Here is a 288,358-nt window from a genome sequence, read left to right on the forward strand (position 1 = left end):
TTGAGTTAATCAGCAATGGCCAATTATCTAGTCAATCATGCCTATGTGGTGAAACCTCCATTAAAACTCCTAAACAGGCCGGGCAGGTGTCTCACACCTGTAATCCCAGCACTTTGGGAGGCCAAGGCAGGCGGATGGTCTGAGGTCAGGAGTTCAAGACCAGCCTGGCTAATATGGCAAAACCCGGTCTCTACTAAAAAGACAAAAAATTAGCTGGGCATGGTGGTACACGCCTAGTTCCAGCTACCCATCTGGGAGGCTGAAGCAGAAGAATCGCTTGAACCCGGTAGGCGGAGGTTGCAGTGAGCTGAGATCATGCCATTGCACTCCAGCCTGGGCTACAACAGTGAAACTCCATCTCAAAAACAAAAATAAAAACAAAAAACCCTAAATAGTTGGATCTGGAGAACTTCTGAGTTGGCAAACACATCTATGTGCTGCAAGGGTGGCACAGCCCAACTCCACAGGGACAGAAGCTCCTATGCTCAGGACTCTTCCGGACCTCAGTCTATGTACCTCTTCAGCTGGCTGTTCATTTTTATGTTTAATAGTGTTCTTCATAATAAACCAGTAAACATAAATAATGTGCCTTCCTGTGCTCCATGAGCCTTTCTAGCAAATTATTGAAACTGAGGTCGTGAGAACAGAAGTAGAAGTACCCCAGACTTGTGAGTAGCATCTGAAGTGGGGTCAGTCTTCTGGGACTGAGCCCTTTAACCTGTGAGATGTGATGCTAATTTCAGGTACATAGTGTCAGAATTGAATTGTTGGACACCCAGTTGGTGTCAGCGTTGTAGTAGTGTTGGAAAAGACAGAGTTTGGTGTCAAGAGGAAAAAAACTGAACAGCTCCAAGCTGATGTCTCCACTTTGGTGTTACTCCAATAGCCCCTCTCTCCCTATCCTGAATAACTCCCGTTTCTCTTCTCATCTTTTTGTGGGCCACTTCACATCTGTATTTTAGTTGATAACTATTCTCTACGCTCCAGTCGTTGTGTCTACCTGAGTACTGAACATTTCTTTGCAGATGGTTCACCCTCACCTCAAATGCAATTTGTCCAAAATGGAAAACCAGATCTTTTCAATTAACAAGCTCTTCTCTCTAACTTCTCTAATCATGGTACTTAGCCATTCAGATTCTAAACTTCAGAATCATTTTTAGTTCAGTCTGGTTAATCCTAAGACTTTTTGATATATCCTTCATGATAGCTCTTTCATCCACTTTACTAATTCTGTAGCCACCACTCTAGTTCATTTCCTTATTATGTCTAGACTATTGCAAATGTCTTCAAGCAAGTCTCACTGTCATCTGTCTAGACTCTCCCCAGTACATCCTGGACTTTGCCCTTAGTCTTCTTAGTGGGCTACTTAGATCTGAGTGTCAGTCTCTCAACACACAATGGTTCCCACTTACTATAGAAAAAAGTACAGCTTCGTAAACTTGCCATTTCAGCCGTCAAGAGTCTTGCCACAACTTCCTTACTTGTTCTAACATTGTATAGTCTAAAATTTACTTCAAACATTTAAACAAACTAAGGGTTGTTATCTAGTGGCATGATAGAAAGACTACATTGATTCCGATCATTCCAAGGTCCCTTAAATTCTACACCTGTAATGTTTCATCTTGCAGTATCTTCTCTTCTATTACCACTGCCCTACTTCAGTATCTCCCTATTGTCAATCAGTCCCCCAAGGTCCTTCAATGAATCATGCAGCTTCCCTGAGCACACGACATCACATGCATCTCAAAATGTGGGGTTTCCTGCTTTCTTCTCTTTTATCTCATGTCTCTCCCAAAGGAGGTGTCAATGTACACAGCAGGGAGATGGAAACAAGACTTGCCTGCTCTGTAGAGACAAAGAACATGACAATTTAATTTAAACAAGATAATTCCAACATCCGTTTGACTTAATGCTAGTAAAATGCTATTTCTGAAAATTGTATTTTCATTTGTGTGAAACAATTTTGCCACAGCTATTTTGTTGTTATGGCAGTTGGGAAATTAATGAAGCAAATACATTTTTTTAGGGGAAAAAAGACATAAAGAATGTTTTGGTTCTAGCTTCTTCAATTAAAATAAATGATGTATTTCTATGCCTAACATTCCTCCTGTAGATGACTAGAAGTCCTCGGGGCCCTGTGGCCTCCTTTCTAGTGGATCTGGTCAGCCATTCCTTCTCTTCCTCGGCTGGGACTTGGGTCCTCCCCAAGGCCAGTGCCCCATTGCTGGGCTTGCTACTGGCCTCTCCAGACACCTTTCCTGTCTTCTCACCCCATCTTTGTGTGCCAGCAATACTGTTCCTGACATGATGAACTGTGGCCACACTGGTCTGCTTGCCATCCTGCAAATATCGTTTGTTTCACTGACTTCATGTCTTCTTCATTTTCCCCCTTTTCTATTTCTACTACTTTGGAGTCTTCCCTCATTTCACGACCTCTATTGAAATCCCACCTTCTCCCTGAAACCATCCTCAATCATCCATGTCAGAGTTTTCCTTCACCAAGCACACTCCGTCTGGACCTCTCCTATAACTGCCCTGTTCAGTAATTATTTGTGTGGTTACTTGGTAGGTAGTAAAGAGCTATACTAAAGTAAGATGACATTCTTTGTAGTTTTATCTTTTCAGAGATTTTGTGAGTTCCTGAAGGGCCGAAGCTGAATTCTCAGCCTTCTTTCATGCCCTAGCATCTAGCACAGCATATTTTCAAAGCAGAAGATGAGGTGTTTTAGCTTGGATGTGTAGAGCAAGGGGAGGATTATTGGCAACGCAGCGCTACTGAGGCACGAGAATAGGGTCTGGAGGCAGGGAACCTAAGGCCGATTCATGCTAACTTCCTAGAACTAAATCAAAAGGAAAACCCCAATTTTCCACACCTAAGTAATAAAAGGACCTGAGACTACTCCTTCTGCAAACTCCCAACCCCTTTTCTGTGTGGCAGATGGAAAATTGAAAGTATCAATGATTGGTTGCTTTCCACAACCAATCAGTTTGCATGGGAGTGTAACTTTGTAACTTCGCTTCAGCCTGATTGGCTGCTTTCCTTAACCAATCAGACTGATTGCAGGTCAAGTCTTTGTGTGCATAGAAGTGTAACTTTGTGCCTTCACTTTAGCCTCTGATTGGTTGCTTTCCACAACCCATCAGAAGTTTGCATAGGGTGTAACTTTTGTACGTTAACTTAACCCTCTGATTGCGGACCACTACTTCATTTGCATAGGGTGTACACTAAGTGACCAATGGGAACCTTTAGAGGGTATTTAAACCCCAAAAAATTCTGGAACGGGGCTCTTGAGCCCCTATGCTCAGGCCACTCCCCGTCTGCAGAGTGTGTACTTCTGTTTTCAATAAATCTCTTTTGTTGCACCATTCTTTCCTTGCTTTATTTGTGCATTTTGCCCAATTCTTTGTTCAAAACACCAAGAATCTGGACACCTTCAACTGGTAACCACCAACAAAACCCAGCTATCCTCTATTCTGGGACAGCACTTTCTCCCCCTTCAATGAAACATGAGCACAAGTGACTTGTGACACTTTCACTGGGAGCATTGGTTTGCTGGTGCTTGGCTCTCCAGCACACCCTTCTCTGGCAACAACTACTGTGGAGAACTTGAGTTGAGATGCGGCCAGCCCAGAGCACTAACAATGGGGAACAGCTGGCCTGGAGGGTCGCCCACACTGCAGCAGGCTTGGCATGACTTGGCATGACTAGGAAAGCCTTTGTTATGTTAAGCCACTGAAAATGTCGGGTTGTTTGTTACCATGGCATAACCTTGCCCATCTGATACTTATTATTTTAAATCTCTAATGGCTGGGGGTAAAAGGTGACTCTGAGCCAGAGTTGGCTTCTTAGAAATCTGGCACCTCAAATACAGCAGATCTAAAACTAAACAGGGAGTAACTAAGTGCAGTGGGTAAGAGAAAGGGTTTTGGAGTTAGGTTGATCCAGATTTTAATACTGGCTAAATTATGCATCCTAAACTGGCAGTTTTCAAACTTTGTGGTCTCACGACCCCTTTACATTCTGAAAAATTGAGGACTCCAAACAGCATTCGTTTATTTGGGTTACATCTGTGAATATTTTCTGTATTAGAATTAAAACAGAAATTTAAACATATGCATTAATTCATTTTAAATGAACAATAAGCCATATTAGTTAATATGTTATGCTTTTACGAAAAATATATTTTCCAAACAAAAAAATTCATGAGAAGCGTATCATTGTTTTACATTTTTGCAGATCCCTATAATGTCTGGCTTAATAGAAGACACGTAGATTCTCATAATTTGTTTCTTCATTTTATTTATTTTGGATGACATAAAGGAAGAAAATGCAGCCTCACACAGATATGTAGTTGAAAAAGGGTCATTTGGAAAATACTGTTTCATCAGAGTATGCAGATCTTCCAAGGGTTGAGACATTTCATTACGCAGTATTTTAAAACCACATTTGTGAACACCACCATTGATCTCATTACAAAGTCTTTAAGGATGGGGAAGCTGTTAAACTCATGGCAGCACATACAAGTTTTCCAAAATTCTAATTTCCCTTGGAAGGTTGATTTGTATTACTGTAAACAAATTACATTGTTGTTTTCCTTAAAGTGACAGCCTTCTTTTATTTTTGATAAAATGCCCAGTACCTAAACCTGAATAACCTGAATAAGTTTGCCATTTTTTAAATCGATTCAACATGGCATACATGAAAAATGCAGCTAGTTCAGCTTGCAACTCAAGCAATCTCACAAGTGTTTTTTGAGACATCATGCTTTAATATGCAGAAGTACTTTTATGCTTACCCCTCAACTCGTTACACAAAATATTATAAAGATGAATACTCAAGGGTATAATTTAATAAACTTAGTAATTTTTACTGCTTCATCAAGGACCTTGTAAGTGAACTTGGCTTATTTTGTCTGTTTTCCCACTGTAAGCACAGTTTGATGCCACTACCTTGACTAGTGCTACAGCAGTAGATAGCACTTTTATCCATGATTGCTTTTGCACCATTGGTGGAAATACGCAGTAAAAGTAATGTGTTAGTATTGCTATAAAAGTAGTTTTGACCTTGCAAACCTGGATACCCTGAGTGTCAGGGACCCCTAAGAGAATCACTGTCCTTAGGCAAGCTACTTAATCTCCCTAAAGTAGGAATGACAGTCATAAAGCTGTTTAGAAAACTAAATATTATTCAACATGAAATAAAGTATGTATAGCATTTAGTATAGTGCATGGTATGTAACAAGCATTTCAGTAAAGGTTAGCTATTACTATGCATCTGTTGATAATGTGAGGGCATTGCTGTCATTTACACTAGCAGTAATGATAATCTTTCCTTTTTCTCCACAAACTCATTCCTCTGGCAGATCTCCGTTTTAGTTTATTGCCTCATTTGTCTCCTCTGTGGCCTCTCTCTTTGCTCCAGCTAGTATTGACTCACTCGCAAGTACAATTGATCTGACCTCTGTTGTGCTCTCACAGCAATCCCTTCCCTTCTATTCCTGTTGCTACTACCTCCGTTAAATAACAGGGTTTCCATTAAAGGCAGTTCTGGCTGTTGGTATTTGACCTGCCTGAGACTCAGTTTACTAATCTTGTAAAGTGGGAATCATAGTCCTGTCACGGGTTTTTCTTTTTTCTTTTTTTGGTGTGGGGTTAACTGAAATAATATATTTGAAAGTAACTAGCAGAGTGCCTAGCTATTGCATGTGTTCAGTACATGTTAGTTTTCCTTCCTTTCCCCTTTCCTCGTAATTTTTTTAAGCCACGCTTTTTTCTTTCCTTCCCCTCTCTAATCCATCCACAACATTACCACTGAATTAAACTTCTCACAGCACTGATCAATCATTAAATCAGTACCGAACTCACATGAACTGAGTGTTCATCGTGTGAATTCATCACAATTGAAATACTCATTATTTTTCTGATAAAGGTTGCCGAGTTAGGACAACAGGTAGGCCTTACGAGCTACAGTCTTGTAGTGGAGGTTTTGGTCATCACCTGCTGAAACATCCTTCCATCTATCCACTGCTCACTGCCCCACTCAAGGGAAGGCCATTCTCTTAGCATGGTGCCTGAGCCCCTGCTCAGTGTGGTCCTAACCAGCCTCCCCTCCATGTTCCCTCTTGTGATGGCCAAACTGAACAGCTCCTCGGTCTCTGAACTCTCGGTCTTCCATGGCATTTCTTGCCTGTCCCCTCTGCCTGGAAGGCCTTCTCCCCTTCTCTCTTGGCAACTGTACCATCTCGGTGAGGCCCCACGCAGTCCCACTGACGAATGTGCTTTCCTTCTCCTTGCCCTTGTTTGCACGCTTCTTACGGGATTTCCATGTTCTGGGTGAGTTTATGGCTATTTCTGTATGTCTTGGCCCTCCTAACTAGACTGTGGTCTGCCCCAGGAAAATGCATTTTCCTCCAAACTCAGCCTGCCATATGAGGGCCTTGCACATGCAGTTACTCCGTGATATATTTGTCACAAATACATAAAATTTTTGTAGAGTTTATTAAGCAGGATCCTACATCTGAAAGCAGCTGTTGTAAAATGAACAACTACTTATTAGCAACAGCACCAAAAACACCAACACATTTCGTGTAGGCTGCTGAACAGTCATGTCCCACGCCTTCTGTTCTTAGTAAAAGTCAAATGCAGACACTTTCTGTCATGCCTGCTATGAGTGATTCCTGATCTTTACTAAGAACAGGAGGATATGTAATTCTAAAAAAGACAGCAAAACAGCCAAGTAGATCATCTATTTCTGATTAGAAGTTTCTACGATAGCTCATTCTTGTAGACAGGCTTTATAACATTCTGTGTCTTCAAATGTCAATGGCTTCAGATTTCTGGGCTTTCGTGGGTGGTCTGCTGAGATGGTAACCTGTTATATTTCCTGGATTTTCGTTCAGGGTTGTTAGGCTGTGAGAATCCCTTTGTTAAGCCTCTTTGAATAAAAATCTTGGTTGAAAGTTTGGTTTGACAGAATGGGTTTTGCCTATAATTTTTTTTCCCCCGCAGACAGAATCTCACTCTGTCGCCCAGGCTGGAGTGCAGTGGCGCGATCCCGGCTCATTGAAACCTCTGCCTCCCCAGTTCAAATAATTCTCCTGCCTCAGCCTCCCGATTAGCTGGGATTACAGGCGTGCGCCACCATGCCCGGCTAATTTTTATATTTTTAGTAGAGACGGGCTTTCACTACATTGGCCAGGCTGATCTCGAACACCCGACCTCAAGTGATCCACTTGCCTCAGCCTCCCAAAATGCTGGGATTACAGGTGTGAGCCACGGCACCCGGCCTTGCCTATAATATTTGAATAGCTTTGGAAGCAACGTGAGACAAGCTCATTGAGGGCATTAAAGAAACCATCGCATGTCATCAACGTATTCTTCCTGAGCATGTGCAGTGGGGCTGTGGCCCTGGGTCCTCTCTGAGTGATGAAAGTTTTGCTCCCTCTCTTCTCTTCCTGTCTTGCTCTTATCCATGGGGAACATAGATTATCTTCCTCCCCAAACACTAAAGCATAAGGTACAAGTGATGAGTCTTTCTCCTGTAACCCCAGTGGTTACCCCACTGATTGTGGGGTGCAGGGATGGTCAGCAGATGATGAAAGTACTGTAGCGTAGGTCTGATATTATAATGACCTTAAGTCCCAGAGACCCTGTTTTAGACATTCTATTTCACTGTTAAACCTTAAGACCTGATTTTAGGTTTGGAAAATAATCCTCAAGACTACTCATAATTCATAAAGCCGCTGTTGGATGCAGGAAGAGAACAGTCCTCCTGAAACAGGTTGACTGCTAATCCACTTTAGGCCTGATACTGAGTGAGAGGGCCCAGAGACTGGGAAGAGTTGGAATATCCCCTTTGGGCTTTGCTAGTATAGAAACAGGGTGCCGTGGGGGGGCCCCCTTCCAAGTCACGGGAGAGAGGCAGCAGGCTGGAGGGGGCAGAGTGAGAAGCTGTTCCGTCCTGCAGCCCCTCTCCCCACCCGCCACACCGCTGTTGTATGATTTGCACATTCCTGCTGTGCCTCAGCCTGGGGCACCTGTCCTCCTTTCTCAGCTCAGGAACCTGCTATTTCTCCTTTAAGATCCTGCGCAACAGTCGCTTCTTTTCTTACAGATTCCAAAGGCCCTGAGAAATTTTGTTTTTCCGGTGTGTTCCAAAGTGCTCTGATCTACGCATGCCATGCATTTATAACAAGGTAGCAAAGTTAGTTATGAACATTTTTGTCTCCCTAACTGGACTGTGAGTTCTTGGGCCCAGGGCCACGTTTTATGCTCTTTAATATCTGCCCCAGAGCTTGGCAAAGGGCACATCAGCTAGAAGTGCTCCCTATCATTTGAATGAACGAATGGAGTTCAGCCTTTTGGACCTCAAGTATAGCTGTTGTAAGATCAGAAACCATCTGTTTGGAACTTGTTCATTAGATTATTTGGCTCTCAATGGTTTTAGTATGTCTTTACGTTCTCTTTTAGTATTTACAAAATTATCTTTAAAATTACCAGTCTGTTTTAACCAGGTTGCAACAGCGCCTTCCCCAACAAAAGATGGCTCCTTGCTTCTTCCCCTGCCCCTCAACAAGGAAAGTTTCAGGGGCCAGCATGGAGGTGACAGCTGGGATTATGTTGAGTGAATCCCAAGTAGATGGCTTGCTTGTTTTCATATCACAATCTTAGTTTATAGGATTTTTTTTTTTCTACTTAGAGTTGTTCCTTTACAGTCAATGTTATAGGCAAGCAGTGCCTATCACGTATCTGCCAGTATCCTCATAAGTATGTTTCTCTAGGAAGCTCTCCGGACATGTGACTGGGAGAGAGAACTCCCAGAAGTCCATTTGTGATATGACTAGAGTAAGTGAAAGGCAATTCTTTTTAAAATGTGAGTGACGGAGCTTTGTAATATGCAGTTTATCTATGTCGAGTGCGGAAAGGAAGGATACCAGGGCAAGTTTATTACTTAAATAGTGTGTTCTCTGTTGTCTTTGGGGCTTAATTTTTCCACACCTTGTTCTGGAATATAGTAATACTCTAACATGATGAATTTCCATGAAAACACTGATTAAGCACCGGGAGTTGCTTACCCACGTGGAGCAGGCATTTGATCTTATTAGTCTTCTGTGTCTAATCAAACACAGTTTGGTTACATGTTTACTACCCCACATATGCAAGGAATACTTTCTTGGAAAAAAGCAAAAACAGCTCTGGAAATTGGAAACAACCTAGAATCTCAACTAGGCAGGTAAGCTTGAGAATTTCCCAAGGATAAAAGCAACAAATTCAGTCAACCATAGATTTGACATGCTTCACTAAGAAATGAAATGGAAGGATCCCTACATTTATTTTTCCTCCCATCAAAATAGTATTGACCCAAGACCACAAACCTTGGGCGAATGGAACAAAAGGGAACTATTTGCATTCACATTAAACGTATCACACGTGAAATATTTAGTTCCCACTTTTAAGAAGTCAACACAAACCACACAGAGAGAAAATTCTTTGTCTCCAGGCCTCCTTTTCAAAACAATTGCAGCAGGTACTGCACAATTGCAGACAATAATGTCCTAATGCATTAGAGCCTATGTCCCCTAAAGGCATTCAAGTTAAAGAGGGCTCAAGCCTACAAATGTTTATTCAGTACCTGCTTCTCTGTCTCCACGACATCCTACTTGTATTTCCAGGGCCATCCTACTTGTATTCCCAGGGCCTCATCCTCATTAAATGTTTAGCAAGTAGGTGAATGTTATATGTCCATGTGAAAGATACTGGCATTCCTAGGGTGCTTAGCAGAGTTGCAGTCACATAGTAGGTATCCAACAAGTGACTAAATATGAAGGAAAACAGATACTGCCTTCGAGAGGTCATGAGCTAAACTAGGGCCGGGAAAAGCACTTGGCCCTGTGCACTTCCTTGGAAATAGAAGTAAGTCAAGGCTTGAGGGAGGCACGAGGGAGTTCAGAACCACTGAAGGAGTCTCTAGTTCCTACTTGTAATTGTTTTCCCCTTCAGTGCACCACACAACGCAACAGGGCTAGTCCCCTATCAGGGCCACCACTCTACCGGGCTGGGGAGGGAGGCCCTTGGCAGTCCTGCGGGAACAGGAGGCACTCCCACATCGCCCCACTTCTCTGTATTCCAGTTTAATTAATTTTTATATTTTGAATAAAATTACACCCACTCTCTTCCATTATGGTGAACACTTAAAATTACATTTATAGAAAATTACATTTACACAAACTTGTTTAAAAGCCAAATCCCAGACCTAGGCTATTGGCCAAAATCCATTTAAAGGGGATATTAAGTAAATTAGTTGAGCTGATTAAAAACACCTTCATCAAAGTAGAGCATTGGTGCCAACAATATTAAGAGTTGAACTATTGATTACATTTTTTTTTTTTTTCACAGCAGATAATACATTAGCAGGGAGGAAAAGTGATTACTGCTCACCTCCACTTCACAGGTGTAACTACTGATGGGGGTCACGCGGTAAGGTGGGAGGGCATGAAGGGAGGGGACGCGGCCTAGGTCAGGAGGGACGCAGAGGAGGAAGGGAGAGGAGGGGTGGAGGCTGGTGGCCGGAGCGGGCAGAGGTCAGACGCCTCGAAGGCGGGCGCCGTGCGGGCAAAGCTGCGGCCACCTCCACCGTAGCCCGTCGGGCCGGACACCCGCCGCTGCAGCGAGCCGGGCGGACGCTGGAAGCGCGCACAGGGTCGCTCCCGCTCCCGGCCGCCAGAGGGCGCGGCCGGCGATGGCGCGGCAGAGCTGAAGGAGGGAGGAGGGGAGCCGGCGGAGAAGGGTCAGCCGCGGCGGCAGGGCGGCGGCGGCAGCGGCAGCGGCGCAGCTCCGCTCCCCGCGCGTCTCCAGTCCCCGCGCCCAGGTAGGGCGCGCAGCCTCCGCCGCCGGGATGCGGCCGCCCGCCTGCTGGTGGCTGCTCGCGCCGCCGGCGCTGCTCGCGCTCCTCACCTGCTCCCTGGGTAAGTAGCCGGCGGCCAGGCGCTCAAAGGCGAGGCTTGGGGTACGCGGGCACAGTCGCCCGTGCCCCGGTCGGCGCGGGGAGGAAGGCGCCGGGCGGCCCAGCCCTGCCCCGCCGGCGCGCGTCCCGCCGTCCGGTCCCCGCCGTGCCGCGCCGTCAGCAGCGCCCTCTCGCGGCGCCCAGGTGGGACTCGGCCCCGGGACCCAAGGCGTGCCCGCTCGGCCCCTTTCGGTCCTGGGTCCCCGCCGCCGCCCCGGCCCGAGACTGGCGTCTCCATGCCTCCTCCGCCCCGAGCAGGCCGGCGGCAGGGCGGCGGGGCGGCGAGGGCGCAGCGGCCGCCCCCACAGGAAGCGCGCAGGAACTGTGCCACCGAAGAAACTTTGAAAGAGCGCGAGCGGCGGCGGCGGTCCCGCCCCCTTGCCTTCCGCCCGCGCTCCGCCGTCCTGCGCGCCCCGCGCCGGGCGGGAGGCTGGACGGGAGCCGGCGAGGCGGCCCCCGAGGTCTCGCGTCTCCTGCTCGACCCCCAGGGGGGAGGACGGCGGTCCCGGTGTCCGCGCGCCTCTCCGCAGGGCGTTCAGGACGTGCCCTGGCCCCTGAGGATAAGCGCCCAGCTCCGCGCCAGCCAGTCCCGGATTCCGACCCAGAGGAGGACAGGGGCGCCCGCAGGGCCTCCGCGGGAGCGGGCGCGGCGGGGAGGACGCCGTGGGGAGGCTCGCTCCTGTCTCGGGTCTCCGCTGGGAACATCAGGGGACACGTCTACGAGCAGTGCTTGCCCGGTCTCCTGCTGCTGTAATGTCTATCCTTTTTTATTTCCATTCTCCTCGCAAGGTCATTTCCCTCCTTTATCGTAAAACGATGTGATAAAAGTTTAAAAAAAAAAAAAAAAAAAGCCGCCTTGTAATTGACTTTCATGATAAGATTTGTTCAAGTTTGAAATCTTGAGCGAAAAATTATTTTCTTTTCAGACTGTTGCAGAGTTGTTGTCCTCTAACCCAGACTTGCTGGTGTTTCCAGCCTGTGAAAAGGCAGTAATTTCAGATTTTTTACAAATGGCAGAATGGTGCAGTTTAGGAAAAGACGTAGCGTTATTGCGCACTGCTCTTGTTAGCCCACCCGAGCCTTTAAAGCCCGTTTTTTTTTTTTTGTATTTAAGCTCTTCGAATAAGGATTAATTTGCTGCTTCTGTGTACTTCTGGCATTTCTATAGGCGCTCAATAAGTACGGGAAAAGAGCAAGATTAGTTGGTAATTAATTGTTTACGTGCATAATTAATTAGCCAGCAGTGTAATTTAAAATATTAGGGCACTTGGGCAGAGAAGGCTGTAGTTGGTCTTGGGGGGCAACTGAATTTGGCTGGAATCGGCTTCAGTGGAAGAAAGGCATTGCTGGGTGGCAGCCCTGGGAGAAAGGGAGGTTGGAGGTTTGGGAAAGCGACTGGGTGACTCCTGGCTGCATCAGTTGGCTTGTTGCCTGGATGTTTTGCAACTAACCAAATGGGTGGGTGGTAGCTGAAATTGGCGTTCTATTTATAGCACTGCACTTTATAATTCTGTACTGGGGGTATAATATTTGTATATAATATATACAACATATGGGCTGAAATGCACATTTGTATTGCTGTGTATTTTTTACTACCCGTAGGGGAATATTTGCACTGTCCAAATTTGATAATACACTGAAGGACATTCAGAATGAACTAAAATGTCAACACATTTTTAGAGATGTCTGTTAGCCTTGTGAAGTTGTCAGATAAGCACAATAAATAAGACATAAAATGCATTAAAAGGTCCCTGTGAGACATTTGGGCTTTGTGAACTGGCTTTCATGGGTTGGCACAGACGGGAGGCTGTATTCTTCGAGGTCTGAAGTGAATCATGAATACCTTTTATGGAGCTCTGCTTCGATTTAGGGGAAGGGCACTGACACGTATAAAGATGTCCCCACTTACGATGTTCTTGCAATCTTGCTGAAACAGACAATGTGACAGCCGTTTTGAGGCACGTGAACAATCTTGGTAGTTTATAAATACCTTAAATATTCCCATATAAAATAGGCCTGACTGTATAGTTTCCCCACAGACTAGAACATACTTGTTTATGTGTTTAGAGAAAAGTCAATATAGAAAATTTATTTTAAACCCACATGCACATACAGACAGAGTTCACTGCAACTTTAGTTCTAAAGTCTGGCACCAGTTTCAGAATGGGAAGATTGATTCCAGCCTCCAGGTTACCATTTGTTAGCTGTGTGGCTTTTAGTGGTTTTGAGCTTCAGTTTTCTCATATGAACAGGACGCATGGACTGGATAGAATGCTAGCACTTTGCCATCTCTTGCAGTTGTTAAAATACTGATCCCATTGTAGCAGAGACTGCCAGCTGCCTGGGCAGTAACCCTTTGGCCCCTGTTTTCCTAACAAAACTAATATAATCCGGGTTGGGGGGAAGGGTGGAGGAATGATGGTGGGGTGGTGGTGGCAGCAGCTATGTGAAACATTTCTCTCAGTGGCCTTTGCATATGGGGGCAGCTAGTGCTCTACAGAGCTATCTTTAGAGATTGTTGGGTGGGGCTCCTGGTAAAGCTCATTCAAGGTGGCCGACTCAGCTGGGATGCACGCCTTTTTGTTCTGTCTTATCCTCCTTCCCATTGCCTATTAAGTGGATCTGATGGATGGAGCCATGGTGGCCATCTTGTGACCATAAGATGACCTTGAAGATGGAAGCCAGCATAAGGATGGTAGAGGAGAAAGGTAGAAGAAGCCTGGATGCCAGATGGATGTGGAGCATCATGCCAACTCTGCATTGCCTGTTTGCAGACTTGTATTGCATGAGATTGTATGCAGCCAAACCCAATCCTATTGCCAACCTAATCCTAATTGATAGAAGAAGCTTGTTTGAACCAATTATATTGATAAAATAATAGGTATTAGCTTTTATTTTTCACAACTCTGTCTCTCCTCTGTGTGAGCCAATTTTGTATTTCTTAGCACCTGCCAAAATTGGGGATGGTTTTTCATTCTGAGCCAGGTCTTGCCCAGATTCCTTTCATTGCAATGAGTCAGAAATTTTAGGACACCAAGAGTCAGACCTAATTCCAGGTTGTTTTGTGTGTTTTGATTCTTAAAACCTCTTTGTTTCTTAAGCAGTATGCAGATATTACTGGCACAAATTTTAATCTTCTGGATGGATTCTTTGTCATCCAGGTAATCCAGGACCCCCGAATTGGCATGGCCCCCCTGGTCATGGACTTGACCCAGGGGAGTTTGCCAGTAGCCGACAGCTAAGCTAGTGGGAGGGAGGGAGAGCATCTGTTTCAAATAGCAGTGTGAATTGAAAGGAGATGTGGTAACTTCCTTGGGGACAAACATTGTGGGCTCGGTATTTGAGCACTTCCTTATAATTGGCTCTTGGAGCCAGGTTTTTTTGTGTATGTTTTACTAGACTTGTTATGAAGCAAGCAAGCGAGCATAATTTTTAGGCATAAAGGTATTACTTAGAGAAAAGTTGCAAATGTTCTATGTTTTTCCTCTTGTAGCACTCTGTGTGATCCATTTTTGGCTTTGCACAGATTACTTCTTAAGAACAATATTTGGGAGTCTCCATAGGTGAATCCCATCTTTCCCATGGTAAAGGAAAAGTTGTGAGTTTCAAGGGTTCATCAGACCTATTGAGGAAGTTCTTCCTTGCTACCGTGATTTCAAAGTTTTAGTCACTAAGCAATCCCCAAAGAAACCTGATTTAATGTAGGTGTTGACTTGAACTACTCGAAGAATGTCTATTTAAAAATCGTATTGAAAGGAAAAACTGCCCAAAGTGTCTCATTTATTCAGAGTAATGTGGGTACCTACTATGTGTCAGGCATCGTGATATTGCAGAAACAAGACAGATCTAGTCTGTCTCTACCCGTGGGGAGCTTGCACCCCAAAAGGCAAGGTGTTATTAAACAGTAACGACTGCAGAACGAATTGTGTCTGTGCTAAATGCTGTGGAAGAGATGTTCAGGATGCTGTGAGAACATGTTGCAGGGAGACAGATGGCTTTTGCCTAGACTGGGGAGATGGATCTCAACAGGGAGCCATCTTGCATCTCAGGGAACGTTTGTTGCTGTCTGGATACTTTTTGGTTATCCCAGGGGCTGGTTTGGCAAGGGTGCTACTGACATCTAGAGTCAGGGATGCCGCTGAACATCCTACAGGGGCACAGGACAGTTCACCCTACCATTGAACAATTAATTATTGGATCCAAAATGCCAACAGTGCCAAGGTTGAGAAACTGTGGGGTAAGGGTCAAGGAAGGCTTCCTAGAAGATGTGACGTTAGAGCTCAGACCCGAAGGGGAGGCAGAGATCTGGTAAGTGGGGGGCAGAGCTTGGTGGTGAAAGAGCCAAGTGGAGAGAGGACAGAGGACTGAAAGGCTGGCAAGGTCAGTAGGGGCCAGGTTAGGCAGGGCCTTGCAGATCAGGGGGATGTATTTTGGGGTCGTCCTTAGAGCAGAGGGAAGTGTTTGAAGGGCTGTAATGGGGCAGTATGTGATATGGCTGCCATTTCCTGATGGATGTCCCATGGAGCAGGAGTTGGAGGGGGCTGTCGTGGCTGTGGGGAACTAACTGTGAGGAGGCTGCTGGAGACAGGTTGTGAGAGATGATTAAGAATCTCTCAGACTCTGGGACTGATTGGGTTTAGTGTGCTGAGAGAAAGGGTGGGGGCAAGGATGAGTCATACATTTCTGTCACATCCACCATGGGTACTAGTGCTGTTTACTAACTTGGGCACTGAAGGAGGAGGACCAGGTTTTCAGAAACAGTTTTATATAGTTCAATGTACATAACATATGGCTTATTAAGTGTAATGAATTCTAAGTGTGTAGTTCTGTGGCATTAAGTACTTATGCCATTTTTTGAACTGTACTTTGACTTTTAATTTTAGTGGGAGGTGAAGCTGAGTAAGTTCAGTTTTGGACAAATTGAGTTCAAAATGCACGTGAGATGGCCAGGTACCGTGTCTGGTGAGCAGTTAGATATTTGGGTCTGTAGAGGACAGGTCTGGCTGGAAGGTATTTTGGGGGGTCATTATATTAGGTGGCAATTTGAGTAGGTTTTTTTTTTTTTTTTTTTAAAGAGTTGGGTGTCTGTCCGGGCATGGTGGCTCAAACCTGTAATCCCAGCACTTTAGGAGGCTGAGGCAGGCAGATCATTTGAGGTCAGGAGTTCAGGACCAGCCTGGCCAACAAGGTGAAACCCTGTCTCTACTAAAAATACAAAAAAATTAGCTGGGTGTGGTAACGTGTGTTTGTAGTCCCAGCTACTTGAGAGGCTGAGGCAGGAGACTCGCTTGAACCCAGGAGGCCGAGGTTGTAGTGAGCAAAGATTGCACCACTGTACTCCAGCCTGGGTGACAGAGTGAGACTCTATCTTAAAAAAAAAAAAAGTTGGCAGGTCTGGCTATGTTGCCCAGGCTGGACCTGAACTCCGGGCCTCAAGTGATCTGTCTGCCTCAGTCTCCCAGTCAGCTGGGACTGCAGGCATGTTCCACTGCACTTGGTTGTTTTATTGTGTGTTTTGTGTGGTTTTGTGTGTGTGTGTGTGTGTGTGTTTTAAAGGAAGAGAGTCTTGATTAACAGAATAAATTCATTTAAGCATTTACTCAAAATGTATATATACCAATATTTGGTAGAAGTTGGAGAGGAAAGTAGTCTTTATTTACATATATCTACATGTTGTGAAGCTGAGGGTTTAGACAAAACAAAAATGAAAACAAAAACAAATATAAGTATCATCAAATAAGAGGTGAACATATCTTAAGTATAGCAGTGTCATTTTCTCCTAGGGATATGACTTATTTTCAGTCCTAAAAGAATATTTTATGTAGGTGAAAAGATGATATATTTTAGTTCACATCATTACTTCCAAGTGAGAAACTCAAGGCTCTTTACATATCACGTTGAATTTATCTTCTCTGGATCCTTGAGGGGGGAGATGGAGGAGCTTTTTTTTCGTTTATGAGCTGAGTGAAGTCAAGGAAGTTAAACGGCCACAGCCTGTTGTGAAAATAGTCACATTTAGTTACCTTGAGTTCCTGTCTAGTTGTGCATCTTAGTGGCTGTCAGACTTCAGCACACATGAGAATCATCTGAGTGTCTTAAAGAAGCCCCTGTTTGTTAAAATGCAGATTCTTGCGTTCCAGCTCCAGATTTTCTGATTCAGAAGATCTGAAATGAGACCTCCAGGTAAGCTGTCTGTGAAGCCAGGTGTGAGAACCCTGCCTGGGCCACCATAGACCCGGGTATAAACTAAGACTTTTACTGGGTGATTTCTGTGAACATCTGTGGAATATAAAGATGATCGAGGTCGGATGCAGTAGCTCACACCTGTAATCCCAGCACTTTGGGAGGCCGAGGCGGGCGGATCATGAGGTGTCAGGGGTTCAGTACCAGCCTGGTCAACATAGTGAAACCCTGTCTCTACTAAAAATACAAAAAAAAAATTAGCCGGGCGTGGTGGCGGGTGCTTGTAATCCCAGCTGCTCAGGAGACTGAGGCGGGAGAATCGGAGGTCGCAGTGAGCCAAGATCACGCCACTGCACTCTAGCCCAGGCGACAGTGCGAGACTCCATCTCAAAAAACAAAACAAAACAAAAAAAAGATGATTGATGGTTGTTTTGCCTTAAACAAAGTAAAGAGTTGTTCTGGAGAGAGCAAAGTGTGGCATTGAGGCCTACTCAGTCAGGTCTTTTGAGTACTTGGGAAAGGAACTGGAAATGCCAGAACTAAAGCTGAGAAGTCTGTCTCAGGCTCCAGGATCATTTGGCAAATGTTTAAATGCTGTTGAGGAAACCATAGTCCGTGGAGCTTGAGTATCAAAAGTTAGAGCCGTGAGTTATTAAAGCAAAGGTTTTTGGGCAATGTGCAAATAAGCTTCTAAAGGCTTAGAGCATCTGAGATTGTGTGTACCATGGATTGAGTGGTACTGACAGGAGTGCTTACCTTATCTGTCTGTCTGTTCATCCATCCATCCACCCATCTACGCACTAGGGGTACTTTTAAAAACCTACTTTTTGTAATTAATAAGATGCCCAAAAGTTAATCATAAATTTTTATAGGTTAAGTCTGACAGTTAACTGTTCAGTAGTACACTTGCAATTTAAAGGAATTACGTAAAGTGCTAATTTTTTGTTTGTTTGAATATTTCCTGTGTTCCTCTTTGATGTGTTCTGTAGTAGGCTGTGTGACCAGGGATTTTTCTGACTCTTCCTATGACTTAGGCTATGGAACATGCTAGTGAGGGTGAGGTTTTAAATCTCACCCCCCAAAACTGTTTTGAGTTGCAATTTTCTGGTTTGTATATCCTGAGTGATTGTTTTTAAACAAGATGCAAATCAAAGTAGAAAATGATCTTTTCCCTCTTAAATATGTATAGTTATTTTCTATTTTTATCTCTCTCTCTTTTTTTTTCACCATCTACTGTCCTTCCTGTAAATATATTTACCCTCTGGCCCATAGAATATGTTGGTCTCCTCAAACTTTGTTGTCAAGTGAAGAAAAGCTAATATTCCAGTATTTCCCATGACTTCTGTGATAAAACAGGAGAGGAGTTTCAGATGGAGCTAGATCATACCTGAGTCGATAGTAGGCTCAACGGGGGAATGTCGTGTCTGCACGCTTGCTGCGTCACTGTGGTAGGAGGCTTGGCCTCCTTCCTCACTACTTCTCTCCACTGGCTGAATTGTCCTGGCATCTTTCCCAGCAGCAGATCTCTTTTCCTAAGAGTTTACTGTTTGGCACTTGAGCAAAAGGCTCAATAGATTTTACCATAGGCCAGGTACTTTTTTGAACCTGAACATACATGAACTCACTTAATTCTTATTCCATTTTTTCCCTCTACAGGGAGGGAAACAGAGGCTCAGAGAGGTGGCTTAACTATTAAGTGGCAGAGCCTGGATTTGAACCTAGGAGGTTTCAGTGTACTTTGTCTTTGTACTCTCTACTGTGACCTTATGCTGTACGACTTCTCAGGCAGGGCCCTGGCCCGGGTCTCCTCTGCTGCCACATCTTTCTGTTGTACCGTGTAGCTTTAAGGAGAGAGTTCTTTGAAAGGATTCATTGAACAGCTGCCTTCTCTCCTGCTTCTCCTCCCCATCTGGCCATTGCTTTAGTCTCCTTTGCAGTTTTGTCCTTAAATGTTGGGGTTCCCCTGAGCCGTCCTTGGCCTCACAAGCCTTGGCTTCCGTTCTGGTGCGCTGTGAAGATTCTAGTGCTGCAGCCGCTATCGCACGCACACCCCTGTGCTGGGCTCACCCCTGCACCCGGCTGTCCTGTGTATCTGCACTCGCGTATCCTCAGGACGCTGGGGACCAAGTTGCCTTCCCTCACACGTGCTATCCTCCTTTACTCTCAGAGGCCCCAGGCCCTCCCCTCCCGTCTCACCACCCACCCTGTGCTCTGTCTCAGAGTCTACAGCTTCGGCTTCTTTAGTGGCCCCACCCCTCCCCTGCTCACTGCCACCTTAACTGAGGCCCTTAGCGCTCCTTGCTTGACTCCAGTGGCCTTCCCACTGGCATGTTTGTGTCCTTTCTTGTCCTCCTACAGCCATCCCACACACTGCCTCCAGAAAGCTGTCTTGGGCACAGGTCTCAACATGGCATACCCTCCTTAAAACCTCAAACAGCTGTTCCTGGCTCAGACAAACCTGACTCCCCAGTACCACCTGCTCTTATGATATGGCCCCTGGTACCTTCAGCCTCATTTCTAGCCCCAGCCACCCCTCCCCACAGGGGTCCCTGCCTGGGTCACCCCCTCCCCACAGGGGTCCCTGCCTGGGTCACCCCCTCCCCACAGGGGTCCCTGCCTGGGTCACCCCCTCCCCACAGGGGTCCCTGCCTGGGTCACCCCCTCCTCACAGGGGTCCCTGCCTGGGTCATCCCCTCCTCACAGGGGTCCCTGCCGGGCCAGGTCACCCTCTCCTGTCAAGGGACCCTGCCTGGGTCACTCCCTCTTCTGAGGTATTTCTGCCACCATGTGTGTTGGCCCTGCCCTTGGCCTGCCCTGTATAAAACCCAGGAGGGAGAGAATAAAACCTAATGCCCTTTAAAAAAAAGTATGGAGTGGCGGGGCCTTCCATCCCATGGTTGGAGGTGGTGTCCCATGGTAAATGGAGCTGCTACCCAGCTTGTCTGCTGCTGTGGGAACAGTGGATTTGTCCCAGTAGGGTGGAGAAACGGCAGACTTCACCCCTGTGGCTGGGCTGCAGGGGTGTTTGTTTCTGTCCCTTTGCTGCCATGGATTATCTTCAAAGTGGGTACTTGGAAACAAGTAAGTTGGCTATGCGCCATGCATCCTGGAGCTTAAGGCCCCCTGGAGGACCTGGAATTAATCCTGGAAAGCTCCACAGAGAGGCAGCTGCTGGAGGCTGGAGCCGGCTGGGTGACATGCTTTGTAAGTAGGTCACAGGAAAGAAAGTGAAGCCCCAAAGGCTTCCTCCCCCAGCGTGTTAGAGAAGAAGTGGCAGCCTGCATAGCCTGGAGGGAGTACCTGAGCCATGTGTGCTTCCAAGAGGCTCTCTGTGAGCTTTGGCCTGGGTGGCAGAGCCACAGGTACCGGGTTTTGTGCCCTCCTGGCTTTTGTGCAGGGCAGGCAACCACCTAGACACTTCCCAGACTGCCAGTCATTATCACTGTGGTCACCAGCATGGCCACAGCTGTTGGCTGAGCTTTTTTATATATTCTGAGCTGATGCCAAAGGCTTTAGGCATTGTCTCATTGGTTCCTGACAGCGCCCTCTGAGGTGGAGTTATTTGGCAGCTTAGTGGTTTTCTTGTTTTTAGTATTTCATTTGGTTTCTATGATAGATGTTCCTGGGAAAGTTTGGGAAAATGAATTAAGAGAATTGGAACAAAATCAAGTGAGGAGGTAGAAGGCACAATCATCTTTCCTGCGTGGGAATGGGGGTCCCTTGCTCCCTCACAGGAACAAGGATAGAGAGTTGATTAGTGCTGCTTAAATGCGTTGCAATTAATTACTCACCAGTTTTCTTACACTCGGGGGCTTAGGCTGGCCTATAAATCTTAGTCCCAGGTTAGTTGTAAAATCTTGATTTATCTGTCCATCTAGGTGTGCTAACACATTTGTTGGCTTGAATTATTTAAAGTTATCATGAAAAAGGTCCGATTTCTATTGCCTGCCCTGATTTGCACTTTAAATATAGTTCCCTGTTGCAATTTACCGGAATTCATGTTGAAAATAGAAAAGGGGAAATTACTTTTAAACAGCAGTTTGGCACATAAAGCATGATTTACCCTGGAATATTTCTCCAACTGCACATTAAAGCACTAAGGCCAAATTTTCAACAATATTTTCCCTACTGAATCTGGAAATTAATATGAAAGCAAACAGCTAACACTGAGCCTCAGGTAGCCACTCCTGATGGAGAGATCCTTCCCTCACTCCTCCTTTTCTTTGTCACTCACCAGCCCAGACTCAAGTTGCAGTATGCACTCTTGTTAGCATTGTTGAAGGTGACAGGCAATTTCTTACCTCCCTTGCTAATTTTTCTCACTTTGCTCATCTTTTTGCACCATTTCTCTTTCATTTCCATGAAACCAGGATTTTTATGGGTAAGAATTCTGTAAATGGTTAGTTATTTTAAGATTGGATTTATTAGTGGTATAGCCTTCACAGTATATTTGGTTCCTTTTTATTTTTATTTATTTATATTTTGTTAAGAGGCAGGGTCTCTCTTTGTCACCCAGGCTGGAGTAAAGTGGCGTGATCATAGTTTACTGCCGCCTTGAGCTTTTGGATCCAAGGAGTCCTCCCACTTCAGCCTCCCAAGTAGCTGGGACTACAGGCGTGCACTAGCGAGCCTGGCTAAGCTTTAATTTTTTTCTTTTTTTTGGAGAGATGGGTTCCCACCATCTTGCCCAGGATGATCTTGTACTTTTGACCTCAAGTGATCCTCCCGCCTCAGCCTCCCACAGTGCTAGAATTATAGGCATGTGCCACCACGTCCGGCCACATTTGGTTGCTTGATGATTTTTTTTGATTTATTTAGATTATAGAAATGTAAATATTAAAACCAACTGGCAGCTGGGCGTGGTGGTGGCTCACGCCTGTAATCTCAGCACTTTGGGAGGCCAAGGTGGGCGGATCACCTGAGGTCAGGAGTTTGAGACCAGCCTGGCCAACATGGCAAAATCCCATCTCTACTAAAAATACAAAAATTAGCCGGGCATAAGGCACACGCCTGTAATCCCAGCTACTCAGGAGGCAAAGGTAGGAGAGAATCGCTTGAATGGAGGTGGAGGTTGCAATGAGCTGAGATAGTGCCACTGCACTCCAGTCTGAGCAACAGAGTGAGACCTGTCTCAAAACAAAACAAAACAAAAAACAACTGGCATTTTTTTCTGAGGATTATCTTGTTTTATGATTTGCTCCTACAACTGAAAGTAACTCTGATGCATTTTTTATGTCATTGTTTTAAATATTATAATTTGTGTCTATCATGGGAAAAAGGAATTTTAAATTTCACGGCAGAGTGATGAGAAATGACAGGCTTTTTTGGTTTGGGGTTTTTTTTTTTTTTTTTTTAAATGGATATTTTAACTCTAGGTCTATATTTTTGGACAGAGCTAGAATCTAGTTTAACTTAGCTCAGTTAAGCTTTGTCTGGCTAAAGGAATGGTGTGTCGATTACAACAAGCATAATTTGTGGAATTTATTTGATGTATTGGCAATATCTTTCCTGTATGTAATTCCTACTTTAAACAGTTGCATCATCAAATAATATTAGCTGCTTACTTACAAAAGGTGATACATTAGTAATTTTAAGAACCAGTACCAAATAAAGATACCTTCCCTGCACTATATTCTACATTCTAAGGGCCAGGGACTTTTGTGTTCACATGCACTTTGTGGTCATATAGCTCAGTCTGGCCTTGCAAAAAAGTGAGGTAAATGTAAACATGTTATTAGATGATGCTACTGGACCTGTTACATTAAGAAAGTTATTTGATAAAAGAAGAAATTCTAACCCCAGAGATATTCGACTGTCCTTGTTTGGAATTAGGAATTAACTGGGGAGGGGGAGATGGATTTTTTTTAAACAGGGTCTCACTCTTGTCCAGGCTGGAGTACAGTGGCATGATTATAGCTCACTCCTGGGCTCAAAGGGTCCTCCCACCTTGTCTTCCTAAGTAGCTGGGATGACAGGCATGCTCTAGTATAACTGTTTTGTTTTTGTTTTTGTTTTTTTTTAAAGACGGTGTCTTGCTCTGTCGCCCAGGCTGGAGTGCAGTGGTGTGATCTCTGCTCACTGCAACCCCCGTCTCCCGGGTTCAAGCGATTCTCCTGCCTCAGCCTCCTTAGTAACTGGGGCTACAGGCACCTGCCACCATGCCCAGCGAATTTTTGTATTTTTAGTAGAGATGGGGTTTCACTATGTTGGCCAAGCTGGTCTCAAACTCCTGACGTCACGACCCGCCCGCCTCAACCTCCCAAAGTGCTGGGATTACAGACATGGGCCACTATGCTCGGCCACATGTCTGGCTAATTTTTTTATTTTTTGTAGAGACAAGGCCTCCCTATGTTGCCCAGGCTGGTTTCAAGCTCCTGGCTTCAAGGGATCCTCCTGCCTTGGCCTCCCAAAGTGCTGGGATTACACAGATGTGAGCCACCGTGCTCAGCGGGAGATGGAGTTTTGAATCAAAGTCGTGAATTAGTTTGATCACAGTTTTTGTATCTTGCAAGTTCTCAGAATATTCTATTTTCTGGAATTCTGTGGTGCTAAGATGTGTTAGCGTGTTGCAGCCTCCCTGTATGATATTTCTTAAGTAATTCTGTTTTTGATATCTTCTGCAGAGTTTTAAATGTGCATGTTAGCTTAGAAGTAAATAAAATAAAACCAAAAAGTTAAGTACCCAAAAGCAGAATTTAAATGGCTTTGCAATTAAATCTCTCCTTTCTTCTTAGAACTTGAAGTAACGATTGGGCTTTGTTTTTCGTGTGTGTGTGTGTGTGTGTGTGTGTGTATAAAGTGAGAAAATGCATTAGATCCTGTTGAAAATAAAGGTGAGAGGCACTAAGCTTCTTTGTTCTACTGGGTTGGCGCTGCCTAGTATAGGGAGCAGGCAGTCCTTATGTGATGTGACCCTAGGGTCCTCCAGAGTGAAGACTTTCACTCATTCATTTATTAAGTACCTATTTATTGAGTTCCTTCTGTGTGCTAGCTGTGCTTTTGGTGTGGTGGCAAACAATAGATAAAACTGTATTCCTGGTGGGGTAGTAGCCCAGGCGTGTAATCCTAGCACTTTGGGGTGCCAAGGTGGGCGGATTGCTTGAGCCCAGGAATTTGAGGCCAGCCGGCGAGTAACATTTTGAAACCTTGTCTCCACAAAAAACACAAAAATTAGCTGGGCATGGTGGCACCTGCCTGTAGTCCCAGCTTCTCGGGAGGCTGAGGTGGGAGGATCACTTGAGCCCAGGAATGAAGGTTGCAGTGAGCTGAGATTGTGCCATTGCAGTCTAGCCTGGGCAACAGAGTGAGACCCTGTCTCAAAAAACAAAAACAAAACAACCCCCGCCCCCACCCCCGCCAAAACCCAGTATAACTGTATTCCTGCCCTTGTGGAGCTTATAATCAGCTGACATGTAAGATAAGTAATAAATAAATATATATGTCAGTTGGTGATAAGTGCTCTGGAGAAGAGTAAAGCAGACTGAGGTGGATAAGGAGGGTGTGGAATTGGGGATTTATTATTTTATGTGAGGTGGTCTCAGGGAGGCCTTGTATAATGTCTACTGTTACCTAAATTGTTCACATAGAGGTTCATATGGCTTAGATTTCAGTTTCACCCTGCCTTTTGAAATGTCATTCTGGAAATGGAAACGATGAAACCATGTTAGTCATTTGCTTCTTAGTGTGAAGATGTTTTAGATTCTTTCTTTTGAGCAAATGTTAATGCAATATTTGAGGCAATGGATGTCTGGGGGTGGGGATGGGGAGGAATTAGAAGGGATCCAAATGGGTGAAGTGGTCTCCTGCTTCTGAGTAGGGTCCCCTCTGCCACCAAGGAGCCCCTCTGCTGACACTCCTTGTACATTATTGTTCCATGGTGTCACTTCTCCCACTCTTTTAGTACATCATTGCCCTATGGCACTGCCTTTTACTCCTGTGAGTGCTAATTGGAGAAAGTGAACTCTGCAATGCTTTCCTCTTAGCTGTTGAGGAGAAATGTGCTGTAAAATGAAGGGTACTATTTTTTGTTCTGTTAAGCTTCCTGTTTGGCTTGTCATTTTGCTTTATATTTTCAGAGTGTTACTGTCATGTTGTTGTTATTATTTTTAATGCAGAGCCTAAATGTGGCTCTAGGGATATCTTTGTCTATTATGGCTCTGAATCGAAACATTCATTCATTCTAAATGGAGAGTGATTTTAATTTCCCTCACTCTCCCAGCCCCATTGCTTTAGTAGGGTTCTGTTAGGGTTTAGTAGGTTCTGTGCTCGCTGGTAGCAGTATCTGCATCACACTTCTAACCTTGCAGCCCTTAGGAAAAAACTTGCTCTAAATTTAGCTCTGTTGCCTGCCAGGCTCTGGCAGTGATTTTGAGGGTGAGAATTTGTATTTCTTCCTCCTAGATTCTCAGGAATTCCCCTTTGCTTAAGAAGGCACCAGACTTAAGGTTTCTAAGAAGTAGTATTTTGTACACATCTATTTTATGGTTTATGTCTATAGACACAAATGGCATACACAGATTTGAATTTGTCTGATGTACTATTTCTTTTGCTTGGTAGCCGAAGCGTGTTGGCTTCGTGTTGATGAATAATTTTAGGTCTGAGATGAAGAAAGCCAGTAATAACAAGTTTGCAGCAATGCAGCTGCTTAAAAATGAGCAAAATATGTCTTGTTAAAGTATCTTTTTTTATTATAAGCAAAACTGTTGGATGTAAGAATTAACCTGAATTGCTAACTCTAATGTAAAAATGTTTCTTTTTTTTTCCAGCTTTTGGTTTGGCTTCTGAAGATACAAAGAAAGAGGTCAAGCAGTCTCAGGTACTAATCCCAATGATCAAACCTTTTCCTTCCAAGATTCGTTTGTATTTTCTCTAATGGGAACTGTAATCATTTCATTCTTCAATTGTTATCATTTTTATTGTTATATGAATTCATATAATGTTGGTCAACACATTTTGAATCCCTAACACAACCTATAGATAGACTTGCTTTTTAAAAATCCTTTAATATTTAAGGCCGATTCACTTGGTTTTAAAGTTATTTTGAGAAAAAAGGTGTTTTGACATAGAGTTGGACATTTTAATAGTCTTGCTTGGATACCATAGTTTTCCCCAGTCTTACCAAATACCGTTTTTTATTTCTTTTTTGCAACCGAGTTTCACTCTGTCACCCAGGCTGGAGTGCAGTGGCACAATCTCAGATCACTGCCACCTCTATTTCCTGGGTTCAAGTGATTCTCCTGCCTCAGCCTCCCCAGTAGCTGGGAATACAGGCATGCGCCACCATGCCCGGCTAATTTTTGCATTTTTAGTAGACAGAGGGTTTCATCATGTTGCCCAGGCTGATCTCAAATTCCTGACCTCAGGTGATCCACCCACCTCAGCCTCCCAAAGTGCTGGGATTACAGGCATGAGCCACTGCACCCGGCCCAGTCTTACCAAATATCTTAACCTTGGGTTTAATTATCTCAGTCTGTGAAAGGATTTTACTATGTCACAGACACCTGATTAGTCTCACCTTGAAGGTGGCATGAGAGAGCATGCTGGGGGCTGGGTGGGAGACCCCAAAGGTGACTCTACTACCAGACAGTCAGAACCAGAAAGCTAGGCCAGGGGACTCGCAGAGAGCAGGCAGTGCTTATCCCAATCTCGGAGCTGCTGCTTTTTAATCATTGGTTGTAGTCAGGGAACGGCTCTAAATGTTTATTAGTTGGGCTTTGCACTAGATTAGTTTAGCACGTAAAAAAGAAAAACAGTAGTTTAAAATGTCAGTTGTTTTTGTCATATTAGTTAAAGCTCAGTTGACTCTATTTTTTATCCCACAATTGGTGTAAATGCGTTTTTTTAATAGTATGTTTCTTTTATCAACAGAGTATTTAATATCTGTTTTAACTGTACTATGAGATTCTTACACAGGGGAAATGATAATACTAATTTCTTACGATTTTAAGACCTTTTATGATTAATAAAGCATTTCACACATTTAATTTAATCTTCTCAATGATCCTGTTATTTGTTAAAGCAAATATTCCCATGTACAACAGAGACAACTTAGCCTTAGAGAAGTTACCTGATTTGACCAAGGTCACATGATTTTTTTTTTTTTCTTTTCAACGTTTGTTTTAGGTCAAGGGGTACATGTGCGGGTTTGTTACAGGGGTAGATTGCATGTCACAGGGGTTTGATGGATAGATTGTTTTGTCACCTAGGTAAGAAGCATGGTACCTGACAGGTAGTTTTTGAATCCTTGCTCTCCTCCCACCCTCCACTCTCAAATAGACCCCAGTGTCTGTTGTTCCCTTATTTGTGTCCATGTGTACACTGTGTTTAGCTCCTACTTATAAGTGAGAACTTGTGGTTTTTCATTTTCTGTTTCTGCGTTAATTGGATTAGGCTAATGGCCTCCAGCTCCATGTTGCTGCAAAGTCCATGTTCTCATTCTTTTTTTATGGCTGTGTCGTATTCCATGGTGTATCCATACCACATTTTCTGTATCCAGTCTACTGCTGATGGGCATCTAGGTTGATTCCATGTCTTTGCTATTGTGAATAGTGCTGTGATGAACATATATGTGCATGTGTCTTTATGGCAGAACAATTTATATCCCTTTGGGTATATACCCAATAATGAAATTCCTGAGTTGAATGGTAGTTTTATTTTATGTTCTTTGAAAAATCTCTTTCCACAGTGGCTGAACTAATTTACATTCCCACCAGCCGTAAGTGTTCCTTTTCTCTGCAACCTTGCCAGCATGTGTTATTTTTTGCCTCTTTAATATTAATAGCCATTCTGATTAGTGTGAGATGGTATTTCATGTGGTTTTGATTTACATTTCCCTAATGATTAGTGATGCTGAGCATTTTTTTTCATATGCTTATTGGCTGCATGTATGTCTTCTTTTGAGAAGTGTCTGTTCATGTCCTTTGCCCATTTTTAAAATTGAGTTATTTTTTGCTTGTTGATTAGCTTACATTCCTTATAGATTCTGGATATTAGGCCTTTATCAGATGCATAGTTTGCAAATATTTCCTTGTATTCTGTCGGTTGTCTGTTTACTCTGTTGATAATTTATTTTGCTGTGGGGAAGCTCTTTCGTTTAATTAGGCCCCACTGGTCCAATTTTGTTTTTCTTGCAGTTGCTTTTGTAGTCTTCTTCATGAAGTCTTTGCCCAGGCCAATGTCCAGATGGTATTTCCTATGTTTTCTTGTAGGGTTTTTATAGTTTTAGGTTTTACATTTAGGTCTTTAATTCATCTTGAGTTGATTTTTGTGTGTGGTGTAAGGAAGGGGTCCAGTGTCAATCTTCTGTATATGGCTAGCCAATTATCCCAGCACCATTTATGGAATAGTGAGTCCTTTCCCCATTGCTTGTTTTTGTCAAAGATCAGATAGTTGTAGGTGTGTGGCTTTATTTCTGGGTTCTCAAACCTGTTCCATTGGTCTATGTGTCTGTTTCTGTAGCAGTACCATGCTGTTTGGTTACTGTAGCTTTGAAGTATAGTTTGAAGTTAGGTAATATGATGCTTCCAGCTTTGTTTCTTTGGCTTAGGATTGCTTTGGCTACTTGGGCTCTTTTTGGTTCCAAATGAATTTTAGAATTTTTTTTCTAATTCTGTGAAGAATGTCATCAGTAGTTTGATAGAAATAACATTGAATTTGTAAATTGCTTTGTGCAATATGGCCATTTTAACAATATTTATTCTTCCTATTCATGAACAAGGAATGTTTTTCCATTTGTTTTGTTGTCTCTGATTTTTTTCAGCAGTGTTTTGTAATGCTCATAGAGATCTTTTACTTCCCTGGTTAGCTGTATTCCTAGGTGTTTTATTCTTTTTTGTGGCTACTTATTTGTTTTTTTTTTTTTTTGGATGGGAGTCTCATTCTATCACCCAGGCTGGCATGCAGTGGTGTGATCTCAACTCACTACAACCTCTGCCTCCCAGGTTCAAGCAATTCTCCTGCCTCAGCCTCCTGAGTAGCTGGGATTATAGGCGCCTGCCACCACGTCTGACTAATTGTTGTATTTTTAGTAGAGATGGGGTTTCACTATGTTGCCCACGCTGGTCTCGAACTCCTGACCTCAAGTGATCCACCTGCCTCAGCCTCTCTCAAAGTGCTGGGATTACAGGTGTAAGCCACCGTGCCTGGCCTTTTTGTGGCTATTGTGAATGGGATTGCTTTCTTGATTTGCTGTCAGCATGGATGTTATTTGTGTATGGAAATGCTACTGCTTTTTGTACATTGATTTTGTATCCTGAAACTTTGCTGAAGTTTATTAGATCTTTTCTAGGTATAGTATCTTACCGTCTGTGAAGAGAGATAGTTTGACTTCCTCTCTTCCTGTTTGGATGCCTTCTATTTCTTTATCTTGTCTGATTGCTCTGGCTAGACTTCCAATACTATATTGAATAGGAGTGGTGAGAGTGGGCATCCTTGTCTTGTTCCTGTTCTCAAGGGGAAAGCTTCCAGCTTTTGCCCATTCTGTACGATGTTGGCTATGGGTTTGTCATAGACGGCTTTTATTATTTTGAGGTATGTACCTTTGATGCCTAATTTGTTGAGAGTTTTTAACATGAAAGAATTTTATCAAAAGCCTTTTTTTTTTGCATCTATTCAGATGATCATGTGGTTTATGAAAAAGCCCCGATAGATTCATAGCCAAATTCTACCAGATGTGTGAAGAGCTGCTTCCAATCCTACTGAAACTCTTCCAAAAAATAGAGGAGGAAGGACTGCTCCCTAACTCATTCTGTGAGGCTAGTATCATTCTGATACCAAAACCTGGCAGAGACACAACAAAAAAAGAAAACGTCCAATATCCTTGATGAACATAGTTGCAAAAATCTTCAACAAAAATGCTAGCAAACCAAATTTAGCAGCACATCAAAAGCTAATCCACCACAGTTAAGTAGGCTTTATTCCTAGGAGGCAAGGTTGGTTCAACATACGCAAATCAGTAAGTGTGATTCATCACCTAAACACGTGATTATTAAAAAGTAAAGTTAGAATCCCAATTTTCTGAATCCTTGAATATTTTTCACTTTACTGTTTTATATTACACAGCCCTATGCATTATGATGTGTGTATTTGGCAATAATGAGGATCATTTGTGACACATTTAAAGTGCTACCTAGTCCTGTGGTAGCACTCAAAGTCCTTGTGACTTTGAGTCCTGAATGACAGGCATAACACTGGTCGTGAGAACCAAAGTGTTGAAGTTCTTTGTTTTTTTTTTTTTTTGAGACAGAGTCTTGCTCTGTTGCCCAGGCTAGAGTGCAGGGGCACGATCTTGGCTCACTGCAAGCTCCGCCTCCTGGGTTCATGCCATTCTCCCGCCTCAGCCTCCTGAGTAGCTGGGACTACAGGCACCTACCATCACGCCCAGCTAATTTTTTTTTTTTTTTTTTTTTTTTTTAAGTAGAGATGGGATTTCATCGTGTTGGCCAGAATGTTCTCCATCTCCTGACCTCGTGATCTGCCTGCCTCGGCCTCCCAAAGTGCTGGGATTACAGGCATGAGCCACCACGCCTGGCCCAAAGTGTTGAAGTTCATGTCTTCTCCACCACTAGCCAGCTGTGAGACTTAGTGAACCTCGCTGTGCTCAGCCTCCTCATCTGTAAGATGGGGTAGTAGGACCTACCTCACAGGGCCATTTTGAAGATTAAGTGTGCCTGTTTACAGCTTAGAACAATGCCAGGTCCTGTTTACATGTTTACCTGATAAGACAACAACAAATCTTATAAGCAGCCTTTTAAGAGGTTGCATAAGCCATCTTTCCTACCTGAACAAATCAAAGTAAAGAGGAACTTTACTTTTGTCCGTTACATTTCTGTTGTAGAGGTAGTTGACTTCATATGAAGTAGTTGATGATAATGATGAAAAAAGGGTAGGTGCCAATAATTATTGAGCATTTGCTTTGTGCAGACCCTGTGCTCAGCATTTTACTATCTTGTTCAACCTACAACACAATCTTGTGAAGTGGGTCTTGTCATTATTATTCCTATTCCGGTTGAAACAGGCCTGAGATAGTTGGTGGTACAGGCAGAATTAGAGCCCAGGGCCAACTGAGTGTGATCATGAACACATCTGATTATTTTATTCAGAGTCTCTAGGGCACTGGTGGGAGATTCCATTTTACTCCTCTTCCCTTTAAAATATTCCATATCAAATTCTTTGAGGATGTCTTATCTTCTTTTAATGAAGGACTTATAAACTAAGCATTACATGTATGGATTGTAAGTGTTCAAATCTATTGTGACTTGAAAAATAAAACCTGTGTCAAAGGGTGACTTTAATATGCGTTTTCCTGACTAGCATAGGAGCTGTCTGTGGGGTAGAGATTAATAGCAAATCTCTTTTGTATCTGAATAGCAATTCAGTTGACTTATAAAACCTTGACAGTGAGCACATTTTGATTGATATTGATAGCGTAAGAAACGTGGCAGCAGAAATAATAAAACAAACCATGTGTTTCCTTCATCTTAGGAAGAACTAAGTCTTTTCACAAGGGAAGCTGGAGACAGAATTTTAATTGTTCCGTTAATTTAGTCTAATTTTCTTTCTCACAGGGGAAATTAGTCAAGACCATTTTGGTTCCATCTCAATTCACCTAATTCAACTGTTTCTTGCATATTTTATTTTTACAGTTTACAGATTGAACCCCTTGAAATGGCTAATCATTTCCTAGTTGTTGTGTCAGTCAACAGAGCTGCTGTGCTTAATAGCAAAGAGAAGGATGTATCATTTCGTTGCTTTTCTTTGATTTCACAAAGATAGCTATCTGATGGAAAGCCCAGCTGGTTTTGCAGCTTCAGTTGCTCAGTCTAGAACTGTAGCATTCTGGGTATTTCTCATCTTCTAACTTGTTGATAAAGGTGACTTTTGCTTTCTATATTATTTTTTAGCTCACTCTCAAAATCTGTTCACATCTAATGATGTGTATTTTCTACATTCTCCCGAGGAAGGCTGGGCAGGCGTTATCATGGTGGTGTGAGGAAGAGCATTGGGACTGAGTTAGGAGACCTGGGTTGCAATTCTGGTTCTGTGGCCAGAACGACTGGTGGACCTTGGGAAAATGATTTATCTTTTCTGAGCCTCTGTTGTCTCATTTGCAAAAGGGGAGTGCTGGGTTGAATCATCTCCAGTGCTGTTTTTAGATCTAACAATTCTATTTTTCTAGGAGCCTCAGCTGGCAGCCAAAGCTGTGGCATCCAGAAGGCAGCTTGGCCTGGGGCAGGTGGTGGGTTGCCAGTGGAGCCAAATGGCTCCTCTGGAGCTGAGGCTGGCGCCTTCCCTGAGGGCAGGTTGTCTTCCTGGTCAGGAGTGGCATTTAGAGTAAGTCTGCGCATGCTGACTTACGGTGATAGCCTGGCTTTGGTTCAGTGCATTCAGCGAACTGGATTGAGCTTTCCAGTCTTTTTAAGTAATTTTTTCCAGGTCTACATATTTTATCAGGATTAAGTCAGGTGTCACTTGATCCATCCTGAGAGTTAACAAATCAGCATATAACTATAGGTTCTCCTCTACTCAGTGGCATTTCTAGTCTGGAGACAAAGATAATTTCAGAATATGCCACTAAAGGTGTTCGCTTCCCTGTGTTTAGCTCTCTCCTCCCCAAGTGTTCTCATGGTCCCTTTGGTATCTTAGAGGGTGCATCTCTGTGGATACATCTCTTGGCTTTTAAGCTGCTCCCAATTTTGTTGGTAAGGGCTCACGACCACATTTCTTGTTGCAGTCTGTGAAGACAATTGGAGGATATTTGCCACCGTCCAATTGTCATAATTATAGCATATGGCTGTTGAAAGCAGGAAAGGGCAATTAGGGAGAAAATTCCTTCTTAGTCTGCAGAGAAGACAATGAAAATGGCAGATTTAGCTGCTGACGCTTTGCACTTTGCTAGAGAAATCTTTTGAGAGTTCTTCCCTTGATTTACACAGAGTCAAGGTCAGGTATTTCTCTGCCCACATCCAGATTTCTATGTCTGGAGCTCTCCAGCTCTTACAGTGCCCCTTCTGTGCTCCTGAAATTTTTTTTTTTTTTTTTTTTTTTTTTTTGAGATGGAGTCTAGCTCTGTCCTCCAGGCTGGAGTGTAGTGGCACGATCTCAGTTCACTGCAACCTCCGCCTCCTGGGTTCAAGCGATTCTCCTGCCTCAGCCTCCTGAGTAACTGGACTACAGGCGCCCGCCATCATCCCCGGCTAATTTTTGTATTTTTAGTAGAGATGGGGTTTCACCGTATTGACCAGGCTGGTCTCAAACTCCTGACCTTGCAATCCACCTGCCTCAGCCTCCAAAGTGCTGGGGTTACAGGCATGAGCCATTGCACCTGGCCTCTGTGCTCCTGAATTTGACCGCCATAGGCTGGCCTCCGAGGCCCTGTGCAGGCCCCTAGGACTACTCCTCAGGTAGGAGAGAACATTGTGGTAACATTCTGGAAGACAGTATGTCCGCTCCCAAAAGATGATGAAGTGCGTTAATTAGTGGAACTCATCTTTATGAGGAGCACCCTGCCAGAATCGAGACTATCCTCTGATATGTTCATAATGCTTTATGGTTCACAGGGCTTTAAAAATGAACCCTCCTGAGAATCTCATGAACCAGTTAAGCGGTCACTGCATCTTATACAGTAGGAAAGAGCTTCAGCTCAATCGACTTGCCCAAGATCGCATGAGAAGGGCACAGCCCAGCCTAAGAGGTCTGTCATGATGCAGAAGTACATCGTTGCTCCGTGGTACCTTAGGTTTCCGTCTCATTTCTTTAGGGAAGTGTTTCCAAGGCCCCGTTTTCAAATCTTCCTTCCGTGTGCTGATACACACCATGCACCATGCATGTTTACTCAGTGTATTGCTGGCTTCATTATGTACCGAGATTCATCTTTTTCTCTTTCATTTAAAATATAGGATTTGGAGAAAAGTGGTATATCAAGGAAAAATGACCTAGGTAAGTAATGATTTTTTTAACCTAAGAGTGTGTACTCAGGTGTATTTTGTATGAATTATATTTCCATGAAGTGATTATTTTTCTGATTTTATTTATGGGGTAAATATTGTTGTCCAAATATTCTGTCTTTGGCCCAGCCTAACGTTTGTTCTCCTGAAGATGTGGGGCAAGCACTTCTGAAACGGGCATGTTGGCATGTGGTAGACTTCTGTTTACTCAGTGAGATATGTTGGATTTAATTCCCTCTGGCATCATTCATTGAGCTTCTGATAACGATAAAGCCCCATGCCTGGTGGGCTTTGTGGGGGAATGCAGAGAGGAAGGAGACGTGGTCTCTGTTATTAAGGACCCACACAGTGTGGGAGAAAAGGACAAACTGGCGTTTACGCATGCCCCCCGGGAGTAGGCTCTCCGCTCGCTGGCCTGCAGACACCTCCATGCCTTTCAGGAGTCAGCTCACCAGTCACGTCAGCCAGACTCGTCCCAAGCCTCCTGGCCTGGAAGCTGTAAGCCCTTCCTTCGTAAGGCATTATACTTCTATCATAGCCCATTCCTTATTTGTACTCCTTTTGAAACACCCACCCTGCCATATATTGTAAGTATCTTCAGGAATGTGACCATGGGTTAGACTTAAAACAAAAATTTCATCGGAAGCATGCCCAGTGTGTAAGGCCTCACCTCTGTGTAGGGGTGAGTCTGTCCCTGAAGGGTATGAACTTTGTCAGTGTGTTTCCTCCCAGGGTAGGAAGAATGACCCAAGTCTGGAACTCAGTCAGCCAGGACCTGGACACCAGAAGCAGTGGAACCTCACAAGAGGCCCATGATATCAGGGGGATGCAGTCCATGGGAGAAGCTTCCCTGCAGACACAGGTGGTTGGCTCACCTCTAGTTTCATGATGGATAAGCCTGGGTTCCAGGAAACAAGAAGGGAACGACATACTCTTCTTGCTTCCTCTCCACTATTTCCCATGGAGACCTGGAAGGCGAGCTCTAGATAAGAGGGAAAAGGATAAAGGAAAGTGTTCCTTTCTAGGCCTTCTCTTCCTGGGCCTGGGTTCTGAGGGGTACAGAAGTGCAGGAGAGCCTGCCCTGCCCCCACGTGGAAGTGGGAGGATGACCTGTTTTGGGGAGGCGTATCTAGGGCCCACAGGGGACTGTGTTGGGGTCTGTGGGGTCTGAGAGCAGATGTATTTAAGGAACCACATCAATTTGTTGCTTTTTCTTCTCTGTATTATCACACCCTGTATGGTTTAGCCACACCTTTCCATGTGGAGATTTTCTTTCCTGCTACCAACTCTGGTGGCTTTGAACATTTATTTGTAGTTTATGGGAGCAGATGAGTCTCTGGTTATTAAATGAATTAATGATGCAAGTCTGGAACATGGGCTTGAAACTACAAAGGGGAAGTTACCTTGGACAAGTACATTTATATTCTTGCAATTGCACATGGCAAGTCGAGCGAAACCTGATTTGGTATCAGTTCATCTGAAAAAGACCCAGGGGGCTTCTTTGTCACAAGCTTTGTGTGAGCCTACAAGACCAGGAGGCTACTACAGATCCTGTGCAGTTGCAGCGACAACAGTAGATTCAGGGCACCGAGAGCATGGCTCACAGTCAGAGCTGGGAGATAGCCTCCACGCACGAGATGCTGTTTCTCCTGCTTGCTGCCTGATTGATAGATTCACTAGTGTATGATTATTCTCACCAAGTAAACATAATTGGAGTGGCGCTTTGTGCATGTGTGTTTTTGGGGGTGTGTGTATGCATGCGTATTTATCCCTTAGCATTAAATCATAAGGCCGCTTGTTACTCAGCTTTTATCAGAAGAACATCATGTTGGTTTCTCATCAGAAAAACACCAGCATGACGAAACCCATTTTTCTAGGTAATTTCTGACCAGGAAGATGAGCATTTTACAGTAGAGTGCTTTGCCCATGGTAGGTGCTCAGCAACTGAAGACATGGAGAGCATTTGGTTTCTTCGGGCTTTCAAAGAAGAATCATTGCTCTCCAGCATCCATTTTCTATTCTAACTATCTCTCTGCCCTGCTGCCTTTCCTGAGCACTCTCTGCCACTCACCATTAGCTTTGGCTTTGCATTGGCCCTTTAGGTATCCTTGACTAATTTCTTTATCTTCCCCTTCTAGCCTGTCGCTCTGATTATTATTGTCAGGCACTTAGTGTGCGGCCCATTTATTGCCCAGTCCTGGAGGAGAAACAGTGACGATCCATTTTGGGTTGTGACAGTGTTTGCCGAAGGCAGATTGCAGTGAGTTTAAAGAAGTGCAGCCAAGATGATAAGGAAATGGTGGAATTGTCTTATTTAGCTCTGTCGACTGGGCAGCAGGAGCTTAAGAGTCAGGTGCTCGGATGGCATACACAGAGAAGACAGCTACCAAGATAAGCTCTGGGATCTGGACTCAGCCAGAATGTGATTCAGTGAAGGTATCGCTTAGGCTGTATGTCAGAAAATATTTCTTGGTACTGGTGTGAAGAATGCAGGAATTTAAACACATAAGCTGTTTTCAGCACCAAACTGTACTAACTATACTAACCTAGTTCTTTTCTGGATTGGGTTGGGGCTGAGTAGCATGTCAGTGAACTTCCGGCATTCATTGTGATCAGGGTCACAGGAGCTCCCCTCCCCTGTAGCCTTGTCCTCGATATTACCCCCCTTGCATCCTGTTCCTTGGCCATACCTAACCGTTAGTATTTTCTGGCCCTAAATTTGATTCTCTGTCCCAAACTTTCACCACTCCCTCTGTGGGGAGGGTCTTTCCACACCTTTTTTTCCCCATCTTTGGGAGAGTGTCCTCTTTCCCTCCTTTGGGAAGGCCCCACTGCCTGGGACCCCATTTCGCTCCTGAGGCCCTTCCCCATTTGAAAGTATTAATTTAGGCCGGGCGCAGTGGCTCAAGCCTGTAATCCCAGCACTTTGGGAGGCCGAGACGGGCGGATCACGAGGTCAGGAGATCGAGACCATCCTGGCTGACACGGTGAAACCCCGTCTCTACTAAAAAATACAAAAAATTAGCCAGGCATGTTGGCCGGCGCCTGTAGTCCCAGCTACTCAGGAGGCTGAGGCAGGAGAATGGCATAAACCCGGGAGGCGGAGCTTGCAGTGAGCCGAGATCCGGCCACTGCACTCCAGCCTGGGCCACAGAGCGAGACTCCGTCTCAAAAAAAAAAAAAAAAAAAAAAGATAGTATTAATCTAGAGCCCAAGCCTCTCAGCATGGTATATAAATCCCTCATGATTTGACTTAACGGATCTGCCTCCCTTTCTAACTTTATCACCTACTGTACCCTGCCCTGTCCTTTTCTCAGAAATGCCTGACAGACATGGCCGTCCCCTCAGGGATACTGCAGAGAAAACCCAGGCTGTGGGCTCTGTGGTGATCGATCCCACTGATCTGCTACCCTGTGGGTGTGTGTCTGCTGCTTTTTAAAGGAAACTCAGGACATACCTCCTCCCAGAAGCTCACCTTGCACTCGCCCCTGGTCCTCTGGGTTCCAGTGCCCTGTGCTCAGTTAGCTCTGGCTTTCCACTTACTGCTTTGTGTTATAATGGCCTGCCTCTGAACGAGGCTCAGACACTCCAGGGCTGGGACTGGGCTCACTCATTCTTGTATCGCAGAGCTCTACACTGAGGAGGTACTCAGAAGATGTTTGCTGAATGAATGAATGAAGCGTGCATGATTGAAGTGTAGGAAAAAGGGAGAGGCCAGCATGATTTCTTAGTAGCTATGTTAAAAAGAGGACAGATACAACTGACAGGACATGACCTAGGTATGTATGAGAAGAATTTGCTTTTTAATCTTCTTGCAAATCGTCTTCCCTGCGTGGAAGTGCTGTTGTCTTCATGAGAAGACAGTGGGAGCTTTGCTGAGCTGGTAGAAGTGGCAGGAGTTGGTTACTGTGATGAACAGGATTAAACTTCTTTTTCTTTTTTTAGAGATGTAGTCTTGCTATGTTGCTCAGGCTGACATCAAACTCCTGGGCCCAAGCAATCCTTCCACTTCAGCTTCCCAAGTAGCTGAGCGTTCAGGTCCTTGCCACCATGCCCAGCCAGGATTAACCTTTTGATAGAGAAATCTGCTCTTTAAAAAATGTATTATGAAATAATTTGAACATGTAAGAAGTTATAAAGAGAATAATATAATGAACATTTATGTATTATATGTTCATTAGGTTAAGAAATAAAACATCACCTAGATTAAGAAATTAAATACCATTAACACAGCTGAAACCTTTTAACCATTATCCTGATACGGTATTTATCATACTCATGTAATCTTTTATACCTTCACTTGCTATGTGTGTATATGTTTGGTATATATACATTTTAATATATTTATGCTTATATTGTTGCAAACTGTTGATTTGTATATTCTTTTGCAGCTTGCTTTTTTCAGCATTATAACTATGGGATTTATCTGCCATATCCATCTGGATTGATACATGTAGTACTGGTTAATTTTTATTGCTGCGTAGTATTCCAGTTAATATATCTTGTTAGTGGATATTTTCGTTGCTTTCCGTATTTTATTTTACACAGTGCCACTGTAAGCACTTTTGTCATATATCCTTGTGCACACATCTGAGTTTCTCAAGGATGATTAATAAGAGTCGAATTTCTGGATCACTGGGAATGTGCATCTTTTTATTAAATTTTAGAAAAATTACACGCAGCCTTATTTACTGCATTCTTAACAAGAAGAAACCTTTATAACTCCTCTTTAGATGTGTCAGTTTATATTAATGTTTCAGATGTAGTACATCCAAGATAAGAATTCAGTTGAAACTGAAGACACCTGTTTAAGTCTTACCCATGTGTCCAACATATAAAGCTGAGAAGCTGTTTTAAAATAGAGACAGGTATATGGAATGTTCCTATTTATATAAACTCCTAAAGGAAAGGAATTAGGTCATATTCAGTAGGCTGTTCAGCATTTCCTTTTACATATTTCATTGAGTTTTAACCAAAGAGCATTTTAGATTATTTTTAGAATCTAGATGGCTACACTATGGAACTATCTGTTGTGTGAATATTTGAGCAAGTGAATAGATGAATGGAGCTGTAGAATAGAACATAAGAACCATCAAATAGAATGGAATAAAATTAAAATCAAATTAGAGTCTCTGAGCTGAGGTGTTAAAGAGAAAGATTCTTGGTGGGGGAGAGCTTCCTTCCCAGCTCTCCCAAGGGACCAACCAATTTAATATATTTATGTTTATATTGTTGCGAACTATTGATTTTTATAGTTACTATATATTATATATTTATGTATTTTTATATATATATATATTATATAGTTAGTACAAGCAACAACCCTACATGGCTTCGCTGACTATCTGGCTGAATGCTACAATTTATGTGGCACCTTCCTCTGCCAGCATTCCTATCTAGTGGCAGGGTGCTGACACAATCACTGTTTTATCCATTTCTTTGTTATAGGCTCAGAACCTGGGGAGGCCTAACGTGTTTCTCTGGGGTGCAGCCTTGCTACTGCCGTTGGCAAGCCCTCTCATGGTCTTTGTGGGCAGGACATACTCGGGTTTCCTTCCTGCTCGCCGTTGTAAAAAGCTGGCTGCCTGCAGGTGCATCTGTAGCAGGCTGGTGAATACTGCCAGCATGGGGTGTTGTAGATGGTCTTTATGCAGACTTCGTGCTAAAGCCCTGTTGCTGAGGAATTGCTGTGGCCGATTTCCTGGAGATAACACCTAATCCTGGCTAGGTGCCTTATGAGGTAGGGTAGGGATTATTGAGTTACTTATTTGCAAACCCTTGTGAACTCTTGGGAGATGGGCAGTTACTGTTGAGTGTCATCTTAAAGGGCCATTCAGAACATTCTTGAAGTAGTGTAGTAGTGAGCTAGGACTACATAACAAAGTACCACAAAACGTGGCTTAGTACAAGCAAGAGAAATGTATTGTCTTACAGTACTGGAGGTTGGAAGTCTGACATCAAGGTGTGGGCAGAGTTGGTTCCTTTGGAGAGCTGGGAAGGAAGGATCTGTTCCAGGCCTCTCTCTTTGGCTTGTAGATGGCCATTTTCTCTGTGTGTCCCATACCATCTTCCTTCTGTGTGTGTCGTTTATGTGTCCAAATTTCTCCTTTTTCTAAGGAGACTGGTTATATTGGATTAAGGCTCACCCTGATGACCTTGCTTTAACTTGATTACCTCTGTAAAGACCCAATTCTAAATAAAGTCACATTCTGAGGTATTGGGGGTAAGGACTTAAAAAATATGAACTTTGGAGGATATGTTTCAACTCATAACAGGTTGAAAAAGCTACTTGTGAACGTTAGATTTTCAGCTACTAGGAAGGTTAGCGTTCTAGATGTTTTCACACATTTGCAGTCATTCTTTCTGACAGATGCGGGAGCACTTTCTCAGTTTGATGCCGTAGACTGGGTCCGGGACAGTCAGCTTATTTGCTTGCTAACTTGTAGGAAGGAAGTTTGGCAAACAGTTTAAAAAGGGGGAAAATTTTGTCTCTAGAATTACATACAAATTTATTTTTTTCCCCTTAAGAGTTTATTGCCTGAAGGTTTGCCTTGTAGCTATTTTTCACTTGTTTTCAAGTTTGTTTTAATAATTGTGTAAAAAGAAATACCTGAAAACTAAATTTTTTTTGTTCTAGACTTAAAAGAAATTGTGTTCGTCATCCAGAGTCAAAGTAATTCTTTTCATGCAAAGAGAGCAGAACAGTTAAAAAAAAGCATCTTCAAGCAGGCTGCCGATCTTACACAGGTATGTAGCAATGGCTGGGGGGTCTGCCAGTTACATATTTCTTGATTACTTTGATGTTTTCCAAAACACTGGATCTGTGGAGAATCGGTTTTTATTTAGACGAGAATAACTCCTCTGGCTCATTTTGCTTACTTAATATTGAGTATTTGTTGTTGAAAATATTTTGGTCAGCTGGGCGTGGTGGCTCACGCCTGTAATCCCAGCACTGTGGGAGGCCAAGGTGGGTGGATCCCTTGACATCAGGCGTTCGAGACCAGCCTGGCCAACATGGCGAAACCCCGTCTCTACTAAAAATACGAAAATTAGCAAGGCACGGTGACGCATGCCTGTAATCCCAGCTACTCGGGAGGCTGAGGCAGAAGAATCGCTTGAACCCAGGAGGCAGAGGTTGCAGTGAGCCAAGATACAACACTGCACTCCAGCCTGGGTGACAGAGTGGCACTCTGTCTCAGAAAAAAGAAAGAAAATGTTTTGGTTAATTCCTAATGCACAAATTATCATATTCTGAATTATTTGTGTGTGTGTGTGTGTGTGTGTGTATATATAAATATATATATATAAATTTAAGAGAACTATATAATTGTGTGGGGCAACTGTGGATTTGTCACGAAGTATGATAAAAGCAAGTAGAAGAAATAACTTTTTAAAGGCAAGGCTTAAAATAGAGATAATTAACGTTCGAAATTTTGGTAACAAGTTCTAAGGCAATTTTCATGTTGGAATAACATTTTCATTAATCTTAGTGCAGTGCTTCCTCTATGAGTCTCTTAATCTGCTTTTTTAATTGGATGTCATTAATTTAACTTTTGATTTGATTTATAATGTAATATTCCAGAAGGATTATGGAGAGAAAAATCTACCCATGTAGGTACATTTTAATAACATTTAAAATAGGCATGAACAGAATATAAAGCTGCTCTGAATAATGCTGGAGGTTTGGAGTGAGGGAGGATCTACCTTATGCTGCCCTATAGGTGCTTTCCTTCTTTATATGTATATATTATATATACATGTATGTGTGTAAGTCCATCAAGACCTCTGCACCATGTTGTGATGGCCTTCAAGACCGAAGTACTTGCCTGTAGATAAATGCTATCCCTCTGTTCTCCCAGGAAAGAACTCTTTGACAGGAGACATATGTGGCTGACAGATTGCTTTCTTTCTCTTCATGGGTACTGGAAAATAAAGGGTCAGAAATGTCAGTGGAAACATAAACAGCCTTAACAGTATTCAAGGCAAGAAACTGCTGGGAATAGGGTTTATTATGCTTAATCTCTAAATGCTTTATATATAAATGAATCGAACTGTCCTGTGTCCCTGCAAGGCCGGGTTCTCTGGGCTGCTGTGCTTGAAACATCATGCTTTCTCAAGGGAGAGGAAAGTAATACATGCTATAGATAGATTGTTTTTCAGTAGTCAGAGATAGGAGCAGCTTGATAAGCTAAAAATTTTTCTTTTTTGGCTGGGCATGGTGGCTCATGCCTATAATCCCAGCACTTTGGGAGGCCGAGGTGGGTGGATCATGAGGTCAAGAGATCGAGACCGTCCTGGCCAACATGGTGAAACCCTGTCTCTACTAGAAATATAAAAATTAACTGGGTGTGGTGGTGTGCGCCTGTAGTCCCAGCTGCTCAGGAGACTGAGGCAGGAGAATCACTTGAACCCAGGAAACAGAGGTTGCAGTGAACTGAGGTAGCACCACTGCACCTCCAGCCTGGTGACAGAGCAAGATTCTGTCTCAAAAAAAAAAAAAAAATTTTTTTTTTTCTTTTTTTTTGGAAACCTGACTTTTGGAGATTTTCTCCTACTAAACCTTCATGGATTGTATTAGAGAGGCAGACATGCAGCAACCTTGACTCACTGGCCTCTTCCGTCTGCTCTGCTGGAGGCACTAGTGCCGTAGCCAAGTGCAGGCGCTGCAGGGAGGAGGAGGAGCCGGAAGCCCAGCTAATCCATCCCTCAGGTGGGTCCAGGGAAGCTCTAACTGGATTTTGCTCAGTCAGACCTTGGCAGTTACCCCAAACTGTGTGATCAGTGATGACATCAGAACCACAGTTAGGCATCCCTTGTTCATATGAATTAAGAGCACACTTTTCCCTACATCACCTGCATGTGCTGCTGCTCCCAGCAATACCTTTCGTTTTGCAGATACAGATTTGTGTTTTTTAGATTATGTATCTTCCCCAGTAGTCCTTGACATTGATATGGATAGCGATGCCCCTTGCCATCCAAGCCTAGTTGATTGCATATGCCCCTATACTTCCTCTACTGTTCATCTACTCTTATTTTTGGCCAATTTTATTTCTGTGCAAATGGATATTCATTGCTGGCTCTCTACCTGTCTTTCTGCTTCTGTTCTTCTGGGAAGAGTAGTTTTCAGAGCATCTTCGAGCAGGGCAGTGTTCCTGGGACTTGGTTTACAGCGGGGATAAGGCATGTGGGTATGTTTTGGTGGGAAGCAATAGAAATTATAAAGTATTCCTTCTTCTCCTCTTCCCCTTAGGAAAAATGAGAGTTGGCAGGGTGCTGCTGGGGGCTGGGTATGCCTGCTTCTTTGAGAGGCTCTGGGGCTCTGCAAAGGATAGGGCCCAGGTACAAGAGCACCGAATGCTTAAAACTGACTCTAGGCTCTGGGGAGGATGGTTAGAGGTTCCTGTGTAAACTGAACTTGGCAGTTGTATATAGGAATGGAGAATGTGTGTTATAGTTCTCTTTGATGTCTGTCAAGGTTGAGGCAAGACGGTAGGCAGCTGAGCAGGTGTGGATCCAGCAGAGCAGAAGGAACCTCCATTGCTTGTTACCTTGTGCCAAGATAGTTGCACCAGAGCTTATTAACTGAAGTTCCTGTCTCTGGATCTCAGCTTCATCTTCTACCACTCACCCCCTGGCGCTTTATTTGCCGGTAACTTCAAACTTTATGTGGTTCTAGGATCACTTGCCATATTAGTGCATCCTTGCATTGCTATAAAGAAATACTTGAGACTGGGCCATTTATAAAGAAAAGAGGTTTAATTGGCTCATGGGTCCATAGGCTGTACAGGAAACATGACAGCTTCTGGGGAGGCCTCAGGAAACTTTCAATCATGGCACAAGGTGAAGGGGAAGCAGGCACATCTTATGTGGCTGGAGCAGGAGGGAGAGAGAGGGGAGGTGCTACACACTTATAAGCAACCACGTCTCTCAATAACTCACTCTCCTCATGGCAACACCAAGGGGGATGATGTTAAACCATGAGAAACTGCCCCCATGATCCAGTCACCTCCCTCCAGGCCCTGCTTCCAATTCTGGGGATTACAATTCCACATGAGATTTGGGTGGGGACACAGATTCAGACCGTATCACCTGCTATGCCCCTGTGGCTTTGTATATTGTAGATCCTGTCTTCTTGTCAAGCCTATGTATCCCCATAAAGGTATTCTGCGCACCGTCTTGACCCACCGTGCTAAGCTACTTCCTTTTTGGTTCCACTTTTGTATCTTGGACAAAATTCTATTGTATACTTTTCATTGTGTATTATTTGTTACCTGTCTCTTTTACAAATTTTGAGAGCAGAGAATAGACTATGTCTTCTGAGTTGATTCTTCAGAACCAAGCATTGAATCCTTGAAATTCATGATCTTGTCTTTCCCAGAGTTACTTTCTTCTCTACTGTAATAGAAGTTTCCTTGTGTTTCTCCTCCATACAGTATGGACCTTCACCCGTACGTACACAAGCATGCACGCACATGCTGTATTAAATCATAAGTTCCTTGAAGGCAAACACTTCTTTGGATCCTTCCATAACACCTTGAACATAGTAGGTATTCAGCATATGGCAACTGAATTGACTCTAAGAAATTTATCAAATGAAAATGAAAATTTAAGTAACTTACGTATTTTATTCCTATTAACTCTTAAATGGATAATGGCCAACCTCCCTCTTATTAAATATAGTAGCTATTTACTTCTCTCAGTGAAACCACAGAGTTTAGGAATAAGAGTAGAAAAAAAATTAGGTATGAGCTGGTGCTAGAAAAATATGATCTTATGAATAATTAAATCTTTTGGAGATAATATGAAAAAGAACCAGAAGATACACTTGACTACTTTAACACAGACAACATAACAGTGACTTAAAGAAGATGGAAATCCTTCAGTATTGAAACAAAATTGAAAAAAAAAAGAAGATGGAAGATGTACTTCTCCCCACCCAACAGTCCAGTCGGTGGGGGCCTGGGGAGGCAGCTCTGCTCTGGGTTCCTCTGTCCTGTTACTTGGATGAAGTGTCTTGTCCTGCTTGGTTGAAGCTGACCTACATTCTCCATTCCAGTGTGTGGAGGCCAAGCTGCTTCCTTTTAAGGATTTTGTACCTTGCAATTGTATATGTTGTGTCCCTTTATGTACCTATGTCCAGGGTATATCACGTGGGTTACACCTGGGCTGGGAAGTGTAATGTCTGGTTGGGTGGTCCTGGATTCAGCTAGAACTCAAGGAGTTCTAATCTTTAGAAGGGAAAGGGAGCATGGATACAGAGGGACAAATCAATGTCTCTGCCAAAGTCAGGATTTTGTTTCCATATCAAGGACTCACTTAGTCTGCGGAATTTATTTATGAACCTCTCATTCATTCTTTTCCTATTTGAAGACATACTATGGGCAAAGTACTGGGGATACAAAGATCAACAAGACATAATCTTGGTACTTGAAGAATGCACAGTCCCAGAGAGGAGAAGGGCCATCAGCAGGCAGTTTTTCTTTTTTTTCTTTTTCTTTTTTTTGCTCTGTCACCCAGGCTGGAGTGCAGTGGTGTGATCTCGGCTCACTGCAAGTGGTGTGATCTCGGTTCACTGCAAGCTCTTCCTCCCGGGTTCACACCATTCTCCTGCCTCAGCCTCCCGAGTAACTGGGACTACAGGCACCTGCTACCATGCCCGGCTAATTTTTTTTTTTTTTTTGTATTTTTAGTAGAGATGGGGTTTCACTGTGTTAGCCAGGACGGTCTTGATCTCCTGACCTCGTGATCCACCCACCTCGGCCTCCCAAAGTGCTGGGATTACAGGCATGAGCCACTGTGCCCGGCCAACCAGGCAGTTTTCAAGCAAGGTGGAAGGGCAGTGATAGAAGGGTATACGTGGAACACAAAGGAGGGCCCCTACCATGGTGAGGTGGGGCAGGGGAGCTGAGGGGGGAATGTGATGCTCAAGGAGGGATTTCTGAAAGTGCTGATCCTGGAACTGAGCCTACCTATTAGGCACTAGCTAGGTTGAGGCTGAGGTGGGAGGGGAGGGCTCTCTGGGTAAGGAGGACAGCAGGTAAGGTGGCCAGGTGAGAGGCGGGAGCACAGGTGTGTGCGCCCTGATGCTGTCCTGGGGCCAGCGGATGGGGGGTGGAAGTGTGGGCCACAGGCCTGGAAAGTCAGGAGGGAACATGGTCACATAGAATTGTATATCCTCTGGGGAGCCAGACTTTTCTGGGGGCTTCTCTGAGGGCTCTCCTGGTATTCTGAGGTGTATCTCTTTGGTATACAAGGTGATTAGCGTCTCTCGTCTCTGGCAATACATGTAGCAGTGACCCTGGTCGCTATTACAATTAAAAGTGCCCCTTGGTTGAGGATTACTACCAGGGAGTGCCGTTTGGGAGTAGACCTGGTAGAGTTTGTGTTTTAAAACCATCCTCTGGTGGCCTTGGGAGAATGGTATTAAGAGAGCCAGGACTGGGCGAGGAACCTCATTCTAAGGCTGTGGGACTAGTCTTGGACCATACTGCTCAGGGCGGGTTGCAGACTGCTGTGTGCCTTCCACCACAGCAGTTTGAGAAGTCCTGGGCTGGGGACAGGGCCCTGGATCTGGCCAGGGGGGGCGTAGGGGTGCTGCAGGGCCAGGTTGGTGGGAGATGGACCCAGGCTGGAGAGAATGTCAGGGACGCTCCCAGCTGGGACTCAGATGAGGTGGGCTGCTGAGTGAGACTGAGGAAAGGTTCTTCGGTTTAGAGGTAATGATGACTTCAGGTGTCGTATCTGAAGTGAGGGTGTGAGCAGCTGGAGGCTAGATATTTGTTTTATGCTCAGGAGAAAGATTTGGCCAGAAGATGGTAGATTTGAGAGTCAGCAACATACATAGGTAGTGGCTGGAAGCTTGAAGGTGCTGCTTCCAGGGGAAGCCATGGGCCCTGGGGGAAGACCAGTGTCTAGGGGCTGGGCAGAGTCAGAGCAGACGGAAGGGCCATACAAAGGGATACAGAGAGGAGGGGCGGTTTAGGATGCTGGGGACCTGAGGACCGGCCCGTCAAATCACCATCAGTAATGCGACATTCTCCAGAGAGGCCTCAGAGAGACCAGTCTCAGACTGCCTGACTAATCGGGATGGCGGCCTGTGCACTGACCTCAGGATGCATCCCACTCAGTGTGCTTTGTTGTTGCTGGCACTGCCGCTGTTGTTATTTGTTTTTAATTGTGACAAAAAACATATAAAATTTACATCTTAAGTGTACAACTCAGCAGTGTTAAGTGGAATCATGTTGTGCAACAGATCTCCAGAACTTTTTTATCTTGTGAAACTAAAATCTGTACCCATTGAACAACATTCACTGCTCCCCATTCCTCCCTCCCCCAGCCCGTGGTTACCACCATTCTACTTGCTGTTTCTGTGAATTTGATTTTTCCAGATCTCTCAAAGAGTGGAGTCATAGGGTGTTTGTCCTTTTGTGACTGGCTTCTGTCACTTACTAATGCCTTCAGGGTTTATGACAGACTCTGTGTTGTTGTAGGTAACCTCAGTCCACTGTGATGGACATTTTCTTTTTTTTTTTTTTTTTTTTTGAGACGGAGTCTTGCTCTGTCGCCCAGGCTGGAGTGCAGTGGCCGGATCTCAGCTCACCGCAAGCTCCGCCTCCCGGGTTCACGCCATTCTCCTGCCTCAGCCTCCCGAGTAGCTGGGACTACAGGCGCCCGCCACCACGCCCGGCTAGTTTTTTGTATTTTTTAGTAGAGACGAGGTTTCACCGTGTTAGCCAGGATGGTCTCGATCTTCTGACCTCGTGATCCACCTGTCTTGGCCTCCCAAAGTGCTGGGATTACAGGCTTGAGCCACCGCGCCCGGCCGTGATGGGCATTTTCATCTGTAGACACCTATTTACCCAGATGCTTATTTGGCGTTTCATGTATGCATCCCCAAGGTGTACTGTGTCCTTCAGTGTATCTGTTCTGCCTTCAGACTCCAGAGGGAGGTGGGACCTGTTCCCTACTCCTCTTTGCATCCCCCATAGCATGTAGTGGATTGCCAGACACACACAGCATTAGAAACTGTATTTCTATTGATTCGTTGTCCTTAGCTTTTGAAGATTAGGAAATAGCTACATTTCTTTAAAGTATTTGACTTTTTAGTGCTTTATTCTCTGCATCTATTTAGCTTTATAACACTTATGCTTAGTTTTTATTGTCCTTTATTTGCGATTTTCTCTTTAGGCAACCTGTTGAGTAGGGGACTTAGATTGCCACTAGGTGGCAACATTGGTTTTACATTTAAAGGCACGTAATTAACCAATATTGTTAAGCAATGCACCCCCCTCACCCCCAGCATTTAATTTCTGTGATAGTAAGTAGAACCTAGACTAAAGCAATAAGGAAGCTTCCCTTTAATTATAAGTTAGTCTGTTATTGTTGTGAAATTTTTTGCTTGGATGAAGACAGCTAAGAGCACCAAAGTAGGTATGACAAAACTTTAATTTGCTCACAAGATCCAGAGTGAGCTTTTAGAGCTTAGGTAATTTCATTTTTGGATTAACAAGTCTTTTGGAAGTTGAACTGTCCAGAAAGATTTTAGGGTTTGCAATTATTCTGGATTCTGGATCATTTTTTCTTTTACAGAGTTTTTTTTTATGGCACATGTGTGATTAAAAGTTGACTTTATTCCATGAATAGCACTCTAGAGATCCATAAATGGGGCCAAGTGCTGTGGTTCACGCTTGTAATCCCAGCACCTTGTGAGGCCAAGGTGGGCGGATCACCTGAGGGCTGGAGTTCAAGACCAGCCTGGCCAACATGGTGAAACTGTCTATACAAAAATTAGCTGATCATGGTGGCAGGCTCCTGTAATCCCAGCTACTCTGGAAGCAGAGGCAGGAGAGTTGCTTGGACCCAGGAGGCAGAGGTTGCAGTGACCCAAGATCGTACCACTGCACTCCAGCCTGGGCAACAGAGTGAGACTCCGTCTCAAAAAAAAAAAAAAAAAAAAAAAAAAAAAAAGATCCAAGAACAAGAATGGCTGACAGCTAACATAGGGTCTGTAGACAATACTTAGGGGGCAATGATGAGATAACTTGACCTGGAACTAAATGAAAATAGAGAAATAAGATCAACTTCTGAGAATTAAATGCTGAAATTCACAAAGCGTAGGGAGGCAAAATCACTTTAAAGAGGCAGGAGGGCTCCTTAGTTAAAACCTAGCTGGAGGCGGTTTTTTTTTTTTTTTTTTTTTTTTTTTTTTTTTTTTTTTTTTTTTTTTTGCTCCTGTTTCCCAGGCTGTAGTGCAGTGGTGCAATCTCAGCTCACTGCAACCTCTGCCTTCTGGGTTCAAGCGATTCTCCTGCCTCAGCCTCCAGAGTAGCTGGAGTTACAGGTGCCTGCTACCACGCCTGGCTGATTTTTTGTATTTTTAGTAGAGATGAGGTTTTACCATGTTGACCAGGCTGCTCTTGAACTCCTGACCTCAGGTGACCCACCCGTCTTGGCCTTCCAAAGTTCTGAGATTACAGGTGTGAGCCACCGTGCCCCGCCTCCTGGAGGCTGTTTTAAGAAATGGACATGCTCAAGAAGGAGCTGGTGACTCTGTCAGCTATGGGAGCTGAGAAAGGGAAAAACTAAGAGGCAGAAGTTGTCGGCGTCCCAGTGCTGTTGTGGGAGCAGGAGCAGGCTGGCTCCTCAAAGGGGTGCCTCAGCAGCTTGGTGTGGCAGGTATGCACTGTGCCTGTAAGGGACAGGATGTCACCTGGGACCTGTATCTGTAAGGGACCCTCATGTCACCTGGGACCCCAACTATGAAGCATGAAGGTTGCAATTTTGGTTTCTTCATCAATTTGCCCACCGTGAACATTCGTAAAAGTTGCTTGGTGAGGCAGAAGTCAGCAGTAAGTTTTACCATTTGAATATTTATCTGATAGCTCAAAATATGTACTCCTCCCACAATACCAGATGTCTAGAACTGCTGTTTAGTCATTACTCTGTCAGGTTGCACTTGACTACAAAGTCTGCCAAAAAATTAAGGTGCAAAAATTTAATGATTTCTGTGATTATGCATCTGTTTCCAGCTATTCTCTTTGCTTAGGCAAGTCATTACCTATGCCTGTTTTGCCTCAAGATGCTAAAATGCAGCCTTATTAAAAACACAAACATTTTTCATCATTACAGCATGAATATAAAAAGAAAGAGCCTAAACTAACTTTTTATCTGACAATTAATACTGTACGTGGAGTTGTTAGTAGAAGAGTTAAACTGTTTCCTTTGTTTTCTACAACAAGGGTCATTGTAAGTAGTCATTTCCAGCTCCAATTTTGAAGCTTATCATGCAGTTATAATGGTGCTGAAGTTGATAATTATATGTTCTTTCCAATCTATAACTCAGCTGACTTTATCAGGTTCTGTTCTATGTGCAGAGTATCATTCTAGGTTGCTCTGGCACAAAGGATTAGAAAGGAATTTAGTAGAACTCGTATTCTCGTTTTTATGAGGTAGATGGTAACTATTTCATAATGTAAATGAGTGTATCATTAAGTAGAAATTCTAAGTACAGAATCAGTGTTTTAAAGGATCTACTCAGTAGGCCAGGTGCACCTGTAGTCCCACCTACTCAGGAGGCTGAGGCAGGAGGATTGCTTGAACCTAAGCGTTTGAGACCACCTAGGGCAACATAGCAAGACCCCATCTCAAAAGAAAAAAAAAATTGGCTCAACAAGTATTAATTGGGCATCGATGGTTATACTAGTCATTTTTGAATACAGAAGGACATCTGTAGAAAACACACGGGGGCCTTGAGAATGACGGTATGTCTTTGAAGCTGTATAGCAATATATAAAAAGTTTTCAGTTGACGCTGTGCTAAATGTGCATGTGAAGCCTGAGAGGAGAATGAGGGAAGACTTTTGTGAAATCACGTAGGAAAGACAGGGTAAATTAGCTGGAGGGCATAGGTTTAGAACATAGTTCTGGAAGATGGAGACATGAATTGCCAGAAGGTCTACTTTTGGAATGCCAAGTAGGAACTGGAATTTGGAAGGGAACAGTTTGTGGGATGAGTAAAGTGTGTATTGGGAGTGGAATGTGATCTTTGTAGATTGCAGCGAATGGAAAGGAGGGTTGGTGAGAGTGGGGATGCAGCTGATGACTATGGCTTCCTAAATGCGGATCTGCACATAGAAGAATGCAGAGTTTGAAGAAGAGCTGTTATTTTCCCTGTTTTTTTCTCCCTGTGGAGGGGTAACATGAAGTGATCAAGATTGACTATTTAAAGAGGCATGTGAACAAAAAGCAAAGTGGAGGTGAGGCAAACAGAAACCCAAAGGGAGAGTTTGTGCAATGATCTAATAAATCACCTGCTTGGATTTATTTGGTTCAGATGCCTATTATGTGCACAGCATCTGTATCAATTATGATTTGACTTCTTTTTTTAACTTAACATTCCTTCTTGAGTGGATATTTGTGTAAAAATTCTTACATTAAATATTTTGTTTGTTACATGAAACAGGAGAGCAAACAGCTCAGGCTCTAGAGATGATGCTGTTAAGTATCTTGAATTTATGTTGTGATGGCAAAGCTGTCACCTGAGTATTTTTTTTTTTTCTTCTGGTTCCTGGGGTCTAGCCACCAAGGGGATCCCATGCGGAGATAATCTTTCCTGTAGTTTCAAAAGCATATTAACACCTGTCTAAAACCATTATTGTTCTCCAAAGGAACTTTATGTAAGATTAAATTGGAAACAATGAAGGAGAGAAGATAAAGCATAATTGCATTGCTTTCAGTAGGTTCTAGTAAAGCAAGGATCCGGGCACCATTTGAAGACACTGAAGTAGGAACTCAGCACAAGGCCAAGGTCACGCTTGCCCAGGGAATCACTTTGGATGGGGAGCACAGAAGTCAGCCACTGTAGAAGGAATATTTGGGGAGAGGGGTAGGACAGTGTTTAGAATTAAGGCAGGAGCTGAGAAATAGGCAGAACCAGAGATAAATTATGGTTCCAGGCAAGGCAACCTGCAAATACCACCCCGCTCCCCCGACCAAAAAAAAAAAAAAAAAATCAGAAGTCAGGATGCTTAAAAGGGTTTCATTATTGGGGGCAGAGGTCGGAGGGGTCAGAGGTTGGATTACATTTTCTGCATTAGACCAAATGGAGCTAACCTAGCTGCTTAGAGACCTCTACACTCTCCACCCCGAACTATATAGCTTTTGAAGAGAACTGACACTTCTAATTTTGTAGCCTTTTGTGGTGAGACTATAAACCCTTTATTTAAAACCTGGCATAATCTCAACCTTACAAATTTTTTTTTTTTCCTGCTGTTCGCAGAAAGTTTTGGAAATCACTATTTTTCTTGAGAAGAGTTAGGCTCTTGCCTCATTAGTTATTTTGTTTTTAACTGCCTGATTTTCATTTGTTAAGCCAGAAGAGCTAGCAAAGCCTTTCGTAGATTAGTGTAAAGAAGCTTGAGAAAGATGGCCTGGCATTTTCTAATTTTAGAATTTTTTTTATTCACAGGGAGACTCTGTGAGTTACTTCATTAAAAGGTTAACTTTGAGAGTCATGGGTCTGATTTATTTTGTCTCAGCTTTTTGATGCTGTGTATCATTAAACTTTTCTTTTGAAGTGAAAGGAGTTGGATGCTTAATAGTTTACTAAAAGTTAGTTTTATTTTTAGAAATTGACAGGCATTAATTGTATTTTTATTTATTAAATTCGATACTTTATTACATTGCTGTTGAATGCAAATTTATTGAGCCATTCATTCAACAAATATTGATTGAATACTTACTTTGGGCAAAGGCCTGGACAGGATACTCCAGGAGAAAATAGAATTTTTTTTTATATACATTCTCTGACCTAAGTAACACTGTCCTTTTTCACATATACAACTAGCATTCTTAGAAACATCTTTCATACATGTGTGTCTTTATATATAACTTCATGCATCACAGGAAATAGAACATTGAGACTCAAGGCCAAGTTGCTCAACAGTAATGAAATCTTCATACTATTTGGAAGGCTGTGTCATGACCATTTGTCTCTCTTTGGCTGCCCAGCATTTGAACCCCTTTGCTTCCTGGAGCGGTCTATACCTTGTGTCTGGAGGGAGCTGGAGCTCGGCCCATTAAGGCAGACAGAGGCCAGGTGCTCGGGCTTCCCAAGCTCAGGGGAGGGTGGGCCTCCCTTCCAGCATGGCATGTTGGATGAGTATGGAGCTGGAGACCCCAAGAAGAAGGTAGCTTTAGACCTCCCTCCTCTGGGTGTCTAGTGTTGACGGTGGAGGCCGATGCAAAGCCAGCACATGAAAGTGTACAGAGGAGGTGGGGGCTCCATGAGCATGATGCCAGTGGTGTGTGATGCCCAGCAGGGACGGCCTCTCCAGGGTGTAGGTCACTGTAGACTGTGCCATCCCCAGTGCCTATTGCTGGAAATGGTACCTGCCCTCCAGGAGGCTCATTCTAGTGAGGGGAGCTGGTCATTCCACTGGTTGAATTGCTGTATGAATCAGTACAAACATGGCCCCCTGAGAACATAGGCAAGGAAAGCTGTGACCCCATCTGGAAATGCCAGTAAAGGTTTTTTTAAGGCATTTGCACTAAGCCTTGAAGAAATGTAGTGTGAGTTTGGTAGACTCCTGTCTTGGGCAGCTTGAGGACTGTCACTGAAGGAGGCAATACATCGTGGGTGTCACTGGATATTAGGGAATGGATGAAGGAAAGAGGATGAGCTACCCTCAGCTAAGATGATGAGTTCATTTTTGGAAAGGTGGAGTTTGAGGGATTAGTGAGACATCTAGTTTATGGGCCCAGGGTTTGGAGTAGAGAGAGTTGGAAACTACAGTAGTTATTGTAGCTTTTATTGAGTGCTCATCATCATTTTACTTAGTGCTCATATTGGTACAGTATGCTATGCTGTTTTCAAGCATCAGCTCATTGAACTCTATGAATTAGTTGCTGTTATTCTTGCCATTTTGCAGAGGGGAAACTGAGGCTTAGAGAGATTAATAAAATAGTGGAGTAAGTCCTATACCTCAGTTCTGAGGGGATCCAAAGCTTATTCTCTCTGCCTTCCTCCTGACACGCAGGTGGGGCCATGATCCCTTGTGCGGCAGACCAGTGTCGATTGGTAAACAGTGTCCTGTTCAGTCTGTGCCTTCATATGGCTCTGTCGTTATGGCTTCTATCCCTGACATTATATTGTAGATTTGTTTGCTTGTTGCCTGTCTCCCTCACGAGAACATGAGATCCAAGAGGGCAGGGACTCTGCGTGTCTTATCACAACTGTTTACTGTATTCCTAGAACAGTACCTGGTACATAGTAGTTGCTCAAAAAATATTGCAAAATTGATGATATTGTTAATAGTCATCACATGCTTAGTGCCTGCCATGTATTAACTCACTTGCTCCCCTTTGCTGTTGTCATCTCAATACATGACAGAACGAGGTGGCAGAGCCACAACTAGGATAAGAAACTCACTCAAGTTGCTTGGCTCAGAATAGAGCCAGGATTCAGAGGAAGGAATTTGGCTCCAAAAATCAGATCCTTAAATACTGAGCTTTACAGCCTTTTGTGAGCGAATGAATTGTTAGTTAAAATAGATTTGTATGAGCTATAAAATAAACTTAGTAATGCATTTCAAAGTAAATTGTTCATAAAAATAAAAATTTCTAAATAATGAGGTAATATTTTTTCTTGTTAGGAAAGGACATTTAATGATTCAGACAGGTATCCAGAGAAATCTTTTGTTTTTTTGGTAATACAGTCTCAGATTCCTAGAAGGTATGTTGTTATAACATCACATATAATCTGCTGGGGGCCATAAATGAATACTGGATTTCTAAAGGCTAGTAAATCTGTCTGATACATGTTGCAAATAGCATGTTACAGATCTCTATTATCCTCATAAGACATACCTACCTCTTACAGAAGAAACTGTAACAATAAACAGATGTTAATTTTTTACCATGATTTATTTGTTATTCTAAAAGCTCAGTTCAGTGCCTTAGAATGATGTAATAGTTGGAATTTAGACATGCAGTTGAAATGGAATCAGTCTTAAAAGTTCAGTTTTTTAGAAGCTTTGCCTAATACTGAACCAATGTGCTGATGTTACTTTCTAATTTAGCGTGTAGTCTGAATAATAAAACTGAATGAGACCATAAACCCATGTACTTCTAGGTTTAGAGGAGAAGTTAAGGACAAACGACAAATACTGCCAGATAGTCTGTTGACAAGGGGAAGACCAGCAGCATGCAGTTTAATTGTTGAATTACTTCCAGACATGCAGAAAAACTAAAATGGTTCAAAACCAAATCTGCTGAATAATTAAGGTTATTTATGCTATTTTATATATTCATCTATTTTAATCCATGTTCAAATGTTAGCTTTTTCATTCATACTATTAACAATTCTAGATATGAATCTTTAATGATTTCCCCTCCATATCAAGAGTAATGGCCCTTCTCCATTCTAAAAAATATCGTGAGAATACTCAGCTGTGATATTGGAATCAAACCCCTTTCCCAAATGAGGATGATGAATATGCATAAGAACCAACTAATGAATTAGAATGTTGGTTTTAAATTTGTTTGCTCTCAATAATTATTAGCTGTTTTAAATATAAATTCATGACTTGATAACAAATATGTTCCAAGGAAGTACTGACTGAAAGTTCACTAGGCTTTCTGTCTTCAAAGTGATTATGATACCAGTGGATGCTGATAAAGGCAGACTTTGATTCAAAGAGATAAATACAGTTGACATTAAAGTTTAAATTATTGCAATCAGCCTTTTCATTTTCCTCCCCTTTTCTGTCATTTTCCATATTTGATCATTTGTATTTTTAGCTCCTTTATGTCTGCCTGTTAGGGCATTATCTCATTATCGAGAGAATTTTGAATTACCTTTTAGGTTTGAAATAGTAGCATGATTAGGCATCATTTAGATTGACGACAGTTGTTGCATGCATGAATGCCTTTACTATGTCTTTATTCCAGACAACTCTTGGTAATGTTGATAGAACGTTTTCTTATTTTCCCCTTGAATTTTAATTTGAAAACTATTTTTTAGTTATTCATCCAGTTACTTATTTAAAAACCTGCTTTGAGCCAGGGCACGATGGCTCATGCCTGTAATCCCAGCACTTTGGGAAGCTGCGGCTGGTGGATCACCTGAAATCAGGAGTTCGAGACCAGCCTGGCCAACATGGTGAAACCCTGTGTCCATTAATAACACAAAAATTAGCCAGGCGTGGTGGTGCACCCCTGCAATCCCAGCTACTCAGAAGGCTGAGGCAGGAGAATCACTTGAACCTGGTAGGCAGAGGTTGCAGTGAGTCGAGATTGCGCCTGGATGACAAGAGCGAAACTCTGTCTCCAAAAGTAAAAATAAAAACTTGCTTTGAATCTAAAAATGGTATCATTTAGTGACACTACCTTTAAGGAGGTCTAAATCTTGTGATGGCGACAGATGGAACATAAAGTATTATAATCCTTAGTGGTAGGAACTGAGATAAGATCATTTGATAGAAAATTTTATTGCACCCTTTTTGATAATTACCTTTAAGGTGCTACTACATCTAAGTGTAATATTATGTCTGCTTGGGTCTCTGTGTGCATTCATTTATACATTTTTATGTATATGTATGTATATGACAAGAATAAAAGCTCTTGGGCATTTTTGGGGATTAGTAGATTAAAATTTATTTATAATTAAGATGACCTTGGCATAATCAAGAGTTAATCAAGAGCAGGTTTCTGAGTGCCAAGGTAGCACCTACTTTGTATTTTTGAGTACTCACCTTTGGAGAGTGTTAGTAACAAGGCATGCTAGCTTTTGAAATATTGTTATATGGAGATACAGAGAGACAGGTAATTTGATCTTGTGTTCACAAACTGAAGCAAATATGAAATCTAGTGTATGATTTAGTAAACAAATATAATGGAGCTATGAGTGACTTTAATCTACTGATAATCCAGAGTTTATTTCAGTCTAGGATGTGATTCCTTGTTTGCTCTACCTAAACCTTTCCCTCCCTCATTTTATGTTGTGGCAGAGTTATTCATAAGCTTGTCTTCTAATCTCTCCCAGGAAAGTGTCCTCGTACCCTTTCTGCTGAGGTTTCTGTCTAGGTATCAAAGGAAGCCTTTTCTCAGTTAATAGCTGTTGATGTTACGTTATATATAGCCTATAACTAGGAAGTGTAATACTTCTTTGGAAGTAAATTTTTGAGGTGCATTCATTTTCCTTCAATTTTTAAAAACCTTAGCTATGTTTTAATTGAAGGATTTTTAAAGCATATATCTCATTATTATATCATCTTGACACAAATATTTTCACTTTCTGGTTCCTCTACTCTCTGTTCATTTAGGATTTTGTTTTATTCTTGGAATCATGTCTGATTTTTTTCTGTTAAACATAAGGACATTTCTATTGCTATAAAGTTTTCAGCATAATTTTAATTGATACATAACTCATTAGATACTTTTATGTAAAACTTTAAAAAGTATTTGCTATATTTTTCTTGTCTAGCTCACATTTGCATTTACCCATAATTCCAAAGTTTTATGCAAATAGTAACATCATTAGTTTCTTTACACATGATTTTCTGCTCTTATGTAATCCTTCATGAATATATATATTTGCTGGAATTTTTAAAATACAATGAAAATTGCTGCATAATTCAGAAGTAACTGTAGGAAGGCCCTGAATTATTTATATTGGGTAACTGCTAATTCAGCCTTAAGGTTTACTCTTTCTAACATACCACATTGTTTGTCTTATTTGACCTGTGATTACTGTTTTTTGCATTTCATATTTGTACATGGAAGTTGAAATGAATATTACATAAAATAAATGAGATTTACTTGAAATTTAATTCCAAAGATTTATGTTAAAGACTATTCTCTTCTTAAATAATACATATCTGAACTTTAAGACTGCTGTGAAATCCACATCAGTGCAGTAATATTTCAGATACTTAGGTACTTCTTGAATTCTTTTGTCTGTAATGATTACTAGGAATATAGTTTTATAGCTAGTATAAAACACAGGATATAATAAAGTTTGTTGGGGGAGGAGGTTTAAGCATATCAGATATGAAATTTTTGACTTTTGGCTTTTGTAACAACTTGAAATATAGCGAATAGTGTTTTACTTCAAAGCTAACACTCGTAGCCTTGAAAATATTAATCTCTATATATGTGTACATAATTTATGTAAGCACAGTTGTGCCTTATTTCTGAATTTTAGTTCCTCCTATGCTTATAAATTTGTCAATTCCATTATTATGCTATTCCTATTATTACCTGAGTAATTAAGGATTATATTTCTAGACCAAAACTTTTTGTTATCAGGGTGTTATAATGTGTTTAGAGAACTTTAAAAAGTAATTTTTGCACATGAGGTAGATCAAATATTGTATCCTCTAGTTTAGCTAAAGGGTTTTCCTTTTCACATGTTCCGTATGTTGTATATAAAATTTAAAAACTGCTTCTGTGACTCTGAGTTATCCCTGACTTTCCCCCAGGCTCTTCCCTTCAAGTCACCTTCACAGACTTCAGGTTGGCTCCAAGTCAGGGAAGACCCTCCTCGTAGGTCTTGAGCCCTATTTGGGTGCGTGGGTGGCGCAGAGTGCAGAGGTTGCATGGATTCAGCCAAAATACTTCATTTCCAGTAGCTCCTGGAGAAAATGAGGAAAAAGAAGTGGTTTGAAGAGTACCATGTCAGGTCTCTAGAAATAGCTGCATTTTAAGCTAAGCCTTTTCTTTTTTCCTTTTTAACTTTTTTTGGAGTGATGAATTCATACTTACCTTCTTTGATCATTGTTTTTTTCAGGAGCTCCCCAGTGTCCTCCTCCTTCATCAGCTGGCTAAACAAGAAGGTGCATGGACCATACTTCCATTGTTACCGCAGTACGTTTGTTTAACTCACCTGTAGATGACTGACATTCCTGCCCGAACACTTTTATGCCCCTAGTCTTTTTGTTAAGAGGATGTGGTTTGCCTCAGTCAGTAAGTGAAATAAATTTGAGTTTCACTTTTTATGATGATTGCCTTAACCAAAAATCTTGATGATTGGTTCTTAATCATGAGTAGCTTTTTTTTTTTTTTTTTAAGACGGAGTCTCGCTTCATCACCAGGGTGGAGTACAGTGGCGTGATCTCGGCTTACTGCAAGCTCCGCCTCGTGGGTTCAAGCGATTCTCCCGAGTAGCTGGGACTACAGGTGCCCGCCACCATGCCCAGTTAATTTTTGTATTTTTAGTAGAGACGAGTTTTACCATGTTGGCCAGGATGCCCTTGATCTCTTGACTTTGTGATCCATCCGCCTTGGCCTCCCAAAGTGCTGGGATTACAGGCATGAGCCACTGCACCCTGCCTTACGTATGCTTTTTCTTAAAAGATAAAATGCTTCAAGTTGATATTTGAAAATTATTTATCCCCTGAACTAGTGTTGTTATGGAGAGAATTAGCTTTAAGAACTCCAGCTGTTGTTTAAACCATTAGCATCTGGCTTTTCTATAAGCTGAAGAAAAATATAGAGAAAAAAACCAGATACGCCATTCTGTGTACCCTTCATTCATTTCCTACTGATCAGTTTTAAACCTTATTATTAACTCATTTTACAGAAGTGATTACTGAAACTTGTTTCTTTTGCTCAGCTTTTCTGTAACATACAGCAGAAATTCGTCTTGGATTTTCTTCTGTGAAGAGGAGACAAGAATACAGATTCCAAAACTCTTGGGAACCCTCAGCAGATATGACCCCTCTAAGGTGAATATAACTTCAATACCAGTTCTTATTTTGGGGGACAGTGTTTCAAAGGAGATTTAATTTTGATTAAGAAGCTTTTGAATCTAATAAAAAACCACTTAGTTTAAAATTAAACAGAACGAAACATTGTTGAATATCTGGAAGATATGTTAAATAATGCTCTTTGAAGTTTGTAGCTTATAGAGGGACAGAGCTTATGATGAGCCATTTTAAATGAAAAAAATCTGTGAATACATGTGTTAGCAATTTCAGAGAGTTGAAAACTATCACTTGAAGTTCAGAAACTGCTTATCTTAGCAATAAACTTAAGTTGGTTATTTTTCCTTATTAGACAGTGACCATATATTATTTTAGATAGAAAATTGTTTTTGAGTGCCAGCTGTATACTGAGCACTGTGGATGGCAGAGGCTAGAACAAAACAGACAGTGATTCTGACCATGTGGGTGGCACAGAATAGCAGGCAGAACAGACCATTAGAGAAGCAGTTATGGTTAGAAGCAAAACATCCCTAATAAGGAAGACTAGGGTGCTGTTAGAAGCATATAATAGGGGCATGGAATCTAACCTGGGAGGGTCAGGACAGGAAGTGACATTTAGTCTGAGTTCTGTAGGATGAGTAGGAGTTAGCAAGAGAAAAAGAGAGTCTACCAGGCAGGCAACACTATTTGAGAAAGAATGGGGGTGGGAAGGGATGTATCTTGAACTAGAGGAACTCAGTGAAGTCCACCACAGTGAAGTCCACAAAACTTTCACGTTTTCAGATCTTATTTTTATTTTGTGCAGATTTGATAGAGCAACTGGATCTTATTTGCCTGGAAATCCCTAGCCCTGAGCAGAGTGTTTAACACTTAGTAGGTGGTCAGTGAATATTTGCGAATGACTTTATAACCCTGTAATAATCAGTTTTGCTGCTGGGCTACATTCTAAGGCTCGTTAGGTTTAGAGAGCTGCCTTGAAAATGTGTCAAGAGTAAATTGAGCTCATTCAGTTCTCCTTCAGAGAAAAGAAGCCCAGGTTACAACCCGATCACTTTTTGGAATTCTTTAAACTTGAGATAAGCAGAGATGGGCCCTTTCTGGTCCCAGTGGAAACCTGTCCCACCCACCTTTGGATGCTCACTCCTGAGATGAATCAGATGTAATGAGCTCATGGGGAATAAAAGGCAAGCTTCTGGGTGCTGCTCGGTTTGTTGATGTAGATGTCAAACACTGGGCAACAGTGATCATTAGATTAATTTCTCCAATGCTGGAAAGTCTTTACTATAATAGAAACCACTGCTTTTGATGATCTTTAAATGCTGGAAAGATCCATGACGATTTTTCTTCATGCTTTTGATTTCTGGGAAGCTTTAGATATAATTGGATGAGAAGGTCATTGGGTTAAAAAAATAATTCCTTCAAAGGGAAGAATTATGAACCTGTCTCATCCAGTCTTTTCAGATGATACTAACCAGCACCTATGTACTTTCTGCCATGTTTTATGTAAACCATTTGTTAGGCTTTTATGTTTCCTTTTGGCTTGGGAAAAACTCCCAAATCTTTTTTAGGATGTAGGAGTTTTCACCTCCTTCTAGTGTTCATTTCACCTGGAGATTATTTTTCCATTATCCATAGCTCTAATTCTGTACAGGAGATGGTGACTCACTTTGCTTTTTAATGAAAATTGGGATGATAAATTTAAAAGTTCAAAGCAAGTTCATGAAAAACAAGTACAGAACAGAAGTAAAAGGAGTTGTTTTCTCCCTCTTTTCAGAACTCTGCCATGTGAAAAAAAAAAAATCCAGAATGCTTTATTTCTTTTGAAACTAGCAGTAAGAAATGATAAAGATTATATAACGTTGACGTTAGCTCAAACTAGTGTGATTCTTTTCCCCCTACCATTTGAAAGGAAAAAAGTATAAAGCAAACCTGGCTTGGATATTTACACAAATAAGCTTTGAGTACATTAAAATAATTATATAATGTGTGAGGGTATAAGGTATTTTGTTTGTTTCTGATTTATTTCCTTCATCTTTCAATCATTATTACTAATGCAAATGTATACTGTCATAAAATATTTTAAATGTAAAACTTTAACTTTTATTAAAGTAATCTTTGTTAAATTGCCTTCCTCGGTGATTTCTCTAAATTTTGTATGTTGTTTGAAGTCTTTCTTTTGTAACCACAGTATGCTGTTAATATATGTGTATTTGATGAGGTGTGTTGACTTTAAATTTATTTTATTTCATTTTATTTTTTGAGACAGAGTCTTGTATTGTCACCCAGGCCAGAGTGCAGTGGTGCAATCTCGGCTCACTGCAACCTCCACCTCCCAGGTTCAATCACTTCTTGTGCCTCAGCCTCCCGAGTAGCTGGGATTACAGTCATGCACCAGCACACATGAGTAATTTTTGTATTTTTTAGTAAAGACAGGGTTTTGCCCTGTTGGCCAGTCTGGTCTTAAACTCCTGGTGTCAAGTGATCTGCCTGCCTCGGCCTCCCAAAGTGCTGGAATTACAGGCATGGAGCCACCACACCTGGCCTAAATTTATTTTTAGTAGAGATAATAGAGATAAATATTTAATAGAGATAATAGAGATAAAACACTTGTAAAAAGTAATTCAGAGGGACATCCACGATTGCTGAGGCTTGAGTAGTCAGGCAGTTTTACCCTCATAGTGTAAACAAAGCCACCAGGAAGTTCAAACTGGGTAGAGCCCACTGCAGCCCAGCATGGCCTCTGCAGCCAGACTGCCTCTCTAGATTCCCTCCTCTCTGGGCAGGGCATCTCTGAAAAAAGGCAGCAGCCCCAGTCAGGGGCTTAGAGATAAAACCTCCACCTCCCTGGGACAGAGAACCTGGGGGAAGGAGCGGTTGTGGGCGCAGCTTCAGCAGACTTAAGTGTCCCTACCTGACAGCTCTGAAGAGAGCAGCGGATCTCCCAGCACAGTGTTTGAGCTCTGATAAGGGACAGCCTCCCTCCTCAAGTGGGTCCCTGACCCCCGTATAGCCTGACTGGGAGACATCTCCCAGTAGGGGCCGACAGACAGCTCATACAGGAGAGCTCTGGCTGGCATCTGGCAGGTGCCCCTCTGGGATGAAGCTTCCACAGGAAGGAACAAGCAGCAATGTTTGTGGTTCTGCAGCCTCCACCGGTGATACCCAGGCAAACAGGATCTGGAGCGGATCTCCAGCAAACTCCAGCAGATCTGCAGCAGGGGGACCAGACTGTTAGAAGGAAAACTAATAAACAGAAAGGAATAGTATCAGTATCAACAAAAAGGACGTCCACTCAGAGACCCCCTCCGAAGGTCAAAGACCAAAGGTAGATAAATCCATGAAGATGGGGAGAAACCAGTGCAAAATGGCTGAAAATCCCAAAAACCAGGAGACCTCTTCTCCTTCAAAGGATCACAACTCCTCAAGGGAACAAAACTGGATGGAGAATGAGTTTGACAGATTGACAGAAGTAGGCTTCCGAAGGTGGGTAATAAACTCCTCCAAGCTAAAGGAGCATGTTCTAACCCAATGCAAGGAAGCTAAGAACCTTGAAAAAAGGTTAGATGAATTGCTAAATAGAATAACCAGTTTAGAGAAGAATATAAATACCTGATGGAGCTGAAATACACAGCACAAGGACTTCGTGAAGCATACACAAGTACCAATAGCCGAATCGATCAAGTGGAAGACAGGATATCAGAGATTGAAGATCAACTCAATGAAATAAAGCAAGAAGACAAGATTAGAGAAAAAAGACTGAAAAGAAATGAACGAAGCCTCCAAGAAATATGAGACTATGTGAAAAGACCAAATCTATGTTTGATTGTTGTACCTGAAAGTGATGGTGAGAATGGAACCAAGTTGGAAAACACTCTTCAGGATATTATCCGGGTCAATTCCCCAATCTAGCAAGGCAGGCCAACATTCAAATTCAGAAATATAGAGAACACCAGAAAGATACTCCTCAAGAAGAACGACCCCAAGACACATAATCATCAGATTCACCAAAGTTAAAATGAAGGAAAAAATGTTAAGGGCAGCCAGAGGGAAAGTCAGATTACCCACAAAGGGAAGCCCATCAGACTAACAGCAGATTTCTCGGCAGAAACCTTACAAGCCAGAAGAGAGTGGGGGCCAATATTCAACATTCTTAAAGAAAAGAATTTTCAACACAGAATTTTCATATCCAGCCAAACTAAGCTTCATAAGCAAAGAAATACAAATCCTTTACTGACAAAAGAAATGCTGAGAGATTTTGTCAGTGCCAGGCCTGCCTTACAAGAGCTCCTAAAGGAAGCAATAAGCATGGAAAGGAACAACCGGTACCAGCCACTGCAAAAACATACCAAATTGTAAAGACCATCGACGCTGTGAAGAAACTGCATCAACTAAGGGGCAAAATAACCGGCTAGCATCAAAATGGCAGGATCAGATTTACAGATAACGATATAAACCTTAAATGTAAATGGGCTAAATGTCCCAATTAAAAGACACAGACTGGCAAATTGGATAAAGAGTCAAGACCCATTGGTGTGCTGTATTTGGGATACCCATCTCATGTGCAAAGACACACATAGGCTCAAAGTAAAGGGATGGAGGAAGATTTACCAAGAAAATGGAAGACCAAAAAACCAGCAGGGGTTGCAATCCTAGTCTCTGATAAAACAGACTTTAAACCAACAAAGATCAAAAGAGACAAGGGCATTACATAATGGTAGAGGGATCAACACAACAAGAAGAGCTAACTGTCCTAAATATATGCACCCAATACAGGAGCCCCCAGATTCATAAAGAAAGTTCCTAGAGACCTACACAGAGACTTAGACTCCCACACAATAATACTGGGACACTTTAACACCCCACTGTCAATATTAGACACATCAACAAGACAGAAAATTGATAAGGATATCCAGGACCTGAACTCAGCTCTGGACCAAGCAGACCTAATAGACATCTACAGAACTCTCCACCCCAAATCAACAGAATATACATTCTTTTCAGCACCACATCACACTTATTCTAAAATTGACCACATAATTGGAAGTAAAACACTCCTCAGCAAATGCAAAAGAATGGAAATCATAATGAACAGTCTCTCAGACCACAGTGCAATCAAATTAGAACTCAGGACTAAGAAACTCAAAACCACACAACTACATGGAAACTGAGCAACCTGCTCCTGAATGACTACTGAGTAAGTAACGAAATGAAAACAGAAATAAAGATGTTCTTTGAAACCAATGAGAACAAACACACAATGTATCAGAGTCTCTGGGACACATTTAAAGAAGTGTGTAGAGGGAAATCTATAGCACTAAATGCCCACAAGAGAAAGCAGGAAAGATCTAAAATCGACATTCTAACATCACAATGAAAAGAACTAGAGAAGCAAGAGCAAACAAATTCAAAAGCTAATAGAAGACAAGAAGTAACTAAGATCAGAGCAGAACTGAAGGAGATAGAGACATAAAAAAACACTTCAAAAAAAAAAATCAATGAATCCAGAAGCTAGTTTTTTGAAAAGATTAACAAAATAGATAGACTACTAGCCAGACTAATAAGAAAAGAGAGAAGAATCAAATAGATGCAATAAAAAATGATAAAGGGGATATCATCACCAGTCCCACAGAAATACAAACTACTATCAGAGAATACTATAAACAACTCTATGCAAATAAACTAGAAAATCTAAAAAAAAAAAAGGATAAATTTCTGGACACATACAGCCTCCCACAACAATACAAGAAGAAGTCGAATCCCTGAATAGACCAATAACAAGTTCTGTAATTGAGGCAGTAATTAATAGCCTACCAAACAAAAAAAGTCCTGGACCAGACAGATTCACAGCCAAATTCTACCAGAGTTACAAAGAGGAGCTGGTACCATTCCTTCTGAAACTATTCCAAACAATAGAAGACGAGGGAATCCTCCCTAACTCATTTTATGAGGCCAGCATCATCCTGATACCAAAACCTGGTAGAGATACAACAACAAAAAAAGAAAATTTCAGGCCAGTATCCGTGATGAACATCAATGGGAAGATCTTCAATGCTGGCAAACCGAATCCAGTAGCACATCAAAAAGCTTATCTACCACGATCAAGTCGGCTTCATCGCTGGGATGCAAGGCTGGTTCAACAAATGCAAATCAATAAATGTAATCTATCACATACACAGAACAACATGATTATCTCAATAGATGCAGAAAAGACCTTTGACAAAATTCAACAGCCCTTCATGCTAAAAACTCTCAATAAACTAGGCATTGATGGAACATATCTCAAAATAATAAGAGCTATTTATGACAAACCCACAGCCAATATCATATTGAATGGGCAAAAACTGGAAGCATTCCCTTTGAAAACTGCCCAAGACAAGGATGCCCTTCCTCACCACTCTTATTCAACATGGTATTGGAAGTTCTGGTGAGGGTGATCAGGCAAGAGAAAGAAATAAAGGGTAGTCAATTAGGAAAAGAGGAAGTCAAATTGTATCTGTTTGCAGATGACATGATTGTATATTTAGAAAACCCCATCGTGGCCAGGCGCGGGGGCTCACACCTGTAATCCCAGCACTTTGGGAGGCCGAGGCGGGCGGATCACAAGGTCAGGAGTTTGAGACCAGCCTGACCAACATAGTGAAACCCCATCTCTACTAAAAATACAAAAAATAGCTGGGCGTGGTGGTGGGCGCCTGTAATCCCAGTTACTTGGGAGGCTGAGGCAGGAGAATCACTTGAAGCTGGGAGGGAGATTGCAGTGAGCTGAGATCACGCCACTGCACTCCCGCGCTGGTGACAGTGCAAAAACGCCATCTCAAAAAGAAAACCCCATCATCTCAAAATCTCCTTAAGCTGATAAGCAACTTCAGCAAAGTCTCAGGATACAAAATCAATGTGCAAAAATCACAAGCATTCCTATACACCAATAACAGAGAGCCAAATCATGAATGAACTCCCATTCACAATTGCTACAAAGAGAATAAAATACACAGAAATACAACTTACAAGGGATATGAAGGGCCTCTTCAAGGAGGGCTACAAACCACTGCTTAAGGAAATAAGAGAGGACACAAACAAATGGAAAAACATTCCATGCTCATGGATAGGAAGAATCGGTATTGTAAATATGGCCATACTGACCAAAGTAATTTATAGATTCCATGCTATCCTCATCAAGCTACCATTGACTTTCTTTACAGAATTGGAAAAAACTACTTTAAATTTCATATGGAACAAAAAAAGAGCCCACATAGCCAAGACAATCCTGGGCAAAAAGAACAAAGCTGGAGGCATCATGCTACCTGATTTCAAGCTATACTACAAGGCTACTGTAACAAAACAGCATGGTACTGGTACCAAAACAGATATATAGGCTAATGGAACAGAACAGAGGCCTCAGAAATAACACTACACATTTACAACCATCTGATCTTTGACAAACCTGACAAAAACAATAGGGAAAGGATTCCCTATTTAATAAATCACGGTGTTTTGAAAACTGGCTAGGCATATGCAGAAAGCTGAAACTAGATCCCTTTCTTACACCTTATAAAAAAATTAACTCAAGATGGATTAAAGACTTAAACATGAGACCTAAAACCATAAAAACTCTAGAAGAAAACCTAAGCAATACCATTCAGGACATAGGCATGGGCAAAGACTTCATGTCTAAAATACCAAAAACAATGGCAACAAAAGCCAAAATTGACAAATGGCATCTGATTAAAGAGCTTCTGCACAGCAAAGGAAACTGTTATCAGAATGAACAGGCAACCTACAGAACGGAAGAAAATATTTGTAATCTATCCACCTGACAAAGAGCTAATATCCAGAGTCTACAAAGAATTTAAACAAATTTTCAAGAAAAACGCCATCAGAAAGTGGGCAAAGTATATGAACAGACACTTCTCGAAAGAAGACATTTATGCAGCCAACAAACATGAAAAAAAGCTCATCATCACTGGTTATTAGAGAAATGCAGATCAAAATTACAGTGAGATACCATGTCACGCCAGTTAGAATGGCGATCATTAAAAAGTCAGGAAACAACAGGTGCTGGAGAGGATGTGGAGAAGTAGGAATGCTTTTACACTGTTGATGGGAGTGTAAATTAGTTCAACCATTGTGGAAGACAGTGTGGCAATTCCTCGAGGACCTAGAACCAGAAATACCATTTGACCCAGCAATCCCATGATTGTATATACCCAAAGGATTATAAATCATTCTACTATAAAGATAAATGCACATGTATGTTTATTGCAATACTGTTCACAATAGCAAAGACTTGGAACCAACCCAAATGCTCATCAATGATAGACGGGATAAAGAAAATGTGGCACATATACACCATGGAGTACTATGCAGCCATCAAAAAGGATGAGTTCATGTCCTTTGCAGTGCCATGGATGAAGCTGGAACATCATTCTCAGCAAACTAACAAAAGAACAGAAAACCAAACACTGCATGTTCTCACCTATCAGTGAGAGTTAATCAGTGAGAACACATGGATGCAGGGAGGGGAACATCACACACTGGGCCTTATGGGCGGTGGGTGGCTTAGGGAGGGATAGCATTTGGAGAAATACCTAGTGTAGATGACGGGTTGATGGGTGCGGCAAACCACCATGGCACACATATACCTATGTAACAAAACTGTACGTTCTGTACATGTACCCCAGAACTTAAAGCATAATTTTAAAAAAGAAAAAAACCAGTAATTCTAAGATACTTGTGGAACACTGAGTTATTCTTTTAAGGTTTTTCTTGATTATAATTGTCCCTCTAATGAAATCCTTAAGGAAGTCATTAAGATTAGGGGAGTGGCTCTATGTATAGATTCTATAATAATTTTTTAAAGGTAGTTTACAGTATAACCCACACAAAAATACTGAAAATCATATACTATATAATAGCTGAACACTGCAATTAGGAGATAAAACATAACAACATGTTTTCCATAAGATGTTTGGAACCAAAGGTTTTAATTGTGAAAGGTTTTAATAGTGAAAGATTTGTAAGAAAGTTTTCAAAATACACTGAGATGTTTATTTTCTTTATACAAGCTTATTGGCATGGTATGTAAAATACAGTGATTTTCATATTGGTTAAGGTTTAGTCACTTGATAAAGAGCTATATTATAGATTTTTTTTTAAAGGTGCTGAATTTTTAATCTCAAGCTGAGGTGGTTTGTCTTGGTTGTTACAGGGTATTCTTCTTACCCAGTAATGATTTAATATACCCATAGGCAAAGTATTAAGAAGAAAGTCATCATATGGATCTGTGAATCTAAATGCAGTTTTAATGTTAGATTTAAAAATTAACAGCTGTCACATATGTGCAGTTATGATCTGTTGCTAAGCTGAGGAAAAGTAGGACTCTGGGAGGTATTTGCAATACAACCACAAGCAGAATAAGGCTCTTAAGAAATACCTAAGAATACTCATGCATGGTGTCTTCTTGATTTTATATACTGATAAATTAATAGAGAGTGAGGTGGTCTTGGTTGGGTAAGACAGAAAATATACACAACTTTTAGAACTTAGGGTACTTGATCCATATTTATGCTCTAGTTTCTTCAATAGAGGAGAGTTGCTTTTTAAATCTCTCCTGGACTTGCTATGTTCATTTGACAAAAAGTTACTGCACATCTGTTACATGTTAGGTGAACTGGAGATACAGCAGTGAACAAAATGGACAGCATCCCTGCCCACAAGGAGGTGTGTTCTTGTTTCAGGGCAGATAAGCAATAGAGAAAAATGCATATATATAATATGTCAGATGGTAACAAGTGCCATGGAGAAGAATAAAGCAGAATAAGGGAGTAAGGGATGTATTGGGAATGGGCTTACTTGTCTATATAGGGTGTTCAAGGATACCTCACTCATCAGGTCACATTTGGACAGAGTAAAGGAATTGAGGGAGTCAGCCATGTACTCTCTTATGTCAAGCTGCCTGCTTCATACCTCTGCTTATTTAATAGGAACCAAAAACTCGACATGTTCAAAGCTGAACTCTCAATGCCTTTCTAAACCTCTTCCATCTTCAGTCTTCCTCGTCCAGAAATGCATCGCTGTCACTGTCTATCCAGTTGCTCATATTAAAAACCTAAGACTTGAGATTGGTTCATCTTTTTTTCTTCAACTTCATGTTGGCATGACCAGCTGGTTCTACTTCCAAAATATATCTCTTGTCCATCTTCTCTCCATATTTAATACTACTACGCTGTTTCAGGCTATCGTCATCTCTTGCCTTGACCATTATCAGAGCCTCCTGTTTCAGTGGTTTCCCATTCCACCTAAGATATTTTTGCTGGGTATCGCATTCTGGGTTGGGAGCAATTTTCTTCCATTACTGTACAAATGCTCTACCATTGTCTTTCCCCTCTTATCATTTCTGTTGAAAACTCAACTGTATATCTTGTTTCTGTTTATTTGAAAAAAAAAAAAAAAAACATGTATACCCTCTCCCCTCCATGACTTCCGCTGCCGCCAGCTGCTTTTAGGATATTCTCTATCTTTTTTTTTTTTTTTTTTTTTTATTATTAAACTTTAAGTTGTAGGGTACATGTGCACAACGTGCAGGTTTGCTACATATGTATACTTGTGCCATGTTGGTGTGCTGCACCCATCAACTCGTCATTTACATCTGGTATAACTCCCAATGCAATCCCTCCCCCGGATATTCTCTATCTTCAGTTTTCAACAGTGTCACCATTATGTGCCTATGTGTGATTTTCTTTGTATTTGTTCTCACTGGAGTTTACAGAGCTTCTTGAGTGTACAACTGGATGATTTTAGTTAGTTTTGGAAAATTCTAAGCCCGTATTCTTTAAATATTCCTTCAGTTCCATTCTCTCTCTCCTTAGTTTCTAATGTCATGCATTTTAGCCCTTTTCCTTGTGTCTCATATTGCTGTAGCTCTTTTCTTCCCTTTTTTTTTTTTTCTTGTATCAGTCTGGATATTTTTTACTGGACTTGCTTTCCAGACTGTTAATCTTCTCTGCTATTGTGTTTAATATTTTTTTGAGTTACTAACTTCAATTACTGTGTTAAGTTTTAGATTTTTCACTTGGCTCTTGTTTATAAATTCTAGTTCTTTGGTGCAATTTTAAAAATCTTTTTATCCTTAAAGGATACATTAACCATATCTTTTTAAAAGTCTTATTTGATAACTGCAACATCTGCTTTATCTGTGCATCTCTTTCTGTTTTTCACTTTTCTTGTTTCTGGTTTGGTCTTGTTTCTTGCTCTGCCGGGTAAGTTTTAATTAAATCTCAGATGTTTTATGTGAAAAATTAAGAAGGCTGTGGATGATAGGACTTCCTATAGAAGGATTTAATCTTCTGGGTTGTAGATGTTGTTTGGGTAAGTCTATTTACAGACTGCCCATACTCCAGAGCCCTTTTGTCCTGGCAATCTGAACTCCAACCTTGGTTTCCCAGCACTACAGTACTGCTAAAGGCTTTGCTCAGCTTCTTAGCCTCTCCACTGCTGCTTTCTGCTTGGTTCATTTTTTTCCCTTGGTTTTTGTGCAGCTTAGGTCATTGACGGAAACTTGCATGCAGCATCTTGGGACCCTCTTACATCTCTTCTCTTTCAAGGTCTTCAGCTCCAGACTCTACCTTTTAGTCCAGCGAGGCTGCAAAAGCCCCCAGCTGCTGCTTTGGCTGTGTGGTATTTGCAGCTCCAGGAATCAGCAAATTCCTTGAGGAAAGGAGGAGGCCAATATGGGGCTCCCATGGATGGCCTTTCTAATTCTGGGATCTTAGTCCTTTATGTCCTATCTGCCTTTGTTGTTTTCTAATGGCTTCAATCATTTGCTTTATGTAATTTCTCCAGCTTTTATACTTGTTAGAGTAGATGTGATCCAGATTATTCTGTTGTGGTCAGAAGTGGAAGTCTTTCATTATACTTCAATAAAGTCTGTGCTCCTTTCCTCTGGCACATAAAACTCACCCTGGTCAGCCTTTTGCCTGTCTCTTTTGTACCTTACTCCCACATCCAGTAGCTCCAGCCACACGGGATTTCTTTTTTCATTGACTGTATCAAACTTTTTCCCACCTCAGAGATTTTGCATTAAGTCCTTTGACGGCTCTCCCTCAGATTTTTGCATAGAGCTGGCTCTTTGATATTATTTCATCTCAGTTCGCTACTGAGGATGAACAAAATGCTAGTCATCATTATATGACTAACAGATTTTTGCATAGATCCAGCTCCTTGATATTATTGCATCTCAGTTTGTTACATCCTAAGAGATTTCCCTCTCTTTTCAGGGCAGCTCCTAGTCACCCTGATTTATTTTCATCATAGCACATTTCAATCACTACCTGGTTATTTTACTTACTTTCTTAATTTCCATTTCTCCACTGTAGGGTAAGTTATGTTTCTGCCTGGTGTGTGGTAATAAAATCTTTTGAGTGAATGAGTAAATAAGTAGATAACCACTGATTCTGAAAGGAATTTTTCAAATTATTCTTTCAAAACCTTAGTAGGGCATAAGGGCATACTATTTTCTTTGCCCTAATAGTCTTTTTATGTGGAATATTCTATAAAATACCACTTTTATACATTTATGGTATAATGATGACTAATACCTTGTTCATCTTGATGATCAGATCTTGAACTTTTTGTATACAAAGCTTATGTTATATTCATTATCATACTAGTGTTAATTATATTTTTGTTCACATTCTCTAGAAATATTTAATCTGTGCTAATAACTCTTTATCACCCAAAATATTTAATTATCTAAAACCAATAGTACAACTTTCTATTGGTCTTACATGAAATGTTTGTTTTTAAAGTGACATGTTATATCTTTATTTAACAGGAATGGTTTTTGGGAAAAGCATTACATGATGAAGAATCCACAATAATTCACCATTATGCCTTTTCTGAGAATCCTACAGTTTTCAAGTATCCAGACTTTGCTGCAGGCTGGGCCTTAAGTATTCCACTTGTAAACAAGTAAGAATTTATTGGACTTTTTTCAGGGAGGTGGGAAGGGTGTCCATCAACTTTTAATTTCTTTGAGTACAGTAACTGATGGCTCTCAGGATCTCAAATGAGTTTTTCAGCCAGAGGCAGTGTGTGGTAAGACCTGGAAAAGGAGCCACGTGCCTGAGGGTTTCTGCTTCAGCACTGTCATTTACTAGACCCTTCAGACAAATCTTTCAACCTTTCTGTATATTCTTCTTACTCATCCACAAAACAATAAGCTGTGAGACTAAGGGAGAAGACAGAAGTGCTCTGAGAACCATGCACATGGAAGCATCATTACTGTTGTTAAGAGATGTACTTAGCTATAGGTGTAACTTCTCTCACCAGTAAGAAGATGAACCAGTAACATGCTGGGGTTGAGAGTTGATGACTCATTAGGTGCATGGGTGTGCATAAACACGGGCCAGGCAGGAGGACAACTAGCTAGTGGAAGGTACTGTAGGTACTCATAGCTAGCTATTTGTGTGTATAATCACAATGGTGCTCTGTTAGATGTGGAAAGTGAAGATGGTTAAATTGTAATTCAGGAGAAATACAGTTCTTGACAAGCCCTTCAGATTATTAAATGTTTTTGTTCTTTAGGGAATGGAGAGTTGATAAAGCACTTGTGGCTTTTTTATCTTCATAGATGAAAGAGTTTCTGTCATTAAGTGTCCTGTCTCTAGGATTTGGGGTCTTCAAAATCTTATTAGCCCATTGTAGATATGCAGGATAGTACATGCCTTGTCATTTCCTGGCTAGACAAAACTTCTTGACGACTCCTTTCACATTTGAAAGTTCTCTACAGTGTGATACCCTCCTTTCCAGTGTAGAATCCAAACAACAAAACAAAATCCATGTGTTTCCTACCCTTCCTTGCCACTAGGAAGCAGCCATATGTTGTAGGTTCCATCAGGTAGATGTGTTATGTACAATTGTTTTTGGGAACTGAATTGTGTGGGGAAGGAGACAAAGCATGGGGGACTGTTTGAATTGAGACTGTAGCAGAGGAAGAGTCAGTTGCGATTGACAGCAGCTTCCTGATGATGGCAGAGTCTGAAGTTCCTACACTGCTTATTTCTGTGGTACAAATCTGGGGGTTCTTGGAATCTTAGCTTACAGTCTGTTTAATCAGACTTTCCAGTAATTCCATGAACCATCTATATGCTTTAATGAATTTACATTATGCTTTAACTAGCCAGAGTGGATTATTTTTGTTTGTTTCCAGTTAAGATCCTTGCCAGGCACGGTGGCTCACGCCTGTAATCCCAGCACTCTGGGAGGCCGAGGCAGGCGGATCACGGGGTCAGGAGATTGAGACCATCCTGGCTAACATGGTGAAACCCCGTCTCTACTAAAAAATACAAAAAATTAGCCAGGCGTAGTGGAGGGTGCCTGTAGTCCCAGCTACTTGGGAGGCTGAGGCAGAGAATGGCATGAACCCAGGAGGCGGAGCTTGCAGTGAGCCGAGATCACGCCACTGCACTCCAGCCTGGGCGACAGAGTGAGACTCCGTCTCAAAAAAAAAAAAAAAAGGATCCTTGACTTACGCATTCCATCCTGGGACTGCCAGGCAAGGATGCCTTTCTCCCGGCCCCTACCAAGCATGCCTAAGAGCATCTGCACAGTTTCCCTCCCTTCATTCTTGGAAGGGTCAAGGAGGAAGGGGAGTGAAGACGAGAAGTAGTAGTGGTCGTTCCTTTCTCACCGTCTGCTGGTCTGCCTGTTTCTATGCTCTGCAGGGGAGAGGGGAATATGTTCTGCCCTTCAGCAGCCTCGGGTCGTGTTTCTTCTCAAATTAAGTACACTTTGGTTTGCTACAGCTTGAGCACTGGGAGTTCTCAGGACACTCTTTTCCTGCAGTGTCCAGCAGCTTTACGTTTGGGGCCAGTTTAGCCACCTTTGTTGAGTCTGGACTCTTAATGCATAGAAGCTGTGACCTGCACTTTGTAGACTGAGCCACTGTTCCTTCTCCCTTCCTCAAGTATTCTTGTCATCCTCGGCCACAGGAGGCTTCCTCTAGCCTTCCTCATTTGGTCTCTGCTTAGTTTTATAGTATGGAAAGATTTGGTCTGACCTCTCCTTGGGAGAAGTCCCACATGGTTGTGATTTTTTCTGACTTGGGACTTATAACCTCTGTGTAAGCCTGTTTCTCTCCCATTTCCCATATACTACAAAGTCCCTTGAGAGAGGAACAAACACAGCTATTGCCTGCCCTGTGAAGTGCTGTAACTGCAGCAGGTGTTTCTTCCTTCAGGGCTAAAGAGGAAACCAGTGGACCCAGGAAGAGCTATATGGCAAGCAGAGGGTCTAATCATTTCCTTGAAGCTAGTATAGCTCTTTTCTTCATCACTGCCTTCTGGTCTAGGAGGCCTTTTATCCTGACGGCAAATCCTTATAGTCTAGAGTTTTACCTTCTTCCCATCACAATTTCCTATCTTCCTTTAGCAAGACTTTATTGGAGACCTCTTGATGCTGAATTCAATTCAGTTTTTGTTGAATTAGGTGTTAGAAGTAACTATTTATTCTTGCTTCCTTTGACTTACTGTCTTAACCAGGTGCAGGTTGATGGACGTGATCCTGTTTGAACACATTTTTGACTCCTGGCATCCCTATATAGGGCAGTTCAACCTAACTCTTATTGGCTGACATGCTGGTGTTAAGTTTAACCTGTCCTAGGAAAGCTCTGCCCTCTGCCTCACTGCCTATCAGGTGTAGCAGCACCCAGAGCACTGGCGGGCTTTGTTGGCTCTGACTAGCGCTCACCTCATTACTCTCTTGCTCACCACATGACTACCTTCCAAGGGTTCGGGAACCAGGGTTGCAGGTTGTGCACTAGCCAAGATGTTAGCCTTGTTAAGGGGTGACTTTATGTTCTGGATTATCTGGCATTTTGCAAGGTAGTCCCACAGGAGACCACAGGTCCATGATTCCCTTCCCTGTTGTGTTTGTGAGATCATTGAACATATCTGTTGGCAAGGGAAGGTAGCCAGTGCCCAACTTCCATAGGGGTTTCACATCTCCCTTTCTGGTCAAGTTTAACCATATTTAGGAGAGAGACCTGAGGGCCTCGTCACTGCAGCAGGGTGTGTAGGCATTTTAGTCTGTTTGGGCTGCTATAAGAAAATGCCATAAACCAGGGAGCTTATATAAACAACAGCAGTTTATTTCTTAGAGTTCTGGAGGCCGAAAGTCCAAGATCAAGGCGCTGGCAGATTCAGTGTCTGGTGAGTGCCAGCATTCTGGTTCCTTTCCTTCTTGCTGTATCCCCTCATCTGGGAGAAGGGTTGAGGGGTCTTTTTTTGTAAGGGTGCAGTCCCATTCATGAGAGTTCCCTCCCCATGGCCTCATCACCTCCCAAAGGCCCTGCCTCCTAATAACATCACCTTGAGGGGTAGGACTTCAGCCTATGAATTTGAGAGGGGACACAAACATTCAGACCATAGTAATAGGAACTGTGACTAAGGGAGTTAAAGCCAAGAAGTTAATCTTTTCCACAAAGCTCAGGAAATTCCCAGTGCTTCCCCCGTGACTCCAGTATGATAGCGGAGTGAGGCACCAGATAGCCTTCTGCATGCTGAACAGTGACCAACAGACCATAGAATGTGTATAGTTCATTGATATCCATGGTCTTCTCCCTACCTCCTCTCCCTTTCCCCTGCCAGGAAAGACAAAGCAAAATAAATATGCAGACTTACCATAGTGCCATATTTAAAATTCTAGTTATCTTAGATCATATTTCCTTTCCCCCTGATGCTGACAGGTAATCAAGCAAATAAAATGATGTAACCCATCTGGCATAACAACTATCTTGTGGTCAAGATATATTTTAAAATGGCTTTTCTAGTGGGGATCCTTATTTATTTTTCAAGAAATTGGTATTATAGTCAGGACTAGAGGAAGGACAAAGTATCCATTAGCCCCATCAGCTGCAACATTGGATCTTCCTAGTTCTTTTTTTCCCAGTTTTTCCCTAATGTGCTGACTTTATTTCTTCCTATTATTGGCAGCTATATCAATTAGCATGCTTTTGGATGCAAGTAATGGGAAGCAACTCAAACTGGATTAAGGAAATACTTTGGCTGTAATTGGGGTGAGTGAGGTCTGTGGTTGGTTGATCCGGCCGTTTATCGATATCATTGAGGACCCACGCTTTCTCTGTCCCTCTATCCTATAGTAGACAGAATCCATTTATCCTAAATCTGGTTCCTCTTGTGGTTTCAAGACAATAAGGGCTACATATTTCCTGTTTGTATCTAATAGTAGACAGCCTGTTCCCGACCATGAATGGTAAGTGCTTAATCCTCGGTCTGGTTGGGCCAACTGCGTGTGTGTTCTAATCTCCAGACTGTTAACAGTTGCCTGGGAATTTCATTGATTATTAGAATTATTGGAATTTTCAGTTCTAATCCCCAGAGTATTAACAGTTGCCAGGGAATTTCATTGCTTATTCTGGCTGGCCCAGAGTAATCGGTCTCTGACTCTGGAGCCTGTATAATTGTTGGGCTTAATATTAATCAAAACCAGAATTCGTTTAGGAAGAATGAAGGAGAAACTATTTATATGGACAACCAACAGGGCCAGTCCAGGAATGTTGATTCCCTTTGTGTCCTTTCCTTGACTTTATGGCCCATATTGTAGGTAAAGTAACAACTTACAGTTACTTAAGTATTTCTTCTGCCCTAGTCTCCAGCACAACTGGTTACCTAAAGATATTTCATGAGGCACGCTTTCTTAGACTATTTCCCACTGAAATTTTATTTGGCCTAACAATTCCACATCAGTGAGTTTTGAGTTCACACTGCCTAATATTTCCTGGCAATCCATCCATTTGATCAATTAAAACAAATTGATTTTGAAGTCATGTGGCATGAGTCCAAATCCCAAAGTTACCTTGATACAGTTTATTTATGAATAAATATTTTCCTTTTTGGAGAAATTTTCATTAACTTCCAATAAGATGATTTCTTCAAAAATCATCTTATTAAAAAAATCGTTACAGGACACTGTTTCTGGTTTTCGCCATTGTTTTTCCACCAGCAAACTTTATCGAGATTTCCTTCAGCAGGTTGCTCTGTTGACTGATTGACAAGTGGGATTGAAAAAGCCAGCTAGGTATTGAGTTGAAAGGGCCCTCGGTCATTTGCACGTCTGTAGCCTAGGTGGTTGTGTCGTTAGAACTGTGCCATTGGGGGCATGACTTAACTTATTTATTTATATATTTTTTGAGACAGAGTCTTGCTCTGTCACCCAGGCTGGAGTGCAGTGGCACGATCTTGGCTCACTCCACCTCCTGGGTTCACGCCATTCTCCTGCCTCAGCCTCCCGAGTAGCTGGGACTGCAGGCTCCCGCCACCATGCCCAGCTAATTTTTTGTATTTTTAGTAGAGATGGGGTTTCACCGTGTTAGCCAGGATGGTCTCAATCTCCTGACCTTGTGATCCACTTGCCTTGACCTCCCAAAGTGCTGAGATTACAGGCATGAGCCACCACACCCGGCCCAATAACTTCTAAAAATTAGGAAAGCTAAAACTTCATATTTGCCAGTAACTGAATATTTAATGAGGAAACATTTTGTCTAAGTAACTGGAATTTCTGGCTTTCATTGGTTTTTTGGTATTGTTGGTTACTGAAACTAGCATTGGAAGAACCCTGCTTCATATCTTGCTTCATAGAAAAACGAAATCCAGTTAGCACTATTAGGTATTGCCATTTAAGTTAGTTGGTCACCCTACACACTCTTAGAACTTGAACTTGCTTGCAAGGTGACTGGGTGACTGACATAGGCCTGAGGTGGCACATGAGGCTAACTCTTCCACCAGAAATCTGTGATATTTACGTAAATATGACTTGGTTATGGTACACTCTGTGGACTGCAAGAGATTGCCACTGAAAGATAGCCATGTACATTTTCATTAGTCCTCTTATCAGTCCTTTTCTGTCTCAGGAATTCTTTTTTTTTTTTTTTTTTTTTTTTTTTTTGCGATGGAGTCTTGTTCTGTTGCCCAGGATGGAGTGCAGTGGCACAATCTCGGCTCACTGCAACCTCAGCTTCCCGGGTTCAAGCAATTCTCCTGCCTCAGCCTCCCAAGTAGCTGGGATTACAGGTGTGCAACACCATGCTCGACTAATTTTTGTATTTTTAGTAGAGATGGGGTTTCACCATGCTGGCCAGGCAGGTCTTGAACTACTGACCTCAGGCGATCTACCCGCCTCGGCCTCCCAAAGTGCCGGGATTACAGGCATGAGCCACCGCACCTGGCCCTGTCTCAGAAATTCTATCAGTGGTTTTCACTTTTTCCCCTTCTGAGGTTTCCCTCAAAGAAAAAGAATTTTCAAGGATTGAATGAGAAACTTGAAAAGCCAAAAAGATGGAGAGCATGTTTAAGGTAACAGTACTAAGGTGTTTATTGGTGGTTGTGAAGGGGCCTATGAAACATGGTCATCTAACTGTGGAGGTCACATGCTGCTTGTATTCTGATCACAACTTGGTGTTCCTCGCCTGTGGCAATAAGCCCGGGTGTGGCTTTTCTGTCTTTGGAGCCTGAATGAAGTGAATACTTACTCTTTGTGGTCTGATTCGATTTTGAAGGCATGTGGCATGAGTCCAAATCCCAAAGTTAGCTTGATACAGTTTATTTATGAAAACTTACTCCAACTGAGAAGAATTCAGATTGGACAAGATCTCACTTGCCAGGGCAGACATTTTTTCTCTAAGTATATATTTGGAGTGTATCTGAGGATGTAGACTGTCAGTCCACTCCACTTACACTCACAGATCTGTGGGCGAGGATTGAGCAGGAATGTGACAGATATTATATGGGGCTTCTTTTGGTGCTACCTGCTACTAAGCTGTGTTAGTATCAGCTGTGAGACAAATGCTTTGTAATGAAGCACACTCATCCTGTGTCTGCTTTCTGTCTTCTTCTAATCAGAGAATCAGAGGTGAATTTTTATAGAAATCTTTCGTGGCCCAACCAGAAAGATGTAATTAAAAACAGTAGGAAAAAAAATGGAAACTTATTGCTGTTTTTCCTTTTTCTTTTAAAATTTTTCTTTCTTTTTTTTTTTCTTTTTCCTTTTCTTTTCGAGACAAGGTCTCTGTTGCTCAGGCTGGAGTGTGATCATGGTTCACTGCAGCCTTCAACTACTAGGCTCAAGCGATCCTGCCCCCGCAGCCTTCTGAGTAACTAGGACTACAGATGCACCATGCTTGACTAATTTAAAAAGATTATTTTACTTTTGTTTTAAATTTTATGTTAAACTATGTTGCCCAGGATGGGCGCTAACTCCTAGCCTCAAGCAGTCCTCCTGCCTTTGCCTCTCAGAGTGCTGGGATTATAGATATGAGCTACTGTGCCCAACCTACTCTTCCTTTTTAAAATCACTATTATTTCTTTGTAGTGAAATTATGTATGAGGAGGTTTGTAATTTAAACTAATAGTCTAGTCTTCAGCTCTATAAGTAAACACAAAACCATATGGTATTTTGGTGATTTGGGTAAGCCTCCCTCGTTAGCTTTGAAGCAAATAATATGTTGTCTGGTTCATTCAGGGAGCTCACTGAGTGTTCATTGTGGTCAGGTACGGTGGGCAGTGCTGGCAAGACAGAGAAGAAAGTATAACACAGAGAACACAGAGAGAGCTATGTATACACCAGATTTTAATGCATGTGATAAAGCTGATAGGTCTGTGCTTTGTACTCTGGCAGTCAAGGAAGTTTCCATTTACTCTGGTGGGCAAATCTGGGTAAGTTTTACAGAGAAGGTACCCATGAGTTTGGTGTTTACAGGTTTGCTCGGTAAAGGTTGGGTACAGGCAGTCTAGGCAGATGTCCAGCAGGAGAGAACAATGGGGAGGCGTGTGCACTGGGTGTAGCAAGTGGGTGCTGTGATGCTAGAGATGGCTGGGAATGGTAGGAGCCTGGAGACTGACTCGGGCGTTTGGGGCTTTATTCTGTATGGGAAAGGAGCCATTGAAAATGTTTAAACAAGACAGTGACTTGGAATAAAACTGTTATTCTTCCCCAAAACCACATGCTTTTCCCCCATGAAACCCAGCAAGATTCATTAAAGTAAGAAACAAAAAGTGGCCGTGTCTGTTTCTCAAGCACAATTTATTTTCCCTTTCCTTTTTCTTTCTCTGTGTTATTTAGTGTAAAGATTATCAGGAGTCAACAAAGCTCGTGACTTTTTCCCCCAAGGCATTGTATTGTATCGTACGTTATTTGGCAGATGTTGGAATAATGAATGCTACTTTCCTTGCATTCATTTATTGGTCAGCCAACCGTTGCATTTTTCACAGTCCTTTCCCTCAAGGAAATTAAACTGTTATTTTTGTCTTTAAATCTGTATGTTTATCTGTTTTCAAACACTAGAAAGTCTCAAGAATGTGTTAGTCTTGTTTGACACTTTTTTTGGTTAAAAAAATCAAATTGTCTCTATTTTCTAGGCTTACCAAGAGACTAAAGAGTGAATCCCTGAAATCCGACTTTACAATAGATTTAAAACATGAGGTATGTCATGTTTCGTTTGATTAAAAGTCCTAGTAATCAAGAATTCACGTCCTTCGATGTAAAAGGTGTTTTGCATTCTCTAATCGTGTATTTTCCCCACCCACATGTACTCCCCACAGAGATAATTTCACAACACTCCAGTGAATTAGGTGCTTTTATTTTAAGCTCATTTCAGTTATGTAGGTGAAGACAGAACAGTGAAAAAGGTTGCATCTTGTGATTCATGATTCTTTACTTTTAAGCTAGATGCATGGGTCCAGAGGTAGAGTTCTAAAAACATGCAAAAATGTCATTAGAAGTACTCTGCTCTTACGTGGTGCTTCGGTTGTACATATGCCAGTGTAGATTGAATGATCATGCCCCCCCACGCCTAATTCATACCTTGAAACCTGAGCGCCAGTGAAATGGTCTTTGGAAGTAGACCTGTGGGAGGTGACAGGGGCATGGGAGTGGAGCCCTCATGAATGGGATTGGCACTTTTATAAAAGAGGTCCCAGGGAGCTTCCTTGCCCTTTCTGCCATGTGAGGACACAGCTAGAAGGTGCCATCCATGAACCAGGAAGCACGCCCTCACCACTGAATCTGCCAGTCCCTTGATCTTAGACTTCCCAGCCCCTAGAACTGTGAGAAATAAATTTATTGTTTAGACGCCACTCAGTCTATGGACATTCCTTTCCCCCTACCCTCCAGTTTGAAAATCTTTAGCTTTAAACCAGATAGCAAATTTACCTTGATGTTGATTGTAATTATTGATATATTTGATTTCTATCACTTTATTTTGTTCCCCTCTCCTTATTTTCTATTTTTCTTTTTTCTTTTTTTTTTGGGACGGAGTCTCGCTCTGTCACCCAGGCTGGAGTGCAGTGGTGCCATCTCGGCTCACTGCAACCTCCACCTCCTGGGTTCAAGCAGTTCTCTGCCTTAGCCTCCTGAGTAGCTGGGATTACAGGCGCCCGCCACCACGCCCGGCTAATTTTTTTTGTATTTTTAGTAGAGACAGGGTTTCACCATCTTAGCCAGGCTGGTCTTGAACTCCTGACCTCGTGATCTGCCCACCTCGGCCTCCCAAAGTGCTGGGATTACAGGAGTGAGCCACCGTGCCCAGCCCCTCTACTTTTCTAGTTTAAATTTCCTTGTCTTCTTATTTATTTATTTGTTTATTTATTAGTCCATATTTTTTCTTGTCTGCTGTTTTAGAAGTTCAATCTGTCTGTACTTTACTGGTTATTTTAAATATTTTAACATGCATTCTTAACCTAACAATGGTTTATTAATTAACAGCCAGAAAATTTGAGGGCCTTAGGATAATTTAACTCTGATTATCCCACTCCCAACTTATATGCAATTGTTGTTCTTACAACTTATATGTATTTGTCCCTTTTTCTTTTTACCCTGGAAACTTAGATATTATCATTATTTTATGCAGTTGACATTTGTATTAACTCGTCATATATTTGCCATTGTTTTTGCTTATCATTCTATCTTGCTTCTTAGGCCTTCTGATTGAACCATTTTTATTCTACCTGAAGTGTATCCTTTAGAATTTCTTTTAGTGAGGTGGTAAATTCTCTCAATATTTTTTCTTTAACAATATTTATTTCAACTTTGTTTTTGAAGCATACTTACATCATGTAGATGATTCTAGGTTGCCAGTCATTTTCTGTCATCACAAGTATTATTCAATTATTTTTCTTTTTTCTTTTTTCTTTTTTTTTTTTTTTTTTTTTTCGAGATAGAGTCTCTCTCGCTGTCTCACCCAGGCTGGAGTGCAGTGGTGTGATCTCAGCTCACCGCAACCTCCGTCTCCTGAGTTCAAGCAATTCTTCTGCCTCAGCCTCCTAAGTAGCTGGGTCTACAGGTGTGCACCACCACAACCAGCTAATTTTTGTATTTTTAAGTAAAGATGGGGTTTCACCATATTGGACGGGCTAGTCTCAAACTCCTGACCTGACTCCAGGATCAGGCCTCCCAAAGTGCTGGGATTACAGGTGTCAGCCACCACACCCAGCCTCAGTTATTTTTCAAATGTGCTTACTTGTTTTGTGTAATCTTTTTAAAATAATCATTTCTCGTGTTTTAAAGTTTTTCTTTATAAAAATATATTAAGCATAGTAATTTTATAATCTGTTTGATAATTCTGATATCTGAAGTTTTTTGAGTCTGATTAAATTATGTCTGCGGGCTCTTGTTCATTATCTTATTTCTTTTTTGTGTGTGATTTTTGTTTTTTTCCTCTGAGTGATTGTTCTGTAAGCACCCTTGTTCCTTTAGAAAAATCCCCTGAGCCTTCTATTAAGGTTGTGGTTCCTTAGTAAGGATTTACATTAGCTTCTGCCTGTTGCTAATGAGTTATACTGACTTGAGATAATTTAGATTATCAGTTTGACGTGTTTTGGGACCTCATAGTGGCACAAATTGGGGAGGCCTGGCTTTTGGTTACAAAATCTAAGAGGAGATTCAGAGATTATTCTTTTCCCTCCGTTTAGACCCATGGTCCTAGCTTTATGTATGGGATTGCTGTTAGTCACACCCCACCTTGAGTGGGTCATAGCCTTCAGTCTCTTCACTCCTATCAGAAACTCAGCCTTGCTAGAGGTCAGCTGATACCTACTGGGGAAAACTACCCCTGGTGCCCTTTTTCCCCCAGGATCTCACTTTCCCATTTTTGTTCTCACAGATTCCACATTTTTGTGCCAACTTAGCAATACATTTAAATATTGAAGGGCATTTTACCCAGCATTTTTAGATGTTTTAAGCAAGCTGAGTATTCGGGGTATGTAATTACCATACTAAGGAAACTGGAGCCATGATAATATTTTCTTACATCTCTCTGTGATGTTGTAGAATGTGTTCTTTCCTAAAACCGCATACCTTGGAATTTTTTGGAGGTCAGAATATTGCTTCATAGTTAATTGCTTATTGTTAGTAATAGAATACATTTATTCACATGGAATTGTCATTTTTTTAAGTTTAAAAAGTCCCGTTGAATACTGACAGATTGATATGGTTCAACCTACTTTCTATGGAAGGTGTGTTCTGCTTTCCCTTGAGATCTTTTGTCCCTTCTTTTACTTGTGTTGACTGAGTTCTTTCGTCACTGCCTGTCTCCTGTCTTGTGGCAGATTGCCCTCTACATCTGGGACAAAGGCGGAGGACCTCCCCTGACCCCAGTGCCTGAGTTTTGTACAGATGACGTGGACTTCTACTGTGCTACCACGTTCCATTCTTTTCTACCACTTTGTGTAAGTAACAGAAGAAAAACTTCTTTGCATATCAAAGGAAAAATTTACATGCTGTACATAATGTCATCCTAGCACTTTAAAATAAATTGTAGATTCAGGGCATTCATGTGCAAATTTGTCACAAGGGTATATTGCGTGATGCTAAGGTTTGGGCTTCTCCTGATTCTATCACCCAAATAGTGAACATGGTACCCAATAGGAAGTTTTCAAACCTTGGTCTTCTTCCTTCCTCACCTTTTTAGAGTCCCCAGTGTCTGTTGTTCCTATTTTTAATGTTTGTGTGTACCCAATGTTTAGCTCCCACTTGTAAGTGAAAACATGCATGCAGTATTTGGTTTTCTGTTTCTGCATTAGTTCGCGTAGGATAGTGGCCCCCAGCTGCATCCATGTTGCTGCAAGTACATTATTTCATTCTTTCTTATGGCTGCATAGTATTCCTTGGTGTATCTGTACCACATTTTCTTTATTCAATCCACCATTAATGGGCACCTTCACTGATTCCATGTCTTTGCTATTGTGAATAGTGCTGCACTAGCACTTTATATCTAAAAAGAAAATCAACATTTTCCCTGTGCAGGGTAAGAACTATATATCATGACTCGAGTAATAACAGTCATACAAGGTTAGTATTATTGTAACTCCATCTTACAAATGAGAAGAGAGAGGCGCAGAGAAGCCAAGTGCTTGTTTATGACTACATAGCTAGTAGGGAGGGAAGCAAGGGTTCTGACGGGCTCCCCTTTACTCCAGAGCCTTTGTGAAGGACTGCCCATCATAGTGCTTTAGGGTTAGTGTGCCCACAGTCATTTCTTTTGTCGATGATGTAGGATGCATTGATTGGAATTTCTGTTCCATTTCCTGGAAAGGCCATTTCCAGTACTTTCTGTGACACCTAAGCCTTCTCCACAAGCCTGCACCCTTTGCTGTCTCAGCAGGTGGCTCTGTCTTTCATCTCACTGACAGCCATCCAGAACTTTCAGAATGAATTCACTTGTTTTGGCAGACCCAAGGTCCAGCCCCAGTATGAGCCTGGAGACCCTGACACTCACTAGGTTGTTAACTGCTTTTCTCATAAGAAAAAATATGTTCACCAACCTCAAATGTTGTTATTCTCAAGTCAGTCACACAGAAGTCTGTGTGTGCCATTTTAAGAGATAAATACATAGACACACACACACACACCACACACACACACGCACACACCCCAAAACACAGTGCAGCACCGAGAGAGAATCTGTAATGTGTTTGCAGTTCCAGCGGCGGGGACCAGTCTTTCCAGGCAGAATGCTTGCTTGCTCTTTCAGTGCTCTCCTAGTGCCTTGAGTGACATGACAAAGCTGTAGTTAGATGTCACTGTAAACCAGCCCCAAATTATGTAGGAGTCATGATTGAATATGATTGCAGGCCTAAGACAGGTAATAAAGGGGTCAGGAAGGGCTTGGGTGTGCCTTGTTGACAGATCCCTCTTGGTGCTCCCTTTCATCTGTGTGATCATCCTGGGCTCCAGGACTGCCCCCACCCCACCTTCACCAGGTGTTTGAAGGAATCCTACTTTTGGCAGAGGAGAAAACATCCTTAGCCTAGACTTGGGTCACCAGTAAAGAGGCTGCTGTAAAAATGTTTTCAACATTAAAGTAAGGCCAGGCCCAGAAAAGGGCAACATCTCTTATTTTACACTAAAAAATCCTCCTATTTCTCTCTTTTTGTCAAAATCTTCACCAGCTGGAGAAAGGAAATGAGAGGTAATTAACATTTACTGGTCACTTACTATGTGCTTAAAAAATTATAGTAATAATAGCAGCCTTGTGGTGGTTATTATTATTTTTTTTCTAAACAAGCCGACTGAAATTCTGAGAGCTTAAGAAACTTGTTAAGGGGGTGCACAGTCCATGCACAGTGGAGCAGGCAGGTCCAGGGCTGGCTGACAGAAAGGCTGTATTGTCAGTTGCCCTATGTTTCCATTTCTCCCCTAAAACTTCGTCCCGGATATGTTTGATATCCTTGACATTGGTTAATTTGAACTCTAGAGCATGTGAGATCTAATGTGGGTGTGAAGTTAACGCTGACTCACATATGCATATATTTTTTCTTTTCTTTTTTTTAGGGAAAGCCAGTGAAGAAGGAGGATATTTTTGTTGCAGTAAAAACATGCAAGAAATTTCATGGTGACAGAAGTATGTTTTGGGTTATTCATTTTATCGAATGCTAAAATCCAAACTACCTTTTAAAAAAAAGTACAAATGAATTCTTGAGTGTAAATTCAGGAAAGGGATAATGACAATCCGGATGTTGAAGTGAAAGCAGTTATTTAATCAGTATTCCTCATTGCACCATTTCAATCACCAAGATCAATTAGGAAGGAAAATTTTGTATTGAAACATAAGTGGTCGTAGCCGATACTGTTTATAGCAGTATTTTAAATTGGAAATGGAAAAGCTCAGTGTGGCAGTCTTGAAGACTGTGTGAAAAACAATCCATTTTGTCAAACAACGTATTAGGTTCAAACAACATATTAGGTCTGTGTGCAGTCTCTAAACGGGATGAAGAATGTCAAGAGGGGATTTCAAACAGCATGCCAACAAAGAATAGAGACCTTTTCTTTTTTTTTCAATTTATTTCAAATGCTTACCTTGGAACTTGTTAGTTAAGAGATGTATTTGCTCATGAGTAGATAATATTGGAGAAGAAGAAAAAGCCGCTGTACAAACAGTGAATCTCTTCTTAAGGAAATCCTGGCATGCAGATTAATGTTGTTTTTATTCAGGTTTTTGATGTCATTACAGAATTCTGCTAAGTTGTGATGATAATGTAAAAAAAAAAGCCCATCCTAAATATAAATAGATGTAATTTCTCTCTTTTTGCACCTTATTTCAAGCAGCACTTTTCTGAAATTGAAAATTAGGCAGTCTTTTGCATTTTCTAATTTTAGTGCATATTTTATTTTTTTTTTCCTCATGAAAAGACTGTCGATTTCACCAAGAATGTGATATTTATGTAGGAGAGATTTCTAAACCAACTGTCATTTTCATGGGATTGGAACTACTGAGGAAGTTCATTTATGTATTTTATGTGATAATATGATACATACAAATTATATTTTAAAGGGGAAGATGTTTTCCAAATAAAATAATATCGTAATTTGAGATTATAGTATTGTCTAAGACATCAACATCAATTAAAATCCAGCTATAATCAATTATATCTTAAAAATACATTAACTATAAACCTTCGTATTTGCCTAAAATAGCCACATTAAATTCCAAATCCTATTAAATTAGCCTAAGTGAATATATACATTTGTTATACAACGAGTCCTAAGATACTATGAAGAATCAGTATAGCAGTTAAAATTTTCTATCATAAATTTAACCTAAATTTAATATCCTTTTACTTTTTTCATAATATGGGTTTTTTGGGATTATTTTGACAAATACCTTCTTTAAATAGGTATTGGAGAAATGAACTATACTGCTTTTTGTTTTATTTCTTTTACAGCAAACAGGAACTGTTTGAGTTGATTTAATTGATCTTGAAGCTACACTTGGAGTAGTGATTATTTTCACAATATGAATGTTAAGGATGGTGGTGCTGGTACTTTTTCTTTGAAACACATTTTTCAGGTCACAGTGACGCAGTAAAATTAGGGACACTCCCTTTTGTATTTTTTATATTCTACAGAAATGAAAAAAAAATAGTTTGTTAATTTTGATTTAGTAATTTTGAATCTAGTTTACTGCTTTCTTATTTTGTATGAGTTTGAGATACTCTTTTTAGATATTCATGAAATCCTTTTCTATTTGAATTTTGACTCAAAAGTCTTTAAAAATTACAAAATCTTAAAAGCCTGCTAGGAGCATTAGAAACAAACCTTCCAAAGCCAGATGCATTGATTTACTGCTGTTAATTTGAATCTGGTATCATTGAAGCATGAGGCCTAAAATGTATCATGAAGTTTTCATATTTGGGTTTCTGTAGTAAACCATTTTGCAACTTGGATATATTTGTTTGAAAAGATAGTCTAAGGCAACAGGATTTCAGTGACTTTGAAGTCCATTTTGCATGACTTCATGTAGCCTGCCAGGCCACTGGGCTCTGCCCCTCATTTTAGAAGCCTAGTCCAGCCACCAGTTGGCCCAAAGAGTTATCCAGTAATATCAGTTACAAGGATAACACCACACTAACTGCTTCTAACTGCTAATATTTTTTACATTTTCTGGTGTGTTTTTCACATATGTTCTGTCATCTAATTTCATGTTGACACTTCCTTGTGATATGATAATTATTGTTATTCACTTGTTGTAGAAAAGGCTGAGTATGGAATGAAACACAACTGGCCCAGTTTCTTGTATCCTATTGAGTAGCAGAGCCAAGGACTTGGGTTTTCTGGCTCCTAAATCCCACATTTTTCTTTTCTACCACAGCACAGCTATACTGTAATCTCCTTGGATGTATTACAAACTCAATACTTGATAAATAGTCTTTGATGTTCGCATTGATGTCCTGCTACGCTCAAGGTCAGTTTTGACTTGGCCAGAAGCTGCGAAAGTAGGCTTTCCATTTTTAGTAGCAATGGGTATGGCAAAGAATTGAAACCCACACAGGATCTAAAATACAGATTGAGCTGAGAATTTAAGACTGCCACTCCTATCTAAGCATGTCACTGCTATAGTCAAGCAGAACACATGGTCTGGGGTGTTGGATTTTTTTTTTTTTTTTTTTTTTCATTTTCCTTTCCCTGTGCGCTCTATGGTAGAAATACTTTAGTCATAAAGGCCAAATGATGAGGGAAAAAAAATCTAGAGAAACTGTACTTGTCTTTGCCAAGTTGAGAGTGGGCTGTACTATTAATTGTGGGCACAGTGTCCCCTGGCACTGAGTGGTGATGGCCCCCACTCCTGGCTCATTATAGTGTTGGTCACCTTCTGGGATGAGAAGGAGAGACGGAACATGTTGTGTTCAAGGCCCTAGTCACAGCAAGGGAAAATACAGATTGCATTTATTTTTTATACTCTCATGGAAGAATTGGTAATAAAACCAAGTTTCAAAATGAAAAGAAATATTTTAAATATTGTACTTTCTTTGCTTAACAATGACACATTTATGTAATTGCTTTTGTCTGGATTCTGACTTAAGTAAAACAGCATTCTTAGAACACAAAGCAAAACTATATTCTGTCTTTTGACTCAAGGAAGTAATCCATATTGACATAGTTGAAACAGCAACACCCTCTGAGAGGCAAGCGTTTAGTAGGGTTTTAAAGAAACTTGGGAACTGTTACATAAGGTGATGAATTGGGCATAGCATGTAAAATTATATTTAAGCAAGGAAATGATCTCTGATGTTTTAATATTCAGCTTGATTGCTTCATCTTGGGTTCTGTGTTTCCCACTGTGGGACCTGAGCTGTCAGAAAACCTTAAGAATTTTCTTTGGATCATTTTGCCATGCAGTTTGCGTATATGTCTCTTGTACCCCGTGGCAGCCACTGGTTTTGTTCATCAAATGGTGGGTAGTGGGACGTTCTCCTGCAGTCTGCCTCTCATTAAAGAGGTTAAATTGCCATTTGTTCAGCCTTCAGTTCCTTTCCATAGCTTCCTGAGCTCTTAAAAATTAGCACTATATTCCTTTCAGATTAAAAAAAAAAATAACTGCTATCTTTACTGCTGTGGTCTTGTCTAGAGGCAAATCTGAACAAACTGATTGAAAGGGGTGTTAGGAAGCTGGTGTTCTCTTTGACTGAAGAGGCTTACAGGTACTGTGGTACAATCTGCTTACTTAAAAGGCGAGGCTTGAATTAAAATACAGCAGATAGAAGGCCAGACTCTAATCAAATGAGGTGATTAGATCAATGACTGAAGAGAGGAGTCAGGTGTTGCCTTTCCCTGGCTGTTGAATAGCTGATGTTCCAGATTGCCCTACAATGTTGTGTTAGGTCATCCAGGAGGGATACTTTTCAGGCTTAGGGACACCTTAGTCTTTAAAATGAGGAATTAGGACACACTCGTGTGTGTGTCCCTAATCTGCTCCTGAGAAGTGCAATCAGGGTCTGATTTTGTGGCCACTGACTTGCACACTGAGACAAAAGGGCCATCTGCAAGCTGAAAATAGTGGATTCCTTAAAATAAAAACTATTCACATTCGATGGTGTGGTAGTTTTAATAAAATGTTCAAGTGTCAAGTTCATTTTCATTTATAACCTGAGACAGTTTTACAAGTCACTTCCCTGGGGGTAAAAATGCATGTTCTGTCCTCACAGTGAGACACATCTTCTGCTTAGAGTCTAGAAAGCTCTAAGAAAGATTTATGCCATCTGTGCAGCTGGCATTTTTATAGTAAAATTTTTTTACTTTGCTCCAAGTTTAAGTTATCTCGTGACAAACTTTCTTGAAGGAGGCATTCACTATTATTATGTGATAGGAAGTATGCTTCTTTATTGAAAAGGAGATAATGTGTCAGGTAACTTATTAAAGTATTTTCTCAAAGTTTAGTATCTTTAGGAATACAGTGCCTCAATACAATATAAAATATTTTGTAAACAATAGAATGAATTCATTTTAGAATTTAAATGATGCTAATAAAATAGGCCATTATTTTAAAAGTTTAGTTTAGAATCAACCGTGGTTGAAAATAAAGCCTTAAGCTGTTTTTTTTGGGAAGACTTTAAATCCTTTACGGCTAAGAGATACGACAGACACATGGAGGTTGTATTGACAAGGGGAGAGATGTACAAACTGTTGAATGCTTTAGGTATTATAGAATCATAATATCTTAGTATATTTAAATGGTTGGCTTGTTTTAAAATGATTAATCAAAGGCTGAATTGCCTTTATGAATAAAACCTTCCTTTAACAAGTTTCCACAAATAATCCTAGGCCTTTTATTGAAATGCCTGCAACATTCAGTCCTCATTCAACTATTTATTGAGTACCTGCTATGTACTAGGCACTGTGCCAGATGTTGGGAAATGAGTCATACACACCTTAATTCTTACCTTTAGTGTAATTACTTTTTTATTTATTTTTTATTTTTTTATTTTTTTTGAGATGGAGTCTCGCTCTGTCACCCAGGCTGGAGTGCAGTGGTCCGATCTCAGCTCACTGCAAGCTCCGCCTCCCGGGTTCACGCCATTCTCCTGCCTCAGCCTCCTGAGCAGCTGGGACTACAGGCGCCCGCCACCACGCCCGAGTAGTTTTTTGTATTTTTTTTAGTAGAGACGGGGTTTCACCGTGTTCGCTAGGATGGTCTCGATCTCCTGACCTCGTGATCCGCCCGCCTCGGCCTCCCAAAGTGCTGGGATTACAGGCTTGAGCCACCACGCCTGGCCCTTTAGTGTAATTTCTATTTTACCTGTTTCAAGGTAAAAGAGACAGCAGAAGCGCTAACTCACCCTTGATTTTAATTTTATTTAAATCCGTTAATTGAGAAGAAACACCTGTTCTGTTTAATAAACTTATCAGAGCAAAAAAGGACTGAAGGCCTAAAGGCTGAGGAAGTTGAAAGCAAAATTCACACAGCCTGCAGGGCCCTTGCTGGGGGACTGAGGAAAGTTCTTGACCTTTCCTCACAGCTTCTTCCAGCATTATGCAGTGGAGGATATTTTACCCAGCAGTGTGAACTTTTAGTGGCTGCAAGCTGCAGGGAGCCCTTTCTGGGGTAAGTTCTGTTGCTTATTATATGCAAAGCAAACTGCCACAGCAGTGCCAAGGTCAACATTTTTGTTGTGCTGAAATTTGGAAGTAGAACAGAGTAAAAATTTTTAAAATTTCTTTTTTCCTTTTTTTGTCCCCCAGTAGCCCTATCTATTATTTAGTACATCTTTGACCATTTTGACATGTAGAAACCTTTAGAACTATCTGCTTTTTTATGCTTGTGGAAAAATTATATTTTAATAGATGAAAATAATATTTAACTGGTAATTTGGTAATAATTCAGTAGATGTGCAGAACTCAGTTTTTTTTTTTTTTTTTTAAAAAGCCAATGAATGAGAGATTATGAAGTGATGCACTTTCGTATTTTCTATTTAAGGGCTGTCTGAACTGGACTCAGAATTTGCTTACTTACTAGCTAAACACTTAAATTTTACATTGAAACATCAGTTTTTGCATTTATTTCTATTTGAGTTGGGAACAGGGGAAAGATACATGATCTGATAAAGTTTTTCAAAAGTTAAGTGAAGATTTGGTTCATCAGAGTTTTGATTCTTAAATTAACAGTATATAATATCTAAATGATTTTTTTTATTGAAAAAACAAGAAACCACTTTTTAAAATTCAGAGATGCATAGGCAGTAATTTGTTTTTTAAGTATAGAAGAAAATAATTACTTGGTCAAGTGAATTAATATCAAGTAGTGGTAAGTCTCTATGTCAGGTATGCAGACAGAGCTATCTTTGAGCATCCAAAGCAAAAATACAGAAAACCAGGACAGCTTTCCGTTGTGTTTATTGTGTTAAAACATTTAGCTGCTAATGATAGAATTTTAAAGCCTGTAGTAGTTTTGAATGTTATTACTTCCACATTTTTCAAAAGTACAACATCATAATATCAGTCATCATATGCAGTGATTCTCATTTGGCAAGGTCATGCCCTTTGTAGGGTTGGGTAGTTCTTTAGAATCTTTGGGTGGGGACATGCATAGTTTGCAAAGGTCTTCCCATGCTCCATGGTAAGAGGAATGGATTTTCTCTTACCATGCTCCGTGGTGAAAGAAAAATTAGTTAACATTAATGTAAACACAATAGCATAATCAAACCAGAAAATTTGTCAGTATATGGAAGTAAGTGCATTCATCACCAGGAATGAGAAATGCTTTACTCTAGAGAATGTTGAAAATGCTTCAAGAAGAGGGTTTTAGTCAACAACGTTGGCATTTCTCAAGATTGGAAGCAAGCAACTCTTGGAACACCTGAAGAACAACAAATAATGTTTCTCTTCCTTTGTAGATGATTATACTGCCATTTTGAGTTTTTACGCTTCCTTGTGTAACTGTGCCAGTGATTGTCATCTCTGTAATTTTTTCAGTACCTATTGTTAAGCAGACTTGGGAGAGCCAAGCAAGTCTCATTGAATACTATAGTGACTATTCTGAAAATTCCATTCCTACTGTGGATTTAGGAATTCCTAATACAGATAGAGGTGAGTCCATAATTCTTACTAGTCTCCTTATTAAACACCTCCATTCTGTAAATACAGTAAATTAGGTTAGGATAAAAATGAAATATTTTGTAAGTGCTATAATTTTTGCCTCATATTAGTTTTTTTCCCTTCTTCCCTCACGGATATAGATTGGTTCTTTCAAACTAAGGGCTTTATAGTGTAAAATGTTGCAGGTGTTTAGTAGACTGTATCCTATAATTGAGCACATGATAGTTCCAACAGAATTTAACAATAGATTTTTCATACCTTCATAATTCTTTGTGGTCATGATGGGGTGCTTAAAGTTGATTTGTCATATTCCCACACAAAGCTTCTATCCTTGTCAGTATTATAGTCTAGTTCACATGTTATATTACCTGTGAGTACCACCTAATCACATTCTACACTCGTTATATGTAGAATAAACTCTATTCTATATGTTAAGATTTTAATTAGTAAATTGTTAGAAATAAACCTGCTTTTCTCTTCAAATTGCAGGTTTTCCAATTAAAAACACTTTTTAGAACGCAGAGAGTGGAATGGTAGACATTGGAGACTCCAAAAGGTGTAGGAGAGTAGAAGAGGGGTGAGGGATAAGAAATTACCCACTGGGTACGCTAGACACTCTTCGGGTGATGGCTTAAACAAAACCCCAGACTTCACCACCGTGCAATATGTCCATGTTACAAAACTGCTCTTGTACCTCTTAAATCTATAAAAATTTTAAAAAATTGTGTCAAAAATGGAAATGTAAATTTGGCCACCTCATCTTCAGATAGTCTTTATTCATCTTAAGTTTTATCCAGTATTTCTGCCACCCTTTTTTCTTTGTTTTTTTTGTTTCCCACGCCCTTTTATGAGTAAAGAAAAAAAGTAGCAAACTGATTATGTTCTATACAATTTATCTTAATTATTTTATGTTAGTGTCACTCATAATTCTTTCATTAATATAGTACCGTGTAGAATCAGATATGCCGTTTCTGTAGTTACCAGTTCTTCTGACAAGGTTAAGTGTATTACTGAGTCTGTCGCTGTTTGATTTGGAAAAACTGTTTTAGATTGGGTTTAATAATCATGTATTTACGTATACCTTCCTTATTTGATTTCTTCGTTTCTAGTCTGACCTTATTGCCTATATGTGTATTTGTTCTAAAAGGGATTTGAGATGGCTTTCAAACATACATATTGTAATGGTTAAAAATACACAGAGATCGAGAGTAAAGAAAATAAAGGTCAAATTGAGTGGTTTGATAGTCATTAATGTAAGTTAATATTTGTTCTCCACTGTGTCACCAAATAATTAAAATGAGGGGCATATTCCTGTTTATCAGTTTGACTACTCTTCCCAAGTGTTTTATTTTGGTCCCAGCATTTACCATTAAAGCATTGTAATTTATCTATTGGTATCCGAAGGACTGTTACTCTGTCTTACGCAGCACTGTATCTTCAGTGCATATCTTAGTACCTGCCACAGTATCTGGCATATTAGAAAGTTAGTGGTAGTAAATATTTATAAAATAAATAGAGGTATAAGCATCCACCTTTGCACTGCTGCTTCCCTGTTGCAGTGGTGCCTGGGGTTCTAACAGCTCCTTCAGAATAAGCGTATCTAAGAAAGGATGCCATTGCTCATTGCTGTGAGTCTTAAAACTTTCTTGCCCAGACTGAAGATACTAATTCTATCTCTGCCTCAAATTATCTGTGTGACTCTGTAATTCCACTAATCTCTCTAAGTCTCCATTTCCTCTTGTGTGAAATGAATGACTTGAATTTGGTTATCTCTAAAGTTCCTACTGGTTCAATGTGTCTATGAAAATTAGGCTATTTTTTAAAATTTTGAACTTTTAAGCTACATGTTGGTGTGTAAGCTCTTACAACACTTCAAAACTAAAAAGCAATTAATGAATTCTATATATTTTATAGGAAATAATACATTGTAAGTTTTTTCTTGCCTTTTCTAGGTCATTGTGGAAAGACATTTGCCATTTTGGAAAGATTTCTGAATCGTAGCCAGGACAAAACAGCATGGTTAGTCATTGTGGATGATGATACATTAATAAGGTAAGGAGTCATTCTCATCCTAAATGGCTTTAAATTCTACATATATTCATATTCAAAAAACTAGATGGTACTTTTTCTGGCCAAGATGAATTAACAGGGACAGAGTTTACCCTTTTATCTGAACCAACCCTCTAAAAGAACAAAATATATAAAACAAAGGTTTTTAAGATGCTAAATATTAGGTGCAAAGGAAAATGATCTAAAAGAAGCATGAAGCAAATGAGGTGAGTTCTGTGACTGCCACAGCTGACTGCCTTAAGAGAATTCCAAGTTACTGCTTAGGGAGGGAGCACCAGATGGAACCTGACAGACTCTGTGGGTGGAAAAGATGGAGCTCAGAGTCTCAGGAGACCAAGGCTGTTAGAGTTTGCAGGACGGAGTACCAGAGAGGAGAGAGCTATACAGAAAGGGAATACTGGAGATAGGTGAAGAGCCCCCTATGTATTCAGTAGAGTACTGATCAGTGCATATGTGTGAGGAAACTACCCGATGCTGGGGAAAGATCCAACCAGATTAGAGGGAATGGTGCCTGACACTCACACAGGCCTGGGCTGGAAAACCCCTATTCATAAGGTATTGAAAAGAGTATGTAAAAGGGTCTTGCCTCAATATGGGGGATAGTTAACCCTTGACTAAGCACTTTCCTAGTCCTGCCTAACATACCTGAAAAGCAAGATACAAGAAAATGAAACTGTTTCCGAGTAATAGCCTGTGTCTGAGAACAAAACTCAGGAAGACTTACAGAAGTACAAAAATAACCAACATCTAATGAAGTAAAATCCATAATGTCTGCCATCCAATCAAGTGTTGCCAGGCATATAAAGCAGCAGGAAAATACAGAAGTGAAAAAAAAGTAGCTTATTGAAATGGTTTCAGAATTTATACACGGTTAGAATTAGAAGTTGTTAAGCTGTTACTATTAAATAGTTATTATACTTCTGTTCCATATGTTTAAAAAGACATGGAATGTCTCTTAGTCTTAAATAAGTTGAAATCATACCTCTAGAGATGAAAATTACATTCTTGATTGAGGTGAAAAACCCACTGGATGGGTTTCATAGCAAATCAGACATTTAAGAAGAAAGTATCAGTGAACTTGAAGACAGTGCAATAATAACTATCCAAAGTGAAACACCAAGATAAAAAATAATTTCAGAAAATTAACACCATCACTGAGCTGTGGGACAATTTCAGGTGGCCTTGAATATATACAATTGAAATCTCCAAAGAGAAGGGGCACATAAGTATTTGAAGAAATATTTTTCAAATTTAATGAAACTTGTAAACCCACAGATCCAAGAGTCTCAGTGAACCCCAGGCACACCATGAGCACAAAAGCAGAGAACAGCCACCTCCAGGAATGCCATAATGGACACTTACGACAGTACCCACTGCCCTGCTCTGGGCAGCTGTGGAATTGAGAACTAGCATGCTCAACCTATTGCAGCTACCTGCAACACCAACATAGACCTCTTGGGTCTCTGGGTTGCTCCACCACCACTGCTGCCATCATTCATATCATACCAGCTACTCAGGGGGCTGACAACTTGTCTACCCATCTAGCCCACTGCTCTCATTACTAGCTTCTAAGCAAGCAATTCACCTGCAGGCCCAAGAATCAACCATTCAGAACTCTGTAACACTGCAGCCAGCATAAGCTGCTCTAGGGCCTAAAAACATGCATATTCACCCTTCTGCTGCCACCACTGGGGCCCAAAGACTGACTCAGTTGGCATCCAAGTCCCCAGCAAAATTTCACAGCTTTGGCTACTAACCATACTGTAAGCCACTGAGGAAATTACACATACCATGGACTGTGTACTATTGAAAAAGTCACACAAAGACCATGCTGCAACAGCACCAAAAATGAAAGCCAAAGTGTCTTACTTAACCAACAACATATATACATCTTCAGGAAAAATATTCTCCCCTACAAAAGCAATTTTTAAAAATTGGAAAAACAGTACCAGATATGCAGATATCAATGGAAGGAAACAGGAAACATGAAAAAGCAGGAAAATATGATACCAGTAAATGGCCACAACAATTTTCTAGGAACAGATCCCAATCAGTAAGAATTCCTTGAAATAACAGATAAAGAATTCAAAATATTGATTCTAAAGAACCTCATTGAGGTACAAGAGAAATGTGAAAACCAATACAAAAATAAGAAAATGAATTCAAGATATGAATGAGAAATATACCAAGGAGACAGATATCTTTAAAAAACCAAACAGATTCTGGAACTGAAAATTCATTAAAGAAAATGCAAAATACATTTGAAAGCTTCAGTAATAGAGTAGACCAAGCAGAAGGAGGAATTTCAAAACTTGACGACAGATCTTTTGAAATAATCCAGCCAGACAAAAATAAGGAAAAAATGAAAAAGAATGAAAACAGCCCTCAAGATGTCTGGGACTACACAAAATGACCAAACTTATGAATTATCAATATTTTTGAGGGGAAAGAGAGATCAAAAAGTTTAGAAATCCTACTGAAGGAAATAATTGATGAAAATGTCCCAAATCTAGCAAAAGAGATGTTCAGATACAGGAGATCCAGTGATCTTCAGGTAAATACACTGAAAAAAGGACTTCACATGGCATATTATATTCAAAATGTTTAAATTCAAGTGAAAGAAAGAATCTTTAAAATTAGCAGGAGCAAAAGCATCAAGTCACGTATAAAGGACTAATAGTGGACTTTTCAGCAGAAACGGTATAGGCCAAAGAGAATGAGATGGCACTTTAGCCATCGTGCTAAAAGAAAGAAAGAAAAAAGCTGTGAGCCAAGAACTTTATATCCTGCCAGAATAAGCCTTATAGATAAAGGAGAAATAATCTTTCCCAGACAAGGAAATGCTGAGGGAATTTGTCACCACTAGACTGGCCCTACAGGAAGTGCTCAAAGGGGTCTTGAACATGGAAACAACAGGTTGATACTACCATCCAAACACATGAAAATATAAAACTCACAGGTCTTATAAAACAGAGAATGGAATCAAATGGAAATCTGACAAAATTTCATCAAACCACAACAATAGAAAAAGAATGAATTTGTAAAACAACTAGAAGACAGTAAACAGTATGACAGGGACAAAGCCTCACATATCAAGATTAACCTTGGATATAACTGAATTAAATGCTTCACTTAAAAGATACAGATTGCCAGAATGGATTTTTAAAATTGTTTTATCTGGCATTTTCCAATAACATTGGTAGTATTTTTTTTTTTTAATTATACTTTAAGTTCTGGGGTACATGTGCAGAATGTGCATATTTGTTACATAGGTATACACGTGCCATGGTGGTTTGCTGCACTCATCAACCCGTCATCTACACTAGGTATTTCTCCTAATGCTACCCCTCTCCTAGCCCCCCACCTTCCAACAGGCTGTGGTGTGTGATGTTCCCCTCCCTGTGTCCAGGTGTTCTCATTGTTCAACTCCCACATATGACTGAGAACATGCGGTGTTTGGTTTTCTGTTCCTGTGTTAGTTTGCTGAGAATGATGGTTTCCAGATTCATCCATGTCCCTGCAAAACATGAAATCATCCTTTTTTATTGCTGCATAGTATTCCATGGTATATATGTGCCACATTTTGTTTATCCAGTCTGTCATTGATGGACATTTGGATTGGTTCCAAGTCTTTGCTATTTTGAATAGAGCTGTAATAAACATAAGTGTGCATGTGTCTTTATAGTGAAATGACTTACAGTCCTTTGGGTATATACCCAATAATGGGATTGCTGGGTCAAATGGTATTTCTAGTTCTAGATCCTTGAGGAATCGCCACACTGTCTTCCACAATGGGTGAATTTACACTCCCACCAGCAGCATAAAAACGTTCCTATTTTTCTGCATCCTCTCCAGCATCTGTTGTCTCCTGAATTTTAATGCTTGCCATTCTAACTGCTGTGAGATTGTATCTCATTGCGGTCTTGATTTGCATTTCTCTAATGACCAGTGATGAGCTTTTTTTCATATGTTTGCTGGCCACATAAATGTCTTCTTTTGAAAGTGTCTGTTCATATCCTTTGTCCACTTTTCAATGGGGTTGTTTGTATTTTTCTTGTAAATTTGTTTAATTTCTTTGTGGATTCTGGATATTAGCTCTTTGTTAGATGGATAGATTGGAAAAATGTTCTCCCATTCTGTGGCTGCCTGTTCACTCTGATGATAGTTTCTTTTGCTATGCAGAAGCTCTTTAGTTTAGTTAGATCCTATTTGTCAATTTCGGCTTTTGTTGCCATTGCTTTTGATGTTTTAGTCATGAAGTCTTTGCCCATGCCTGTGTCCTGAATGGTATTGCCTAGGTTTTCTTCTAGGATTTTTATGGTTTTAAGTCTTTAACTCTTTAATCCATCTTGAGTTAATTTTTGTATAAGGTGTAAGAAGGTTTTCTGCATATGGCTAGCGAGTTTTCCCAACAGAGACTAGGATTGCAACCCCTGCTTTTTTTTTTTCCTTTCCATTTTCTTGGCAAATCTTCCTCCATTCCTTTATTTTGAGCCTGTGTGTGTCTTTGCACAGAGATGGGTCTCCTGAATACAGCACACCGATGGGTCTTGACTCTTTATCCAATTTGCCAGTCTGTGTCTTTTCAATGGAGCATTTAGCCCATTTTCATTTAAGGTTAATATTGTTATGTGTGAATTTGATCCTGTCATTATGATGCTAGCTGGTTATTTTGCCAGTTAGTGTAGAAGGTCTTTACAATTTGGTATGTTTTTGCAGTGGCTGGTACTGCTTTTTCCTTTCCATATGTAGTGCTTCCTTCAGGAGCTCTTGTGAGGAAGGCCCGGTGGTGGCAGAATCTCTCAGCATTTGCTTGTTTGTGAAGGATATTATTTCTCTTTCACTTATGAAGTTTAGTTTGGCTGGATATGAAATTCTGGGTTGAAAATTCTTTTAAGAATGTTGATTATTGACACCCACTCTCTTCTTGTGGCTTGTATTGTTTCTGCTGAGAGATCTGCTGTTAGTCTGATGGGCTTCCCTTTGTGGGTGACCCAACCTTTCTCTCTGGCTGCCTTTAACATTTTTTCCTTCATTTCAACCTTGGTGAATCTGACGATTATGTGTCTTAGGGTTACTGTTCCTGATGAGTATCTTTGTGGTGTTCTCTGTATTTCCTGAATTTGAATGTTAGCTTGTCTTGCTAGGTTGGGGAAGTTCTCTTGGATAATATCCTGAAGAGTGTTTTCCAACTTGGTTCCATTCTCCCCGTCACTTTCAGGTGCAGCAATCAAACATAGATTTGGTTTTTTCACATAGTCCCATATTTCTTAGAGGCTTTGTTTGTTTTTCATTCTTTTTTCTCTCATCTTGTCTTCACGCTTTATTTCAGTAAGCTGGTCTTCAATCTCTGCTATCCTTTCTTCCACTTGATGGATTAGGCCATTGATACTTGTGTATACTTCACAAAGTTCTCATGCTGTGTTTTTCAGCTCCATCAGGTTATTTATGCTCCTCTCTAAACTGGTTATTCTAGTTAGCAGTTCCTCTGTTTTTTTAAGGTTCTTAGCTTCCTTGCATTGGATTAGAACATGCTCCTTTAGCTTGGAGGAGTTTGTTATTACCCACCTTCTGAAGTCTACTTCTGTCAATTCGTCAAACTCATTCTCTGTCCAGTTTTGTTCCCTTGCTGGCGAGTTGTTGTTATCCTTGGGAGGAGAAGAGGCATTCTGGTTGTTTTTGGAATTTTCAGCCTTTTTGCACTGGTTTTTCCTCATCTTCGTGGATTTATCCACCTTTGCTCTTTGATGGTGGTGACCTTCGGAATTGGTTTTTGTGTGGATGTCCTTTTTTTTTGATGTTGGTGCTATTCCTTTCTGTTGGTTAGTTTTCCTTCTAACAGTCAGGCCCCTCTACTGCAGGCCTGCTTGAGTTTGCTGGAGGTTCACTCCAGACCTCATCTGCCTGGGTATCACCAGTGGAGGCTGCAGAACAGCAAAGATTGCTGCCTTTTCCTTCCTTTGGAAGCTTTGTCCCAGACGGGCACCCACCAGATGCCAGCTGGGGCTCTCCTGTATGAGGTGTCTGCCGGCCCCTGCTGGGAGGTGTCTCCCAGTCAGGAGGCACAGGGTTCAGGGACCCACTTGAAGAGGCAGTCTGTCCCTTAGGAGAGCTCCAGTGCTGTGCTTGGAGATCCACTGCTCTCTTCAGAACCAGCAGACATGAACGTTTAAGTCTGCTGAAGCTGTACCCACAGCCACCCGTTCCCCCAGGTGCTCTATCCCAGGGAGATGGGAGTTTTATCTATAAGCCCCTGACTGGGCCTCCGCCTTTCATTCAGAGATGCCCTGCCCAGAGAGGAGGAATCTAGACAGGCAGTCTGGCTACAGCAGCTTTGCTTAGCTGTGGTGGCCCCCACCCAGTTTGAACTTCTAGGCAGCTTTGTTTACACTCTGAGGGGAAAACCACGTATTCAAGCTTCATTAATGGCAGATGCCCCTCCCCCCACCAAGCTTAAGCATCCCAGGTGGACTTCAGACTGCTGTGCTGGCAGCGAGGATTTCCAGCCAGTGGATTTTAGCTTGCTGGGTTCTGTGGGGGTGGGATTTGCTGAGCTAGACTACTTGGCTCCCTGGCTTCAGCCCCCTTTCCGGGGAGTGAACAGTTCTGTCTCGCTGGCATTCCAGGCACCACCGGGGTATTAAAAAAACTCCTGCAGCTATGTCGGTGTCTGCCCAAATGGCTGCCCAGTTTTGTGCGTGAAACCCAGGGACCTGGTTGGTATAGGTACCTGAGGGAATATCCTGGTCTGCGGGTTGTGAAGACCGTGGGAAGAGCGTAGGATCTGGGCCAGAATGCACCATTCCTCATAGCACAGTCCCTCTCGGCTTCCCTTGGCTAGGTGAGGGAGTTCCTCGACCCCTTGTGCTTCCCACGTAAGATGACGCACCCCGTTTCTGCTTGCCATCTGTGGGCTGCACCCACTGTCCAACCAGTCCCAGTGAGATGCGCCAGGTACCTCAGTTGGAAATGCAGAAATCACCTGCCTTCTGCATTGATCTCACTGGGAGCTGCAGACCAGAGCTGTTCCTGTTCAGCCATCTTGCCAGTCATCTCCTGTTTTTTGTTTAATAATTATTTCTCATAGTTCTCGAGGCTGGAAGCTTGAGATCGGGGTGCCAGCATGGTTGGGCTCTGGTGAGGGCTCTCTTTTGGGTTGCAGCGTGCTGACTTCTTGTATCCTTAGATGGTGGAAAGAGAGCAAGCTAGCTCTGTGGCCTCTTAGAAGGGCATGAATCCCATTTATGAGGTCTCCACCCTCATAATCTCTTCACCCCTGCCAAAGGTCCCACCTCTAAATACCTTCATATTGGGAATTAGATTTCAACATATGATAAAATTTGGGGGGAACACAAACATTCATTCCATAACAGCTACTAGTCTTCTCTTAGTGTAGACTATCAAATACTAAGAAAAAGAAGGGTCTGTTTTTCAATAGAGATGATGGAGAAACACTGTAAAATTATGTAACTTTTTTTTTTCATCACCATCTGGTTCATCCACAATATGTTTCTTTTTCTTTTTTTTATTATGGTAAAGTACACACAACATCAAATTTACCATCATAACCATTTTTAAGTGTACAGTTTAGTAGTATTAAATACATTCGTAATGTTGTGCAGCCATCTTCATAACTCTTTTCATCTTGTAAAACTGAACCTCTATACCCATTAAACAATAACTGTCTATACTCCCCTACCCCCATCCCCTGGCAACCATCATTCTGTTTTCTGCCTCTATGATTTTGACTACTCTCAGTACCTCATATAAATGGAATCATACAATACTTGTTTTTTTTTTACTTGCTTATTTTACTTAGCATAATGTCCTTGAAATTTATCCATGTTGTAGCATATTGCAGAATTTCCTTCCTATTTAAGACCGAATAACATTCTATGGATACAGTATGGATAGACCATATTTTGCTTATCCATTCATCTGTTGATGGACACTCCCTCAACATGGGGTTGTGGGTATGCACCCAGAAATTGAATGACTAGATCATATGGTAATTTTATGTGTAATGGAACCATCACACTGTTTTCCCATAGAGGTGGTTCCATTTTACATTCCTACCAGAAGTGCACAGGGTTTCCAGTTGCCCCACGTCCTTGTCAACCCCATTGTTTTCTGGGTGTTTTTGTTTTTGTTTTTCTAGTGGGTGTGACTTTTGATTTGCATTTCCATAATGATGAGTGGGTGGGGAAAAAAACTGACCTCTTTTTCCCCTCTGTTCTCACACTGCAATAATCATCAACACAGAAGACAACTTCTGTGACCAAAAGTGTGGAGCAGGGAGATTTCTCCTACCCACCGAGCAATCAGTCCGTTCTGCGGTGGACACCAAATGGGTGTCCTCTAATTCAGTTTTAACACTGTCTATCTGGAGATAGTGCCAGTTCCCACAGTTTGAGGGTTCAGTCCCCAAGACTGCCCTACCACCCCATACATCAGACACCAGTCGTTAAGTCCAGGCCTCCAGAACTTCTGACTGATGAGCTTCATGTCGGGGTTCTTTCTCACATTTACCAGTTTATTATAAAGGATATTACAAAGATACAAATGAAGAGGTGTGTAGGGTGAGGTATGAGAGAAGGGGCGTGGAGCTTCCATGCCCTCCAGGAACCTCTACATGTTCACACATCCTAAAGCTCTCTGAAGCCTGCTTTCTTGGGCTTTATGAAGGTTTCATTATGTAGCCACAATTGATTAAACCATTGGCCATTGATGATCAACTTGACTTTCAGCTGCTTTCCCCTCCCAGGAGATTGGGGGGTGGGACTGGAAGTCCCAACTCTCTAATCATGCCTTTGTCTTTCTGGTGACCAGTCCCATCTTGAAGCTGTCAGTGAACAGTAGCCTACAAAAAGATAGCAATTTGGATGTTCCAAAGATTTTAGGATTGGTATGTCAGCAAATGGGTGATGAAAGCTAAATATATATTTCATAATGTCACAGTCTACCCTTGGTCTTCAGATACCTTACATCAAAAGAACATATAACTCAAAAGATATTGCCACATTAGAGTCTCATTGCATCATTAATAACTAGTCTAGTCCATTATATTGTATTAATATTTCCTAGGGTGAGTCCACTCAGGTTTGCAGGCTTCCTTTCAATCTTGTCAGGTTCCAAACCTGGAGCAGTCTTGGCAAACAAACAGCTTTCCCTTTTTAGATATCTGTTATAACTGAGGTGAGAGACAATGTCATCTGTTTCTCTGAGTATCTTTCAAGGTGTTAATGTAATGTTGGATTTCCCTCAATTTATAATCCATTATTCATTCCTTTACCCTCAACTACTATTTCTCTTTCTCTCCGTTAATACCCAAATGTTTTCACCTTTGGAAGAGACATCAGAATCACTGCCGTTCCGGTTTAGATTGCAGTCAACAATGCTTGTCTGGCAGGTACATCCTCCTCAGTCCATTCCCATGCAGATAGGGTAAAGTTACGTAGGTGCACAGCTAGTGGATTATTTTTACCACCAGGCAATATAGCTGCATTCACTTTTAGCCCCAGTTTTGCTAAATGGGGTGAAGGAGCAACCCAGTCACATCAGGCCCTAAGGAATTTTGACATCAGGTTTAAAAACATAGATGGTTTTTTGCTTAGAAATCAGCCCTGCTTGCAGCACTGGCAGTTGCAGGCCTGGTCCTAGGACCACTACATCAGGTAGGAGGGAAAGAAAAGGTTTTAGTGACCTGATCTGGGGAATAAAGAAAAAATGGTCGTTATTCCAGTGTACTCCTGGCTTGGCAAGATTTGCATAGTCATCCCAACATCGTCTTCACCCCTTCTTCTCCAGATCAGCTTTAGAAAAACAGGAACATCTCGTGGGCAGACTCCTTTAGTCCCACTCATGCTGAGTATGAGCACACGCTCTTGAAGGCATGTAAGCCAGCCTTTTATGTTTCCAGTGTTTTAAATACTTGTTCTACTCGTCTATCAAACTATGACTCTAAGGAGACTATCTCTGTGCCCATTGTTGGACATTATAGGCTGTACAGTGTGTTCCTTGATCTGAAGAAATGACGATTGGCCATACAGATCCATGCAATATCTTCTGTTGTTTTTTTAATGGTACTCAAGAGTATTTGCATGTTCCACTGAGTAAGCAGAAGCCATGCCAGTCAGTGTCTATTCCTGTCAAGACCCATTGGTGGCCCCATAGGGCCACTAGCATCAGTCTCTGTATTGCCAGCTTTGTTTAGGGCCTTTGCACCAGGGAATCTGCCCAATAGTCATTATCAGTCTCTGTCTTTTTTGCTGGTGTACAGAACAGTTCTTACTGGCATTTTGTGCCTGAGAGGATGCAAAAGGAACATGTCTAGATTCAGCCCATCTCTGCCTGCTGCCGTACCCCTATATCCACTAATTTCATGGATCCAGGTGGCCACCTCAAGGGAGTACACAGGGATACCTGCTTGTCAATTCCAGTCACCTTCCAAACCTGGAAACGGGCTCTTCTGATTGACATTAACTTGTTCTGCTTTAATGCACCCCTCAAATGTCCATGGGGCCATGCTACATATGGGCATCCTTTTAACAGACCAAGTATCCGTTGCCCTCTTGCCTGACTGTATGGGCAGGTGATTGGTCACTGCCTATGAGTTAGTAAAATCCCAAACACAGGTGTTTCTACCAGTGTTCAATTCTTCCATTACTATTAGGAAAATGCATGCAATACAGCCCACCAAGATTATTTGTTCTTACCTCCTGTGGTCAAAGTAGCAACTTCTAAACAAGATGGTATTCATTTACCCTGGAATTGCCATCCTCAAACCAAGGAGCTCTTGGTTGGTCAGTCAAGAGCTGCTTACAGGGTACTGTAGAGTCCAGTGGCTCCTCACATAGTTCCAGAGTCAGTTTTAGGGGAAAAGAGGCCCTCTGTTTGTGAGGGTCTCCTCCTTGCTTTCCCCAGGTAGCATGATCCCATACAAATTCTGTTTTATAATGGAAATCATTTGGGCATTGCCTCCCTTATTAGAGTGTTTCTCTGACATCACCCAAAACAGCCTGGGCATTTCAGGTATAATTGTAATTGTCTGATGAGTTTTTCCTGCCTGCTGCACAGATAAAACCAGTTCATCGAGACTCTAATGCTGCAGTAAAGAAAGAGTTTAATTAATGCAAGACTGGCCAAGTGGAAGGACTGGAGTTATTACTTAAAGTAGTCGCACTGAGAACTCAGAGACTAGGATTTTTATGGTTAATTGGGTGGGCAGGAGGCTAGGAAATGGTTACTGCTGATTGGTTGGGAACGAAGTCGTAGGGATGTGGAAAACGGTCCTTGTACACTGAATCTGCCTCTGGTTGGGGACCACAGGGCCGATTGAGTCACGAGTCATGGGTCTAAGTGGGGTCAGTTCTTTGCCGGAAGGCAAAAATCTGAAAAACATCTCAAAAGACCAGTCTTAGGTTCTACAATAGTAATGTTATCTATAGGAGCAATTGGGGAAATGTCAAGTCTTGTGACCTCTGTCCACATGATTCTTGAGCAGTAAGGGATGATAAAAAATACACTTTAGCAAAGTTCAGCCCCTCCCCTGATCCTAATCTTGTGGTCTTTCATTAGTTTTTGGTCTCTGAGCAAGGAGGAGATTAGCTTTAGGGAGAGACTGGTAGCATCCTTGCTTCCAAGTTAAACTATAAACTGAATTCCTGCCATGATTAGCTTGACCTATGCCCAGGAATGAGTAAAGACAGTCAGCCTGTGAGACTAGAAGCAAGATGGAATCAGCCAAGCTAAATTTCTCTCACTGTCATAATCCTTGCAAAGGGGGTTTCATCAAGATCACTTTATGTCCTTCAGTCATAGGGGTAGCCTCAGTTAATGTCCTGTAGCAAGGAAGTAAATGCCCTTCAAGTGGAAATTCTCTAGTTCAAAGTCCTAGTTGTCATTGCTGGGAGGCACTCACAAACCTTTGCCATAAGTCCCAGAAGGTACTCTGCAGAGGGCTATATCAAATGGGGAAGTTGTCCCCACCAGCTCTTCCGTTTCTATTCTGCACTATGTGGGCCTGGGAAATCCTAACCAGTTCCAATTTTAGCATGTTCCATTAATACTGCTCAAAGGATTTACATACCTTCTGTTTTACAGTACTGGATAGGGGGAACATTTCCCAGTCAGATAAAATGTCTCTTCCCATAATGCAATCAGGTAAAAGAGAGAAAACCATTTCACATGAAGTATGTTCAAATATGGCAGCTTTCATAATCCTAACAACCCTTACACTTTTATGTTCTAGTCCCAGGAATTTCCCTGTTTTATCACCAGATCATTTTACCCTCTCTTTTGCAAAAGGCTTTGGATCCCCAGTCTGGAGTCCCGCCAGGAGACCCTGGCGCCTCTGTTAGTTGTTACCTTGATTAACCAGTCTAACAGGTAATTCTAGGTTGGGTTTCTCATTTTAATCTTTATCTTCTTGTCTTTAAAAGTTCTCCAAACTGGGGGAAATACAGCAAACTGGTTTGGGCCCTTAAATGTTGAGAGATCAGCTGGGGGTCCCTTTCCTCCACTCAGTCTTCAATAATGTTGTATTAAGACCTTTGTTTTTTAACCCCATCAATTTCTATTTTCTTCATTCCATTTTTTAATAACCACCTAAATATGTCCACCCCCTGGGGTGAGTTCCATGGCTCTCCCCTTTCTTTTTCCTCTTACTTTCACTCCTATCAATGTTTTCTCTATTCATCTAGTTTCAATAATTATTTGGTTTTTCCCTTTCCCACATTGACTACCCTCTTGGTCACCGCAGGTCTCAGAAGTACTTTCTGTTGTTCCTGCATAATTTTGCCATTGTGCAGTGGTTCCGAGGCTAGTGGCTGAAGCTCAGACTCACTGAAATGTAAGCTTGGTTTATGTAGCATCAGGGTCTGACCCAGCACTCTCTTTTAATTTTATTTTAGCTAATATGGATAACAGTAATCAAGGGATTGAATAGTTTGCTTTTTTCTGATTAGTTTGCATTTTCTTGTGCCTCTGGTGAACCAATTCTCCATCTCAGAATTCCAGTGGTAACTTTTACCTTTAGTAACTGAGCAGAACACTGTGGCTCCATGTCCTGGATGATCATTTGGCTGCCCAGGAATCAAGGGTTTCTCATCCCCTAGACTTTTATCCTTTCTCTTCTCAAACCAAATGTTTCTCTGAACCTGAGCCATTCTAGCTAATCCCACTTCACTAACACTAATTGTTCCTGAAAAACTCTCAGAAGATTTTTGTGTGTGTGTGTTCTTATACCACAACAATCAATGAGGAAGCCTTCTATGACCCCAAAATATGTGGGAATTTCTTCCCCCCAGCAAACAAGCAGTCCTCTACCAGCTGGGTGTCCTCTAATTCAATTCAGTTCTGACACCATCTGCCTGGAGATAGCCTTAGACCCCACAGGTTGAGGGCTCAGTCCCCAAGACTGCTTCCCCAGACACCAGTCGTAAGTCCAGACCTCCAGATCTTCTGACTGACTGGCTTTAAGTTGGGGTTCCCACAGCCCCTTCTTTAGGTTCCTTTAATTTGCTGGAGCAGCTCACAGAACTCAGGGAAACACTTATGTTTACTGGTTTACTGTAAAGGATATTATCAAGGATACAGATGAAGAGATATGTAGGGCAGGGTATGGGGGAAGGAATGTGGAGCTTCTGTGCCCCCCTTGGGTGGTCAACCCCCAGGAATCTGTACATGTTTAGCTATCCAAGAACTATTTGAACCCTGTCCTTTGGGGTTTTATGGAGGTTTCCTTATGATTGGCAACCATGTAAAAATGTGATTGAACAAAAAGCACACGTTCTAAACCCAGAAAGACCTCCTTATTCGACTCTTCTTGGCCTCTCTGTGTAGTATTTCTTCCTCTAGGTTATGGGGCAGGACATTCTCTGGAATTAGTCTTTTGACCCACAGTCAGATTAAATTCCTACCTTGGGCAGGTATAAGGACATTGATAGTGGCAAGAGGCACACAAATTCCTAGGCAGAAAGGGCCAGGTCCCCAGTGAAACCCAACCTTCAAGCCAAAGACAGATTGAAGTGTGACAGCCAGGCTATCAGCTCAGGGTAGAGTCCACGGCCAGGAGTGAGAACTTCCTCAATGCCTTTTAGGTTATCAAATGGTGCTTTTCCCAGGCCCACCCATGGACCAGTCAGCACACACACTCTGATTCTGAGCCCATAAAAACCCCAGACTTAGTCACATATTGGGACTACCTGCCTTATGGCACCCTGTCACACAGAGGACTACCCACTTTGGGTCTTCTCTCTTGTTGAGAGCTGTTCTCTCATTCAATAAAAAACCATACCCCACCTGGCTTACTCTCCAGTGTGTGTGTGTAACCTCATTCTTCTTGGGCGTGGGACAAGAACCTAGGATCTGCTGAACAGTGGGAGTGAAAAGGGTTGTAACACTTTCCTGACTGGCTCACCGAGCTGAGGGCAGTGATGCACTCCCATTCACTAGAGCGGCAACCCTTCTGGGGGCCTAGACCTCAGGATTTCCTGAGCCGGAGCTGTAACACTGTAATCCTCCCACCCCTTGCTGGTGCCAGGCAGCTGCCCCAGGTGATGAGAACTGGCAGTGATGGGGCTGGGCCAGCCCAGGAGCCACGAGTGGAGTGGGGTGGCAGGACCAAATGAGCTGGGACATACCCCCATTCACGGAAGCATGCAGATGGTAGGAATGAATGAGCTATAACAAGAACAAGCTGCAATGCTTCCTGGGGACTCAGAGCTTAGGACTCCTTGAGCAAAAGGGTAACAACCCTTGGGGCTCCACAGTTGCTGGCATCTCCAAGTTTTCAGGCTCTGCTGTGTCCCCCACCCCTTGTCCAGATGCTGGCACCCAAGGGAGAAGCTGGTCACAGCATGCCCAGCCCAGCTATGGGCTGAGCACAGGGCCACAGCAGGTGTGGAACCTGGGCCAGTAACATGAGCTAAGCGCAGCCTGCCAGGCTTAGTGGGCAGAGCAAGTCTAGTGGCAAGCCCGGAGCGGAGTGAGGCCCTGACCAGAGGTGCCGCTGGCTGACCGGAGATTTCTGGCTGGTGAAGCAGCACTGTAAGAGTCTTGTGTCAACAGGAGAAGGTCAGAGAGAGACTGTTTCCTGAGATCTGCTCCTGAGGCCTAATAAAGCAACCCAGCACTATAACAAAAGACTAACAAGGGCTGTGGGAGTTAAAAGCCAGGAACTCTGGATGAAAACCAATATATATATGTATTCGTCCATTTTTACACAGCCAAACCATGTCAATATGTAATCATAATATCACACCAGGATAGTGGACAGCTCAGTAGTCTGACAGCCAGAATAGAATGCTCAATTCTAACTAGAGAATGTAAACACAGCAAGGAAATCCTGGATACAGAGTTGAATTGCACCATCCTAGACTGGCTGCTGCTTTCCATGGTTGTGATCTGTCACACATCAATAAGAGACCTAGAACTTGCTTTCCTGAGAACAAGAGATCAGTAGTTTTGTTTGTAGGACACAGTGAATTTGGATGCGACTAACCTGAAAGATAAGCATATTCTTTCTCAACCACTTTGTAAAGCTGAAAGTAAGTTCAGTAGCCTAGAAACTGATCTCCATCATGCAAGTGATGCTCTCAGAGAAAAGACCTTGGTTTTAGAATCTGTACAGAGAAACCTAAGCTCTCATGTATGACACCAGGTCAGGGATAACCAGGTCCACATGTGTTTATGTCTTTCCACAATGTCAGACTTTTACTGATGCTATTTCAGCCACAAAAGCCATGAGCTACATGGAGTTCCCAAGGAATTGATTCTCAGTACTTCCTTTTCAGTCGGTAGAGCCATAGGCACACAGGTTCAAGCCACTCCACAAGTGAGTCAGTATTGCAAACCCTAATAGTATACTTAATATATAATTTTATAAACTTCCCATAACAAAGTTAACATTTAACATCAAGAAAAAGGGGATAGGAAAAAGGGTTAATGAACCACTCCAGGGAGAGAGACATTGACAAAAAGAATATCCTGGTCTGGGCCAAGCAGTCCCTCAATCTTGCAAGGAAGAGACTTTGATGTGGGCAGAGTCTTCAGTGGCAGATACCAGGTGCTTATCACAAGTGACAGCAAGACTGTCAGTTAAGATGGCCGTTTGAGCTGCTGAAGTCTTGCTCTTTCTATGGCCACAGAGTCCTCTGGTGAGGACTGAAAATGGAGGAGTGTGCTTGGTTATGTCCTCATTTGATTGAATAGAGTCTTTATTGATCAAGCAAAACATCTGGTCCCTGTTGGCAAAGTGCCTAATGAAATGTAAGATGGAGTCTTTTTCTGAGATGAAGTGACTTATGTCAAGGATACTCTGTGTAAGCCAAACACAGTGTTAAATGAAGTAAATCAAACAAATGTATTAGGATGAATAAGATAAAGTAAGTAAATGCATTGGAAAGCAGAAGTCTGTAAAAGAGAGATTATCTTGACTACAGAGTAAAAACAGAAAGCCCCAACACTTATATGGAAACAAATTTAGTACAAGAAAGAGACCAAAGAAAGAGAAAACAAGATATAGTAGAAAAGTTAAAAGAAAATCTGTCTTTGCAGACATAAGCAGCATCTTGAGAGAACTTAGTTAAGAGAGATTAAAATTGCTTCAATAAGAAGTTGGAGGGAGCTGAGAAAGATCTGAAATCTGAACTCTTGAAAATGAAAACTGTCCATAAGACTAATAAAACTGAGTTGGAAAAATATAAGGAGCTCTATCTACAAGAATTAAAAGTTAGAAAATCACTGGCAACTAAACTAAACAAAACCAATGATAAAATAGCAGAGGTTAGTAGCAAACTCCTTGTAGAGAACAGCAGACTGGATTTTTACACCACTCTTATTACGAGGCAGTCCTAGAGTCACTGTATGTGCTGAAAACAGGATAGTTTTCAAAGAACATTTTCTAGTCACTCAGAAACCATCAACATTGTCAGAGGCCTTGATCTTCAGACAGATATAAACCTGACTGGAAGTCTTGTGGACACTTTTCACTGGTCAGAGTTTCTTTTCATATATTAAATGTGTTTTCTTCACTTTCAGCTTTAGCTTTGTTAGCTAGGGTATTTTTGTAAGACTCGCGAGTGGGGATGGAGAAAGTGATCTTTGTACTTTGTTTTCTTCTTACCCATCCCTCCCACCAAAAAATGAGACACCAGAACTGTTAATGTTACTATTGCTCTGTGAGAAAAGATATCTTGGTGAATAATTTAGAGACATTTGTAGGGCTCAGAAGAAGACAGGAAAATGTGGGAAAGTTTGGAACTTCAGCCAAGAGACTTGTTGAATGGCTGTGCCCAAAATGTTGGTAGTGATATGAACAATAAACTACAGGTTGAGGTGATATCAGATGGAAATGAGGAACTTATTGGGAACTGGAGTAAAAGTGATTCCTGCTTTGTTTTAGCAAAGAGACTTGTGGCATTTTGCCCCTGCCCTAGAGATTTGTCAAACTTTCACTTGAGAGAGATGATTTAGGGTATCTGGTGGAAGAAACTTCTAAGCAGAAAAGCATTCAAGATCTGACTTGGATCCTGTTAAAGGCATTCAGTTTTATAAGGGAGGCAGAGCATAAAAGTTTGGGAAATGTGTACCCTGACTATGCGATAGAAAAGAAAAACCCATTTTCTGGGGAGAAATTCAAGCCAGCTGCAGAAATTTGTATAAGTAACAAGGAGCCTAATGTTAATTCCCAAGATGGGGGAAATGTCTCCAGTCCATGTCAGAGACCTTTGCAGCAGCCCCTTCCCCCATTCCCCTCCCTCCACATCAGAGGCCCAGGAGGAAAAAGTGGTTTCATGGGCTGGACTCCGGGTCCTCATGCTGTGTACAGTCTAGGGACTTGGTGTCCTGCGTCCCAGCCACTCCAGCCGTATCTAAAAGAGGCCAAGGTACAGCTCAGGCTGTGGCTTCAGAGGGTGGAAGTCCCAAGCCTTGGCAGCTTCCATGTGGTGTTGAGCCTGCGGGTGCACAGAAGAATTGAGGTGTGAGAACCTCTGCCTAGATTTCAGAAGATGTATGGAAATGCCTGGATGCCCAGGCAAAAGTTTGCTGCAGACTGGCGGCCCTCATGGAGAACCTCCACTAGTGGGGAAGAGAAATATGAGGTCGGAGCCCCCACACAGAGTCCCTACTGGGGCACCACCTAGTGGAGCTGTGAGAAGAGAGCCACTGTCCTCCAGACCCCAGAATGGTAGATCCACTGACAGCTTGCACCATGCGCCTGGAAGAGCTGCAGACACTCAATGTCAGCCCGTGAAAGCAGCCAGGAGGGAGGCTATACTCTGCAAAGCCACAGGGGAAGAGCTGCCAAAGACCATGGGAACCCACCTCTTGTATCAGTGTTACCTGGATGTGAGACATGGAGTCAAAGGAGATCCTTTTGGAACATTTAAGATTTGACTGCATCACTGGATTTTGGACTTGCATAGGGCCTGTGGCCCCTTCATTTTGGCCAATTTCTCCCATTCAGAATGGCTGTATTTACCCAATGCCTATACCCACATTGTATCTAGGAAGAATTAACTTGCTTTTGATTTTACAGGCTCATAGGCAGAAGGAATTTGTCTTGTCTCAGATGAGACATTGGACTATGGACTTTTGAATTAATGCTGAAATGAGTTAAGGCCTTTGGGGACTGCTGGGAAAGCATGATTGGTTTTGAAATGTGAGGACATGATATTTGAGAGGGGCCAGGGGTGGAATGATATGGTTTGGCTGTGTCCCCACCTCAATCTCAACTTGAATTATATCTGTCAAAATTCGCACATGTTGTGGGAGGGACCCAGTGGGAGGTAATTGAATCATGAGGACCGGTCTTTCCCGTGCTATTCTCATGAAAGTGAATAAAACTCATGAGATCTGTTGGGTTTATCAGGGGTTTCTGCTTTTGCTGCTTTCTCGTTGTCTTTTGCTGCCACCATGTAAGAAGTGCCTTTCGTTTCTGCCATAATTGTGAGACCTCCCCAGCCACATGGAACTGTAAGTCAAATTAAACCTTTTCCCCCCCAGTCTTGAGTATGTCTTTTTCAGCAGCGTGAAATGGACTAATGCATTAAATTGGTACCAGGAGTGGAGTGTTGCTGAAAAGATGCTCAAATATGTGGAAGTGACTGTGGAACTGGGTAACAGGCAGAGGTTGGAACAATTTGGATTGTTCAGAAGAAGACAGGAAGATGAGTGAAAGTTTGGAGCTTCCTAGAAACTTATTGAATAGTTTTGACCAGTGAAGTCCAGACTGAGGTGGTTTCAGATGGAGATGAGGGACTTATTGGGAACTGGAGCAAAGGTCACTCTTGCTATGCTTTAGCAAAGAGACTGGTGGAATTTTGCCACTGCCCTAGAGATCTGTGGAACCTTGAACTTGAGAGAGGTGATTTAGGGTATCTGGTGGAAGAAATTTCTAAGCAGCAACGCATTCATGAGGTGACCTGGCTTATTCTGAAAGCATTCAGTCATATTCATTCACGAAGAGACAGTTTGAAGTTGGAACTTAATGTTTAAAAGGGAAACAGAGCATAACGGTTTGGAAAATTTGCAGCCTGACCATGGGGTAAAAAAGAAAACTCCATTTTCTGGGGAGAAATTCAACCCTGCTGCAGAAATTTGCGTAAATAACAAGGAGCCGAATGTTCACAGCCTAGACAATAGGGAACGTGTCTCCAGGGCATGTCAGAGATCTTCACGGCTGCCCCTTTCATCACAGGCCCAGAGGCCTCGAAGGGAAAAATGATTTCATGGGCCTGACCCAGGGCCCCACTGCTCTATGCAGCCTTTGGACTTGGTGCCCTGTGTCCCAGACGCTCCAGCTCCAGCCATGGCTAAAAGGGGCCAAGATACAGCTTGGCCTTTGCTTCAGAGGGTGCAAGCCCTAAGCTTTGGCAGCTTCCACATAGCAGTGGGCCTACAGGTACACAGAAGACAAGAGTTGAAGTTTGGGAACATCTGCCTAGATTTCAGAGAATGTATGGAAATACCTGGATGTCCAGGCAGAAGTCTGCTGCAGGGGTGGGTCCCTCATGAAGAACTTCTGCTATGGCACCATGTGCAGAAGGGAAATGTAGGGTTGGAGCCCCCACACAGAGTCCCCACTGGGACACTGCCTAGTAGAGTGCTCAGAAGAGGGCCACTATCCTCCAGACCCCAGAATGGTAAATCCAGTGACAGCTTGCTCTGTGCACCTTGAACAACCACAAGCACTTAATACCAGCCTGTGAAAGCAGCCACGGGGGCTGTCCCCTGCAGAGCCACAGGGGTGGGGCTGCCCAAGGCCTTGGGAGCCCACCTCATGCATCAGCGTGTCCTGGATGTGAGACATGGAATGAAGGAGACTTTGGAGGTTTAATATTTAATGATTGCCTGGCCAGGTTTTGCACTTGCATGGAGCCTGTGGCCCCTTGGTTTTGGCCATTTTCTCCCATTTGGAACAGGAATATCTACCTCCTGTGTCCCCTGTGCCCCCATTGTATCTTAGAAGTAACTAACTTGCTTTTGATTTTGCAGGCTTATAGGTGGAAGGGACATTTCTAAGTGGTGTAAATTCTTAAAACATGAAAAAATAGCCTTTCTTAGCACTACCCTTTGTGTCTACTTAAAAAAGTTATTTTTTTATTTTTTTTCCTATAAATTCATTGTTTTCATCCGAACAGCAGCTGCAGTTGCAGGCATTTTTATGACCAACTCATGGATAGTCTGACTTTAGAGAACGCAGACTAATACACTGCCCTTTGTAAGCTATTGTTGCTAACGTGTGTTAAAGGCAGATAGGGGCCAAAAGGTATTCAAAAGTATAAGCAATTAGACACAGAAAGTTCTCAGACCTGGATGGCCTTGTTAAGGGAAACATAAGCATGATTGTACCTCATTATCTGAGGATTTATAGGGTAGCCTCACTGCCCAAATTCTCTTCCCCACCTGCCAGCCAGGGGCCCAACGTGCATTTGCATCTCAGTGGCTCCTTTTTAGGCCATCAGAAATTTTTTCCTTAAATACCAAGTTCATCTGAAAAGATGTGAGGATTAGTTCACACTCACTTGGAAACAGGACTGGTAGAAATAAGATCTAGAACACACTGGCCAACTTCACTTCAGTAATCTGCCGCTCTCACCACGCTAATCAGGCAGCCATATTATGGCAGGGACTTGTAAAAACTGAGCAACAAGCCACTCGTGTCTCAGTTTCTCTTCTGTTCCCAGTAATGTGCAGTGTTCATGCGTTCTTTTCTTTTTTTGTTTGTTGTTTAAAAATTTTACTCATTCTGTAAGTCACTCAAATTTCTTAACTATTTCAGTTTAGTGTGACGCAGTATACAGAGTGGGATGTAAGAACCATAAACTGTTCCGTAACCACATTTGACTCAAATAATCATGATTTGTGTTCCCTTTGGCATCTCAGTATCTCCAGGCTCCAGCACTTGCTTAGCTGTTATGACTCCGGCGAGCCTGTGTTTCTGGGAGAGCGCTACGGCTACGGCCTGGGCACTGGCGGCTACAGCTACATCACGGGAGGAGGAGGGTAACTATGATCACAGCTTTCTTCAACTACTTTGAACATAAACTTTCTTTTCCACTTGAGAGGTAGGTCTCTGGCACTGGGATCTATACTGATATGTGAGTACTCTGTGAATGGTGGTTGTTAGTATGATAGGAAAGTGAACATAATATTTGCTAAATATTAAAAGAACACACAGTGAAGAATATTTTAGCCCTTGAAGAAATGATATAAAAAAGTATATCATACTTGGTAGAATGTCCCTAACAATGGTTGCTTCTAGGCAACCAACTAGTTTTGATTGTGTTTAAATGGAAAAAACAATTGGTTATAGATTTTAATCTCAGAGAATAAGCTGTTAGACTATTAAATTATGTAATGCTTAATAAATCACCTTTGGGGAAAGTATAGAAGCTTACTTAGGCAATTAAATGATATTTGTGTAGGATTTATAGGTTTTAAATAACGGTTAAAAATCAATGTTTTAAATGAAGCATCTGCCTAATCTCTTATGAAGAAAGATTTTAACTTGATTTATATGGGTGAATCAATTAAGCAGTTTTCCCTATTCTGTAGTCTTACTATTGGTGCGTGTAGGCAAAATCTTATCAACTGTAGTCATTTAAATTCATTCAGTAGATATTTATGTCTGCTGTGTGCCAGGCAGCATTCTAGTTTATAATCTAATGGATGATACACTTCTGGAGGGCTGGGACCTTAAATTCCTACTTTGCAATTCCCTAGATTGGAACAATTCCTACAGGAACCTGCAGGATCTCAACAGTCGTGCGACAGGCATCCTGATTTGGTCTAGCCGATTCAGTGGTGAAGATAACACAGTTATGGAAGTGGCTCTTTTGTAGTGATAACCAAACCTGAGCATGTGTGCTGATCTTTGTTAGTCTATGGCTTGCATCTGCCTGAGGTCATTAACAACAGGATCGGGAGTCCAGGGAGGCCTTTGAAAAGACACTAGATTAAGCCCAAGGAGTGTTGACCTCCTTATCAAAAAAGGTTCAAGCTATTTGCAGCCTTACTGTAATGCATTGGGCTTTCGGGGTGAAGAGTTAGGGCTGATTAAGGATCAGAGCATGGCACCCATCGAGCCATCTGATCCTTAGGGCCGATTAAGGATCAGAGCATAGCACCCATTGAGCCAGGATGTTCCACTTTGAAAGTGGCCCTGTTATTTGTATATGGGTTTGTATACTTTATAGCATGATAGTGTTCATGTAATATTTTTAAAACAGAAGTGACTTGTTATGTGATTTCTGCAAGAAAACCATTTTGTTGTCTTCATTGCGTATTGGATTTAGCTGTTGTTTCCAAGACTGGCACTCAAGGCCTTCTGAAACCTCACTTTACCTTACCAGCATTGCCTTTCATCATCCCAGTTGGTTGTTCATTCGTTCAACTAGCCTTGTGTGGGCCAGGCACGGGGAATGCACAGATGAAAGCTGCACAGCCCTTCCCCATAGGAGCTCACAGGCCAGTGCCAGATTGCAAATATGTTGCACAATTGTCATTGCTCCCCCTTCCCTTGCCCCTGGCAGGCCCTGCTAGACCACCAAGGTGGCACCTTTCACTTCTTCTGTGCTCAGCGTCTACCTTGCTCCTGGGTACTTCCCACCACCTCTAGTTTTTTCATCTTAAAACTTCTCACCACCACCATGCCATCTTCTTCCTACCCTGCAGAACATCTTGAGTTCACTGCTCTATTTCCATTTTCTCAGCTCCATGCTCAGCCCTTTAGGAGTCATTAACTCCCTGCCTCCTTAACTATCTCACTGAGGTTTCCAGCAACCTTGCTGTAGCTAAATCAAATTAATAATTTCCAGTTTTTATCCTATTTCACCTCTTAGCAACCTTTAACAATGGTGACTGTTGACCTGAAACACTCCTTTCTCTTGCTTTCCAGAGCGGCATCCTGTCCTTGTTCATCCTTCTTTCTGGTCATTCCTTCTCGGTTGTTTCTATCTATCTCTTCAATGTCTTACGTTTCTCAGGCATCTTTTCTAGTCCTCCTTCTCACCCTGTGTTGTCCCTGGATGATCGTATGGCTTGATGCTGAATGTACCCAGAACTCTTTCTCCAGTCTAGAGCTCTGCTGGCCTCCAGATTCATAGATTCAAAGGGCATCTCCATTTGACTGATTGACAGACACATCACACTCAGCACCTTGTCATTGCTGACTGTAACCCCTGATTGGTTCTTCCAATGTGCCCCTCTCAGGGAAGACATTGGCATATATGAGTTCTTACCCCAGGAGTCTGTGAGTCAGCTCTCACCCTTTCTCCTTTCCCCACTTCCTGCAATCAACTGAATCACCCAGTCCTGTCCATTTTATTTCCTAAATCACTCTTCCCTCAATACTTCTACCTCCAGTAATCTCAACCAGGTCACTGTCATCTCCTGTATGAGTTCCTGCCACAGCCTCCTGTTCTCCCTACTTTTTTGTCTTAAACTCCACTCCATGCTGTTGTCCACACTGTCAGATCTGGTCCTCTCTCCCCTCTGCTCAGATGCCCTCAGTGGCTTCTCATTGTCTCTAATTTTCCCCAAGAGTGTGAACTTTTTTCTACTTTTGACACCTAAGACAAAGAGATGATCATTCAGATTTTAACAAGAGTCAGGTTGATCTGGAATGAGTCCTCAGTTTTGATCATCTCTAGTTTGCCTGATTAACAGCCTCCCTGGGTGTGATGAGGCCACTGCTTTGGGCCCAAAGGCCCAAGAAGAGTTTTGTCTTCTACCTACTTACTAGGCCCAGTTTGCCGCTGAAAGCTGCCATGGCTGGCCTGCTACTCCCCTAGCAAGGATTTTTCTCTCTAGAAATTCATTCATCTAGGCTTCGTGGCATTTACCTCTCTTCAGTTTCATAATTAGGTATGATTTTCCTATTATTTGAATATTTTTATTTGAGTGTTACTTTACCATGGTGTGAAAGTCTTTTGTATCCTCTGATATCCTAACTGGCAGTAGAACTTCTCCCATTGCTTTTACGACCAAGTCCACACTCCAAGGCTTATAAGACCTTTCATGATCTTGGCAGATGCTGTTTTACCTTTCTAGCCTCATCCATCTACACCCTCATCTTAAAGAACTCTTGCTGAACTTGTTTCAGTTTCTCTGAAGCACTATTTTTTTCCTCTCCTCCCAAGATATGGCATTTGCTGGTCTCTGCATAGCACTGTTTCCCCATCTTTCTGCCTGTCTAGTTCCTCGTTCTTTAGGACTGACCATAGCTGTCACCATTTACACTTGAATGCCTTTAGCCCAGTCTGGCCTCTCAAATCTGAGTTTAGTGCATTTCTAATGTACTTTCATAGCACGTTATGCAAACCATTATCATTTAATTGCCTATTTACTTTTCTGTTTTCCACTTAAATTATGCATTATTTGAAGGCAGTACCTGTGTGTTTCATTTCTCATTATTTCCTCACTTCTTAGCATAAGGACTCATGTTTTTCAAGGTACAGGGAATAAATGAATAAACAAATCCATGAACACAAGGCACTGATCTTTATATAACTAACATTGACCAATGTGATGTTCTGTTTTTTTTTCTTTTTTTTTTTTTTTTTTTTTTTTTTTTTTTTTTTTTGAGACGGAGTCTAGCTCTGTCGCCCAGGCTGGAGTGCAGTGGCCAGATCTCAGCTCACTGCAACCTCCGCCTCCCGGGTTCCCGCCATTCTCCTGCCTCAGCCTCCCGAGTAGTTGGGACTACAGGCGCCCGCCACCTCACCCGGCTAGTTTTTTTGTATTTTTTAGTAGAGACGGGGTTTCACTGTGTTAACCAGGATGGTCTCGATCTCCTGACCTCGTGATCCGCCCGTCTCGGCCTCCCAAAGTGCTGGGATTACAGGCTTGAGCCACCGCGCCCGGCGATGTTCTGTTTTTAATAGCGCTTTTACAAAGATGCAGGAACATTCTTCATGAGATTGTCTCTTACCTTTGATAAAAGCTGTAAGACGTAATATTGATTAGTTTCTCTAGTATTACAGTAGAATTTTCTGATGCTCTAGCGTGAGCACCAATATGTCTTTTAACAGCAAGTCAGAATCAGTGGCTTGTAAAACCAATTCATGGACCGTAACTAGCATTTTAAATTAATGAACTATTGAGTGGAATGGAATAAAATGGAAAATATCAGAGTGCATTCCATGTCATAAGGGTAGGTATTGTTTGTGACATTTTTGTGTCAGCTTTATACATACCCATGCAGACTCACACACCAAACATAAATGGTTGCAATGTGAAATTCATTTCTTGATTTCTAATTGTGGGTCACAGTCACGGAAATTTTTGGAAACCACTACCTTAAACCATCTGTCGTAGGTAAGGATGTTTTGACAGAGCCGAGTCAGACATGCAGGTTCCTGTGGTTTCTGTGTAGGTATTTTGCATTATTTGGAGCATGAGACCTTTGTACTATTTGAATCCAAGTGTCTGTTTTTCACTTTGTTGCTTACTCCATGAAAGTTTTGGTACTTGGAGAAAACAAGTTGCTTTTCTTTTTAAATTTTCAATAGGTTTTTGAGGGCAGGTGGTGTTTGGTTTTATGAATAAGTTCTTTAGTGGTGATTTCTGAGATTTTGGTGCACCTATCACCCAAGTAGTGTACACTGTATCCAATGTGTAGTCTTTGATCCCTCATTCCCACCCTTCTTCTGAGTTCCCAAAGTTCATTCATCGTATCATTCTTATGCCTTTGCATCCTCATAACTTAGCTCCTATTTATAAGTGAGAACATGTGATGTTTTGACCGTTTCTTTTTGAAAATACTTATTTACATATGTGCATTTAGGGAGGAAGCTGTGCTTAGGGTATCTATCATCAGCCTTTATGGCAGCCTTGGGAGCAAATGACTACACCAGAATAAGATGTTGGGCAGTGTCCTCAGAAGAGGCAGCAGGAAGTGTTACCCAGAGAGACCACCGTGACCTGTCTATGGGCTGAAGGCCAGGAGGGGCAGGCGTGTTTCTCATGCATGTTCCCTTCCTACATCTTCTTGATCTGCACTGTGTTCTTGGGCAAGTCCCAGACTCTCATTTCAGTTTTTCTTATTTTAGACATTTGTATATTGTATATTGAAGGAAATAAAATAATCCTTGTAGCCTTTCAACATCTTGTTAACATTTAATAGTTGGTGGCCAGAGCAGACAAGTGTTCTTTCCAACCAGGATATGACTGGTAGTTTTCCATTTTGGCGAGCAACCTTATTTGGAAAGAACTCATCAGCATGCTAATAAACAAGTGTTATTGACGGCTCATATTCACTTAGTTTATGCGAATAATTAATGTGAGACTGAGTAGGCAAAAGTGTAAAATAATTACAAATTAAAAGTTCATGCTCGCGTTTCATCTTCCTATAAAGTTAGTTTTTTCAGAGAGCGGATCAAAAAAATGAAAGTCTTTCTCATTTTTCTCATTCTCCTGGATGCTGACAAAAGAAAAAAAAGCATTTTTACTATTTACTATTTACTGCCCACCCATCTTCTCATGTACGTTCTTTTCCCAGTGTCAGTAGCTTGAGCCCAACGTGGCCGATTGGGTGTAGGAGTTCCACTCAGCCACAAAAAATGTGGCGGGGGAGGTTTCACTGTGGGCAGCAGGCTTTCTAAGAGAAAGGCAATTTATGGTGGGTTTTCAGACTTGCAGTTTTCCTTTCTCTGTAGTTGACAGGAACTTCATTTCTTTTTATACCTTCCTATTTTGTCACAACATCTTATGTAAAGAAATTCTCTTGTCTAGTCAAGGGCAGGGAGGGAGTCCTGCACTGTTGCAGGGGATGGCGGAGGGGGTTGGCCACTAGCATTAGGTAAAACTGTGCCGAATTGAGCCCAGCATGTGGAATCAGTGTTTTTGATTCAGGGATTCAAGCTCTTCGTCCTTTTTTCCTTCCTCCTGAAGTGATTCATAGAATGTTTCCTCCCCCAGGAAGAAGGTCTTTGCAAAGGCAACTTTGTTCTCGCTTGTTTGATGCATCAAACTTTTATTGAGTGCTGTGGGCAAGACCTTATATGTGGCAATGGGACTATATGGATGAATTTTAAATAGTTTTGCCTTAAAGAAAGTCTCTGATGATCGAGACTGAACTTGTGAATCATATTTTTCCTTCAGCCCTTTCAGTTTTTGAGCTTTTTATGATTGTTAAAAAGATTCATTTCTACCTTACGGTCAGAATGGAAACAAGAAACCAAACTGTATTTTAAAACAAAGAGAAATTATTTTGGGAACTTGGTACGAAAGTGTTGGAAAGGGCCAGAAGACTAGAAGAGGACAGGTAGGGTTTTACCTGAGCTCAGTAACTAGAGAAAGCTGCTATTGCCTGTCAGTCTGGAGGAGTAGAGTCCTGTTTCCCGGGGCCCATTTGTCCTGCAGTAGTCTCTGTGGAGCTGCTCTAACCCCTTTCTCTGCTCTGGCTCCCACTAGAATGGTCTTCAGCAGAGAAGCCATCAGGAGACTTCTCGCCAGTAAATGTCGGTGCTACAGCAATGATGCTCCCGATGATATGGTCCTGGGAATGTGCTTTAGTGGCTTGGGAATCCCTGTGACACACAGCCCTCTCTTCCATCAGGTGAGGAAATGGTTTTTATTCTTCCCTAACGGCGGGTGGGGGACAGGTTCTTCTCACTTAAGGATTTGACTACCTTCTCTTCACATATCCTGGAAACAGACTAAGAACGGTGTTGACAGGCTCCAGGGGAACGTCCTTAACAGGACTGTTACCCTGTTTGATGTAACACTGCATCATGTACATCATGAAGACGGGAGGCAAAAACATACTGAAAACCAAGTGACGTTTGACCGGGATCCTCACATGTAGGACCAGGGAAAATCTGGGGTTTTGTTTTGTTTTGTTTTGTTTTGTTTTGTTTTGAGACAGAGTCTTGCTCTGTCGCCCAGGCTGGAGTGCAGTGGCACAATCCTGGCTCACTACAACCTCCACCTCCTGGGTTCACACCATTCTCCTGCCTCAGCCTTCCGAGTAGCTGGGACTATAGGCACTTGCCACTATGCCCGGCTAATTTTTTGTATTCTTTAGTAGAGATGGGGTTTCACTGTGTTAGCCAGGATGGTCTTGATCTCCTGACCTCGTGATCCACCTGCCTCGGCCTCCCAAAGTGCTGGGATGACAGGCGTGAGCCACCGTGCCCAGATTTTTTTGTTTTTTGTTTTTTAGTTAGAAAGATTGGTGGCATTTAAAAATTACTGGATGCTGCCTAGAAATACATAGTACTGACCTAATGTTGTCCTACTGGCCACTAAGTCTATGTAATTCTACACCGTCCTCCGTTTTTACACTGTTTGTCTTTTTACTGAGATTTTTCTCCTTCACTTGCCATTAAACTGAATGGCTAAAATCTATTAAATTGCAATTGGGTATCTCAATAAGCATATATTCTTGGGGTTATGGAACAGAAGACATGAGCTTATGTTTACCAGGGACGGGTAGTGCTTATAGCCTCCCCATATTGCAGTTTGGGGGTTGGAGAAGGAAATCCTTCTGCATTATTTTTAGTATCTTTTACGAACCAAGTCAGTGAATTTTCTGCTAAGAATAATAGCAGATGTTCACAAACTTAAAATAACCATAGATCCATACCCATCTAATATCCTCCTTCAAGAATTTAAAGTTTTTGAAACTTGAAGTGTGTATGCATATGTATTGTAGGTGCCTTCTCTTATACTGAAAATAGTTTTTATGCTTTATTTACTTATTTTTATTTATTTATTTTGAGATAGGGTCTTGCTCACTGCAACGTGGCTCACTGCAGCCTTGATCTCCTGGGCTCAAATGATCCTCTTGCCTTAGTCTCCCAAGTATCTGGGACTACAGGCACACACCGCCATGCCTGACTAATTTTTTAATTTTTTTTTATAGAGATGGGGGTCTTACTGTGTTGCCCGGGCTGATCTCAAACTCCTGGACCCAAGCGATCCTCCCACCTCAACTTCCCAAAGTGCTAGGATTATAGATGTGAGCCACTGCACCTGGCCCATGCTTTATTTATTTAGTAACCAGTAGCAAACATTATCATAGCAATATAGAAAACTTAGCATGACAGAAATAGTACTATAGAAAACAACTCGAATAAGACTAAGAAAGTGTTTGCATCATCAGGAAAGGCAGAATCCATTTCTGTATCCTTGAGACAATAACAGAGCATAAAAATAGACCTTTAATATAAGGAAATGTATGAGAAACCTTTCTGATGTCAGTTAGAAGATACTTATTTGTCCTTTAGGACTTTGAGAGGTCTTACCCGCTTTAGGCCTGTGTTGTGTTAGGATGACTTAGGAAAGAAAGTGTTATTCTCTGCGGCTCCCTCTCTTGCTCTGTTTCATGGTGTTTCAGTCACGCAATAAAAGGGGTAATTAAAACTGTTAGTGTATAAGGGAAATAATTTATCAAGGTTAGTGTGACAGGTCTTAGATTTTTATAGCAGCCCTTTTCATTTAGGGGAGAATAAATTAGCTAATAAAATGATAAGGAGAGAAGAAAGAAGGAAAATAATCTGTAGGCAAAAGTCCTTTGAAGATAATTTTTTTTAAAAAGGTTGTTGTTTCCCCCACTTCAGGACCCTTGATTTCCCTCATTCACATACATTTTAAACTCTTCTAAAATCATAAAATATGTTTAAAACCTATCCTCCCCAACCGATAAGGCCTGTATCTTCCAATTCTTAAGCCTCTTTTAGAGAGTTTGATAACGATTTGGACATTGCTTTCCATTTATAGTGTTTAAACACTGGTCCAAACTGTGTTTGTTCATCTTCACAAAGAAATATGAGGCAAAGAGATAAAATGTAAGAATCCTGATGAGCTAGAGACAGAGTGGGCATTTGGAAGCAGTCTCAAATGCAAAATTGCCTGAGCCATCACATTTCTTCTGTTTTTAGAGAAAGTTATTGTGAATTCACAGATTTAGAAGGGGACTCCATGGAATACCTAGTATTTCCCTTTGTTGAAAGCACAGCACCTAGAGCATGTGGTTTTCTGTTCTTCCAAAATTATGTGCCACTGATGGACATGGCAGTGTGCAATGGTTGGTGGTTGCTCAACTCCGGAAATTTCCCAAAAAGTTTTAGACCACCATTATGGTGGGTGAACTGTATGGTATGGAAATCATTTTTTTAACACAGTTATAAAAATGCATTTGTCTAAGGAAATGTGATTTTAGTCTCCATTTGTTGCCCTGTGTAGTGTGCTCCAGCATTTACAGATGAAAAGTTCTAACTTTGCCCAATGTAGGAGGTCTTTCTTTCTTCTTTTTTTCAAGATGAAGTCTTGCTCTGTTGCCCAGGCTGGAGTGCAGTGGCATGATCTCAGCTCACTGCAACCTGTGCTTCCTGGGTTCAAGCGATTCTCCTGCCTCAGCCTCCCGAGTAGCTGGGACTACAGGTGTGTGCCACCTCACCCGGCTAATTTTTTGTATTTTTAGTAGAGACGGGGTTTCACGTGTTAGCCAGGATGGTCTCAATCTCCTGACCTTGTGATCCATCTGCCTCGGCCTCCCAAAGTGCTGGGATTACAGGCTTGAGCCACCGCGCCCATCTGGCTGTAGGTCTTTCTTATGCAGTTTCAGCCCCTCTCTCTTCCTGTATGCAGATGCCTACCACACTCTGTTCCTCAAGTTCTTCCCCACCCCTCACCCTCCTGCTTGGGATTTCCTCTTGGCATTTTGGGCAGAGAGATATGATTATTAGAGGCTGCATAGACTTCTTGGTATTTAAAGATACCATTTTGGATGTATTTCACTTTTCTAGTTTTGTCTAATGCTTTTCCATGACCTCGTTTGTCAAAAATGACCAGCAAATTGTAATGTTTAATAAGTCAGCTCTTTTAATGCATGCATAGGCTCCCTGAGATGCAGTGAATCACTTCTAGAATCTGCATTAATCGAGGGAAAAAATGTTAGGGTTTATTTTTTTTTCCTGTTAGATGCATTTCTGTCTTCAACAGTTCATTTTTAAAGGTGAAAAACAAGCAAGGATTTGTTTCCATTGCTTTTACAGTAGCCCTTCCTTAACCACAGGGGGTACGTTCCAAGACTCCCCCTCCCTCCCGCCCCCAGTGGATGTTTGAAACCTTGGATATACTGAATCCTATGTATACTGTTTTTTCTTATACTTTACATACCTATGATCAAGTTTACTTTAGAAAGTAGGCAGAGTAAGAGATGAACAGTAATAAAATAGAGCAATTATACCCGTATGCCGGCATCACTACTCTTGCTTTAGGCTGTTCTTAAATAAGGGTTCCTTGAACACAAGCACTGTGATACTGCTGCAGTGGACTGAATAATGAGGCGGCTTCTAGCAACTCAGGGGCGGGGAGTGTAGACAGCATGAAGATGCTGGACAAAGGGAGGATTCTTGTCCAGTGTGGGATGGAGTGGGACACCTTACTTTTCATCCTGATACTCAGAAGGGCCCGCAACTTAAAACTTAGGAATTGTCTATTTCTGGAATTTTCCATTTAACATTTTCAGACTAAAATTGACTGTAGGACACTGACACTTCAGAAAGTGAAACCATGGATAAGGGGGAACTACTTTCTTTCTTTCTTCTGGGATCATTGTGGAATCATCTTCTAACAGAATTGAGAGGGTGTTTGTCCTTGGTTTTCTTCCTTTCCAGTAAACTCTCTCAGAGGGCCTTGCAAAGAAACATCGTATAGTAAATGAATTCCTTCACCTAATATTCAAACCTTTCCCAACTCTATTAGACTATATTCCAGTGTGTATTTTTTGTCTGTCTCACTGTTTCTTCCTTTTAAAATTCCTTTTAGATTTTTAGCTCCATGAGCAGTTACAATTTCTTAAAAATAGCAGTTGTGAAAGTTCTCCCCTTAGATTCTTTGGACCTTTTCTCCACAGATATTATTGTTGGAACACTCATCTGAATAGCATATTTGTGCTGGTGGAGGTAGGTTAGGCCAGGGGCTGCTGAGTGTGCCCAGCCAGTGGTGAGAGGCAGCCCGTGCCCTGGCGGAGCACTGGCCCTGGGCTCAGCACCTCTCTCTGGTCTCTAGTCCAGTGTTTGCTAGTCATGTTACTTCTGGGAGCTCCGGTTTCCTCAGCAGTAAACTGCAAGTGAACCATAATATTCTGTCCATTTTACAAGGTTGTGTCTAGGATTAAATGGGATAAAATTTAACAAAGGTATTCTGTAAACCATTTAAGGGAGTTTATTCATATCAAAGATTTAGGCAGACTGTAATAAAATAGTAGCCTACAAAAGGCTTGTTTTTAAAATGCATCACATCTAGTTTTGATAGTCAAGACAATTTTAGTATCGATGACCTAATGAGTTACTTTATAAAACAGATGGCCCATATAAATTAATAAATTTAAGATGATTACTGGCCAGGCAAAGTGGCTCACGCCTCCAATCTCAGCACTTTGTGAGGCCAAGGCAGGTGGATCATCTGAGGTCAGGAGTTCGAGACCAGGCTGGCCAACTTGGTGAAACCCCGTCTCTACTAAATACAAAAAATTAGCCAGGCATGGTGGTGCATGCCTGTAATCCCAGCTACTCAGGAGGCTGAGGCAGGAGAATCAGTTGAACCCGGGAGGCAGAGGTTGCAGTAAACTGAGATTGCCCCATTGCACTCCAGCCTGGGCGGCAGAGTGAAACTCCATCTCAAAAAAAAAAAAAAAAAAAAAAAGGTGATTCCCGAGAGAAACTGGATACTTTGCTTAGAGAAAACAAAATAGTATCTGATTTCAGTTTCTTTCCAACCCTATAGGTTACTTCTTCAATCTTATTCTAACCTGTATCTAGTTCTGCTTAAGTTTTATTTTTTAACTTCTAAAAAATGTTGCAATGTAGATAATATAAAAACTTTTTAGGTCCTTTCGCAGACAATTTTGGGTTACTTGCAATTCTCATTTACACCTCTGGAACTAGACTAGATATTTGGGCAGGAGGAGAGTATGAGTTACGTTATCCTTCTCCCCCAGTGAGCTCCTTTTCTTTCTTCGAATGACGTCACCTAATTACACATTAGAGCAGTAGACAGGCCAAGGGAAATCTGAGAAATCTTTGCCCTGGCCCCCCACAACCCACTTCTGGGCCCCCACAACCCACATATGGCCAGAGTTTCCTTAGAAGTACCTGGAACGTAACAGTTTTTCTGTCTTTGTGCAGAAGTGATAATAGTAACTTAAATGGCTTACCAAAGAGAGCTTTTGTATTTATTACTATGGTTCAGGAATCTCCCAGAGGCAAGACTATGGAACATAGAAGCAAAAAGCAGTGCATTTGGGGTATTAAGGTAATTGGAGACACAAAACCAAAGAACCTGGAGTTAGAAGAAAGAGATCAGAAAATAGTTTCCTTTTTGCTTTTAGATTCCCATAGCCAATATTAAGTAGTGAAGTAAAGCAATCCACTTTATCAACTCAAATGCTCTTCTGCAGCAAAATTATTTTCAATCAACAAGGAAGCCTAACTCTCTATTTTTCCTGCAGGCTCGGCCAGTGGATTACCCTAAGGACTACCTTTCTCATCAAGTTCCCATATCATTCCACAAACACTGGAACATCGATCCAGTGAAGGTGTATTTCACATGGTTGGCACCCACTGAGGAAGCCAAAGCCAGGCAGGAGACACAGAAAGGTTTTCGAGAGGAGTTATAAAGCAGGGTGACCTGTGAGCATAGCCTGTGCAGGGAATGAACTGGAGACTGTGGCCTCATCCCACTGTGCTGTGCTCACAACGCTTGTGTCTGCCGCATGGCATTGGACGCTTCCTGACTTTAGGGGGAGATTTTGTGTATGGTATTTTTTGACAGAGGAAGAAAAGGGGTCATAGGAGAAACTTTTTTTTTTTTTTTTTTTTTTTTTTTGGGAAAAATCACTTGCTTTTGACTTATGCAGTTGTTTTAACACTTAGTGATGACTGTTTATTCTACAAGCTGTGATACAGCAGTTTTTATTATTGTCACAGGAATATAAATGGTACCAGAAGTCCCTTTCCTGTTCTGTCTCTTCATTATAATGGAAGTTTCAGTTGGGCATGAGCCTGGAGAGATGTGACTGTCTACAGTTCTATTTGTATATATAAAAAGAAGAGTGAAAGTCTTTTGACATGGATATTACCAATGGTATGAACTTTTAAACCATATTATTGACGCAAATTATTTCCTGGGAACTCAGTAGGAATAATAATACTGTGTTAAGGAATAATACTGTACATAAAACATCATGAAACTCTAGATATGAAATCCCCTGAAGTCTGTAATCATGGTGGTTATGTTTTATCTCTTCTTTTGCTGTTTGTGCCTCATAAAGAGAATGAGGTCTTCTGCTAGAGCTTCGTATTGCTTTAGAAGTTCATCTGTGTTCTATTTCTCCCTGAAGCCCTATCTTTATGGCCTACTTGTAACAAGAAAGTGTAGTAGATGCTGCCAGAAAATAGTGTCCTCAATATTTTAAAACAATGTTGATGTGTTTTGTTCAAGTCAGCAAGCTCTATGTGAGTCTCAGGAAGTGAATTAAATTTGGACCTTATGTTTTACCCTTTTTTTTAAATGTTACTTAATGACTCTCTCCTGACTCAGAAGAGAAACCCCTTGTGGAAGGACAACATGGTGATCAGGCAATTTCTCTGGGTCCCCAAAGAATGACATTTGAACACAGTATTTTGAAACAGCTCTAGTTTTCAAATTGTATCTTTAATATATAGTAACTTAACATATTCAGTATTAATGTATAAAAAGCACTCTGTTTAATTATATAATTCAGTTTTTGTAAAGGTATTTGCGTAAAATTTGATTTAATATGTCTTAAACTGATTTTGGTATAGTAAATTACTTATTTTTTTCTTTCTAATAAAAACTGTTATTCATTAACTTTCCTTATAATGCTTTTTATAGCCAAGCACAGAATTTAAAGCCATACCACCAAAGTACCTGTGTGTGTGTTCATATGTTTTTCTTGTAGTATAGATTTGACTCATTCCCAAAATGATGCAGTAGTATTAGTATTTACCATTTTTCCAAATTAGCAACTACCAGAACTCGTGTGTGTTGCAGTGATAACACAATGCACTGGATTCAGTTTTGTGAAAATGGATTTTGTGGCCATCCAAGAGATGTATCAGGGATGATCAGCTGAGGAGAGGCTCCAGAAGGATTTCTAGATCGCATCAAGCCTCTACTGATGGCCTTAGCTTTGTTGTCATTGTAACTGAGATTGTTGTCATTGCCACCATGGTAGTCACCTTCACGTCATCTATAATAATACTCCTGGAGAGCCCTGGCTGCCTACACCAGTGGAAAAGAGTCTCCAGTTCTGCTCCGGCCTACTAACTGTTACCACTGAGAGAACAGCATGTTCGTTTGACAGGACTGAAGCTGGCATCCGTACATGAAGATCCATGTCAAGCTTTCTTCTTTGGTCTGATCAGTGCCTTCTACTGATACCGGGGCACCTCCTCTGGTACTTTTAAGTGTTTTGTTAATTATGTTTACTTTTTGGAACCGTGTAAGCCTAACCACGAATAAAAGATCTTTGCTTAAGTTTATTTCTCAAATACTGTGTTCATTAGTCTAGACTGGGAATGGGAAGGGGAGATGGGGAAAAGGAATGAATGAAATCAGAGAAAAAAGTCAGCAGCCCAGTAAATACAGTTTAAAGAGAGAATATTCACTTCAGAGCTACCCTTTTAAGAGAAAACCATCAGAAATTGACAATGTTTATATAAAGTTTATAAAGCCATTATGTTTTATTATATAACAAATCAGAGATGTTATTTTAGAATCGACTCTCATCTAAAGAACTCAATTTTGAGTCTGACATTTCCAGGACCAGATAATGTCTTATTCACATTTCCTTTGCTTTGAAATAGGGCTTTCCTTCCAAATGGCTGTTTTTAGGATAGGGATGTTAGTATCAGGGATTTGTGTGTGGAATAACTGGAATATCATTTTTGCTTTTAAGCCATTCCTGATGATATAGCCAAAGCAGGTTTTCTGACTATGTAGGATTTTTACATCTTGCAGCTAAATCAGAAATCCAGACATGAAAATAACCTTTCTAGGACGCCTGGGAGCAGAAAACAATAATAGCATGCTAAATTAAAAGTGATGCTATGTATGGGTATGTAAATATCAGTGCTCTCTGCATTTCTGGGTTTATTGAGGACCTCTTGTGCTTTCACATCTCTATATATTATAGTTATGTATATTTCCTCAAAAATTAATATAATTGACATCTTCAAGAATGTTTCTATTGTCTTCCATTCATAATCAGAGATGTAATTTCTATAGACTAAATTATGTAATTAAAAGTTGAACACTTCCTTACAAAGAAAACTCTAGGCCCAGATGGTTTCATCGGTGATTTTCTCCAGGCATCTAAAGATGAAATACTGTGTTTATGGAACATAAACTCTTTCAGAGCATAATGAAAAAGGAAACATTTCCCAACTGAATTTATGAGACCCAGATTTCTCTGACACCAAAACTTGACAAAAGAAAATCACAGACTAACACCTTTCATGAACATGAAAGACAGTGATCCTAAACAAAATTACCAGCAATATGTAAAAAGAGGCTACATAAAACGGATAGTAACTCATGACCAAATGGGTTTATTCCAGGGATGCAAGGCTGCTGTAACGTTCAAAACTCAAGTAATTGACCACATTAATAGAATAAAGGAGAAAAATGTATAACCATTTTAATAGCTGCACAAAAAAGGAGGGAAAAAAGTATTTGACAGAATTCAGCAGCCAACCTTGTAATTTTCAGAAACTGGGTAAATTCCTCAATATAATAAAGTGTGTCTACAAAAAAAGTGTCATACTACCTAATGCTTTCATATTGAATTATTTCTCCCCCTAAATTTGGAGGAAAGATTAGAATGTTCACCATCACTACTTCTGTTCAACATCATTTAGGAGATCCCAGTCAGGGGAAAGAAAAGAAAATTATATAAAGAGTAAAGAGAAGTAAAAAGATATTTACAGATGACCTGATTGCATACACACAGAATCCAAAGCATCTTATGATGAATTTAGTAAGACCACTAGATACAAGACTGATATGAAAAATAATTGTATTTCTACATACTAGCAACAAACAATTAGAAAATAAAATTAGGAAAACAATGTTATTTACAATGGTATAAGAAATATTAAATACTAAGGAAGTAGATCTTAAATGTTACCACCACCAAAAAAAAAAAAAAAATGCAGGAATGGATGCATATGCTAATTGGCTTGATTGTGGCAATCATTTTACAATGTATACATATATGCAATCATGTACACTAAGTATACACACTTTTTATATGTCAAGTATACCTCAGTAAAGCTGGAAAGCATTAGCAAATATCTAGAAGTAAATAGTTGCAAGATCTCTATGCTGAAAACCAGAAAATCTTGAGTGATATTAAAAAGGAACTAAGTAAGGTTTATCATTTTATGTACTGAAATAATATTGTTATGACTACAATTATCTCAAATTGATGTATAGATTTATTTCCAGTAAAAATCTCAGGCTTTTGTGTGTGTAAAAATTGACAAATTGGTTCAAAATATAGAAGGAAATGCAAAGGATCTAGAATAGCCAGGCCAATTATGATGACAAAATTCGAAGATTTACAAGAACAGATTTCAAGACTTACCAAAAAACTACTGAAGTGTTTTACTGGCATGACAATTGAAGTTAGATAAATTGAACAGAATCCATACATATATGATTACTTAATGTACGACAAAGTTGCAATTCATGAGGGAAATGAACTTTTCAGTAAATGTAGAGAAATTAGATATGTGGAACAATATAAAGCAACTAACTCGGATTACAGACATTATGTTCCAAAATTAAGCTATAAAGCATCTAAGAACAGTACTTTTCAACTGGGGCCCTTTTAGCCCTGGGAGACATTTAGCAAGATTTTTGATTGTCACAACTGGAAGGAAGTGCTACTGGCATCTGATGGGTAGGCCAGGGCTGCTGTTAAACACCCTACAATGCACAGAAGAGTAATTAGCAAGGAATTATCTAGCCTCAAATGTATTGCCAAGGTTGAGAAACACTAGTCTAGAGGAAAACCAGACTAAAATATCTTCATGATCTTAGGTAAACGATGAATTATTAAACAGGTAATAAAAAACCACTATCTAGGGCCAGTGTGGTGGCTCACGTTTGCAGTCTCAACATTTTGGAAGGCTGAGGCAGGAGAATTGCTTGAGGGTAGGAGTTCCAGACCAGCTTAGGCAATGTAATGAGACCCTGACTCTACAAACCAACAACAACAAAACGCTGTCTACAAAATTTAAAAGTGGATACATTTGATTTTATTTTAAATAAAACAATTTTTTTTCTATCAAAGAAAAGGAAAAGGCAAGTTACAGACTGGAGAAGATATGTATGACATATCTGACAAGGACTCTGTGGCAGACAACTCTGAAATAGTCCCCATGACCCCTGACTCCTGGTATTCATAACCCTTGTGTAATCCTCTCCCCTTGAGTTTTCATGGGCCTATGTGACTTGATTCTAACCAATAGGATGTGGCAAATGTGATGGGATGTATGTCACTATGTGTATGTGACTCTATTCCATAAGCCTGTAATATTCATCTCATGAGGAGATACTCTTCCTTGTTGGCTTTGAGGAAACAAGCAGTCATGTTGGGAAAGCCCACATGGTGAGAAACTAAGGGCAACCTGTAGGCAACAGGCAGCAAGAAGCAGACTGGAAAGTGGATATACCACAAGGGACTGAACGCTGCCACCACATGAGTTTGGAAGAAGATCCTTCCTCATTTGAGCAAAAGAGGAGACCACAGCCCTGGTCAACGTAACTGTTGCAGCTATGTGAGAGATCCTAAAGCAGAGGACCCAGCTAAGCCATGCTGAGACTCTTGACCCACAGAAACTGTCAAATAACAAATGTATGTTTATTTGCACCTCTAAGTTTATGGTAATATTGCTATGCAGCAGTAGATAATACAGGTTCATAGCCAGTATAACTCCTACAAATCCAAGAACACAACGCAGTCAAAAATGTCCAAAAGACTTGAACAAGCACCTCACAAGAGACGAAATACAAGTGGCCAATACATGTATTTTGAGTGTTCAATATCGTTAATGAGATCACACATAAACCCACCATGAGACATGCTATGTGGTTACAACAATGGCAAAACTAAAGAGACTTGATACTTTTGAGTGTTGACCAAAATGTGAAGCATCTATTGAATTCTTATAAAGTATTGCTTAAGAGTGCTAAATGAATAGCCACACTGCAAAATTATTCAGCATTTTCTACTAAAGCAAACCAAACATCTATGCCAGGGTTCAGCTAACTGCTGCCCATGGGCTAAATCCAGGCCACCACTTGCTTTTGTCAACAAAATTGTATTACACAGGCATGCCCATTTGTTTACATATTGTCTATGGCAGAGTTGACTCATGACAATGGAGAGTGTATGGCTTGCACAGTCGATATATTTCCTATCTGCCTTTTACCGAAAAAGTTTGCTGACCTGTGGTGTACACTATGTCTCAGTCATTCCTCTCCTGAGTGCACAGTTCCACAAAATGAAATGTTCAAAGAGTTCATAGTTGCTTCATTGTAACAGCTTGAAAAAAAAATTTCAAATTGAAATTTTGAAATTGAAATTGAAAAAAAAAAAAAAGTCTACCAAGAAGAGGTGGACAAATTATGATATATGCATACAATGATGGATAATTACTTCACAGCAATTAAAATGAGAAAACTATTGGTCGACATTACAATGTGAATGATTCTCACAGGTATATTGAACAAAAGGAGGCAGACACAAAAGAAAGCATATGATTCCCTTTATAGGAAATTCAAGAACGGGTAGAAATAGTTGATAGAAGTTGAAAAAATGGAAACTCCTGGTGGTGGGGTATAGAAAAAAAAAAAAAAAAGCTGCCTAAGGGACGTTCACTGTCAACTCTTAGTGGAGCCTTTGCTGGCAGTGGATAGCAAAAAACTACAATTCTCCAAAAGGATTTGGTGTGTTGGCTACTTCATATGGGGCTAAATATACATTTATGTGTTCTCGACGCTAGGAGAGGCAGGGGTAGGATTGCCATTCTATTGTGAAAGTTCAGAAATCTTATTCAGCATTCTTAGGCAATTGGAAGACAACACCACCTGTAGAAGAACATGAGGGGTGGCAATTAGAATCAAATAACAGTAGGGGTTTTGGGGTCAGACTGAGCAGTTGCTGTGGCAGCACCTCACAGACTAGGGGATGTGGGGGCCAGAGCTGGGTGTGGACTTGGGCCACCACATTTGCCCGCGTGCCCTCCAAGTCGGATGGGGTGAGGTGCCCTTGTGGCTGTGGGCAAGGCTGCTCTGAACTGCCCTGGCAGGACTGTGGAGGTTGGAGGACTTTCAGTTTTCTGAGGAAAAAAACAGTGAAAACATGATGCGAAGATAGAAACGTCCATAAGAAAGCAAAGCCTGGTGGAAATGGCGCTTCAGGCTGGGTCCCAGTGGCAGCATTCTTAATGAATATCGGGATGTTGGGGGTTATGAGGTGAATCCATGCCCTGGCAGCCTTTCCGCATTTGACAGGAGAGCTGCTTCTTGAAGCAATGAATCAGGTGATGGGTGAGTGGCCATGGGAGGTTACCCCAAGGAGGTTGCAAGAGATTAAAGAAAAAGTAATTGATGAAGGTAAAGAAATGGAAGCTCACTCCTATTCAACATAGCATTGGAAGTTCTGGCCAGGGCAATCAGGTAAGAGAAAGAAAGAAAGTGTATTCAAATAGGAAGAGAGAAAACCAAACTGTCTCCTTTTGCAGATGACATGATCCTGTATCTATTGCAGATGACGATCCTATATCTAGAAAACCACATTGTCAGCCCAAAAGCTTCTTAAGCTGATAAGCAACGTCAGTAAAGTCTCAGGATACAAAATCAATGTGCAAAATTCACAAGCATTCCTATACACCAACAATAGACAAGCAGAGAGTCAAATCATAAATGAACTCCCATTCATAATTGCTACAAAGAGAATAAAATTCCTAGGAATACAGCTAACAAGGGAAGTGAAGGACCTCTTCAAGGAGAACTACAAACCACTGCTCAAGGAAATCAGAGAGGACACAAACAAATGGAAAAACATTCCATGCTCATGGATAGAAATAATCAATATCATGAAAATGGCCATATTACCAAAAGTAATTTATTTAGATTCAGTGCTATTCCCATTCAATTACCACTGACATTCCTCATAGAATTAGAAAAACTACTTTAAAATTCAAATGGAATCAAAACAAAGAGCCCATATGGCCAAGACAACAATCCTAAGCAAAAAGAACAGAGCTGGAGACATCAGATTACCTGACTTCAAACTATTCTACAAGGCTACAGTAACCAAAACAGTGTGGTACTGTACAAAAACAGACACAGACCAATGAACCAGAATAGAGAACTCAGAAATAAGATGGCATATCTACAACTATCTGATCTTTGACAAACCTGACAAAAACAAGCAATGGGGAAAGGATTCCGTACTTAATAAATGGTGCTGGAGAACTGGCTAGCTACATGCAGAAAATTGAAACTGGACCCCTTTTTTACATGAAACTGGACCTATTCCTTACACCACATACAAAACTTAACTCAGGATGGAGTAAAGACTTACATGTAAAACCCAAAACTATAAAAACCCTAGAAGAAAATCTAGGCAACACCATTCAGGACATAGGCATGGGCAAAGATTTTATGATGAAAAAGTGGAAAGTGACTGCAACAAAAGCAAAACTTGACAATTGAATCTACTTAAACTAAAGAGCTTCTGAACAGCAAAAGTATCACCACAGTGAACAGACAACCTACAAAATGGGAGAAAATTTTTGCAATCTATCCATCTGACATAGGTCTCATATCCAGAGTCTTCAAGGAACTTAAATACATTTACAAGAAAAAAAAAAAAAAACATTAAAAAGTGGGCAAAGGATATGAACAGACACTTCTCAAAAGAAGCTACACATGCTGCCAACAAACAGGGAAGGGAACAACACACACAGGCCTGTCAGAGGTGGATGGTGGAGGGAGGGATAGCATCAGAAAACATAGCTAATGCATGTTGGGCTTAATATCTAATTGATGGGTTCATAGGTGTGGCAAACCATCATGGCACATCTTTGCCTTTGTAACAAACCTGCACCTCCTGCACATGTATCTTGGAACTTAAAATGTTCGGTAGAACTTAACAGTGTTGGGGGAAAAAGAAGTTGAAGCTGACAGAAATGTTCACACTCCCAGTCTTGTCCTAAAAAAGATTTGAAGAGGGAATTCAGTAAAGTCTTTGCAAAGGAAATTATTTGAATCTCCGTGATCCATGCTTCCATAGTGTTTGTGTTCTAGGAACCTTTCTCTGACCTTCTTTTTGAGAAGTCAAAGCCACCACCCAATGGAGAGAGTCTAGTGAATCTGTTTCTGCCATAACCTCAGCAAAGAGGGATGCCTTCATAATGGTTTGGAGAGAATTGACTGCACATAAGAGATGGAACTCAAGAAACTAGTTTCCAAACTAAAAGCATCAGATTTTAGAAGGCCATGAGCCTATAAGCATGAAATACAGACTGAAATATAAATATAAATACAGACAGAAATGTAAAATGGGTGTGATAATAGCTCTGCCTGGGATTTGGGCTGAGAATTTTATTCTAGGCAGTCCATTTTTTGAATTATACTTCTTGCCAAGGCTGCTTGTCTCGAAAAGGAGTATAGGGAGCTTATTAAAGGAGTGTCAGATTATAGCCTTCACAATGGCCAGTAAGGAAACTGTAAGTAAGGATGACTTAAACCACTTGTTACACTGTCTAAACCATGAAGACTTGTGAAGAATATTTTCTTTAAGGTGAAAGAGAAGCCCTGGGAAACAGAGTTTCTCCTACTCTAACGGTACCCTGGCAAGTGGGTCACAGCTTAGTCTATAGTCAGGAGCTCAGTTTCCAGTAGAGACCATTAATGTGATTGATGAGAAGGCAGGAAGACATCAGGAGCTTCATGCTACTCTTAAGAAATTTGATAGAGGCCCTGGAGCTTGCATATTAGTTGTCAATTAAACATAGGTTTGCTGATTAAATGCCTAGGAGAATCATGGCTTTACCTCTTTCCTCTGAAATTGAAAATACAAAGAAAGGTTTTCTTTTTTTTTCCTCCAATAGCACAAAGGTCTATTTATCATATGCTAGTGTTGCCTTCTTGGTTTCCCTTGAATAATTGACAAGCCTGGCTGTTCAGGATGTTCTCAACTTAATGTTGAGTGACGGCTACAAAGATTGGGAGGTGGCTCACGTACAGGCTGACGATGAGAGGGCAACCCAGTTAATCCTGAGGAAGTGCTGCATCAGCAAAATGCAACATTAAAAACTTCTGTAGTTAACAAAAAATTACATCTCTTAGCAACCTGAGCTTTTTTAAGGTTAATTCCAAAAATGATGAATAAATTCTTAATTTAGAACATCTTTGAAAGATTCTCCCCACAGCCCGAAAGCTTGAAGGGATAAGTAACTCCTCCCTCCTCAGGTCAGTCCCATGGCATAAGGCCACTTGTGTCAGCAGCGTACACCAGCAAGATAGCAGAAGCAGGAAGGGAGCCGGCCAGAAGACACCCACCCTGGCTAGAAGACACTTAGCCCTGAAGAAGAGGCCATCCGGGTACTACATAGCAGTCACGTCAGACTAGGACACTTCCTGTTTACAGAGGACTATAAAACCCCTATCCCATCCTCACTTGGGGCTGACACCATTTTAGGCCTCAGCCCACCAGCACCCAGGTACTCATTAAAATAGCATGTTGCTCCACCCAACCTCATGTTGTCTGTTGACGTGCACTCGGGCTTTGAACCGATTCAAGAACCTTAGTCTTGACAAGCAACATTGGGATTTATAGAACCTGTCAAGTTGCCTGGTGCTTAAACTACCATGCAATTATTTAATATTAGTGGAGACTAGTTTCCTGCCAGCAGGGAATCATCGTGGATACCTAAATCAGATTGTTCCAGACACACACATGAGGGGTAGCTATGTTCTTGGTCCAAGTTTAAGTCAAGATCAGAGTATTCTGGATTCAATACACAGAATCCTAGATCAGATTGAGCTGCTATTGAGAGCAAACGGTCTCAACAGTACCTGGGCCACTGCTGCTTCTCAAAATAACAGAGGATTTTTTTTTTTTTTTTTGACTATAGATTGATTATTATTATACAATTTTATGTATTGTGTTTTAATCAATTCCAGTCATTCATTTTGATGCTCAGGGTGTTCCAAATTTGACCAGAGGTTGCCTTAAGCTGGCTCTTGGGTTCTTTTGACATGACCTGTTAGTAAATGGGTACTTCTGTGCTTTCTAGAACAAGGCCCACCTACTTCATTCCCCATCCCAAACCTGGAATCTGTCAGGTTCCATTTAGTAGCATAATAGCAGGATGGTATTTTGAAACCAAAACCTTGGCATCGGATGCTGTATGAATGCCATGGTGTCACCAATGATACGTGCTTATCAAAATGTCTAACTTGAATCCTGTCATGCCTTTAGAACTTCCAGTTTATCGGAAATGTGAGGAAGAGAGGAACAAATTAGAAGTGGCATGGGCTGAAACAATCAGATAAATCCAGACTGTGAGGTATTCTACCTGGCAACCTGATTTGGTTTCCTTAATGAGTCAATATCAGATACTCAGGAGAATCATGTGGCAAGGGCAGTTGGAGATTTAGAGAGACTAAAGAAGTGTAACAAAAGCAATATGGATTCATTAATGGAATCCTGTTTTGAAAAAGAAAAGTACTGGCCAGGTGTGGTGGCTTGTGCCTGTAATCCCAGCACTTTGGGAAGCCGAGGCGGGTGGATCACAAGGTCAAGAGATCGAAACCATCCTGGCCAACATGGTGAAACCCCGTCTCTACTAAAAATACAAAAATTAGCTGGGTGTGGTGGCATGCACCTGTAGTCCCAGCTACTGAGGAGGCTGAGGCAGGGGAATCACTTGAACCCAGGAGGCAGAGGTTGCAGTGAGCCGAGATCATACCACTGCACTCCAGCCTAGTGATAGAATGAGACACCATCTCAAAAAAAAAAAAAAAAAAAAAAAGGTACTATAAAATAATACTGAGACTGTTAGGGAACTTTTAATACAGTCTTAGATGATATTCAATAGTTAATTTTTTCAAGGTGCGACAATGTTACTGTAATTGCTTAGCTGAATATTTTTTGGTGATATGTACTAAAGTATTTAAGGGTAAATGTAATGATGTCTATAGCTTATTTAAAATGATTTGACAACAATAAAAACTAAAATGAAATGTTGCATAACAATAAAAATATATATCATGTATATGTGAAGCAGATGTGGGCAACGTTGAAGAGTTATGATGGTTACTATGGGACTGAACAAAGGGGGATGAACGCAGAAATCAAAACAAAACAAAAGAAACTGTTCTAAAGAAGGGGCCGGGGGCTCCTTGCTTCTAGCGAGCAAGGGCCTTGAGCTTTCACAGCCCTTTGTATTTATTGGGTAGCAATAGCAGGGAGGAGGAGCTCACAGTTGATTAGCTGCTTGATCACAGGTTCATATTATTGCTAACAGGCTTCAGTTGTGCCTGTAGATAATCATAAGAAACACTATGTCTGGGGCATGACTGCCCTCAGCATTCCTTCTGGGCAGCGGACTCAGTCTGTCAGTTTGCCAACATCCTGCTTTCATGAGAACAGTTTGCTGTTTACTCATATAGCCTCCAGTGGTAAACTGAGTTGATCATGACCCTCATTCTTTCTGCTTCTAGGTGATGGGTTTTTATTGTACTATCCCCCCTACTTTCCTATATGTTTAAAGTTTTTTGTTCTAAAGGAAATATTTTCCAAGGGAGGTGGAGAACTCCCTGACTTTGGGATGCAGGCAGCTACTTGCTCCTGAGAGCTTTCTATCAGTGTTTCTTCCTACATTTCCATAGTCCAGGAGCTGCTATCACTGTCTCCTTCCAGTTTCCGAAGGGATGGGAGATGTCTTCATCCCCTCTTTCTTGTTCAGCCTTTTCATTTGATAAGAACTGCTTTCTTCTAATTATATTTTCCAAATATGTCGTGAACCAGTCCATACCTTTGGCCATGATCCTGGAGGCACCCTGGCAGCAACCCTCCAACTGGCTCTCCCTAGTCCACGACCCTCTTTTTTCCACGACCATTCAGCCCCCAGAGTAATCTTTCTAAAGTGTAATTCTGATCACGCTGCTTCCTGTGACTCCCATTGCTTAAAGTCCAAGCCCCTCGCATGGTGTATGTGGCTGCATGACCAGCATGACCTTCATCACCTGCCCCTGCTTCAACATGGATCTGCTCCTCTGTGCCTTCCAGTTCTCTGCTCCTCTTGTCTTCTCTCTGCTGCCCTTTGCCTCCTCTTCCTCTGACTCCTCCCTCCTCATGGGCATACTGAAATTCCCAAATGCAGAAGTCCTCCTGCCCCAGGAGAATTCCTTGGCCACATCACTTCCTTACTGGGCTGCAAATCCCCCATAATAGCATGTGCCCATGACAGTATTCACACTTGCTCATACTTGTAGGAGGCAGTGGGGTGCAGTGATTGGAGCCAAAGTGTCTGGGCTTGAATCCCAGCTCTGCTGCCCACTCACTCCTTATGTGACCTCGGGCAAGTTACTTAACCCTCCTATGCCTGCAGTTTTCGTTTATGGAGTCAGGATAATAGTAAGAGACCCAAACTCACCAAGTGCTGAGGGTGAAGTGAGTCCAAATGTGTACAGTTTAGAATGGTAACTGGCACATTATAAGCACTCAATAAATGCTAGCCATTATCTGAACTGTGTTCCTATCTCCTCACTCGGTGGTGAGCTCTTTGAAGTGAGGGGCAGTGTTTATAAATATTACCATGTGCCAGGCACTGTGTGAGGTGTTTCTATTTCAGCCAGTCCTCACAATTGAGGTAAGTGCCAATTCTTCCTCCCTGTGCCCCTCTTCCCCTCTCAGCTCCTTCCGTCTTCCCATCTTCTCTCTGTCCTTCCTTCCTTTCATACATACTTTAGTGTCAAGTCTGTGCTGTCATCCCTATTTGACAGATGAGGAAGCAGCCGCCTGCAGAGAAGCTAAGGAATTTGTCCATATGCACACAGCCAGCTGAGCGGCAGCCTGGGGTAGAATTCCTACCACCTAATTCCTGAAGTTGCTGCGGGCAACACTGCACTTTATACTTCTTTGTATCCCTAGCATGTAGCATCCTGACTGCCATTTAGTGTTCACTAAGTATTTGTGAAATGAATGAATGAATGAATGAATGTGAGTACATTAAATGAAAACGAAGGAGAGATAAGTTGGGGGTGTAAGAACTCAGGTTTGGACAAAGGCATTCCATGCTCTGAACACTCAGCTCAGGGTCAGGTGGACAATCTGCTGAGCAGACAAGCAGATCCCTGAGGACATGTGAACCAGCTTTTTGAAAGTCTTGCATTTTGCTGAGAATTCACATTAAACTCAGCAACCTGGACCCAAATCTTCATTTTCTTCGCTTGTGGTGAATAATCAGCATGTTTGGGTTTAGCTCCCCTTTTATCCTCCATACCACAAAGATTACTCAATTTCCAGGGTTATGTCTGTACATTCCTTCATGTTTTTAGCTATTCTGAGCAGGATTTAAAATCATTAGCTGCTAGAGACTCTTACATTACTTCCATAGTTGAATGTCCTCTTTACTACCTCCGCTGGGATTTTCCAGTCTGAAATTCACTCTTCTTGATGATACCATCTGCGGAAAGGCCCGTCTCCTTTTGAGTAGCCAGCAGACGGCCAATATTGCTTCATCAGCGAAGCCTTCCATGACTGCCTTATCTGAAATTGTCCCCCAATCTCCATCACTGTCCCAGCACCCTATGCTATGGCCTTAATAACATTCATTTTCTTTAAAATTATCAGCAGCCATAAAACCTGCATTTTCAGCCCCTTTCTATCAGACTGTAAGCTGTTCACTGCTGGTGGATGTACTGGTACTGCCCAGTAAATACTTGTTGAATGAATGAAGTGGGTGTGTAAGAGGCATGGAGAAAAGAAGATGATGCAGAAAAAGGATTAAAAGAAGTGCAGAGTCCCCATGGGACATTATTCTATTGCTTTGTATTCTATTATGTCTCTACCGCCAGCCTGCAGGCTCGGAGAGCTTGGTGCTGCTTGCTCACTTTTTCATTGGTTTCATTCATTCCTTTGATGCACTCATAAAAGACTTATTGAGCACGACTGTTGGCAAAGCGGATGTTCTGGAAGCCGGGAATCCTTATTTTGTTGACAAAAGAAGAGAAACCAGACATTGCAAGACTCTCTTCTGACCATAATTTTACTTGTGGCTAAACCTGCAGCATCAAAGAAATAGTTCCTTTTCCTGTTGGCCCGGAAGGTCTGCATTTATAAACTGTCAGCTGCAGGGGAGCAATCCGCTCCTGTAACCCAGCCTCAGTTCGCGGAATCCTTAATCAGTGCGTGCTCAGCAGGCCCCCACGGGAAGAATGACTGCTTTGCACTGGGAAGAGGGTCTGGGGTAAGAGATGGCCCCGTCCCCTCCGGGGTTGTGGAGGTGCCCCTTTCAGCAATTGGCGTCGCTTCTGCATTTCCTTTGTCCCAGTGGGGACTTTGCCGGGCTGCGCTGCCCCTCCCTAAGGGATGGTCTGCGCATAGGGTTAAATATCCAGGGGACCCACAACTCCCCGGGGACCACTAACGGAGTCCTGTGTTGGCCAAAGTCAGAGCGGGTTGCAGGGCATGTCTGCTGGTGGTCTGGGGGTGCTGTGGCCCCACAGCAAAGGGATTCCAGGCAGGGGAGCAGCGCCAAAGGTGCACAGCCCCGCAGCACCCCGCCTCAGCCTGGGTGTGAGGGGGTGCGGCAGGGCTGCGCGAGCTTGCCACCCTGTTCCCAGGCCATGTCTCATCGCCACTGATAGCATTGCCCTGGGTCTCGGGGGCAGAGTAGCTCCCCAACAGCTTAGCAGCCAGCAGACCGTCAGAGGCACCAGGGGAGCAGAGAGGCTCCTCCATCAACCCTTTCGCTGGGCACTGAGCTCCTGGGATGGGAGCAGGGTTGACTTCAGCCAAACTCTCGCTGCTTTTTTCCCGTGCGCCCCAGCTTCCTCGCGTGCACCCTGCTAGCAGAGTGTGATTAATGCATTTGGATTCCATTTGTGACTGAAGCACAAAATGCTCGCCTATACTCCGAATGACCAATGCGGTGGGATGAAAAGGGACCAGAAGTTTATGGAGGTCCAGAAAGCAAAATAAGGTTAGCACCGAGTGCTGTCCAGTTCCTAAAGAAACAAAGAAGACTATAAGAAATTTTAGAAAACAGTTGAGAGCATGGATCTATCCTGTCTGGGGGCCACTGTGAGAGCGCTCCACAGCCTTGGCATCGTTCTAAGGGTACTTAGAAAATCCATCTTTCTCCAAAGTAGTTTGGGGACTCTTAGCTCCAGCATCTGTAGTTCAGGGGAGGTGCTGAGAAGACGCAAGTCTCACAGGGACAGTGGGGCTGGGGTCCACTCAGAAGGTTAGATTTGCCCCCGCATAGTACATGGTCGTTGCCATTCTACTGTCACTTTCAGGCTAACTTGGTTTTTCAAAGCTAAATCAGGGGAGTTGATGGGAGAAAAACAAAAGCAAAATCCCTTCCGGGTTGGTGGTTCAGTTAGGCAGTTAGGCAGTGTACAGCGGCCCCGAGCTCATCTAGAATCATGCAGCCATAGAAGAGAGAAGAAATGCAGCGACGCTGTAACTCAGAGCTTCTGATCCACAGGTGCCAGCTTACCCTGCTCCTCCAGGACTCTGATGCAGCTTTCACTTCCTCTGCAAACCCTCCATTCATTTCTCCAGACAGCCTCGTTCGCGGTTCCCTCCCCAACCTCCTGGCTGCTCATCACCAGAGCTCATTATGCGCTTTTCTTGCTGTGCCCAACATCCGTCCTCCTGACATCTTTGCCCTTGAGCCCTTTTTCTCTTTTCACTTTGTGTTTGGCTACCAAGTAACCTCACGCATTGCAAGGCCTTAGCTATCATGTGTGTGTCCACGACTCCCAAGAATTCGTTCCGTCCCAGATCTCTTCTCAGAATTTCTGGCTAGCAGAACCGTCCAACTGAATGTTCAAAGGTGCCTCATCTTCAACAAGTCACTTTTATTTCCTATCACCACCTAACCAGCCACCCTCCAGCCTGCCTTTCCTGGTAAAACTAGTGAATAACACTTGCATGCACTCAGTTGTCCAAACAAGCTGGTGGCAGATTACCTGCAATCTCTTGCCCTTGACAAATTACCTGAAATCCCTCACCCTCTTTTTAGTCAGGTACCAAAAAGCAAGTTCTCTTTATTATTTCACGTTCTAAATTTCTCTAAAATCCATCTCTTCTTCTGACCTTGCTATTCCTATCTCCTGGACTGGTAAGTTTGCTGCCTTTCTGGTTTCTTTGCTTCCAACAAAGAAGAAACCAACTATCTTTCATCTATCTTTATTGCTACCTTTGTGAATTTCCTAATGTGAAACTTAATGTGATGTTCTAGCCTAAATGCAGTGTTGCCCCCCTATAAAAACCCCTCTTTAGGATTACATCTGTTTGTAATATGGACTCCCCTGCTCAAAGTAACCTGCTGCTTTCTGCTCTTTTCCCCTAGAACACTCCCGCGATACTACTCTTCTTGTACTCCTCTTGCCCGGTATTGGTCTGTATCAGACCATCATGAACAGGAGCTTGAGCAAACATGACTTTATTTTCGAATACTGAACTCAACTTTGCTCTTGAGAAAAAAGACAATTCAATCTTTCCCATTCTGGCATTTCCAGTCTAATCCAGGGATTTTTTTTCAGCCACACTCAAATGTTATTTTCTCAATCACTATCAAGTTCAAAGCTTATCATTGTAGGATAAATGCTGTTTTTCACAGTTTCTTTCCCCTTTATTTTCACCTGACTTTCTTCCTGATGGTGACATAAGTGCAGCGGGATGGGGAGGATGTATTTTCCAGCATTGGAAAAGGGGTAGCTGCTTTCCAGTGGGCACTCTTTGCGGGGCTTCATCCTGCTCAGTCTATGGGTGTCACTCTCTGCCCCTATAGTAACTGCTGCAGTGTGGCTGGGGGCCTGAGCTTCAGGTGTCTAATACTGGAATCCACCAGGATATGGTACTCCCCTCCCCTGCTGACGAAAGTCCCTGCCATTGTCCTCTGTAACTTTCTCTTCCAAGTCGGAGACCATTTCTGGGCCACTTTTCCTCTCAGAATTCTAAAATCTCCTTGGGAATCTGGGAACATCAGTCAACTTTCTCTATGCTGCGTGGGAACAGGGTGGGGGTTATGGCTTGTAAGGTTCCTCTTTAGCCTACCCTTACCTATGGCTACGGTGTGGGCAGTGTCCTGCCAAACATGGAATAAACCCTCCAAATAATCAACCCACAACAAATTTTACTTACTTTTCATAAGTTTACTAATCTGCCATTTGAAGAGATGTCTTCAGTTGTGATAACTCAGGTTCAATGGTTTATACAATATTATGCATACTTGTAGGATGCACGTGTATTGCAGGCCAAAGATTGCAGAAATACCTCTTTCAAATATAAAGCTCAATTTGTTTTTCAAGCTGTCAGTCTAATAGGGCAATGGGAAATGAATCCCAGACAAATTAGGGAGTCTCATTCTTTTATTAGCCCAGGGCCTTGGCTAGGGCCTTTGCTAGGGTCCAGGGGTAATTTGATTTGGCGCTATGTCCCCACTCAAATCTCACCTTGAATTGTAATAATCCCCATGTGTCATGGGAGAGACCTGGTAGGAGGTAATTGACCCATGGGGATGGGTTTTTCCCATGCTGTTCTGGTGATAGTGAATAAGTCTCACGAGATCTGATGGTTTTTATAAAGGACAGTTCCCCTGCAGATGCTCTCACTCGCCTGCCGCCATGTAAGACATGCTTCTTGCCTTCTGCCATGATTGTGAGGCCTCCCAGCCACATGGAACTGTGAGCCCATTGAGCCTCTTTTTCTTCATAAATTACCCAGTCACAGGTGTGTCTTTATCAGCAGCATTAAAATGGACTAATATAGTAAATTGGTACCAGTAGAGTGGGGCACTGATATAAAGATACCTGAAAATGTGAAAGCAACTTTGGAACTGGGTAACAGGCAGAGATTGAAACAGTTTGGAGGGCTCAGAAGAAGACAGAAAAATGTGGGAAAGTTTGAAACTTCCTAGAGACTTGTTGAATGGCTTTCAGCAAAATACTGATGGTGATATGTACAATGAAATCCAGGCTGAGGTGGTCTCAAATGGAGATGAGGAACTTGTTGGGAACTGAAGTAAAGTCATCCTTACTATGCAAAGAGAATGGTGGCATTTTGCCCCTGCCCCGAGATTTGTGGAACTTTGAACTTGAGAGAGACGATTTAGGGTATCTGGTGAAAGAAATTTCTAAGCGGCAGAGCATTCAAGAGGAAGCAGAGCATGAAAGTTTGAAAAATTTGCAGGCCGACGATGCAAAAGAAAAGAAAAATGCATTTTCTGGAGAGAAATTCAAGCTGGCTGCAGAAATTTGTATAAGTAATGGGGAGCCAAATGCTACTCACCAAGACAATGGGGAAAATATCTTCAGGGCATATCAGAGACCTTCACAGCAGCCCCTCCCATCACAGGCCCAGAGGCCTAGGAGGCAAAAATGGTTTCCTGGGCCAAGGCCCCTCTGCTGGGTGCAGCCTAGAGACTTGGTGCCCTGTGTCCCAGCTACTCCAGCCATGGCTAAAGGGGCCAACATGCAGCTCAGGTTGCTGCTTCAGAGGGTGTAAGCCCCAAGTCTCAGTGGCTTACATATGGTATTGGGCCTATGGGTGCACAGAAGTCAAGAATTGAGGTTTGGGAACCTCTGCCTAGATTTTAGAGGATGTATGGAAATGCCTGGATGTCCAAACAAAAGCCTGCTATAGGGGCGGGGCCCTCATGGAGAACCTCTGCTAGGGCAGGGTGGAAGGGAAATGTGGGGTTGGAACCTCCACACAGAGACCCCACTAAGGCACTACCTAGTGGAGTTGTGAGAAGGGAGTTACCATCCTCCAGACTCCAGAATGGTAGATCCACCAACAACTTGCACTGCACACCTAGAAAAGCCACATTCAATGCCAGCCCATGAAAGCAGCTGGGAAGGGGGCTGTACCTTGCAAAGCCACAGGGGAGGAGCTGCCCAAGGCCACAGGAGCCCACCTGTTGCATCAGCATGACCTGGATATGAGACATGGAGTCAAAGGAGATTACTTTGGAGCTTTGATTGCCCCACTGGGTTTTGGACTTGCATGGGTCCTGTAGCCCCCCTTCATTTTGGCCATTTTTTTCCATTTGGAACAGGTGTATCTACCCAATGCCTGCACGGCCATTGTATCTAGGAAGTAACTAACTTAGTTTTTATTTTACAGGCTCATAGGTAGAAGGGACTTGCCTTGTCCCAGATGAGACTTTGGGCTGTGGACTTTCGAGTTAATGCCAAAATGAGTTAAGACTTTAGGCGACTGTTGGAAGGCACGATTGGTTTTGAAATGCAAGGACATGAGATTTGGGAGGGGCCGGGGCAGAATGATATGGTTTGATTCTTTTTCCCCACCCAAATCTCATCTTGAATTGTAATCATCCCCATATGTTGTGGGAGAGACCTGGTGAGAGGTAATTGAATCATGGTGTGGGGGTTTTCCCATGCTGTCCTTGTGATAGTGAATAAGTCTCAGGAGATGTGATGGTTTTATAAAGGGGAGGTTCTTTGCACATGCTCTCTCTTGCCTGCCACCAAGTAAGACATGCCTTTTGCCTTCCACCATGATTGTGAGGCCTCCCCAGTCCCTTGGAACTGCGAGTCCGTTAAACCTTTTTCTTTATAAATTGCCCAGTCTCAGGTATGTCTTTATCAGCAGTGTGAAAACAGACTAATACAAGGGTTTGAAAAAGGCTCAGGAGGAAAATGGAAAATGAGATCCAGTGGCTTCCAGAGGCCACGTTTTCCTCTTCTGGCTTGATGTTTGTTCTGTTTACCTGGGGAAGGCAAACAGGAAACTCAAGTGCTTCTATGAGAAAGAGAGAAGGGTTATAATATCCTGTGGCCTCAGAGAGCCCACTGATTCTCTGTGTCACTTGTCTATACAGTATCCACCGTGGTGTCCATTATTGCATTGGGCCCACAGTTGCTGGACTATATAGGGTGCTGCAGGGATGCTCCTGGGTCCCACCCTCTTGCCCCCTCCCTTTCAGTTCCATTGATATACCATGTCTCTGGCACATAGGAAGTAACTTCTGATTTTCAAGCTATTCTGAGCTGTATGGAAGTTTTTGGTGGCCATCTAAGACCCCGTCTTTTGTTACTCCCTTCAACCATCTATATGTATTTTTAGTCTAGCTGCTTCTCTAGGGGTTTCCCTGGAAAATAAATCACAGACCTAGGTCTTCTCTTCTAGGGGTCCCCACAGACCTTGCAGGGCATGACAAGGAGAGTGGGGTCTCTTCCAGAGACACATGAACCAGCCCTCATACCTCTTCCTCTCTTTCAGTTCCCCCAGGTAGCATCTTCTGTTATCCCTGGGGCCAGCTGGGGGAGCAGGGCATTGGACACCCACCCACCGGGTTTTCTCTCAAATCTTTTGAGCCAGAGGCTTTTCTATTCCCATAAAGTACTAGGCTTTTGAAACTCAAAAGGTGGGAAGATAATCTTTTCCCTCTGTTCTCTGTTATCATCACCTCTCCTTTGCCAAGTGCTTTGAGTCTTACAGAGTTTCACTGCTGATGCCCTAGCCTGACGGCCTGAGAAGAGGGAAGGTTCAGACAGTGCCTAGAAGTCAGAGCAGGCCACAGCTGCCCAGCAACCTGTCCTTTGCTGCTTCTGGATGTCTACACCAACATGTTAAATGAGGAGGCTATGCTTTGAGTTCCTCCACTTTACTTGAAAAACTTGTACATTGGTATCTTGGGAGAAATGTCTTTTCCACTTTTGACCTCCAGTGGTTAGTGGCGCCACTGAACTGGAATGGTGTAGCCTCCCATGCCTTTGAGGAAAACGTTTTAGGATCCAGTGAAAAAGCTGAGTTTGTTTTTCTCTCTTTTCTTTTTCTGTTTAGTAATGAAAAACCTCTGGCATGGATCTGGGTGGAAGGGAACATAATGGAAATGAAATCAAGCGGAATCCAGAGGCCAAGGTTTCCTCTTCCAGCCTGATGTTTGCTTTGTTCATCTGGGGAAAGCAAACAGGGAACTCACGTGCTTCTGTGAGGAAGCGATAAGGAGTTATATTATCCCATGACCCCAGAGAGCTCGTAACTATTTCTCTCAAGAAGTCCCTGCAGTTGCTTATGGATTTAAAAACATCATGATAACACTGAAAACCACTGAAAGCAAATAGAGCACAGATCAGAGAGGAGAACTTCAGCTAAGGGCATAGTTGGCTTTCCTTGAGCACCAGGCTGGGATCTCTGAAGAGGATGGCTGCTCTTCCTCTACCTTCTCCTGCTCGTAGGTCTCCCACCACTGCTGCTATCTAGCATTCACTGAGTGCATGTGCTATGCCAGACACCTTTTAAAGGTACTACACTAATTAACCCACTTGATCCTCACAACAACTCTATGAGGTAGGTACTAGTATCATCATCCCCACCATGAATGGTTATCACCATCCCCTTGGTGCTGTTTTCGTGATAGTGACTTTTTGTGAGACCTGGTTGTTTACAAGTGGGTAGTGCCACCCCCCTCCACCCCGCCCACTTGCTCCTGCTTTCATCATGTAAACTGACTGCTCCCACTTTACCTTCCTCCATGATTGTAAGTTTCCTAAGGCATCCCTAGGAGCAGATGGTGCCATGCTTCCTATACAGCCTACAGAGCTGTGAGCCAGTTAAACCTCTTTTTAAATAAATTGCCCAGTCTCAAGTATTTCTTTATAGTAATGCGAGAACGGACTAATACATTGGCTTATAGGGATGACCAGAAACATATAACTGAACTTTTTGAGTCTATCGTCATCTCACCTGGGCTGATGTTCAGAGCCTCCTTAGCATTTTGTTGGCATTCGAAAAACATTGTCTAATGCTAGAAAAGGCTCAGGAGGAGGCTGACCAGTCACACACAGAAGATCCTAATAACCAGGTGAGGGCCAGCACCAATCTGGCAATGCCCCTTTAAAACCCCAAGTGGAACCTGAATGACAGGGAGGAAGATAAAATCCAACATTTTTGGGATTGTATTTTGATGGGGCTCAGGAAGGGTGTCCCGAAAAACCAAACGCATAAATAAGATTGAGGAAATTAGACAAGAAGTGGAGGAGAACTCATTAGCATTTTGGGTAAGGATTTTGGAGGCTTACTGGAAAGATACAGATGCAGCTGCAGTCTTGAGAATTCCAGGTTAATTAATATGACTTTTATAGGGCAGAGTATGCCTGACATTCCACAGAAATTGCAAAGATCAGAGGGCACCCTAACATTGCCAATATCTCACTCGGTTGACGTGGCATACAAGGTCCTTCTGAGTCTAGAGTAGACTAGGAACAACAAAAGGAGAAAAAAAAATTGCAGGAAGATGAAGCCGCAGGCTAAGTTCTCAGCAGCAAACTTAGCTAAGAGTCTGGAATGGCCTCCTCAAAAAGGGCAAAAGCCACCCCCCTACACATACCTGAGGAAAAACCAGTGTGCTGATTGCAGAAAAGAGAGACAGTAGAACAAAGATTGTCCCAAGTTGAATAGAAAGCAGGCCAAGACCAGCCTTGCAAAGGCTGGATTCAATGGAGATGACTTGAAATGTTGGGACTTCAAGGCTTTTTCCACCTTTCTTAATGTTACCTGCTAGGGGCCTAGGATAGCCATTAAATTGAGTGATAAATTGTTCAATTTTTTGATTGATGCTGGAACAAGCTACTATAACTCAAATGTAACTTTTTTTTATTTCAATAACTTTAGGAGTACAAGTAGTTTTTGGTTACATGGATGAATTATATAGCAGTGAAGTCTGGGCTTTTAGTGTACATGTCACCTGAATAGCGTACATTGTACTCAACAGGCAATGTTTTATCCCTCAATTCCTTTCTTACCATCCCCCTTTCTGAGTCTCCAGTGTCCATTATACCACTGTGCCTTTGTGTACCCATAGCTTACCTCCCACTTATAAGTGAGAACATGTGATTTTTGGTTTTTCATTCCTGAGTTATTTCACTTAGGATAATGGAATCTGGTTCCATCCAAGTTGCTACAAAAGGCACTATATTTCATTCCTTCTTTTGGTTGAGTAGCCTTCTATGGTATGTATGTGCTACATTTTCTTTATCCACTCATTGGTTAATGGGAACATAGGTTGATTCCATATGTTTGCAATTGTGAATTGTGCTGCAATAAACATATATGTGCCTTTTTGATATGATGACTCTTTTTCCTTTGGGTAGATACCCAGAAGTGAGACTGCTGGATCAAATGGTAGATCTATGTTTAGGTCATTGAGAAATCTCCATGTTTTCCATAGAGATTGTACTACTTTGCATTCCCACCAACAGTGTATAAGCATTCCCTTTCACTACATACACATCAGTATCTATTGTTTTTTGACTTTTTAATAATGGCTATTCTGCCTGGGGTGAGGTGGTATCTCATAGTGGTTTTAATTTGCATTTCCAAGATGATTAATAATGTTGATCATTTCTCCTATGTTTTTTGGCTACCAAATGTAACTCTTAAGGCTGCTTCTACTCTGAATCCTGTCTACCCTGCTACCAGGGAAACTCCAGCTTCCTGTATGATTGCATTCAAATAACTGATCAAGTTTACTCTAGCTGACTGGACCTCACAGACTTGCCATTGACAGAACCCAATGAAAAGTTCTTCACTGATGGAAGAAGTTTTGTAGAAAAAGGAGTCAGAGGGGCCAGGTATGCTGTAGTTACTGCTCAGCAGGTAATTGAAGTGCAGGCCCTCCCCCCAGGGACATGCACCCAAAGGACTGAGCTTTAGCCAGAGCGCTACATCTGGGTAAGGGAAAGCAATTCAATGTTTCACCCAAATATGCTTTTCTAATGGCCCATTTCCATGGGGGTAATTTCAAAGGAAAGGGGCCTCCCTCATTTTCAGTAACAAATAAAGCATAGTCCTCAAGTGTTTGCATTATTAGAAACAGAAAAATGCCCAGAGAAATAACAATTGTTCACTGTTAAGGACACCAGAAGGCAGGCACTCATGTTGCACGAGGAAATATGAAGGCTAGCCTAGCTAGGCAAAAAAGGCAGTCAGGGAACCCGCTACCCAGATGGCTCTTGTTCCCACTCTGTTTGGAGACCCATTACCCAAGATATTTGGAGGTTGATCTTAAAAGAGCTGAGGAATGGGGGTTTTCTAAACATGCCAACCATCAATGACTTAATGAAATAAAAATTCCCCTTCCAAAAACTTTGATTAGACTGATTCTTGAGAAAATCCATCAAAACACCCATTATGGGTGCAAGGCTACTTTATGCTGAATAGTCTTATCTTGTTGGGCCTGACTTTCAATGAACAATACAAACCATAGTCCAAAGTTGTCCTATCTGCCTGAAAAATAACCCAAAGCTCCTGGAAGGCACAAAAGCTCCTTTTAAACAAAGAACTCAATGGAGAGGTACTAATCCTAGAGAAGTCTCATAATCAGATTTTGCCATAATGCCCCTGGCCCCTGGATTATTTTTGATATTCGTTGGTTTTAGTTGATACCTTTACACAGGCTGGGTTGAGGCTTACCCGACCAGGCCTGAGAAATCTACTGAAGTTGTAAAAGCTCTAATAGAGAAAATAATTCCTTGATATGGACTCCTAAGAACTCTAATGTATAGGACATTAAAGAAGTCTCTAAAATTTGCCAAGAGACCAATCTCATCTGGGAAAAGAACTTTCCCGTTGCCCTGCTGAGGATATGGGTAGGCCCCCAAAAGTGGATTGGCTGTTAGCTCTTTTGAAATATTATGTGGGAGATCATCTCCCTGACTCCCAGACTCCCTGTCACTTGAGGATTTTTCCTCCCCTGAAACAGAAGCTAAGTCACATATAACACAGGAAATACACTAAGTATATTGACTAGTCTTTCTGAGTTTGTTTCCAGCAGACTCCACTTCCTTACAGACATGCCTCTCCTCTCTTTGAAACCAGGAACCAAGTCTTGCTGAAGACCTGGAAATCCTGCCAGGCAGAAGACCAGCTGCAACCACAATGGGTCAGTCCTTTTGAGGTGCTGCTGACCACTCAACTCATCTGTCAGGTTAGCCAGTGTTAAACCATGGATTCACCAATCAGTCCCTCTGAGATCCCTCCAGGGGAAATAGTCATGGTCTCATGAACCTTTCCGTGGCCTTAAGTTAATATTCAAAGCTTAGCCAAAGAACTCTAGATAAGAAATCATAAAGGAAACATGTGCTTTTCAGGTTGTTATTGTTCTCCAGATCCTTCCTGCTCCTGGATGGATGACTCATCAATTTATATTTCACAAGCTCTTGCTTCATTGGCCAATTTATGCCACTGTTATATATGTCACTCAAAACCCCAATATGGCTGGGTGCAGTGGCTCATGCCTGCAATCCCAGCATTTTGGGAGGCCAAAGCGGGTGGATCACCTGAGGTCAGGAGTTCGAGACCAGTCTGGCCAATGTGGTGTAACCCTGTCTGTACTAAAAATACAAAAATTAGCCAGCTGTGGTAGCATGCACCTGTAATTCCAGCTTCTTGGAAAGCTGCAGCAGGAGAATCACTTGAACCCAGGAGGCGAGGTAACAGTGGGCCAAGATTGTGCCACTGCACTCCAGCCTGGGCAACAGAGTGAGACTCTGTTTCAAACAAAACAAAAACAAAAAACCCCAATCTGCTCTAGACTATAGTAACCCCTTAATCCAACCAGTTCATAGCTTTTTGCATGTCCCTACTTGCACATTTGAACATCTGTAGACCCCTAAAAGAACAGTGTACTGAGCATGCCTTATATGAAAAACCTTTTAGGGACTACAAAGTCCCCCTGGTTTCCTAGAAGAAGGCAAATGCCTCTTTTCCCTTGATGGTGACCTGAACAGCACTCCATTTGATTGGGATGTGATAAATCAGGAAGACTGGTGGGTAGGCATAAGATTGTTCTCTTAGATTCCCCCAGGGGATCCCCTCCATATTCTCTGTTATCTTAAAATTTGGATTATCTATATTATTGATCATCCTAGTTCAATGTGGCTTAAAATGCTGTTCTAAAACCATTAATAAAAGTACGCGGATCATGGTATTCCAACCTGGATGCCAACCAGGTACTCATGAGTACTTCCGATTACACATGCAACATTTTCATTCTTCCTTATTATCCCAGTATGCCCCTCTGCAGTATCAAGCAGCCAAAGATCAATGACCAGATTCCTCATGATTAGGGAATTGACTAAATAGAAAGGAGGCACTGAGACCAGTCCAGTTTCCCATAGAACTGAAGCTTAAGAAACTTACATTTGTTTCTATTATCTGAGTTCCTTTCTCAGGAAATTGACCATCAGGCCTCCCAGACCATATCAGGGAACTGAGGCTTTCCAGGTGACTGCATCTGGACAACAGACACACCTGCTTCCTGTTTGCCAACTCCTCTTCCTTACCCCTCCCTCATTCCTGTTTTGCTGCACACACATGGTTACAATGCACCAGACCTCTCCTCTGATCCCCCGCTGCCTGTTGACCAACTCCTCTTCCTTGCCCACCCCCCGTTTTCCTTCTCCACTATATGAACCCCTAACTTTAGTTGAGCTGAGACATGGATTTGAGACTTGCCTCCTGTCTCTCTGGCTGACATCCCCTGCAATAAAGCCTTCCTTCCCTGGCAGTACTCATCGTCTCAGTGATTGGCATTCTTTGTGACAAGCCACTTGGCCTAGGCTGAACCCCTGGCGTTCAGCAACACAATCTTAACAACATTTAACTGAATACTTTAGGAAAATGTACATGTTAGTGGTTGAATGTCTCCTTGAACCTCCCTCTGCCACTTAAATTCAGGCCTAAGCACCCCTCTTTTTGGGAGAAATATGAGGATGCCATTATAGTACTGGGGTTATAAGCACAGGGACTTTCAGGAACCAGGTGGGTCACAGTGAAATACATTTCCACAGAAACTGAGGACTTGGCTCAAGTAAATAGAGCCACATTTATAGTCAGTCAAGGCCCCCATGTCCTGAACCTCAATCCATGCATGGTTTTATAACCCTTGCTTATGCAGCAGAAGATAGCAATTGGAGAAATGCTTCAGATGGTCTTCAGTCTCCATGTGCTGAGTCATTTTTCCAGACTGGGAGAAGCTGAGTTCCATCAGCCGTGGTTCTTCAGGGTCATCAGGATCCAGGGACTGTACATGTTACTGCTCCTTAGGGACAGAGGGACTATTGTACACTGACTTCAGGGTATTGGCTTACGTGTCTCAGAGCCAGAGGCCACACCAGGAACCACAGAGGGAGTCAATTGTGTATCCGTATTTTGATATACCCCTTAACAAAAATAACCACTTGAAGCACTTTAAACTCTTCCAGCTATAATTATTTCAAGCAGCAAACCTAACAGGCATTTTCCTTTATACAACCCGGCAGAAACATTGCATCAACCTGAAGTACACTCTTAGAAGCAATTAAAACCATCACATTTAATTAGGCATGTCTTGCCTGTGCAGATTTTCAAGTACACTGCCAATGCAGACTTTCAAGTTCTCTGTCAAGACCAAATCTCCTAATTCCTATCTCACGAAGGGACCTTTCTCTGGACTCATCTCTAGGGTGCCCCTGCCAGTCACAAGCAGGCCTTGGAGGGCATGTTCCACATTGCTGCAGGAGGGCAGGCTCTGGGTAGACCTAAGAGGACCTGATGTCCAAACCTGGCTCTGCCTGTCAAGGGCTGTGTGATAAAGGGCAGACCTCCTCACCTTGCTAAAGGCAGTGTCTTCTGTAGAAAGGGCACTATATGTCTAACTCACAGGAATGTTGGATAGTGCACGTTTAGTACGGGGACACAGGCAACATTCAACAGCTTTTATTCTTACTTTCACTGCCCAAAGTCCTACAGTTACTAAGCTGCACAGAAGGGGCTTGCTTAACTCATACTCTTGTGCTCTTTTTGTTTTCATTTGAACATTTTTTAATGTGAAAAAAATATACAGAAAAATGCATAAATTCAGGCAGTTTAACAAATACTTGTAAAGCCAACAGTTGTGTGAATTTTCAAGGAAAGGACAACATTAGTGATATCCAAGGAGTCTCTTGTAGATCCCACCCCTCCGTTTACTTCCCTCTCTTCCCCCGCCCCCCCCTCCCCGCCTGCCCTGAACCCCTCCTCTCACACAGCTTCCAAACAGACTATAGCTGGCTTGGCTTTTGGAAGAAACCTTCTCTGGCAGTGAGCAGCAATCCCTGTAGCACAGGATGCTGAGCACTGGAGGATGGCAGAGATACTAACAGACTACCCTACCTGCCCTCCCATTTCCACGTCCCACACAGAAGTGTGTGAGTCAGTGCCCCACAGGCCGTGGCCTCCTTCTAGGGCTGAGGGATAGCTGTGTGTGTGCATTGAGAGGAACAGGCACCCAGGGGAGTCAGGGGCCAACCACTTTTTATTTCTGTGTCTCCTCACTATCTGTCTTTCCTAACCCATTCAGAGACCAAATTCCATTGCATCTTTTTCTCCTGATGCCTCTGATGGCAGTGACTGCTACCATCATTCTGCCTGCAGCAGGGAGGCACAGCTGGGGCTGCATACTCCATAGATCTGGGGTCGGGTAAGGGAGGGCCGGCCCCTGCCCCTTCTGAGTTTGGAGGGGAGCTCTCTGTGCCACTGCAGCCGCCCAAACTACAGCTGCAGACCCAGGCCTCCTGCTCTGCGGAGCAGGTACAGCCGCCCAAACTGCAGCTGTGGATTGGCACCTCCCTGTGTTCTTGGGGGAGCTTGGGAACAGGCAGGATCTGCCCTTCTGCCATAGCTGCAGACCTGGACCTCCCACTCCATGAATGTAGGCAGGAGATGGGGACAAGTGGTAGCCCTGCCTCTTCTAAGTTGGCAGGGCAGGAGCTCCTGGGTGCAGCTGTGGCTGTCCTCCAAGGCACAGGACCCTGGCATCACTGCAGCCTGCACCACTGGGGGCCCCAGGAAGGAACCCCCCTCAATCCCACCATCCCTGCAGGCCCAGGGTATCTGCTCCCACTGCCTGGCCTTTTTGCTCTGGGCGCCTGCTCAGATTTCTGAGAGGCTGATTGGGGTGGAGCCCTGGGGCCATGAATGACAGGAGGAGGCAGATTGATTTCTGGCCAGAAAGGGGCGGGTGCCCAGTAAGGCCCCACCTGCAGGCCAGGAAGAGCCAGAAGGTCAGGGGCCTGGCCGCTAGTCCCACTGACTGGAGTGGGGACTCATTGTGCCTCTTGTAGGCCCACCCATGGCCACCCAGGGATCAACTGGCATGCACTTCCTCCCCTCTGAGGTCTGTAAAAGCCATAGGCTCAGCCACAGCAGTGCAGAAGATGACCAGAGGCAGAAGAGGGCAGAGAGATGGGACCACCAGCTGCAGAGATGACTTGCCAGCAGAGAGGAGCTACTCTCTCTGCTTAGAGGTTCAGAGACCTGAAGAGACCTTCGAAAGACTTGCCTTTGGAGAGAAGCCTTTCTCTCTAGGGCCTCCTCTCTGATGAGAACCAAACACTGGACAACCTGCTAACAGAGAGGAGCTACCCACTCCTCTGAGCTGTTCTAACACGAAGTAAAACATTTCCTCTTCTTTGTCCTTCACTTGTTTGTGTTCCTGGATGCAGGACAAGAACTTGGACAAAGACGCCATGGCCACAGAGGGTTTTGGCCAGAAAAATCGACACTCCAGAGATCCTGTGAACATTTTGGGGGCTTGTTCGGGATCTGTGGAAGGGTAAAAATGATTCTGTCCTATTTTTCACAGTCTCTAAACTCCACAATAGTCAAAATGAAGGAAAAATACCGGGCCTCTGTCAGCCAGTTAAAAGTGACTAGAGCAGCTGCAGGACTTAAGACACAGGGGACAGGCTTGCTGGGGAGGACATCATCAATCCCCCATCACCCTTAGGTGTTGGGAATGTTGGCTTTGTTCCAACCCAGTTTCCCTTCCCGGAGGTCTACCCATTGCATGGGACTGGAAGGAGGTCCTGGAGCAACTGAAGTTATCTGGCCAAGACCACGCCTCAGTGTTATCCAAAGGCCTCTGAACTAACTCCAGTCCCCGACTACCTGTCAGCACCAGGACTTCCAGTCTTTCCTATTGTTGTTTATTTCTTATTTTCTTTGGTGGCTGTCATGGTTCCTATCTCTTTTCTATTCAGTGTTAAATGTTAAGGATGTTTGTTGTAAACCAGGGATGTTACTGCCTAGAATGAGCATTTAGCTTAGTCATTGAAAGTATAAAATAGAAGATTGAGTAGCACAAAGCAAAGTGTGCTTTGGTAAGTAAACTCATGGTGAAAATGTCCTTGTAGTTTACTTGGTTGCCACCTTGAGGCACAGAAAAAAAGCATTGCCTCAGGAAGGAAGCTTTGTGTAAACACGAGGGCAAATGGTCCAAGGTCCCTTATGTGCAGTCCTCCTTTGCCCTGCAGTGTAACCCCAACCCAGACATTTGCCAACATTGTAGGATTGATTCAGCCCTCCTAGTGGCCATCTCAGGAGAGGTTACAAGGGCAATCCCAGGGAAGTAGGGAAGCAAACCCCAGAGCTACCTCCAGCAGGGGAATCAATCTTCTCTGCTCCTCCCTATCCAGGTTATCTCTCAAGTTTACCCCAGCCTAGGAATCCTGGTTTTAGGCAGGTCCCAGTCTCAACTGCCCCTACAACAGATGTCGGGTGAATATGGCCCCATTAAGGTCCAGGTCACCTTTTCTCTTCAGGACTTAAGGCAAATTAAGGGGGATCCTGGCAGGTTTTCAGACAGCCCTGATGGGTATATAGAGGCTTTCTAGAACTTAACCCAAGTATTTAAACTCTTCTGGAGGGATGGCCATGTTCCTTGTTGAATCAAACCCTGAAAAGTAGGCCCTTCTCAGCAAGTGGGGAAGAATGTTGGGGATGAATTTTATTTACATCTTGTATAGGGCCAGTGAAGGGGTGGAACCTTATCCAGTTGGAAGAATAGCAGTACCACTGGAGGACCCTAATAGGATCCCAGTGATGAAATGGGACAATGGAAGGAAAAACTTTCAGATGTGTATATTGGAAGGCTGGTGAGGGACTGGGACTGGGCCTCTCAATTGCCCTGGGCTATCCATGGTACATCAGGGATTGGATGGGAGTTCCAGTACCTTCCTGGAAAGGCTAAGAGGGGTTGTCTTGGTAAATACACCCCTCTATCCCCTGATTCAATAGAGGGACAGCCAGTCCTAAGAGATCAGGCAGCCCCTCTTATAAGGAGGGAGCTGCAGAAATAGGCCACAGAATTAAGTAGTACCTCCTGAAAGTGGCCACCTTGGTCTTGTACAGTAGGAATCAGGAGGCCCAAGACAGGGAAAGGCGACTCAAGAAAAAGGTAGAGGCTGTAATAACCACCTTGCAGGCTCACAAACACCAGAATTCCTAAGATGCACCTGTTGACCGCTGCAAATGTAAACCATTGGAGGGCGGACTATTCCTAAGACATGGGTCACCGGGTCCAGGGCCGGTGTCCCAAATGGAGCAGCAGGGCTGATGGGTCCCAGGGTTCCTTTTCCTGGCTTTGGTGATTCAGATCATCATTGCCATTTAGGAGCCCTGGGTGATTCTGGGGATTGAGGGGAGGAAGATGGACCCCCCTCGATTCAAGTGGGCCTTCCAGTTCTCTTCTCTGACCTATGCCCCCCTTTCAGCATGACCGTGAGGGGGTCAGGCAAAGGCCAGCCTCTTAGTTGTCACCTTCTTAGGCCAGGTCCCCAATTCCTGGGACTCCCTTTATCTCCCTTGTTTGAGGAGGACCTGGCCCCACAGCTTCACCTGCTTGTGTTAGGGAGGCAACAGAGGAGTGGCCCCTACCAGTTGCTAGATGCAATTTGTCAATGGCCATCTGGGACTAATTTAAAAGGTTCATACACCCTCCTGAGGTACCTTTTTATTGCAACACCTCTAGAGTCTTTCCCCTGACCCCCAGCAGCATGCTTGCAGAGAGGCATGGCAACTTGTCTCTCAGTAGATTGCCTGTGTTTTAGATAGAAAATGAAATCCTTGTCAGACATATTACTGAATCTATCCTTGAGTGTATGAATTCTCAAGTTTGGTTGCATCTTGTTTAGACTTTGTTCTCAAGTATTTTAAAAAGGGCTGGTTTTGTTCTTTAGGATAACAAGCTCCTCTAGCTCGAAAAGCTTCCCACTTCATTTTTGATTCAGTATTAATGTAGTGGCTCTGTGAATGCCAGGGCAGGGTTGGGAGCACAAGACTCAGGTCCTGCCATTTGGAGTAAGATTGTCCAGACAGGGCAGGGCTGGGCTGTGAATCTATCAAGACCACCCTGGCCCCTTGCCCTGTGCGCAGTCCCCAGCAGTCACTTCACAAACATGTTGGTTTAATTCAACTCCAGAACCTCCTGGGTGACTTGAAACAGGAGATTCTGGGTCACTTCTGGCTGGATAGTAACCCTGATGGTATAAATCTTTGATTTTGGGAATCCTGTAAGAAGTATTCTTAAGAATTTAATATGACAAATCCCTCATTCTCATGACCCATCCAGGCAGCACTTCTACAAAGGCATATAGCGAGACAGGTGACACACAGGCTGTCTGCATATAGCCATGTAAGCCTCTGAGGGAAAAGAACCAGGCAGGGGTTCCAACCCTTCCCAAAGCATCAGGAGGCTCAGGGAAGCCGGATCACCACCCAGGGGAGTCCTAGCATCAAGGTCAATGTTTGAGTATTCACTCCAGTGTATCCTGGGCACACCTAATAATTACTCAGAGACGTCAATCTAAATGAGGGCTTTTTCAAGGAACAAAAGCCTTAAAATACAGTAAATTCTTAGTAAAAACCTACTGGATTAAAGTTGAGTTATTTAAGGATATACTTTTTTGGCATTAAGACAGCTTAAAATTGAATTCAGATCATTTACCAGATATGTTGGCAATAACCAATAACCAACAAAATATTTGGATTCTTACTATATGTGAGTCTGCATTTCAGTAGTTGAAAGCTTAAGCTTAAGAGGTAGAGAGATAATGTATCCAAATGCAAAATGACTTTTCTGTGGAACTACAGAAAGTACCATGATGCTTTTTCCAAGGGCCCACAGAGACTGTCAAGTCTATTAAAAATTGGGTAGGTGAATTGTATTTCGTTGTTTCCCTAGATTATCTTCCTATTAATTTAGCAAATGAGGAAGTTAAAGACGTCTTTAGGGAATTAAGTATCTTGTTAATGTTACTGTATGATCTTTTACATAGTCAAGACCAAGCCAAAACAAACAAAGACAGATGGGGCCACCACATTTTATCTCATTAGTGAACAATGAAAGGCATCCAGAGAGGAGGCCAGAGCACTCTACCATAGTAACATTGTCTTTGATTTGAAATAGAATCTATTTTCTAACGTCAAACATTCAAACTCACTTGGTGAGGGGGAGGAAGGTGGTCATCAAGACAAAAATTTGACAGTGTTTAGATTTCCAAGTTACATGCTGGTGTGTAGTATCACTAGAGAATTGGTAGTGTATAATAGTAGCAGTTAAATCTTACTCTTCATACCACCGGAAACACGTATTCTTACATGAGTTTGTGCAAACAGGAGCATGTGTGTTTATGAAATAAAGTCTACATTAAGAGTACGTGGGAACAGGAGAGGAAGGAACAAAATGCCAAAGACAGAGACAAGAGAGCATACAGAATTAGGTGCTTTTCAACATAGTTGGAAAGCAGAGGAGATGTGTGGTGGTGGTAGGTGGTAGGTGGTAAAGTTAAAAAAAAAAAAAAAAAATTAGAGAGGTAAGCCAGGACTGGATCCAGGGCTGGATTTTGGCTTGTAAGCCAAAATAAGGAATTTGGACTTCATCCTAAGAGCAATGGGGGCTTTTAAGCCATTTTCAATGGGGAAGAGACATAATCAGACTGGCATTTTGCAGAGATACTTTGATCTGCATTGTGGAGAACAGACTGGAGTGGCAAGGGACAGGGAGCTGTGGGGTGCAGTTAGAAGAGCATCACAGGTGAAAATGATAAGAGGATATGTGTTCTCCTTTAATGTCCACATTTCTGGAAATCACATACTAAGAAGACGAAGTCCTCTTGATGAACTTTATCCAGTGAATCCTGACTTCAGGATGGAAAATGCTCTGTCATAGGCTCTTGCTGCAATGCTTTCCAGTGTCTGTCCAGAACATAGACAGGATTTAGGATATGATCATTGTGTGCATGACTACTTCTGAAAGTATCTTTAAATCAAATAGGTTGTATGCTAAGGAGAACAAACCCTGACATCTTTTGATATTTCTGACAAGCAAGTAATAGCCCAAGACCCAGGAATCTTCATAATCCCCAAGTCTGGATGAGTGGCTGAATTCATGGATTATTTTTGCTTTGGAAAAAAAATGGATTTCTCAGTAGAATGAACTTACTGTAACTAGGAAGGCTTGTATTTTTTAGCCCTGTTTTGAAAGACTGAGGAATGCTAGGGGAGGATATGAGAAAAGGTCACCCCAAGACAATGTTAATTTTTTTTTTGCAGAATTTTGTAGTTTAGGATCGAAGGCTTTCTTCAGTCAAGAGGAGTATAGCATTCATTTTAAGGCTATTTTTTTAAGTTTCAAGGTGCACTGACAGTATACACTGTGTTTGGGTTCTGATGTACACTACTACCTATATTATATAAGTACTTATGATATATATCCTAGGAATCATTGGCAAGAATGATCTAAAATGCTGCAGTAGCTTTCTTCATACTTTATCATTCTCCTTTCAATTCTCCAAGTATCCACAATAAATCGTTCTACTCTCTTCATTCCTAAGGGAAATCACAGAAGAGGAAACTTGGTTGGATTTCTTTTGAGAAGAAAGACTTTTAGGATATAATTTGGCACCTAAGAGACATACACAAAAATGAAAGCTGCATTGAGCCACCCATTCTGTTTTCTCCAGAACTCCTTTTTGAACTTTAATAAACAAAATTTGTCTACCTAAAATAAGAATGGCTAGAGAGGCTCTAACTGTTGTCCTCACTCGCTAAAGGTATATCTTTAGGCCACTTGTTCTTTTCCCTTTCGTGGCTTTTCAGTCCACGTCAGTGGGACAGACTCATGCACCAATGTCCAGAACACTTCTACTGGCTGTTGGTTCGTGTCTGCAAAACTGGCTTCAGTTACCTCCTGTCTAAGAGTTAGTCATGCACAACACAATTGATGTTGGTCAACTGACTTAGAACACTGAAGGTAGTTAAAAGATGGAAAAGTGCCTGGTTAGACATACATGTGGCACGTTTAGAAAGAAAACACTAGGTGGGTATATTTTCAAAGGGATTGGTTGGTATGTCTTCTATTCATATATGTATACAAAGACAGGGTCTTGCTCTGTCTCCCAGGCTGGAGTGCAGTGGTGTGATCCTAGCTCACTACAGCCTTGGACTCTTGGGCTCAAGCAATCCTTCTGCCTCAGCCTCCCAAGTAGCTGGAACTATAGGTGTGTGCCACCACACCCAGGTAATTTTTAAATTTTTTGTAAATATGGGGTCTCACTGTGTTGTCCAGGCTGGTCTCTAACCTTGTCTCAAGCGATCCCCCAGCTGCTTCTTCCCAAAGTGCTGAGATTACAGGGGTGAGTCACTGCATCTGACATCTATTCCTACTATATTTTAATTGAATATTTACTGTAGAGTTGTATGGGTAATACTGTGTCGAAAACATGAGGAGTATAAAAGTAATCTAAGAACCATCTCTTGCCCTAAAAAGCTTACAAGAGTTGAAGTGACAAGACACATATGAAAAGTTAAATAATAAAAGGCTGTATACAACCACAATAAGTGAAGTTGATTTGGGGGAGTATGCAGCAAGGTGTGGGGAGGCCAGATGCCTTTGAAGAAATAAGCAGGTGGGGTAACAAGGTGATTTAGAAGAAATTATGGTAGAATGTTTTACAGGCAGAGGAGATATTCCCCAGAAGAGAGAAGGAACAGCACTATAAGCAAAATCAGAGATATGAGAGTGTTTTGTTTAGCATCAGGCCTCACTGATAAGCTCTGAATTATTAACATAACAGAGAGGGAAGAAGAGACAGGAGGTGACATTAGAAAGCTTGGACCAGATCACAAAAAATTAAAAAATTTCAGACCAAGGATTTAACTTGTTGACAATGGGGCTTCATCTAAGCTTTTAAGTGAGGAAATGTCACACAACTTATAAGATAGACATTTTTATAAAAAACGTTAAAAATAATTTAAAGTAATCAAAAGAAAGGAAAAGATGACAAAATGAGGCTGCTCTGGTGTCAGACATCAGTGTCTTTTTTATTGCTGAGAAGATTTCTATTCAATGCTGTTCAACATGCTGGGAAATACAATAGTAATTAAAACAGATAAGAAGTGCCCTTCACTGGGCTCTCTTTTTGGGGGTCCTGAATGTCTTGGGAGCAAGTGACCTAATGAGCTACAGAAGTCAGGAGACACAGAAGCATCAGTGTCAGGAGCTTTGAAGGGCCATGCAGAACTGGCAGGTACTACACAGCACAGTGCAGAGCTAACGCTGCCTGAGGCTGACACCGCAGTACTTCCTCTTGCTCTCTTTTGCCCCTACTTCTAATCATTAGAGCCACAAAGTTCTCAGGGTTTACCCTCTGCAGCTTTCTCACAGCTTCCCGGAAATCTAGATAAAATGCTGAGGTTAGAAAGTCAGTGGCCAGTCCAAACTCACCTGACGGATCACCGATCACCGTAGAAAAAGAACCGAAACCTGTGAGCTTTCCACAGTGTTACGAGGCCTTTGCCAGAGGAGTGAACGTCCACCCAAGGGGATTCTCCAGGAAACCTGCATTTCCAAATTCTGAACCTGCCTCTATAGATTGCAGTGTCTACTTTTCCCTCTTAACTTCAATCTACTTTGGAGTTCAACATCCTGACTACCCCACCTTTGAGGCCCTTCTCCCTTGTAAACGACAGCTCTGTTAGCTGGGTCCTGCTGGCCTTCTGAAAAGGACAAAAGGGAGGCCAGCAAGAAGCTCGGCCAGGTCATGGTTGGCAACAGGTTGGGCCTCAGGACACTGGGATGGGCAAGTTAAGAAACAGAATGACTAGAGGTGCTCAGTGGAGTCTCGGGGCTGGCCTGAGGGCCTCCTCTACAGAAGTTCCTTTTACTCATGGGCACGAAAGTCACCAAATACATTTGTCATTGCGACTACGGCAAGAGTAGGTGTGGGATGGGAGGCTGGAGAGAAGCTCATTGCCACTCGTTGCATGAGGAATGGATGGGTATCCATATTTTAGACTAAAAGGAGAAACTTCACCTCTAATTTCAAGCAGGAACTTTTTATGTTAAAATGTAAACCTCATTCCCTATCTGCCTGCCCATTTTTTTTTTCTTTGTCCAACAGAGTCTGAGTTTGTATTTAGCTGTTGGGATTAGTTTAAAAAACCTCTCTGATGACCACAGCATATAGGAAGAAGCTGGGTCCCAAGGAGAGAATGCAGTTGCCAAAGAGAACACAGAAACAGGCACAGCAGGCCTGCACTGGCCTAAGAGGTCTTTAGTGGCCACCACAAACTTCACTAGCCCAAGTGGAGAGAGGCAGAGCTGCCCATGAAACGAACAACAACATTGCACTCAGAGGCTGTTCCTCCAGCACCTGCCTAGGCAAAGTCCAGGTCTCAGAAATAAGGACACCACCGCAAGAAGAGGACCCCCAGTGACAATCTGCTCCATGGGACATGGAACATGGGACACGAGGAAGAGGACTGAGACCTAACTGGGATGTTTCCCTCCCCGCTCTGGCTAAAGCTTACCATCCATTTGATAGCACGGAAAAATTCCAGGCTCATAGCAGCACCTGTCCTACAAACCTTTTAGGTTCTAGCAAGTTTCATTTGTCAGAAAGTACACACACTTCACATTTACAGTGACCTTGTAATGCTCTGTCCTGCTGCTTTTCCCAGCAAAAATTCTATTTTACCCCTTCATGATCCCCCTTCCAAAATCTTCCTCGGGATTTCTAGGTGTGTTTTCATCTGGGATCTGAATGGCCCCTTCTACTAGATCACTTTGCTCCCAGAAGCACCTGGAAGGAGGCATGGCCACTTCCGTCTTGTGCCTGACAGCCCCCCTTCCTCCATTCTCCTACTCCGTTCCCCTCACAGAGGCTACTCCCCCGCTGCCACCAGCTCCCCTGGATCACCCCTCTGTTGGCACTGGAGTGCACATGGCATGGTTCCTTTACACCCCAGCCCTCTCCTTTCTGGAGCATACTGCGCTGAGGAGGGGGAAGCCACATGAGCTCCGCCCAGCCTCCGAGGGAGCCACCCACCCCCGCTGCCTGGCCTACATGCTTTGCTGCTCTGTTGTGGCCTTGGATAAACTTCTTTATTCGCAAGGATTTTCTCCTGGAACTTCTCTACTTTTCCCCTTCAGTGTGGTTTCTTTCTGGGACACTCAGTCCAGCAGAAATATCTGAATATCATTGGTTTCAAACATCCCTGTGGAGCTCTTGCTCCTTCAGGTTCATCAAGAGATGTGGCTGGACACCGTGTCAGTGGCGGTTAAGAGCTTTCTCAAAGTTCTGTGACAGTTAAGAAGTCGTTTGTCTGCAGCAGGGAGGCTGACCTCTGGGTCAGAGGTCATAAGAGTTCCAAGGTTTCTCGGCTCTGGCCTGGATACAATGTCCTTTTCCGCATGTATAACAAACTATGTATTATTTCATTTCAAAGTATGTGTTTGGTCGTTTTCAATATATCCTTTTTGCGATTTTCACATAAAGCCCTACCTAACTTAAATAATTCTTGGTGTTTCCTTGTGTCCACACTTGGGCAAGGTGGACCTTGAGACTAGGTTCCTTGAGTTTAAGAGCCCAGTTCTTTGGTTAATGAGGTCCATTCTGCCTGGGGAGGAATATGTGACCTAGGACCAGATTGGGGAGGTCACAAGCAAAGAGGACAGCTGACTGGACAGAGATCAGGAACCCCCAGGCAAATATTGGGGTCATGAAAGGGTGAAAATTCTGTCAAGACCTGCCTACAAATATAGGCAAGGAAAGAATATAATTTTTTAAAAAGATGAAAGTGAACCACTTTCCTTATCATAGAATGTTCTCTTAATTTTTCCTCTTTTTGGAGATAGAATGCCAAAGAGTACTTAAAACTCTCTGTCTGATGTAAAGGAAAATTATTGAGCAAACATCTTTGTCACCCGACTATGTATCCTTCTGTGGAGGTAGAATCTGGTTCTTGACCTTGACTGGGGTGATGCTTGCAGAGAGTGGCACAGGGTTGCTAGAGCATGTGAATGTGCAGTGAGTACCTGGGTTTGGAGTGAGCAGAGAGGAGATGGGGGTGCAAGTGTGTGATTACTCTGGGGTGCATACTTCAAAGGCCTGAGAAGATGTTTCCCGGGAAGGCATGATGCCAAGGGCGGGGCATCAGGAGCAGCAGGCCTGGGTTCTTGTGCTGCCATCTTAGTGTGACTGAGTAAGGCATGGGCTCCCACCGAGCCTCACTTCCTTCAGGAGTCAGACAGGGCCACACAGTACCGCCTCTTCCTGTGCCATAGGAGGGTTGTGAAGATAAAAAACATAATTTACTTAAGCTCTTTGAAGACTGAAATAGTACTCAATGTAAATTCTATTGTTTATTCTGATTTTTTCATGATGTAAGGTACTGTAGTTTAATATCGTAGGAAGGTGTCCTTTGAGATCTGATTATAGGTCTTAATTGTCTTGGGGAATTGGGATAGCTTTGGGAAATGCTGACAATCTCTCAAAACATCTGGTGCAGATTAGCTGAGGAGTATCCCTGGCAACAGTCTGCAAGAATTAGAACAGCTGTCAAGATGGACGTCTGCTACTGAGCTCTTCAGCCTATAATTAACACACCTCTCACCCACCTTGGAAAGGGCTCCACTTGCTCTTTAAAAATTGGAGTTCCTTTATTTGTTTTTAAACACAGGTCAGGAGACACTTAATTCTTGGTTGGTTTTGCTGTCAAAAGGCTGTTGGTTTTTATCCTACAGAGTGTGCTGGACTTGAGTCTGATGAGGGGATGAACTCAGCTGACTATTTTGGCAGCCATTTTATTAGATTTAACACACCTCTTAGTTTTCTCACCAAGTTCACAATTAAATAGGGAGTATCTATAAAGAAAAAAGAGATATTATGACTCTAGCTTATTTTTTACATTCAAGGAGCCAATAAGTGAAATGTGTAGTTTTAGTGTGGCTTTCCGAGCCAAGACGCAGGGTTATGCCTGTGGCTTTCATTCGTAGCATAGCTGAAAGCAGCCACACTTAATTTGGCAGAGTAACTAAGACCCTGGGCTATACAGTCAGGCAAACCAAGGCTCCATGTTGGTACATATTCCAGATGTCTTTCTGATTATTTTTCAGTGTGCAAACCCACACAGGCAAAATAAATCCATATTTTCTACTTCTATAAAAGTAGAACTATATTTTATTATTTGTTTAAAAATCTTAATTTTCCACTCAATATATACTATTTCCACATAAGTAAATATTCATTTCCAGTTTATAATGATTTCATAGTATTTTATTGTATGTATTTAAGCAATCCTCTATTATTTATTTAGATTGCTTTTACAAATCTGCAATTAATAACCTTGTGGATACTACTTAATGCTTATTTCTTATTATTTCATTAGTATTAAGGATAGGCAAAGGAGTCTTTTTCAAAATGGATGAAAAAATCTTAAAAGTGTTTCTTAGTACTGTAAAGTAACTTCCAAACAGGTTGTCAAGAAAGGAGAGAGAACAGTATTTTTGTACTGGTGGGAATAACTGACCTAAGTAAGAGAAAAACTAATGTTGGAAGAGAAGGCAGAATGGTGAAATCAATGTCCTTGAGTAGGTGAGAGAGATGGGACCTTACTGCATTTCTCAGAGTGTTTTGTGTTGCTATAAAAGAATATCTGACTGAAGCAGGGGTGATCAATTGATCTGATACTGACCCAGAAGTGGTGGCTGGGTGGTTTATAAAGAAAAGAGATTGGCCGGGCCCGGTGACTCACACCTGTAATTCCAGCACTTTGGGAGGCCGAGGCTGGTGGATCACCTGAGGCCGGGAGTTCAAAACCAGCCTGACCAACAGGGAAAAACCCTGTCTCTACTAAAATTACAATATTAACCAGGCGTGGTGGCACATGCCTATAATCCCAGCTACTTGGGAGGCTGAGGCAGGAGAATCGCTTGAACCCGGGAGGTGGGGGTTGTGGTGAGCCGAGCTTGCGCCATTGCACTTCAGCCTGGGCAACAAGAGTGAAACTCTGTCTCAAAAAAAAATAAAAAGAGATTTACTTGGCTCACAACTCTGATGGCTGAAAGTTCAAGACTGGGCGTCTGCATCTGGTGAAGGCCTTAGGCTGCTTCCACTCATGGTGGAGGGCAAAGGAGAGACAGTGCAGAGACCACATGCTGGAGAGGCGAAGCAAGAGAGACGGGCAAGGTGCCAGGCTCTTTTTAACAACCAGCTCTTGGGGAAACAATAGAGCAAGAGCTCACTCACCCACACCTGCCCCAGGGAAGGCATTCATTTATTCATGAGGGCTCTAACTCCATGACCCAAATACCTCCCCTTAGGCCCCATGTCCAATACTGGGGACCAAGTTTCAGGATGAGGTTTGGAGGGGACAAATAGCCAAATCACAGCAGTTCACAGATGAGCACTTTAAACAAGAATAAGGAGAATTCATCTCAGGTAATGAGCAGGCAGGTAGAATATGCGGGAGAAGATGCTAGAAGGCTGATAGGGTGGTGGTAGGAGTCAGCAGTTCTGTTCTGATTGCTTTAACTTTCTTACTGAAAGAGGAAACAAGGTCATGAGTTTAATAGTACAGGAGAAGATACGGAAGGTTTGGGGTGAGAAGACGTAAAATACAGTTAATTCTCAGTATTTGTAGATTCTATATTTGCACATTCACCTACTTGCTAAAGTTAATTTTCATTTCCCAGATTAGTACTTGCAGTGCTTTTCTGGTCATTTGCAGACATGCGCATGCTCAGGGCTGCAAAAAATCTCAGTCGTCCCAGGTGCACGTTCCCAGCTGAGGTTGAACAAGGCCACAGTCCGCCTTCCCATTTCCGCTCGTATACTATAAGCAAGTCTCATCTTTGTGGTCTCTTTAGTGCCACGTTTTTAGCATTTTTTGGTGCTTTCTATTGGTGACTTTGCTGTTTAAAATGCCCCCTGTCCAAGTGTAGTGCTCAAGTGCTGCCCAGCGTTCCTGAGTGCAAGAAAGGCTGTGATGTGCCTTATGCAGAAAATACGTGTGCTTGAGAAGCTCCATTCAGAAATGCGTTTTCGTGCTTTTGTCTGTGAGTAAAATGTTAATGAATCAATAATATATATATTCAAGAAGGTGTCCTTAAACAGAAACATACTTAAAATAAGATTATGCTTATTGGTTGATGAAAATGTTGTGGCCAGAAGCTTGCAGAGATCTGACTCTGTATTTCCCCTAACAGTGATGGTTTAGTGTTTGTTAATTCAGCATTCCTGACAACTTTATGGGACATTAGCTACTGTGAATAATAAAAATAGACCATATTGTCTAGAAGAATAGGAGAGTGCATGAACTAGGGAAGTATAATACCATTGTTGGGCAGCCATCAGGGCCCACTAGACTTTGAAGATCATGAATTTAAAGTAAGACAATCAATGTGGCTGTGTTTTCCTCTGGCTACATTAGTGAGTTTGATGAAGCCATACAGAGGGAGAGCCATACAAGGGAGCGATTATGATGACTGTCCTTTACGGTTTATGTCTGTGTATATAGATATATATATAGTCCCCCCAAAATTGTTAGCATAACGAGAGCCAAGAATATCTTTTTAATTTAAATAAATTTTTTAAAAATGCATATTTCTCTGACATCCCTCAATAAAAATAAAGACTGTTTCCTAGGACACATAAACTGTGACCGATGTCTTCGACTAGCAGAGACTAGAATTTGACGGCATCCACTCAGGGACACCTGGCTTTCCTTGTGTGCTTTGTACACACTAAGAATTTTCTGGTAAATGAGGCATAATTCAGTTTTTTTTTTTTTCTTCTCTTTGTATTTGTGTATTTCGTGCAGGATTTGGGGGCATCTGGTAGATTGTCAGGACTGGAATCCATGCCTCACCAGTGAGTAGCAGAACAACTCTTTTAACCTCAGTTTTCTCATCTAGAGGTAACGTTAGTATCTTCTCATTGTGTTGTGCAAACAGAAAAGACGATTTGCAAAGTGCTTTAAAAGTAGTGTCAGACACATAGTGTGTCCCTACAAGCGAGTAAGTCGTTGTTGTGGTGATGATGACTATGGTATTGGGAAGCTGGTCCATAGTTAGGAATGTAGGAAGTAGTAGCCACCAGTTCTTAGACAACAGGGACTGTGTTCTGACTGGAGAAGAATGGGTCTCAGCTCAGACTTGGGAAATGTCTCACCAGGTTCCCAAAGAGCCCAACTGGTATCTTTATATCATAAAAGAATAAGATGTCAGAAAAAGAGACACTCTCGGTGCCTACACAGTAGCCGTTGACCTGCCGACCCTGGGCCAGGTCCGAGGCTGTCAGGCCAGTCTGTAGGAGAGATACGGAGAGGGAAGGAGAGAGTCCCAGTGGTTGGATGGGGAGGCCACCCTCTGAAACAATCACCAACAGAAATCTTGCTAGAAGGGAGGGAATAAGTCACACATTGAGGTATGACCAGTTGAAGCTAGAGAAGTAGATGAACTGGACACCACACACTGCTAAACCAAAAAGCTAGAGAGAGGTGAGGTAAGAGAGGGTTGGAGAAAGAAGGGTGCTCCGGGTGAGGCAGTGAAGACAACGAGATGTAGATGAGGGGAAGGACCCATTGGAATGGATGGATCATTATTGATGGACCCCCTGCCCCCTTCAGTGGAGGGGGACTCCTTTTCTTTCATGTGGTACTTGGTGCTATTGCTATTGAATCAGAGGCAAGTAGTTATCGTGAAGGGGCCGGGTTGGATGCCAGCAGCTACCTATCCAAGATTGAGGGAGCAGATACTCAATTTAATATCTGCCTTCCCTTCTGCAGAGTGGCATGACAATATTTGCAGACTGTATCTCCCTTTTTTTTTTTAAAATGGAAAACTAGATTTTTTTTCATTTTTTGTTTTTGTTTTGAGGTGGAGTCTCACTCTGTCACCCAGGCTGGAGTGCAGTGGCACAATCTTGGCTCACTGCAACCTCACCTCCCGGGTTCAAGAGATTCTTCTGCCTCAGCCTTCCCAGTAGCTGGGATTACAGGCATGTGCCATCATGCCCTGCTAATTTTTTTTTTTTTTTTTTTTTTGGTAGAGACGGGGTTTCACCATGTTGGCCAGACTGGTCTTGAACTCTTGACCTCTAATGATCCTCCCCCACCTCGGCCTCCCAAATTGCTGGGATTACAGGCATGAGCCACCGCGCCTGGCCTGAAAACAAGTTTGTGTGTGTGTGTGTGTGCGCGTGTGTGTGTTGAGACAGAGTCTCGCTGTGTCACCCAGGCTGGAGTGCAGTGGTGCAATCTCGGCTCACTGCAACCTCCACCTCCCAGGTTCAAGCGATTCTCCTGCCTCAACCTCCCAAGTAGCTGGGACTACAGGCGTCCGCTACCATGCCTGACTAATTTTGTATTTTTAGTAGGGATGGGGTTTTCCATGTTGGCCAGGCTGGTCTCAAACTCCAGACCTCGTGATCCACCCACCTCAGCCTCTCAAAGTGCTGGGATTACAGGCATGAGCCACCATGCCCAGTCAAAACTAGTATTTTAAATATATCTTTGGGATGGTTGAAAAATTAAGGTAAAGAGAGTCTAAATTTTCTTCTAGGTTATTCAGGAAGGGTTTCATGGAGAAAAGTAAGAGGAAGAAGAAGACTTAGTAAAAGAAAAGAAACAAAGGGAAAGGGGCAGATAGTTCCAAAAGCGAATTCTGTTTCAGGTGTGAAGAAAGGTCACAGAGCTGGGGAAAAGAATTGAGGAAAGGGAATAGAGATGGAGCTGGCAGTTGCTTGGTAGCTCAAAGATTGTAAACTTGGGAATAGGAACTGCCAAGCAAATATAAGAAGGGGCTGGCATCCCAAAGAGGAAGTTAGGAACTGAAATGCTAGCGTTGCATCTGTAGGGTAGAGGAAGAGGAAACTATGAGAAAGACAGTGTTATGACCCACACCATGGGCGGGTGCGTGGGAGACTGTTAACAAGCAGGACGTTTCTTCGCCACACGAACAAATGAAGGTGGAGAGGGATGGCTTGCTCAGCGGGGCCACCTGGAGCATGGTTGAGACCTGAGCCTCTGGTGTCAGTCAAGGCATGACTCTGATCTGTCTGACAGCAAGGAACAATGCTTGCTGTTCAGATACACATCAGCCAAGGCATGGCTCTGATCTGTCTTGACAGGAACAAATGCTTGCTATTCAGACACACGTGCTCCACAGAAAAGGAGATTTGTAGAAGCCAAAGAGAAAGCTTCTCTTTTTTCTTTAACTTTGTATTATATAATATTTGACATATACAAAAGAATATGTGCAAGTCATGAAGAAAAATGCACAAAGGTACAAAGGCAACTGGAAGAGTACTAATGCCATTGAAATTGTTGGGGGTCCTACTGGATTCCATTGTTCCCTGGGGTTAAATAGTATTTCAGAATGATCTGAAGTTGGATTTACCTGATTTCTAATGAGGTCAAGTATCTAAGGTCCCTTAGCGTTTTCTCTTCAGTATGAAATAAATACCTGTTTAAATATTTTTCCCATTTCCCTCCCTCATTGGTTTAGCTTTTTTATTCATTTGTACATGGTTTCAAGATTTTTGTAAAGAATTCTCCATAATGACCACTCATCAGTTAAATTTGTTGTAAATATTTTCTTGTTTTCTCGCTTGTCTTTTCACTTTATGACAGCTTTTGCTTAACAGAAGTTCTTAATTTTAGAGTCACAATAATTTTAGAGCACATAGAATCCTGTGAACTCATCACACCCATCTTTCCCTCATGGTGACATCTTACGTAACTGTAGCATGATATCAAAACCAAGAAATTCTGGCTGGGCACAGTGGCTCACGCCTGTAATCCCAGTACTTTGGGAGAACAAGGTGGGCAGACCACCTGAGGTCAGGAGTTCGAAACCAGCCTGACCAACGTGGTGAAACCCCATCTCTACTAAAAATACAAAATTAGAGTGTGGTGGTGGCAGCCTGTGATCCCTCCCTACTCAGGAGGCTGAGGGAGGAGAATCACTTGAACTTGGGAGCAACAGTTGCAGTGAGCCAAGATCATGGCAGGAGAATCGCTTGAACCCGGGAGGTGGAGGTTGCAGTGAGCCGAAATTGCGCCATTGCACTCCAGTCTGGCTGGGCAACAAGAGTGAAACTCTGTCTCAAAAAAAAAAAAAAAACCCAAACCACCCCCACAAAAATACCCAGGAAATTCACACTGGTACAAAACCATTAAGTAGATGACAGACCTTGTTCAGTTTTTGCCAGAGTTTACATGAACTTATTGTGTGTGTACATGTGTGCGTGTGTGTGTGTGAGTGTGACCTCTAGGGTTTCATAGAGAAGTTTTACCAAACTTTCAGGAAACAGATTATTCCAATCGTATATTAGATTGTTCCACATAAAATATTACTATTCAACCTGTAGAAAATTGACTCTGAGTAGTATATTTGATGTAAGTATGATTCTAGTTGTAATATCGAGAATTCACAACATTGTGCTTGTCAATTTTGCTTGACTATTGAAGTCATTTTTTAACTTTTTATTTTTTCACAGAAGTAAACAATATAGAGTCCTTGAAAAAAAATGCAAATAAATACTTTCTTATATCAATTTAAACTGAAACACCATACAGCTGAGGCAGATAGAAGCACCATTTTGCCTTTGGAAAAGCTCTTTTAGTAAAAGGATTATTTAACCATAGTTTGAAAACTTTATTCTAGAAATTAGAGTTTCATAATTGAGACTCAAAATAGATCCAAGTCTGTTTTAAATAAAAACAAATGAAAAGCCGAGCCACAAAAAATAATTCAGAGATTTGGAACCAACTCAAGAAATGTCTACTAAGACAGTAAATCAACACCTGGCTACAGTAGGGGAAGGGGAAGAAATTGGACGCGTGACTCTAACATCATTTCAAAATAAAAGATTAAAAAATACATGGAACTGTTGCTTGCTACTTTTATTTTCATTTTATTTCTTTTTAAATTGTTTCTGAAACAGATACAAACATGCAGTATTTAGCTCTCAATCCACTTCACTGTGGTTCACACTAACTAGAATGGAGTCCCTTAAAAGGCTGCTAAAAAAGCAGAGTTTCCACATTTATCTTTTTCAAACTTGGCTTCAAAAAAAAAAAAAAAATCCCAAGAAAGTAACCCACAGTTCTTTGTCTACCATCTGAACTGTAAGTTAGTATAAATAATCTAGTTTTATGCGAATAATAGACACTGTGGACTACTAGACGGAAGGAGGGAGGAAGAGAGCTGTGGGTTGAAAAACTACCTGTTGGGAACTATGCCCATTACCTGGGTGCACATGTACCCATGTAACAAACTTGCACATGTACCCCCACCCCCGTCTCTAAAATAAAAGTTAAAATTTTTTTTTAAATCTAATTTTGAGACAAGGTGTGGTAGCTCACGCCTGTAATCTCAGCACTTTGGGAGGCCAAGGTGGGCGGATCATGAGGTCAGGAGATTGAAACCATCTTGGCTAACACGATGAAACCCCATCTCTACCAAAAATACAAAAAATTAGCCAGGCGTGGTGGCAGGTGCCTGTAGTCCCAGGTACTCGGGAGGCTGAGGCAGGAGAATGGCGTGAACCTGGGAGGCGGAGCTTGCAGTGAGCCAAGATCGCGCCACTGCACTCCAACCTGGGGACAGAGCGAGACTCTGTCTCAAAAAAAAAAAAAAAAAAAAAAAAAAAAAAAAAAATCTAATTTTGATTATAATTAAAGAGACAAGGGTGGATACTGTCATCTACTGAATGATGTCCAAAGAGCTTCATAAAGATAATAGTTAAATGTTAAGCCATCGACAGGAGGTAATAATTGGAGCATTATTGTAGCAAAGGAATTATGTCCCTGCAAAGGAATTATCTCATTCTTTGTTATGACTGCATAGTATTCCATGATGTATATGTACATGGAATCAACCTAAACGCCCATCAGTGATAGACTGGATAAAGAAGATATGATTCTTGTCAGACCTAAATGAATTCATATTTGTCAATTTCTTAGGTCACTGGCTGGCAAATAATACTATAACAGAGTTTATTAAATTAACAAACAGAAAATAATCTTCTTAAAGTAGGTTAACATGAAAAAACTGTAGTTATTACAAAGTCTGGTTAAATTGCAATAGATATAATTATCTCATTTTTCCATTAAAAAACTGGGTAAGACCCAGAAAAATAAAACATCTTACCCAAGTGAAATGGGAAAAGTTTCCTTGTCCCCTCACAGGGTGCACGATGCGGGTGTGGCTGGCTTCTTTAGTGCCCCACTGCTCAGATCTCTAGGGGAGCATACAGATGGGCAGGCTGTGGAGCTCCAACCCTATGGCAGTGTCTAGGAGTGAATGTTTACAGCTGAAGCCAGTAGGCGTGTGTCACAGGGTGCTCTTTTAGTTTAGCCATCTGTAGGTGGCTTGTGTTAGCTCAATTAGACCCCTGCCTTATCGCAGGACAGAGGGCTTTCTGTATTCCAGGGCTCTTACCTTGGTGTACCTGAAGAATCAGATCACACATGGGCTTGGAGAATGAGTACAAGATTTTATGGAGTGGAATATCTCTCAGCAGATGAGGGAGCCATAAGGGAGATGATTTTCCCCTGGAGTCCGGCCGCTCAGTGGCCTGGGCTCTCCTCCAACTGCCCCAGCCAAACTCCACATCGTTCTGCCAGTCGGTGGCCTGATGGTGTGCTGGTGCCTGTCAGTGCGCTCCTCTCAACATCCAGCCGCCCATGTGTTCCCCGACTAATGTGCCCCTCTGATCATCCAGTCACTTTGTCTTCTTCTGCAGATGTTTTCCTCTGGACATCCAGCCACTTGTGTCTTCTTCCGCCAATGTGCGACTCTCGGTGCCCAGCCTTCTGTGTGCTCCTCCCCTAATGTGTTCCTCTCGACCTCCAGCTACCCGTGTCTTCTTCCACCGATGCGTTCTGGTTGGTGATCTGCCCTTAGAAAGCCATCTCACTTCTGTATATAAGAGAAGACGTGTGTGCTCTGTGCCCATCTTTTCACAAAACTGTGTGAACAGATGTGAGTTAAGGCCATGTACCTTTTTTTTTAATTTAAAAAATGTTTTTGAGATAGAGTTTCGCTGTGTTGCCCAGGCTGGAGTGCAGTGGCATTACCTTGGCTCACTGCAACCTCTGTCTGCCAGATTCAAGCGATTCTCCTGCCTCAGCCTCCTGAGTAACTGGGATTACAGTCATCTGCCACCATGTCCGGCTAATTTTTGTATTCTTAATAGAGATGGGGTTTCACCATGTTGAACTCGTGACTTCAGGTGATCTGTCTGACTTGGCCTCCCAAATTGCTGGGATTACAGGCATGAGCCACCACACCCAGACAAGGGCATGTACTTTAATGTGATTGATAATTTTAATCACATCCTGCAAAACATTAAGTTCAGGTCACATTGTTTGGCTAGCCAGCATTTCTCCACAGATGACACAGTGCATAGACTCACACTCAGAAGGGAACTCTTTGACTTGAGTAGTGAACAGAGAGCTGCCCATGCATGTACCAACACAAAATGACCAATTCAGTTTTCCTGATATGTAATCATTCAAAGATTTGAATAGTTCTGTAGCTGTGGTGCTGGTTAACAACACAAGTGCACATAACTTATCCTTATTCACATCCTACTGAAAAATAGATTGCACAGAAACAAGCATTTTTGTCTTGTTTTTAACATTGGTAGACTTAGCAACCTGGATTGCATCCCATGGTGACTCACTAATCCTATCTAACAATTGTGCCTCAATATCTTTTGCTATTTCATCAATTCATCTTGTTATGGTGCCACCTTTTGAACTGTAGCCTCTCCTAAAATTTCATGACCAATGTCCTAAGTAGCAGGCAAGATCAACTCTTCACCAATAGTGAAGGACTTCTTAGCTTTAGCAATGTGGTTAGCCACGAAGAACGATGCTCTCAGTGCAGACATGTTTGATGAAGTGGTGGCCTTCAGCAATTAGTTCTGTTCTTTGTGGCTACGTGTTTTCTTTTGAAAGGCTCCAAACACTTGTCTTTTGATGCAGGTTGCTTTGTCTCCACGCAGTGAAGCAGTTTTGAAGGTTTCATGGCTTCGTTGAGTATCCGGTAGCCACATATAATACAAAGTGGGCTTGGAGAATGTAAATCGCCTGTTGCGATGAAGCTGTAATTTAAGTGGAAGTCTTGGTATTTTCTTTTAAATGCAGCTTTCTTTTTGTTGTGAGCCTTAGAGTCTTTTGCTGTCTCATCATTTGAGTCTATTGCCCTTTTATTTTTTTTATTTTTTTTTATTTTTTTTTTTTTTTTATTTTTTTAGATGGAGTCTCGCTCTGTCACCCAGGCTGGAGTGCAGTGGCACCATCTCGGCTCACTGCAAGCTCCGCTCCCGGGTTCGTGCCATTCTCCTGCCTCAGCCTCCCGAGTAGCTGGGACTACAGGCGCCCGCCACCGTGCCCGGCTAATTTTTTTGTATTTTAGTAGAGACGGGGTTTCACCGTGTTAGCCAGGATGGTCTCGATCTCCTGACCTCGTGATCCGCCCGCCTCGGCCTCCCAAAGTGCAGGGATTACAGGCGTGAACCACCGGCGCCCGGCCTTGCCCTTTTCAAAGAAGCTCTCCAGTGACGTTTGTATATTACTCATTTTGGCTAGGATTAGCTTGTGGGCCTACCAAAACTGTGACTGAGACAAGTGTACAGTGTGAGAAAGAGGCCTGGATGAAAGTGGTAAATAGAATAATGGTCAGGCCACTCATGGACTAAAATAAATGTCAGATTCTGACTTAAAGTCTCCCACCAGATGCAGCTTAATTGTCACTTGCCACTCACTGATAGGGTTTTGATACGAGTCTGCAAGCAATTGATTGATTATGGTCTCTGTGCAGTCAAACCTTTCTGCTAATATTCATTTACGTTTGCAGCTGCTCCCCAGTGCTAGCATCAGTGTCTCAGCTCCACCTCAGGTCATCAGAGCGAGACTCTTTCTAAAAGAAAGGAAAGGTTATTTGTGAAACAATATTGTAAGGAACCGTTAAGTAGGGGTGAAAGATGTGGAAAAGTTCAAACAATAAAATATTCCTTAAAACCTAATAAAGAATTGGAAACATTTGGCTAATTAACATTTTCATAGTTAAAGCTCTTAGTCTTCATTTAAGTAAGAAGTATTGTAAAAATGCATGGGCAATCTGACAATTCTGTTTTTAACATAGTTAAGCATGAAGCTGGATTTATCATGGAGCCAAATTTCACATATATGCTTGCATTGCTTCATGCTATGTTTACTGTGGTACACGGATAGTGCGCAGTACATGGATAGTGTGTGGTACACGGATAGTGTGTGGTACACGGATAGTGTGCGGTACACGGATAGTGTGTGGTACACGGATAGTGTGCCTAAAGTGAATTTCTTTGCACAGGATGTACGATGGTGTTGGTGAACTTGGGGATGTGGAATTGAGTATCAGGAATAAAATATTCATTATGCGGGTTTTCTGGGGCCCCAGGTAACACTGTAGGCTCCAGGGTAAATTGAGTGTGAACACTTAGGGTTGGTTTCCTGTTTATTTGCTTTTGCTTCTAGTTTTCATTCCTTGGCTGTTTATTTTCCTCTGGTTTTTGCTTGTGTAGCCATATATATAAAAATCATGCTTTTATGATTTTAGTTTGATTTTTATTTGGTTCTGTGAATAGTTATTTTGTTTCCTATGCACTTCTAGCAGGTCGTTATCCGTTCCACTTGTCTGGAATTCCTGAACTACTGTTGCTGGGCCTGCAGGAATTAATGGAGCACACCAGCTTTTTATCCTTAAACCAACCTTGGATTTTAGCCTCCCTGGTATTTTAAGTGTGTTGAGTATACTCTCACAAATAGAATTTGAGTCATATTTCTCTCTCTCTGCCTAACTTCTCCAATATTTATAAAGTATTCATGAGTATTCTTAATTCATGTGTTCGTTTGCATACATTTAAGCAGGGTCACCAGGGTCGCTCAGGGAGAGAGAACGCAGACGCCTGGCATGCAGGCGCAAGGGTAAGAATTTCTTACCAGTCAGTCTTGGGCCTCTTTGTCTCTATGCAAACTGGTGAATCTCCTCTGTGAAGTGGTAAGTTAATTGGTTGGATAGTAAGAAGAACTTAAATATTTTGTCAGAAAAGTGAAAAACATAAAATGCCTTTTATTTAGTTCCTGTGACTTGAGTAATCTTTGGGAAATAAAGACAGTTTTAAAGATTGTTAGCAAAACAATTGTCTTCAAAATGTAAACATGGTCTAAATTATGTTCAACTGTTAGGTTTTATAAATGCTTTAAGGCCATAAGCTGCTTCTTTGGCTTTTGAGAATTGTTTAACTTGCCTGCTTTCCAGCTAGGTAAGGCCTGGGGACATGGGGAGTTGGCCATGTCCCAGCTGTGCTGGAAACAGTCAAACCTTATCAGAATGTAACTTACTAGGTTTTACATTAAAGTGAAAATTGCTAAGAGTCGCCATTGTAGCATGCAATTAAGACTACTAGAAACAGTTTTACATGCAAGGTGTGTAAGAACAGTAGAATATGGAGTTTTTCTTGTAAAAGGATATAAAAGGTTTTTGCTTCTTCAAAACTTCTGAGTCATCCTTTTGGCAAATAAATAATTTATGGTAATCTGGAATCCCAAAATCAAACTTCAGTTTTAAAATTGTCTTTCCTAATGCCTGAAAACATCCAGAAAAGAGGTAAGTAGGATTATTTGACATGTTTACATACATGGGATTGCGAAAATGACGTTTAATCTTCTTTAGGTTATATTTTTGTGAATAATACTCATATAGATCCCAAAACTGTATAAAGCTACTAACGCAAATAAAACAAAAAATTAATTAAATATCATTAATTAATATTAATTTCATGTTAAACCAGCTAATACTGAAATTGTTTAAAATCGTTTATAATCAGTGTTTGATCCCATATTCCTGAGAAAACAAAGCTTCAGGTCGGCCATTTAAACATTTATAAAGGGATTTCATTCAATTGTTATTTTCAAGGCGTGTTTTCTGGTTGTATAAAAGCTTTCCCATGCAAGAGGGCTGATGTTATAACAGTAGATTATTATGCTACAATGTATTTTTCACTAGGTAAAGAAAGCTTTTTTTTTTTTTTTTTTTTTGAGACACAGTCTTGCTCTGTCGCCCAGGCTGGAGTGCAGTGGTGCAATCTCAGCCCACTGCAACCTCCGCCTCCTGGGTTCAAGCAATTCTCCTGCCACAGCCTTCCAAGTAGCTGGGATTACAGGAGCCCGCCACGATGCCCAGCTATTTTTTTTTTTTTTTTGTATTTTTAGTAGAGATGGGGTTTCGCCATGTTGGCCAGCCTGGTCTCGAACTCCTGACCTCAGGTGATCCACTTGCCTTGGCCTCCTGAAGTGTTGGGATTACAGGCATGAGCCACTGCACCTGGCCAGAAAACTTTTTATGATTGAATCTTCTGGAAACGTCAGAGAAAGACTGTCCTTGCCATCCACGCTACAACAAAACTTTGGAACCTTGAACTTTGAGTTCATAATCTCACAACTGAGAAGGGTCCTTACATGCTCTTGGAGGTGTGCACTCACTGGAACCCTCAGGGTAAAACTAACCAGGGAATTTTTCCCAAGAAGAGAATGGCATCCTTGATGTGGAGTCCATTGTTTTGGACTGAGTTCATGCACTAGGCCCCAACAAACCAAACCAAACCAAAATGGAGTCGCTTGTGCTAAGATTTTAAGGAGACACATAGATTCTAGAGCAGATCAGGTTTTGTTTTTCCTCCTACAGATCTCTATAACAAACATTTCTGAGAGCATAGGTATCCATCCCCTAAAGTTCCCGTTAAATCTTTTAACCAAATTCATTTCCTCTTGCCTAGAGACTATCACACTTACGATCGTGCAACAAAGGGTCCAGCCAGTTCCAGGTGAAGACACCACCACTGGCCATCAGGAAGCTACCCTGCCTCCACTAGTTGGAGCAGGGCGAGAGTTCCATGATTCCCAGTAGGTGGGGACTACACCTGGAGCCAGCATGAAGCAGTTACAGAAAAAAGACCATCGGTCCTTCTGCCTCCCATAAAGATTTATGGGGATCATGTCTCTCAGAGGGGAGATGAGGCAGTAAAATAGGGTGTGGAGGCAGGGAACATAAGGCTGATTCATACTTTAGCTATGACAGGAAATATCCTCTCCATAGAGCATACGTTGAGTAAATGACTTTGTAACTTTACTTCATCCTCTTCATTTACATAGGGCGTACCCCAAGTAAAGGGTACTTAAACTCACAAAAACTCTGTAACAGGGCCTTCTAGCCCCTATGCTTGGGCCCACTCCCACATTGTGGAGTGTACTTTCATTTTCAATAAATCTCTTCGTCCCTTCCTTGCTTTGTTTGTGTGTTTTGTCTGATTCTTCAAGACGCCAAGAACCTGGACACCCACTACCGTTAACAATTTTAGAGCCGAACCCTCCAGCAGGGACTGTAAAAGATTGGATGCTGTATGCATGATATAAACCCTTCACTCTTCAGGAAGAAGCTGGGAGTTGAGGATTCATTCCTGATTGTAAGGAGCTGTGCTGAAGATGGGATTTGTGGATGAGTACATCTCCACTCTTCCTGTTTCAACATGGATATTTTCTCAGTTGTTTGGTGTTCAGGAGTCTTTCAACTAGTTTCTGGCTTTCTCTTGGAGGGAACTGATCCATGTATAGGTGTTTATTTGGTGCATCTATTGGAGGAGGGATAGCCAGGAGCAACTATTTCTTCATGTTGCTGATGCCACTTTCCAGAATTTTGTTTTGAGCAAATGGCTTGAAGTAGGAGAATACAGTAAATGATTTTTAAGGTCTTAATCTCCTTAAGTTAAGGAGATTGTTTTAGCAAATACGTTTTGGAACAAATATGTGTTTAGAATCGCTAGCACCTAGAGACAGAGACACTAACCAGAAGATGTTCCTGAAATACAGGTGGCAAAGATTTAATCCAGGCAGGTGGTTTTCAAAAATAACAATAAGGGATAAGTCCAAGAATTGGCATAGTTTATACATAACCATAATGTTTATATTTATTTTTCTCCAAATAAGGCATTTCACTGCATAAGATAATATGTAGCTATGCTTTTTGAGTATGAGAAAATACATATTAAACATTTCTAAAGCATCTGGAAAAATACCCCTTTCCCCCATCTGTTCTAGACAGTTAAACCTACTTTGGACCAGTTGAATTTTCCACAATAGTTTCTTTGGATATTAAAATGACTGAATTCTCCAAGCAGAAAATGAAAATCCTGAAATAGAGATGGAATAACAAGTATTACTTCTGTTCAATCAAATATAAAATTTAAGTGCACAATTAAACTACTTCTGTTTATGTGCTTTAACATTTAAATATTCTTACCCCATGCAATAATTGAAACTACCTGATGGAAAATAACCAAACTGAGACTGAATAAAATGAATCTGGTGGTCTCAGGGACGAGCACAGTTAGTCAACTAGTGTTAGTAAAATCCATTTTTATGTCTAATTTTGATTGCAAGTCATTAGGTCAGCACTGAATTTAAGAATGTGGCCCAAGAGAAAAGCTGAAACATCATGTTCTCACTCTTTGCAACTCCAGCCCCATCTGGTTGAAAATTTCTGCAGTGGTTCCCAGAACAGCTTTTAGATAACACCGACGCATTTGAAAGGAGCTTTCTAAGGACCAAATAATCTTCAAAAATTTCAAAAGAAAAACCAAATGCTCTGCTAAGCTTTTGCTACTCAAGATGCTTATTGTGGGCCAATAGTATCGACATGTCCTGGGACTTGTCAGACTTGCAGAATCTCAGGCCCCACCCAGGCTTACTGAATCAGAATGTTCTTTTTAACAAGATCCCCAGGTGATTTATATTAAAATTTGGACCTATGAAGTCTTGTTTTAAGCTCTTTGAACAGGTTTTGGTTGGGGGTGAGAGAGTTCCATGTTTTAAGAGATAAGTGCTGATTCTTTGGGAGGAGATTTTCATTGCAGCTATGCAATTGAACAGCTCACTGGGAAAATGCAGAAAAGGAAAGGGCCTCTTTGAGATCACAGCCTCTGTTGGCAGCCATGCTCAGAGGACTAACCCATTCTGTGGTACAGCGGAGTTTCTTCACACCTTTGGGTCACTTATCAAGTTTAAATGAAACCTGCCTATTTCTGCATCAGGCAGGAGGTATTAATGCTTTCTCCATAGATTCGCAAACCCATGTGTTTGTCGTTATGCATTTATGGATTAACAGCCATCTTCGAAGGGCTAATCCTTCAGCACCTGATCAGACAAGAGAAAATAATTAGACCTACAAATAGCCTGACTTAATTGCACAAAAAACATTTCCCTCCTCCCACAGGAGGACACAGATCATTCCATAATCCAAGACATGGAGAGATGCTAACTGAGATGCGTGACAGGGTCCAAATTCAGTCTTTTTCCAATTTTTCAAAGTGCAATTCTGGCCCAAACCTCTGCACAAGCATAGAACCCTGCCAGTTACATCTTGTGCAGTATGAGGAAATCCCTTCCATTTTAGTCTCTGGCAGTCAGGACCCCTCTATTTTGTTTTGAGATTGATTTTCTAGCTAAAACTTTGTACTTTTTGTTCCCAGAGATCTTCATGGGCAGAACAGACAGAGCTGGATGGGGTGGATGAGGAGAGGGCCAGGTGGACAAATGGCTTCATGCTGAGGATGCAGCATAGGGATGGGTTTGTGGGGAGGGCTCTTTCCTTCATTTCTCTTCTTGGATCTCTTCTATCACAAGGGATATGTCAACCCTTCATGCTCTCATCATTATAATAGTAACTTCCGTGATCTAATTTAGTTAGCTCATCAGTGTGATTCCATTCAGAAATGACTACCTAAAATGATATCTAAATTTCAAATAATAATTGTAATTTAACCATCACTTTAACTGATTGCCCAGCCTGCCATTTTAGGACTTTATTATCATGCTCTGCTTGGATATTTAAAAGGGTCCTCACTGAATCAGCCTAAAGCTTCTGAAAATCCCTACTAATGAATTACCACATGGAACCTTCACAGAATTCCTAAGCCTCAGTGTTCCTTAATAGAGACAGGCATAGAGGGAAGAATGCTGACTTTGAAGCAAGATGCACCGAAGTCAGCATCTTAGCTCTGTCATCTTGGGTAAGTTACTAACGCCTCACTGAGTCTCAGTTCCTCACTGTATTGGGGGAAATAATACCTATTGCATAGTTTTCTGTGTAGATTAAAAGAGACAGCAAATGTAAGTTGCTTAGCAAAAATACTGGCACCTAGTGGGGAACCAAAAGGTTTAATCCTTATTTTAATCTCCCTTTCCTTTCTTGATGAATGGTGTCTGTAGCCTGAGCCTCAGTCAGAAAGTTATGTGGCTAAAACTTTATTGAGTGCAATCCAGGGAATCCAAGGAAGCAAAAGTGAAGGAATAAGGTAAATGAGGTGAAGGAAGAGAAGAAGTACAGGATGGTACATTTCCAAGCTGTCTAGACTTGACCGGAAAACATCCTTGTTGCTCAGTTATGCAGGACATCACCAGGGAGGGCATATGGAAGTGTGCGTCTCAGCACAATTTCTCAGGAGGAGGAGGAAAGAATAATCTATCTGTTGGCTCCTTTCTTTCTCCTGTTGCTTGTTGGCCAAATCCAGCCCCCACTGGCACAATTGGATTGCCAACTCACCTAGATTTCTAGGTTATTTTTGCCACAAGAGTGCTGGCATTGAGCCAATGAAAGGGCATGAGCCAGAAACATTTAATATCTGTCTCTCTGCAACATGCAGCTTTGAAGACCCATCTTGGAAAGTCAGTGGGTTGGGTGGCTTAGGAGGCCTCTGGCATCTGCACCTAGCATTGACAGGAAAGCTCAAGGGTGGGAGGTGACGGCCCTTCAGTGTGAGGTCGGAGGTGTGACATGACACACAGCCTGGTCCTTCTTCGAACCTCACGGGACTTCAGGACTAGCTGCTTGCTGCAGCAGGGTCAACTGCTGAGCAGCTCTCCTGAGTGGGCAGGGATGAAACTCAGTGGGCAAAGAGGGACATATTCTCTCTGTGCCAACGATAATGCCATTGATGCCAAGAAATCTCCCTGGAGAGTCACCCATAGCACTGAGCAGAAAAATCATAGCCAACCAAATCTGAGAAGTACATGAACTGGGTCTGGTATTGCGAGAGTAGGATATGGGCTTTCAATAATTCATGAATGTGGAGGGATGTAAAATCGGCTCTCAACACAGGTTTTTTGTTTTGTTTTTTTTGTTTTTTTTTGTTTTTTGAGATGGAGTCTCTCTCTGTGGCCAGGCTGGAGTGCAGTGGTGCCATCTCGGCTCATTGCAACCTCTGACTCCTGCGTTCAAGCAATTCTCCTGCCTCAGCCTCCCAAGTAGCTGGGATACAGGCACGCACCACCATGCCCAGCTAATTTTTGTATTTTTAGTAGAGATGGGATTTCACCATTGTCGGCCAGGATGGTCTCGATCTCCTGACCTCATGATCCCCCCACCTCAGCCTCCCAAAGTGCTGGGATTACAGGCGTGAGCCACCGCGTCCAGCCTCAACACAGTTTTGACTTGGGTCAAGTTTATTTTTAGTGCCCTTCAGATTAAAGCTCAGGAGAAAGGTTGGGTTTAGAGACCTCGATTTGCAGAATTCGCTTGTCTTCTGTCTGACTTTAAAGTCTATTTTCAATCACATCACTGTGCCTACTGCTTCAGTACAAAGATGGTGCCAAAGCCATGGGATGGAATATCACCACCCAGAATGAGTAGGGACCAGGACTCCTTGTACCTGAAATGATGGAACAAAAGGCTATGGAAGACCTGAAAACTAAGGTCTTAGCAACAGAGAGAAAGCCAAGAGAGAGAAATTAAGAAATTAAGAAGAGATTTTCAGATTAAAGGAAGGGATCCTCAGTGTCAGATGATACAGAGAGGCCAAGTAGAATAGGAAGAAACAAAATAATAGAATTTTGTAACTGCCACTCTGACCAGAACAATTTCTGTGGCAAGACGGGGATTAACTAAAAGTATTGCTGAGTATTGAGCAGTGTAGTGAAGTGAGGAAATAGAGCAAATTAAAAAAATTTTTTTTTTACCTAAAATTGGCAAATAGGAAGACAAAAGTTTTGGTACCTTGGTGGGGAGGGGGAAATCAGAGTTGAAGTAAGTTTTTTTTTCAAAGCATAATTCATTTATCCAATCTGCTGTGACACCGTTGGGTTGTTTCCAACTTCTTGACAATTAGAAATAATGCTGCTATAAACATTGTTGCAAATGTCTTTGGGTGCATATGTGTTCCTATTTTGGTTGAGCATCTCTAGCGATAGTCATGGTGCATTTCAATATTCAATCAATAGCTCAGTTTACTGATACGTCAGTTACATCATGTTGATAAACCATCTGTTACCTTGCTATTTATGTAAGTTTCTGTTCTGTAAGTTACTGACGGAGGTGTCTTAAAACCCACAGTACATTATTGATAAGTACGTCTCCTTTTACTTTTGTTAATTTTTGCTGTCTTAGAAAAACATACAAATTTTGAATTGTATATTTAACCATTTACAGATGTAGAGCTTTTTTATATCTTCTTGGTAAGTAGAAATTTTTGTTGCTGTGAAATTTTCTTCTTTATCTCTAGTAATATTTCTTATCTTGAAGTGTTCTTTATCTGATATTTACTATCTCTTGCTCAGGGTTTGGAAGGAGTATCTTTTTCTATCCTTCTACTTTCAATCTTTCTATGTCCTTATATTCAAGACTTGTCTCTTGGAATCAGAATATGGTTTTAAAATCCTATTTTTTCTGATCAAACATTGCCATTTCTAAAGCATTTAGTTCATTTATGTTTATTATAATTATCTAGAAGCAAGGTATTTTTAAGATAGTGGAAGCATTTATTCTATTTGTGGGCAGGAGGGAAGGAAAAACTAAAGAGATTAAAAACATAAGTGAGGGAAAGAAAAATCTCACCTTAAGTAGCTGTCAGCCTGTCTTTCCCTGGAGTCCCCTATCCCCACATTCTTTTATGTCCACTTTGTCACAGCTTCAAAGGGGCAGATTTCCCAGATCCTGCTAATGCTGCTGTTCTGATTAATTTGGAACTTCGGAAGAAGTTTATTTGGAGTGGTAGAAATAATGACTTTTTTATTTACCCTTCTGGCTTTTGTCTTAATATGTAATCCAATTTTATCTAATTTTTTTTCACACAAGCTGGTACTCCCTGTACCCACTATACTATAACCTTCCCTTTATTTATAGAGTGGCTAATTTAGTGAGCACTCACTTGTGCTTGTTGCATCGTGGGATGAAAGGGGAAGAGGCATGGTTGGGAAGGAGGCTGGATATACTGGCTGAGCACTGAACTGTGCAGCCTATAACAATGGAGAGCTTGAAATTCTCTGATGCACAAAAGTTGATGCTGACCTTCTCTTGGCTGAACTGTTTGCCAGGTTTTCCTTAGTCAACTCCCAAATGACAGCATCCTTAGCAGAAAATCCTTGCCACTTGGTGAGACAGATAATCCCAGTGGTTAAACTCACGGGCTCTGAAGCCACATTAGTTTTAAAGCTTGGCTCTGTGCCTTATAATCTGTGTGATCTTGAGCAAGTTCTTTACCTTCTTGAGCTTTCATTTCTTCATCTGTAAAGTGGGAATAAAATGATACTACTTTATGGATTTTTAATGAGGAGAAAATGAACATATATGTTGTGATGTTGATTTTACTTGTCAACTTGGCTAGGCCACAGTACCCAGTTATTTAGTTAAACAGTAATCTAGGTGTTGCTCTGAAGGTATTTTGCAGATGTGATTAACATCTACAATCAGCTGACTTTAAGTAAAAGATACTATCTTCTATCATCTGAGTTGGCCTCATTCAATCAGTTGAAAAGCCTGAAGAGCAGAACTGAGATTTCCAGGGGAAGAAGAAATTCTGCTTCAAATTCTGCTTCAGCCTGCTAGCTGCCTATGGATTTTGGACTTGCCAGCCTCACAACTGCATAGACCAGGTCCTTGGAATAAGACACAATGTGTATTTATATCCTAGTGGTTCTACTGCTCTGGAGAACCCTGACGAATACATATGCGCAAAGCCTCTGGCACAGTGCCTTGCTGGTCATCAGTCCTCAGGAAGTGTTGGCCTACCGTTATTATTTTACGCATATCTGATTAGCAGAGAGAATGCTTTCTGGAAGCATGAAGTTGTCAGAGGATAATCCCTACCAAAAGGCAAGCTCAACAGTCATTCATTCTTGTCATACCTCCTGCAGTTGTGACCTGCCTCTGTTCTGTTTTGTTTTGTTTTTCCTGTGCAATGATGGTGCTTATGATGCTCTTCATAATATCACAGGTCTTGCACCACGCCCCACTTGGCAGCTGATTTGCCCCCTGTGCTTCTCTGACATTTCCTTGAGAAGGCCACTGGCCACCAAGCTGCACTTCAACCTCAACCTCTACCTCTTCCATCCTCTGCAGCACCTGTGGCACTGTTGCTTGTGCGCCCTTTGTGGTTGTTTTGTGAGTCAACATTGAACCCTAGAATATTCCATAATGGAAGAAAGAGCGACCACAGAGAGTTGAACTTCATCCTGACTGGACAAAGCACCCTATGAGATGTCAGCTCATCGGCTGAGAGCTTTGGATAGCACTTTATTTACTGCACCCACTCTATATAAGAAAATATTTTTGTAGGTCAAAAAGATTGAATATCAGTAACTTCACATGCTTTACCCTAATAATTGTACTCTTCCTTACTGGAATGGATTTATACAGTCTCTCTCTATATTTTTAATTAAAAGATGTTTCTATGACCAGAGTATTATAGCAAATCAGTGCCATATAGGACTGCACTAAGCAACATACATGTGTTCTTATTGTTGTTATCCTCATGAGACTTTATAGCAAAAGGCAATCCAAGGGCACCACAGAGTGAGCCTTGGCCTGAACAGGCCACTTTCCTGGTCTTGGTCTCTTGGAGATGGAGTGGGCTCAATGAGGAGGCACGGGAAGCTCTCTGGTTGTCATTACAGACAGGCAGGCTTGGAGCAAGCTATGCCTCCAGCCCAGAGAACCATCGTAGAGCCATTTGTTTGCTCCCCTGAGTATTAGGTGTTTTGTTAGCAGCTCTTCTCTACCAGTGAGTGATTTCCATTGTTTTGTGAATTTTTAGTACAGATAGTATCAAAGGCTATGTGGCAAGATGCTAAGCATATACTAATGTAGGCTTTTGCGAAGTAGAAAAATATTGAATTCTAGTCATTAAAAATTTTACACTTCTGTCTTATGCATCACACCATCTACAGAGGCTGTTGAAGTGCCACATCCTTACTGGATGCTCAGTGAACACGTAAGCTGCCACTGATGTAGTGGTGACAAGGCCTTGACTTTTAGCTGGACTAACCAGGCTTAAGTCATAGTTCTGCTACTGCATCGTTGTGTAACCTTGGGGAAGTTAACCTCACTGTGACTCAGTTTTCTCACTCAAAATGGGGACAGAAACAATCCCCTATCTAAAAGGATTGTAATGAGATAGTATCCGTAAACCATGGTGCTATGTCTATAAAAAGCATAGTATGTGCCGACTATTGTTACTCAATGAACGACTGACTCTTAGTACACAGGAGACATTTTAAAGTTCAAATTGTGTTACAAAGAAGCAATACAATACCGAAAGCAAACAATCTACAAGATGCTCAGACTCCAAAAACTATCCTATGCTTTCTCTTGTTTTAGGATGGTATTGGTCACTGTGTGCCATTATGGAGGTCACAGACTAGCTTAGGTCTCAAGAGGACTTTTGTTACACTGTTTCTGTTCTAACCCATTTCTTCTGCCTGGCATTTGATCCCTCTTTGACAAATGCCTGAAGTGGCTGATGCCCTCGTTTCCTTCCTACTGACCTGTGGCTGTGGCATTGATATTGTTTGCTGGGCTCCATCCACAAGATAACTTGACAGGTATATCCAGATCCACTCACTTACCCTAAAATTAGAGACTGTATCTATGCATTTTGTCCACAATGAGTTAAAAATGAATATATTTTGCTTCTTTTGTTGTATTGCTACCTGGCATTTTAGAATCTGACAGTATATAATCATACTAAAGTATTATTCTAAACTTCTTTGAAAGGTATATTTCACAAGAACTCAGAGGAAACCTAGACATCTTTATGAGTTCTTTTCAAAAAATGTCGTGGAGGAAGCTTGGAATATTAACAGTGCCTGATTTTTCTCACTGCTCTGAAAACTGCATTCAGATTCACTCCAAAGCTACAGAACTTGCATCAAAGAATTCAGCCCAAGAGGAGAGAAATGGCCTTTCCAGCAAAAGTGATAAAAATAACCTAAATTTCCAGGGTGCCTTTCCACTGAAGAACTCATAAAGGCTTTACAGGATTTGGTGAAAGGATTTTTATCCAGAAGGGTTCCTTTTCTTGGGTAGCATTTGATTGATAAAGTTTCTCAAAGTTTAAATATAATTCTGAATGTCTTTCTCATCTTTGTTACTGTGTTTTCCGCTGGAAAACATTTCAGTTTAACTTATGGACATCCATTCCTTTAAAGAAAAAAAATCAGTGCAAGAGCTGAGTCACTTTTCTTAGTCCTCTCATCATTGAGTTTCTCTGGATAGCATTTTCTTCCCAAGTCCTCTTTTCTTGTTCAGCCACTTCTAACTTCGTCTTTCCACTGCATTTTAATCATTCCCAGCCAGGGCCAATGAGCTGACAGTGCCTCACTCCAGGGCCCAGGGCCCCAGTTAACAGCCTTATGTTTTTTTTTTTTTTTTTTTTTTTTTTGAGACGGAGTCTTGCTCTGTCGCCCAGGCTGGAGTGCAGTGGCCAGATCACAGTTCACTGCAAGCTCCGCCTCCCGGGTTCATGCCATTCTCCTGCCTCAGCCTCCTGAGTAGCTGGGACTACAGGCACCCGCCACCACACCCGGCTAGTTTTTTGTATTTTTTAGTAGAGACGGGGTTTCACCGTGTTAGCCAAGATGGTCTCGATCTCCTGACCTCGTGATCTGCCCGTCTCGGCCTCCCAAAGTGCTGGGATTACAGGCTTGAGCCACCGTGCCTGGCTAATTTTTGTATTTTTAGCAGAGATGGGGTTTTACCATGTTGACCAGGATGGTCTCTATCTCTTGACCTCATGATCTGCCCACCTCGGCCTCCCAAAGTGCTGGAATTACAGGCATGAGCCACCTCGCCCGGCCCCATGTGTAATTTTTTAAAAAATTTTTGCAGAGATGGGGTTTTGCTATGTTGCCCAGGCTGGTCTTGAACTCCTGGCCTCAAGTGATCCTCCCACTTTGGTCTCCCAAAGCACTGGGGTTATAGGTGTGAGCCACCACATCGGCCTATATCCTTCTATTATAAGAGCTGTATATGTTCATTATAAAACAACTTAGAAAAAACTTTCTGTATGTAATCCTACCTCAAAGAGATTAACAATGCCCCCACCCCTTTTTTACAGTTTCGTTATTGACCCTCAAAAGTCAAAATTAGAGTCATTCCTTACAGGAGAGATTTTTTTAAAAATCAGAACTGAAAGAACCAGTACACTTGGCATGATGTGCCAAGTATTTATAAATTTTGTATCGATTTTGTAAAAAGCTTATATTATTTTGTGACTATTTCCTCAGGTCTTATATCCTCCAGCGACTCCATGAGTTTATTGTTTGAAAGCAAGTGAGGGTTTAGGTAATCCCAAATGCTCATGAAACTCTAGGCCCTGAATGATGGATTGTGTTGCTTGTGACTCCAAAGAAAGGAAACTAATAACAGACCAGGGTCCCTGGAAAGTGAACAGACAGTTATAAATGTAACAAACCTTCAGATATGTGTATCAATCATAGTCCTCCAGAATAGAGTCAATAGGAGATATGTGTGTGTATATATATATACTTAGAGAGAGAGAGGCTTATTTTCAGAAATTGGCTCACATGACTGTGGGGGCTGGCAAGTCTGAAATCTGTCAGGCAGCCTGGCAGGGTGGAAATTCAGGCAGGAGTTGCTGTTGCAGTCTTGGGTCTGAAATCTACAGGCAGGGTTTCCACATTGCAGCCTTGAGGTGAGGGAGGTGGAGTTCTGTACCCCAAAAGTCACTCAGCAACCTCTTAAATAATTGCTTTCATTTATAGTCTGCAACCAGGCAATTCAATACCATAGTCTCAGGAGATGCCTGACAGTAAATGGCTGAAGAACAATCCAGAACTCAAAGAAATGCTTGAAGTCAAATGCTCCTTCCTGGTTCTATTACTGCATATATGTTGACTTAAATAACTACTGTTTCTTAATGATTCTCATTTTCAAAGGCCAAACCTCCACATTAAAACCAACCAACACAAATCATTATGAAACTGTTAGGGGACAGGCTGATTCCTGTGCTGAAACTCATCAACAGCGTACAAAGATGAAATGCTTCCCCAGTGATTTTACAGACCTGCAGCCAGCGTTTTAGGCTTCGGGAAATCTGCAGCCAGGTCGGTGTCTTCTGTAAGCAGTGTCTGCTATAATTAGAGTTTGGATCAACTCAGAACTTTTGTATATACTTATTGATTTGTATAATAGCACAGAAAGAAACTTCAGAATAATCCGTCTTATAAAAGGCATGGAAAAATCCTGTGTAAGTGTGAGTAAATTGAGTCCAGGGCTTCCTTACTCAGGTGTTGGCGCAGAGAAGACAGACCTGGTATCATTCAAGGATGCAATCTGCCTGGGTAGGTAAGAAAAAAAAAGGAAGATGGATAAGGGGGTTTAGGGTTTAGGCAAGAGTGGGACGGAGGTGCTGCACCATGAAATCTAAATTGCAGAGGAAGGGAGGGAAGTGAACAGAGGCAGGGCTGTGGATAGGGCCAAGAGGGAGTATGGGTGAGTTGGGGGCCTTGCTGACAGTTCCAGGTCAAAGCCTGGGACCATGTGCTGGGCAGCAGATGCTCCACAGAGGTGGGGGCCTTCACCACAAGGTGGGAGAGTAAAGGTCTAGAAAAGATCTGGAAGGTGGACAGGACAATAACCCTCACCTCCTGACCTGGGGAATAACAATGATAATTATAATGATGGAATATTAACAGCTCCCAATTCTGGAGGCCTTATAAGAAGAGGGAATTTGGAGCCAGGTACACACAGTAGGAAGACCGTGAGAAGACACAGGCAGAAGATTACCAACTACAAGCCAAGGAAAGGTCTCAGAAAGAAGCAATCCTGCCAACACGTTGATCTTGGATTTTAGCCACCAGAATTGTGAGAAGACAAATTTCTGTTGTTTAAACCACCCAGTCTCTGGTACTTTGTTATGTTTATTAAAGGTACAGAATTGGGATCTGTACCTGTTTTCATTTTATATCATCTGTAGGGAGGGATGTCTTTGCTAAGTAAGCAACTTTGATTACAATATCCCTCCTTTTACATTCCTACGAATTTTCTCAATTTTATATATATATTTCTCTCCCACCTCATTGATCTGATTATTAGTAGTAGGTGTTAGGATAAATTAAAAGGCACATTGGCTCTGGTACTAAAGGAATAGAAAAACAAAAAGAGATTCTAAATATTCTCATAGAATGTAGAAGTGGGGTGAGATTCTAAGAGTTTTACTCTCGACTGCATGATTTTCATCATGTTTCAGAAATCTGAATGCTAAGGAGGTTATGAGAAAACTATGCATATAGGAATATAGCAACAACCAAAAGATTTAAGGAATGTAAGGAGTACATATGAGGGCTTATGTACATTCTTTTACCTGTAATTAACTCTACAGATTAAACTGCACACGCATTTAATGGCGTTTTCTTTTATTTTTTCCAGACATTCATTTACTCCTTAAACAGTTTGCCCTCATTTGCACAGAGCAAGGTAAGGTCAAGCACTAGACCATTGTTAAGCACTATTTTAACACATATGCACATAATTCCTTCTCTCTATGGCCATGTGTTCAGAACTGCTAACTGGATACACAGGAAGGAAGGATTTCAGCATTCCCAGTTTGGGTGACATTTTCTTATGATCTCACGATGAGCTTGAAGCCAGACCTAGTAAGTTGGCCTGTCCTCAAGCCACAAGAACTTGAAAGAACCAGATCTGTCAGACACATCAAACCCACCTTGGTTGGTGTGAACCACTCAGCTGTCAGCACATGTCCTGTTTGGTTTCTTCTTGTGAATCCCCAAACTCCAGGATGTGCACGTGGTATTTTTTTCTATAAGGTCTATTCCAAAACCACTCAGTTAACATGCTAAAGCAAACCCATCTGAGTTGGGCTTCCTTTGGGTTATGTTTTCTTTTTGTCCTTGCAGCCCAGCCTCCTGCCTCTTCCTCACTCCAATATCATCCTTCCAATGCTTGGTCCCACTCGCCCTCATAATCCTCCCTTCCGAACCAGTACACCCGACACCCCCGTACTCCCCACTGTTTACAAACTCCCCTATAACCTCAGACTCCTCTTTGAACCTCCTCCTGGTCTCCCCAGTGTGACTGTCACTAGCTCTCCCCCGAGACATCCTAAAGACCTCATGTTACCTTAATTATGTCTCTGAAGATTGTATCTCCAAATGAAGTTACATTCTGAGGTACTGGGGATTAGGACTTAAACATGCAAACTTCTGGGAGGACACGCACTTCAGCCTATTATGGTGCCCTTCCAAAAGCTTCTGAATTTTAAGTCAGTGGAGATTTTTTGAAATCAGTTGAGCTTTAATCAGTAAGGTCTCCTGGCTATTACAGACAACTTCACAACACATTTTATGGAAACGGACACACAGATAGGAAGAGAAGGTCTCTTTAGCAACCTCATTCTTCTTCTGAGAATGTTGAATGCATCATCGACCTAGAGAAAGCCATTAGTAGGTGCCTTACTGAGAAGCCTAGTCCCTGTAGAACAAGCACCTTCTCAGGCAAATTCTCAGCGCATTCTCAAATTGCCCAAAGTGCTACCACTTGACAAAGATCAAGGAAATAACAGCAAATCATGAACAAATGAATCCATCACTGGGTACCGACTCTTGGGTCACTCCTGAGCTACTTCTCAAAAGAGTTTTCTTACCTGAGGTTTCGATTTCTGTTACTATGATAGATTTTATCCATAAAAAGACTCTATTTTGTAATGAATGGTCTACCAGCCTGGGCCTTGGAGTTGTTCCTGACCTTTGTTTCCAGTTAAACAGTGGAGGGGAGCCACATTAAGGAGACCTCACCATTGAAGACAGGTAGCATCACAGGGATGGAAATAGGCATAACCAACATTTAATCAGCACAGTTTAACACAAAGGATGAACAAAAGTGCGTGACAGGAATGGAGGGTGGGAGGGTTGTAGGAGAGAGCATGAGGTGAACTCTGAGAGATGGCCCAGGGTGATGTATTTACTAATGGTAAAGGTGAAATTACTACCCTGATTCCAGGAAATGAGTCAAGGTTTGGAAGAAGAGGTGGGAGTTTTACGATGTCTTGCAGCAGAGGGAAAGAGCTTAGTGAACGGTGATGGGGGACATGAAGTGTTCCAGACAAGTGTAAATGAAGTGAGTCTGTCAGCAACAGGCCGCTCCATCCAGCACAAGCTGGCCTGGTGGAAAAGTTATAACTTAAACATTGCTCAACACTTGGTGTGCCAGAACATATTGTACCCCTTGTTTGAGAAGATCAGTTTCTTTTATCCCCTTCTTGGCATTTCAGGAAGCCACATGGATTTTTCCCCAGCACCCCACTCCTTTCCAGAATCCCATTTTCTCACTCTTCAGCCACATTGGACCACTGCGCAAATCTACACACCTTTTCAGTGCTTTCCCTGCAAGTGATCTTGAGGGTGTTATTTCTCTCTGGAAAGTTCCTGTGCTTTGGTCCTTTCTAAGACTTACTCAATGTCAACTCCTTTACAAGGATTCTCCTGATCCTTTTACTTTGAATGTTTTCTGTTCCTCCTGTGGACACCTATAGCATTTTAAACTTATGATGAAGTTCAACCTGTTTCATTATATATTAGGTTTAACTTTCTCTAATCTGTCCCCATTTCCAATAGACTATCTAACTTCATGAAGATACGGATTTTTATTTTCACTTTCTTTATAGCCTCACCTGTACCAAACACAACCCGTGCACATAGAACGTGCATCATAAATACCAGTTGGGTGAAGCGGAATCCATATTTGCTGAATGATGTTGAATGGATGCGTGAAAATGGCTCCCTTCCTGTGGGTACTTCCTTACTGAAAGTGAGATCAGAGTTCCACACAGCATGGCACTCTGGGGGCTGGACCACAAGTGCAGGAGGGGTGGATTGGTGCTAAAGTGTCAGGGTATGGTGTTAAGGGCACTCACAAACTATGTTCCCAGGGTGAAGCCAGAGTTGAGAATGAAACAGATAGTCCAAAGGAAATGTCAGCTGAAGAGGCAGCAACCAACAGTTCAACAAGGCACAGTAAGCCAGCTGGGCTGAGGAATGGCTGGGAGGTGTGGTTGACAGGTCTCCTCAGAGAGGCCAGGGTTAAAAGATTGGAACCTAGTTAGTGAAGAACTACTAAGTGGAGTAAGCTCTTTAAGACACTCTGCTCCTTTACTGTTTCATTCAGAGATGTTTCAAACCATTGTTTGCCATTGTCTTAGTTCAGATATCATCAACATAGCTTGATAGAAATTCTTATCAGTTAGTCTGGTAGGTCATTTTAACCACCTTGTTGGAGTTCATTTTTCTTAACCTTTCCTTTAACAGGAAGCCTTCAAAGTATTCAGCCAGTGCCGCGTTGTTATCTGTTACCTGCTACAACCTTGAAAATGAGGTGAGGTGAGAGGATTTCTCTAACTCTGGTCCAACCGAGTGGCTGGGACAAGCTACTGATGACTCGTCACCTCAGTGACAGCCAGGGGAACTTAGCCAGCCTCCTAGAATCTGATGACCAAGTTGTGTCTCTTTGAACTTTGATTTTCTTCTGGGTTCTTGATCTATTGGTAATGGTGAGACGTGGTGAAAAGGGTTCTAAAACTAGTCCAGGTCCCACTTTTTTCACTGAAAAACTTTGTGGCTTAAGGGTAGATACCTTGCTTTTATTTTTTATTTTATTTTTATCTTTATTATTGTGTTTTGAGATGGAGTATTCACTCTGTCGCCCAGGCTGGAGTGCAGTCGTGCGACCTCGGCTCACTGCAACCTCTGCCTCCTGGGTCAAGCGATTCTCCTGTCTCAGCCTCCTTAATAGTTCAGATTACAGGCGTCTGCCATCACACCTGGCTAATTTTTGTATTTTTAGTGGAGATGGGGTTTTGCCATGTTGGCCAGGCTGGTCTTGAACTCCTGACCTCAGGGGATCCACCCGGCTCAGCCTCCCAGTGTTGGGATTACAGGTGTTAAGTCACCTCGCCCGGCCACCTTGCTTTTACAATGGGATAATAATCACAAGTAGCCCTATTTGTAAAATCTTGAAGGTCGTGGCCTGGACACAATAGATTCTTGAGGCTGTTTTCTTCAGTTAGTTTAGTTATTGTGTTTATTAATGGTAAGTAAATACTATTCCTTGAGCACTTGTGTGCAAGGGGCTCAACAGGACAGTCCCTCTAATTACCTACCCTCTATGCTTTGGCCTGCTTGTCCTATGGACCAATTTGCCTTGAGGAACCCACAGTTCTAGTAAGCCTCTGCAGTCTCGAGAAAATACTGAAAGTGAAATCATTGATATCTGTCTCATTACTTTATATATATTTCTGTAAAATGAAGATGATTGGGAGAAAAAAAAAAAACTACCTGACAAAGCCGTGCCAAAGATGAAATGTGACTTGGAAGGGATTTGTGGACTGTGAAAGCCTTGAGAAATGTAAATGATCATTACTGCCATTTGTTCTCATTTGTTCTGCCCGAGTACCTCTTCCTGCCGCCCTGGTCTGAGCAAGACCAGCAAAGGAGCCAGGAAGGGCTAGTGGCTTTTCACGCCGTGCCTGCCCTCTAGTGGCTGTGATCTGCAGCCGCTTTACCGAATGGGTGGCCCAGAGAGGAACGGAGGAAGTTCATGGAGAAGCGTTCAGCGGGGCCATCAACGTTGTCCTCAGCCTTCTCCTCTGTGGGAGACAGTGCCTACACTCCTTTACCTGTCTACAGTGCCTGATGTAGTGGAGGGACAAGGCTTTGGAGGTCAATAGTGCTGACCCTGTCATCTACCACTGACCTGAGTCAATTTACCTAATATCCTCTGTGCAAAATGGGAGAAATTGAAAGTGGTTGTGAAGATTAAATAAGCTAATTTATGTAAAATAGTCCTCCCAGTATCTGGCACATTTTAAGCATTTTTAAAAAGGCTTTTCATTCCCTTCAAACTTTATTTATATTTTGGGGTTCGTATTGGCAGGCTACTTGGGGCTGGGAGTATATATTTAATCCTTATTTAGATCATCTTAGATGTGCTTCCAAGAAGCAGAATGTTCCCTCTCTAACCCTTTCAAAGGGAAAACAGCTGCCCTGGGACTGATAAGTTCTACAATTACAGGGTTTGATAAATCTGCTCATCTAACTCTGTTCTCATTTTTCTTTTCTGATATCTGGGTCTACTTGCTGCTTTAACTGGGCATTGCATCCTGCCCAGCAGAGATTTTGAGTGGAGCATCTCTCTCACGAGCCTCTGAGGTCAAGAACTGTCTTATCATCTAGCATATTGCCCAGGTCTGGTCTTCAGGAGCTGAGCATGAGCAGCGTTCATGGGGCAGCCATTCCCTCCACTTTCCCTCTGCCGTGCATCCAACACCAAAGGGCTGAGGGAAATCAGGTCACTCTCTGTGCTTGGCTGGGAAGGGACACCTTCAAGGCAGGAGACATCATTTGCTATTTTCAAGGTGGATATTTTCGTATTCTCAGAAATTTTCAGACATTTGAAGGGATGGGTCTTTAAATCACACAGAGGTAACACATTGAATGACTTCGGGCCAGTTACTCAACCTCCCGGAGTGTGCTGGGACTGGCTTACAAGAGTCAGTTGTGCCTCTCTCTTGTCAACTGCACATGGGAGCAAAGATCTGAAGGAGATAAGGGAATGAGCTGCTCAGCTATCAGAGAAGACTGCTCCAGGCAGGAGAACGAACAAGTGCCTGGCATGTGGGGGAAACATCAAGGGGCCTGGTGTGACAGGAGAAGAGGGAGCAGGGGAATATTTATGGTTGAAGAGGGAACCAGGCCTTATAAAGACACTGCCTTTTTCTCAGAGTGAGATGAGTAGTAGAGTCTGAGTGGAAGAGTGAGTGGAAGGTTTAACAAGATCATCCGAATATTGGCCTCCGACTCTCTTCTGGTTTGTAGAGTTTCTGCTGAGAGATCTGCTCTTAGTCTGATGGGCTTCCCTTTGTGGGTAACCCGACCTTTCTCTCTGGCTGCCCTTAACATTTTTTCCTTCAAGTCAACTTTGGTGAATCTGACAATTATGTGTCTTGGAGTTGCTCTTCTCGAGGAGTATCTTTGTGGCGTTCTCTGTATTTCCTGAATTTGAATGTTGGCCTGCCTTACTAGGTTGGGGAAGTTTTCCTGGATAATATCCTGCAGAGTGTTTTCCAACTTGGTTCCATTCTCCCCGTCACTTTCAGGCACACCAATCAGACATAGATTTGTTCTTTTCACATAATCCCATATTTCTTGGAGGCTTTGTTCATTTCTTTTTACTCTTTTTTCTCTAAACTTCTCATCTCGCTTCATTTCATTCATTTGATCTTCAATCACTGATACTCTTTCTTCTAGTTGATCGAGTCAGTTACTGAAGCTTGTGCATTTGTCAAGTAGTTGTCGTGTCATGGTTTTCATCTCTATCAGTTCGTTTATGGACTTCTCTGCACTAGTTACTCTAGTTATCCATTCTTCCGTTCTTTTTTCAAAGTTTTTAGTTTCTTTGCACTGGGTACGTAGCTCTGAGAAGTTTGATCGACTGAAGGCTTCTTCTCTCACCTCGTCAAAGTCATTCTCCATCCAGCTTTGTTCTGTTGCTGGCGATGAGCTGCGTTCCTTTGGAGGGAGAGATGCGCTCTGATTTTTTGAATTTCCAGCTTTTCTGCACTGCCTTTTCCCCATCTCTGTGGTTTTATCTGCCTTTGGTCTTTGATGATGGTGACATACTGATGGGGTTTTGGTGTGGGTGTCCTTTCTGTTTGTTAGATTTCCTTCTAACAGTCAGCACCCTCAGCTGCAGGTCTGTTGGAGTTTGCTTGAGGTCCACTCCAGACCCTGTTTGCCTGGGTATCAGCAACAGAGGCTGCAGAAGATAGAATATTGCTGAACAGCAAGTGTTTCTGTCTGATTCTTGCTCTGGAAGCTTTGTCTCAGAGGTGTACCTAGCTGTGTGAGGTGTCAAGTGTCAGTCTGCACCAGGTGGGGGATATCTCCCAGTTAGGCTACTCAGGGGTCAGGGCCCCACTTGAGCAGGCAGTCTGTCCTTTCTCAGATCTCAACCTCCATGCTGGGAGAACCACTGCTTTCTTCAAAGCTGTCAGACAGGGACATTTACATCTGCAGAGGTTTCTGCTGCTTTTTGTTTAGCTATGCCCTGTCCCCAGAGGTGGAGTCTACAGAGGCAGGCAGGCCTCCTTGAGCTGCAGTGGGCTCCAACCCAGTTCGAGCTTCCCAGCAGCTTTGTTTACCTACTTAGGCCTCAGCAATGGTGAAATTCAACAGCCTTTCAAGTTAAAAACTCTCAAAAAATTTAGTATTGATGGAATGTATCTCAAAATAATAAGAGCTATTTATGACAAACCCACAGCCAATATCATACTGAATGGGCAAAACTGGAAGCATTCCCTTTGAAAACTGGCACAAGACAGGGATGCCCTCTCTCACCACTCCTATTCAACATAGTGTTGGAAGTTCTGGCTAGGGCAATCAGGCAAGAGAAAGAAATAAAGGGTATTCAGTCAGGAAAAGAAGTCAAATTGTCCCTGTTTGCAGATGACATGATTGGATATTTAGAAAACCCCATCGTCTCAGCCCAAAATCTCCTTAAGCTGATAAGCAACTTCAGCAAAGTCTCAGGATATAAAATCAATGTGCAAAAATCACAAGCATTCTTATACACCAATAGCAGACAAACAGAGAGCCAAAATCATGAATGAAATCCCATTCACATTTGCTTCAAAGAGAAAAAAAAACCTAGGAATCCAACTTACAAGGGATATGAAGGATTTCTTCAAGGAGAACTACAAACCACTGCTCAGTGAAATAAAAGAGGACACAAATAAAAGGAAGAATATACCATGCTCATGGAAAGAAAGAATCAATATCATGAAAATGGCCATACTGCCCAAGGTAATTTAGATTCAATGCCATCCCCATTAAGCTACCAATGACTTTCTTCACAGAATTGGAAAAAAACTGCTTTAAAGTTCATATGGAACCAAAAAAGAGCCCACATTGCCAAGACAATCCTAAGCCAAAAGAACAAAGCTGGAGGCATCACGCTACCTGACTTCAAACTATACTACAAGGCTAGAGTAACCAAAACAGCATGGTACTGGTACCAAAACAGAGAGGTAGACCAATGGAACAGAACAGAGCCCTCAGAAATAATACCACACATCTACAGCCATCTGATCTTTGACAAACCTGACAAAAACAAGAAATGGGGAAAGGATTCCCTATTTAATAAATGCTGTTGGGAAAATTGGCTAGCCATAAGTAGAAAGCTGAAACTGGATGCTTTCCTTACTCCTTATACAAAAATTAATTCAAGATGGATTAGAGACTTACATGTTAGACCTAAAACCATAAAAACCCTGAAACAAAACCTAGGTAATACCATTCAGGACATAGGCATGGGCAAGGACTTCATGTCTAAAACACCAAAAGCAATGGCAACAAAAACCAAAATTGACAAATAGGATCTAATTAAACTAAAGAGCTTCTGCACAGCAAAAGAAACTACCATCAGAGTGAACAGGCAACTACAGAATGGGAGAAAATTTTTGCAATCTACTCATCTGACAAAGGGCTAATATCCAGAACCTACAAAGAACTAAAACAAATTTACAAGAAAAAAACAAAAAACCCCATCAGAAAGTGAGCAAAGGATATGAACAGACACTTCTCAAAAGAAGACATTTATACAGCCAACAAACACATGAAAAAATGTGCATCATCACTCGCCATCAGAGAAATGCAAATCAAAACCACAATGAGATACCATCTCACACCAGTTAGAATGGCAATCATTAAAAAGTCAGGAAGCAACAGGTGCTGGAGAGGATGTGGAGAAATAGGAACACTTTTACACTGTTGGTGGGACTGTAAACTAGTTCAACCATTGTGGAAAACAGTGTGGCGATTCCTCAAGGATCTAGAACTAGAAATACCATTCAACCCAGCCATCCCATTATTGGGTATATACCCAAAGGATTTAAAATCATACTGCTATAAAGACACATGCACACGTATGTTTATTGCGGCACTATTCACAATAGCAAATACTTGGAATCAACCCAAATGTCCATCAGTGACAGACTGGATGAAGAAAATATGGCACATATACACCATGGAATACTATGCAGCCATAAAAAAGGATGAGTTTGTGTCCTTTGTAGGGACATGGATGCAGCTGCAAACCATCATTCTCAGCAAACTATCGCAAGAACAGAAAACCAAACACTGCATCTTTTCACTCATAGGTGGGAACTGAACAATGAGATCACTTGGACACAGGAAGGGGACCATCACACACCAGGGCCTATTGTGGAGAGGGGGGTGGGGGGAGGGATAGCATTAGGAGATATACCTAATGTAAATGATGAGTTAATGGGTGCAGCACACCAACATGGCACATGTATACATATGTAAAAAACCTGCACATTTTACACATGTACCCTAGAACCTAAAGTATAATAATAAAAAAAACAAGAAGATCATCTGGTTTCTCTGTTAAGATGAGGCTGTAAGGAGCAGGTGTAGACCCAGGGAGAAGAGGTAGGAATTCTTGCAGCTTTCCAAGCAGATGCCCATGGCATGGGCAGGTTCAGGAGTGGCGAGGGGATGAGCTCCTGGATATCACATGACAGCAAGGCCTGAAGATTTGCCAATAGATTGTCTCTGGAGTGTGAGAGAAGGAGGGGAGGTGAGGATGAGTCCAAGCTTGTTGACCTGAGGAACTAGAGGGATGAAGCTGCCATTATGAAAATGAGAAGACTGTGGGAGGAGCTGGTTTGGGGAAGATATCAGGAGTTGGATTTTGGACATGTTAACTTTGAGATGCCTAATAGACATCCATGAGGAGGGCAGTTTGATGTTTGGTTACACAGCCCACAGGTCAGGGGGAAAGTTCAGACCTGATGTAAGAGTCTTCAGCATAGAGATGATACTTAAAGCCGAGACATTCAATGAGATCACCAAGTTATGACTATTGATAGAGAAGAGGTCCAAGCAGTAAGCTCTGAGGCACTCCAATGCTGAGAGGTCATGGTGGTGAGGAAGAGTCATGGAAGAATACTACAAAGGAACAGGAAGCAAGCCAGGAGTCAAACTAGGGAGCCGAGGAAAGAACATACTATGGAAACAGGGACTAATTAACTGTGTCAGATGGTGTTGATGGGGCAAGTAAGATGAGGACATAGAATTATTTCATTTAGCAATATGAAGGTCATTATTGAGTTTGATAAAGAAATTTTGATGTAGTGCTCCACATCCAGATTATAAAACCAATATTGTAGCTTGTTAACTTGTTTACATTTCTTTCTATCACACTGATGATTTCTTAGACACAGGGAATATGATGTCTCACTCATTTCTGTGTCCTGGCATGCTCAATGAATATTTGTGGAATGAATGTGTAAATACACAAAAGGGAGTATTTTAGATATTGGCCTAGGATGCCCATGTGGGGCTGCAATCACCCCAGAACTACTGAGTCAGAAAGAGACCTCTACTAAGGATTGTACTTGAATCACCTGGGGATATAGGTGACCATTTGTCCTATTCTTAATAACACTATCATTCCAGAAGTCTCATTTTTTGCATATCGTCATCATCATCACCATCATCATGATGATCATCATCATCATCCAATAACCACATTCTGGCAATTCTTCCCTCATGGTTCATTTTAGAGTAATTCTTCTGCCTTTACTTACCAACTTCTCATACACCCCAACATTATAAACTCTCTAATACAATTTTCTATTGCTCAAGACTAATTGTTTTCATTCTCAAACTTTCAAAGACCTATATATTATACTTATTATTCTTTTTGTGGCTTTAAAGGGTGCCTATCATTTAATCATTGAACTGGAGATATTTATTGAGTGAGGTGTGTGCCATCTAGATGTTACTCTTTGGAGATACATGGTGACCAAGTTAGATACAGTGACTGCCCTCAGGGTGCTTGCAGTCTAATGGGTTTATGTGGCAGAGACATTAAACAACTACAGTAAAGTGATAAATGGCATGAGAGGGCAATTGGCCTCTTCATCCATGTTTTCCAGGGTTCTGTCCTAGGTCCTCCTTTCCTCACTCTCTATGTGCTCCGAGGTGATTTCTTTCACTCTCTGGGATTCAATTAATGACTCTCAAGTAGAGATCTCCAGCTCAAATCTTTCTAAACACATCCAAACAATGTCTCTTGGGCCTCTTTTTTTAGGAGTCTCAAAATCACTCTCACAGACAATGTGTCAAAAACAGAAGCAATCATTCCCTGTCCTCCAACACACACCCACACCCAGGCTTTTCTGTGTTCTGAGCCACCATCACCTGCAGCATCACCAGGCCAGCTGCCCAGCTCATCACCAGAGCTCTAGCCTGGGCTTCCTGGTCGATCTCACCCTATTGTTAGCAGCCTGTCTTTTGTTCTATTACTTGTTTCTCCTAAGCATCTCTCAAATCCCACAGTTCCCTTTTTTCCTGCTAAAATTATTGTTAAATTGAAAATGTTAAATTTTATTGGACCTTTATTATGTATCAGGCCCTGTAATAAGTTATTTGTATGTGTTTCCTCATACAACCCTCAGAACAATACTATCGGGTAAGCTCCGGTGAGTGCTAGCATTATTCCCACTTTTACACATAAGGAGGCTGAGGTGCAGAAAAGTTAAGTACTTTGGAGAGGGTCACACAGCTGGTAGGTGAAAGGGCTTTGCACTATGAACCTGCGCCATTACCACAGAGCCCTTAGTTCAGGCAGCTGTCATCTCTCATCTGGATTTCCTTAATGGCCTCCAGCCATGCCCTTTTCTAAGCTTCACTTCACACCACAGTAAAATTATATTCCTACTTAAAGTTCTTTAGCTGCTCCCCTCTACCCTTAGGGTAAATCCCAAAGCTCATATGCAGCTGTTGACATTGTTCCCCACCATCTGACCTCTGGTTACTTTTTAGGGCCTTCCCATTTCCTCCCTCCCCCACCCACCACACAGCCCTAAAGCACTTTATTTTCAAAAAAGTATTATTTATTCCAAAGGAAACATTTCATTATATGAAAAATAATTTTTCTTGTTTAATATTCATCTCCCTCTAATCTCTTCCCCGAATACACTTCCCCCCACTTACGCTATTATGAATTTTTTTATTTTTATTTTTTCCCCAAAGTTTTAAATCTGTTTTATTTTGAACTAATTGAGACCTACAAAAAAGTTGTAAAAATACTACAGTTCCTTTACCTTTTTCAACTGGCTTCCCCTAATGGGAACATCTTGTAAAACCATAGTACAATAATTACCAACAAGACATTAACACTGGTATAATATTATTAAAGACCTTATTGTAATTTGACCCTTTTTTCACTAATAGCCTTCATTATTTTTAGAAAAAGATAAAAATAGGACTGTGTTGGAGTCACTTGCTTTTTTTTTTTTTTTTTTTTTTTGAGACGGAGTCTCACTCTGTCGCCCAGGCTGGAGTGCAGGGGCACAATCTCAGCCCACTGCAACCTCTGCCTCCTGGGTTCAAGCAATTCTCCTGCTCAGCCTCCCTAGTAGCTGGGATTACAGGCACCTGCCACCATGCCGGGCTAGTTTTTGTATTTTTAGTAGAGATGGGGTTTTACCATGTTGGCCAGGCTGGTCCAGGTGATCCACCCACCTCAGCCTCTCAAAGTGCTGGGATTACAGGCATTAGCCATTGCTTTTTTATTGCTACATAATAATTGTACATATTCATGGGATACATGTGGTATTTTGGTATAAACATACAACATATAATGATCAAATCAGGGTAATTGAGATGTCCATTACTTCAAACATTAATCATTTCTTTATGTTGAGAACATTCCAAATCTTCTCTTCTAGCTATTTAAAAATAGACAATAAACTGTTGATAAACTATAGTCCCCCTACTGTGCTATCAAACATTAGGCTTTCTTTCTTCTAACTGTATTTTTGTACCCATTAACCAACCTCTTTTTATTACCCCCACTACCCATATCCCAGCCTTTGGTAAACATTATCGTCTACCTCCATTAGATCAACTTTTTTTTTTTTTTTTGTTCTCAGATATGGGTGAGAATATGGAATATTTATCTTTCTGTAACTGGCTTTTTTCACTTAATGTATTGTTTTCTAGGCTTGTCCATGTTGCTGAAAATGACAGGATATCATTCTTTTTATGGCCAAATAGTATTCCATTGTACATATACCATATATTCTTTTTCTATTCATCCATTGATAGACATTTAGATCGATTCTATATCTTGGCTATTGTGAATAGTGCTGCAGTAAGCATGGAAGTGCAGATAGCTCTTTGATACACTAATTTCCTTTCTATTGGTGTATATCCAGCAGTGGGATTCTGGGTCATATGGTAGTTCTATATTTAGTTTTTTGAGGACCCTCCATACTGTTTTCCATGGTGACTGTGCTAATTTACATTCCCATCAACAGTGTGCAAAAGTTCCCTTTTCTTCATAACCTTGCCAACACTTGATATCCTTTATCTTTTTGATAACAGTCATCCTAACAGGTGTGAGGTGATATCTCATTGTGGTTTTAATTTTCATTTCCCTGATAATTAGTGATGTTGAGCATTTTCTCATATACCTGTTGACTATTCATGTGTCTTCTTTTGAGAAATGTCTATTCAGGTCCTTGCTCATTTTATAATCGAGTTATTTATTTTCTTGCTGTTGACGTATTTGAGTTTCTTGTATATTTTGGACATTAATCCCTTATCAAATAAACGATTTACAGATATATTCTCCCAATATATAGGTCATTGCTTCACTCTATTACTTGTTTTCTTTGCTGTTCGGAAGCTTTATAGTTTGATGTAATCCTGTTGTCTGTTTTCACTTTTGTTGCCTGTGCTTTTGGGGTCATATCCAAAAAATTATTGCCCAGAAAAAGGTCATGTTGTTTTCCTCCTATGTTTTCTTCTTGTATAGTTTCAGGTCTTGGTCTTAAATTCCAGTCATTAATCCACCTTTTTTTATTGGTTTGTTTTTTGTGGTTTTTTTTTTTTTTTTTTTTTTTTTTTTGAGACGGAGTCTCGCTCTGTTGCCCAGGCCAGAGTGCAGTGGTGCAATCTCGGCTCACTGCAACCTTCGCCTCCCAGGTTCAAGTGATTCCCCTGCCTCAGCCTCCCAAGTAGCTGGGATTACAGGCACGTGCCACCACTCCCAGCTAATTTTTTTGTAGTAGAGATGGGATTTCACCATGTTAGCCAGGCTGATCTCGATCTCCTGACCTCGTGATCCACCTGCCTTGGTGTCCCAAAATGCTGGGATTACAGGCGTGAGCCACTGCACCAAGGCCATTAATCCATCTTCAGTTGATTTTTGTATGTGGTGTGAAATGAGGGCCCATTTTCATTCTTGTGCATGTGGATATCCAGTTTTTCCAGCTCCACATATTGAAGAGATTCTCCCCATTGTGTGTTCTTGGTGCCTTTGTTGAAAATCAATTGACTGCAAATGCTTGGGTTTATTTCTGGCTGAAGCACTTTCTTTGGTTCAGCTCTGAGTCATCTCCGTTTTCCTCTGTTTAGGAAGTATTCTTTTCACTGTGACTGACCCTCCTCCTTCACTTATCCCACATTTTCTGGAAATATAATATTTTATCAGTTAAGTTTCAGTTCAGAAGTTTTTTCTAGGAAGGCTCTCTGATTCCCCAAGTCTGGATGAGATGATGTGAGAGGCAGAGTACTGGCTCCCCAAAATGTCCATGTCATTAATGCCCCGTACCTGTGAATATGTGACCTTGTGTGGCCACAGGACTTTGCAGATGTGATTAAGTCAAGAATACTGAGATGGGGAAATAATCTTAGATGATGCAGATGAGCAGTGTGATCACAAGGATCCCAATAAGAAGGAGTCAAGAGAGTCAGAATCAGAGGCGATGTGACTGTGGATGCTCCAGAAGCTGGAAAAGGCAAGAAAATATATTCTTCCATAGAGTGTCCACAGGAGCACAGCTCTGCACACTCCTTGATTTAGCCTTGTAAAACCCATTTCGGACTTCTAAACTCCAGAACTATAAAATAATCCATTTGTGTTGTTTTAAGCCACTCAATTTGTAGCAGTCTGTTGCAGTAGTAACAGGAAACTCATACAGATGGATTTCCCTGTGCTTCCATACCTTCCACACTCTATGTCTTCACACTGCAGATTCTATTTCAATAGCCCTATTACTTGCTGTCTCCTAAGTAGCCCATAAGATCTGTAAGAGAATGCACTGAGTCAATCTTATGCAACTGATATTCTCAAGGACAAACATTGCTGTTGGAACGTAGCTGGTGCAAAATTAATATTTTTTGGATGAATGCTCGTCAAATGTGTGGAAATGATATAATGGGTTTTCCAGGTTTCTCAGGGAATAATTGTGAGAAGAAGGTAAGTGTGGTGTTTCTTTGTAGGCTTATCTCAATCTTAAGTATATATACTCTATAGAAGGAGCAAAAATTACTGCTTTTTCTCCATGGGATCATTCTTAGCTTAGTTTGCTTGGCTTTGCATGCCTGGAAATTGACTCTTTAATAAAGTGCTTTCTTGTGTTTGCAGTCCTGCAGGCATAAGATCCCTTGTTATGAAGAGCTTAAAATAACCTTTCTCAATTACTAGCCTCTCCTGCCTGAAACCTCAGGTTAGTGATGTCGAACAACTTACGATCGGCAGGTTGACATATGATCATTTGAGAGAACTCTTAAAACTAGATATTCTCAAGCTAAGGCCTGGACCTCTAGTATCAGAATCTCCAGGAGAGGGATCTGGTTCTGCAGGTGATTCTGATGCACATCCAAATTTGGGAACCTCTGAGACTCAACCCTACAGGAAGTGAAGTGCAGCTGTCACTTTGGCCACTAGATGGCAGGCTTTACTCTCCACCCTGTGGGTCCAGCACAGAAAACTCGTTACACCACCCCACCCACCCCACCCCAAGGGAAATTTAGTATGCTTTGGGTCAAGTGCTAGAACAGATATTTTCGTACGCTTTATCTCACTGAGCTTCGCAAACACATTGAAAGTTAGACATCATTATCCCCAATTTACAGATGAAGAAACTGAGGCCTGTGGGACAACACAGAAAGATCATATCCTTTCCACTTAACCATGCTGCCTTCATCTGGTTGGTTTAGACAATTGACTGTCTTGCCTGTAGGAGTTCAGTGAATACTTGTTTAACACATTAACGATAAACTTAAACCTAAGAGCAGCACCAGGTGATATCTCTAATTTTCTTCCAAGCAACTATATTACAATAATTTATCTTTATTTCAGTTTTCATAAAAGGGCAAGGAGAAATAAACAAGAGTTAAATGCATTGCCTTTTAAATTTCTTGGATGGTCTTTGAAGATGAATATGCAGAAGTCTAGTGGTGGGCATGCTGAAAAGATAATCATATTCAGGATATCTGGTGTGGCCACCGATACAATGTGTGGTCTCATGAGACTAGAGGGAATGAGGCTCCTTGAGAGCTGTGGCTCTAAAATCGTGTTCCTCCAAGCCAGGATGCTGGTCGGCATGTGGTGTGTGTACCTCTCGTGCGTGGGGGAGGCCTGTGTGGTGTGTGGGTATGAAAGGATGGGGGCCAGGGAAAGATGAAAGAGAGAGAGGACATTAGACCTTTCAGTCCCTGTTTCAGTGAGAACATCCAAATGTTATCCTTTTATGTATTGGTACCCCATATGAGATTCTCTTTGGAAAAATGGTTTCCGTGGCCATTAAGAAGTAGAAACTGTTGACCTAGGTCAACCCCCGGACTGATAAGCAATTGTATTATTTTGTGCAGAATTTTAATCTGCATTAGCAACATACATAGGCTCAACAAAATACTTTGAATATATTCTGAAGATGTTTTAGTTAAGGAAAAAATGTTTAAGGTTCGTAGGAAAAAAGAAAGTAAGACACAAAAACAATTATCGTGAAAGTCCAAAAACGGTATAAATAAGAAAGGTTCAGACAGAAGTATTTTTTAAATCTATTCTGTTTTATTTTTTCTGTTAAAAGCCAATACGATCTATTAACACAAGTGATGAAACTGAGAACGAGAAACCCCTCCTTTTTAGTAACTCTGTCTTGAATCAGGGACAGGATTATGTGACAAAGGACCTCGTGAAGGTCTGTGAAATGCCCTGTATAATCCAGATCATTGCAAAGGGAAAGTGACTTGGTGGGCCTATATGTGGGTTGCTGAATATTCCCTCAACTGCCCTCCTGCCACCCTGCCCAGATTTTACAGGACCTTAGGAAGGAGACGTCATAAACAGCGGGATCAACTCAGTAAGCTTGTGTGATTAATACTACGTTTCACTTTTTCAGCTGCTTAGGATCAAAAAGGAAAAAAATAAAGGTTACAAAAAATCAATATCAAGCCTAACATAGGATTGGAAACACAGCAATGGTTGGAACAAATTAGAACCACATTTTCATCATCTGACTCCAATAACCAAAGGAAACCCCCTTTCCTTCTTTGGGAGCTGTAGCTCTCTGGAGTTTTGGGAAGCCCGAAGGTGGAGACCATGTGGCCTCCAGGTGAGGCTGTAACTGGATCCTGCCAAGTCTCTGATGGCCCCTCTGACACCCTTTCCCCTTAAACTACATTCATCTTGTCTCTTCCCAGGACACTGTGTCTTTTAGGGGCAGAAGGGGGTGGTAGCATTATCCTGGACATTTTGGCCATCGAACAAACCTCCCATGGTAACTTTTCAGTTGCCTTTCTGGCTCTTAGGGTGAAAGGGGGCAAAAATCAAGACCCTTATATTTTGGAGTCATTTTAACAACTTCACCAGTTTTGTTAAAATAGATATTCTTATTTTTCAGCTCTCTTTTGTCCTCCAGTGTTTACATGCTAAGTGTACACGCTTGCATATTCTCGCGTATTTCACAATATTCTTTAAAAAAGCTGTTTGGTTTCTTCTGACAGGAATTCAGACCTGGCTTCGGAGCTGTGGCACAGCAGAAGAAAGGCAGCCAACACAGGACCTGCAACAGCCCGAGGGGCCTTCCCTCATTAGCTCGTTTGATACCCAGTGAAGTCACTCTGTCTTTACAACATCTGATTCTCTTTTTACTTGTAGTACCGAACTCTGGAGGTAATGAGATGCCATCGTAACTCTCTCTCTGCCTGCTATTTAAATGTGCATTCTGTGAAGGTGAGAAGCTTAAACAGTGCCTTAAGTATGGTTGGTGGGCAGGTAAGACGCGTGCAGGATCTTGTCCAGGATGTAGTAGTCCCAGCACTACAGCACATGTAAATCCTTCTGAGATGTTTGATAGTGATGTTGAAACGGGAGAGTTCCCTTGACCCCTTGACAGGACTTGTGAAGGGGTCGACTCCTTTACTCGCCTGCAGCACTCAGTCCCTTATGGAAGGGAGCACATTAGCACATGGGTATGGGAACTCAAGCGAACAAACACTGGAACTGACCGGTCGCTTCTCTCTGGCAGGAGCAGATTCTGTGCGAGCCCGTGGCAGCATCCAAGTGTGTTACAATGCTCTTTTAATTCTGCTGTCTGGGAGGGGATGTCTGCAACCCCCTGGCGCCCCAGAGGGCAGGTGTTGCAATCAGTGCTCTTTTATCATTTGCTGTCCATGGACAGCTAAGTATTAACCAGCTCAGTGAAGGGTGAGTGGGACGGCCTTTTATACCCTGCCCTCTTGGTACCCTAGTTCTTGTCTGGTATCAAGAAAGAATCAGGTCACAATAAATAATTGAAGGGTGGTGAATGTGGAGGACTTAACTGAGTGGTGGAAGTGGCGCTCAGCAGAAGGGGGAGCTGGAAAGTGGGTGGAGTGGGAAGATAATCTTCCCCTGGAGTCCAGCAGTCCCTAGCTGAACTCCTTTCCGACCATCATCTCCAACGTCCAGCTGTTTCTTCTCCTCTCGATGTTCAGACACTTCTCTCTTGTGTGTGTACAACTGCTGAGTCTGGGGTCTGGGGTTCTTATGGGCACAGGATAGCGGGTGGGGTGGGCCAAAAGGCAACATTTGGCCAGGAAAACAGGGATGGTTCTCACTTTGGGCCATGGGTCTAGGCTTAAGGGTGGAGCCCTCGTCAGGAACTCTGCCCTCATCTACCCAGTATTTCCCTGCCTCCTGGCCTTATCAATGTTGCCTCCTCGCCTTATCAATGTCACTCTTCCTCAAGTTCCTAGTGTCACCCAGTACAAGTCAATGACTCAGTAGATTAATCAGCACCCTTTTCTCTCAAATTGTCAAAAGCTGTTTAGAGTTATTGAAGACACTCAATTTGTTGCAGTTAGGGATGCAGAAACTGAGATGAATAAAAAGTGTTATCAGATTTTAACTTAAGACCCTAATTGTTAGATCTTTATTTTCTTTAAGACTTTTGGAAAAGGAAATAAAAAAAATGTTAAGTACATATAGATGGCATGAAGAGGAGATGCAAAGGTCTTTGAGAATGAAGTGGATTTTTTAAGTGTTAAAAAAATGATTTTTCGTTTGAAGGCACTGAGTGCAAGGACAATTAAGCAAGTAAAAGTCTCACTTTTTGAACTCAGAAAGTGATAGTTCATTGACTTAATGGATTTTCAACTTAGCAAAATTGCCTTTTAAAAAATAACTAATGCTGTCTTTCTCCTGAGAAAAGCTTTTTTTTCCACCTCAGTTTTTTCATAAGCCCAAAAGTATTTTTGCATCTGGGCAGGCCTTTCTATGTGGATTTTGGTGTGAATGTAGATAGTTCTTAAGTTTCTTTCTATACCCAAATTGCTGCTCAGTATTTCTTTCATATAAACATGCTTTGAGTTGAACCACGAATTTTTACTTATAATATCTAATTTAGCTAAAGTAACTTCACAGACCCCTTAAAACTTGCTCTGTAAAAGTGGGAGTACTGAAAATCACTAAGTCACCATGGGGCAAAGGGCATAGAATATGCTAGAAGTGACTCTTGCCTGGTTGTAATTTTGGTTGGCCCTGACTTGCATTGCATGTCAATTGCAGGTGTTTTTTACCTACCTAGGAGGGTTTCGATGGGGAAGATCCCTGCAAGCTACAGGAAGTTCTTTGGATCAATGGTTAACCAACTGCCCTGGCACCTTCCCGGCAATGTCGTATTCTTGCCAAGAGGTGGCGAGCTTCCAGGGATCACTGGGGGACACAGAAGTAAACCTGGGAAAATTGAAGCAGAACCCCTGAGATGTGGTTGACCAGATAAATGTGCTGGCATCCTGGCTCACGGGATGGGAAAAAAAATAACCTGTACCTGTCTACAAATTGTTTCAGATTTGAAGAAAACACAATGATAGATGCCTTTACATGCTTTCTGAAAAAGAAATTCCTCAGCATTTTGCTTACATATCTACAACACTGTTGGGAATGTTCATAATCGTAGTCATAGCCACAGGGAGACTGTAGATGTTTACATTCTGTTCCTGGTCAATCTGAGTGTTCTGGAAGGAAAGGAGATTATTTCTGAATGCATGTATTTCTACATTTCATATCTAGATATTAATTTATGCTGTGATCAAGCAAACCCTCTTTGGTTCTTATTAATGCCTTACATTTATTTTGGGGCTTTTTCCTGGAGGAGATATTGTTATAGTATGTAGCTGGTCTGGCATGAGCAAGAAAGGAGAGGGCTCTCCCACCCCACCCCAAGAATGTCAGGCGACATCAGGTGATGGTCTGGCTGTTGGTAATTGTCTCTCTAAAGTAATAGTTGGTCACAGTCAGTGCCGGGGAAAGGCAGTTTCCCTGTGATAGAAACAAACCTGAAACTGGTGATCAGCAGTTTCCTGATAAGATCTCTGGAGTTGGGCAGCGGGCTCCAGCATGTGCATTAAGAGGCAAAATTACGGAGTTTAAGTGGTCTATGACATTCCATTGACATTTGACTGGTAAGGGAAGAATGCCTCAAGTGAGCATGCGTACACCTCCAGTAAACACACTGCGCTTGCTCACCTCCCAAGTGCCCGCAGGTCACTGCACATGCAAACAGCCCACCGCCAAGGGAAAAATCAGGGGAGAAGGACTGCAAGACCGCAGAGGGGGGTCTTTTGACCATAAGTCAAAAGGTCAAACCACACACTTGTCCTTCAAGTTGCCTGCTTGGCCCTCTTCCAAGTATACTTTCCTTCCTTTTTTTCCGGCTTGAAAGCTTTTAATACACTTTCACACCTGCTCTAAAACTTGCCTCCATCTTTTCTTCTGCCTTATGCCCCTCAGTCGAATTCTTCCTTCTGAGGAGGCAAGAATTGAGACTGCTGCAAACCCATATGGATTTGCTGCTGGTAACAGTATAATTATTTTATTTGAAATGTTCACACCCTTTCATCGTATTACAGAAAACAGACATGCAGTATCCATGTAACTCTCCTCCCACTACCCACTTTAGTCTCATCGTTCAAAATAAGCAAATTACAGCCTTAAGTGGACATTACCATCAGTAAGAAAGGAAGTGGAGGGAAACGTGTTTACGTAATGGGACAAGCACTGGACAACAGCTAGGGAAAACGATATGACGCCCTACTGCTGCTAGCCAGCAGTGTGATGTTGGAGGAAGGTACATTTGGGGGTCATAATTTCCTTACCTACAAAATAAGAAAGGTAGGCCAGATGACATGTATGATCTCTTCAAGCTCGAATTCTAGGATTGGAGTTCAGAGAGCAGCAGAAAATGGCTGAGACCCTTTTGGGGGACAGTCTCCCCTCACACCGGGGATTCTCTTATTTTTCTTCTCGAGGAAACAACGAGCATATTGTGAATTGTAATAAAGAATATTCAGCAGGTCGGCACTTTGTCATCACTGTGAGTACAGCTTCCGAAAGGAAAGGGAGAGAGAAAGAGAAGAGACTAAAACAAGGAAAAGAGTTTCATTAAAAAAAGAAGATGAAATTTATGCCAAGTTCAAAAACTAAACTGTGCATCAAAATGTACACTCATGGTATATGGATAGGTTAAAAAAATGAGACATGGTAAATAATTTTTAAGCAGGAAACAGTATTTACATATAATCCAAATCAATCCACACGCTGTTTATTTAAACGATTCTCCAATCCAGAGGGCTTGGGAATAAGAGTTTCTGGATGGCCTAGTTTACCCAGATACCTAAAGGTTAGTTAACCTCTTAAATTTTGTAATTTATTTTTAATGGGAAACTTTCTAAAGTGTACATTTCCTTGTCTTATGAGACAGAGTAGATTAAATGGAACATTGGAGCATAATTAGCCCTGAGGAATATAAGTATCAAGCACTCAGTTCATAGTTAATAGACTCAGATGTAGATATAGATTGAATAGCTTGTGCACCGAAGGCTCACAGACACAATTGTGCTCCTGAAATGTGTCTGTGTTTTTGTGATGGGTGCTTTGGAAATTCCCTGTTATCAATTTGCATCACAGTCATTTGCCTGCTTCCCATAAAGAAAGTGTGGCCTGAGGCTACACCAGCTAAATGAATTCCCGAGGAGTTGAGCATAGCTGCCTCTGAGAACATTAGTGATCTAATTAAGGCAGCCTTTCTAATGATTGGTATTAGGTCCTTTTGCTTGTAAGCACTGTTCAGTACATGGTTGTTCAGATCCTGGACCACAGGCTCCTAGTCCGCGTAGGCCACCCCTTCTCTCTCCAATGTCACATGTTATGCCTCTTTATAGTCACTTCCCCAGTGCTTTCTGCTCCCAGGTCTAACACCGCCCTAATCGAACAACCAATCAGGGTCCTCTTCCCTTCTGGTCAGCAAATTAACCAGCTGCCATGTGTTAGTATAATCTTCAGGTATTTGACTAAAACATTTGGCTTATTGGCCACTGAATATTGAAGAGTCTTGTTGCTAAAGAGGCAATTAAAATGATGAACAAAACCTATCTTTCCTATATCAGCCATTATTAAAGTTCTACACAAGTACTGTACTTGTTGGGTTATGATATAACTCTTCCCCTTCCCCAAATAGAAAAGGTTTTCCCTCTATCCAATGGGTTCTTGCTCCAGTTCTCAAGCCAGGCCCCCAAGGTTCGAGGAGGTGGAGAGGGGAGGACGACAGGAGAAAGTGGTGTTGCTGCTCCTAACAGCGGAGCCTGGAACCCATGGGAAGAATAATAAACCCAAGTCACGCAGCTGATAAGAAGAAGCAGATTTGGGATTATTTCGCTAACCTCTTGGGTATAAATTTGCCTTAGCATAAGCTATGAGTTAAAACTAATGGAATCGTTACAATAACAACAGATTCAAGGCAGTAGCTATTAGAATTCATGATGTTTTCCCTTGTTTCTTATTGCTTCCTCACATTCAGGGAAGTATTTGGTTTTGCTGCCTGCATAAACATGATATTGGAATTCTTTCAAATTTATTATTTAAAGCTTTCTATCAGTTATTATTTTTTTGTTTATGTGTACTTCAGCTCCATATAAATTAATTTCAAATTTATTATGTCTTGCTACTTGCTTCTTTCAATTTTTACTTACATATTTACTTGGTCCAGGGCACTAATATAACAATCCATTTACATGTGTTTTATAGCATGACTGGCTTTTTAGGTACCAGCATTTTCTGAAAAGCAGATTGTTATTTTCATTTATAGTATCATATAAAAGATGTAGGATTTTATCCATCAGTTAATTTGTTGCATTTTGTATTTATTGATATCAATATACTTCTTTCTATCCCTATGATTTTACACCTTTTGCCCAGAATGTTGGAATATTGCTGATTATGATTTTTGTATTGGTTCTAATAAGTAATATACCTTATTTTTATGAGTAACATAGTATTTCTCCTATAAAACCACAATAAAATCACTTTCAATCCTTCAATTTGATGAAAAGTACTTAATTTTTCCCCAAAAGTTCTTCATAAAATCTAGAGGTACCTTGTACATCGCATGCGTTCTGTGTGTCCATAAACTATAAATAGATGCAGATGTTACTATCTCATGTAACATCTTTATTCCATTAAGGTTTGTTTAGCATCTTCTGAGTAATAGCTGTGAGTCTCACTTCTACTTCACCAGCAGGGTAGTTCAGAGCTCCTTCTAGCACATCTTGAGAACCGATACTCAAATGAGCTCACAAAATACATTTATGTGTGAGATTTTCCAGGCCCACAAAGCGTTCTCATATTTCATCATCAAATATCCACCATTGTTTTTTCTTAACCAGATAACTTTTATAGTCATGATCCCCCTATAACCTTAGCATTTTAAGTAAGTCATCCAGATGTGAACTGTTACCCAACAGAGGAAGAAAAGGAAGAGGATCGTTCGCCCGAGACCATCTTTGTCACCATGTGATTTAGGTTCTTAAGTAGCCACGAGGTGTGATGACCACTTGCATTTCATGATTTTTAAATTCACTTTCATTTAACAAACTTCTGTTTCTCTAACTATTTTTTACTGCTGGTTCAAACTCAGGCACGCTCAGAAAAGGAAAAGAGTGGTTTGTTTTTGTGATGGTAGCATAACAGGGTATAGAAATGTCTCATTTATTTATAACTTGAGATTTATACCACCATCCAATTCCAAAAGGAATTTGAGGTGGTACGTAGAGATGTTGACTTTGCTCTTATCTGAGCGCCTTAAAATGTAATTCATGCTGGTGGTTGTGTCCCATATATCAGCCCCTTGTTGGCATTTGGTGATTAATGTCTGTGAATGGAACAAAACTCATCCTGAAGGTATAAAACATCCTCTCATCCGTGAGGTCTTGGCAAGCACTGAGAAAACTGCAAGAAGAAATCATTTGAAATTGCACACTAGGCCCAAAAGAGTTGAATGCTATTTTAAAGAGGAACTTCGAAGGATAAAATAACTTTTTTTTTTTTGAGACAGAGTTTCACTCTTGTTGCCCAGGCTGGAGCGCAGTGGCATGATCTCAGCTCATTACAACTTTTGCTTCCCGGGTTCAAGAGATTCTTCTGCCTCAGCCTCCTGAGTAGCTGGGATTATGGACGCCTGCTACCACGCCTGGCTAATTTTTTGTATTTTTAGTAGAGATGGGGTTTCATCATGTTGGCCAAGCTGGTCTTGAACTTCTGACCTCAGGTGATCCACTCACTTCAGCCTCCCAAAGTGCAGGGATTATAGATATGAGCCACCATGCCCGGCCAATAAAATCACTTTTTAAAAGGCATCTCTACTAGAAAATGGGTAATGCACCCCCTTCCCCCACCCTTTGTACTCCCTGTGTATGCAACATCCAATCATTGGTGCCCCTCTGGGTTCCTGTCCTGTTGCCTCACTCCTGCATGACCTGGTCACGCGTCACATTTTCATATTTTTCTTTGCACAATGTCACATGGAAAAACTCTGACAAAATAAGTTAAACAAGTTTAACATTGGTAAACAATGCAACTTTTGTTTTAATCTCTCTTTCTGACTTGGTTTCTCACATCATCAGGAAGTAAAATAAGAAGTGGGGAGGATGAGGATGGAGGAGGAAGGAACAGCCGAAGCAGATATTTTTGTTTGGTGTTACATTAGGTGAGTGACTGACCGCACATTTGATTGGCTGGCAGATGACTTGATGGCTGTTTTTCAACCCAATTGACTGGATGTTTGGGCTCAGCAATTTCCCTTGGCAAAATCGTGAAGTAATTTTGAAGCTTTATTCACTGCTCATTAAGTTTCCTTTCTGTGCTGCCCTCCCTCAGGGTACCTTTCTGGGAGCACAGCCTGCCTCTGGAGGATCCAGGGTGGGACACACAGAAGGGAGAGTTCTGGAAACAAAAGGAAGACCGGGTCATGCAGAGGTGCAAGATCAGAGGCTCCCCTCTGCAGAGGTTGGGGAGTCACAGCCTTCATCACTTGGGTGGGGACCGACAAGCAGTGGACGCTGTGGACCCGGCTCTTGCCTTCCTTATTTGCACCTTCGAGGGGATCCAAAAATGAACCACTTATGCTTATTAAAAAGTCATTTTCCTTGCCTCTACTGTGGACCAACTAAATTCCTAATCTCTCTGGGTAGGACCCAAAAATCTGAATTTTAAATAACCAGCTATGGTGATTTGGGTGGACATGAAATTTGATCCCTAGTGGACTGTCTCCCATCTAGATGATCTCCTACGACTCAGCTCTAACCTTCTATAATTCTGAGGCCAATTGAGTTTGTCTCATTTTGTTCTCCATAAGGAGAAGCCCTGGACCACAGATGTCCAGCAGGAACTCTCCTTATCCTCATCAGCCTTATCCTCATCAGAACCTTATCCTCATCAGCCTTCAAATCTGCAAACATCTTCCGCAGCACGTCATGCCTTGGCAGGCACTGTGTGCAGGTGGGGATGGGTCATGTCGCCCTCGCTGTGGAGCTGGGAACAAAACAGTGAGACTCCACTGGGGGCTGGTCCAAATGCATCCTCGTGACGAACTCCTGCTCATGGGCACGAGGGCACCAAAGACACTTAGGAGGGGCAGAAGGAGGCACCCTGCTGATGGGCCCACTGGCAAATTCCATGGCAAGGAGAGTGGCAGCATTAGACAGAGGCAGCAAGATGGAAATCAGGTCAGGCCAGAGAGACAACATTCTGGATGACATCACGGTTGCCAAGAAGCCGGGGAAAGAAGCCTGCTTGACCAGACCACACTGAGAGTCTAAAAGGGTCAGAGGCAGGGTCAGCCGATCCCAGAGGGAGTGCAGACACTCTCAGAATGATCTCTGATGCCGGGCTTCTGGGGAACTCTGGGGATGCAGGAATAACTTGCCACCCTGAGAAACTCATTGACGCAAAGTTCTAGAAACACAGCCAGCTCTCTGAGAGGAGTCAGGTCCTTTTATGAAGATCCTTCTTTCCCCCATGGCTCACTAAAAACAAAATCTAACTTCATCTCCCTGGGTCTCAGTTTTCTCATCCGTAAGATGTAGGTGTAGATAATCCCCACAGTATCAGTATCCTCCAGTCTTATGTTTCTATGGAAACTAAGCAAAATAAATAACACAGGAAAATATAAAAAGACACTGTTAAGCAAGACAGAGTGAAGGTAGAATTTTCTGGCGAGGTAAAAGCCTGTAAAGGACAGAAGGAAGCCTTGACCGAAGAGGTGGTGAGCAGCAGCAGCAGGTCACATGTGGAGCGGGGATGGTAGGGGTGACTCCAGGTCCAACGTACACACTTTGGATTTGGCCCCACGGAGAAGCCAGGAGGAGGTGAGGGCTCACCACTCACTGTGAGACTGGACAAGGTCAAGGTACAGGCAAAACTGTTCAAGGCAATCACTGCTCAGAGGATCCTCCAAATAAAATAGCTCATTCGCCTCAATCTTGCTTTCATGGCTCCATTGTTACTTATGTACTTTTTTTTTTTTTTTTTTTTTTTTTAATGCCTATGCATTAAAAGTCTTCAGGGAATATTCACTTTGCTCAAATCCTCAGTGATGACTTCAAATGTCAAGCATACTCTCCATAGCATTTTTTTAAAAAGACCAAATAAATTGAAAGAAAATCCAATGTGCATGTTCCATTCTGCAACCCCAAGTCTCCTAGTGCCCCTCAGTTCCTCAGCGTGCCTCCTGTGTCTGAGTGGGGAGCATCTTTAAGGGGAACTGTCACAGGGGTGATGCACCATCCCTAGCTAGGAGCCCTCCCCGTCAGGAGGGGGATGGCTCCTTTAGCAGAGGCAACAGCTTGAGAGGGTCCCAGATGAGTGCCGTTTTCAATATTTCCCATGTCCCTAGAGACTCTGTCAGGAATGGGGTCACCTCACAGAGTCACACACACAAGCCTTCTTTCAGAGCTTGGAATGCTGCAAACACAGCAGCACCAGCTCTCTCTTCAGTCAAGGTAATAAAAACCTCTTTTAAATCTCACACTGGTTCCTCTGCAGCTCCTGGCAATAGACATGAAAGAGCCTTCATTGAAAGATTTGTTCTTATCCATCTTGGGATTGAAGAGACATCTAGGTAGGGCCCCTCATACCGTAGGCTCCTATTGGAACACAGGAGTGACTTGCTCAGGGTGGCAGCCCCCATCCCGGAGGCTCTGCTCCTGTCTCCTGCCTCTGATCCCTAAAATGGATGTGAAAACAGTGAAATGGGAAAGTCACTTCCAACCAGTTTGAAACTTTTTTTTTTTTTTTTTTTTTTTAAGACGGAGTCTTGCTCTGTCACCCAGGCTGGAGTGCAGTGGCGCGATCTCAGCTCACTGCAAGCTCCGCCTCCCGGGTTCACGCCATTCTCCTGCCTCAGCCTCCCGAGTAGCTGGGACTACAGGCACCCGCCACCATGCCCAGTTAATTTTTTGTATTTTTAGTAGAGACGGGGTTTCGCCATGTTTGCCAAGATGGTCTCGATCTCCTGACCTCGTGATCCGCCCGCCTCGGCATCCCAAAGTGCTGGAATTACAGGCGTGAGCCACCGCGCTCGGCCTGCTTTAAAACTCTTATAGCAAAGAGGGACTACTTGTACTTTTACAGCAACTGAATAGCCAATACTTAATGCACAGAACGCAGGACACATTTATTCTTTAATTTTCTGGATCAAAGATGGTTGCTGAACGAAGGTTGTGGAAGCTCAAGCAGCCGCAAAGCGCCCCCTGGCTTGTAGTAGATTGTTTTTGGAAGAAAAAAGCAAGACCTATTTGGTGTTTTCTTCCTGATGTGAACTGAAAAGCAGGCTTGATCCTCTTAAATACCGTCCACATCATTCACCTTTCTTCATCTCTGTACTAATTTATCGAGTGTACTTTATTTTAATTTTTATTATTACATCTTTCATTTCCGCATTTATAGTAGGTTCTTTTTCGGTGCTACTTGTACTTGTTTCATTTCTCCTTGTTTGTATTTTATGCAGTCTTTTTCTTGTTAAAAGATGTTATGCCTCATTTATCTTTTTGAATACATTTAGCCTACATATTTGAAGGTTTTGCCAAAAAAATTCTATAAAATGAAGTCTGGAGTAAATTCATAGTTTGATGGTTGATTTTGTTGGCTGTCTCTTTTAGTATTAGATTGCATAATGCATCTCTCTCTCAGACTAGCAGATTTGCAATTGCTTCCTCCTGGTCCTCTGAGCCTCTGGGATTAAGAGGATTCAGAACACTTTCCCTAGCTGTTGTTTCAGATGATAGTTTCAGATGCCTGTTCCACTGTGATGTTGGAGATGGTAGATCCTCTCACTCAGCCAGTTGGCAACAAGGTTTACTGTCACATTCTAATGAAACTAGGAGCTGCTCTCCAAAACCATCTCTCCAGGGGACATGTGCTGTGTTAGTTTTTCCTTCTTTAGTCTCTTTTTGTGATTAGGGAGAGCCCCTCCTCAGCTCCTGCCTTCAAACTGCGAGCCTTGTCCTTGCCCTGTGTTTGCTGGAGAACTAGTCCCCATTACCCAACAGAACATTATCTCTTGGTAGCCACTGCCTGCTTCCACACTCAGGGCCTACTGGGATCCTGGTCTCAGCCACCTCACCATTTTGCATCTCTATTCCATTTCTGGTGCAGGAAGACATTTGTTTTGTTGATTCTGGCTAAAGTTTTTTGTTCCCTTTTGAACTGTGTTCCTGTCATCACTATATTTCACTTATTACTATATGTGTGACCTCAAAGGGTGAACACTTGGATATAACTCCAAAAATGTGGTTCTGTTTCTGCAGAATTTAATTTTTAACTTATGCAGAATTCTGCTGTGGTTTCATGCATTTCACAAACATTTGTCAGTTCCTCGTGTATGCAGGTCATTGTTCTAAGTTCTAGTGGAGCAGTGGGGAGAGGTGGTATGAAGCTTTTCGACTTCCAGATGCTTTCGATTTTATCAAGGATTAACTGTCACTCTCAAAGAACTATAATGCAGGCCCAAATCAGAAGGCGTGGTCTGACTGTAATCTAGCAACTTGAACTTTCCAGTCTGTTTCTCCATCTGCAAAATGGCAACCGTAACATCTACTACTTTGGGTCGTTTTGAGGATTAAACAATATAATAGAAATAAAACACTTAGAATCTGGCACAAAGAGAGTACTCAATGATATTAACTATGCTTATCTTGGTAGACACTGTCTCAACTTTAAGCATCATGACATATATATGCATACGTATATATACACACATATATGTATATGTATATATAGAGAGAGAGTAGTTTCTTAGAAACAAAATATTTTAAGTTTTTTGTTTGTTTGTTTTGAGATGGTGTTTCGCTCTTGTTGGCCAGGCTGGAGTACAATGGCATGATATCGACTCACTGCAACCTCTGCCTCATGGGTTCAAGCGATTTTCCTGCCTCAGCCTCCCGAGTAGCTGGGATTACAGGTGCACGCCAACACACCCAGCTTATTTTTGTATTTTTAGTAGAGATGAGGTTTCACCATGTTTGGCCAGGCTGGTCTCGAACTCCTGACCTCAGGTGATCCGCCTCCCTTGGCCTCCCAAAGTGCTAGGATTACAGGCATGAGCCATCACTGCCGGAAAAAAAAAAAATATTTTTATGTCTTAACTTTTTTTCTCTTTAAATTCTTGTTATTGAACTGTGACAGAATGGGCTTTTCTGTCCCCTGGACCACCTACATTTTCATGTTTCCTCACCTTGCCCAGGAGGAATTTTTGCAGCAGAATAATGCATCCATGTTATGCACAAGAGGGATTTGTTTATCTTGAAAGTGTTCTGCTTTAAAGAAGGTAAGAACTCACCATCTCCTCCTTGAATGAAACTAGGAATGGGTTTCCAAGGGCTCGGACACAGGACCAGCAACAAAGGAGGTTCTAGAGGTGGACAGAGAGTAGAAAAAGAAAGGAAGAAAGGAAACCAAGGGAGAGGAACTTGTGGATGCTCATCTGAGAAGGCCTCTGCGTGTCTGAGAAGTGACCCAGTGAGAAGATATTTTATACCAGCCTTTGTACTCTGAGAATATTTGTCATTGGCTGTGAGTGTGATGGGATTCTTCTGGTAATGGGCTATCCTTGAGTTCACTGTTGAAATGGTTGAGTGATGCCCATTTTTTTCAAGGGTAAAACCTTGGCTGAAAGCTTGATTCCCTGGAATACCAGATATCCTGGGATGCCCTAGATCACTATAGTGATCAATAGGAAAGCTTATTGTGAAGACTTGTGAGAAAATAGTGTCTATACCAAACATTTCCCTAACCCATGGATAGATAGTTTGGTCTAAGAGCATCCCAGGAGGGGCAGGGATACTTTATATCCAATGTCTTAAGGCAATGGAAGGACACGGTATTTAAAACAGACACTCTTCTGGAAGATGAGTGGACCCCAGAGCAGGATAGATGCTGTGCAAGTCATTGGACAAGGGAAAAGCTTAAGAGTGATTCCTTCCTGATCAGAAAGGGCCTATGGATATTATGCTCAAGAGATCTTCATTTTATTTCACTTTTTATTTAGTTCTGGGATACATGTGCAGGGTGTGCAGGTTTGTTATTTAGGTAAACGTGTGCCATGGAGGTTTGCTGCACCTATCAATCCATCACCTAGCTATTAAGCCCCACATGCATTAGCTATTAATCCTGATACTCTCCCTACCCCTAACCCCTGACAGACGCCAGGGTGTGATGTTCCCCTCCGTGTCCATGTGTTCGCTTTGTTTGACTCCCACTTATAAGTGACAACATGTGGTGTTGGTTTTCTGTTCCTGTGTTAGTTTGCTGAGGATGATGGCTTCCAGCTCCATCCATGTCCCTGCAAAAGACATGATCTCACTCCTTTTTATGGCTGGCTAGTGTTCTGCGGTGTTTATGTACCACATTTTCTTTCCCCAGTCTATCATTGATGGGCATTTGGATTGATTCCATGTCTTTGCTATTGTGAATAGTGCTGCAATAAACATATGTGTACATGTACCTTTATAATAGAATGATTTATATTCCTTTGGGTGTAATGGGATTGCTGGGTCAAGTGGTATTTCTGGTTTAGATCTTTGAGGAATTGCCACACTGTCCTCCACAAAGACATAGTTTAAAGTGCATTCAGTAATACAATCGTGGAGTGATGACACGGCAAGCACTTTTTATTTTATTTTTCTCATGTTTATAACCACAAGCAGAATGTTGGTTGATGGCCTGTTTTGATGATTAAAATGAGAAGGCTGTAACAGAGAAAAAGACTTGTGCATGTAGCTAAGTGCTGCTGGGATCACGCCTATCAAGTCAAGATCATCTGGAGGGCACAGAAGGAAAAGGAACCCTTTAACATCATTGGGATGGATTTAGAGAAGAATGTTAACAGCCAGCTTCATTTTTCTCAACCTTGGTGGCATAGCAATAATTGTTTTTATGTGCTGAAACTCTTGTAAGTTAAAACAGCCTTCATGAGCAGCCACCTTATTTCAGTAGAAACCAGATAGTGCTGAGATTCATTTTTGAATGTTCTTGTGGATTTTTCTCTTTCCTTTTTTTGAGACAGAGTCTTGCTTTGTCTTTCAGGCTAAGAGTGCAGTGGCACAATCACAGCTCACTGTAGCCTGGACCTCCTGAGCTCAAGTGATCCTTGCGCCTCAGCCTCCTCAGTAGCTGGAACTACAGGTGTGCACCACCATGCCCAGCTAATCATCCTCTGGAGTTTTGAATGAATATTGCCTCCCTGCCCAGGAAGACCTGGAACGCTCATGTATTGCCAGGGCGGACGCAGACTCATGGGGACGGGGTCGAGGGGTGCTGGGTGGTCTGCACATGTGGCTTCAATGTTTAGGTTCAGTTTTATGTTTCTCTCCAAGAGTTTTAAACGTAAATTAAGACCCACTCAAAATGAAGCATGGCCATTGCAGTCAGTCTAAAATAAAGGAGGGAAATTGGAAATCACAAGTGTTTGTGTTCAGAGAAAGAGGTCAGAGGTCACAAAATGCCTGGCTGTGCCAAACCCAAACCCAAACAGAGCAACAATGAGATGCTCCAGGCGAAGCCCAGGCTCAGAACATCTATGTCTGGAATGGCTCAGATTTTGTTCTCAGATTTTATCTGTTTTTCGGCATTATCCCAAATACCAATACGATGTCAAAATAGAATGAAATTCTCCAATCGGATGACCAAGGCTTCCTATAGGGAAGAAGATAATTTTCCTCTTAAGAGTTTTAGCTGACTGATCCTTCATAGCACTTGGCTCAGGTGACAAAATTCATACAATCAAGATCTAAAAACAGATTTCTTTTCCATGTTACTTTTCCTTATCTAAGTGCTGCAACCCACTAAAAACAGGAATTTGTTAACTTTCTTAATATCTTACATTTTCCTCTTCACAACTCCATTTTACATCCATGATTCTTAGTGTTTTTCAGTGATGCCTTAAATTCTTACTGCTTGCTTCATTTGAATATTATGACATTTAATGAAATCTTTCTCATCAGGTTGATGGATTTCTTTGTTCCTGTTTCTTGTCCCTTTCATGATATGTCATTTTGAAAAATTGGACTTGAATGCTTTCTAAGTCTTCTTTTTAGCACTGTTTGCTATCTCATGTTTTTAGAATGACACTTTTACCAGTTCTCAAGTACTGCCAAAAGGAATCAATTAACATTTTCTCTACTCATCTTGGAAATAAAAAGATAAATACATTCTTCCATGCTAAAAAATAGAACAGAGGATCCTCCTTGTGCTCATCCTGGTCAATTCAGGTTCTGGGTCTGTTGAGAGAAAATTAATGGACAAAAGAAGGCTATCAAGAAGAGAATATAAAGAAGTACTTTTTAGAATTAATTAAGTAATGCAGGAGAACATCATGTGGTAACTAGATTATTAGAGAAATACTTTTTTACTGACAGACTGTATAAAACTCTGACGCTTAAAAGAATACCATCTTTTCCGAATGGGTGGAAGCACAGTGTTCTGGGATGCATTGGAACAGACTTGTACTTCTTATGCTCATATATAAATATCTGCTTGCTAATGTTCTCAAAAGTAATTATTAAAATATATGTTGAAAGAATGAGGGCAATGTTACATGAAATTCCAATATCTTTCTCTGCAATAACATCTCAGAGTCTTTAGAAAATTCTTTTGATTTAGAGTCTTTAAGAAAATTCTTTGCCTTATTGCAACTAACCAAGTCTTGGAATAAATGCTGAGACCAAACCAAACTGCTGCAAAGTAACATTAATGAGACATGGTCTGCTTATTTTTTCCTCTGGAGTATCATCATTTGAATACTAGAATTTTCAAATCAATTTCTTTTTCCATTCCAAGCACCCAGAAGCTATAAAATCAGATATTAGCATTGGAGAAGATTTATTACAAAAGCTATAAATTGAATTATCTAAGAGACCTGATATAGTCAGATACTTCAGTGAAATTTTTGTACAATTATCTTGGAGATTTTTTTGTTTGTTTTGTATAAAATCAACACTATTTCATCTATTTAAGTATGTTACAGTCTAGCAAAAACAGGCTTAGAAATCTTTCCATTATTAATAAACACACATATCTACTTGAAAATCGTATCTATGAGATCTCCCACTCAAGTATTTTAAAGTAATATAGGAATACACTGTCTTTGTGAAAAACTTAAACATTATGGGTTAAGCTAGTGTTTTTCAGCCCTCTACTTTCAGTCCTGGCTCTCTTCCTAGAGTTAACCAGTGTTATCAGTTCTTTGTGTATGATTCCAGATCTTTTATTTCTTCTATACATTTTCATCTATGTCTGTATTTATACTTGTAGCCATATAGCCATTTGGTTGGACACTACTGGCATAATGACTAATGCTTACCCACTTGACAGAAGCCACGTGTAAGTCCTAACATTCTTTATTGCCTCTAAAGTATAGAAAGTTACAAAATTTCAAAATAATGCTGAGAACTCTACCAAATTTAATGTTACCAAATTTAGCATTTATAAATAAGTCATTACCTTTGAAAACAATGGGTAGGTTAGATTTTCCTTACTTCACAAATGTTCCCAAGTACAAATGATAATTATTGAAAAACCATAATTAATTACAAAGTAAATAAGTTACTTGTAACCAAGTCTTTTCAAAAGCAAAATTAGAAAAATCTTTCCTGATTTTTACAACAAAAAATTTATATTTAATTTAGGAAAAAGGTCTCAAATTAGGCAGAGTAATGTCTTCAAAATTTAAGATTTCCTAGAGCTTACAAATGTCTTAAAATAATCTTTTAGAACTATTATTCTAAAATAATATTCTAAAATAATCTTGTAGAACTATGTAACATTATTTTGTGTATGTTTTAAAAACTTGCTTTACTCACTAAAATATCTAGAGATTTTTAGTGTGAGTAGACGTATATCCAGCTCCTTGTTTTGTAACTGACTGCTAATATTTCATGGTGCTTTTGGAAAGTGAAAAATATGGTGGCATATGGTTATCAATGGAAATTAGTGGATAAAGTCAGTACTTAGGGACTATCGAACATAAGCCAAAATTAAGAACGATGTCTGATTACAAATACAAGCCCTGAATAAAGAAGCCAATATCATGGCACTCAACAGGCCGCTTGGGGGAAAAACTGGTATGAAATATTAACCTGATCACTTTCTCTACCAGTACATGTTGTTGAGATTCTAGAATATGCTCCTTATTGTGCTAGGTACTGGGGGAATAGCGCTATGTAAAGTGAGTCCCCTCTTCATGGAGCTTATAGACTAGTGGGGAGGGCAGACACTGCACAACAATGCATAAAATTTACTATCACAAGGAAAGTAGAGGGTGCTCTTACCCATTTAGGGGTTCAGCAAGATCTCCTTGAGGAAGTAAAATGTAAGCCAGACTTGATGGTTGAATAGGATTTTGCCTAGCCATAGGGAGGTGTCAGTCTGGATTGAAGAGAAAACGTGGCATTACAAGTTGATGGGATAGCATGTGGAAAGGCTTAGAAGCAAGAGGGGATTTGGCCTTATGTATAAGAAGACAAACAGGAGAAAATGGAGGCAGGAGAGCTGGGCAGCTGTCAGAGTCTGGAAGGCTTTGAAAGCAGGTAGGGAGCTTGATTTTGCTTCTAAAGAGAATGGAAAGTCATTGCAGGTTTTTAAGCAGAGCTGTGGCATGACCAACTTGGCCTCTTAGAAAGAGAACTGGAGTGGCTATGTGAAGGACAGATGGGCAAGGAGTCAGTCTAGGAGCAGAATGACCAATGTGGAGGTTGTTGCACTAATTCAGATGAAAAATGAAGACTCGGGGTAGAGTCATGGGGAGAATTCACTGACTCAAATTGCAGAGTCTGCCAGCAGGGCACATCTGTGCCATCTCTTTTTGGCCTTGGTAGGTCCTGGATTAGAGTAAAAGGTTTGGCCCATCTGGCCCTGAGGTGACCCAGCATTTGGATCATGACACTACGTACCAAAGGCAGTCCCATGGTATGCAGGAAAGATGGGGAAGACTGGGTTGAACTACCCTTACAGAGCTGCCTAGTCACATTCCTTGGATTTTAGACCAGGAGTCTGGTAACATAGCCTTTGGGCTTCCCATAGAAAGATTTGTTTTACCTACACAGTGTTTTTCTTTTTAAAATGAACTAATTATCAATATTTTAATATTGTGATATTTTATATCAAAACCTAGATTTTCAATCTCTAGAAAAATCAGAAGATCTGGTTACGCTGGATTTCCATTTCTACCCGGTAACATCCTGCCCATTTAGAGGAGGCCTCTGCTCTTTCCTTTGCCACATTTCTCTCCACTCTCTATTGCCTCCCTGGCTCTGCATATCATTTACTAATCATGGCGCTTGTGATAGAGGCGGGAGGCAGAGAAATTCTAGGCAGACAGAAGTGGGTTCTCCGTGAAACTCACCTCCAAGCTGAAGACAGTTTAAAGACTGAAAGCCAACCTACAAGTTAAATCTTTGGACCCAGACTGAGATCTTGTCTTCCTGTTTGGCAAGCTTTCCTCTGATTGGTTCCCACCCTTCCCCTGTTTTATATATACCTAACCTTTCCTAATTGACTTTTCTACTTTGTCGTGCCCACCATTGAGTGGCGCCTTTGTTTTAACTTTTTTTGCATACTCACAAACCAGTCAGCACACACTCCCCACTGAGTTCAAAAAAGGCCCCAGACCTGGCCACCAGGGGGATCTTTCCCGTCTTTGGGGAGGGGAACCATCCCCGCACCCCCAGCAACTGTGTCCCCTCTCTGCTGAAAGCCATTTTCACCATTCAATAAAAATCTTTCCACCCTTCTCATCCTTCAGTGTCCCACGTATCTTCATTCTTCATGGGCGCAGTACAAGAGCTTAGGAACCACTGAACACAGGTGAGCTGAGGCATGCTAATGTGGCCGAGCAAGGCCTGGGAGGGGCATCACCCGCCAGGAGTCCCTGGCTTGGAAAGCAACTGAGAAGAAAAATCCTACACTGTTATGCTGCATTTCTCACACCCAGCCTGGTTTTCCTCATTCGTGCTCCTTGCTTGCATCTATAGGTGTTTAAATTTTTGACCTCTTTTCTAGTGAAATTTCTTTAAAAACCCTGATTTGGCATTAAGTCACCTACTTTAAGCTGACAAGCACTAAGTCCCTCTCCTATAGACTTTACACTTAAACTAGAAAAATAAGACACAAATATACATTTATTCATTCAGTATTTCTTGAGTACCTGCTATGTTCAAAGCATGTGCTAGACACTGGGATACAAAGATACATAAAGGAATCCCAGCCACTGCCCTCATGATTTTTACAGTCCAATTATAATACAATAATTAAATTATTATTGAAATAATAATAGCAATACATAATAATCACAGGCAAATTCAAATATAAAAAGGTAAAGGTCTGCTCTGAGGGAGTAAATGGTTACTTTAAGAAAGTGGAAGAAGTCTTAATTTACATCAAACAACCAAGGAAACTTTCCAAAATGTAGCACTTGCTCTCTGCTCTTGGAGTGGGTAGACAATGTGATGTTCTGAAGTGTATCTATCCTTCTGAACTAAGAGATGTCACACAAGAGTTACATGGGATACATGGTTTATGAGATTCAGATTTAACTCTGAACTGTCAGGAACATAAGTGAACTGTCCTTGAGGACTGTGAATCATCTCCTGAGATCATTGAGCCTCAAGACTGTCTACAGAAACATCAGTTTTCACTGCACTGCTTTGGCTCTTTGGGAAAATCCTTTACTCTCTCTGTCATTGGAAAAGCCTCAATAATCCCTTCTGTAAGTGATCCCTAGGATCCCTTCAGTTCTAAGGTTCCATAACCTGTGAATGAAAGGGCTAATAATGCATGACAAAGAGTTCAAAGTATTACCAGGTGGTACCTTCCCTTCCCTCATGGGATACCAAAATATCTTTCAGAGGTGGGGTTAAGTCTGGTAAAGAGAGATTCTAAACTCTGGAATGAATTTGAAGGTTTTGTTTAAGGGAGATTTAAGAAAGTATCCTAAGCTGAGCATGTAAACCAAAGGCAAAGATATAAAATTCAGGCCATAAAAATAAAGGAGTAAGGCTGGGTGCAGTGGCTCACGCCTGTAATCCCAGCACTTTGGGAGGCCAAGGTGGGTGGATCACGAGGTCGAGAGATTGAGATCATCCTGGCCAACAAAGTGAAACCCCACCTACTAAAAATACAAAAATTAAATTAGCTGGACGTGGTGGCGCATGCCTGTAATCCCAGCTACTTGGGAGGCTGAGGCAGGAGAATCGCTTGAACCTGGGAGGCAAAGGTTGCAGTGAGCCAAGATTGCACCACTGCACTTCAGCCTGGTGACAGAATGAGACTCCGTCTCAAAACAACAACAACAACAACAACAACAACAACAAAAACAAAGGAGTACCGAAGCGTAAGGTACAATTTGATGACTAGGTGGCACCAGGGGAGAGTAAGAGAGAGGCGCTCAGAGATAGCCCATGAAGCTGTGTGTGGAAGGAATTGGATCCATGAATAGAGAATTTAGTCTTGACCTGATAAGAAGGATCAAAGTGGTGTTTTAAGAAGATTATTCGAGCAGTTCGGTACAACAGGCTTTCCCATCACCATCCTCAATGGCACTGACTAAAAGTTTTCAAAGCCAACTACCTAACATTTTGGGCAGAGACTCTTGAGTTCCTATGCAACAAAGGCTAAGCTTTTGGGTCTTAAAGGAATGAATCACAGCCTAGATAGATGCTCGGCCTGCAGAGGGTTGCACAGCAGTAGAGGAACCAGGGTTTAGGGTCCAGAACCCTTTGTAGCAAACAGTAAACAAGTCAGTCCATGTCTCCAGGGGAGCAAGAAGTCACACGGTAATCAAGCTACGGTTGCCTCCATGTATTAGTTGCCTTCTTTACCAGCTATAGAAGCCACTCACATTTAAGGAAAGGATGATCCTTGCAGTGTGGCACATGCAGCAGTATGCAGGAAGGCTCAGAGCCCACAGCCGACTGTCTCCCCCAACAGCGATAACAGGGAAGCTTGTGGAAATTGGTTAGATCCAGCATATATTTTAAAAACAGCTGATAGGATTTCCTTTTTAGATGGCAATGTCTCCATTGAGAATTCCTATGCCATTATTTGTGACAATCCTTGTATATTACCTGTTTTTACCATCTTTTTTTGATTTTGGTAGTAAAACTATATTCACCTCATTAGTTAAGTTAGTTGTCTCATGGATGTATGCTTGGTGCCTAGATGGGTACCTGATGCCAATCTGATGTAAGTGTTACTTGATGTAAGTGTTTAGTAAATTATCTTATGACTGACCAAATGAAATCAGTTTAACTGTTAGCCTTATTATCAATATGTAAAAATTACTCTCAGTGGAACCAAGTAGTGCACTATATTTCTTTTTACATGGGACAATTTTCTTTTGCTTGGGTCAATCATTGCCTCATTTTTGTCTGCTCAGGTGACTAAATATCATCATGAATTGATCCTGGACTCTCTACCACAAGTTTAACTGTCTTCCCCAAACAGCCAAACGTATAGTATAATCCTCAGATTCATTTTCTTAGAGAGACCCATACTTGAGCTCTCAGTTCTCTTGCACTGATATATACACATTATTCTCTGTACTTCTTGTACATCTCTTTTCTGGGGTTCTCATCTGGGAAACCCCTTAATTCTTGCATTGATTTACATCCTCCAGAACATGGCTGAAGGCTGCAAAATGGTCTACGGGAGAGACACTTTGAGGCCTACCATGTCTGAGCTGTCTTTACAATATGTTAATACCTGACTGACCTGAGAGATTGGTTAAGTACATTACTTTCGAAATCAGTTTCCTTCAAAATTCTAAGGTTTGTTTTGTCTTTTAGATTCCAATGTCACCATTGAGAATTCCTATGCCATTCTTTGTGACAATCCTTGTATATTACCTGTTTTACCCCCCTCAGGATTATGTATTGATCACCTATATTGTAATAGCCAGCAACTGTGTTTCATTTTGTGGGTAAGTCGTTCAGTGAATTATTCTCTTAGTAATTCCCTTCTGCATTTTTTTTTTCTCCTTGAAACTCCTACTATTTAAATTTTAGACGGTCTGGACTTGTCCTCTAAATTTATTCTATTTTTTCTCCTAATTTTCATCTCTTTGCCCTTTGTTCCACTTTCTGGGAGATTTTCTTCCTAGGAAATCTTTGTAATTCAAACCTTCTACTGACTTTTTCCTGCTGTCATACATTGTTATGAGTTGCATTATGTCCCCTAAAAAGGTATGTTGAAGTCCTTACTCCCAGTGACTCAGAAGGTGATTTTATTTGGGAACAGGGTCTTTGTAGATAGAATAGAGTTAAGATGGGGTAATAGGGTGGGGTCTAATCCAATCTGACTGGTGTCCTTATGGGAAGAAGACAGAGACAAACAGGGAGAATGTGTAATGTCAGAGGCAGAGATTGGAGCGATGCAGCCTCAAGCTAATAAATGCCGAAGACTGACGGCCACCACCAGGAGCAAGGAAGAGGTAGGGAAGGTTCTGCTCAGAGTCTCAGAGGGAGCATGGTCTGGCTGACACTTTCATATTCCAATTCTAGCTTCCAACACTATGAAAAAATAAACTTTGGTTGCTTTAAGCCTCCCAATTTGTAGTAATTTGTTATTGCAGCCCTAGGAAACTATTACATAGATGTCCAAGATCTCTTGTCAAAGTTTCTTCTTTTTTTTATTTACATTATATGTTTCCTCAAAGATCTCCCCTCCCCTACCCTCCCCCCCATCCCCTCCCCGCCATCCACTCCTCTGCTCTCCCATTCCCTCCTCTCCCCTCCCCTCCCCTCCCCTCCTCTTTCCAGGGTCTTGTTCTGTTGCCCAGGCTGCAGTGCAGGGACACAATCATAGCTCACTATAGCCTTGAACTCCTGGGCTCAACTGATCCTCATGCCTCAGCCTCCCAAGTATCTGGGACTACAGGCACACACCACCAGCACTGGCTGATTTTTTTTTTTTTTTTTTTTGTAGACAGAGTCTTGCTATGTTGTCCAGGCTGGCCTCTGACTCTTGGTCTCAAGCAATACTCCCACCTCAACCTTCCAAAATGTTGGGATTATGGATGTGAGCCACCATTCCTGGCTTGCTTGCTTGCTTGCTTGCTTGCTTGCTTCCTTCCTTCCTTCCAATTTGCTCTGTTTGGTCTCTGTCTTCCATATTAATGGTGTTTTACGAATGTCTGGTGCTGTTAGTCATCCCTTCGATTTCAAGGCTATCACTCTAAAACACTGATTAGAAGTCCCTTGTTATGGGTAGGCCTCACTGAGAGTGACAGGCTGAAAGCCTCCCTTGGGGAAGCTTGGGTCCAGTGTCTGAAGTATCAGTTATTAGTAGATCTCTTTTCTTGGTAAATGTCACCGGAAAGTCGCTCTTTAATTTTCCGCCTGGGAGTGAGGGAGCTAAGGGTCTCCCTTTTTGTACGTAAGGGTCCCCAGAACCAGTGCACCTCGGATGCAGTCTCCTCCAGCCTCCTGCTGGGCTGGGGCAGGGTAGTTACCTAGCTGAGGGGGAGTGAGGAGGGATCTACGGGTTTAACTTAACTGCTTCTGTTACAGATTTTCAATCAATTCTGTGTTTTTAGCTTCTTCCGTGCCCATTTTCAGAGGTGACTAGTGCTTCTGAAGTGGTGTCGTTGTCTGGGGTAAATACCTGAGTTTCAACATCTCATGCCAAGGAAATCGAGGACGCAGACACACAAGAAGTGAGTTTAAGGCCAGAGGTTTAATGGAAGAAAGAAAGAGAATAGCTCTCTCTCCTGCAGAGAGAAAGGGGCTGCCGAGTGGGTCTTTGGTTCTGAGGTGATAATGCACGGGTTTTTATAGATGAGTTTGAAGAGGCAGTGTCTGATTTACATAGGGCCCAGAGGATTGGTTGGACCAGGTGTGTCATTTACATAGCGGTGAAAAGGCTAGCCATCTCCCACCCTAATATTTTATTATGCAGATGGGGTCTCTACCTGGCTGGTGCCATGTTGCCTGCTTTTTTACTGCACCTACGATGTCAAAGAAAATGAAGAGGGAACCTCCATGTTGAACATGCCTGGCCCCCAGGTAGCCTTTTCCTATTGACAGAACTGCTGACATTTACCTATGCAAGCTTCCAGTTTGCTTATTTAAGTCTGCAGCCTGATTTTACAGGCTGCCCTTTGTTAGAAAAGAAATGATTTGGGGGCTGCTTTTTGTTAAAAGGAAAGCCTTACCGAAAACTCTCTTACCCTCACTAACTGCCTAAATAATTTCTTTGTAACTCCTGTATCACTTCTACTTCCTCTGTATCAGGGGTTCTGCAAAACGACTCGGTTTGCTTCTGGCCTTCACTAGGATTTCTCCAATGCTGTGTTAGGTTTCAAAATTTTCCAATCTGTAAGACCAATTAATATTCATCTGTCTTACAGTCAGCAAAATTTTATTGCTGTCATCTTTTTTCCTGTCTACAACTTTTTAAAGTTCTCTCTTGTTTAAAAGTGGTGCTGTAGGAAAAAGATGCAAACTTGTATATTGAAGTCACCGTGTTTAATCCATTGCTTTCAATCTTTTTTTGTCATTATATCTTCAGTATAATTTTTATAAACAGCAAATTGCTTTATTGAAAATAATCTAATTGGAGAGTCTTCGTCTTCTACAAGGAGTTTCATTAAATAACAAAGTGATTGTCAGGATACATGGATTTATTTTATCAGTCTTATTTTGTTCTTTCTATTTACTGTGCTTCTTTTCCTCCTCTTTGACTTCTGTTGAACTGATGGAGTTCTCTTCTTTCAATTTCCACCATATTTTACTTCTAGTCTTTTAGTGATTCCCACTTACTTGACATAGTCTCAGTTAATCAACATCTCTACCTTCTCCTTAGCAATATAAGAATCTCTGACCATTTAAACTCAGATATTTTCTCACATTACTGATGCTCTGTATTTTAATCCCATCTTGCTTATAACAGGTATTTGTCATTTTTATAATTATTCTTAGAGTTTATAGTTTCCCATAAATTGATCATGCTTTCCATTGCTTCTTATATCCTGTTTCCTCTTTCTGTTTAGATTTTTTCTTTTCATATTTTCTTTTATTCTCTTATTTTTATTTTTAATTTTCCTTCTTTTCCAAGTGTTTAAACATAGAGGGCCTGGTTAAAATTAACATCTAACATTAGCCTTCAAGTCACTGCTGGAAGGTATTTTACCCTTCAGAAACATTCTAGATACAATGAATTTTACATGTTATTCATATTTTGTGTTACTGTGCTGGATTTTCCCCATCTATCACCCAAGATGGGTAACTCCCATACTTCATTTAGTAGTTAATATAAGGATAAGCATACATTTCAGGAAGAAAGGTGGAAGGAGAAAGATAAATAGAAAGAAAAGAAGGAGGAGTAGTAAAAGGAGGAGGAGGAAAGAGAAAGGAAAAGAGAGAAACATATATCCTTACAGTTTTAAATATAATTTAGTTTTTCTTATAACTTTACTCTGATATGGTATTCAAGAGACCCTAGGAACATTTTTAGGTTCTTAAGATTAGCAAAGGGAAACATGAGATTTTATTGAAACAAAAGATGTTCTAAAGGACAGAAACAAAAGGGACTGTCTCTTCTTAGAGCACAACTCTTATGGCAATTGGATGAGCTCTGAAGGGCCTTAGTGCTCATCCAATCCTAAATTGCTTAAATAGTAATTTAAGGCTCTCACCCTCTCTTTTGTTTAACCGCAGCTGTTCTTGAGTAATGGAAGGAAAGGTACGTACAATACCTTTTTAACAACATCTCACTCCTGACACAAAAGAAGTTCTTTATTAATGCATTCAACTGAATTCTGATTTAATAGTTCAATTCATTTATTTCAACCAACGTTTACTGGCTGGTGATACAATTGCTCCTCAAGGAGAAATGATTTGAACAGGAGAAGAGTTTAAAAAATTTTTTTTTAAAACAGGAAATTTGTACTCCAAGATTCTTCTGTGCTGTGGTCAAAAGTGATGTGCTCTTGAATGGACTATGAATGTCCTTCAACACAATAGACATGGCCAAGGAAAATAAACCCAAAGAAAAGAAACCCGGGAAAGACTGTAGATCTAAGAGGCATGGCCAAGGTGTTGAGTGTAAGTGTATATAACAGAAAAACTTCTGCATTTGGGGCTATTCTCGGAGTCACCGTGTTTTATCATAAGCAACTGAGCCATAGAAGAAATGCAGAGTAAATATTCCAACTCCAGAGGATACATGCATTGTAGTTCACAGCCTTCAAGATGAAGTTGATACTTCAGCCTTCAAGATGACACTAGAGGTCATCTAACTGTTTTTCCTACTGTTACAGTCAACAATGAATACTTCACCACCGGTTACCAAAATGTGTGGGGAGTTCTCCCCACCAGCAACCAATCAAGCTCATTATGGAAAACTGACAAAGATAAAAAAGTATGCATTTCTCTGAGCTTCAGCTTCCTTATTTGTTAACAAGACAAAGTGAAATATGACTTAGTTATGAACTTGAGCTTCAAGGTCAGCCATAGATAGTTCGAGTTAGGCTCTGGCATTTACTAATGATTTAAATATGGATAAGTTATTTAACCTAAGCTTTAAAAAAAGGTTTTCTTTTATTTTTGTTTTGAAGCTGTGAAATGAGGATTACAAAAATACCTATGTCATAGAGCTGTGAGACTGAAGTAGTTTAGTTCATTAAAGCACTTAGTCCCAATGCCTGGACGACACAAGCTCCCATAAATGTTGCCGTTATTATTATTATTATTCAGTTAAGATTTTTAGTGTCTCATCATAATATCTAAAGGTTGCTTGTTGTTATAATAATAATACACAAAATAAACCCTCATTGGAGGTGACCAATAGCAAGAGCCTGGGTAATTATTGAGGTTATTTTTCCCTACTCATTTACAAAAAACATTGAATCCAACCTGTCTTAACCAAGTATCCTGAAGGCTATATGTACTCATGCACTTAAAGAGAAGGGACGATTTATGGTAGACCCTGCTAGTGCTTTCCAAAACCCACTTTTTCCTTCTTAGACATATAGGAGTCTTTATTTTCCAGCCAGATGGGGTCCTATGTCTTGTTCTGCTCAATGACAAATTGAGAAGACATGAGGTGTCACTTTTAAGACAGTGAAAAGCCTTGGAGATTGTTGGGGTCTCTCTTCCTCCTGTGAAATGGTGAAACCTGGGGCTCTAAGCTGCTTAGCTGACTGAATCACCGCATGGAGGAAATCTGGTCTGGAAAGTCAGCCAGGCCTACAGTGGACTTTGCATGCTGAAAACCTGTTACTGTGTAAGGCACTGAGTTAATGGGACTGTTTGTTACAGCTGTGTAGTACAGGGGATCCTCACTAACACACTGTTAAAAAACTCAAAGTTACTCTTCATTTTGCAGACCTTAATTTGAGAGAGTTAAGTAGTTACAAGACAGAGATCACCCAATTAGTGGCACAGCTAGGACTAAAATCCTATTCCCAGGTTTCTTTCCAGTACATGTCTCTGTCTATTGAGATAGCATACTCCACACCTAATTTGCAGGACTGAATATAAAGAATAGAGACTAAGTAAAATATGTAGCACAAAACCCATCCTATGGTGGGTAATTTAAAAAATTATAACTAATGTTTTGATTCTCTAAATTTAAAAACCTATTGCTATTGCTCTACACTTCTGCCTGTGCCAAACATGCTGATTAATGCCCTTTAATTCTGAACCAATATTAAACTAGAAATTGATAATGCATCTTAATTTGGGAGCAATTATATTTTTATAGCTTAAACTACTGGTGCAGAATCTATATTTCACTCCATTTACATCCATTTAACACAAGAGAAATGCCAGTCCATTTTTCAGATAATGACAGAAAATTCATTCACATTTTAAGTATGTAGAAACTTTGAGAATTTATAAAATCAGAAGCCACACTCCTGGGAATTATTTTGTCATCATCCCTTCTTGGTCTTAATTCCTCTATCCTTGCATCTCCTCTGGTCCTCCCCATCCTTACCTGTGCTCTTTATGATGTTTCCCTTGTCTTTTGAGAGAAGTATTATCACATCATTGTAAATTCCTTTTGGCATTGCTAAAAAGGCATCTGGCTTCAGCGTAGTTCAAGGATATCAGAAGGCATTTAAACTATTAGTAGGAATATGGTATCTTCAGCTCAGAAAGGTTTTGGAGCTCATCCAATCCTTATTCTAAATTAGGTCTTAAATTCTCATCCAAACAAATGTGTCAGAATTTCCAGAGATACATCTTAAAATTGTTAATTCTTAGCCCCACCTTAACCCACAGAATAATACTCAAGATTATAAAGGGGCATAGTAATTTCTAATTTTAAAAAACATTAGTTTCATCACATTCCTCTATTTCCTTCTGGTTATATCTCCTACTGTGTGATTTCAATGTGTGGTCTAATTGGGGAACTACTGATTAAGTTTCAGTTTTTCCCTGATTCTGGAATCACCTCTACAAACTCTCTGGCAAATTTTCTCCTATGATACGTACTGTTGCTAATTTGATACTATTACCTACTATATTAGCTATTTGCACCTTTATCTACAGCTTCCTATATTTATAGAGATGATACACAGAATGCTTTGTTTTAGTCCTACAATGATGGATAAAGAGCAGGATAAAGACCAGATTTATGTATATATAATATACATTTATATTTGTGTATATTATATATGTATATATTTACTCAATAAGCATTATCAAAAACAATCTGAAGGGAAGTGATGGTATGTTTTATATATTATATATTTAATTTAATTATAAATATATAATGTATAAATATATAATATACACAAATACAAATATATATATAAAACGATCTACCATGAAGACTTCCCATCAGATTGTTATTGATAATGCTTATTGAATAAATAATACTCTTTTCTATGGAGACATTTTCCACTGGTAATAGTCACTAAGTCTTACTTTTGAAATTTATAGTAGCTGCATTTAAAAATTAAGGCCAATGCTAAGCTATTTTGAACACCTTTATCACATCTTTCGAAGACAAAGAATCCTTTAGAGCTGAATGAAAGCAGTTGTTACATTGAGAACATTACAAATTCAACAGCAGCAAGTAGGCTAACTTGGAAATGTTTATTGCAGCCTTATTCATAACAGCGCCGAACTAGAAATGAACCAGTTCACCAATTGTTCATTGCACAATTAAACTCCTTTAAATTTAATTCAGCTGAAGTTTTTCTTTTATCAAGCTCCAGCCCCAATCTCCAGGGAGGGGAGAAGGGCTGAAGGTAAAGTGGATCACCAATGGCCAATGAAGTAAAGAGTCAGTCGTGCCTGTGTAATGAAGCCTCCATCAAAACCTAAAAGGGACTGGCTTCTGGGACCTTCCAGAGAGCTGAACACGTGGTGGTTTCTGGAGGGTTGTGTGCCAGGGAGGACATGGAAGCTCCATGTCAACTACTTGTGTATTTCTTCATCCAGCTGGTCATCCGTATCTTTTGTAGTGTCCTTTATAACAAATGGTACATGAAAGTAAAGTGTTTCCCTGAGTTCCGTGAGCCGCTCTAGCAAATTAATCAGGCCCAAGGAGAGGGTCCATTGTGAGAACTCCCAATTTATAACTGGTCAGTCAGGAGTATACGTGACAACCTACTGCTTCTAATGATTTAAAATTATTCTAGATGCATACTTCAAACAAAAATTATTTTGTGTGCAGAAGATTGCCTGTCATGCACTTGGTTGGTCACACACTAGGCAGAAAAACCCTGACTTTTTTCAGTATATGTCAAAATTATATTTTCATTTCTATAACAAATGAAGAAGTGACGATCATAGGCCTGGATAATAAAAAGCATCACATCACTCTAATGCTGGTGATAGCTATTGATGGCTCAAAGCCATTTATGGCATTAACTGGACTAAATAAAATAGAAGATTTAAAATAATGCATTATGTGTTATATTTTAAAAACTTGTTTTCAGTAAAATGTTATTAAGTTAATAATATATCTTAAAATTGAAAGCTTCCAAGATCAAGGCAATATGGTACACGTACACATAGGTTCCTGGCAGCATATAAGACAAAACACTAAATATAGTTACCCCTGGATTATGGAATTATGACTACTTTGGGTTGTCTTTTTACTACTTTTTTATCTTTGTCAGTTTTCCATAATGAGATTTATTCTTTTATAAAACCAGGATTAAGAAAAATATTTTTACAGTGATTGAATGTCCTCTTTCACTTAGTCTGACGTATAGTGTAGTTTTGGACCCTATTTATTTTCCAAGCATATGGTGCAAGCTGTTGGTGGCTACCATTCTGGGGTCTGGAGGATGGTGCCCTCTTCCCACAGCTCCACTGGGCAGCACCGCAGTGGGGACTCTGTGTGGGGGTGCACCGCAGTGGGGACTCTGTGTGGGGGTGCCCACCCCACATTTCCCTTCTGCACTGCCCTAGCAGAGGTTTTCTATGAGCACCCCATCCCTGCAGTAAACTTCTGCCTAAACATCCAGATGTTTCCATACATCCTCTGAAATCTAGGTGAAGGCTCCCAAACTTCAATTCTTGACTTCTGTGTACCTGCAGGCTCAACACCATATGCAAGCTGCCAAGGCTTGGGGTTTGCACTCTCTGAAGCCATGGCCTGAGCTGTACCTTGACCCCTTTTTGCCATGGCTGGAGCAGCTGGGATGCAGAGCACAAAGTCCCTGGACTGCACACAGCAGAGGGACCCTAGGCCCGTCCCACAAAACCAGTTTTTCCTCCTAGGCCTCTGGGTTTGTGATGGGAGGGGCTGCCACAAGGTCTCTGACATACTGTGGAGAAATTTTCCCCATTGTCTTGGTGATTAACTTTTGGCTTCTTGTTACTTCTGCAAATTTCTGCAGCTAGCTTCTTGTTACTTCTGCAAATTTCTGCAGCTAGCTTAAATTTCTCCTCAGAAAATGGAATTTTATTTTCTATCATATTGTCAGGCTGCAAATTTTCTGAATTTTTTATGCTCTGTTTTCCCATTAAAACTGAATGCAGACTGGGCACCTGTAATCCCAGCACTTTGGGAGGCTGAGGCGGGCAGATCACCTCAGGTCAGGAGTTCGAGACCAACCTGAGCAACATGGTGAAACCCTGTCTCTACTAAAAATAAAAAATTAGCCAGATGTGGAGACTACACCTATAGTCCCAACTGCTTGGGAGGTTGAGGCAGGAGAATCATGTGAACTTGGGAGGTGTAGGTTGCAGGGAGCCGAGATCACACCACTTCATTCCACCCTGGGTGACAGAGCAATACTGCATCTCAAAAAAACAAAACAAAACAAAACAAAACAAAAAACTGAATGCCTTTAACAGCACCCAAGTCCTCTCTTGAATGCTTTGCTGCTTAGAAATTTCTTCCGCCAGATGTCCTAAATCATCTCTCTCCACTTCAAAGTTTCACAAATCTCCAGGGCAGAGGCAAAGTGCCATCAGCCTCTTTGCTAAAACATAGCGAGTCACCTTTGCTCCAGTTCCCAACAAGCTTCTCATCTCTGAGATACCTCAGCTTGGATTTCATTGTCCATATCATTATCAGCATTTTTGTCAAAGCCATTCAACAAGTCTCTGTGGAGTTCCAAACTTTCCCACATTTTCCTGTCTTCTGAGCCCTCCAAACTGTTCCAACTTCTGCCTGTTCCCGAGTTCCAAAGTCAATTCCACATTTTCAGGTATCTTTTCAACAGTACCCCACTCTACTGATACCAATTTACTATATTAGTCCATTTTCACGCTGCTGATAAAGACATACCCAAGACTGGGAAGAAAAAGGTTTAATGGATTCACAGTTCCACATGGCTGGGGAGGCCTCACAATCATGGCAGAAGGCAACAGGCACTTCTTACATGGTGGCAGCAAGAGAGAATGAAAGTCAAGCAAAAGGGGTTTCCTCTTATAAAACTATCAGATCTTGTGAGACTTATTCACTACCACAAGAACAGTATGGGAGAAAGTACCCCCATGATTCAATTATCTCCCACCACGTCCTTCCCACAACACGTGAGAATTATGGAAGTACAATTCAAGATGAGATTGGGGTGGGGACACAGAGCCGAACCATATCAAGTAGTGTCAGCAAAGTTTAATTTATTTCAAAGCTTTGAATGAAAGCTACATAATAATATGATGGAATAAATACACCTAAGACCTCAACATATGAACTTGCCTACATATAGGGAAAACTAAGGAAAGTTTATAATATATATTATAAATATGTTATATATACTATATATAAATATATACTATATATACACTATATATAAATATATATACACTATATATAAGTATATGTACACTATATATAAATATATACACTATATATAAATATATATACTATATTTCCTCCACAGGTATTCTGTTAAATAAAGCACCATTTTATACTGCCAAGCCACAGCTAAAGAGGATTCTTAACAGAATTAAATTTCTTGTGGTTGTTCCATATACAAGTAAACTTAATTGAGATAATAAGAGCCACAGTGATAGGAGGCAATCTGCCTCTATGAGGTACAAAACTGGCACAGAGGACACCATATTATACGCAGTAAAAATGTTGTAAGTTTAAATTACATTGTACAGGGCTAAGGAACGCTGTTCTTCACAAACAGCCATATTAAATGAAAGCCACTATAGTGAACTCTTTTTTTTTTTAGACGGAGTCTCGCTCTGTCGCCCAGGCTGGAGTGCAGTGGCCGGATCTCAGCTCACTGCAAGCTCCACCTCCCAGGTTTATGCCATTCTGCTGCCTCAGCCTCCCGAGTAGCTGGGACTACAGGCGCCCGTCACCTCGCCCGGCTAGCTTTTTGTATTTTTTAGTGGAGACGGGGTTTCACCATGTTAGCCAGGGTGGTCTCGATCTCCTGACCTCGTGATCCGCCCGTCTCAGCCTCCCAAAGTGCTGGGATTACAGGAATGAGCCACCGCGTCCAGCCAGTGAACTCTTAATTACAGAAAACATATCCATTAACTGATTGTCCTTTAGAAAGTGTAGTGAAGATGCAAGTTTTTTTTCATCTGGAGTTCTGCCTGTCCAAGAATTAAGCCTATAAATCTATCTTGCCATTCAAGCAGAGAGCACTGGACAAACTGAAGCACAAAAACAAATAAGCAAAACGTATACCAACAGCATGGGGATGGGGGTGAGGGACTTAAAAGTAGACATGCCACACTTAATGTCAAGCAGCAGCTTGGCTTCCTTTGCCAGATATCCTTGTGACCACATGGATTGTAGATTCAATGGTCCTACACAGGTTATCTAAAATGTCACGCTTCTGCATATGACTGAAGAGTCCTCTGGAATGGCCACAACTGAGAGATAAAGCAACCTCGGGGTCCTGGGAGGGCAGAGGTTGGCCATCACAGCTTCTCAAGTCAGCTAAGTCAGACAGAGCTGCAGAGATAGAAGTAGAAGGGAACTGAGATTCTCCCTCAGCTAGGGTAGAATCCTTGGAACAGTGGAGGTCTTTAAATTCTTCACAATCTTCAGATCTATCATTGCTGGACTGTTCTGCATGCTGTGACCTGAATATTCCTAATTCTCAGAGGTGTAACAAATAATGAATAACTTCTGTGTCAAAATAAATTACAGTTTACAAAACCATTTAACATCTGTTATCTCAGGTGAACATCTCAAGTCTGTGAAGAGGTAGGGGTCCATATATCCCCATGAGGACTTCAGAGCCCAGAAGGGCTAATTGATATATCCATGGTTGACCAACTAGTAAAAATGAAATATTTTATTCAAGGAGTCTGATTTCTGAGTTCAATATTCTTTATAAGATTTTTAAAAATGATTTTTTTAAAAATGTGCATTTGTGAGAGACAATGATACATCCTTCCTAATTCCTTTTAACCATGAAGATAAAAGTCTGTCTTTTAAATGACTTAAATTATTTTGATTCACAGTTTTGATGCTGTATCAACCAAGGTCCACTCAGGAAAACAGAGATGGCACCAGTTAACTTAAGAAAAATAATTTAACATGGAGAATTGATTAAACAGATATTAGAGGACTAAAAAGGTAATGTAAAAATAGTAACTGCAGGAAGCATCTACCACTTCTGGGGCTGGGAGAATAAAGGGCAATTGAAAGTTGACCTGGCATGCATGGAAATGGTAAATGGCTAAGGATATATTGACATGCCACTAACAGTGTCTGCTAAAGGGATCTGCAGAGAATAATTTATTTTATTAGTATTTATTAATGGCGTTTCCTTTAATTTGCTTTATCAAATGCCACTAAAAGTTGAATCCTGGCTTTTCAGAGGTTTGAGCTATTCTGCAAAATAGTTGTGCAAAATCCAATAGGGTGTCAGTGGCATGGGATACGTGGAGTGTTGGGAGTGAAACAGGCAATAGGGAGATAATCAACTGCAGAGAATTTAAAAACAATAATAAAACCGATTAAAAGGCAGTTTGCTTTTTATTATGACAATGCATTAGAAATTCTAAACAATGTCAGTGATAAAATAGTCCTCTCTAATGGATGAAACACCGCCCCCCACCCCACTCTATTCTTTGTGTACGCACTGCAATAAGGTGCTTTATCTTCTAGGGAAATATATTTGTAGTCAAATTATCTCAGGTGAGCATCTCAAGTCTGTGAAGAGGCAGGGGTCAGTATTCCCATGAGGACTTTAGAATTCATAAAGACTAGTAGATATGTCCATAGTTGACCAACTAGTAAAAATGGGATCTTTTATTCAGGGATTTTGATTTCTGACTTCAACATTCTTTTTGTTATACGTTTTTGAATAGCAGTTTTAAAAAATATATGCCTTCGTGGGAGATAATGATATATCAAATGAAGCCACTTGTTTTCCCCTAAGCTTTGGATTCTGCAAGTAGTCTGCTGACTGAAGAATGACTGCACCTTAACATTCTAAATCATTCACACGAGTAGCCCTAATTTCAGTGGTAATGTTGAAGTAAACTACTATGGTTACATTCGGCACATGGCTGAGAGTTGTATTGATGGTTGACCAAACAAGAGAACGGTTTCTCTATCTTCTGTTAATAGTCAGCAGCCGTTGTGCAGACGTGAAGCTCCTGCCTACTCTATTGTTTGAAAAGACAAAGGATTGGCAAATATTAAACCCTAGTGCTCATCAGAGATCCCTGCTACTGGGGTGACTTTGTTCCACATGGTCACTCAGAGACCCAGGTCATTGCTTCCATTTTATTGCTTCACCATCCCAAGGATATCAGTTTCATCCGTGTGGGGGAGTTGAGCCACTGCCTAGTTCCTGTGTTAGTCCATGGTGTGTGGAGGGCCAGTGATCTTTTTTTTTTTTAAAGCAAGTGACACAGAAGAAGCATGTATCACTTTCATTCATATCCTCCAATATAAAATATTATTTAGGAAAATGGAACATATAATCTCACAGTACTAGTTTAAAAGAGACTAAATACATACTCTAGGTCTATGAAGCAAGAGAAGGACACAGAAACGTCATTTCCTCAGAGTCCTCTCTACTTCATTGCCAGGCATCAGAAAACAGCCTGCTTAAAGAATTCATCCGTGAGAAGCCAGCCCCATGGCAGTTATTCACTTATGGAAAGCTGAGAAACATAGTCTGTAGCTAGGTGGCCATGGCTCAGCTTAAACTGAATTAATATGGAAGAAAGGAAGATCAAATTTTAAGGAACTGTTAGCAGTCTTCCATGAACAGTATGTATTCACAGATTTTTATAACGTATCTTATCTCTCAGCTAAAAAGATAAGACTCAGCCCACAGCTAAGAGAGCAAGTAGTAGTAACAGCTTCTAGAGATTGTGAAATTGACAGATGAGTAAATATGTATTCACACAGACATAATGAGATTATAACGTCATGATGAAATCAGAACTCTGTATTTGCATTTTCTTTCAATACAATGCTTTTCTTGCCAGAGAGGAAAGCTCATTTATTCTTCTGGGTGCAAGAACAATGCAAGCAATTAAAATGTAACAACTTGCTACATACTTGGAAGACCTATTTTTAAACAATATGAATATTGTTTAAACACTTAGATTCGCTTGGAGACTTTTACTTCAAGGTCTACACAAACCAAGAAAACATTTTTTAACTATTTTAATTTGAGACAAGTTCTTACTCTGTCACCCAGGCTGGAGTGCAGTGGCACTATCGTGGCTCACTGCAGCCTTAACCTCCCCAGGATCAGGTGATCCTCCCACTCAGCCTCCCAAGTAGCTGGGACTACAAGTGCACGCCACCATGCCCGGCTAATTTTTCTTTTTTTTTTTTTGTGGAGACAGGGTTTTGCCATGTTGCCCAGGCTGGCTCAAGTAATACGCTATCCTGGCCTCCCAAAGTGTTGGGATTACAGATGTGAGCCACTGTGCCTGGCCCAAGAACACATTTTTATATGGAAAACATTACATTAAAAAATCAAGGGAAAGCCTTCCTGTCCTAACACTATTCAGTCAAATATACAATGTTTGCTAGACTACTGAGAAAAGCCACCATCTATGGTGACAGCCAGCATTTTCTTTATTAATGTCAAATCAGTACTCAATAACTTAACCTTATTTTGTCTACTTTATCTTATAATTAGGTTATATAGCAGTTTACTAATAGGCATGATACTGAATATATTGCCTTATACAAGTTGTCAAAATTGTCTATGGCCTTAACTCCTATTATTTTGACATCCCTCTGATGTTTTCTATATTACTGGCAGAAGTGAAGTTGGTATTACAATTGCCTGCATATGCTGGTTCACAGAAGAGTAAGGGACCTATTTCCTCCTCATAAAAGAGATTATTTAAAAAACAGAATTATAAGCATTACTTCTATTTTAAAATGTTGAGATAATACTATTTGCATAACTTGAACACCACACCCAACAAGAGCATGGACTACAAGTCTTATTACTTATTACAATATCTTTTATTACCATGCAGAAGTTTAGTTGACTACCCTATAAAGAGGAAGAGTATGTTAAAACAAATAGGAGAAACGCATTCTATATACAGTCATGTGCCTCATGATGTTTTGGCCAATGGACCGTATATGTGATAGTGGTCCCATAAGATTATAATGCCATATTTTCACTGCCCCTTTTCTATGTTTGGATATATTTAGATACACAAATATTTACCATTGCCTTACGGTTGCCCACAGTATTCAATGCAGTAACATGCTGAACAGGTTTGCAGCCTAGGAGCAGCAGGCTATTCCCCATGGCCTATAGTGGGCTATACCATTTAGGTTTGTGTAAGTACACTCTGTATGATGTCTACACAATGACAAAATCACCTAATGGCAAATTTCTCCAAATGTATCCCCGTTGTTAAGTGATGCAAAACTGTATCATGTAACATTTGAAAATAATTTGTTTCACAGAAATGTAAAAAGTGGATTTTTTCTCTTTAAAATGTGGCTGCTTCTAGGGGCAAAATTAACATACAGGACACGAACTTACAGCATCATAACTGTTGAAGGAAATCTCTGAGAGGGCATCCTGTTACAATTTCCCCGAATCACACGTTACTTCTTTATCAGCCCTGACAGGTTCTCCTTCATTCACCGCTATCTGAATGATTCGGTGAGGCAAACCCCAGACCCCATTCCATTCCCTCACTGCATTGATGGACAGCTCATAGCTGCCTCTTCAACATCTTATTCTCATCAGCCTTTTTCTGAAACCACAGCGTAAATCTTTTCTCGTTTACTGTGATTATCCATTACATTTTTGAGGAGTATTATTTTCATCCTGAGACTTTTCCAGGCTAACCATTCCCAACTTTTTCCATATTCCTTGAAGGAAATCACTTTCTGTCCCACTGTGATCCTGATGACCTTCCTCTGGACATACTTCTGTTTTTCAGTGTCCTTCAAAAAGCTACTATAGATGTGTTGTGACCAGTCCAGAGAACGGAATCTAGTAAAATAATCTTTTATGAACTGGGTGGTAAGCATTTGTTGATGACAGTGACATGGCATTAACTTTCTCATCAGTTAAACTCTATGGCCTTGTTTGAATGGCAGGGGGAGTCCTCTTGTTCCCAAGTATGGCCTTTCAGGGAGTCTGTACTTCAACCTCTAGTGATTGAAAGATTGGATTTATTCACCTGATGCCGAAGTTTATTTTTTCTACACGCATATTAAATTCCCTTAGTAAAATACGTCATTGGATGTAGGCAATAATTTAAACCTTTCTTTTATCTGGATTTAGTTCACAATTACAGGAGAGCAGGAAGGGAGAAAAGCTGGCAGTAGAGAGTTCATGAAATGAAAAGCATCCTCAATATCATTCCCATGAAGACAGCAGCAGGGAATTGGGAAGACACCAAAGAATAAATTTTGCCAATTATGAAACTTTCCTGACTCTTGGTGTGTTGTATTGTATCTGTTGACCTTTAGTGTAATGTTTACCCTTGGAAGTTACTTTGTATTTCAGACATCTAAAACATGAAGGGTCTAAAAATATCTGGAAAGAAACAGTACATATAATTTTGAGGTTCACATCTTGGATTAAGGCTGTGTCTACTATTAGGTTGATGCAACAGTAATTACTTTTAGTGACAAAAGCTGCAATTACTTTTGCAGCAGCAATTATTTTTCACCAACCTAACAGCATACTTTAAAAACATCTTCTCTTTTACCCCATGTCTTTACATTCAAAGCTGGCTTTTTGTATACAGCATATAGCTGGGTGTTGCTTTCCATCACATCTGGCAGTTGCAATTGAACTGGAATATTTAAATCAGAGCTGTCACAAATATATATAATGTGAGCCACATATGCACATTTAAAATTTTGAGCATCCACTTTAAAAAAGTAAAAATAAAGGTAAGTTGAATTTGAAGTATATATTTTATTTAACCCAATACATACAAAATATTTCAATAGGTAATCAATATAAAATCATTGATTAGATATTTTGCATTTTTTGTGTGAAGTCTTCCAAATTCAGTAATTTAGACCAATCATTTATGAGATATTCAATAATCATATGTATCTAGTGGTTATCATATTTGATAGGAGAGATTTAGACAACTTATGTTTAATTATCATTAATTAGATTACATTTATCATCTTTCCAGTTTTTTAAAATTTAAATTATTGTTGGTTCCTCTCTCTCTCTCTCTCTCTGTCTCTCACTGACTTAGTTAGTTGAGTGTTTGGTTTTTTTTATGATTCAATTTATCCCCAATATTAGCTTATTGGCTATACCTCTTTGTTTTGTTTTGCACTGTTGCTTTAGGGTTTACAATAAACAACTTTAACTTACCATTGTCTATTTTCTTTGTTTTTGAGACGGAGTCTCACTCTGTTGCCCAGGTTGGCATGCAATGGCGTGGATCTCGGCTCACTGCAACCTCTGCCTCTGGGTTCAAGGGATTCTCCTGCCTCAGCCTCCCAAGTAGCTGGGATTAAGGCGCTTGCCACCATGCCCAGCTAATTTTTTTGTATTTTTAGTAGAGACAGGGTTTCAACCATGTTGGTCAGCCTGGTCTCAACCTCCTTTCCTCAGGTGATCCACCCACCTCCTCCTTCCAAAGTGCTGGGATTAAAGGAGTGAGCCACCGCGCCCGGCCATCATTGTCTATTCAAATAATATTGCACAACTTTGTGTATAGCATAAAATACTTTTTCCTTCTGTCTCTGCTCTATTGTTTCACACATTTGTATCTACATATATATATATAATATATACTCCTTAATACATCGTTATTTTTAAAAACCATTCATTATCTTTTAAGAAGATTAGCAAATGAGAAAATAATTTACCCAGATATTTACTATTTCTAATCAGCTTTAAATTTTTGTGTAGTATAAATTTCCATATGGTTATTTTCTTTCTTCTTGGAACATTTCTTTAATTTTTTGAAGTTTATTCCTTAATGAATTTTCTCAATTTTGCTTGTTAGTGTAGTTTTTATCTTCTCTTTCATTTTTAAAATATGTTTGCTAGGCATAGATTTATAGCCTGACAGATTTTCTTTTTCTTTCAGTACTTTGAAGATGCCATTCCATTGTCTTCCGACCTGTCTAGTCTCAGAAGTCTACCATTCTTATCTTTGTGCCTTTAAATGTAATGTGTTCTTCAGCTACTTTTAATATTTTCTCTTTATAATGGATATTCAGCAGTTTTATTATAATGCATCTTTGTGTGCTTTTGAGTTTCTTTTGCTTGGGACTCATTGATTGGTGGCTACAGAATGTTTATCAAGCTTAGAAAGTTTTCAAATATTATTTCTCCAATTTTCTACTTTCCCCAAATAACTTACATTTATTCTCTCTAACAACAACTCATGCTGAAGAAGCTGAATGAACCTCTAAAGCATCCAGGAGACGGATATTTAAACTACTGGCAAACACTGTGCAAAATAAGGGATTGAGGAAGACAGACCTGCAGCCTTTTAATTTCTTTGTATTAGAGAATTTGAGCCTTTAACTTTAACTTATAGAAAAAGAGAGGAACCCAATTTTTTTTACTTTATTTCTCCAGAAATACAATAATATGAAGGAACCTGCATTATGCAATCTTGAGCCTTTACAAAAATTATTGACCTTGCATTATTATAGTATCTTTATTCTGTCATTTAAACACATTATATATATGGGCAAAATTTTCATTGGAAAATGAAAATGAATGCATTTTTAGTTTAGATTATAGAATGGCCTTAGGGTTGACCCAATTCAAGACAAAAACTAAACTGCCTGCAAGTGATCCCAGGAAGACATACAAAAAAGCAATGGTTGGTATGAGGGAACAAAATTCATGACGATGTTAGCAGAAGTTCCTGAAAAATGACTGACCTTGCTCTTGAGGAGATAGGCACAACACCTATTAACTTTAGGCCTGATTGGTAAGCCTAATGGGTTGAAACATCAAAACATCTGATGGGTTAAAACACCAAGATCCGTATTTTCTTGCTCTGCCTCACATTAAGTGACTAGTGACTGCCATGATGGCCTGCTCATATCCAGTTCTGTTTCTGGGAAAATTTACTTATGGTGACGGTGGGAGGGGCGGGTAAAGGAATACTGAAAAACCCTGTGGCTGAAGAGTTAAGTCTTGAAGCTTGTCCTTAACTAAGATGGTATTTTACTTTCAGCACTTCTAACTATTGTATCTTGTGAAAATAACAAACTGGGCTTGTGCGGTGGCTCACGCCTGTAATCCCAGCACTCTGAAAGGCTGAGATGGGTGGATCACCTGAGGTCAGGAGTTCGAGACCAGTGTGGCCAACATAGTGAAACTCCATCTCTACTAAAAATACAAAATTAGCCAGGCATGGCAGCAGATGCCTGTAATCCCAGGTGCTTGGGAGGCTGAGGCAAGAGAATTGCTTGAACCAGGAGGCAGAGGTTGCTATGAGCTGAGATTGTGCCACTGCACTCCAGCCTGGGCAACAGAGTGAGACTCCGTCTCAAAAAGAAAAAGAAAGTGACTTAGAATACATACAGGGAGATGGAAGTATTGATATTTTCCCTCCCTAAAAACCCAGTAGCTATCACTGGTGGGGCAAATAGGCTCCTGTAGGTGCCCCCCCGACCACTCCTGCCTTGTGTGATTGATTCCTTCCCTTGGAGTGTGGGTGGGATCTGTGACTTGCTTCTAACCAATGAACTAAGACAAAGTTGGTGAAATATATATAATTTTGTGTACACAATTATGTCATATAAGACTTTACTGTCTACCCTGATGGATTTTTCTCTCACTCTCTTCCTGGCTTTGAAGAAGTAAGTTACCTTGTTTTGAGCTGCCTATTTTGGGTAAGGAACTGAGGGTGATCTCATGATAGGCAGCAAAAGCAAAAACAAAACAAAAACTGCAGTCTTTAGCTCTACAACTACAGGAAACTGAATTATGCTAACAAACGTAGATAACTTCCCAGTTGAGCCTCAGATGAGGCTGCAGCTCTGACCTACATCTTGACTGCAGGCTTTTGAAGCCATAAGATGGGTACCCAGCTAAATAATGGCCAGACTTATGATCCACGAAATTTATGACATAATAAACATATGTTGCTTTAAACTACTAGTTTGTGATAATTTATGTATTATGCAGTAATATAAAACTAACAAAATTACTAATGCCATTTTCTGGGATGAATAATTGCTGTTAAATAATTTAAATACTTTATTCATGATTGTATGGCTAATACATGGCAGAGATGGGGTTTAGACCCAGCCAGAGAAAGAGTGCAAGATTCTAACCACCAATTTATGCTGTTTCTCAAATATTGTTCTAAGTAGAGTGGAGAGGCTGGTTAATTTTCAAATAATTAAAAAGGTTATTACTTCTTTAATAATACATCACCTTTAGTATGCTGGTTCCATACTAAATACCCATCAACCACTGAGTGGATAAAGAAAATGTGATATATGGCCGGGCATGGTAGCTCATGCCTGTAATCCCAGCACTTTGGGAGGCCGAGGTGGGTGGATCACCTGAGATCAGGAGTTCGAGACCATCCTGGCCAATATGGTGAAACCCTGTTTCTACTAAAAATATAAAAATTAGCCAGCTGTCATGGCATGCACCTCTAGTCCCAACTACTAGGGAAGCTAAGACAGGAGAATTGCTTGAACCCAGAGGCAGAGGTTGAAGTGAGCCGAGACTACGCTACTGCACTCCAGCCTGGGTGACAGAGTGAGACTCCGTCTCAAAAAAAAAAAAAAAAAAAAAAAAAGGAAAATGTGATATATATGTACACCGTTGAATACTACTCTGCCATATAAAAGAACAAAATAATGTCTTTTGCAGCAACTTGTATGGAACTGGAGGCCATTGTTCTAAGTGAAGTAACTTAGAAACAGAAAACCAAATACTACATATTCTTCTCACTTTTAAGTGGGAAGTGAGCTATGGGTATGCAAAGGAATACTGGTAATAATGGACACTGAGGACTCAGAAGGGAGGAGGATGGGAGGGGGGTGAGGGATGAAGAATTACCTGTTGAGTACAGTGTACACTATTCAGGTGATGGGTACATTCAAACCCCAGACTTCTCCACTATCTAATTCATTCATGTAATCAAAAGCCACTCTCATACTCTAAAGATATTGAAATTAAATATATATATATACACATACGTATAAAATATTAAAACTTATCACCAAAAAATTATACTACTAGTGGAAGAAGAGAATGGATATAGAAGGATAGAAAGATGTCTACCAATATTGGTACAGCAGAAAGCTAGAAAGCTTTTGGGTCCCTGACAGCATTGTAGAAGTCCATTCTGGTTTTCCACTACCTTTCTCCAGATCTCTTGTTATATGAGAAAAATAAATCTGTTTGATTAAATAATAATATATTAACTTTAGGAGAGAATATTGAACAGACTTTGTTCATCCTTTAATATGTTTGCATATACATATTCATGAGGGTGGTCTTTTAAAATTTTACATTACCTTTTTTGTTTATTTTGTTTCCACAGGACATTATCCATAATAGGATCCAATAAGACCAAAAAACTACATTTGTTTTTTTAAAAAATACTAGAGCAGCAATGAAATAAAAGCTGGTCCCAAATGTAACTGCCAATTTTAAATGTATTTTTAATTTTTGTTACAATTTTTTTAGAATAAAGTACCTTTAATCATATAAAGAATAAAGTTCCTATAGTGTTTATGCATTAAGAAGCACATTCTAAAAGCCTACAGTAGATCCCCATTGCACACAGAATAAAGTACAACTCTCTAGTTTGCTGCAACATGAATTTATGACTTTATTTTCATTTACTTGTCTTCATAAGCCTATTTCTGACTACTAATGGTTTCAAAATGTCTAGTGCATTTCTGTGTTTGTACCTTTACTCACACTACATCCAAATAAAGTTATCTTCCTCTTCATCTTTGCCTCTATAACTTTAACTCATTCTTTAAAGCAGAGCTCAAATTCCACCTTGTTGGTAAAATTTCACCATAAAAATTGCTGCTTGAAATGGCTTCTCTCTTTTGGTGTTTATGATCTACATGAATTCATCATTTACTTTGTACATATATTAGTATTCAACCCATCTCCTGAAATATTTATGGAATTTCTGGGTACTGTGCCTGGCTCTAGAGAGAAAACAGTGAATAACACACAGCCTCTGCTTTCAAAAAGTTATTTCTCAATTGATTAATAGCTATTTGAATGACAAATACTTCTCTAAGATTTCAAACTAAATTTATAAAACACAAGCTAGGCTTTCAAGTAGAGAAGTCTCTTAACATTTAATGGGAAGAATAAACATTTACTTGAAAAATAAACTCTGAATTTTAAATTTAAAAATGCACTTATATAACAGAGAAAACAGACCCAACCTTCTAAAGCTATGCCTGTAAGGTCAGTGAACAAAATGGAAAAGCAAAATATTTGATGCCAAGTCACAAAACTAGAATCGATTATGGCTGAGGCAGGAAATGTCAGTTGAGAAAGTATATTTTGGAAAGAAAATACACTTATTAAAAGTGATAAAAGAGAAAGAAAGAAGATTCATCATCAAAATATTTCAAATCTTCTTAAATTAATGTATCCAAAGACAGCGAATAGTGTTTTTCTGGAGCTACTGAAGTTGATTCTAAAGTTTATATGAAAAAGAAATTAAGAAGGCTGTCTAAAAGATTCAAAACATATTATAAATATTATAATTACTCAACATTTAAAAGTATGGTACCAGTGCATGAAGAGATAGCTCAATGAAAATGAATAGAAAGTCCAGAAATACACTCAAATGTAGAAATCTGTAAGTATTAAAAAGTATCTTGAACCAATGAGGAAAATACAAACTTCTCATAAATGAATTCTGTATAACTAGGTGGCCATCTGGAATAAACTAAAGTTGGACTCATATTGTCTACTTAGAGGGAAGAATTCCAAAGAGTAAGTGATTTACATGTTTAAAAAATGAGATAATTACTTCTGCTTTGGGGAAAATAGAATATGTACTTTTCCCTATTCCTCCTCTTAAGTACAGCTAAAAACCCTCTATATTATATATAAAACTAAATGTAAGACTCTGAGAAGTAGAGAGATGAGGCATCCATCTAGAAACTTGGTGACCAAAGGAATAAAACAGAGGTAAGTTTCATGGATTTTTTTTTTCATCACACATATCAGACTTGGAGCTAAAGAAGATGGCAACCCAGAAGCACCAATAAATGCAGACAAGAAAAGGCCCCCCCAAAAGCCCGCTCTCTCAAGCCAAAGGAAAAGGAAAAAGCAGCCTAGCATTATCAAAACCTTCTAGGCAGTAGCTGCTGTACTCCAGCCAAAAGCCACAGAAAGAACAGTGGCCCCACTCCCACCTACACCAGAAAAGGCAGTGGGGAGCTTAGACTTCCACCCTTGTCATGCTGTAGTGAGGTGCTCTAAGCTCCTGCTGTGGGGTGGTGTTAGAGCAAGCTAAGCAGAAAACTGGGACTTTATTCCTACTGGATGTTGATGAAGACATCCCTCCACTCATAGCATCATTGAGGAGACTAACTTCTATCTCCACCTAGCAGTAATGATGCTTTCTTCCCCTACACATAGAGGTGGTGTAAAAGGAGACCTAGTGAAGACTGAGAAGGTTCACCCTTGCCCACCACACCCAAGTGGTGTCAGTAGAGGGTAGGAACAAGGCACTCCCAGTTTTCCCAGTCAGGGTAATATCAGCAGAGACTTTTCAGGGAGTGGGAGCTCCCACCTCTTGCCAGCAGTAATGAAGGAGACCCTCACCCCTTTGGGTGTTAATAGAGCCCCAGTGGGGAACCTGGACTTCTACTCCACCTAGAAGTAGTGCAGCAGGACTATCCTTCTCCTCTTCTCTTTCCAATATAGTGTCAGAGACAGTCAACCTAAAACAGAAGACTTATAAAAATTCAAAATTTCTTGATATAATACTCAAAATGTCCAGATTTAAATAGAAGCATCACTAGTACATCACACGAAGAACAAGGGAATGTAAACTTGAATAAAAAAGAAAATACACATAAACATCAAGATAACAGAAATATTGGAATGATCTTGTACAAATCTTTACAGCAGCCATTATAAAAATGCTTCCATAGTCAGTATGGCAATTCCTCAAGGATCTAGAACTAGAAACACCACTTGACCCAGAAATCTCATCACTGGGTATATACCCAAAGGATTATGAATCATTTTACTGTAAAGACACATGCACATGTATGTTTATTGCGGCACTGTTCACAATAGCAAAGACTTGGAATCAACGCAAATACCCATCAATGATAGTCTGGATAAAGAAAATGTGGCACATATACACCACAGAACTATGCAATCATAAAAAGGATGAGTTCATGTCCTTTGCAGGGCCATGGATGAAGCTGAAAACCATCATTCTCAGCAAACTAACACAAGAACAGAAAACCAAACACCACATGTTCTCACTCATAAGTGGAAGTTGAACAATGGGAACATATGGACACAGGGAGGGGAATATGACACACCAGGGCCCGTTGTGGGGTCAGGGACTAGGGGAAGGATAGCATTAGGAGAAATATCTAATGTAGATGACACGTTGATAGGTGCAGCAAACCACCATGGCACATGTAACAAACCTGCATGTTCTGCACATGTACTCCAGAACTTAAAGTATAACTTTAAAAAATGCTTCCATGAGTAATCATAAGCATGCTTGAAACAAATGAAAAAACAGAATGTTTTACTAGAGAAAAAAAAGATATGAAAAAGAACCAAATAGAAAATTAAGAACTGAAAAATACAACTAAAATTTAAAACTTAATCAAGAGGCTCAAAATCAGAATGAAGGAAACAGGAAAGAATCTGTGAACTTCAAGGTAGAACAATAGAAATTATCCACTTTTAACAAGAGAGATAAAGTAGGCTGGAAGAGGAATGATTAGAGCCTTACTTCTGTAAGATTATAACGAAAGCTCAAACATTTGTGTCATAGGACTACTAGAAGGAGAGGGGAAAGAAGACAAGACCAAAAAAGCACCTGAGGAAATAGTGCATGGAAACTCCCCAGATTTGGCAAAAGACATAAACTATAGATTCAACAAGCTGAATAAATATAAAGTAGTATAAACCCAAATAATCATAAACCAAGACATAGTCAATTTTCTGAAAACTAAAGACAAAATCTTGAAAGCAGCAAGAAAGAAATGACTGCTTAACTATAGAAGAAAAAGAATTTGAATGACTGCAGATTTCTTACTAAAAATTATGACAGACAGAAGGAAGTGGCACATTTCTCAAGTGCTGAAAGAGCTGCCAACGCTAAATCCTACAACCAGCAAAAATATCATTCAGGAATGAAGGGGAAATTAAGACAGTATTAGATAAAGAAAAACTAGAAGGATTTGTTGCCAAAAGAACTACCCTGAAATATTGGCTGAAGAGAGTTCTTTAAACAGAAAGAAATAATAATAGAAGAACATTTTTTGGCATATCAGAAAGAAAGAATAATAGAGTAAATATAAGGGTAATTTCAAAACATTTTCCTTCTCCTATTAGGTTTTCTAAATTATGTTTGATGGTTGAAGCAAAAGTTATAATAATGTCTGGTTGTCATTAAATGTATGCAGACAAAATACTTAAGACAATGAGAATATAAATAGGAATGGTATGTAAAGGGAGGTAGGTTTTCTAACTTCATACTATTTGGTGAAGTCACACTAGTAGACTGTTTTTGTGGTACTGGGATTTGTTTTAATCAGGTGTGGCAAGACACACAGATATGAAAAAGACTTTTATGAAGGCAAAGTTTTATACTCATAGATTTCTAGAAACAGGAGGCATGACATGACACAGGGAGGCCATACAGGGAAGGGCCAGTGTTGGCCAGGAGGCAGAGGGAGCAAGGGGAAAATGTGGGCAATATAGTGATATCCCATTTCTAAAAAAAAAAAAAAAAAGAAAAAAGAAAAGAGGAATTAAGACATTCCTAATAAACAAAAGCTAAGGAAATTTATTATTAGTAGACCTTCCCTACAAAAAGTGCAGAAAGAGATCCTTGAATCAGAAATGAAAGACGCTTGGCAAGGTAGCTCATGCCTGTAATCCCAGAACTGTGGAAGGTCAAGGCAGTCAGATCACCTGAGATTAGGTGTTCGAGACCAGCCTGGCCAACATGGTGAAACCGGCTGGTCATGGTGGTGCACACCTGTAACCCCAGCTACTCAGGAGGCTGAGGCAGGAGAATTGCTTGAACCTGGGAGGTGGAGGTTGCTATGAGCTGAGATCACACCACTGTACTCCAGCATGGGTGACACAGCAAGACTGTGTCTCAAAAAAAAAAAAAAAAAAGAAATGAAAAAAGAATGAATTGCTGAAGGTAGCAACGTAGATAAACACAAAAGCCAGCATTATTGTATTTTTGGTTTGTAACTCCTCTTTTTACTATTTAATTTAAAAGACAAATATGTAAACAAGTAATTATAAAACCATATTAATGGGCATATAATACATAAAATGTAACTTGTCACAATAACAAAATAAAGCAAAATGGAGCTGTATAGGAGCAGAGGTTATTTAAATGCAATTTAAGCTAAGTTGATGTCAATTCAAACGAAATTGCTATAAAATTGGGATTTTAATTGTTATCTGCATGGTAGCCACTAAGAAAATATGTATAAACTATACACAAAAAGGAAATGAGAAGGGAACCAAAAAGATACACTCTAAAGAAACAAAACACAAAAGAAGGCAGAGATGGAGGAAGTAAGAAATATAAATGGTATAAAACATAGAGAAAGCAAATAGCAAAATGGCAGAAGTAAGTCCTTTTATCAGTAATTATTTTAAATGTAAATGGATTGAACTCTCCAATAAAAAGGAAATATTGGCAGAATGGGTTGAAAAAAACACATGATCTTACTCTATGTTGTTGACAAGAGACACACTTTATATCCAAAGACAGAAAAAGATGTAAGTGAAAGGATAACAATACTCTATGGAAATGGTAACCAAAGGAGAGCAGGGGTGGTGATATGGTTTCAATGTGTTTGTTCCCTCCAAAACTCATGCTGAAACTTAATTCCCAATTAAATACTATTGGGAGGTGTGGCCTTTGAGAGGTAATTAAGTCATGAGGGGTCAGCCCTCATTAATGGGACTAGGTGCCCTTATAAAAGGAATTGATAGAGGGAGTTTATCTCTCTTGCCCTTCTGTCTTCTGCTGTATGAGGATACATCATTCCTCCTCTTCAAAGGATAAAGCATCAAGGAGCAATCTTAGAAGAAGAGAGTGGCCATCACCAGACAACTGAACCAGCTGGTGACTTGATCTTTGACTGCTTAGCCTCAAAAACTTTGAGAAAATAAACTTTTGTTCTTTATAAATTACCTCCTGTGGTATTCTGCTATAGCAGCACAAATGGACTAAGACAGGAGGCTGTACTAACATCACACAAAAAAAGACTTTCAGTCAAAAATGGTTACAAGAAACATAAAAGGATATTATACATTGATAAAAGAGGCAATTCTTTAAGAAGAAATAACAATCATAGACACACATATAAACACACATACACACAACAACACACAGGCCGCAAAACATATGAAGCAGACATTGACAAAGTTGAGGGAGAAGTAAACAGTTCTACAATAATAGTTGGAGACTTCAATAACATATAGAACATCTATGCAGAAGATCAACAAGAAAATAGAAGAAGACTATAAATCAATTAGACCTAACAAATGTATGTAGAAACTTGACTCAATAACAGCAGAATACACATTCTTCTCCAGTGCACATGGAACATGCTCCAAGAGGGACCATATAGCAAGTCATAAAATACCTCAGTGGATTTAAAAAAATTGAAATCATACAAAGTATCTTCTTTAACCAAAATGGAATAACACTAGAGATTAATAATAGAAGGAAAACTGGACAATTTACAAATATGTGGGAATAAAACAACACAGCCATATACAACCAATAGGTCAAAAAGCATATTACAAGGGTGCTTAGAAAATGTTTTGAGTCTGATAAAATGAAACACAACATATCAAAAATTATGAGAGGCACTAAAAACAGTGCTCAGAGGGAGATTTATAGCTGTAAATATCCATGTTGAAAAGAAGAGCGAGCTCAAATCAGTCATCTAACTTTACCCCTTAAGAAACCAGAAAAAGAAGAGCAAACTAAATACATGACGCCACTGACATACGTTGGGAGAAGCGGGACAGGCTATCACTTCAACCAGTCTCTTTGAGAATCTCTTCTCTAATGACTACCATTACTGTCTACACACTTATGTCACCAACATGAAGCCTGATCTCTTCTACCTTCAGTTTCCTGTATACAAATTCTCCTTCAGCGTTTTATCAATCATGGTAGGGTAGGTCAATGGTTGGCAAACTACGGCAAGGCCCTCAGTCCATTTTTGTATGGAGTCTGAGATAAGAATGGATTTTACATTTTTAAAGGTCTGTTAAAAAACAAAGAAGTGTCAGAGAGTGTCTGTGGCCTAATGATACCTAAAGTATTTATTAGTCCTTTACAGAAAATGTTTGCCACCCCCTGAGCTATGTTATGCTTTCATAACAAACCACATTTAAATTTCAGTGGTTTGTAAAAAAAAAAAAAAAAAAAAAGTTACTTTTCACTTAAGTTATACATCAGTGGTGGACCCAGCTGCAGCTCAGCTGTTCATTCTGTGTTTTCTTCGATCTGGGATACAGGCTGTAAGAGCAAACCATATCTGGCAGAGGCAATCAAGCAAAGGCTGAACCAAATCAGGCTCCTACTGCTTTGCTTGAATATGGTATACATCACTGCTACTCACAATTAATTGGTCAAAGCCAAGCACATGGCAAAGCCTTATGATTATTATGGCAAGAAATACACACTTCCCCTCCAAAAAGTGTCACCAGAAGGGGGCCTTAATAAATGGACCTAATGGAAAGGGACACTGAGTAACTGAAACAACTATATAGTTAATTAGCAGAGATAGTTGAAGGTAAAATGCTCGTAAATCCTCGTATTTTGTGGACAAAGGGTAAGTGCAATGATTAACTGTAGACATCAGTAAGCTAATTATGCATGTTGTAATTTCTAGGATTGCCACTAAACAAATAGAAGTATGCAAAAACTTCCAAACTAGTAGAGGGGAAATATTTAAATGACAAAAATAAAACACAAACAAGAAACAGAAAAAGAAACAACAAATAAGTAGAATGCATAATGTAAGGTAGAAGCTATTAGTTCCTAAATATCAGTAATTACTTTAAATGTAACTGGCCTTAATGTTCCAGTTAAAAGATAATCTCCATCAATGCTGTCTCTTTTGGGTCCAAACAAAACTATAGTTCAATGGACATTGTATGGCCATGAGAAATTTGTATTATTGGAAGTCTGCATTTTTTTGTTCACCAATGAAAATAATAGCAAACATATATTAATCAGTTTCTATCAGCACTACATTTAACATAATCTTTTCTTCACAACAACTGGCAAGGTTTGGCTGTGTGTCCCCACTCAAATCTTATCTCTAATTATAATCCCCATGTGTCAAAGGAAGGAGGTGATTGAATCATGGGGGCAGATTCCCCCATGCTGTTCTCATGACAGTGAGTGAGTTCTCATGAGGTCTGATGGTTTTAAAAGCATCTGGCATTTCCCCTGCTGGTACTTCTCTCTCCTGCCACCATGTAAAGAAGGTCTTTGCTTCCCCTTCACCTTCCGCCATGATCGTAAATTTCCAGAGGCCTCCCCAGCCACGTGGAACTGTGACTCAGTTAAAACCCTTTCCTTCTTAAATTACCCAGTCTCAAGTATTTCTTTTTAGCAGGGTGAAAACAGACTGACACAACAACTTAACAAGTTTATCATCCCTTTAATAGTTTGAGTACCTTGAACAGATTCACTCACAACACCTGAGATAGGTTTTCAGTCCAAGCCCTCTGCTGAAGAGCTCACAATACTGCCACCATGCTTTGCTGCTAACATATCATCTATATTCATGGTGATACGGTTTGGCTCTGTGTCCCCACCCAAATCTCATCTCCAATTATAATCTCCATGTGTTGAGGGAGGGAGGTGATTGGATCATGAGGTTGGTTTCCCCCATGCTGTTCTCACAAGATCTGATGGTTTTATAAGTGTTTGGCAGTTCCTTCTTCACTCGCTCTCTCTCTTCTGCCACCTTATGAAGAAGGTACATGTTTCCCCTTCTGCCGTGATTCTGAGTTTCCTGAGGCCTCCCCAGCCATGCAGAGCTGTGAGTCAATTACACCTCTTTCCTTTATAACTTACCCAGTCTCAGGTGTTTCTTAATGACAGTGTGAAAATGAACTAATACACATGGTTTTCAAACTGCAGTGTGCTTCAGAATCCCATAGAAGACTTGCTCAAACAAGGATTAGCTTTTGATTCAGTAGGTTCGGGGTGGGGCCTGGGATTCTGCATTTCTATCAAGTTCCCAGGGGATGCTGACATTCCACACTTTGAGAACAGCTGCTCTGTAAGATGCTTCTCCTGGGGAGTGGGAATAAACTCTATTTCAAATAAGCTACTCTGCCTTGAACTCCTCTACCAGTATCTGTGTAATCGAGTCATCCTAGATTACATCCTAGGATGGAATCATAACACATTCAACTAGATGTAAACTGGCAAAAACAACCATACTTCAACTTATGATTGGCAACCATGTAGCTCCTATTTTCTCTTCTCAAACATTATTGATAATTGATGGTTAAATAATGACTTAGTAATACTCCTTAAATGTATATGGTGGTGGAGCAATCTTTGTTTTTCACCACAAGCAATCCTCTTCTGCTTTTGAAGTTCTTGCAGTTCTGCCCTCCTCCCAGTATCATTAATGAACTGCCCTTAAATTACAAGCATGTGGTGGGTATTTGGTACAAGCGGAGTCATTTCTGCTTTTCCACTGTTCCCTTCCCACAGGGCCGTGTTGCTTCTCTTCCTCCCTGGTGGTGTTGAGGCCTCACAAACATCTCAGCAAGGGTCACTGTGTTACTTTTGTGATAATTTATTTTAGTCAAATCAGCAAAAGTCTTTTCTGTTCTCTAAACTTTTGTTAACTCTGCCACTCACTCTGACACCTCACCACCCACTCTTAGTTTTTCTCTATTTTCTGAGAAACACATAAGAAATATCAAAAGATGTATTAATCTAAGCTCTGTATGTTGTAACCCTTGCCTTTGGGAATTTCAAAGCTGCTTCTTAGCTGAGGGCTTCTTCTCCTCCTCCTCCTCCTCTTCCTCCTCCTCCTCCTTCTTTTTTTTTCCAAGATGGAGTCTCGCTTTATATCCCAGGCTGGAGTGCAGTGGCACGATCTTGGCTCACTGCAACCTCTGCCTCCAGGATTCAAGCGATTCTCCTACCTCAGCCTCCTGAGTAGCTGGGATAACAGGTTCTCACCACCTCACCAAACTAATTTTTGTATTTTTACCAAGCTAATTTTGTATTTTAGAGACTAAAAATACATAAAAACTTCATCATGTTGGCCAGGCTGGTCTCAAACTCCTGACCCCAGGTGATCTGCCTGCCTTGGCCTCTCACAGTGCTGGGATTACAGGTGTGAGCTACTGCGCCCAGCCACTGAGGGCTTCTTAAAGGAGACTGTTCCTTTTATTTAATGAATACTTTGCTTGTATTATGAACAGATTGACTGCAAAGCAATTTTAGTGCTCTCTGCTTACACTTATGCTTTGACTATTTTTGCTTTTAAGATTGATCATATCTTAAAAAAAGATTGATGATCTATGCTACATATTGCATGATCTAGCAAACGGCTAATATATACTGAATATTTGTCATGTGCCAGCATCTACACTGAGTGCTTTTCGTAATTTAATTCTCACAATTACCCTGTTGGGTAGGTACTAATATTTCTATTTTACAGATGAAGAAATCATCTGTAAGTTGAGAGGTTAAGTAATCGAGGTCACACAGCTAAACAGTAGAGGGAGGATTAAAACCCAATGAAAACCCAAATACATTGTACTCTGGAACACTCTGCTGCTTCCCATTTATTTGCCTGCCCAGTTATCAGCAAATTTACACAATCACTACATACTGGCTCCAAATCCTAGAGGATCTTAAAACTGCCTTCTCTTTCCATTTCCATTTTGAATCTATTCCATTTCTATATTGAGGAAAGGGTATTCACGTCTATAGGCAAAGATGTGGATGGCGAACACGATGTAACAGATTATGGCTCACTAGAACTATTTAAAATGCTGTCACCATCTTTTCCCTGATACTCTCTGACGGATTCATTTGCCCATGATAATAGAACTGCTGCTTTCAGGTTTCTGCCTCCCAAATTTCTTCTGGCTCACACTGGGTGGGGTGGCCTTTGGCTTTTCACTCTTAGCAATTCCTTCCTGAAAAGCCTGGTTGCTGGTGCATCTCTATTCCAGGAAGAGAGGAAATCCATCCTGACTTTCCAAAGGGCTTTTCATTAGTCTCAATTTCAAATTAAAGTTGTTAATTTTCTTGAGAAAAATTACACATTACTGGAAGGCAGGTACAGGAGGAAGCAGCCTGGTCTCTCGTTTTCTTGATGTTCTCTGTTTCCCAGAGATCCAGTTTCATGTTTTGAAATTTTTCATAGTAAAATCAAACCCAACAGGAAAGACAATCAACACCCTGAAAAGAAAAAGCCAGGGGAAAGCAGATAGTTTTCTTTGCTATGGAGTTTCACCAAATTTTCCTGATTGTGTTGATTTTAACTTTTAAAAGGCACCATGGTTTGCTGTGTTTATTTTCCAAGTTTCCATTTCTAACATATGACCCTCATTTGGGTGGAAAAGTAGATTCATTATTTGCTCCTTTGAACAACTGCTTTTCTGCTACTATAGAAGGGAAATGAGAAAAAGTGAGCTAAATTCATAATCAAAACTGAGAAGGTACAAAAAATAATGTTATTTTGCCTGAGATTGTATTCCCAAATTATTTCTAGCTCTTTTTATTTTTTATTTTTATTTTTTGAGAGAAAGTCTCACTTGGTTGCCCAGGCTGGAGTGCAGTGGTGTGATCATAGCTCACTGTAACCTTGAACTCCTGTCCCCAAGTGATCCTCCTGTCCCAGCCTCTCAAGTAGCTAGGATTAAATCATGTTCTGTCATGCTTGGCTAATTTATTTTATTTTTATTTTTGTACAAATGGGATCTCATTATGTTGTCCAGGCTGATCTCAAACTCCTGGGCTGAAGTATCCTCTCACCTTGGCCTTAGGATTACAGGCATGAGCCACCATGCCCAGCTATTTCCAACTCTTCCAACCTCTGCTGATATAATTTTGCTTGTTTTTGAACTCTATATAAATTGAAGTTACAATATGTATTCTTTTGTGTCTGACTTCTTTCACACAATAGTATGTTTGTGAGATGTAGCCATGATGTTTATGTTGCAGTAGTTCATTCATTTTTACTACTATATAGTATTTTGTTCATGGTTATGCCAAGATTGATTTATTCAATGTCTTGTTGAATGATATTAGATATCCAATCTCTTGTTGAATGATACTTGTTAGTAATGTTGCTATGAGCATTCTTGTACATGTCCTTGGTGCATGTATGTATACCAGGAGTGTAACTGGTGGGTTCTGGAGAATCTGTGTGTTCTACTTTATTAAACAATATCAGACTGCTTTCTAAAACAGCTAGACCAATTTATACCCCCACCAGGAGTGTATGGGAGTTCCTGTTGTTCCAGCAATTGGTATTGTCCTGAGATGCTTAAAGACATCCTTCCCTTTAATGCCAAACTGACATTTATTGAGCCTCCCTCCTGCACGACAGGGAGATCGGCCTTTGTAGTTCTTCCCCCAGGAATTTCAGACACTCTCCAGAGAAAGCTCATGCATCCTGTAGATCCCGCTCAGGTGTCAACCTGGCGTACATCTTGTAGACCATTGCTTCACTCTCTGCAGGTGATTCTTGCCATTGTATGTTCTCAAGCCCTGCTGAGGAAGCACAATGAATGGCACTCTTTTGGCGGAGGACTCAGTAAGAACCATGCAAGAGAGAGGTTTTGGGGGATAAGGAATGAGTGATAGATTCCGAAGTGACACTCTTTATGCAGACTAAAGATTGACTGGAGTACAGCTGACTGTAACCAGTTGGAGGGGAACAATAGAGGTGGCCGGCTTCAGGTTATCTTCCAGGTGATTTACTTGGGACGTCTGCCTTCCACCCTAACGCCCAGTTTCTTTGACTCAACTAGGCTTTCTGGCTAAGTAGAAAATTTATACTGCCATTATATGGCAGTATAATATACCAAAATTATATAACATATATATAATGCCTCTTGCCATCAAATTTGGGCAAGAGGGGCTCTAGCCCTAGGCCTAACCCTCCTGTTCTGGCTTCCTCCTGCTGTGCTCCACTCTCAAAGGGCAAGGAGAACTCAGGGTCGAGGAGACATGACCCCCTTCTACACTGTGCTCCAGGGACCCAGCACCTCAGAATCCCCTGTCCAAACAGCCCCAAGCTACCTTTCAAAGCCTGGGTGGGCACCTCCCCCGGGTGTGTTGTCCTGAGGCAGATATTACTTGTGTGTGCACCTGTAGGCTCAGACAGCCAAGGAGTAGCTACTTATAGAGGGTATGGATGGATATGAGGGTTGGGTTATTCCCAGGCATTTGGATATGAGGCTGGGTTATTCCCAGGCATGTGCAAACCCATTTTCCCTTCTGACCTGAGCTGGGGAAAGAAGAGAGAAAGACGTTTTGGGGAGCTGGGAGCCTGGACCAGTTCTCTCTGCATGTCTACATGTTAATGTAGAACTCTAAGGAGTATGAGAATTTTAAATTCAAATATGGCCTTCTAAGTCATTAGGAAGGTATACTTATTAAGGTAAGAGAATAAAACATCTTTTATTTTGTAGTTTGCCAGTTTGATTTATTGCAGCTTTTAAGTATCTAGACCAACGGTGAGGGCTTGCTCCTGTACCCTAGTCTTGGGCCCTGCAAATATTAGTGAGGTTTCAATCGCTATACCTCAATGGCCGGTTCCAGCTCGATTCTGGCAACTAGCTCTGGAATCTTCTGCTTCATATCTCGCTAATTATTTCCTGGCAGCTTTCTCAAGTCCCTCTACTATCTGATTTTGTCCCCCAACCCTGAAATTCTCAGTATGTAGTGACTGAGGTTGTCATCCTGCACTTTACCTGGAAGGGTTCTACCATACCTCCTGATCAATAGTGTATAATATCTTTTCTTTCCTCTTCTTTCACCCACCTACCAAGTCCTTCTGATTAGTCAAAGAAATATCTACATTAGAAAATGAAGAACCATTCACCTCTTTAATGACTGGGATGGACCAAGACAAACCAAACCCCACTACCAAGCATCTTTTGCAGATAACGTCTTGTAATAAATACTTTAAAGTTAAGTTTTTGTTATGCAGTCCATTTGAAAGTTGGGGAGAATCTGTGTGTTAATTATCAGGAAAATTCAAGCTTAAGGGAAAATATGGAACATTTATATAAATGAAAATTTGACTCAACAGTCTAATATAATTCTGCAAATAAGTAGTTGCCTATTAGCTCCAGGCACCTAAAATAATGAAAAGCACAGAAGAAAGCATCAGCAAAATTATGTAACATATATATTAATTTTTCCCCTAAATTATTAAGGATTGGTGAATCACTTATGTATTAAGGTAACACAATATTCTCAAGCTGATGGCAGAGTTCATCGCAATGAGAGGACAGTGTTGACTGATTGTGCTGATTGACAACCTTCTCATTGTAGAAAGGGAAAGTGGTCTGGGAGGATTAGGAACTGCTCTGCACAGTAAGGTAGGGGGAGGGGGTGGGGGACCATAGGATTGTAAAGTACCAGGGAGCAGCTTGTTAAGAAGGAAATGTGAAGACAGAGAGAGGGACAGCAAGCTAGCGGGCTGTCAGGAGATGGAAGAAGAAAGTCAGTGAGAAATCCCCCCAGGTGGGAATGATGGAAATTGTGAGAATGACTCAGAGGTGTCTAAGGCTGAGACCGAATTTCAAATCATCCTCTATGCTTTGTGATGTTACTACTTTCCTGCCTTCTCTCTACAAAATGTTAAATTAAATACCTCTACATAAAACGATTACATGTAACAGTATCTGTGAAAATCAAGAAGGGGAAACTATGCTTATTTAGGTTAGTAGAAGATGAAAAGCAAAACCAGTAAGAGGGGAAATACGTATGAAATGGGACATTCTACAGAGGCAAGGAATAAGAGTAAGATATGACTTAGAGAAATATTATCTTCCCTAGAATCCCTGGACACTTTGGTGGTGATGCTGTTTCCCATCATTTATGGGATGGGTGCTGAGCTATTGAAATGTAAATGTTGAAGAACAAGGTGATTCTGTAAGTCCGGAGGATTAGGGGGCATCCATATGATGGCACCTGGGCCATCTTCACAAATTCAAGCTGTCTTCATGTTACAGACTTTTTATTTTTATTTAAATTTTTAATTTATTTTTATTTTTATTTTTGGAGATGGAGTCTTGCTCTGTTGCCGGACTGGAGTGCAGCGGTGTGATCTCAGCTCACTGCAACTTCCACTTCCCAGGTTCAAGCAATTCTCTTGCTTCAGCCTCCCAAGTAGCTAGGACTACAGGCACGCACCACCATGCCCAGCTAATTTTTGTATTTTTAGTATATACGGGGTTTCACCATGCTGGCCAGGATGGTCTCGATCTCTCGACTTTGTGATCGGCCTGCCTCAGCCTCCCACAGTGCTGGGATTACAGGCATAAGCCACTGCACCCGGTCTATAGAAATGTTTTTATAGAATACAGTACATACAGAATTAATTAGAAGAGACTGAATTCTTTGTATAGGTTTGTAAAGTAAAAAACCTGATGTATTACATATGGGCTTCAATCAACAAGCATTTTACATTTTCTCTGTTCTCAGCATGGTATTTATGCTGAGGGACACAAAGGATATGTCAGACATAGTTCTTTCTCTACAGGAAGTAATGAACAATTAAGTCACGTGAAGCATTAAGAAGGTTGGGTGCTTAGGCTTGTGCTAGAAGGCAGCAAGAGCTGAGAGAGAGAAAAGAACAGCTGAGATGCAAACATCCTAAGAAGTTGGCTGTACCATAAGGGAAGGCTGGAAATAGGAGGCTGGAAGAAGATGTGATCTTCCAGGTTGAGGTAACAGCATATGCACAGGCACAGACAGATGCAGGGATTCAGTATGGCATGATGTACACACACTACAAATTAGCTGACTGAGTAGATGGCTTTTCCCTGGGAGGAATATGGAGACACATGCTTATGGAGCAGGGAAGATAACGAAAACTTTGAAAGACCAGTTGGGGATCTATGATAAACAAGGGGGAGCCACTGCTATTTAATAAACGGTATTTTAGAAATACTTGCCTCACAGCAGGCTATAGGATGACCACATAAACGATAAACTGGAGGCGGGAAGGAAACAGTGGCCCAAATCTGGGCATGAGTGACATATGACCAGACCAAGATGGTGGGATCACGGTATAGTTGGAGGAGCCCCAGAGATTTTCCATATTTGTAGCCCAGCTCTGTTAAGCATTATACCTTTAAAAGCCTTCTCCAGATAAAAATATACCATTTAACAGAGCTCTGGCTATCACTATCGTCCCACACTCAACACGTATTTTAAACTTCTTTCCATTTGAGCAAATTTTTCATCCAACTTTATAATACAAGCCCCTCTAAGGAAGTTTACTTCCTGATTTTGGTAAATTTCCTGCTCATGCATTTTTATAAGCTTGCGATAGCCAACCTAGTTCCTGGAATACTTATGCATTATAGACCTTTGATAGGAAAGGTGAGGATTAAAATTCATTATTATTTTATCTTTTGGTTTCTGTGGTCACAGAGTGTATAAGACAAGGACTTACACTGTGTGCAATATCAGATGCCCTGCTGCAAAATGGCTGTGGTCTGGCAAGGCTGGGGACAGCTCTTGTGGGTTTGCAGTGATATTTAAAGTTTGATGAATGAATACAAAATGCATCACTGGTATAATCTAAATGATGTGACATAATTTATCCTCCAACTATAAAACCCCAATAAATCCCAGCCAATGACAGGAAAATCCCAGATGTTGGGCCATTCTGCAAACTAAGTACATGGGCCTCAGTGAATTTATGATCTTTCTGTTTTTGACTCCTTTCTCCCATTTTGGAGATTAGTTCCTTTCTTGTTAACTCTACCCTGCAAAATGTGCAAGCTAAAACTGCCTCACAAACCTTCATCATTAATCCTCAGATGAATTTCAGCATTTGAAAATGGTAAGTTGCCAGAACTTTAAAAAAAATACAACTTTGCTGTCTGTTTTATTAATCACTAGTATCTTTGTCTCCAGAGATAAGTGCGACATTAATCAGAAATTCAGGAAAGCATCTCCCATGTTGATTTAAGCGGGTTTCTGGGGTCACTTTTAAAAAGTATAAAACATTTGCTCATTATTCTGTATATACTAAATTACTAAAAGGTTATTTCTCATTGTATGATATTATAATTCAAGCTATAGTTTTAGTCCTTAATTAAAGAGGGTTTAGGAAATACAGCAGTTATTTATAGGAAAAAGGGCTTTCATTGTATAAAATTGTTTTATAACTGCAAATAGTACTAAGGCAAAAGCAGGAAAAAGGAAAATATTTAAAAGCATGTCAAGAGCTCCAAAGTCACATTGAATAAATATTTAACAAATAAATAAATGAAAGAAAAACCTTGTGGAGATATTAGCTATAGATAGGTGGGTTTTAAGTTTAGCAAAGCTAAAGCCTCAGGATGTTAGTTTTTTCTTTTCAGCTATCAAGCCTATAACTTGGGTATTAATGCCTGATGAACAGCATAAAGCAGCAGCATTTTCTATAGGTGTACTTGGAGTAAAGATAATTTAATAAACATAACTGCACTCAAATAGCTTAGTATAAGCAATTATCACTAATTACTGGTAGAGTTTCTCTCTCTCATTTCTAATGAAGAGTACAGTGAAAGGATAGTTTATCTCTAGACACCAATTTAATTTAAACGTTAATGGGAATAGTTTTGGTTCTGCCTAAAAGATTTTGATGAATTCTCATTGCGTCTAACTTCAATTCCAGCAATGTCTGTATCATTAGCCTTTCTTAGTCTGCCACTTGGAGGATGTTCTATCCTGTTCTATTGTCCATAAAACCAAGCAGCTCAGAGGACTCCCATGAATCAGTGAGAAGCACCTTGCACCATTCTGGGCAAGCAGTGGGACTCAGCTTCTGTGGATTTTGAATTGTTGCATGAAGTCAGTCAGTATTTCAGAGCATCGGTGATCAGAGGTGTCTCCTACATATTTGTATTCCTACAAGCATCCAACACAATGACCAGTAAGTAGTTAATGCTGAATAAATGTTTACTGAGAGAAGAGGTGAATACAGGTATTTATGTATAGTGGGTTTGGATCATTGTTTTCTTTTTTTTTCTTTCTACACATGGGATAGAGAGTCTGTAATACATGACTAGAATAATTTGATGCTTTAAAAATCAATGGTTGAAAACAATGACACATTAAACTATCTACTGTGCAAACTTTCACCACCAAAGCCACCTCTGGCCACGGTGCAGGACTATTAGAAATTGTGAGTGATCTTTAATTTCTTCCAAAAGCCCCAAGAGGTTCACAATTATATCATTTCTCTGTCTGATAATCTTAACCGATTTGTCTGTTTGTGGACAAAAGAAAAACAAGCCATGTTACAGTTTGTTCACAAACCAAGAAGATGGAAGCCTTTTAATTCTATCTTCATTAGTGAAGCTATTTACTTTGCTGTGTTTTGTGTTCTGAAAAGGTTTGAATAAAGATACAAAATACAGAGTAGAGAGGCAGAATGATATTGCAAGTAAGAACCTAGAAAACTTAGGCTCGAAAGTGTCTCTGCTCTGTGACCGTGGGTGAATTAATTATCTATGGCCCAAGTTCCTCATTTGAAAATGGGGGTATAATAATAGTGCCTAACTCCAGGATGTTGTGATGATTGAGAGAATTTAGATAAAGTGTTTAGAGAGTGCTAGGTACATAATAAATGTATGTAAGTATCAGCCATTTTGGTATACGACTTTACAGAAAGCATAGAAGCTGAACAGGATAATCCACTTACTGAAACCACAACAATTTCATGAATACAAGCATATCATTCCAAAAAATATAACAGGAGAGATACATTCCAACAACACAGGTAAAAGAAAGAAAACACTTTACAAATATCTAGTTATTGAATTCTAGTATTCTAAAACCAGAGATATTGGTGGCATGCTGAATAGGAGAAAAAGGGGTCCAGGAAGAGCTAGAATAAACAGGGAGTCAGAAAGGTGATTTTCAACCTTGGTCCATGTTACAATCACTTGGAGGAGCCTAGTAGCTCATACTGGGGACTCTGTATTTTTGAGAAATGCCCTAGGTGATTCTGATGCAAAATGAAGATAGAAAAGAGCTTTAGAAAATGAAGGGGAGCCAAGATCTGGGTTCGGGGGTGGGAATGAGATTTGGATAGGCAACTCAGGCAGCTGGAACCTCGGGGGAGTTTCACTCAGTGTTACCAAGTCACAAGCTAGAAGAATTCACTCAACTCAGATCAATCCATCAGCTTGTTACTGAGTGTTTCTGTTCTGGGTTCCCATAAAACTGTGTTTATTTTCAAATTAACTGCAATCTTTTTCTCTGATATATGGTGAGAATAATTGCTTTCCATACAGGAAGTTAAAGTCCCAAGCAGTAATTCCTTCCTCACAGTAAGTCTTGCTTTCAAAACTATTAACAAGCATCATTTTCTCATGGATGATTTGTCTGTCTGTCTATCTATATCTATCTATCTATCTATCTATCTATCTATCTATCATCTATCATCATCAATCTGTCCATTCTAAGTCTTTTGGTAGTAGATATTTCAATAGATTAAAAACAAACAAATGAAAAACCAAAATAAGCCTGACATTTAGTGCCTCCAAAACCCAACCATTCTCTTTTTTTAAACCACTTTAGAGACAACACGAGCAAAAGGTTTACTTTGGTGGTAGAGTAAATTTAAACTTTGTGGAAGTTTAAATTTGAAAGGCTGAACTAGATTTCCGAATTTTTGTAAGTGAAACTGATGAGATTAAAATAAATTGCCCCATTTCCTGGAATCAGGCCCTGTCCAAATGGAGCACGAGTTTTTCTGAAAACTTGATTAAAATTAAAATGATCTCATAAGGAGAGGCTTTGGAAATGGTGGAGAAAACCCAACATCAGGCATATTCGTTTTCTACACATTAGAAAGAACAGGTCAGAATTTGGAAAGATTTGAAAGTGGGAATGTTGTATCTTTCTTTTGAAATTTGGTCTTATCCTACTCCCAGAATGGAGATATTCCATTTCTAGTACTAAGTGTTCTCTCTTTCCTTTCACATTTCACAATATTTTTCAGGCCAAATTTTTTTTTTTTTTTTTTTTTTTTTACATCTAACCAACGAATCCAGTATATTTTTAACAATCTTTCATTTCCTCTCCAATTTGTGATGTTATTTGGAATTCTTATATGTATAATAAACTGCCTAAAGATTTAAATTATTTTAAATTCATGTATGTTGGGTTATTCCTGGACCATTTATCTTGTGACATTGACTTATCTATTTTTGCATCTGTACCAGTCTTGGCAACTGTATTTTTTTAAGTATATTTTAGTATCTGGCAAGATGACTTCCCTAGCCTTCCTCTTCTTTTTCAAAATGTACATAGGTTTTTTACCTATTTGTTTACCTATCATTACTTTAAAAAATATCCCTTATCAACAATTTTTAAAAGGCTACTGGGATCCCTCTTGAAACCATAATAAACTTGTACATTATTTTGGAAGGAATCAGTGTTTTTATAACATCTGCTCATCAAGAAACGTGATGCACCTCTATAGTTACTAGTTTCTCAGACCTCTCAGTCAAGCACACTTTTGTTATTGCTTAGGATCGTTCTGGTTTCTTGGTGATTTGTGTTGCTATAGCAAATGGCATTTTCCCCCTGGTTACTGTTGGCATAAGTGAGATTTCTACTTATACAATCATATGGTTTGCAAATCATTGGAAGCTTTTCTTTCAATAAATTTACCTCTTATTTCTGTTTTGTGTCTTTTGATTTATTTTTTATTTTTTTGAGGCAGGATCTCTCTCTCATCAGGCTCATCTGATGGTAACAAAATCAGAGATCCATGAAAGTTTATCCAAATTCACTAACAAAAACAAGATACCATTGTATTTTCCTACTAATCACCAGTGAGAAGTAACACATTTCTCCACTTTTTAATGGCAATATATGTTTTGAATAATATTCGCCATTCTAAATAGCACACATGTGCTAAAGAATGCAAATTCAGCAGTGAAGATTAAACTTGATGCAGAAAATAAGAACAAGGTGAGAAAAGCAGTTTATCAAGATATTCATTTATTTTTCTATTTTGTTAAACTAAAAAAGCACTGCACGGTGAGCATATTTTTAAGCAACGATCTTGTTTGCCACTCCCCCAAAGAAATATGCTTTGTTATTAATGGTTGAATTAACTTATAAGGAAACATTAGGCCATTGACGAGCGAATTGCTTAATGGCTCCCACACTTACCAGCCCAAAGTACCAAAGTTAAGAGGAAAATGGAACGTACTGAGGAAAATACGAAGGATTTTGGTTGCATGCCTTTACAGGAACCGGGCTGCTGGCCCTCACTCTGATCCTGTTAACATTCCACACATGGCTCAATCTCAGCTACAGCTTCCATCATGTTCATTATTCTCATGAACATCTCAGTTGACATGAAATAAAGGTTTCCTCTTGACCTATGAAGTTTAAAGCTAATTCGCGTTCTGAGTGACTTAAATTAACTGAACCCTGCAGCTTGCTCCGCACTTGGAGCTATATTTGGAAAAGTTTTTGACAGTCAATACAATTTTCTTCTCTAACACCCGGAAAATTTTGTCAAAAGAAAACATTCACTTTTTTAAACTTTGGTTTTTCCCTCCGCACTGCTGTAACTAATCAGCTCTCGGGGAGGCCTTTGGTCATCTGCTTTGGTTTCATGTGACCATGTGAAGTGAACTTATACATGGACTACACACTCCAGAAATCCTTTAACCCTCTAGAGTCTTCTCAGTTACTTTCTTCAACAACTCCTTCCCCCACCAAGAAAGAAAGGTCCAGAGAGATCGTTGCCTTCTCCTTTGGCTCAGCTGACTGGCTGGCCACGGATGCTGGTGATTGATGCCTCTCTATTCCCCAGCACTGCCGGCATTTCCAAATCTGGACTTCTTTTTTTTTTTTTTTTTGGTATGTCTTTGAAAGCTTTCTTGTTTCGCTAAACTTGTCAGTCATATATCCTCCTATTTTCTGCTCACAGCTGCAGTGGAAATGTAACACTATTCTTCCTCTTTGCTAAGGGCTTTCCTAAGGCCACGGTGATAGGGCTCTCCTATGCTCATGAGGCCCAGCACCAAACAGCTGTTGTTTTACTGTTCCAGATCAATGAATGGTTAAAAAATCCAAGGCAACATAAGGGTCCTGTGGTCACTACAATAAATGCTAATTCAATTCTTAAGCCCTTCACCATCCCCTAAGGACTTTAAATGCTGACACTTGGGATCAAGCGTTCGCCACACATTTTCTGAAGGACTTGAGGCCTAATGTTGCTTCACTGCCCCTTACCAATCAGCTTGATTAATGCTTTTCTGAGGACCTACCCTTTATTAAAGAACTTGCCTCTGCAAACTGTATTAAGTAGTTTCTCTCTGGAAATAACTTTTCTCTTGCTTCATGTTCAAGCCATCTGCTTAATTTATAGACTATTAAGAGTACACATACTTTACTCTGTAATAAAAGAAATCCTTGTGACTGAGGTTTTTAAATTGCTCTTCAGTGACAGTGGAGCAAGGCAGGGGAGGAATGTGCTCTATTCCCAAAGCAATGGCAAGAGCTTTGACCCAAGTCCTGCCTATACCATTTACCCGCCATGTGTCTTTGGGAAATTGACGACTTCTTTTTGACCCTGAGTTTCCATGACTGTTCAACTATAAAATATGAGGGTGATAATAATACCTACCTCCTAGGGTTTTGTTTTTAATATAAAATAACGCAATATACTCAAAAATATTTTATAAAGTATAAAACATCAGAGGGCATTAGAAAGTATTCTGCAACTTCTCCTTTTGCAGAGGACTATGGAAACGTACAGACCTTTACTTATTTACCGTATTTAGAGACTCTACTCCTTGGAGAGAATTCTAGACATGCCTTATATCAGGGCTACTGGCTCCACTGATATAACAGATCAGCTTGGGTTTTAATCTCTTTATTTAATATGCACGTACACTGTTGCCCATGGCTTGGAAAATTTAACCACAGAATTTCCACTTATTATCTGTTCATCATCTCTGAATTGGTTTTTCTCATCTCTTAAATCTTGTTGGCTGTTGTGTTTATTATTTCTAGAAATTTTATTATTTTAATAAGATTTTTAAAAAATTACTTTCTGGTTCTATGTATTTCACTATTTTCAGTTTTCTAATTCTTCTCAACTTAAAATTTTAATTTCTCTTTTCCACCTTTGCTTTTGTTTTTACTTTTTTTCTCCGGTTACTTGAGTTGACTCTTTAATTATTCTCTCACCTCCTGCCAAAAGACATATGGTCTTTTCCATGCTAACTAATAAATACTCTTAAAATCACAACTATACACAGTACCTCTGTATTTGCTAATCATTCCTCTTTCTTGATAGAAACATAACATCACATATGTAATATCATCCCTGTTGCCTTGTGAATCTTAAGAAATTTAGAGGGCTTTAAAAAGTGGGTTCCAAAATGATCTCTAGCAAGATCATTGCTTAAATATGCTCACCGTGCACTGCTTTTTTAGTTTAACAAAATAGGAAAATAAATGAATATCTTGATAAACTGCTTTTCTCACCTCATTCTTATTTCCTGCATCAAGTTTAATCTTCACGGCTGAATTTGCATTCTTTAGCACATGTGTGCTATTTAGAATGGCGAATATTATTCAAAACATATATTGCCATTAAAAAGTGGAGAAATGTGTTACTTCTCACTGGTGATTAGTAGGAAAATACAATGGTATCTTGTTTTTGGTAGTGAATTTGGATAAACTTTCATGGATCTCTGATTTCATTACCATCAGATGAGCCTGATGAAATGTTAATTCTTTGGAGTGGATTTGTGCCAACACTGCTTAAAAAGGTATGAGATATGCCTCATGGGACCATCTGTAGCATCATCAGGAAGCTTTGCTCCTCCTTGAAGGGGCAAGAAGTTTAATTTCTATGTCTGCTGCTTTGTCCTCAGCATGTAATTTATTGACATCACTATGACATGCCTTTTAGTTGCAGCACAAACAGGACTGGTCACGTTTTATGCTCCTGATTCCTTTTGCTAAGACAGCTTCTGGATGTTTAGTTACACACATACACGCACAGCAAATGGGATGGCAGTCTGCCCTATTTACCCACCCTCCTGCCACGTTAAACTTGCTACAATTATTTGTGTGTTGAGGGTAATTTCTAAAATATTTTATAAGCTCACAGTGCCTGCTTCCTTCTGACAGCTACTCCACAGCTTGAATCCAGAAAGTATTGAGATACAGAATGAAAAGGTGTTTGTCTCACAAAGGAGAGAGAGAGGGAAGAACACAAACACAACAGACAACAGAGGAGGAAATGAGGGGTTTCTGATTTAGGAGGCTATTGCTCTACCAGATAGTGTGGCTGACCACAGGCTGCAAAGCACTGGACCTCCTCAATGATTCTTTCTATATTGGGTACATTCTAAGACAGTCTGTGTATGTTCACATAGTTGTTATTTTTAGAACTCTGACTACTGTAAACATTTTTTCCTCCTCTGAGGCAGTATTTTGCATTTGTATCAAGGGCAACTGAGGTGTCTTGAATTCCTCTCTACCAAAGAGAACTTTAGGCAGCTCCTACTTCCCCAGGAGCACTGCATCCATGGCGTCCTCTGAGGGGCACAAACAGGCCCTCCAGATCCAAAATATTCCTCTTGCCAAATACGCCTGGGAGGTTTGAACTGAATTAAGACCATAAGATATCTGAAAGGAGTAACAAATTAGCAAGCTAGAATATTAGCAGGAATTAATTTATCACCTCTTGCTTCCAGACAGAGGAAATGAGACCCAAAATAGAAACCTTTCCAGGCCAGAAAAAGTGGGCGAGGTCTGGAGCTCTGAGCTCCAAGGCCCAGTCTGTAAGTTGTCTAACCATTCACTTACTAATTTACTAATTCACTAATTCACTTATGAATCCAGTGGTGTGCCAGCACTGCGCACATGACAAATGGGCACCATAGGATTGCTAAGTAAATAGTTAACCAATGTTGAGTAAATGCCATCGGGGCTGCCCTGGTACCTTTGAGTGATGGAGGCAGATGAGAGGGTTGGTAGGCATGGATTGAGGGCCAGGAGGATTTCGGGAATTTCTGTACCTAAGGCCCATGGCCTATGGGCACTTGGCCACCCTAGACAGGCTCAGAGCAAGCACCTCTTTTCACCAGAAAAAGTTGTTGGCTGTTGAACCCCCAGCATCCTTTCCTAGCAGTGCCTCTCTGTACTTTGCTCACTCACTTATCCACAACCAGAACTTATCCATCTACTCTGGCATACTAGGAATGTAGCTTCCTTCCCTAGCTCTGGGTTTGTCTCAAGAATGGCAGAGTGAAATATATCTATCAGAAACACTTTCTAGAGGGCCCATCAGAGAAGGGTGCTTATTCCCCCCAAACCTTCAGAAAGCAAAAGCACTTTGATTTCACCTGAATTAAAAATAAATTCTAATGAAATACCTGAGACAAATGCAAAAGTACCTATTGGAAAAATTCACTCCATGCTTTGAAATTAATTCCGAGGCACACCTACATTTATCTTTGATTTAGAAAGGAGAAAATTGCTTTCCTTTTTGTTCTTTAAAATTTATGTAACTGTAACGGGGGGGAAATTAGAGTACATGAAGTATAGAAATTGAATCATAATCCAGTGCAATGCATTTCCTTTTCCAGAAAGTCAAATGTCATTTGCATTTGAGCTGATGAGCCTTTTTTGGTATCCTTATAAAGACTTTTTCCCCTTTCTTCCTCTGATATTCTTCAAATTAAATTTTTGTCATTTGAATAACTCTAGTTATTTTCCTTTGATGCAGGCTGTGCTATTATAGTAATCAGGTTCTCCGAGACATAAGTAGGTCACATGAATGTATTTCAAAATAGAATTTGGTGCTCACAAAGAATCATATGGAAATTACTGGGGAAACAAAATGTAGGCATTTGATGATGGTAGTGAAAACCTGAGATAGCCTAAAGTTGAACATGAGTCACTGGGTTTAGAAATGGGGGGAGGGACACTGCTGACTTTCCCGAAAGCAACGAAGGTATTTCTTTATAAAGTCTTCTGAGCATTAAATGAGCTTTACATCAATTTTTCTTTTCTGCTTATAATTGGTATATATGTATGTATCAGCTTATTATATAGTAGGGCTGGGAGAGGTAGGACTCCATGAAGTTCAGTTTCTGTCCTAGTGGGGTTTTATTTTAGTTTAGTTTTGCAAAACTTTTGTAGAAACAGGGTCTTGCTATGTTGCCCAGACTGGTCTCGAATTCCTGGTCTCAAGTAGTTCTCCCACTGCAGCCCCCGAAGCACTGGGATTACAGGTGTGAGCCACGATTCCTGGACTGTCCTAATAGGGTTTTATTTTAGTTTAGTGTTTTTTAACTTTTTGTAGAGACAGAGTCTCGCCATATTGCCTAGGCTGGTCTCAAATTCCTGACCTCAAGTGAGCCTCCCACCTCAGCCTCCCAAAGCACTGGGATACAGGTGTGAGACACTGTGCCCAGCTTGTTCTGATAAGGTATAGAGTTCACTCTGTGGCCCGGCCTGCAATATCACACAACACAAAAGCATGTCTCCTAAGACAGAGTTTTAATTTACCAATGACTAAGATGTGTCTAAGAAAAACAGAGATGGCCATTAGTTAAGGCAATACAGAGATATTTTATTCAGTGCTCTTGCAGTAGCGGAGAGCAGCTTCGGTAAAACTGAGCTCAGCTCCAAATGCAGGAAAGATGGCAGGGAATTTATGGCCAAGGAGCAGAGTGAGGGGAACCCTGGGTGGGAAATTACTAAGAGAAGCCATCAAGTCTAGGGAGACTCTTGTTCAAGGTATTGAGGATTAGACATTGAGGATGGGGCTGAGGAACTTGATGAGATAACAAAGGTGGACAGAGTCTCCCTAAACTGACTTAGCAGGAATTTTGCTAGAACTGGGCTGCACAGGCCCAGGACACAACCCAAGGATGAGGCCTAGTTGAAAAGAGGCCTCAGAGGAGCCTGTCTAAAGCTGGGTCAAGGAGAGAGGCTTTGTCAGGTGGCAGGTGAGTATCACACCGCAGGCCTGCTCTAACCAATTGGTCGTGGTTGCCTGGGAACTCTTTGGAAGAATGCTGGCTTTTTATCTGGGTTTGGAGTCTCTTAGAAATGCCAGCCCTGGTACAGCCGAGAGGATGCAGCTTATATACCCCATGTGTACCGAACTGGTGGGTGGACTTTTGCTTCTGAAGAACATGAAATCCCTTCATTCTGAGAGTTTCTGCTACTCAAACATTAGTTCTTATCCAGTGGTTCGCCAACTTGAGTGAGAATCAGAATCACCTGGAGGCTTGATACAACACAAAAGACTGCTATTCCCTATTTTATTTTTATTTATTTAATTTTATTTTTTATCCACTATTGTGTTTTCCAGGTTTATCTGTGTGGACAAATACATTTGTCAAGGGCTGCATTGTTATTTTGTGAATTCTAATTGCCATATTTTTTAGTTGCCCATCTTTTTTCTGCCTTCTGGACTATTCCATCTTTATTCTTTTTTTAACTCGTTAGTGATTTGGAAAAATACATTTTATTTCCATTATATCAGTGGTTATCACTAAAATTTAACACGCATGTTTAAAAATATATCTAAACCAAAATCTTAATCCCCCTCCTGAACCTTAGAATATTTGAACTCCAAGATCCCCTTCTCCATCTCTCAGGTGATTGTTGTCTAGTATTTCTCACGTACCTTCTAAAGCAGTTATTATCACAGAGAATTATTAGTATTTATAGTATTTACTTTGAATTTTTAATAAGTTTGTAATTTTTGGGGTAAATATTTCTTCTTTACATCTTTTTCAATATTCTCCTTCATATGTAGGAAGTGTTTTCAGTAAATATCTGTGAGTAGTAAACCCTTTCAATATTTTAACATTTCAGAATATCTTTACTTTGTCTTTATTGCTGGAGTAATATTTAGTTGCTTATACAATTTTAGGTTGACCTTTTTCCTCAGCATTTGAAAATGTTATTTTATCATTCTGATAACTGCTACTGTTTCAGATATCTGCTGTTTGAAATTGTAATTGTAATTTCACGGAGGGTGATCTCTGTTTTGCTCTGTAGTAGCATCTTAGATTTTGTCTTTGTCTTTCTTGTTTTGTAGTCTCACTCCCAAGTATTCATCCCGCTCAATGTGCTACTTTTATAAGACTGTGGTCTTTTTCCAATTCTGGAAAAAATTCAGCAATTTTCTTTTCAAATATTGCTTTTCCCAGTTCTCCACATTCTCTTGTGAAAATCTTACAGGATATATGTTGGATCTTTTCATTTGATCCTCTGTGTCTCTTCACTTTGCTTTCTTTTCTCCTCTGTGTTCCAGTTTGGTTGTTTTACTTACCCACTTGTGTTAGTCTACAGGGATGTTTTCGTAACAAAATACTACAGACTGGCTGGTTTAAACAACATAAATTTATTTCTCAAAGTTCTGGAAGCTCAAAGTCCAAAATCAAGGTGTGGGCATATTTTGTTGTGAAACTGTCTTCACAAAATTATGACAGTAAGAGAAATTTTATATAGCTGACTCCATTTTGTTTCTGACCTTCAAGCTCTTCTTGGTCATTCCTGAACTTAGGCCAAGCTGCATCTGAGAGAAATGTAGTTTATAGTTTGACCCTAAAAGAAAGATAAGAGCCCTTCCCAAAACTAAATGTTTTGTAAAACTAGTGAAAGGCCAGAGTTAGGATTATGAAAGGGACCTGAATTCTAAGATGTAGGCATTGCTAAACAATCACCAGCCATTGTTCCAGAAGTCACGAGATTTGTAACTTCCCTGATTACTACTGTAGATAACATCAGTATTGTAGAACCTAAAAGTGGCCTTTTGAGAGTTTTTTTTTCAGACTTTTGCATTTCTCATGACTGATAGCTCCACCTGGACCCATGACTCATGACTCAACTGGTTCTGTGGCCCCCATCCAGAGGCATACTCAGATGGGAGAACTGTTTTCCACACCCCTATGATTTCATCCCCAGCCAATCAACATTCCCCATTCCCTAACTCCCTGTCCACCAACTCTCCACGAAAAACTCTAATCTCCAAGTCTTTGGAGAGATTGATTTGAGTAATAACTTCATCTCCTGCATGGAATGGCCAGCCTCGTATCAGTTAAACTTTTTCTTTACTGCACTGCCATGATCTCCATGAACTTGTTTTGTCTGTGCAGTGGGCAGGAATAATCTTTCAGGTTATTATAGTTTCTTACGAGGCCTCTCTCTCTGGTGTGCAGATAGCTGCCTTCTTGCTGTGTCCTCTGAGTGCATGGACACATGGCCTTTCCTCTGTGTGCACACATCCCTGGTGTCTCTTTGTGTATTCAAATTTTCTATCTTTCAAGGGCACCAGTTACACTGCACAAGGGTCCATGCTTCTTTAAGGACGCTGTCTCCGAATACAGTCACATTCTAAAGTACTGAGGGTTAGGGCTTCAATTCACCCCTTAACACTATTAATTCACTACTTCTCACCATCCCTAAACCTATTTTCCTATTCTTTGAGTTATTAAATTTCAGGGGCCATAGATTCAATTTCAAGAATATCTTTTTGTTCTTTCAAAGATTTGTTCTTTCCCTCCCCCCAACATCTTCAATACCTTTTTGCATTTCTTTCTTTTTTAAACATTTTAGACGTATTTATTTTAAAACCTCTTTGAGGTGGTCTTGTCATCTTCAGTTCCTGGGAAGGCACATCTTCCAATGACATCTCTTTTCCTGACTCTCTTCTTTTGTTTACTATGTCACTATTACAATTTTTATTACTATTATTTTTTACTATGAGTTCTTCATCATTGGGTTGTCTTCTATGGGGATCTCCTGGG

At 41.3% G+C, this 288,358-nt stretch overlaps 1 protein-coding gene across 3 annotated transcripts; it reads left to right on the forward strand.

Moving 5' to 3' along the window:
* The first annotated feature begins 10,756 nt into the window (after positions 1-10,756).
* Positions 10,757-131,794, forward strand: B3GLCT (beta 3-glucosyltransferase). Of its 3 annotated transcripts, none has more exons than XM_007960068.3 (15): positions 10,757-10,964; positions 25,951-26,000; positions 34,081-34,120; positions 40,766-40,875; positions 58,915-58,991; positions 59,740-59,851; positions 72,660-72,796; positions 81,259-81,322; positions 84,445-84,564; positions 86,669-86,738; positions 93,584-93,697; positions 95,659-95,758; positions 117,167-117,286; positions 123,698-123,842; positions 129,744-131,794. In XM_007960068.3, exons 1-15 carry the CDS (start codon positions 10,895-10,897, stop codon positions 129,909-129,911), a joined length of 1,497 nt encoding a protein of 498 aa, XP_007958259.1. In that variant the 5' UTR covers positions 10,757-10,894; the 3' UTR covers positions 129,912-131,794. The 3 variants fall into 3 exon arrangements, with proteins under 3 accessions (XP_007958259.1, XP_007958258.1, XP_007958261.1); XM_007960067.3 differs by lacking the exon at positions 10,757-10,964 and adding an exon at positions 11,154-11,752; XM_007960070.3 differs by lacking the exon at positions 10,757-10,964 and adding an exon at positions 17,047-17,185.
* Positions 131,795-288,358: the final 156,564 nt, after the last annotated feature.

This window comes from Chlorocebus sabaeus, chromosome 3, assembly GCF_047675955.1.
Source record: "Chlorocebus sabaeus isolate Y175 chromosome 3, mChlSab1.0.hap1, whole genome shotgun sequence".
Taxonomy (NCBI): domain Eukaryota; kingdom Metazoa; phylum Chordata; class Mammalia; order Primates; family Cercopithecidae; genus Chlorocebus; species Chlorocebus sabaeus.

Excerpts from the sequence above, each read along its gene's own strand:
- B3GLCT (XM_007960067.3), top strand. The coding sequence starts at position 11,239 with ATGCCTCCTCCGCCCCGAGCAGGCCGGCGGCAGGGCGGCGGGGCGGCG. Across the intron at positions 34,121-40,765 it reads ATCAAGGAAAAATGACCTAG|ACTTAAAAGAAATTGTGTTC; the intron begins GTAAGTAATGAT and ends TTTTTGTTCTAG. Across the intron at positions 72,797-81,258 it reads AGTATTCCACTTGTAAACAA|GCTTACCAAGAGACTAAAGA; the intron begins GTAAGAATTTAT and ends TCTATTTTCTAG.